At 40.4% G+C, this 288,358-nt stretch overlaps 7 protein-coding genes and 1 long non-coding RNA gene across 14 annotated transcripts in view; 4 read left to right on the top strand and 4 right to left on the bottom strand.

Annotated features, from left to right (window-relative positions):
- The window catches only part of gan (gigaxonin), a 16,230-nt gene extending 4,173 nt beyond the window's left edge, over positions 1-12,057 (bottom strand). Inside the window, exons 1-10 of one of the 2 annotated variants that reach the window (XM_037767770.1) lie at positions 11,685-12,057; positions 11,210-11,396; positions 10,191-10,305; positions 8,831-9,181; positions 7,599-7,667; positions 7,270-7,421; positions 5,892-6,013; positions 5,587-5,699; positions 4,733-4,882; positions 456-592 (exon numbers count right to left, since the gene is read on the bottom strand). In XM_037767770.1, the coding sequence (XP_037623698.1) occupies positions 456-592; positions 4,733-4,882; positions 5,587-5,699; positions 5,892-6,013; positions 7,270-7,421; positions 7,599-7,667; positions 8,831-9,181; positions 10,191-10,305; positions 11,210-11,394 (1,394 nt within the window). In that variant the 5' untranslated portion in view covers positions 11,395-11,396; positions 11,685-12,057. Of the gene's footprint in view, positions 1-455; positions 593-4,732; positions 4,883-5,586; positions 5,700-5,891; positions 6,014-7,269; positions 7,422-7,598; positions 7,668-8,830; positions 9,182-10,190; positions 10,306-11,209; positions 11,400-11,684 lie in introns of both variants that reach the window. The other variant, XM_037767769.1, reaches the window with a different exon arrangement.
- acd (ACD shelterin complex subunit and telomerase recruitment factor) lies at positions 11,436-17,446 on the top strand. 5 transcript variants are annotated; one of them, XM_037767765.1, is made up of 3 exons: positions 11,436-11,454; positions 13,358-13,475; positions 14,750-17,446. In XM_037767765.1, exon 3 carries the CDS (start codon positions 14,846-14,848, stop codon positions 16,685-16,687), a length of 1,842 nt encoding a protein of 613 aa, XP_037623693.1. In that variant the 5' UTR covers positions 11,436-11,454; positions 13,358-13,475; positions 14,750-14,845; the 3' UTR covers positions 16,688-17,446. The 5 variants fall into 5 exon arrangements, with proteins under 5 accessions (XP_037623693.1, XP_037623692.1, XP_037623694.1 ...); XM_037767764.1 differs by lacking the exon at positions 11,436-11,454 and having other exon boundaries at positions 13,182-13,475; XM_037767766.1 differs by lacking the exons at positions 11,436-11,454; positions 13,358-13,475 and adding an exon at positions 14,398-14,519.
- A 5,864-nt stretch (positions 17,447-23,310) lies between these two features.
- foxl1 (forkhead box L1) lies at positions 23,311-25,668 on the top strand. Its single transcript, XM_037766063.1, has one exon. It carries the CDS (start codon positions 23,959-23,961, stop codon positions 25,087-25,089), a length of 1,131 nt encoding a protein of 376 aa, XP_037621991.1. The 5' UTR covers positions 23,311-23,958; the 3' UTR covers positions 25,090-25,668.
- A 21,655-nt stretch (positions 25,669-47,323) lies between these two features.
- On the bottom strand, positions 47,324-76,875 carry kiaa0513 (KIAA0513 ortholog). Of its 2 annotated transcripts, XM_037768333.1 has the most exons (13): positions 76,753-76,875; positions 66,952-67,557; positions 63,258-63,357; positions 62,872-62,945; positions 60,575-60,645; positions 58,123-58,330; positions 57,982-58,022; positions 57,780-57,852; positions 56,539-56,616; positions 54,615-54,644; positions 49,371-49,451; positions 48,850-48,944; positions 47,324-48,525 (listed from the first exon to the last, which is right to left on the bottom strand). In XM_037768333.1, exons 2-13 carry the CDS (start codon positions 67,356-67,358, stop codon positions 48,476-48,478), a joined length of 1,308 nt encoding a protein of 435 aa, XP_037624261.1. In that variant the 5' UTR covers positions 67,359-67,557; positions 76,753-76,875; the 3' UTR covers positions 47,324-48,475. The 2 variants fall into 2 exon arrangements, with proteins under 2 accessions (XP_037624261.1, XP_037624262.1); XM_037768334.1 differs by lacking the exon at positions 54,615-54,644.
- Positions 76,876-89,573: 12,698 nt separating this feature from the next.
- On the top strand, positions 89,574-99,358 carry tbxas1 (thromboxane A synthase 1 (platelet)). The gene is made up of 15 exons (XM_037767542.1): positions 89,574-89,623; positions 89,993-90,216; positions 91,236-91,393; positions 91,836-91,929; positions 93,825-93,877; positions 94,018-94,114; positions 94,244-94,360; positions 95,358-95,446; positions 95,525-95,673; positions 96,043-96,173; positions 96,279-96,635; positions 96,824-96,912; positions 97,344-97,481; positions 97,694-97,856; positions 98,465-99,358. Exons 3-15 carry the CDS (start codon positions 91,293-91,295, stop codon positions 98,576-98,578), a joined length of 1,692 nt encoding a protein of 563 aa, XP_037623470.1. The 5' UTR covers positions 89,574-89,623; positions 89,993-90,216; positions 91,236-91,292; the 3' UTR covers positions 98,579-99,358.
- Positions 99,359-99,587: 229 nt separating this feature from the next.
- ces3 (carboxylesterase 3) lies at positions 99,588-111,804 on the bottom strand. The gene is made up of 13 exons (XM_037767544.1): positions 111,738-111,804; positions 109,877-110,078; positions 109,594-109,732; positions 107,069-107,202; positions 106,792-106,945; positions 106,540-106,644; positions 105,837-105,938; positions 104,007-104,147; positions 103,718-103,798; positions 103,098-103,239; positions 102,243-102,392; positions 101,930-102,002; positions 99,588-100,996 (listed from the first exon to the last, which is right to left on the bottom strand). Exons 1-13 carry the CDS (start codon positions 111,802-111,804, stop codon positions 100,798-100,800), a joined length of 1,689 nt encoding a protein of 562 aa, XP_037623472.1. The 3' UTR covers positions 99,588-100,797.
- Positions 111,805-118,131: 6,327 nt separating this feature from the next.
- On the top strand, positions 118,132-241,947 carry zfpm1 (zinc finger protein, FOG family member 1). Its single transcript, XM_037767050.1, has 9 exons — positions 118,132-118,776; positions 170,532-170,678; positions 181,801-181,938; positions 211,418-211,551; positions 232,894-232,996; positions 234,338-234,589; positions 235,513-235,746; positions 235,923-236,165; positions 236,289-241,947. Exons 1-9 carry the CDS (start codon positions 118,737-118,739, stop codon positions 238,919-238,921), a joined length of 3,924 nt encoding a protein of 1,307 aa, XP_037622978.1. The 5' UTR covers positions 118,132-118,736; the 3' UTR covers positions 238,922-241,947.
- Positions 225,329-228,067, bottom strand: LOC119486732. Its single transcript, XR_005206581.1, has 3 exons — positions 227,606-228,067; positions 225,646-225,859; positions 225,329-225,561 (listed from the first exon to the last, which is right to left on the bottom strand). It is a non-coding gene; the product is annotated as an uncharacterized LOC119486732 (long non-coding RNA).
- Positions 241,948-288,358: the final 46,411 nt, after the last annotated feature.

The raw sequence follows: 288,358 nt of genomic DNA, 5'->3' as shown, positions 1-288,358 counted from the left end.
ATCACAGGTTCAGCTATGACTAACGAGTGTGCACGGTGTGACTCAACATCCTCGGTTATAGTGACTTCATCATTTTGAGCAACATTTTGATACGGGTGCCATGATTTCAGTACGACTGCGGTGTCGATACAGAGAAGTTAGACTGAAAACAGTTCCATGAGAGAGACAATGGAGTCGTGTTTCATTTCCTGTTGTGCAATACAAACAAGTACAAAGTATCACAGGCTGAAGTTTGTGTTATACAGCAACTGCGTGTAATGTGACAACAATATCTTCGATGATGACAGAGAAGAGAAGATAAGAAAATAACATGAGAAGGAGAAAACAAATATTGGCTTTAAACTGACTTGGATGTCAGCAGATCAAATCATAGATCCTCTTTCTTTTGTCCCGCTCAGACCACAACAGGTAATGCAATGAGAGAATATACAGTATATAGTAGTAGTTGTATTTACCTTCTCTCTTTCAGAGGACAGAGGCCTGTCCACTGCAGGGTTTTGGGGTCATAGCATTCAACAGAGTCAAACAACTTCCCGTAGGAGCCCCCACCTATGGCGTAGATCTTCTTATTCATGGAGGCATAGCAGCCGACCTGAAGGAGAAGACAGACACGGCCGTACAAGTAATAGCATGTGGGGAGAGGTTCACTGTGGAAAATTAATCATGTGGTCTGTGGGGTTGTAATGGCCCTGAGCCCATTCTCATAGGCCATTTCAGTTACATTGTTAAGTGTGTGTGTGTGTGTGTGTGTTCCACTGTCCACACAAAGATAACTGTTTGGTGTGAGAGACAACAAAATAGGCAACAACCAAATAAGGAGGCAGGAAAAGGCAGTTTTCTATGTTGGTGATCTAAAACATGCAACAACACAGCAGCAACAAAAGTATTTTACTGGCATTCTTTGCCTTTGTTTTGATAGTTCCAGGAAATGAGGGGAGAGAGAAGAGCGATGACATGCAACAAAGGCGCCCTCATTAACACTAGACCATGGGAAAAAGTTGAATCATACACTTCTTCTAGGGACTTTTACTTTGGAAAATATCTAAATTAATCCAGTAAAAATGTTTGATTTTCAGCATGAATGTAGTCAGAGATGTCCTGAAGTCAAATATATCAGTCATTGTCAGGTATTATTTATTACAAATTAGTGGTATTTTATTTTTAATTTATAAGGGACATGTCATGTTTTATACTTCTGGTGAATATAATCCAATCAATCTTATTTCTATCCCTTTGTTAACACCTTATTTTGAAAACCGGACGTAGTAACACATGTATACTTCCGCTAACTCTGTCAAGCTTAGTCCGTCGCTACGATACGGTGACGTTTCCTGTCCATGACAGAATTAGTATGCAGCTTTAAGCCATGATGTGTAGCTCTCATGGATCACAGATTGAAAGAGTATTTTACCGTTGCGCACCAAGTGCCAAATATTGCGCAAGCACGCAACTTTTTCCATAAATGTTCTGTCATTTTTCAGTTTCTGTAAGAAACATCACGTCATTTATGTTTGAATAACAAAAAGCCATCACTTTAACAGATAGATGAAGCCAGCAATGATAATGTATTCTATGTCTGAAAAGGGCTGTACTTGTAAGATTGCCGTTGTGACTTCTACGTAAAAGTGACCGGGGTGCTTATTCAGACATGAAACAGACATATTAAACTGCTGTTAGATTAACGTAAAGGGGTGTTTGTCTGAAATGGGTGTTATGACCATAGACATATATACATTGACGCTGCATTGCCTCATGGATCGTACGTCAACGTGGGCGCCATATTGGACAGGACTAGACTGGCCCGTAAACACATACAATTGAACGAAGGAGCTGCCGTTTTTATGGATAAAAAGCACTATAACTTCTACATTTCTCAACTGATTTCAACGAGTCGTTATTATATTAAAGGGTTTATGATCTACGAGGAGTAATGTTAAGTTAACGTTAAAACATTTTTTTAAGATTTTGGTTGAAAAACTGTTAAATTCGTTAACGGCACTTCTTCTGGTTCATGGATCAGCGGTCTGTCCTTCGATATGGTCGGATTCAATCAATTATTAGGTCATTATTAAAAACTAGTTCTATCATATCATATTTTCCTTTAAGCATTTTTCACATTATCAACAGTTCAAGTTAACGTTACATCTTTACAAAACGTTTGCTTCTGTAACATCAGATAAGAGCTAGCTAACGTTCATTATTGTTAGCTAATCGATATCAGTTAATGTTAGCTTATTGATGTTCATATCTAACATGATATCCTGTTTAAAACATGAAATGTACGATACGTATTAAAAACGATATGTGTCTAATATTGCAAACAATAAAACTGATGGCATGTCTTGATTAACAATTACGCTATTAGATTATTTTGTTTTTTATTACTGCTGTATTATCACCATTATTTAATAAATTCAGATCATAACTAATATTATTATACTAATATTTATTGTTGCCATTATTTATGTATGTACTACTATTTGCCTTATTAGTAAGTACATAATAGTAATTGTAGTAGCAGTGTTAGCGGTAGCCTGTAGACTTAAAGCATGATCGCTAAAACGGAGGAAGACATTTCATTATATTATATTATATTATATTATATTATACTATACAGGGACCTGTCTACAAGTATTAACCTTAAACAAGGAAAATAAGCCAAAGCCATACAAACGTGAGTTTTAACAATTCCTTCTGATAAATGAATTATTTTCTATCACGTCAGTAATTCAGTTCATGTCAGCCTACGGTACACACTCGTCTCCTGAGCATCTAGCAGCGATTATAGCTCAACTATCCTGATTCTAAGTAACTGGAGAGAAATCTTTATGTTTCTACTCCTCGTAGATCATAAACCCTTTAATATAACGACGACTCATTGAAATCGGTTGAGAAATGTAGACGTTATAGTGCTTTTTATCCAGAAAAACGGCAGCTCTCTCGTCCACTTGTATAGGGTTACACAGGCTAGTCTTGCCAGGTCCAATATGGCGCCCACGTTGACGTATCGCCGCAACGGGCTGAAGCGTCCAATGCGGATCTATGTATATATGTCTATGGTTATGACTCTCCAACAGATCTAATTTTAATCACATCGATATGTACAATGAATGCATTCCTTCATGCAGGCTGCCACCTTCCCCTTAATTACAATATAACTCTACACAACGAGAGTTTGCTGTATGGGCTCATTAAATAAGTCGAGTCGGCATTGTTCCACCAGCAGTTGTAAGCGACGTAATTAAATCATGTGTGTCCAGTGTAACTCGGTGAGACCAAACAAGTCAAGTGTTGGAGTAAAGCAGCCACGGCAGCTGCATGTGAGAAAGAGCTAGTACACCAAACAGAGGTCATGTTGGTCATGTGGACGCAGTTTGTCTTCAGTCAACATGACATTATGCAGGCCAAAATGAAGCTAAATGTATATACTCTCACTAACAGCAGAGTAGCGCGGCCTCATTGGGGAGTTCTCAGCACAGTGTGTGTGTGGCCAGTGTGCAGGAGAGAGCGAAAAAGACTGTCATGCACACAGGGAGTGAAGTAATCGGTGAATGTTCGTTTTGAGCTACAGTTTGTCAGAAAAAAAATGTTACAGCTCCTCAAGAACCAAGCAGAGTTCAGAGGTTTGTTTACCAGCAACTGAATATAATAACACAGACGTTAGTCCTGAACTGAGCTACCGCTTCACCCTGGAGCTGTAAAAGAGTCTCCCCTGCTCCCCGACCACAGTCTAGAGGCTGAAGCAGATCCTTTAAAGCTGCAGTAGGTAACACGTTTTTGGCACCATTGGGCAAAGTGTTCAGAGAGAAAACTAGACTTCTCCACCTCCTCATGGCTCTGTTTGTCAGGCTTTAAAAAAATCTAGCCCCTGACGGGAGACTTTGGCCAATCACAGGTCATTTCAGAGAGAGAGAGTGTTCCTATTGGCTGTGCTCTGGCTGGTGGGCGGTGCTTGGTATTTCCTCAACTGATCTCAACATGGCTGCCGGGTCACAAACTTTCTCATTTTACAGCTAAACAGTACACTACAAGATGTTTCTGAGAATATTTGAGGAGAGAAATAGGCATCACAGTAACAGAATATTGATTCATATTTGATCAGCGCTGCCTAGTTTGACCGTTTGGTCGGAGTTCGCGAGTGATTGACAGCCGGCTCTCATAGATGGTAGCTGGACGGCAGACTCCAGATCAGCTCTGACTGTCTGTTTTCCTCCGGTCTGTGAAATCCTCCCGATGCCGTTAGGAGCACCGGAGGACACAGAGGCACATGATTTTTTTCAGATTACCTGTCTCATGTACTACTGTCAGAATATAGTGACCGTTTTATTAAAATAACTTTTTTTTTTTTTTAATCATATTTGCTCCAATCTCGCCTACTGCTGCTTTAACTACTGAATATGTTAAATAAATACTTCTCAGTCACAATCCATGATTTTCTGTCTAGTTTCAGTACAACGAGTTAATAACATCTCCCCTGTGAGGGCTGAGATCTTGTGCTCAATCGTATTAGCATATTGTTTATTAATCATTACTTAGGTTCAACGTGACTGAATTTAGCTGATATTGCCCAGCCCTACTACAGATCTGATATTATAGAATTTACAACATTACATTCAACAATAAAGTGAGGATATAAAGGTTACTACTGTGTTGTGACATTATTGTGTCCCGGTCGTCAACTGTGTTACATGTTCTACTATTCTGTTGGTGTAATATTTGTATGCTTTATTACCTTGCGGATCATGGTCATACTGGTCTGCATTTTCCAGGTATTGAAGTGAGGATCGAACACTTCAACAGTGATCAGCTCTATTTCTTTGGTCTCTCCTCCGAGAACATAGATCAGACCGTCCAGCTCCACCACACCAAAGTTCTGACGAGTCTAGTGACAAGATAATCAAATCACAGCAATGTCACGCACATTCAGTTACATATAAGCCCCTTTTTTTGGGCTCAAATGCTCCATCCACCTGTGTCTTGAACATTTGAAATCACACTTAAAGCTTTGACACCAAGCTTTGCTTTTACTATGTCTCCAACAGCATTTTTTGATTTGCATTTTAGTGGTTTACATTATATGACTTGAATCTGATATTCTATCAAAACATTAACAATATATTGAAGTTCGATTTTCACATAAATAATGAGTATTGCTAAGAGTGTTCAACAATATATAGTCAACATATAATATGAATGACACCACTTTTCTCTACAGAGTTTAAGCAGATGACTGTGAATGTGTTGTCGGTGTCAAATCTGCTTGTACTACCAAATAGGTATTGTAGCTCTGCTGGCACCTAGTGGTCATGAAGTCAAATTGTAGAAAAGTCAGAGAGCAGCTGCAGAAATGCACTTCATATGGTGGATTGATCATTTATCCTGCTTTAAAACCGTAAACAGCAGCGAATTCCAGTAGCAAAAATTATAATTTTCAAATCTTTCAGTGTCTATTTCATAGACAAATTGAGAAAAATCTCCTGCAAAGATCACTCTCAGTTGTTTATATACTTAATAATAATAATGGGGGGATCATTTTAACTCCTGAAACCTCAGGACAAGCTTAGTTAAAGAAAGGGGCTAGTTTACCTGTAGCATTGGGGGTATGGGGCTCCAGGTGTTGGAGTCAGGGTCATATTTCTCTCCACTGTCTAGGAGTGTGTTGTGTTCATCTGTTCCGCCCATCACAAACAGAAAACCCTCTAACAGACAGGAAACACAATGTCATTACGCATTTGCTGGATCTGCCGTTTGCACTAAATACAAATTCTCATAAGCCCTAATCTTGATGAAAGAATCATTAATTCAAGTAATTCATGACATCAGTTACAGATGTATTTTCTGCATCACTGTAGTTATGGTGTATGTATTTTCCTGGCCTAGCCAATACTGACCGGCAGCGACCACCCCGTGGCCGAAGCGGGCGACACTCATTGGCTGCAGCTCGACCCAGGCCTGTCTGTTGGTGTCGTAGAGCGGACACATGCAGCGCGTAGCAGCAGTTGGCTTCCTGGTTCTGTAAAGGACAAAAACCATCAGACCAGACAGGATGTGAGAAGACCACGTGATATGAGTGAACTCTAGGGCTGGGACGATTCACCCATCTCCTGATTCTATACTATCATGATATCTGGGTGCCAATTCGATATGTATTATTTTTAAGTATTGTGATTTGATATTGCGATTTATTGTGATTTTTTTTTTTTAAATGTAACTCTAGACCATGGGAAAAAGTTGAATCATACACTTCTGGAGACTTTTACTTTGGAAAATATCTAAATTAATACATTAAAATGTTTAATTTTCAGCATGTATGTAGTCAGAGATGTCCTGAAGTCAAATATATCAGGATCACTGTCAGCAATTATTTTTAAAAACATAAAAGATTTCCCTCACAAATTAGTTGCATTTCCTTTTTAATTTATAAGGGACATGTAATGATTTATACTTCTGGTGAATATAATCCAATCAATCTTATTTCCATATATGTATTTTGTATATACAGTTCCCTTTGTTAACACCTTATTTTCAAAACCGGACGTAGTCACAAGTGTATACTTCCTCTAACTTCTCCAAGGTGGTCTCTAGCTCCCCTGTCAGCTCTGTTCTCTTTATACATCCATGGTCAGCTCCATTGGAGCCGTTTGAATGCATTTAACATAAATGTCAATATATGGGTGCTCTACAGTTGTAGCTTCGGCCCATTTGACCACGGAGATGAGAGCGACGGCCGGCTCGACCGCACGTTACCGCAATACGCTAACGTTTCCTGTCCGTGACAGAGTTAGCATGCAGCTTTAGCCGTGATGTCTAGCTCTGCTTTTCATTGCAATGTGTGAAACTCAAAGTGTTTCCATACTTTACTGGATGTGTAGTGTTTACCACGTTGGATTTAATATGTGATGGTGCAGGTCGTATACACGCAGACCCTCCAACGTTTTCTACTTTCTACGTCACGTTACTCAGACTGCAACAATAAAAGCGGTAACATCCTTCTACCTCTGCATACACTCAAATTAAGCAAATATATCGACTTTGCCATTAAAAAATTGATTTCAAAATCGTAAAAAAAAAATCTCGATACATAGGTGAATAGATTTTTACCCACCCCTAGTGAACTCATTACTAATTTAACCTCTTCCCCGAAAACGTCTGTAGAGTGAAGTGGAAAAGCTTCTTCGTAGTTCATAACTGCTAAATCTCTCGACTGAACGTCAAAGATTATTATAAGAAGAAAAGGGACAAAAATAAAGACGGTGGACAGTGACTCACTTGCGATCCTCTCCTCCGGCGATAACAATACACTCTGAGTAACCTCGGGGTTTGAAGGCGGCGAGCAGAGCCTCACCCTGCAGCGGACTATCCGCCAGCGCCTCCTGACAGTACTCTCTGATCACCTCCCTCATCAGCGGCTCTCCCATGGCCTGAGGAGATACCATGCAGCACACAATGACGTTAGCTATTGAGTAAGCCCAGAGGAGTGTCAAAAACAGCATACGCAATGTGAAACATTGTGAAACACATCATCACATGTTGTTACACTATTGATAATACTATAAAGCATACATGCAAATCTGGACAGCACTTTACAGTTTCCCTACCTGCTCTCTCAGGTAGCTCACATCCAGGCCCTGCATCCATACTGTAGACATCACTTCCTTCATGTGTACCTGCAAATACAAATGAAAGATGGGAAAGACTAATTTTTTGGTTTATGGAACAAACAAATTCACTTTTTTGGCCAATGGGGTATAAGAACAAGCTGTAAACACAGCATTGACATATCACCACCTTATAACAAGTTCACACAGTGAATAAGTTGGGAAGACGTTGCCTAGCTGGGACTTCTATTGCAATGTTACAGATATTGAAAGCTAGAACTCACATATATTTAAAAGCTTACTAACCATAAAAAGATCACAAAACCAACTTGGTTTTGTTTGTTCACAAAGCTCTAACGACCAATTAGTTGACTAAGTAACTAAAGGAGGGCAAACCAATGTCCTGGTCTACCCTTGATTAAAATGAACTCATGTATGTATTCAACTCAACAATGTAATGTACAGTACGTATGTACTGTATGTGTATATTAAAGCGGTCAAAGATAATAACACGTTAACACAAATTAGTTTTAACGCCACTAATTTCTCAAACGCATTAACGCAACTTGCGATTTTTTGGTTGTAGTGGGCTTTTATAGTTAGAGTGAAGATACTGGCATCATATGAAACTAGAAAATCTAATGAATCCATTGGTACCAACCATGTCATACTAGCTTGTCGTGAAGGAGGCTAAATAACGCTACAAACTTAGGCTAAATTTTGTCGAGGGAAAACTGGCATGGCCATTTTCAAAGGGGTCCTTTGACCTCTGACCTCAAGATATGTGAATGAAAATGGGTTCTATGGGTACCAATAGCTGTTGGGCTTGAGTTTGCCATGTTATGATTTGAGCATATTTTTTATGCTAATCTGTGAGGGTTTCTGGACAATAGTTGTCATTGTTTTGTGTTGTTAATTGATTTCCAGTAATATATATACACACATTTGTTTGTATAAAGCAGCATATCCCATATATGTTGATAAGAGTATTAAATACTTGACAAATCTCCCTTTAAGTTACATTTTGAACAGATACAACAATGTGTGATTAATTTACGATTAACTATGGACAACCATGCAAATAATCACGATTAAATATTTTTAATCGGTTGACAGCCCTAGTATATATATTATGTTCTAATCAGTTGGTCAGTTGACCAAAAGAGTTACCTGTCTACATTTTTTATAACTTCTCTTATATCCACACTGAACCTTAAGTAAGTATTACCCACCTTGCGATCCTCTGAGTCATGTGCAAACCATCGCACCACAGCCTCCAGCACGTGCTTTTCGTTGCCCACGTTCAGCTTCTCCATGGCCAGCACCTCACAGAGCCGGTTATGGGGCAACTCCCTGAACTCCTCAGTGCGCGCCACATCGCCAAAATGTGTCTGCAGGAACTCAGTGGCGGCATAGTGGACGTGGGAAAGGCAGTAATGCAGAGAGAAGAGCCGGATGCCGATGCAGTTCTCCGCGGTGATGCAACTCTCTAAGAACTGGCAGCACAGGAACTTGAGGTCAGTCATGAGGAGCAGGTCAGATGCCTGCACCATGTCCTGGATGGTGTCTTCATTTAAAGTGATCTGTGTAAAGGACAGGCCAAATGGATATCCACATCAATATATCAGGATAGGTAATAAACAATTACTTGTGTCAGCATGTCACTTAGGGGTGTAAGAAAACATCAATAGACATGAGTATTGCGATATTATCTTGTGCAATACTGTATCGATTCTCCAAAACACTGTATTGATTTATTTTATTAAACTCAAAGGTTGTAGCAGGCTCAGTTTTAGTGAAGCTATAGTGAAGATACTGGTATCATATGAAACTAGAAAACCTAAGGAATCCATTGGTACCAACCATGCTATATAAGCTTGTCGAGAAAGAGGCTCAGTAACGCTCCAAAATACACGTGCAAAAACTGGGATGGCGATTTTCAAAAAGGGTCCCTTGACCTCTAACCTCCAGATATGTGAATGAAAATGGGTTCTATGGGTACCTACGAGTCTCCCCTTTACAGACATGCCCACTTTATGATAATCACATGCAGTGTGGGGTGCAGTTTTTTGCATGCAGTATAGATCTGTTGTTTTTGCCTTTTCTAAAATGGGGTATTTCTGGTGTATTTTTTATAATATGACAGTTTTCCTAAAATTAAAAAAAAAAAAAAAAAAAAAAAATCGCAGTATATTGCCGGCTGTGGCTCAGAGCAGGTTGTTCACCAATTGGAAGGTCGGTGGTTCGATCCCCGACTCCTCCGGTCACATGTTGAAGTGTCCTTGAGCAATAACTAAACCCCAACCCCTTGCTCCTGAAGGCTGAGCCATCAGTGTGTGAATAAATATTTAGATTAGATCCTGATGGCACCTTGTATGGCATCTTCTGCCATCAGTGTATGAATGTGTGTGTGAATGCTGACATGTAGTGTAAAGCGCTTTGAGTGAAGACTAGAAAAGCGCTATATAAAATGCAAGTCCATTTACCATATCGCAACATATTGCATCGTTACCCCAGTATCATGATACGTATCGTATCGCCCATACACAGCCCTAATGTCACTATGCTCTTTTTTAAAGCCTCCACACTCACTTCACCGCTGAAGATGTAGTCCAGGATCTGTTTCATGGTGGGCATGGAGACCCCCTGCAGCTCGATTCTGTATGTAGACCCATCTTCCTTCGGAGGATTGTAGTTCAGCTTGGTCCTATAACGGGGAAATCATTAACACAATTGAATGAGACAAAATAGCAACTAGAGACCTGATGCACTTTATCATTGTGATCAACAGACTGCTGGCCATAATGGACAACGCCAGCCATCCTCTGCACGCCGTCATCACCAAACAGAGGAGCTCGTTTAGCGGCAGGCTGCTGCTCCCCAAGTGCTCCACAGACAGACTCAGGAAATCCTTTGTCCCTCAAGCCATCAAACTGTACAACACCTCTCTAGGGAGGGGTGTGGGGGGGGGGCAAAGGAGGACGGTCTGCAGGACAGATAATAATGCACAGAATGCACTTTCATAGACTAAGCTACTGGAGTTACCATGCACTATACTCATTTTTAACAGTCTCTTCTGCACTATATTCACTTTTTAATAGTCGTGTATCACAGCTGTTACCCTGCACTATATTCAGTTTTAACAGTTTTCTTCATCTCCTTGTTTTTTTATATCTGGTATATGTTTTTGTACTTTGCACTACTAACTTTTTTACTGCCTTTTTACTAACATGTTTTGCACTATGGAACTGTGATGCTGGAAACTTGAATTTCCCTCGGGATCAATAAAGTTACCATCTATCTATCTATCTATCTATCTATCTATCTATCTATCTATCTATCTGTTTTAATCTCTTATTTGCACAAAAAGTCCTTCTAGGGACAGGTGTTGCAAATTAGCATCCGCTATAAGCACTATGATACTGGCATCAGATAGCTGGTTTTAAGTTGTCTATGTACATTGTATTGGTCCCTATCAATAAACCATGAGGTCATGTCAGGTTGCCATTGTGACAGAGAGGTGACACGCCCTTGATGCTAGAACACTGTAAACAACAGACAACAGCTGTATGATCACATCTCTGCTGAAAGAGCAGGGCAGATGTTCTGACCTGACATAAGGGCTGGCAGCAGCCAGGATGTTTTTCTGGACAGGCATCTCTTCTCCATCCACCACCAGCAGTGCATCGTGGAAGCTATGCTCCTGCCAGAAGGTGCGAAGGACCCGGAGGAGTTTCTGGGAGTGTTGAGGGTCCGAAACCTTCGAACCGGTTTCACTCGACACAGAGTCGGGCATGTCTGCTGCACAAAGGACAACACTTGTTTCCATTAAAACAAGGCTTTTAACAACATGTTGGTAGGCTGCTCATCTAATGAACGTTAGCTCAGTTACTGCACAACACAGTCTGCATTAGTATCGTACATTGACAGGTTTCTTATTAAGTTTGGAGAAGCAGCAGCTGTAAATGCGTAGAGAAGGCTAGGAGGCTAGTAGCAAAACAACCGAGATGTCCATAAACAACAGTTCATTTATGTCATGTTATTCCTTTTGTCAGTTCAAGTTTAGGATTTGGAGAACTGTCTTACCTTAAGACTGCGAACTGCTCTTCTTTTCTTGTTCTATGGGCACAGCCTGTACCTATAACTACATCTAGGACAACATGAATCACTCTGGGCTAGACTGTTGTGGCTGGTAGTGATGTGTCGATCGCGAACGAGCCGGTTCATTCAGCCGGCTCTTTTAAGTGAACGATAATGGTACATGTCCACAGGCTCCGTGCTTTCCACGCTCCCCATTCATTGTCTATGTAAGCTGCGCGCAATGCATTCTGGTAGCGTGGCGTCGCGATTAAAGAAACGGAGCGTCACAACGCCCACTCCTCATTTACATAAAGTTGAGGGCTTTTCTACTTTATGTAAATCACGGGCGTCCGACGCGTCTCACCGCCTCTTGAAACTCCCAAGAATCTTTTAAAATAAACATTCACGATCTTAAATAAAGACAGATTCAGCAACTACATGGCTATTTCTCGCCTCAAATGTTTCAGAAACACATTTCGGTGAACTATTTTCGTGAAATAAGAGAAGAAAGTTTCCAAACGAGCCTCCATACTGTTTTCGGTTTGAAAGCTGAGAGCAGCAGCCCACGGAGGGAAAGCCTTCGTCCAATCAGGTGCCGAGTGTGTTGTGTCTAGTGACAGCCCACCAAGCGTCCAATGTTGGGAACCGTTGCGTCCCCTTGCGGTAAAAACCCCCCTGTCGACATGTACCATAAGGACCGTTTTAAAAAAAAAATGTATTAATTAATTCAAGGCAGAATGATAGGACAATCTTCTTCGCGCCACGGGCACTCCATGCGCTGACTGTGACTGAATGTTGTGTTAATGACGTCCGTGCGACCAATCAGGTGATGACAGACAAAGATCATACCACCAAGCAGGGAGGGGCGCGGGTGCACGACGCGCTGACGCTCTACAGGTACAGAGCAGGAGGGAGAGGAGGAGAGAAAGAGAGAGAGGAGTGTTGTGCGCGAATAGCAGACAAGATGAGTGACAGTCGGAAACGAAGCAGCATGTCAAATTATGGTATTCTGGAAATTATAGGGTTTATTATAATTATATTGAATAATTTAAGTGATATATGTGTACACATACTAATCACAGGTCAAAACAGTGCTTAATTTGGCTGAATTATAAAAGGCAGAAGTGGTAAAATGAAGAGCCGTTTGGGAGCCGAAAGAGCCGGCTCTTCTTGGTTAGCTGAGCCAAATGATCTGGCTCACTAAAAAGAGAATGAATTCCCATCACTACTCCGGGCGAGAATGTTGTAGCTGGACGAGAATGTACTGTGCTGCATTCACGGTGAAAAGGAAATATGGTAAATACGAAACTCATATGGGCTACCAACCTATTCTAAAAGATAAACAGATATATTCACATATGAACCATTTTGTGACCAAAGACAACCAATTAGTTGAATAGCTTTAAACAAGTAAGAGCAAGTAAGTAAGAACACGTCTTTTATTATCACAGCCGTGATAGTTGTAGAATCCATATGGCCCCTGAATGCAGCATCAGCTAGGCGGAAACGGCGTGCAGATAAACAGCGTCCAAATACTCTTCAGGCAACCTGTGTGCACAACAGATCTGCGGATAAATTACTTGTGCAAACTGATATCAGTTAGGTGATATGAATGTCTTTGTATAACATGTTTTTGTAAACTAAGATAAATTCAAATCTATCGCTGGTTCGCTGTCTAGATTTTGAAATGGGTATACAAAGTGAGAAGAAAGAACAAAGCGGAACGGGGCCATAAAACCAAACTGACAGCACAAGGCCATCAAGTATCGGAGTAGACCACCAAACAGTACTTCCGGTGTGAGTAAAGCCCTCTAAACCAACTAACGTTAGTGTAGTGTTGGTATACTTTTTTATAGTAATATAAATTAGCTAAACAGAATGAGTATGTATTATAAAGTATCCACCGTATATATTCATGGTCGTATTGGTCTATGCCAGGGGTCTGTAAGCAACCTGCGGCTCCGGAGCCACATGTGGCTCTTTAGCTCCTCTCCAGTGGCTCCCTGTGGATTTATGTTTACATTTTCATTTATATTTATAAAGACGGTACGACGGAGTATTACGGCCACACTGAGGAAAAAAAATAAATCTGAGATTTCGAGAATAAAGTCAGAATATTACTAGAATAAAATCAGAATAATATAAAGTAGTAATTTTACATCTTATTTTCTTTTTTTTGTAAACTTCTGACTTTATTCTCTTAATATTATGACTTTATTATCGTAACATTACGATTTTTTTTCTCATAAAGTTCTGACTTTATTCTCGTAATATTACGACTTTTTTTATCGTAAATTTCTGACTTTATTCTCGTAAACTTCTGACTTTTGTCTCGTAATATTACGACTTTTTTTCTCGTTAAGTTATGACTTTTGTCTCGTAATATTATGACTTTTTTTCTCGTTAAGTTATGACTTTATTCTCGTAATATTACGACTTTTTTTCTTGTTAAGTTATGACTTTATTCTCGTAATATTACGACTTTTTTTCTCGTTAAGTTATGACTTTATTCTCGTAATATTACGACTTTTTTTCTTGTTAAGTTATGACTTTATTCTCGTAATATTACGACTTTTTTTCTCGTAATATTTTGACTTTTTTCTGTAAATCTCAGAAAGATTGTTATTATTTGCCTAAAATGGCTCTTTTGACAGTAAAGGTTGCAGACCCCTGCTCTATGCGAGAGTATAGGCCCACATAAACTAACATTTGAGCTTTTATTTTGAAGGAACAGTCTTCAAGCTATCCGCTGCTCTCTCTCAGTAACTTGACAACAACTCTCGCCGCCATAACTTTGGACAAACGTAAATATTATTGTGCTTTGCGCAGGATTACACAAAGGTACTAGCGCTGACTATATATGGATAAGCTATTATTACGATGCGATGCTAGCAGAGAGAGACTCAGCAACATCTCGCTGTGAAACTGCCCGCAGTGGAGATGACGGTATAATGTGCCAGCAAAGTTTTTCGCGCCTATGTTCTAACTTCTCCCCACCATTTAATCACAATGTTAAACCAACACATTAGTGTTGTGAAATGTCTCATAGGTGGTGTGTGTTTTGTTTCTAGCTCCCACGGTGATGCTGTGATGGAGGAACCAATGAGCATCGTCCGTGTTTGCCTGTCGGAACAATAACTGAGGACTCCCAGTGTGAAACTACCAACATGCCTCGACCTGTTCGGGGCGCTCTGTCACCATGGATACAGAGTCTCATCCTGAGCTATGGCAGTGAGGATGAGAGCAGCAGAGGCTGGCTGAGGGCCCATGTCATCGGGGTGGGTCAGATGTCTCAGTCCCAGGTTCAGGTTCAGGTTCAGGCTCAGACCCAGGCTCAGGGCTCCGAGGGCCCCACAGGGCTGCTCTACCTGTCTGATGGGGTGCTCCAGATCCCTGCCATCCTCACCTCATCAGCCTGGGAGCATCTCCAGGAGCAGGAGGACCGCGAGTGTTTCACCAGCCTGGTCAACACCACGGTGTGCATCCAGGACTACCGGCTGCAGTTCCACATGGCCCAAGAACAGACTAAATGCAGATTCATCATATCGGTTGGAGAGCTTGCCACGATTGCAGTCGGTCCAGTTAAAGACAGCACCCCTTGCAGCACCACATTGCCCTCCGTCAGGCTGAAGATCTGCAAGACGTGGCGGGCCCTGCTGGGTCAGGAGGAGACGCAGGACTCTCAGAAGAGCCAGTGTGGGTTTGATCTGTCAGAGCTGCTGGGGGAGTGGCGACATGACTGTCTGCAGGCCGTGCTGGAGGATGTTCGGAAGAAGCTGATGATGGTAGCGAGCAACCGCCCCGTGAGCCCGCAGCCCTCCACCTCCACTTGCAACCCATCATCTTTGACCCACCCAGACACATTCACAGCCACAAGCTGGGGTGTTGACAGGGTCAGATATAAGGGAACGAAACGTTTCAGTGTCCCCATAAAGTGTCTCCTCATCCCAGAGGAAGATGCTCAGCGGCTGCAAACACCACGGAATGTTGGATGCGGACCAACAAGTGGATTTTCTGCTACCTCTGAGGACGGAAAGAGAGATTTGCCTCAAGTCTGCAAACCTTCAGAGACCACGTGGCCTTCTGATGATGATGCAGAGTGGCGAATAGGCGAGCCGGCAGTCGTAGAGAGAGATCGAGACGCTGACGATAGTTCACCTCGTCCTGTGGAGGACTGCGTGCTACACGAGGGCTTGATTGCAGCGATGATCGACAGCGACATCAGGCCTTTATCTAACCCGTGGGATATGTTTCCTCCACCATCATCCTCCGATGCATCCCCAGAAGCAACACCAACCCATTCACTGCACAATCCCACTGCTACTGAATTCAAGTCTGATCATTCAGTGATCTTGACCAGCACGCAACTTCCTGTCGACAGCTCGAAGGAATCCCACCAGACGTCAGAGCACAGCAAAGGAGAGCACAGTTTCCTCCCACCATACCAGGAACTGCCACACTCAACTGGTTCTTCAACTTCTGTGAGTCCACCAGAGCCCTTCACCAGACCGTCAAACCTGTCTGCGACAGACGAACACCACGCCGACACAGCGCAGCAAAATCTTCCAGCTTTAGAGCAGATTTTGGAAAAACACACGGAGGAGACTATTGAGAGAAAATGTAGAAAGGCAAAGAGAAAGAGAAGTGAGCCCACACCAGAAGTACTAGTGGAGGATGAGGAGGAAGAAGCTCAGATCAGTGGGAGCCCTCCATCTTGGCTCTTTGACACTCAGACAAGCTCCAAGGCCGAAGAGGGCTACAGTCCCCAGCAGGGTCAAACTGTCTCAGGAAAGAGACCCACCGTTCACAGCGATGGCAGGCTGTTCTCTTACTCTTACCAAGTGTCTGGACAGAATCTGCAGGATCTCAGTCGGTTCAAAGTGGCAGAGTCCTTGCTGCACTGGGCGGTGAAATATCTTGTTGTTCCAAAGCAGACAGATAATCCACACAACACATCAGTAACCTCCAATCAAACGTCATCTGACGGCACCAACATCACTTCACTTTAGGTTAAAGACAGTTTATCTGATCTGATCTTGTTTCAGTTGTTGTTTTCAGATTGTTGGTTATTACAATGTCCTTTGACATAGTGTTGACTCATGCTAGTGTTCCAGAGCAACTCTCTGTAGTTGAGTCTATTTTGTACGGTATGTCTGAAGCACTGAGTAAAAAAATAAATATTTTGTAAAAGAAAAATACTGGTACATGTTTACTGTGAAACATTTTAAGCTTGTCCAGCGTGAATACAAAAAGCAGAAATTCCTTTGCTGTCTTAACTAAACTAGAATATAAAAAAACAAAACATAACTCAATTTTTTTCTGGGGCTTTCAGACGCATCTTTCATTGTTTCTTAGCAGATATTTACTGAGCTGAAAACTAGAACTATTTGTTGAAAGTTTGATGAGCTGTTCACTGAACTTGAGAAAAAATATGAATGCTGCATTTATACATTTTGGCAACTTTGGGGTATAACATCAAAAGGCCACATCATGGCCTTATTAAGTTACTATGGGGAATTTAATAGCAAACAGTTGCCTATTTACACAATCAGCTAGTTACTAACTGTCTGCTGTTTGGTGTTTGGCAGATAGTGTACCGGGAGTTTATCATTTGATCCATTGTTAACAAAAACGATTGATTAGTGCAGCTTTAAAGTTATTAAAATGGTCAAGGGACTGAAGTGGATACTAACCATCATCTCATATCAGAGCAAACAACTGTGACTTATATTAAAAGGCACTTGTATAAAACCACAACACGTTTCCATCATGTACTGGAACTAATCAAAATTAAAAAAAAGAAGGCTTTCCTGAGAGTTATAACCAGAGGTGTGGACTCAATTCACATGACTTAAATTCGAGTCACAAATATGATGACTTTAGACTCGACTTGACAAAAAGACTTGCAACTCAACTTGGACTTTAACACCAAATTCTTAACTACCATTCTATGTTTGCATACTATATATGCTGTATATACTGGAATTTTAATTCCTGTTTAAGTTTTGACCAATTTGTTGCTGCACTAATAATGTTTGCACTTGAATTGTAATTCCTGTTAAATTTAAATATTTGTTTACCAATTTTCTGGTGTACAATTTATTATTTTAATAATAAAGAACAATTAAATGAATTTGTATATACTGTATATGTATTTATTTGGTACATTTTGTTTTACAAAGTTAGGAAAGCGATGTTTAAGTTCAGCCTGATGCTGCCTTACACATAAAGAATGATCCCAGTCACTTCCACACAGTGATGCATACAGCTTATTAATTAAACACTGGTATCGGATCGGTACTCAGTGTCGGCCGATACCCAAAGCCCAGGTATCGCTATCGGTATCGGGACTGAAAAAGTCGAATCGGTGCATCCCTAACACTTTTCATTCCCAGCAAGTTGACACTTAATTCCCCAGATCTTTTTTTAAATCATTAAGTTCAGTTGCATTTAATAAAATACTTTTATTTTACTAATGTTGACTTATTTATATATGAAGTTGATGATACAAGATTAGTTGATTTTACCAAAATTCCATATAATGTTTAACCCTTTCTCGAACACATATGTATATATGCTATAGTAATATAACATTGCAGAATTGCTTGTGAGAGTAAAGCACTTTTGTATTTGTCCAGAAGATGTCACCAAATAGCACACATATTTCAACTTTGACTACTAATGGGATGAAGTTCAATCATGGTTTAACTGCAAAAATGTGAACATTTGCTTGTGAATTGTAACCAAAACGGACACCAAACCAAAATCGAAACATTTTTACAACATTAATATATACAGAAGACTAATTCAGCCTTTTGCTAATACTCACACACAGTAACTATTTTAATAAGTAATAGTACGATGGATTAAGTTGGCATTTCTGCCCACAATTTATTCTCATCATTGCAAGTTGCCTATTGTGACGCCATCAGAAAATACCAGTGGACGGAGAAGTTGTCATTGGCTCAGTGGTTAAATGGTTTGAGTGCATAAACTTTACTCCCACACATTGACACTTTATAGACGAGGCTTAGTGATTCTTCCCCCTCTACTCAAAATATATATTGCTTATTGTTCCTTCCCCTGGATGTTTGAGCTTCACTGTGCAGAATGATGTATGTGCAGAGTTGACACATCCGTCTACTGAAGGGGGAAAGTTTGTGCTCACCTTAAACGTACGAGCATGATGTCGTGTCAGCATGACTATTGGAAGCAACCTACACAAGTGTGATGTGGAAACTTCCAGCATGCATACACTGCGAAAGGACTTTCCAGCTGCCCCCTTCTGAGAGCTGTCAATCACTCGCAAAGTCCAATCAAACGGTCAATCAATCAAATATAAATCAATATTCTGTTACTGTAATGCCTATTTCTCTCCTCAAATGTTCTCAGAATCATCTTGTAGTGTACTGTTTAGCTGTAAAATTAGAAAGTTTGTGACCCGGCAGCCATGTTGAGATCAGTTGAGGAAATACCAAGCACCGCCCACCAGCCGGAGCACAGCCAATAGGAACGCTATCTCTCTGAAATGACCTGTGATTGGTTTTGTAAAGCCTGAAAACAGAGCCACGAGGAGGTGCAGAAGTCTAGTTTTCTCTCAGAACACTTGAATTACAATATGCTGAAAGGTTATTATGGAATTTTTGCCCAATGATGCCAAAAATATACTAGCCTACTGCAGCGTTAAAAGGGCGGGAAACAGTAGAGCCTAATTTAAATGTTGGCCTTTGTTGAGATTGACTGGTTAGAACTGTACGGTCAACCTCTGTTGACCTTAAAAAATGGTCTTTTGTACAGATGGTAGTCCAGTTAATCTATTGCAAAAATATTTGGAACATTAGTCAGAGTCCCCCCTGAACTGAAAGCTTTGTTAATTAGGCTATGGTATGATAAGATAAGATAAGATAAGATAATATGAACCTTTATTAATCCCCGGAGGGAAATTCAAGTGTCAAAGCAGCAACATCAGCAAACAGAGTGAAACACAGGAGAGGTAAAGGTATACAAACATTATAAAAACAATAATAGAGATATAAAAGATACTGAGTGAATGGGTGAACATAGTGTATGCAGTCCGTCAATAAATAAATGTAATATGTGCATATGTGCAGTCTATAAAGTGGTATATAGGATGTATAGTGTAAGTAAGTGTAAAGTGCGCCAGTGGTTAGAGTCCAAGATGGTTGCAGATAGTGCATGTTTAAAGGTAGATAGTGCATGTTTAAACTTCTTAAAGTCCTCATAGTTCTCATATGGGGGTCAGCCTTGGTTGTGGAGCCTGATGGCTACCAGCATAAAGGACTGACCCAGGCGCTTTGTGTTGTGCCGAGGGGGGATGAGTGTGTGGCTGATATCATGTAATGCTAATCACGATGTACACAAGTAGGTTTTGTTAGTTGTATGGTGTCAAAGATCATATAGCATGGAGTTTGGTGAATTAATGCTCTTGAATGTTGGACACAGTTGCAATTATGTCAGCTCACCTGAGTTTATGTGTCTTAGAGGCTATAGCATTAACACTGGGATAGGTGGGTAACAAGTTCAACTGCTTACGTCACAGGCTCCTATGTCTAGTGCACGGCTGATACAGAAATGCTCTTGCATTGATATCAATGCTAAAATGTGCCTTCTGCAGTATACATGGAAAGAACTTTCCAGCTGCTGCCCTTTGAAAATGTCAAAGCCTGCTTGCTGTGCACGTCTAATACTTGCATGTTAGTTTAGTTTTTATTTGCGAATGAATCACCGTCTGCTGAGAGAGAAACAGAGAAAAAGACCAACTTCTGAGTTTATCCACTGAAAGCTCCAAACCCCTAATGTAAGCAGTAAGCCAGCTGTGCGCACTTGTAAAGTTGTTATAATCCTCCTTTGACCTATAAACAGGAAAATACATAATATAAAGCATCATGCTCACATCTACAAATAATACTGTCCATGTTGTCCTTGTAAGGCAATAAGTATCTGCCTGCAGCTTCTCAGCAGACAATTAAAGCACATTTAGTCCAATTTGATGCAACGTTATCCAATGAGCAGTCACCATCAGTTCCATATGGCGCTTAGGTTTGTGTATCAATCAGTATTTTCTATGTGTGATGTCATTTTTGTTTTTATAATGGCGTGCAAAAACAAGAATTGTGAAGGGAAGGGAATTATTTAGAATACATATCCTACAATATGTTGATTCTGTCGACCAGCCAGGCCCCCAAACCCCCTCTGATGACTGATAATTAGAACAGATGGACTTTGAATGAAAAGCATTTTCATATGACCTTTATGATGTCTTATGTTTGTCACTGTGGAGGTTCAGCTTTGGTCATTCACAGTTTGACTGTTGTTGTCCTATATTGATTTATGATGATAGTGAGTTGTTGAACTGGGTGGTGTTAAGGATAAGCTTTACACAGTGTTGTTGTATTTATTGCAGAGTGATCAATTGTTATCAATTATATTAGCTTTTTGTTTTCTCAAATTCCCCTACTTATAATTATTTAGAACAATGACCAAATAATACAATCTTGTCAATCTTTGCTCCACCTTTTTTCCCCAGAACCAGTTACCCTGAAGCCGCCAGAGAAACTAAAGTCTCACAGCAGCAAAATAAAGTACATGAACAGATCCATGAGAATAAATCAGTGTTACCCAACCTTTAAGGTTCCCTCTTCAACTGTAGTGTCTTGCAAAATGTATGGAATTTTACGATACATATATTTAACCTCTTTTACCCAACGGACCCGGTACCGGGTTGCTGTGGTGGTCTTTTTTTCTGAATAGTTTCTAAAAGACAAGGCCTTAACGCTACGAAAACAACACTCCAAGTGTATTTTGTCCAAAAAATGTTTGTTTGGAAATGATTTCAATATTTTAGTTACAAAATCAACGCACGAGAAATTGTATTTTTACTTTATAATATTTTTGAACTTTTTTATATTGAATGTACATACTTGACTTTGGATTTTTTTGTTATCTTATTTACATTGTTATTGATCTTATTTGTTATTATCTAAGTTTTACTTGATCATATTTCATTATTATAATAAAACTACTTCATTTGGATTCAAAATTATACAATGTAGTTGTTTTTTATTGATTTTCTACTGTGCACAATGGTAAAATGTGATGATGTACAGGGTAAATGTCATGGCCAAAGGCTCCATTGTGTGCACATAGCCTCCTGTAGTGGATATTAGTAGGATTTTAGAGCCAGATTCCCTTTGAGGAAGTAGAAAACCCATTTGGCACACTTTGGGTATCCAAGTGGTCAAACGGAGAGTCCTCCTGGTCCTATCCTTACTAAAACCTTTGTAGAATCTATGTGCTTTGTGTTATTTATATCTGCTTTGGCACAGTTGTAGTCAAGGAGTTGCTGAATGAATTCAGTGTCATCTCTGTGCATGGCATCTTTGCTATAATGGTGTTATCCACCCTCTAATCTAGATTTTTTTTTTTTTTTATGCATATAGACCTGGTAGTTGTGGAGCTATTCTTGATTTATTTTGGGTATGTCTGTCTAGGCGAACCACACCTCCCAACACCCTGGGGACTAAGAGGTTAAAGGTCGTTTTCTCAAAAGTTTTTTTCTTTTTCTCAGACTCTGAGCCAGAACTCTCACTTCATACATCCAGCTTTCCAGTTCCATTCCTACCTATATTCTGAAGGTTTTCATTCATAACCTGATTTATAGAACATTTTATTCATAAAAATAAAATGGATTTTTTTTATGGCTGTTGACAGTACTTTTTGATTTAAGAGTGATAAAAAGAGATATTCAAAATCCCCTCTGTACAAACCTTTGACTCTAATATGTCAACAAAATAAAACAAGAATTTTGAACCTATGGCTTTATCCAATGTTCAGATTTCTGTTCTGGAAATTTAGCAGATAATGCCTCATTTGCATATCTAAACATACATTTACAGAAAACTTGTAATGCAAAACAAGAATTGTCTCAGTATAAATACTCAACTGGGAAAGTGTCATGGCGATAACTATTAACCTATTCACTTGTAGTGTGAATGGGTTTGAATAGATTTGAGTCAATCTCAAAATCATCACATGGTCCCTTAGATTTATCCACTGGTATAGATAATTATCCTCAAAACTAGAATATACACATCATGAGAATCTACTGTTAAATAAAGCATGAAAACTAAACACATATGCTAGAAGCTTCTCAACTCTGTGACCATATATATATATATATATATATATATAGTACTTGGACCTAAACTAAAGATAAACTAAAGATTTATAATTCTACCAGACTAGCTTTACGAGAGAAAAAAACAAAACAAAACTGTCAGATGTGTCAGCCACATCTCTAAGGCTTTCATCAGCAGATAGAGAACTGGATCCACTGAGGTCATGTCCTTAGGATTGTTTTCTGGGAATGTGGAAAGTTTACAATCTACAAATGCTGATAAATAGTAGTTTTTTAGTTTAAGTTTCATTTTTATACCTTCAAATTCGATTGTTTTTAGGAAAATCTCTAAAGAGGGAGATACAGTTCATGGAAAATATAACTGAATCATTGAATAAAAATATGAATGAAAAAAATCGGAAATGTGAAATGTTGTTAACTTTTCAAACATTTCTTATGATAATAATAATAATTATACAAGGATATTGAGGACATGCATATAAAGCAGCTGTAGACCTGTAGTAGTCGTATCAGTAATAACATCTTGTCAGTCATCCATCATGGACTGTGTCCTCAGATCTTTGAGTATAAAGTGGTGTGGTGTGGGCCTGACACGAGTTAAAAGACATTGTTTAAGTTATTTTCCCTTTTATACACTTTGTTTTCATTTGAGCGAACCCCACAGCAACTCCCAGAGTGTTTGCTTGTTCTCTCTGTGTGAGCGACTCTCAGCGTCAGAGGTGGACGTGAGATTTCAAACAGCACATCAGTGCGTTTATGTATTGGGTGCCCGGAAATTTTTCCAAATAAACACAGCTTGATTCGACCTGGGTGGGCAGACTTATCAAGCGACTAATTCTATAAACAGATGAGGGAATAAGCCGGCACCTCATTGGCTGTTGAACATGAGGGAGTTTCAGAGCAATGAAATTTTAATTAATGTGGGTGGGCTGGGAACACCACCGACTGTTTATGATGGACAATTTATTTCCCAGTGCAAAGTCAACATAACACAGCAAAACGTACAACAATTATTAACATTTCCTGGGCCCCTCATGAGGCTGTGGAGTCAGTCAGAGGCGGAGAGGAGCTCCGGGAGCAGGCGAGACTTTCCCCGGGACGCACCGCAGCCTCCCCAGCGTCATGGCTCTCTACCACGGCCGTCTCGGAGTGCCCTCCTCGGCTCTGGGCCTCCCCGGACCGCCGCTCATCTACCTGTACGGAGGAGGAGACAGCGGAGGAGTCCTTCCTGCTGCCGCTCTGAGCTTCCTGCCGAGCCGCCACGAGCCTCCGCAGAAGCCGCCCTACAGCTACATCGCGCTCATCGCCATGGCCATCAAGAGCGCGCCGGAGCAGCGCGCGACGCTCAGCGGCATCTACCAGTTCATCATGGACCGGTTTCCTTTTTACCACGACAACAAGCAGGGCTGGCAGAACAGCATCAGACACAACCTGTCTCTCAACGAGTGCTTTATTAAAGTGGCCAGAGAGAAGGGCCGGCCGGGTAAAGGCAGCTACTGGACTCTGGACACCAAGTGTCTGGACATGTTTGAGAACGGGAACTATCGGCGGAGGAAGAGGAAGGCGAAGAGTCAGCAGGAGGCTCTGGACTCTAAAGGTGGAGGACACAAGCGCAGTAAGGGTCCTGGCACAACCAGGGACCCTCAGTCCTCTCTGAGACACCAGACTGGCTCGGGGACAGCAGAGACGGAGACGATGGAGACGCAACCGGACACCAAAGCGGTTCTTGTTGAGTTTAACCACGCTGGACAGTCGCAAACACCCGCCATACAGAGACTTAAAGTATCCCCCAACCAGGACGGTCTTGTCTCCACCGTGAGGAGTCAGCCGGAGACATGTCCAGCTCCGAGAGACGCTCCTCTGTGGATGGACAACCCAGGCGCGTCTCTGCGTCTGGAACCGGAGGAGAGGAGGTCTGCGTTCAGAGACAGAGGTCCTCTCTGCGCCGTCAGCTACGCAGGAAACACAAACTTGGCTACACTTGCGCACGACAGGCCGAAAGGAAACGTACCGAGCAGGGATAAGTCGAAAGGTTTCAGCATCGAGAGCATCTTGTCGAGAAGTGAAGACGAAAGACGCAGCAGCAGCAGCGTCCTCGGTTTGTCCGCGGAGACATGCGCAGAGCGCACGAGTCCCGCGCTCAGCTCGTCCGTGGTCCTCGGTGCCCGAGCGCATCACTTGTACCAGATGGGTTTCCCATTCTGCTCCTACCTGTCACTCTCCTACCCAGACAAAGTGCTGCATTTTAAATGAGTACAATTGAATGTATTTCACACGGATGAAAGTGTAAACTCTGTTAACTAGCTTTGCATGATGAGTTACTATGAGAACAGTTACTGTTTCAGGACCTCTGGCATCCTCATCATCTACAGTAATGTTCAGACAATGACAACGAGCAACACGAAGGCTTTTACATTCATTTTTACGCATGCGTAATTGTCAGTGTTTTTTTGTTTGTGGCTGCTCCCCAAAACTCTATGGCTGCGCAATTTAATGCTTGATACAACAAAAAGGGTAAAGTATATAAGGATTGTTGTCATTGTCATGTGACTATTTAGAGAAAGTTCATATATTTACAGTAATTCTCTTTTCATTCATTCATGATGATGAATGCGTAAATATGTTCAAGGCTGATATGTTATTCAGCAATTCAGTGAATGTCATGACTGGGCCTGTGTAGCTACAGTATCTTTGAACAATATGAGAATAAAGTTTAGTACTTAACAATATAATCAAATGCTATTTTACATCCCCTGCTCTATGAATTCCATGTGCAAAATAAAGTTTAGTTTGGTAAAATGACAGCATGATTTATTCAAAATTGTGAGAAATGCTGTTGGAAAATTGAAAAAAATCCCTTTTTGTGATTAAACGTTTATATATATATATATATATATATATATATATATGTATATATATAACAAAATGAAACAGATAACATACATAGTTCTGCAATAGACTGATGATGTTCATTGAGGATTCAACTGTAGAGGACTGAGCGTTGATCAGTTTTACTGTCCTGCATCCTAAATTTATTAAAAAATATATTATTCATACAAAGTGACTGGACATCTGGAGTAATCCCAGATGTTAACATTATTTTCTTGCCAGTAGTTGTATCAGCTTCAAATTGATTGTAAGAATCATCATCAAGGAAACAAAGACGAGGACATTAACTGACTCCAAACAACATATGGACCACTAGTTGTGACTCACGATAAACCTACTGTAAAGGAGAACTGCACCGCATTCTAGTCTAAACTGTCACTGACTGAACAGAGTCCATTCTTTGATGTGCAGCTCTGCAGTGTCAAACCACTTCTGAGGAGGTCACACGATGATTTATGAAAAAGAAAAAAGTCTACTTTTTCCACCCCCTTACTGTTTTCAGTGTTGTGGCTTCCTCCAGTAATTACTCAGACAACTTAGTCTGAAACAGGAAACTTGTTGTAATTTTTATTGTAATCATTTTGATTTTGTGACAACATTCAGTAATCACAGTTTCCCCCCAGATGGGTCTCTTTTTGTGTCGGAAAAGCATCTGAAAATTAGGGTCTTCACTGTATTTACATCCTCATATTAGTGTTACTAATGGTGATACTTACAGTATATTAATGAACATGATAACATTTTTGTGTGAAAATAAGATAAGATAAGCTTTTATTGATCCCCAGAGATTCAGGTGTTGCAGCTACAGCAGCATAAGGACATAAATAATTACATACCTAGAGAAGTTAAAAATAAAAAAAGAATAAATCAAAAATGAGGTATATACAACTAGTATAAGAACTATACAAGAACTATACAAGAGCAATTAACCTCTTCTACTCCTTGATGTCACTGAAGCCCACAGCCGAGGTTGTAGCTGGCTCAGTTTTAAAGCTAGAGTGAAGATACTGGTATCATATGAAACTAGAGAACCTAAAGAATCCATCGGTACCATCCATGTCATACTAGCAGGGAAGAACTGGCATGGCCAATTTGAAAGGGGTTCCTTGACCTCTGACCTTCAGATATGTGAATGAAAATGGGTTCTATGGGTACCCACGAGTATCCCCTTTACAGACATGCCCACTTTATGATAATCACATGCAGTTTTTTTCCTGCAGTATAGATATGTTATTGTCTCCTATTCTAAAATGAAGTATTTGAATATTTCTGTATACTGGGGTCCCTAAACAGTCTTGAATCACATAAATTGGGTATCACAGTAAAGCTGAGACTCTTGTGGATCAAATGAGCCCAACTGTTTTCATGTTTGATGATGTAAGTCCCCATAGGAGACATTTCATTGTAGTGAGACCCCTCACTGTATAACATGACCTGTGGTGACCTCTAGGATAATCACAGCCTCATGAAACTTTACAGCCACAAACTAGAGACCTAGAGCATTCAGAGGATGGATGGCTTTCCTAGCTAGATTGACAATAAGGGAGTTTCTGAGCAGTTTACACAACAGAAGTGCTCGCCATCCGATCGCCAAAAAACGCAATTCTTGCAGAAATCTCCAAATGTCAAAAGGTTTTGATCCCAAATCACAGCATGGCTTTCTCTATGGTGTTCCTCAAGGTCTTGATGTCTTAATATGGTATTTTGGAGGGATTATTGATAATTTTTTATCAATTCTCCAGTGGTAAAAAATGGTTCAATTTGGCACCAAGTCTGTGTAACAAATGGTATCAACCCAAAAAATGCAGCAACAACTTATGAAACATAAATGAGCATGGGGATGATCATCATATACTTATATCATCATGTCCCTAGCCCTTATACACTTTCAAAATTGATTTTAATTGATGATTTTTTAAAAAAGAATTGGGATTTATGAGAACAACTTGACACACAATGCTGCATCTCAAATTAATCTTCAGCTTCCCAGCTTTCAGATGATGTACACCACTTCTTGTGACATCTACTGTTTACCTGCTATCTCCCCCTAAAGACCCTCTGTACCCCCCTAAAAAGACAAAAATGGGTCTATGAAAAAGAGGGGAAGTGGAAAAGGTTAAAGACAAAGTTACAAGGTAAGTGACATGGTATGATTAATAACAGTAAGTCTATGTAAACAGTTTACACCAGAATAATATGTACTGTGATTAAGGAATGATACTTAGTGTTGTCTGTATTAATATAGCAAAATAGAAATATAATATTAGTATATGATGTTGTCGCACTACTGATTCCCTCCCAGACTTCAGTTGATCAAGCATAAGACTGAGAACCAATTCCCATCCACATAAAAATATAAAATAAAATGCCTCCTTAATGATAATTATAATAATGAACAAATGCCTCTACAATAAAAAAAACGATTAAGGAAACTGAAATATAGTTTTTATTTTTCCTTTTACACTCCTTTAAAGTTTCCCCAAATTAAATAGACCAATAGAAATGGGTATAAAGGGTTTTAGTGAAAATCAACGAATGAATAAAATAACTAAATAAAGCCTGCAGGCGTTAGGCTATCGTGAGGCAAGCCAGATTCTTGCACAAATAGCACCTAAACGTCCTAGTGCAGGTAACCTAATTGAAGGGTATTTATTTTGTGTTTCCCCAACTAGGGTGGTCAACACTCTCAGTCAGAAATAAACAACAGAACACAGAATCTCAAAAGGGCCTAAAACAGACCATAGTTTCTGGCTTGGCTGTTAACATATGTTGCATGTAGTGAAGGAGAGATCAGAATGACACTGGGTGTGCAATTTTCCACCTCTCTTAAGCCCTACAGAAAGGCGTCGTCACACCCTGATTGGCCAAGAGGGGAATGCACCAAGCTGCTCTCAACTATCATTTAAGAGCCAGTCCCGACACCCTGCGTAACAGGTGAACTGAATAACCCTCCAATCACTCAGCAATTCAACCAAAAAAAAAAACACCTGGGTAAAATACTACACATATTAACATAGTATAGTATGAGGATCAGGCATTTCTGTAAATAACCGGTTTGATTTCAATCAATTCATCAATAACATGTGATCAATCAAACTATATCATAGGCATCATAACTGAGGTCATCATTCTAATACAAAGCACAGGTTAACAGAATGAGTTCATTCTATTGAAAGTCGAAATTCTTTTTGAAAAATGTCCGACAAATGTACAAAAAAAAGTTTTTAAAAAATCTGAAAATTTTCGGGAAAATGTCGGACAAATATCGGACAAATGTTGAACAAATATCGGACAAATGTTGAACAAATATCGGACAAATATTGAATAAATATCGGACAAATGTTGAACAAATATCGGACAAATATTGAACAAATATCGGACAAATATTGAACAAATATCGGACAAATATTGAATAAATATCGGACAAATGTTGAACAAATATCGGACAAATGTTGAACAAATATCGGACAAATATTGAACAAATATCGGACAAATGTTGAACAAATATCGGACAAATATTGAATAAATATCGGACAAATGTCAGACAAATGTCTGGCAAATGTCCAAAAAATGGCAAAAAACTTTCTGAAAAATATCTGACAAATGTTCTAAAAATGTCCGAAAAAAAGTAAAAAAAAAAATGTCAGAAAAATGTCGGACAAAAAATCTATCTTAACTCAAGGTCCACCTATTCGTTTTGAATGAGTGTTTAACCACATGTTATGGTTTTCCTCAGCAGATGGAGTTTACTCAGTTGTCATGCATAGCATTTCATTGCTGAGCCAACTCCACTGAGGTAGACCATGAGATACAGATCTCCTTTTCATCAAACTGTTCCCAATGTCAAGATGAACTTCCTCACTCAAAACCAGTCAAGTTTGAAGAAGCCCTAGTCCCATGGTTGCCTGATTACATGCTCTGGACCATGAGTCCTAAAACACCCACAATTCAGTTTAAATGTCAAGTGAGAGAGTCACCATTAATAACTCTCCAACTACATGCTCTTCTGTTTTTTAGTCCTGTCCATATCTAGTATAAGGTCTGAGCCTCTCTGAGCTCCATCTTGTTGCAGAATGACACCTGCATGGAATCAGAGGGCTCTGCTGACAGCATCATTACAAACCCAGAGCAGCATGTCTAAATATAGGCCTGTATCTTAGACACACGTCGTCTGAAAAAGCTCAACTGTGCGAGGCCGGAGCTGTGCAAATCAGGAATGTTTGTTGAAATAAATAAACTTCCCCACATTTGAGGAGAGGAACTCACAATCACAAGCATTTCCTGTGTATAGGATTCTTTTGGTCAGATGTGTAAATAAAACACGATGAAAACCTCTGAAGGGAAAGAAAGGAGGAGAGAAAAGAAAAGGAGTGAGAGGTATCAGTTTAACTGAACGCTTGGCACTTTGTCTCTTTGGGATTTGGGCGCATTTCACATTAACAAATGAAGGACTGTAATTGTCTCCACTGGCTCTTCATCCTCCGAAGTCTTCTAAAAGCAAAGTGAATTAATACATGTTAGTTATCTGATGGTCTCTGGGAGTGTTTGAACAGTAAAAGATCCTCATGAGAAAGCAGCTCAGACAAAAGGGAAATCCGCTGAGTTTTATTTGTTATCTGAGAAAACAAACTGTGCTGATGGGTTGCGGTCAGAGATATTTAACATGCACCGAGCATTAGCACCAGTCTGAACTCTCTAGCAGGGATGTGTAGGTGATTTTGATGCTGATCCTCTGGGCACACAGCCCGCTGGATGTGGTGGGAGAAACTTCAGAGTATGCTGAGTTTATTAATCAGACCAACTCAGAAAAACATCTGTTTCTTCTAAAGGAAGTCTCTCATAAACTCATGATCATACTTATTTATACACACATGGTACCAACCATGCCAGCTTGCAGCGAAGGAGGCTGAATAAGTATTAGGCCTATCTAAAGTTAGGCAAAATATTGGTGAGGAAAAACTGGCATTTTCAAAGGGATCCCTTGACCTCTGACCTCAAGATCTGTGAATGAAAATGGGTTCTATGGGTCCCCACGAGTCTCCCCTTTACAGACATGCCCACTTTATGATAATCACATGCAGTTTATTGAATGCAGTGTAAATGTGTTATTGTCTCCTATTCTAAAATGTTGTATGAGTATTTCTGCATACTGGGGTCCCTAAACAGTCTTTGAATTACATAAATTGGGTATTACTGTAAAGCTGAGACTCTTGTGGATCCAATGAGCCCAACTGTATTCATGTGTGATGATGTTAGTCCCCATAGTAGACATTTCATTGACCTCACTGTATAAAATGACCTGTGGTGACCTCTAGGATAATCACAGCCTCATGAAACTTTACAGCCACAAACTAAAGACCTAGAGCATTCAGAGGATGGAAGGCTTTCCTAGCTAGATTGATAATAAGGGGTTTTCTGAGCAGTTTACACAACAAAAGTGCTCGCCATCGAGTCGCAAAAAAATGCAATTCTTGCAGAAATCTCCAAATGTCAAAGGTTTTTGATCCCAAATCACAGCATGACTTTTTCTATGGTGTTCCTCAAGGTCTTGGTGTCTTAATGTGGTATTTTGGAGGGATTATTGATCATTTTGATCAATTCTCCAGCAGTAAAAAATTGTTAAATTCAGCACCAAATCTGTGTAACAAATGGCATCAACCCACAAATTGCTGCAACAACTTATGAGACATAATAGAGCATGGGGATGATCATCATATACTTCTATCATAATGTTCCATGCTCTCATACACTTTTGCAATTTATTTAAATTGATTAATTAATTACTTTTTATTACATATTAATGACTAAAACAACTTGACACACAGCGCTGAGCAGCATCTTAAAATTAATCTTCAGGTTCCCAGCTTTCAGATGATGTACACCACTTCTATGTGACATCTACTGTTGACCTGCTATCTCCCTGTAAAAAAACCCTGTACCCCCTAAAAAGGACAAAAATGGGTCTATTGCGTGTCTCAGAGGGTTAAAGCCATTAAGTTACAACCTATACAACATTTAGAAAGGGTGTTTTATTTGAAAGTATTTTTTTTTGCCTCACTATTTCAAAGGTCAAGGTTTCATACTCATCCTTCTTTCCCTCTTCAGTCATTGTGGCCATCACTGCTCAAACCCAGCTCGTCTTCTATTCAATCTAAACAAGCCAGAAACAGAAAACACATCACTTCCTGTTTGACAGAGGATTCTTCCCAGGAAAAGACCCACCAGACAGTGTGTGTGTTTAGAATAGATGTAAAAGCTTTCATCAGGTTGAATCACTGTTTTGTTGTAGTGATCAGTCATAGAGAGCCGCAAAATGGACAAGTATTTATATGAAAATCCTAAGTCCACTCTGATGCAGAATGAAGACATGTTCAGCACCTTCCACACACTATAGTGTTAAAAAGAATGATTTTTTAATTTTTATTTTAGCACATTTCCACAATTTTTGATAAAAAGAAGTGTAAGGGAAATCATTTCATTACCAACTAAGCTCTATTTTGCTCATAAAACTCAGATTAGGATGGAAATTAAAATAGTTAGAATAAAACAATGATAAAGTACAATCACAAATTTAAACTGCATGCAGCGATGAACGGGCCCTCGCACTTTCCCGCGCGCCGGGGGTACTGGCAGAAAGCCGGTGGACGTGACCAGACACAGTGAAACCAGAACTCTGCTGAGTGCAATGATGCCTTCTACAAGAGGCTGCAACAAACCGTTCATGAGTTCTGGAGGGGGCGTGGCTAAAGTGTAGGGGGCGCTAGCGAGCCATTTTGCAACCCCCAAGCCCAAGACCCTTAAAATAATACATTTTACACCGCGTCTGTGTGTTAAGATTAACAACTTTTTAAGCACCTTAAGGCCCTCAAAAATGCGATTCATTTTACGAATAATAATAATTCCTACAGTTTCAACAGGGCCGTCGCTGCCCGACGTTGTCGGGAAGCTCAGGCCCTAATAATTGAGTCTAAGTCTAGTCTAGTCTAAATATCTGACAGAACTGTGGAGTGGAGTAAACTGTTTGTCTGTGTGAAACGAAAGGGAATGCCCTGTTTCTCCAGGACCTGCTGCTCTGCTGCCCAATCCCTGCCAGCCACATCTGGATTTAAAGCCCAAAGTGTTTACTGTTGCTCTCACTCCATTTTCCTTGTCTAATAGAGAGTCAGACTATTCACTCTTGTGAGTTTACTTTTCAGTCTTTGGGAGAGGGACCGGGTAAGATTGGAGTACCTCTTTACAATGTATGTAGGTTTCATTTCTTTTAGACAAACTCAGAATTTAGAAGTGAGTGCCGCTCTGTTTTGTTTATAGTTAGGTTTTCATTTTCCTTGTTTTGCTTTATTAAAGAGATGTAACTTTTTACACATATTTTTTTTATTGCAAATGTGTGAACAGGTTGTAACCTAAAAGATGAGGCCTTCAACGACTTTCTAGGTTTCCTCTATCAGCCTGTAGACTGCTTTTAATGGGGAGAACCCAGGCCCATTTTTCCAGGAAAATCCAACAATGTGGCATCATGCACGTTCGCGAGTGCCTTAGCCGTAGCCAACGTTCGGTTAGAAATGGAGTTCGCTAACGCCAACAAACGACCACCACAACTCAGAGTCCAACACAAACTCCACAGAAACACAAACAGGAATATGACCGACGTCGGGGGAAAACTAGTGTTGTGGGAGTGGCGTAGGTCATTTTGGAGAATAGCAGAGCCAGTGTGTAGAGTGTGTGTGTACGTGGGAAGTGAGTGGTGAAGCAAGAGAGAGAGAGAGAGAGAGTGGGTTCGAGTGTGTGAGACAACGAGCGAGCAGCGGAGCAGAAGAGAGTTAGTTTAGCTCTGAGAATAGCAGTGAATGTACAGAGGAAGTTGTAGTTTGTGCAGAAATAAACGCTGCAGCTCCTCCAGACCAACGGAGGCTTCCCGTGTCTTGTTTCCCTGCTGCTGAGTGGAGTGACGATGGGGGTTAACTCAGCACCGAGTAACGCTATCGAAATATATAGTGATATAGGTGTCACTGTGCCACTTTAAACAAGCAATTTCTGATTCTTACAGAGAGTCCCTTTAAGTTCTTTGAAATGTCCTTTGTCCATTCTATTTGTTTTTATATCATATCACTATTGAACAGTGGAACACCTATAGACAGAGCCCATGGCATACACTGAAAGAAACACCAGTGTAAGTGAACTCCTGTACAGTCTTGTGGGGCACATTGGGGGATAACTGCAGATTAGTTCAGAGCATTTTGAGCTGACTTTAAATATCTGCATCATGACTCATTTTTAGACAGAGCTGACAAGCCTCTATAGTCACAGAGAGAGAGAGAGAGAGAGAGAGAGAGAGAGAGAGAAAGAGAGAGAGAGAGAGAGAGAGAGAGAGAGAGAGAGAAAAAGAGAGAGAGAGAGAGAGAGAGAGAAATATAGCTGCAACTCTGGAAAGTGTCATCGCCTGCGATTCAAGTGCAATTAAGTCCCAGCTCAGTGCTAAATCACACGGTCTGAGGGCTAAGCCATATTGCTCCCTATTCATTCTTGTGAAGGGCTCATTGCATGGGTGGAATATGGAGTCAAAGAAGTACAAAATGCAAGTCTCCCTCAAAAAGGCACACCGTAGTGTTTGAACCAAATTAAAATGCCTTTATTTTACATGGTAATAATTGTTTAAAATGACCAACGCGTTGCGACCCACTAGGTCTTCATCAGGGTCCCTGTCAGCATTCAGCAGTAGGTTGCACACCTATATTGTGTTACACTAATCAGTAGAGTCGGAGGGGGGGGGGTTCTCCATCAATGTGCAAGCCTATTGGTAAAAAAATAAGGAAATGACACACAATTGATAGAAGAAGAAGAAGAAGAAGAAGAAGAAGAAGAAGACGAAAGGGATTTTATTAATCCCCTAGGGGAAATTAGGATAAAAAGGGGAGTGGGGGGAAAGAAAGGAAAAGAAGGGTAGGGAAGGGGAATTGGAAGGAAGTGAAGGAAAGAGGAGATGAGAGGTAAACATAAATGATTAAAACAAAGATAAATATGATATAAAGTAACTACTAAGTCAAGGTGGACCTAATACTTTCTTATGTAGGTCCACACATGATGAATTCCTCAATAACTATAGCCTGATCCACATTTTTCTGCCTACAAATACACATTGACTACAAAATGACCTTATCTTTCAATAGTTCAATGTATTAAAATACAATTTTCTATTATTCCTGAAGTGATATTTCATAAATATTTCTGTTCATGGCTACAAACATATTATATTATCTACAAATCACCTTATCCATATTTTCCCCCAATTTTTCGTCCGCCTGGTCTGTTTTTGTTATAATTTATGTAGAACCTCAACACTGTAAGACACAATCATGATATTTATTTATATCTTTTTTGTAAGTTTTTCCTTCTGATGAATGAATTATTTTCTATCATGTCAGTAATTCAGTTCATGTCAGCCTACGGTACACACTCGTCTGCTGAGAGTCTAGCAGCGATTATAGCTTAACTATCCAGATTCTAAGTAACTGGAGACAAATCTTTATTTTTCTACTCCACGTAGATCATAAACCGTTTTATATATATATTATATAATAACGACTCATTGAAATCGATAGAGAGAAAAATGGCAGCTCCCCCGTTCACTTGTATCGGGTTACACAGGCCAGTCTTGCCCGGTCCAATATGGCGCCCACGTTGACGTATCACTGCAACGGGCTGAAGCGTCCAATGCGCCGTCTATGTATTATGTCTATGGCACAGTCTCTGTTTCATTAACAGACTCGACCCACTGCATCAAGGGGCTAAATCTTACCATATGTAAGCTTTGGCTAAATACTCACAAGACTTTCATTGTTGGATTTATTCGTTTCATGAAGTCTCTGAAAAAAAACACTGTTGTTCCAAGCTGGACGACTAACCATCTGAAAGGGATATACGATTGCACCCGACCCCTCATTAGAAAGCTACAGTTGACGAAGCAGCTTCAAGCCTCGACACAGCGTTCCAGAGATATTCTACGACGAGTAATTAGAGTACTTTTCTGTCGTATAGGACATCACCTCGGGGGGTTTAAGGCTCGCTGGTTCAAAAGGGCTCCTAATCCACGTGTTTATTATATTTTTTCACTCTCTACATAAACCGGCTACACTTGTCCAAATACACACTCAGCACCGCGGGAGGGCGGGGCCATGATGGAGATTGATGGGCTGGGTTCAGAACACATTAGCTGCTAATCAAGTTAGGTTTCCTGGCACAGAGCTCTATACATCATTATGTGCCTCTAATGTCCTCCAGATCAGGACTGATGCTGTTTACAACCTGGATACAAACACATACATACAGAGAGACTATACAGTACATGTGTGTGTATATAGCAACACGAACACCTGTAAAATCTCATGAAACTAAATACAACAGACCTGCAATAAATCTTAACTGTAATATTTTCCGTTTGTGTTGACACTGTGTCAAGAGAAACAATGTTTTTTTTTCCGATGCTGTAGTTTGTGCATTGAATTGTAATTGCATTGCACTATGTTGTATATTTTCCCCGTTCTTTCCTCCAGTGACCTGAAGCTGCTTTAATTGGTCACCAATCTGTATGCAAATTATAGTTGTATTTCCAAGTAAAGGCCAAATGAAATAAACACAAACATGGTTCTTCAAGTACTTTGGCTATAATACCTTTATAATACTGACCCATCAAGTTCAAATTAACCAAAGCGGCCCATAGATATCTCGAAACTCTATGAGGGGAAGTATCATAATAAATAAATGGGATGAAAATGGTTGCAACTGAAACATGACTGATTATTAAACATGAGAAAGGGTGAAAGGAACAATGCGGAATATAAACACAGATGAGGAAATGAAAGCAATGGGAATAGAAATGACAGAATGTGAAAATAATAGTCAAATGATTTGATAAATTCAAATAGCTTGACAGTTAGTTTAGTCTAAGTATGTGAATCACTCACGCACAGATACATACATACAGCATATATATATAATATAATCTACAGGGCAAAAATCTTGTCTTTTAACCTCTTCTACCCAACGTACCCGGTACCTGGTTTGGCTGAGCTGTGTGTTAAAACACTGCCTTTTAAAAACTTCATAAATGCTGTGGTGGTGTTTTTTTCTGCATAATTTCTAAAAGACGAGGCCTTACGCTACTAAAACAACACTCCAAGTGTATTTTGTCCAAACAATGTTTGTTTGGCAATGATCGATATTTTAGTTACAAAATCAACGCACGAGAAATTGTATTTTTTACTTTATAATATTTTTGACCGTTTTTATATTGAATGTACATACTTGACTTTGGATTCTTTTCTGTTATCTTATTTAGATTGTTATTGATCTTATTTGTTATTATCTAAGTTTTACTTGATCATATTTCATTATTATAAAAATAAAAAGTATTTTATAGCCAGATTCCCTTTCAAGAGGTAGAAAACCCATTTGGCACACTTTGGGTATCCAAGAGGCCAAATGGAGAGTTCTCCTGCTCCTATCCTTACTAAAACCTTTATAGAATCTATGTACTTTGTGTTATTTATATCTGCTTTGGCACAGTTGTAGTAAAGGAGTTGCTGAATGAATTCAGTGGCATCTCTATGCATGGCATCATTGCTATAATGGTGTTATCCACCATCTAGTCTAGAAAACATTTCAGGCCAGGATAAAAATGTAAATTCTTCCTTTGGTTCATCGCAATTTACTCAGGCATAGTAACAGACACAATGTTACTGCCACTTCCTAACATGAGGGTTGGGACCCCACACAGGGTCACAAGATAAATCCAAATGTGGCTTACGGCTGGACAGAGCAGGACAGACCACACATGGAGTTGTATCTAAAAAATATGTTTATTTTACACAACTGAAAGAGAAAACTGAACTGAACTGACCTGAAAACAAACAGAGTGGAAGCCAAGGGAGAGAGGAAGACTGGCTTACTGCCACTAGTTTATAGTTGATCTATAGTAGTCTTGCAGCCAGACAGGTGAGCTGACTCCGCCCACCTGGCGCATGTCCAGAGAGGGTCGTCACCATAGACATATATACATAGACACCGCATTAAGTCCTGGATCGTACGTCAACGTGGGCGCCATATTGGACAGGGCAAGACTGGCCTCTAAACATATACAAGTGAACGGGGTGGTTAAAAAGCAAGTATAACGTCTACATTACTCAACTGATTTTAGTGAATCATTTTATATTCAAACGTTTATGATCTACGAGGGGTAACGTTAATTTAACGTTCCGTTTTTTTTTTTTCTTTTCTCAAAGATTTTGGTGAAAAACTGTTAAATACGTTAACGTCACTTCTTCCGGTTCATGGATCAGCGGTCTGTCCTTCGATATGGTGGGATTCAATCAATTATTAGGTCATTATTAAAAACTAGTACTATCATATCACATTTTCCTTTAATAATTTTTCACATTATCAACTGTTCAAGTTAACGTAACATCTTTACAAAACGTTTGTTTCTGTAACATCAGATAAGAGCTAGCTAACGTTCCTTATTGATAGCTATTCGATATATGTTAATGTTAGCTTATTGATGTTCATATCTAACATGATACTGTGTTTAAAACATGAAATGTTGAAATGTATCCCTTCTGATAAATTATTTTCTATCACGTAAGTAACTCAGTTCATGTCAGCCTACGGTACACACTCGTCTCCTGAACAGCGATTAAAGCTCAACTAGCGAGATTCTAAATAACTGGAGACAAATCTTTATGTTTCTAGTCCTTGTAGATCATAAACCCTTTAATATAATAACGACTCATAGAAATCGGTTGAGAAATGTAGACGATATAGTGCTTTTTATCCAGAAAAACGGTAGCTTGCCCGTTCACTTGTAAATGGTTACAAGCCAGTCTTGCCTGGTCCAATATGGCGCCCACGTTGACGTATCGCAGCAACCGGTTGAAGCGTCCAATGCGGCGTTTTTGTATATACTGTATGTCTATGGTCATCATCACATTTGGTTGAATCGTTCACAGCTCACAAGTCATATGCATCCTGTGATCAGGAGTCATAAACATGTAATTTTTTCTATTTTTATCATAACATAAATCCATACCTGTGACTGTAAATAGTGAAAATGTTTTTATTTTGATCCAATCATCATTGTGTTGTCAAATCCCTTCAAAATGAATCAGGTCACTTTTCAGTTCACATCACTTACAGATCTATGACACAATTACTCACATTTAGCACATGCACACGCTTATCTAGATTTATTTTATATATAATTTTTTTTTTGTGACTTACAGCCCTAAAAATTGGTCAGCTGTCCCTTCAAGATTCTGAATGAACTAAATAAAAACAAATCAGCTGCATTTCTATTTAGAGAATTATATTTACGGTATGTTCACCCTTCTTTGTCATTCATATTCGCTGGTTACACTCTGTAAAGCAGTGGTTCTTTTTCTCCGCCCTCAACCCAAACAATTTAATTATTTCTGCATATTCAATACATAAGCACACAGTAACAAGTATTTATTTTATGTTTAACATGAGTATGTTGCAGTAAAAGCGGCGTTCCCCTAAAGACCGAAATGCTAAAGACGAAAGGTTTCCAATCCTTCAGACGATGACGACGGCTTTACTAACTCTGCTCTCATCAAAACTTTTCAACATTTCTGCAACTTTGCTTTCACGAACTGTAAATAAATAGTCACAAGCCAAGTCTCATGAGGCTTGTGTGTATATATATGTGTGTATATATATGTGTGTGTGTGTATACGAACACTGGCAGGAGGACTTTTACACAGCAGCAGGATTACCACCCCCAGACTGGGACCACCCTGACTTTAACACTTAATCCAGGGGGAAGTGGAGCTGCATCACAGGCTCATTTAGGACTACCGCCCCCTCTGCACACAAACGCACGTACGCATGCACACACACACACATCTATGCAGAGTAAGAATTGTGTTGCAATGGGACACACATATGCAAACATACACACACTTAATTTGAGAATTTAAGCTAAAACAAACCCCTTCAGATTTATACTGCACAGCTGGTCTTGTCCAAATCCGACATGTTTGTTGAATGTGTTATTGTCAGAGTGACTGTGAATGCATCATAGTTATGTTTGTATGTACAGAGTGTTGTTAGAATGTTTCTACTGTCAAATACATTAGTAAACCTTATGTGTGTGTGCTCTCAGCTGCGTCAGCACAAGTATCACTGACTACAGTACGTGTATGTTTGTGTGTGTGTGTGTGCATTTGCACTTGCACAAAATGTCCTTTATCATTAAGAAGAAAGAGTTGATGTTAGACCACTTTGGAATAATATTAGATATTATTGGTGATTAATAGGGCTGTTAATCGATTAAAATATTTAATCATGATTAATCACACATTTTGTATCTGTTCAAAATGTACCTTAAAGGGAGATTTGTCAAGTATTTAATACTCTTATCAACATGGGAGTGGACAAATATGCTTGCTTTATGCAAATGTATGTATATATTTATTATTGTATATTAATTAACAACACAAAACAATGACAAATATTGTCCAGAAACCCTCACAGGTACTGCATTTAGCATAACAAAATATGCTCAAATCATAACATGGCAAACTGCAGCCCAACAGGCAACAACAGCTGTCAGTGTGTCAGTGTGCTGACTTGACTATGACTTGCCCCAAACTGCATGTGATTATCATAAAGTGGGCATGTCTGTAAAGGGGAGACTCGTGGGTACCCATAGAACCCATTTTCATTCACATATCTGGAGGTCAGAGGTCAAGGGACCCCTTTGAAAATGGACATTAAAACTGAGCCCGCTGCAACCTAAAACTTGCAAGTTGCGTTAAAGAAATTAGTGCCGTTACAATGAATTTGCGTTAACACTTTATTATTGCGTTAACTTTGACAGCCCTAGTTATTTATAATGTTTGGATTAGAGACGATTTATGATATAAAGAAATAGCAGTCAAATAGAAGATGCAACAAAGAAATAGGAATACAGAATACCAAAATATATCTCTCATACATACAGAACATCATGTCTAAAGGCTATGATGAAACACATGGGCCTAAGTAGAATAGTATAGTGGGCCTAAACCTTTTTAGGAACTTTCCTACATTTTGACTTCAGTTGAGTTGCAGTTCCTGCTCTAGAAGTCTCTGTTGACTGAAGACTTATTGGAGAGGAGTTAGCTGCACTGAACTTTACTGTTTTTGTGTAACACTTTTGTTTTACACTATCCGCATTTTCCACAATGCTACACAACTGCTATTTTACAAACCTGCAAAGGCCGTAGATCGAAAAGACTCTTGGTTAGTAAGAAGTGGACGTAGTCACCGTGACGTCACTCATTGGTTTGTGGACCGCCGTTTTGAAGCCTGGAGTTTGGCATTTTGGCCGTCGCCATCTTGGTTTTTTTTTGCAACCAGAAGTGACACAAGAGGATGGAGCTAAGTACAACCAAACACTGAATATGTCATTTAATGGTGACCAAAAAGATTATAATTAACTTTCATGAACTGAATTCACACTGTGAAAGGGTTAAAGTTATAAGTCGAAAACACGGACAACTCCCAGACCGGACAACACCGTGGTAGCGACCTGTCAATCCCAAGGTAGCCCCGCCCTAAAGCATCCCCTGCTTTATGGTCTATTTGAAGAAGATTGGAAACTAGTGATTGAGACCACAAACTTATGTTTACAATGTTTACTGAGGTAATAAATCAAGTGAAAAGTATGGTCATTTTCTCATAGACTTCTATACAATCAGACTTCTTGTTGCAACAAGAGGAGTCACCCCCTGCTGGCTATTAGAAAGAATGCAAGTTTAAGGCACTTTTGAATGGTCCCTTGCATGGGGAAGTTCCTGCGGTAGAAACGACCAAAAGTTTACTTCTGCTGCCTGCCAGCTATGATGCTGACATGATGACAATGTAAAACTCTGGATATAAATGCAGAAAACAAGAAAACTAAAACATTAAAGTCATGAAGAGTGACACAAGATCTGCAACATGTGCACCTTTTGGCCGTACAGTACATTTGCAGAGCGTCTACATGTGCAGGTATGCATTGAAGAAACTTGATGAAATACATCATTTTACGCATGTACATAACTGCATGTGCAGATTTCAATATGTGCACGTAGAACCGCATGTGGAGACAAAGCGACAATAGATGACCAGCATGTTGCATGACTGTGTCGTGTGTGTTGAGGTCTGGTATTAATTAGATGGAGGAGGGTGTTCATGGTGTGACACTGCTGACTGGCCTTTCACAGCTCATTACATGGTGTCCAATCAGAGCGCAGCCTGCGTGACTGCTGTTTATTTATACACAGAGCTGGAAATGGCAGCAGAGTGTGGGCAGCACATTGCACTGCTTACAGAGGCTCCCAATCAACATGCTCATAATGACACAGACATATACAAGCTCTCACATACACACACACACACAAAGAAAAATGCATTGGTGTGCAGTATTTCTTTTAAAGGCTTTTCTCTTTTTTTTCAGCTTGAATTGATATCATCTTTATTGCTGCAACAACATTATGTCCCAAAGATGAATACATTTTCATTGCTTAGTAATAACTATTAGAGTAGAATTGCCTTTTGTATTGCTGTTTTGAGTTTTATGGTCTTTCAGAGGCAAATAAAAACACTTTTTTAAATATATATAAGGGTGAAATGTGCAACGAAACACAAAATGTGTTGTTCTTCAGATACAAATATTGGTAATCTCGACACACTAGCTAACAAGTTAGATGGTAACTTCGGTAATTTTCAATCTGGACCCTTTTTTCACATGTTTTTTGTGTCTAAGGGCGCTTTCACAAACCAGTCCATTTGGCTCGTCTGAATCAGAGTGAAATTGATACTTTTGGTTTGTTTACTATTTAGTCTGGTTCGGTTTCACAGTTTCACACACAAATTAAAGCGGACCTAATAAAGAAAATAATATGCTGAGGGGCGTGTACGAAGGAGCGAATTGATCATTTTCCTCTCGAGAGCTGCTACTTATGCAGGGAATCGCCAACTTTGAAATATTGATCTACTGTGTGCATCCCTTCACCTCCAGTTTATTTTTGAATGACTTTATCCATCTGTAACCGCTTATCCTATTCAGGGTCGCGGGGGGGGGTGGGGAAATCTTGCAGATGCCGTTAGGAGCACCGGAGGACAGATTACCTGTCTCATGCACTACTGTCAGGATATAGTGACTGTTTTATAAAACTAACTTTTTTTTTTTATCAGATTTGCTCCATTTCTACCCACTGCAGCTTTAACAAACTGCCACTGACTGAATTATCTTAGACTACCTATCAACTTCAGAGCAGCTACAAGTTTTCGTTTTTTAACACCATTGATTCAGTAGCATTCTGAATAAAATATACTGCATGTTAGGGTGCAGGTTATCATCCTAGCACTGTTAGCCTGCCACCATGGCAAAAAAGTAATAACATATTACTTGCTCTGAAGTAATAGGTCGTCTCAGATGATTCAGTCAATGGCAGTCTGTTAAAATCCCCATCAACTTTTTTTCCTTTTCTGTTTTCCCACATAAAGTGACACAACAAAAAATACAACATTAGCTACAGTGAATTAACGTTTTTTTCATTTGGTTTTGAATGAATCCGCTGACTGTTCATCTACAACACACTTATTACACACGTATTTTTTTATTGTATTGCTCTGACTTTGAATAATGCTGGTTAGCTGCTATCACTCTCACAGTGTGTGCTACAACGTTAGCATTGAACCCCAAAACTAATCAGCAACTGGGGACACATGGATTTGGAGACCACAAAGTCATCACCACACGAGTTAATCAAAAGGGACATCCCATAAATGTACTACTTTAATAACAAATTTACTTGGTTGATAACTGACACAAAGTCAATACAGTTAAAATGGTCTCATCATCCAGGCTACAAAAGACAAACTACCGTCAACATTTAACAACAGATATGCTGGAGAGAGAGAGAGAGAGAGCGTTCACTGGCCATGCAGAACAAATATAAACGGCATCAATGTAACATTATTCAGAAGATATTCAGAAGATTAGAGATGTTGAGACTGAGGCCCTGTTCAGACCTGGCATTAACATGCGTCCTGAGTGATCCGAACACAAGTGGACGGCTTTAAGTACGTCTGTTCACACCTGGCATTAGAATGCGTCTCCATATGCGTCTCCAGTGACCACACAATCTCACTTCCCCGCTCTATGTGCAAATAAACACGTAGTAAACACACGGCTAATACAGCAGACGTTGTGATGTAACATTACATGAATTTCAGTAGTAATATCCTACATATTCGTGAATTTGGGTTCAATTTATTAACATTTTATTAACATCATAACAAAAGGTTATTGTACCGGCGGTCCCCGGGGACCTCCGTGCCGCCGGCATCGCTGCCTTTGCCAGACAACAGCGGAGTACAGAGCTTCAGAGAGCCAGGGAGGAGAGAGAGCGAGTAGGTATCAGCTCCGTGCAAAGCAGCGGAACAAAAACACCGACACATCTCCGACAGTATGATAATAATGCACTTCCTGTGCCTAGTCTGATAGTCTGTAGATATGTAGCCTATAGATAAGATATATTTTAATAAAATACAGTTGTGCCGACAGAATACAGTAGAGCACAGAAGCTGTTTCCATGCTGACAAGCGCTCGCGTCTGCCTGTTTATTCACCTGAGGAGAGCAGAGAGCGGGACGTCAGTAGAGTTGGCAGTTCTTAATGTGGTCCAGGACTCATTCACTACACACTGCTAAAAGAACGTGTCCATATGTGGCTCAGACCACCTCTGAATGTGGTCTGAGTGATCGGATCTCAATGCGTCTCGAGTGCGATCACACCTGTACTTAGAACTGTCCACTTGTGGTCGGATCACTGAGGAAGCATGTTAATACCAGGTCTGAACGGGGCCTTACAAGTAGTGCAAATGGCTCATGCTGAGCTAATAAGTACAATATACAGTTCAATACTTCAACCAAGCCAGAATCCTTCTGGCTTATACAAAATGATAAGAAGCAACATGGTCAAAGGTCACATCGGGAAGAATACAATGGTAGGAGATGAAGGGTGTTTAGCCATTCCGCACATAGTCTAAGAATACGTTTTTCACAGGTTTCGAAAGGTACTTAAAGCACATGCAAAGTAACACCTGAGAGAATTAAAAGTGTGAATAAAAACAGTGTAGAGCGAACAGAGGTTTGCGGGGCTTTCTATATGATTTGTATGATTATACTGCATGTAGCTAAGATCATGCACTCAGCAACGAAGGAATGATTTACATTTACATTGGAGATGATTTGCACAACACTATATGCAAACACAGAGGTTGGATGTGGATGATGGGGGCACTTTAGGGTCATAATGACAGTTAGACATTTATGTTCCTCATGGACACGTTGGCCGCAATTACATCTATTGTTCGTACATTTACAATTAAAGACGTACAATTCACAAACAGCAGCGTGTGATCAATTCTTACAACATACAGAGAAATATGTACAGTATTTACAAAATCACTTCATAGATTAAAACAGATTATCAATCTGAAATGGGATCCAGCCTGCCAGAAAGTGCATCATCCTGGCATTCCAACGTAGGTAACCAGATTTCATTATTAAAAAAAAACACACATTGATAATATTCTCAAGACTAAAGCTAAGAAGGACTGAATTTGAATTCAGGAATCTCTCATTGAGAAGTGCTTTGAATGAAGACACAACGCTACCCCGCAGTGGTAGAATGAAGTAATACAATTAGTAAATGCCACTTCACAGTTCAAATCACTCATTTTACATTTTGCTTGATGCTGTTTTGCACATGCTAGATAGATATACGGATAGATATGCAGCAGGATAGGACAGAATGTGTATGCTGGGCCACATCCAGGCGACATGTGTAGCTATGCAACTGGCGTTAGAGCTCAACCAAATGAAAATAAACTACTACTTAGGTCCATCACTGACAACACAGATAGCAATACAACGAACAGTATTTGCATGCATATTTATCTAGCAGGGAATGAGTAATAGAGCGATTGTTGCAGGCTCTGCATTAGTGTTTGGTTGGCCAATCAAGGATAAAGACATTAACTTTCATGGAAGGCACTTTGGATAGATAAGTAGTCTCTAATGTTTCCGAAGGTATGATCAGGTTTCTAATTAAAAAACATAAAATGAATACCACTGGATTGTAAATGTGTGCCAGAGTGATTGAAATAGGCATTACCATTTCTCGAAGTAATCAGAAGAAAGACTTTGCTGCATTATTTCTTGTTGAGTGAACGAGGAAATTGATACCTCTGGAAGTGGGGCAAAACGGTTAACAGCACCTACCAGCACCTCGGAAGCACACTAATTAACACAAATGTACTGGTAGGTGGATTTTGTTACCCTTTGGACGGAACCAGTCTAGCAGTTTCCCCGTTTCCAGGCTTCATGCTAAGCTAAGCTAACTGTCTCCTTAGTTAGCATAGAGACATGAGAATGGTATACATCTTCCTGTCCATCTCTGCAAAAACAAGTGTATTCTTCAAAATGTCAAACTATTTCTTAAAGAGAAGGCATAGAGGGATATTGTTTGTGCCATTTTAATGGCAGTTATATGTTAAATACTGTATGTCAGAGCTGTAGGTTTTGCTTGTATTGCCAAATAAAATACTACAGTGTTACAGAAAGCCCAGACAAGAATTCAGTAATTTACTTAAGTTACTTTGTGATTGACTGGATACCACCCGAATAGCACATTAAAGCTGCATTTGGTAACTTTGAGCTAGTGTGATAAAGTTATTTTTATATATCTGTCACTATATCCTGACAGTAGTGCATGAGACAGATAATCTGTCCTCCTGTGCTAATAGAGATGCACCGGTCCATTGGCTGCTGATCAAACCGTCCGGTTTTCAGCTGATCGGCCATGACCGGCATAATATATTCCCGATTTTTTGCCGGTCACATTTACACAGGTGCCGCCGCCGCATTATAGTTTCACGTTGGCACACAGCAGCACAGACAGTGACTTCACACATACACATACAACATATTGTCGATGTGGAAGTTCTTCAGTGTGAGTGAAGGGCTCGCAATTTGTCAAAACGGCACCACCAAAATAAGCCACGGAGGAGCAACCTTAAAAACATTTTTGAACGACCAACTTAATCAGACACTTCTTATATTGTAATTCATTCCCATGATGCTGCTCAGAGTGATCACTGTGATCGGCTCATCTGCCGACAGCAGGTTCTCCCCCAGCACAGTCCTGCTTATAGCAGAGCTATCAGCTAACGTTAATTGAGGTTACACTGACTTGCATTATGATGTGTTCAATTAATTCTATTCAGTAAAAATTGTGTCGGGCGAAGGTAAATTACAACATTATCATGATGTGTTCCAATGTCATTTTGTAAAATTTATTTTTTGGCGAGAAACTTGGATAAATCCAGATGTTTGAAGGAGATGCTTTCACAGCAATATAACATAGATAATGGAGAGATAATTATGACCTGTTTAACTTCCTAACACTAGCTCTAAGCAGCTTATAATATATAACTACTATTATCAATATTTTATTTAAATCAAAGCAAATATTTAAATAAAAATACAATAATTTATTTCTTTATTGTTTGAATTCTGTGCTTTTATGCAAATAACCACTGTAGATGACAAAAACAAAGTGAAATGCTAACATTTGGAAACATCGGGTTGGTTGAAATTATTTTTCGGGACGGTTCCAAGACGGTGGTAAAAAGTCAGACTTTTAAGCATCTCTAATTTGCAAGATTCCACTGTGTTTGGCTGTAAAATGAGAAAAAACCAAGCACCTCCGATCGCCCGGAGCAAACTTTCTCATTTTGCAGCTAAACAGTACACTACAAGATGTTTCTGAAAACATTTGAGGAGAGAAATAGGCATTACAGTAACAGAATATTGATTCATATTTGGTCAAAGCTGCCTAGTTTGACATTTTGATCGGAGTTCACATGTTTTGTTGGCAGCGATTGACACCTGCTCTAGAGACTCCTCGGCTCGGATTTCCTTCGGGCACGATGAAATCTAGCTAATGCCATTAGGAGCACAGGGGGACACCGGAGGAACATGATGCACTACCGTCAGGATATAGTGACAGTTTTATAAAAATATCTTTAATATCATATTTGCTCAAAGTTACCTACTGCAGCTTTAAAACACTATGGGTTATTATTGGCATGCCGTGTTCTTTTATAGCCAAGTCTGGTTTGAACTGTATAGACATTTATGTAAAATGTGTTTCACCAGATGCTTTTAGATGTGACTATAACCTGTAATAAACATGGTTACCAAGGAAACACAGAACGAAACAGCATCAAGGATATATAATCACGTCTATAACATATAAATCCGGAGTGTGTGACGCCATACTGAGGCTGTTTAGGTTTTATACTGGTTTCACTTTATGCTTCTAGTTTTTGTCAAGCACGTCACAGACAGAGGCGTTATAGATATTAAAGTATGAACCAGCTGATGATGTTGTATTATTGCTAATACAGAACAGGGCGCAGGGGAGCACTACCAAGTTGGATAAACAGGGTTTGCTACAACTATGGCACAGTTCAGTACAGTAGGTTATGTTGATTTTCAGCAGTGTACCACACAAATGCAACAACAGTCAAACAGAGAGTTGGGTCACTGTGGCATTGATTTGCAAAAAAAAACTGCTGATGCGTGTGCTGTCAGTCTGTTGTGTTGAGACTTTGAAATGCAGGCTGTTGTCCTCAAACTCACTCTGCAGCCATTTTCTCTATGTGGTCAGTCAGCAGCTTGTACTGTTCTGCAAAGGGGTAAAACACACATATATTTGTTTTGAAGCTGCAATAGGGTTATTTTAGTATAACCGGACTAAGACCCCATCTCCACCTGATATTCCTATGCAGTTTGTATCTGGTTCTCATTATGCAAATTAGGTAGGTGGAGCTTTCAGACTCATCGACAAACATGATGCACCTCAGGTCAAGAGGATGCAATGTGGGAGAGTCTGTGATGTTGCAAGGCAAGGGTCACATACTAACAGTTGAAACACACTAAATAAGTAAAATGGGCTGTGAACAGACACTGTTGCATTGTTTTAGGTTGAATTATTCCTTTAATGCTTTACCTTCATTCAGGTTTCCAATGACTGCCTGCTTCTTCAGGAAGTCATTGCAGAGCTTCTTACTGAGCCCAAACGCCAGCATGTTATGAGTGAATGTCCTGAAAACACACATAATACCAAACTCATCTCAGTACAAATGTAAATTATTGCAAACACACTTTATGTTCTGTAAGTTCCAAAGGAAACTAAGAAAGAAACTAAATTAATCTTTGTGCTATTCAGAGTATTTTGTATTTAATATGACTTTTAGGTTATATTCTGCTTCATGGTCTATCTATTAACTTATAATTTATCTACACAAGAACCGATGTGATGTATTAAAACTGATGTTATCTGCAGTCACTGGTCCACAGCTCTTGTAACACCTACCTTCTTCACAAAATTCTGTAATATTTTATAACAATTAAGAGAATGTCATATATTATTGCTATTATTGGGGCCAGTAACTTGTTTTACCACTGGCCTCCCTATGTGCTTTAATCTATTGTATTAGTTCCCAGACAACACAGTGGCATCTTCCTCACCCCAGCTGGCCAAAGGCGATGTTCTCATCGATTTTGGAGCTGTCGTCCCTCTCCTCCTGGGTCATATGACACCACTTCTCCCTGCAGCACAGAGACAGTCGGAGTCAGGCTTTAATACTAAAGTCTCCGTTTGACCTTCAGCTTCTCTACAGAAACAGGCCAGGGGTGGTTGTCAAAAAAATATCACCTGTCAATGTCATGCTGACTTTTTGCAGCGATACCACAAAAAGCACTTGTTACACATGAGTATTGAAACGTTTGGACAATAGGATCTACTTTTCAGTAGTCTGTGAGCTTTGTGAGGTTAAAACCCAGCTCTATTATCCATGACATCCATCCCTGGAACTGCTCATTTTGTAAAGGGATGCAAAAACAGAGATTCCATTACACGTAAAAGAAAAAGAAACACATTAACCAGCCACCAGCGAAATAATAAAACAACAAATGATTCATTCACAAAGAATCATCATTATCAACAAACAGATGGATTTGCACTGTGTATTACTGAAAAACAGATATTTAGTAATCTGGAAAATGTTTCCATGCCTGAATTCACCAACACCACTAGGGTCATCGAAATAAACTGGGTAAAGAGAGGATGTTTCTGTACTGTACACTAGGGATGGGAGAAAAAAAATCGATCCACCTATGTATCGCAATATTCTTTTACGATTTCTAAATAGATGTTTTAATGCCAAAATCGATATATTTGCTTCATTTGAGTCTATACGGAGGTAAAAGGAAGTTACCGCTTTTATTGTTGTAGTCTGAGTAACGTGACGTCATAACCGTTCCGTATCTGTCAAAAGCAAAACAAACCACAGTGAGCTGAAACAAGAAAGTATAAAACGTTGGAGGGTCGGCGTGGATACGACCTGCACCCTCACATGTTAAATCCAGCGTGGTAAACACTACACATCCAGTAAAGTATGGAAACACTTTGGGGTTCACACATTACCAGGAAAAGCAGAGCTAGACATCACGGCTAAAGCTGCATGCTAACTCTAGAACTCTGGCTAACACAGACAGGAAATATTATCTTATTGCGGTAACATACGGTCGAGCCGGCTGTCACTCTCATCTCCGTGGTCAAATGGGCCGACGCTAAAACTGTAGAGCACCCATATACTGACATTTATGTTAAATGCATTCAAACGGCCCCGATGGAGCTGACCATGGATGTATAAAGAGAACGGAGCTGACGGGAGAGCTAGAGATGACCTTGGAGAAGTTAGAGGAAGTATACACGTGTTACTACGTCCGGTTTTCAAAATAAGGTGTTAACAAAGGGAACTGTATATACAAAATATATATATGGAAATAAGATTGATTGGATTATATTCACCAGAAGTATAAAACATTACATGTCCCTTATAAATTAAAAAGAAAATACCACTAATTTGTGAGGGAAATGTCTCTACTCTTTGATTTTTGGTTTGCTGGAAAAAATGTAATAAATAGTTCCTGATAATGACTGATATATTTGACTTCATTTCCACATTGAACAGAGAATCACCACATGACTTCGGTGTTCCCCTTAGATCTACAGAGCGTTTATTTTTGTTTTAGCTCATTGCTCCTCTCTCATCACCCTCATTTCCAGCAGCAGCAGGCAACAAAAAATCTCTAGTAAACCCACTGTGCACTACCTGCCCAGAATCAAATGGCAGACAGACAAAGTTAGAGACCAGCAGATATTCCCCTCAGGAATTAGTGAAGACCAAAACAGAGTTAAAAATTGAGTGAATATTGGACTCATGTGGACACAAACATATCTCTATAATTGATGCTAGCATTGCTCTGTGTCTGCTGGTTGAGTTAATACCGGTAATAAGCAAATGTGTGCTAACATGTTCACCATAGCAAATTTAGAAGGTGATAATATATCAATGTTGTAATTTCAGTTTGTTCGGCGCTGCCCGCAGGTTATGGAGGATCACAAGAGTCACGGAAATAGTAATAAAGCATTTAATTGATTAATAACTAATTGTACAATAAAAATAGGAATTAATACATTTGTTTACAAATTAATTTATTAATCTATGAATAAATTGACTAAATAACAAAGTTATTCACTATTTGAAATTTAAATGGGCAATAAAAAGAAGAATTATAAAAATGATTTACGAATTGAATATGAATCCATCAATAAATAGTTCAAAATAAAAAGAGATTTACAAAAACACCATAAAACAGTCAATAAGTACGTCATTTAAAAATACATGAATGAAGTTGAATGCAGTTTAAGAAGAGAAACAAACAACTGAGCTTGAGCTGGTAAAATGAGGTAAACCAATGTAAATTAGCCATTTTTAAATTCCATTATTTATGAATTCTTTAATGCATTTTTAAATGACGTACTTATTGACTGTTTTATGGTGTTTTTGTAAATCCCTTTTTCATTTGAACTATTTATTGATGGATTGATATTTCATTTGTAAATTATTTTTATAATTCTTCTTTTTATTGCCCATTAAAATGTAAAATAATAAATTACTTTGTAATTTAGTTAGTTTATTTATAGATTAATCAATTAATTTGGAAACAAGTTTATCAATGCCTATATTTATTGTACAATTAGTTATTAATCAAATAAATGCTTTATTACTATTTCCGTGTCTCTTGTGGTCCTCCATACCAGGTGGCCAAAACAAATAAATGAATGCAGCTGTAGCATAAGTAAAAGAATGGGGTCACTATTGACTCGTTTGCTGTGTTAACTATAAAGAATATAACGGATACTGTAGATGTGGCTACAGTGGAAACATTTACTCTACTATGGATCATATCTTAACATAACATAACACTACTTATAGTGGATATTATGGCATGTGCAACATATCCCTGCAATCAATCCATGGTGGAAACATTGAAGCGTGCAAAGATAGTAAAAAAGAGACGGCAAAGGGAACATGCAGATGGAGGGAGAGAGAAAAATATCCCATGCAAGGAGATTAATGGTGTGATCATGCAGTGAGCTGTGAGGAGGCAGAGAACACCTTCAGACTGGCTCTGTCTCCTGCTCTAGATATAAATACCATGTCTTTACACATTCAGGATATTAACTGTGGGTGTGATGCTTTTACTCGTCAAAGACGTGCACAAAAATCCTTTCAACAGCGGCATGATACAATACCGAGGTGAATCACATCACCCATTAGACAACCACAACGACATGCCAACAGACGCCAAATGAAGAAACATAAAAAAAAAGCACAGAAATATCATAACAGAAACCAGCGAAGAACTCGTATAACAACAAAAATCTAAAAAACAACTATTATTCAGGAGATGGCTGGGCATTTACCACTAGAGACTATCCTATCACTGTTCACTAGAGCGCAAATTGCAAATTAGACCCAGGGCGACTCCCAGACCTTCAGCCTCACCATTCACCACAGGGCTAAACACCAAGCTGCTCTCACATCAAGCCCCTCGTAATCCCTGTGTTTCTGTCCTCCGTCACATCTCTCAATGTCTCACTCAGCTTGTCACAACCATTCTAGACTATGGCAAGGCATTTTAACATTTAATAGCTGAGCTTGACTATCCGGAATTAACATTAGAAATATTCACAACTGCATTTTGACTAGTTGTAGTTACATTGTGACTAGTCAGAATTCTTATACCAGATATGTATACGGTCATTGTGACTAGTCAAAACGACAGTTAGAGATATCTGTAGTTCGGTTCTGACTATCCTAAATAACAGTTACAGATATCTCAAACCTCATTATGACTAGTCAGAGTTGTTGTCATGACGTTGCTCATCAAGGCTTCCCATTGGATAAAGGCCCAACAAAGCATCTGAACAGTGTCAGCAGAAGCTTTTGCTAACTTGGATAGTTCGGTAAAGTGTGAAAGATATTCACAGATTCAAACTTTCCGGATCAATAACTCATAAGAGAAACATAGTTAGAACACCAACGAGGGCTCTTTCTAACCGTAGTGAGGTAGACAACGCGCTACATGCTTATTTTAATCACAACGAGCCTTTAGTTCTCCGAGCTGGACACATGACATCGGTCTCTATGTGCAGCCGGCTGTGAGACGCTGTTGATCAGATAGTTCGAAAATGACATGAAATAGAAAAAGAGTTCATCATCGAGGAATCTGTGGCCAACGAGAGCTTTGTTCACTAGAGAGTTGTGGTAGAAAATTACAGCGTATTGCAGATTTATTGTCTCCAGACACACTTTATTAACCCATACGGCCATAGCATGTTGAATAGCTTCGCCCCCCCCCCAAACCCCCACCCCCCCCTTCTGACGTAATTACAGATATCTGCAACGTCATTTCACCTAGTCACAACTCTAATTCTAGATATCTGTAATTACATTTTGACTATCCCTAACTCCAGTTAGAGATATCTACAACATCATTCAGACTAGTCACAATTTAATTTTAGATATCTAAAAAGGACAATGTAGATATCTTCAGTTGAGGGGAATTAAAGATATCTTGAACTGGAATGTGCATCCACATGCATGAGCACAAATAAACAATATAAACATTGCTCTATAGCACTTTTTAAATGTATTACCAGTTACAATTAAAACATTCTAAAAGCCTATAATTATTCTGGTGGCACCATTAAGGCTAAAAGGGCTACGAACTATGTAAGTAAAAGCTTTGCTGTGTCTCCTCTTCCTCTTCAGTATGCTAATTAGTTAGCGCGTAACTGTTTGTCTGTGATACTCATGCTTCATTTTAACAATGTAAATGCAACTATGAGTAACAACTTAGCTGCATTGTGACATAACAAAATCTAAAAATTGAATTCCTCTTCACTTTATACACACATCACAAACCATCACTGTCTTCTAAGCCTGCTGGCGAGTTAGACCTCAGAGTCAAAGACCTACTTGTTTTGGCTAGCTGTGTAAACTCTAAATATAGCTCATGTTCAGACTATGACCAAAAAGGGATGAGCTAAACACACAAAATATTCCAATGCATCACGTAATTTCTACAATGTCAGAAAATGCAGTTTTTCTTATCACCAAACAGAACCACACAATAACTCTTTTAGCTTGCTCTCTGTCCCCTCCTAATTTCAAAACAACCACTACGCCCGACTTCCATGTTGGTACCATGTGATGATGTTTCTAGAAGATTTGTGTTACATTACAAAGCCTCTGCCCTTCTGCCCCACTACGCCTGGATTAATATCGTCTTATTCTCTTAGTTTGAGTTGGGTTTTTTTGTTTGTTTTTAGGGCAGTGGACAAATAGAAGGACAGACCTCTCGTCTTTCTCTTCATCCTGCGTTCCCCTGCCCGGCAGCAAGGCACAAGGAGACAAAGGGTTAAAGTCAACATGCAGAAAGAGGGAGAAAAACAACAGCTAGTAGACAGGAGGAGAAGAGTGAGTACAGGTAGAGGTAGAGGTAGAGTAGAGTAGAGGTAGAGATAGAGTAGGGGTATAATAAAGATAAAATAGAGGTAGAGTAGAGGTAGAGGTAGAAGTACAGTAGAGGTAGAGGTACAGTAGATGTAGAGGTACAGTAGATGTAGAGGTAGAGGTACGGTAGAGGTAGAAGTACAGTAGAGGTAGAGGTACAGTAGAGGTAGAGGTAGAGGTACAGTAGAGGTAGAGGTAGAGGTACAGTAGAGGTAAAGGTAGAGTAGAGGTACAGTAGAGGTAGAGGTAGAGGTAGAGTAATGGTAGAGGTAGAGGTACAGTAGAGGTAGAGGTAAAGGTAAAGTAGAGGTAAAGTAGAGGTAGAGGTAGAGGTAGAGGTACAGTAGAGGTAGAGGTAGAGTAGATGTAGAGGTATAGGTACAGTAGAGGTAGAGGTAGAAGTACAGTAGAGGTAGAGGTAGAAGTACAGTAGAGGTAGAGGTACAGTAGAGGTACAGTAGAGGTAGAGGTACAGTAGAGGTAAAGTAGAGGTAGATGTAGAGTAGAGGTAGAGGTAAAGGTACAGTAGAGGTAGAGGTAGAGGTACAGTAGATGTAGAGGTAGAGGTACAGTAGAGGTACAGTAGATGTAGAGGTAGAGGTACAGTAGAGGTAGAGGTACAGTAGAGGTAGAGGTAGAGGTACAGTAGAGGTAGAGGTAGAAGTACAGTAGAGGTAGAGGTACAGTAGAGGTAGAGGTAGAAGTACAGTAGAGGTAGAGGTACAGTAGAGGTAGAGGTAGAGGTACAGTAGAGGTAAAGTAGAGGTAGATGTACAGTAGAGGTAGAGGTAGAGGTACAGTAGATGTAGAGGTAGAGGTACAGTAGAGGTAGAGGTAGAAGTACAGTAGAGGTAGAAGTACAGTAGAGGTACAGTAGAGGTAGAGGTAGAGTAATGGTAGAGGTACAGTTGAGGTAGAGGTAGAGGTAAAGGTAGAGTAGAGGTAAAGTAGAGGTAGAGGTAGTGTAGAGGTAGAGGTAGAGTAATGGTAGAGGTAGAGGTACAGTAGAGGTAGAGGTAGAGTAATGGTAGAGGTAGAGGTACGGTAGAGGTAGAGTAATGATAGAGGTAGAGTAATGGTAGAGGTAGAGGTAGAGTAGAGGTAGAGGTAGAGGTAAAGGTAGAGGTGGAGGTAGAGTAATGGTAGAGGTAGAGGTACAGTAGAGGTAGAGGTAGAGGTACAGTAGAGGTAGAGGTAGAGGTAAAGTAGAGTAGAGGTAAAGTAGAGGTAAAGGTAGAGGTAGAGTAGAGTAGAGGTAGCGATAGAGGTTAAGTAGAGGTAGTGTAGAGGTAGAGGTAAAGTAGAGGTAGAGTAGAGGTAGAGGTAGAGTAGAGGTAAAGTAGAGTTAAAGAAGAGGTAGAGTAGAGGTAGAGGTAGAGTAGAGGTAGAGTAGAGGTAGAGGTAGAGTAGAGGTAAAGTAGAGGTAGAGTAGAGGTAGAGTAGAGGTAGAGGTAGAGTAGAGGTAGAGTAGAGGTAGAGGTAGAGTAGAGGTAGAGGTAGAGGTGAGGAAAGGAGAGAAGGTGTGGGGCATAAGCACTGTGACATTTGTCTTTGCTGAAGCCAGCAGTACATCACTACAGGATCTCCAACCTTTATTTAAATTTAATTGGACAGATACAGTGACACTGGAAGACACACAGAACAACAACCCACTATTTTTAAAACAATTCTACATATCTTATCATATCCATACATTATAATATATTTATATCAATCTATACTTTATATTTATTTATTTATCTGTATAGATTCCCATCCAGACTCACCTTGTGGTTGGTGATCTTTTCTTCCTCTCACAATGGACGGCATCGAAAAATGCAGCGTTCCAAAATCGTAGTGTATGCCTGGCAGAGAGAACGGAAGACATATTATAGGTTTCCTGCCTGACCTACTTCACTATGCCACTTGAGATGAGGCTGCAAATGACAGCCAGTGGTTACAAAGAATGAAATCATATAATAATCAGTTTGGTTAAACCTGCAACATCTAATTTCTCCAGGAAAAAAACATGAAGGCAGAAGGTCACTAAGCCGTGATATGATTCATACTACAATGCTATGATGCCTGCTTAATGTGGCCAGTCATTTCTATAACATCTAATTAAATCACACTCTACTTCAGTGGTTCCTAACATGAGGATCAGGACCCCACACGATGTCCTAAGATACAGTAAATCTGAGGGGTTTCTGGACAATATTTGTGATTGTTTAGTGTTGTTAATTGATTTCCAAAAATAAATATAGAAATATATTTGCATAAAGCAGCATTTTTGTCCACTCCCATGTTGATAAAAGTATGCTTGACAAATCTCCCTTTAAGGTAGATTTTAAATAGATAGAAAATGTGTGATTAATTATGGATTAAATCAAGATTAAATGCATATTTTAATCAATTGACAGACCAAGGGGGGGTCAAAAGGTGTCAAAGTGTCCATAGAACCGTCTCAAACCACTCCTGCAACATAAAACACGTATCTGCTGTCGATCTATGTGCTCACAATGTTACAAATAATCTTTCATTTGCCAATTAAGCCCTAAATACACTCCTTCCAACTCTGGAGCTGTGAAGAGGTGGTAACAGCAACTACAGTAGTAGCATAGCATCTATAATCAATATTTTACATTAACAAAAGTGCACACAACTATGTGTGTGAAAGGGGTCACATGTAGTGGTACACCCACAAAGAATTATCAACTGACTGCAGTTCCCCTCAGTTCTACAGGGTCTTTTTTGGCTCATTGTTTTGGCTTTATGGCTACCATCATTTACTGTTCTGGTTCACTGACGCCACTCTCATAGCATCATCAAGAACCCATTGTGCGCTAGCTGTCCAGCACGAAACAGCAGGCAAAGTTACAGTGGCAACTCGCTGGTGAACATTTAGCTTCTCTCATCAGTGTCATAATAATATGCTGGACAACGTAATGAGCTTGTGATTAAGGACAGTACATGGTGAAGCTCAGAGCTCCTGTATCTGTTCTGTGTGTCCAGAGTTTCCTCAGCTTACCAGATGGGTTGCTGCTTCAGGTGGGTGTACAGGTACACCTTCTCTCCTTTCTTTTCCTCTGGAGCCTCAGACACTGCGGTGGAAGAGAACACATGACAGCTCAATTCCTTTCTAAATCATATTTTATAAAACCTAACAGAGAAGTGGAGCAGGAGAAAGCACTTTATTAACTGCGGTGCAAGAGATTTTTTAGGCACCATACCGGGTGATTTGGGCTTGGTTTCAACTGGGCTTTCCCCATCCCTAGAAGTGAGAATGCGGTGAAGAAAAAGAGAAAGGGATGAAAACTATATAGGACTGTGTTAATGAAAATAATTCACAGGAGGAGATGCATTTTACTCACTCAGTCTTGGGAGCCATTGAGCTTCTCAGCTTGCTCTCTAGGCCTCCAAAGAAGCCTTTGACGTCAGTCTTAGATGTGGTTTTGAGGAGGCGCTCGGCGGCATCCTTCTTCACAGACAGCCAGGAGTTCGCCTTGTTGATGTACGAGTCTAGAGCAGGGGAAGGACCACCACGATCCAGCAGCTCTGAAGGAGATGGTTGAGACTTCCCTGAACAGGAAAAGAGCAAAGATGTATCTGTATATGGCATCACTGAAACATTGTTTTATATGTTTAAAAGCCCCAACTCTATGTCCCTGTGGTGTCCTTGAGGCTGGCCCCAGACTAAAAGATTTTTCAAATCGTTCCTTTAGTGTGTGGAGAGCAACGAATTGTCCAAAACAGCAAACCACTCGCTAACAGATTCATTCATGAACGACAAGAGTCCCCACTAAAAAAAACGGAAATCTTACAAAATCTCTTGTGACCAAATGTGACTTTAGTGAAAAACAAACATGGTGGACGACGGGAAGGAAGAATTAGCGATGTTAGTTTTTACTTTGTACTGAAAATTCCCAAAGGGGAAGTCATGGAGACACGTTAAATAAACATTTGTGTTGTTGCCACAAATCATCAAGTTGGTCCTCCATTTCTGAGCTCCATCTTACGACTACTTTATGCTTCGTGTTTAGCATTAGCTCATGCATTAGCCGCGGTCGCCATGACGACGGTGGTTGTCCTTCCTTCTTCAGTCAGCTTGGTTCTCTATTGGCTATCGTTCTTTCCGACGTGACTGCATCATCGGCTGTCCTTTGGGTTCCTCACACACAACAGGATATCTCATCATAAATGCTGAACATGTTTAATATTTAAAAATAAAATGTAGATCGGTGCGGCCAGGATGGACTTCGGAGCCAATCGGGGGATGTAAAAAACACTCTTAACATACTTCACACCACAGGAACATCTGGAAAGATGATCTTTAGATCCATCAAAAAAAAGGGCTTTGCTGATGATTGTCGGGAGGGGAGAAACCGGACCCAAAATCAGCTTGATTCTCGAGTAGTGTGTGCCCTAGGTGTCACAGACTGGTCAGGCTGATAAAGAGTTTACAGAGTACAACTTGTACAGTTGACAGACATCCCCTTACAACATGTACCAACAGCTACATGTTGTTCAGCCTCTGAGGCAAGATTCATTTCACAGCTGTTCACATTGTGAGACACCAAGTGAGCTTTAGAAATAAATGTGCCTGTCTGAAATTTGATGGACCAATTAGCTTCATCTTACCCAGCTGCAACTCACTGAGCTGGAAATGAAAACAATAATTAGTCCATCAGCTTCAGATGCATCATTTAGTGTTCATAGACTTCTAGTCTCTCAAGACAAAGAACTGTAAACATGCACAGTTGCTCTTCCTTTGGATCGGGTATGTTTCTTTGCAGTTTATGGTTTGCAAGGAGACCTTTTGTAGCCATTCACCACTGTGCAAAGTTGCCTGTGGTGCAGGTTTACTTTATGGGTAAAAAATAATTATAGCAGACCTGACTGCAGCAGACAGATGTTGAAGCAGAGCACTGTGCCTCGGAGGTACACTAATGACTCAAAGCTTCCAGCTTGCACAAACGCAAACACTACCGTCATGCTAATCCACAAAGTCATTGCATATGTGTTTGTGGTGTTGCTGCAAGAGAAACCACAGGGTCAACATGTTTTGGTAACACTCTCTGAATCAGCACTGAGGAGTGATATTTACTTACAACTTAGGGACCTAAACATGGTTTATTTTGCAATAGAGAGCTCTGGTTGCCCTATAAAGCTGCAGTGGGTAGAAATGGCGCTAATAGTATAAAAAAAAGTTATTTTTATAAAACGGTCACTATATCCTGACAGTAGTGCATGAGACAGGTAATCTGAAAAAAAAAAATCATATTCCTCTGTGTCCTCTGGTGCTTCTAATGGCATCTACAAGATTTCACAGACCGGAGGAAAACAACCAGTCAGAGATGATCTGAGATCTGCTGTCCAGAGCCGGCTGTCAATCACTCGCAAACTCTGATCAAATGGTCAAACTAGGCAGCGCTGATCAAATGTGAATCAATATTCTGTCAAAAACATCTTGTAGTGTACTGTTTAGCTGTAAAATGAGGAAATACCAAGCAACGCCCACCAGTCGGAGCACAGCCAATCGGAACGCTCTCTCTCTGAAATGACCTGTGATTGGCCGAAGTCTTTGGCCAGATTTTTTAAAGCCTGAAAACAGAGCCGTGAGGAGGTGCAGAAGTCTAGTTTTCTCTCAGAACACTTGAATTACAATATGCTGAAAGGTTATTATGGAATTTTTGCCCAATGATGCCAAAAAATTGTTGCCTACTGAAGCTTTAAAACAGCAGCGACTCTGACAGTCACTCTAAGGTGACATAGATGCCAGATATAGAGCATGAATGTTGAGAGAGAGATTGAATTAGACCTTACCACTGTAGTAGTATGTGAAGCACATAGTCATGAGGTTTTTGGCTGGGCTGTAGTCATCCATCTGGTAACATCTGTAAACACACCATTACTTTAGAGATGATCTGGTCATGACTTCACTGCTAGAATTGACGAAAGTTACTGGAGCTTTTCTCACTAAAAGGATAAGTAGGTGATATATTTTTGTTATTGTCAACAAATCCCATGAGAAGACACAACCCACATTGAGTTGATCCTACTAACAAGTATTGACTGTGTATCAAAGTCTGATTTATCTTCTTCCTCTGTGCGATGCAGATCCATTGTTGTTAAAAACCCATCAATGAGCCACAGTTACACTGGGTGACCTGTTCCTTCATTATCATGAACACACAGTTTATTTTTGACTCAATCCTACATACACTGTCCTGCTGCCCCAAATACTCACTATAGTAGTGTTTCCCAAACACTTTTGACCATTTTACTGCCATCACCTTGATTAGGTAAACCAGCCATTTTGAAGAGATATGTGTTTGATAAATCGCATGTGTTATTGACAACACATACACATGTTAAATACTTTATAAATTAAACCAAATAAATGCATTTATGCAGTTAGCAGGCTCTCGTTTATTTCCTATCGTCAATAAAACAAAGAGAATGTACGCTAGCCTTTTCATATTGAATTCAATGTTATAAGTACGCTACAATTACCAAAACAATACGAACATTCAGGCTCCCTCATGTGGCAAAAAGGTGCACTGCAGATATAAATGTTAAATAAAAGATGGTAGAAATTCTGCAAATTTATTTTGCAACCCTAACAAAATCTCCTGTGACCACTGAAAAAAGTTCCCATAGGTAACATGCACTATTTCCTCCTGTTTAAGTGATGTTTGGTGTGGAGAGTGTGGTGGCAGTTTCTGTTAAAACAAGACACAAACCAACGTAACAACTTGTCTTTCAGTGAATTTAATAAAAAGGCATACATTAATAACTAAAACATCTGCAGATGGACTGCAGATGGACTCACGAGCACAGCCACCTGTTGTGGACTGTGGCAAGTGAGCCCCGAATACAAAGAGTAGTCAGTATTTATACATTTAAAGCATAACATGAAGATAAGTGCAAAGAAGAAAAGAAGAGAAGGATAGAAAGTGTATCAATGCGTCAGCACACAGCAGACAACAGAGCATCACAAGACATAACAAGTATTCCAGCAATCTGTTGTTTGCAGTTACAGAGAACTAAAATGTCAGGTCACTGTCCTATGGTGACGAAGTTGAACATGTGAGGCCCTGAGATTATCTAAAGGTACACTGTTAAACTGCAGATATGAAAATTGCCATTACATTCCTCCCTTTGAGCATTCTATGCTCACTTAATTAATTAACATATCTGATTACTACTAGCACCGTTGTAATACACAAAATCAAAGTGTGAAGATACTATGTGATTTTGATTTAAATATATGAGAAAGAAGGAAATAAACTATCTCAGACAATATGTACATACACCACAGCTGGAGAAAGGCATTCCTGACCTTTTTCCACCTCCAGGGTGGACGCCACCATTTTATGATGATATTATCTGAGATAATTTAATTCCTTCTTTCTCATATACTTAAATCAAAATCACATAGTATCTTCACACTTTGATTTTGTGTATTACAACGGTGCTAGTAGTAATCAGATATGTTAATTATTATAGTGAGCATAGAATGCTCAAAGGGAGGAATGTAATGGCAATTTTCATATCTGCAGTTTAACAGTGTACCTTTAGACAATCTCAGGGCCTCACATGTTCATCTTCGTCACCATAGGACAGTGACCTGACATTTTAGTTCTCTGTAACTGCAAACAACAGATTGCTGGAATACTTGTTATGTCTTGTGATGCTCTGTTGTCTGCTGTGTGCTGACGCATTGATACACTTTCTACCCTTCTCTTCTTTTCTTCTTTGCACTTATCTTCGTGTTATGCTTTAAATGTATAAATACTGACTACTCTTTGTATTCGGGGCTCACTTGCCACAGTCCACAACAGGTGGCTGTGCTCGTGAGTCCATCTGCAGTCCATCTGCAGATGTTTTAGTTATTAATGTATCCCTTTTTATTAAATTCACTGAAAGACAAGTTGTTACGTTGGTTTGTGTCTTGTTTTAACAGAAACTGCCACCACAAGAGCTTTTTGTCTTTTCATGGGGAAAGCTGACAATAACAACTTTATAGACTCCGGCCTTATCCTTTCGTCTAATCCTCAAAAGGGATTAGACGATTACAGCATGTCAATCTCAACAAAGTCAACCACATATAGACTCACTCAAACAATACAACTGCAAAGGACTGCACCAGTCTGTAGAAGGTGGCTTCACACACACATTTAGAGTGGCAGCGCTGTGAAGACAGTATGACAGAGAGTTAGAAGCTTGTTCAGGAAAGCTTGGTATAAAGACAAGACCTCAACAACCATCAGCTAAGTTACACAAAAAAAAACTTCATGGATTCTAAATTATTCAGGATCCCACTACCACTTATTTTTACGAGATATTTTGGTTTGCTATTCTGCATTCATGTAGGCAACGGTAGGGGGTCCAACAAGAACCTGTAATTCTTTGGCCAATGCATTTGGAAATTGCAGTTATTTTTTCCTTAAAGGTCACGTATGACGTCTGACTAGTTACCATTTCATCATTTCCCCATATTCACCTGTGCACTGACGTATTTGGCAAACCACTCTCTGCCTTTGCCATTCTCTCCACTGCACAGCTCTCCAAAGCGAGCTTTCTCTTCCTGGTCAAAGTCCTCCCTGTGAAAACATGGTCATTACCATATTAATTTACAGACCCTGTGAAAAGACAGTCGCTTCACAGCTGTTTTTTTGTTATTGTTAAAAATATTCATCAGATTTATTTTACTATTGTTGTTCCATTGGGACTCTGACACAGAAAAGGTTAGTATATGACACAGAACTACACATGGACATTAAAAAAATCATTCATCATTAAGCTGTTTATAAAGTTTGGATTGATAGAAAATTATCAAAAAAGATAGATCAATGTACAAGATTTTGTGTGAACAAAAATGAAAGAAAAACATGCAGGATTTGAAATACTAAATAAATTCTGCATTGTTAGCAATGCCAAGATGTGTAGTTGAGTTACAACTCAACAGTGGCACACCTTGTTTTTATACCACCAAACTACACTCCAAGCACCAAGCTGGTAATCTAGGGAACTCTTAAAGGAACAGTTCAACATTTTTGGAAGAGAGTTATGGTACATGTCAACAAGATCCGTCATTTCCACGCTTCCCATTCATAGTCTATGTAAGCAGACTAATTTGCATAAAGTTGGTAGGTCAGGTGTTTTCAAAGTCTGAGACTGTGGGTCAGTACCTCCAAGTCTGAGGCCATGGTTCTCTGCCGGAAAACAGTGGATTGCGCCTTTCCGGTTGGGAGTGAGTCACTGCCCCAAGCGAGGGAGTTCAAGTATCTCGGGGTCTTGTTCACAAGTGAGGGTAAAATGGAACGGCATCAGCAGTTATGCGGGCGCTGTACCGGACCATTGTGGTGAAAAGGGAGCTGAGCCGGAAGGCAAAGCTCTCGATTTACCGGTCCATCTACGTTCCAACCCTCACCTATGATCATGAGCTTTGGGTAGTGACCGAAAGGAATGAGATCACAGATACAAGCAGCCGAAATGAGTTTCCTACGTAGGGTGGCTGGGCTCAGCCTTAGAGATAGGGTGAGGGGCTCAGACATCCAGAGGGAACTCGGAGTAGAGCCGCTGCTCCTTTGCGTTGAAAGGGGCCAGATGAGGTGGTTCAGGCATCTTATCAGGATGCCACCTACCCCGCGGCCCACTGGTAAGAGGCCGCTGGGTAGATCCAGAACACGCTGGAGAGATTATATATCTGGTCTGACCTGGGAACGCCTCGGGGTCCCCAAGGAGGAGCTGGAAAATGCTGGGGAGAGGGATGTCTGGAATTCCCTGCTAAGCCTGCTGCCCCCGCGACCCGGCCCGGATAAGCGGAAGAAAATGGATGGATGGATGGATGAGACTGTGGGCTGCCCCTCAGACAAAGCTTGGAAAAAGTCATTAAATGTCTGTGAAATGAAATATAAAGGTCCCCTGATGTTTAGCACATTTCACCCTGTTCACATTTGATTTCTTCATTCAATCATATTCATGCGTGGTTGGACTGCTGTCCCCCATGGGCCTCTGCTGGTCATGGGATCTCTGACTGGATGAATGTTTCTAGTCAATCTAGGTGACAAAAATGCCACAGTGTTGATCTGAATATAAGTGAATAAGCAGCCTAAAGCAGGAGCGATTTGTCTGCACCACACAGTCAGGAAAAAGGAAAAGATGGTGACAAAACAAATCACTTCATCAACCAAAAAAAAAATAAAACAACACATAGGATAAAAAAAGAAAACTGGTGAAAGGTGGGGAGGGTGAGGACAGATATGTTTCTAGAAGGCCTGCTGTAAGTAATAGGAAAGTATAAAAAATAAACACTGTTGTGTGCTGAGGAGCTACCATCAAGGTTAGTGATGCCAGAAGGTTCAAATTATCTGACAGTCACATTGCTGACCCTGGACTTCCTACAGGCAGTTGCATCAGGTCCATCTTAGACGATACTTAGCACTCTCTGAGATGAGCTGATGCAGCTGAGGGGCACCTTCAGCCTTCAGCTCTTACCTTGCACCCATAATATGGTGGATGCCTGCCATCCAGCCAGCCACACAACATTTACTGCCCCAACAGCACTCAGGAAAGAGTGTCTGCAGTGTTTCTAAGAGCTACTCTGGACTGGACTGTCTCTATACTGTATGTTCCTGTGCTTCTTTGTACATCAACCATGCTTGGCACAATTCTGATCTACATTCATGCAAATGAGCTGCACATTTCAGTACTGTTTTGAAAGGTGCAGGTGGACCCAAACGCAGACACGGACAGCAGGTGCAGAGTAATGAAGGATTTATTGTAGAGACCAGGGGTGAATGCATGAACTGAGCTGAACCCAGGCAGACTGAGGGGAATGGAAGCATGGCTGGAGCGAGAGCTCGGGGTATGGTGTGGCAGGCAGGCAGGTGGGCAGGCAGGCTGAGGAAACGGAGGCGAGTGATCCACTGTGGTTGCAACAATGATCTGGTGATGAGTGACTGGAGAACTGGGGTTGATAAACTGCACTGTGATGAGCTTGATGGAAGGCAGGTGTGGGTAATCAGCAAGGTGTGTGTAATCAGCAGTAATGGAAGCCAGGAGGGACCCGAGAGAGGAGCGCGACGCCCACGCCACACAGTCACAGACAGCTTGGTAAAGACGGTGGAACCATGAAGAGGCTCAAAAGCCAAGCTGATCAGGGTACTTGTTTTTAACGGTAATGTTGTTCAAACCTCAGAAATCAATGTATGCTCTCAGGGATTCATCTTTCTTGGATACAAAAAAGAAACCAGCACTGACAGGGGAAGAAGATGGCCGAATGATGTCAGCGGCGATGGAATCATTGATGTACTGCTCCATGGTTTCTCTCTTGGGACGTGACAGGTTGTACAGCCGACTGAGAGGCAGAGTGAGAGAGGCAGAAAGTGCATGTTGCTTACTAAAATCTTCACAGAGATCATGGTAAATGGGGATGAGGGGGGAGAGATAAGGTGAAACCAAAGCTGCTCACGGTGGTTATCAGAGAGAATGAGAATCACAGGACTGGTCTAGTGAGTGACATGGGCCAGAAGTCTCCCATCCAGAGCATTAGCATCCAACGGGGAAGCAAGGGACATGACAGGGATGCCACCCTGAGAAGCAAGTTTAATGATCATGAAATTCACATCCACACCAAAGCCAGCAGGGGTAATGATTCTTCACCCCAACATAGGTTGGCTTAAAACTACAGGGGTAAGTTGGGTGGAGAAGTGATCCGAGTCATCAGTACCTCCGAGCTTACAGGCACTCCCCCGCTCTCATTCTTTGGAAACGTTTTGTGGGAGACAGCCGAGCCCGAACAATTTGCATTTGCTCCGGCTGAATGCCACGTCGCTCGCTGTGTATTAGAGAGAGAGAAAGTGGAAGGAGGACTTTGCATGCAAGGTTTCTGTAAGTTATTTTACTGATGCTTATTACTATTGTGAGCATTGTACATCCACATTCTGCAAGAACTTGCTATACCTTTGTTTACTTTTAAATTATTCTGATGGCAGAAGTTTTTGTTTGTAGAAAAATAATAAAATCTGGGTGAAAGTTGGTGCAGTCTATCTTTTTTTCTAGGAGTTACCAAAGTGAGATTTTTTTCAAAATGATCACATTGGGGCTTTTAATTTGTCAATCGTGTTGCTTTTGACTGATGTAATTATTCTTTTTTAGTGCACATACATATATAAAAAACAGTTCTTCCTTACTTTCCATGAAACACCTTTTCCACATAAGCCTTCATGAACTGCCTTCGCTCCACCGTCTCAGTGTCGGCGTCCTCTCCACTGTGAGTGGACGAAGACGACGACCTCCTCAGCTCCCACATGTGAGAGGGCGGGTCCATGTCGTTCTCGCTGTCTGCCGACTCTGTAGCATCGCTGTCGTTGTCTCCTTCCTCTTGGTGGTGGTGGTGGTGGCGGTGGTGGTGGTGGTGAGGGCTAGGCTTGGTTGGCGCCATGGGCTCTGGCAGTAAGGGCTGCTGGTGGACTCCCATGGGAGGCTCTGGGGAGAAAAGGTCTGTATGGCCTTGGTGTTGGCCTCCATCTACGCTAAGAGTTGTGGCCTCTGAGGGCAGGTCAAAGTCTATTAGGTTGTCCACTGCTACGCCCTCCATGTTGGAAATAAGTCCCTTCCTTTTAGCTCTGCAACAGTGGATTTAGAACGAGCTATTCTGTGCTCTGCGGGAACATGAGGGAGGTCATAGATGTGAGTGCAAGTTGGAGGTTTCAACTGTCGTTATTGGGTTTTGATTTTGCAGACCCTCCCACCCCCTGAGGGTGCCGACATCAGGTGAACTCACAAATCCAATGCATCTGTGAACAAAGGAAGGACAAAATCAGCATTGTGATCATCTTTTACATTCAGTTAAAGATGAACTAGGCAACCTAATAGGCCAAAATGGCAGTGAGAGGTCAGAATAAGAGTCTACAGTCATGCTAGCATGCTGAGGCTGTTCTTAGACACCACAGTGCTCCAAGCTAAATGTTAACATCGGAATCAGAATAAAATACTTTATTGATTCCCAGGGGGGAAATTGGGAATGCTACGATGCTCATATTGTACATGCTGGCTCCCTGGTATAGACTGGAACAGAGACATCTCTCTCCCCATAACCTGATAATCAGACTGAATAGACCTTTTTCACAGTGGACATTTTGACATGTTACAATAGAAAATGCACACATGTTACTTATAGCGTTAATAATGGCTGCATTCCATTCAGGTAAGCCAGTTCTAGGGTCGTGGTATTGCGCATGCTTGATCACTGGAAAGGCATACTGGGACACTTAAAGTGATAGTTTGGATTACTTGAAGTGGGGTTGTATAAGGTACTTATCTATAGTCAGAGTATTACCCAGTGGGCCGGTACTCACCGGTACGCACTTCGACATTTAACTCTTTGGCATACCTTGACTTTTTCTTGCGCACTGGCACTTCTCGCAAGCTGCCGGTACTCTTTTTTTTGCCCTCTCCATATCAGGTTCACCGGGAAATTCATAATGGTGCAATACCAGCGTTTTTGCGCCACGTCTCATAAACCATATGAACATAAAAACACGTGGAGAGCATCTGGACAAGCAGACGCACGGCACGGGGGAGGGGTGAGAATAATGGTGCTGTAATTTATCGATACAACGTTCATGTCCTTTTTGTAAAATAATTAGTGACTGTTCGTCATAACTTTCTTGTGAACAGATATAATTAATGAAACGTTATTTTAAAGTTTTCTGAATCTGCTCTTTTGATTTGTAGAATATGTTTTTACAGGACAAACATTTCCAGAAGAATTAAATGTTCAGACGAAGGTTGAGATATGTGTAAATAATAAAATCACTATTTAACTTTGGCCGTTATCTGGCCTATAGTAGCATAATAATAATGGTCCAAAATGATGTAAAATTGCATAGTTTTAAGTCAAAAAACCTTCAAATTTTCTTGTGTGAGGAGCCCCAAACCCCAAATCTCCTAGTATCATTTATTCACTGTAGAAATCAGAATGTGTGTCTTTATACTGCTGCATAATACAGGTATGTACGAGCATCCTGACTGGGACACTGCTCCTAAAACCTGAATGAATAGCTCACTCACCTCAGCTCTGCATGTATACCTGCCAGTATTTTAGGGCCTACTATAGAAGATGCATAGCCCAAGTATAATAATATAACAATAAAATCACAGCTGATTATGACTGATGCAGAATAAACCCTGCGCCAGTCCTATTGGAATCACTGATAAAATCAGAGATGTGGCCAGCGATTCAAAGGTCTGGAAAAAATATAAATGTCTACTGTGAAAAAGTGGTGTTATAGATGATGTTACTGTACAACAACCCTCAACCCAACAGCCAATAACAAAAGTTGAAGTAAAAAAAAACATAGATGTTATCTAAATTCTCTCAGCTTCGTTACTTGTGTCTGGATTTGAAAAGCATAAAGTATGTCAACAAAAATACACAAGGAACATGGGCATATAAAGGCAGTAAACCTGTCAACAATACACAACAACAATTTCAGCACACATTAACACATAAATAAATGTCTTTATTTAAATGGGCTAGGTGTAAAGGTTTCCTGTTGTTGCTGATCAGTGTAGACAATCAACCATAAAGTGTGTTAGCTGAGCAGAGCAGGTTTTGTGGCCTGACATTAAAATAACTTCCTTGTAGGATACTTTTGTGTTTCCTTGATTAGAGGTTGCTAGAAAAGACATCTTAAGCAGCTCCAGTCATTTATTACAATAAGTAATAGGACACATCAGTTTGAAGTGAACAGAACTTAATTTGATCAAATAAGGAGACTCTGCAGCATCTCTGTTATGGAGTACATGATGTTGTGATTTAGGCTCATAACATGGACAATATGAACATATACTGTATATCATTCCCAGTGCAGTTAAACCTGTAAGTTGTTTGCTTTTGCTTATGAAATCTCAAAGGACTATTGAAGCTAACTAGTTCCTTTTTATTCATAAGTCAGCATTGATATCCCGCAAATAACAGGAAGTTGAAATCATTGATTAAAAATAACAAAGACAGGAAACTCAAATCTTAAGCATCATATCTGATCTGTTCAAACACTTTCACAATGAGAAACTGTCTGCTGCACTTCTGTCTATCTATTGTGTCACTCAAACAGTCCAACACAGTCTGTTTTTAAAGAAATGATCCAGTCATAGCACAGTTTCATACTGCTGACTCCCACACAGGGCTTCCTAGGAACACTTTAGCTCGGCCCCCATCCTTCACACACACACATCCTGCGCTCTGTCCTTGAGCTAATCTGTTTGGTCGTCTGACTGCACGCACGCAGGCGCGCACGCACGCGCACGCGCGCACACACACACACACACACACACACACACACACACACACACACACACACACACACACACACACACACACACACACACACACACACACACACACACACACACACACACACACACACACACACACACACACACACACAAGTGTACTTCCATCTTTGTGAGAACACTCATTGACATAATGCATGCCCTAGCCCCTTACCCTAAACTTAGCAGTCACAACTAAATGCCTAACCCCAACCCTTACCCTAACTCTTACCTAAACCTGATTCTAACTTGAACCTTAAAACCAGGTCTGAACCCTCAGCAGGCCTTTGAAGGTCTGTCTGAAGGTGAGGACCGGCCAAAATGTCCTCACTTTCCAAAAATGTCCTCACTCTAAAGGTCTAAAACTCAAATTGGTCCTCACAATGATAGCTGTACAAACACGCACGCACGCACGCACGCACGCACGCACGCACGCACGCACGCACGCACGCACGCACGCACGCACGCACGCACGGGGGCCTACTGCATGTTTGGGCTGCCGCTTTGAAGAAGAGTAGGTTATATAATGCAGTATTTGGTGAGTAAGACCCAGGGTGACACATTGAGACACACACGCACAGCGTGAGGACAGAGATAAACACACACATATGCATATAAGCACACAAACATCTATATAACGTGATGAAACGAAGGAGCAGACATGATGTAAGCAAATTATCTCCTTCCCTTTTTTGAGTTTAACCTAAACAACTATCAGCCTGTATGTAGACCTGCTGTCTGTCTAAAAGTCTATCATTTCTGCTCAACTCATAACTATGTGTCATTCTGGAGGAAAGTACTTCAGCCACAACAGTCAGGCTTTAGACCTGCTCATAGTACAATAACTGCTGCAACTACTGTACTGGGGATTGTTTGTGATGACTAATTTCCCTGCCATTTAAACGAAAGTTTAACTTTAGTCCACTAGTCTAAAAATAAGAAAACACAGAGGATAGTCAAAATTGAGCACAATTTAATCTCTAAGGTTAAATATTGTCCGAAAAAATATTGTGTATATTATATGAGTCATTTGAAAACGTTAATCACATATTTCAATAACCAAATGATACTTAGACGTTGCTGAAATCAATATGTCCCCAGTAGGAGGCCATGATTCTCCAAATCCACGATTCGATTTGACTTTCGATTTTAAGGCCACGATTCGATTTTCGATTTAAACATGCCCCTGTTAGACTATGGAGTCTTCATTCGTAAAGATCAACAGATCATTGGTTTTATAGCATGAAAAATATGCTCAAATCATAACATGGCAAACTGCAGCCCAACAGGGAACAACAGCTGTCAGTATGTCAGTGTGCTGACTTGACTATGACTTGCCCCAAACTGCATGTGATTATCATAAAGTGGGCATGTCTGTAAAGGGGAGACTCGTGGGCACCCATAGAACCCATAGAACCCACATTTTCATTCACATATCTGGAGGTCAGAGGTCAAGGGACCCCTTTCAAAATGGCCATGCCAGTTTTCCCTCGTCAAAATTTTGCTTAACTTCGTAGTGTTATTTAGCCTCCTTCGCGACAAGCTAGTATGACACGGTTGGTACCAATGAATTCATTAGGTTTTATAAATTTAGTTTCGTATGATACCAGTACCCTCACTCCAGCTTTAAAACTGAGCCCGCAGTTTTCTTTCCTGAGAATTAAAAGTAAAATTAAAAGGCCTATTTAACAAAAAATGCTGTTGCAGTGTTCTTATTATTTTGTTATTTTCATTCTTTAAAAGTCACCAGAATGCAGGAAACACCTTACTACTGGCCTGAACTGAATGTTTTACTTTGTTCTCAGGTCTTTCTTGTAACAGACATCTTGATCTCAACAAATAAATCTCCTGAAAAAATAAAACCTCACTAAGTTTTTCAGGTTGAAGAGGCAAAGTGAGATCTCAACAGGAATACTGAGCATATGGACCACAGTTCAACAGTCTTAGTGGCGATAGTAGAAGTGTGAAATATTGCCTTTCTTCTTACCCACACAGCTTTTATCTGGAGGCCTGAGCCCAGCTGGGCAACCTCAGTAAATCATGATTCCCTGCGGAATGGATGAATGGCAGCGGTACAATCACCTGCTGACCAGTGACGTAATTTGGCGTGTCCTGTCCTCCTGTCCTCCTGGCCTGCCACGGCCACAGCAAATGCACAGGCACAAAAACACTGGGGGGGGACTCAGTAAATCAGCGTTTCTTCACTCAGACTGCAAAGGCTGCACTTTTTCTGCTTCCATGTGCAAGAAGGGGAGCCCCCGCTCAACACCCCTCCTCCAACACCCACGTACACAAACACACAGTGACAACCCACACAAACACAGAGCACAGAGGGAGGTGCTTCTATCATGATGGAGGACACTGAGAAGATACTGAAAAGCTTGAGCGATTCGGAGGAGAGGATGTCTTCTTATTGCCATCAGCTCTGCATCAACAACAGCATCACAAGACTCGTCCTGTTCTCTTTTCTCATCTTCAGTGTATGCTGCACTTAGCATGATTCACACATGGAAGCCAGTGCCGTTATGCAACCTACCCCAAGCCTCTCCCACCCCCAGGAAATATTATTCAGCACACTCGTCCGTAGTTGAGCAAGATATGAGCGTGGCGCCGTCACCCTCAACGCTCGTGGTGTTTCACAGTTCATCCATCTCGGTTACTCTGGCTTTATGAGCAACATGCGGCAAATGCAAAGCAATAAATCAGCTTTTCTTCCATGTCAGATACAGTATTATAGAATATCAATTCAGCATGGGGGTGAGGTGCTTTCAAAGTGCCCTTCTCAGGCTACTAGTCCACTACCCAAAGCGCTCTCTCAAGCATTCCTTAACAAAGGGACTTCCCTGACCCACAATCTTTTGGCTTCCTTGTGTAATTTGAGAGGGTAAATTGTTCAGTATCCTCATTATTGTGTCTACTGGGTTGTCTCAGTCACCACAACAAAAGCAATGAGTACATTCTTTGTCTTGCCACTTCGACATTTTGGATGGATATGCTCAAAGAGCTGGAAACAAGGCGGTTTCCTATTCCTCCTGGTTCCTTTACTTAAAGAGGAACTTCGGTATTTTTGAACCTGGACCCTATTTTCCCATGTTTTTATGACTAAACTGACCAATAGTAACTAGGGCTGTAACTAGGGACTATTCAAATAACTACATACATGCCAACCCTCCCAATTTCCTCCCGGTTTCACAATTCTCCCGTATTTCTCCCAATTTATGGCAAAGTTTCACACTTTTCTTTCTTCTTTGTTATCTCAACATGTTTCCGGCTCTGTACAGGATGTATAAGCCCTATTGTTTCCACCCGGACGACAATACAGCTACACCTAATATCTTGGAGGAGAACTGCATGCGACACCGCGGCACGGTTTGAGCTGCGCTCAGCACACACCACAGCGTTACAGCAAAGCCGTCGTGGCGTGAATGAATGAATGAAAACGGATGATATTAGCCAGCAAGTTCACGCCAGAGGGGCGAATTATTCAGTTTTCTTTCTGAGAATTAAAAGTTAAATTAAAAGTAGGCCTATTTAACAAAAAACGCTGTTGCACTGTACAATTTTTGTCATTTTCATTCTTTAAAAGTCACCAGAATGCAGGAAAACTTGAAAACCGTCACTCTCTCTGCAGCCAAATTCTCTGCCATCACTACGGTTGTTGTCGAATTATTCCTCGTTCAGCCTGACCTAAGCTTACATTTCATTTTTAATTAATGAATAAACCAGAATTACCCTATAGGTCCAGCGCCTGAGTAAATGTACAAAGTTATTTTCCACCACTGCCCTAAACCAACAACGAGTATCAGTCTCCGAACTGATAGTGGGATAGCAGTCCTCCAGGCAGCCAGGAGGGAAGTGTTGTTGGTGCAGGAATATTGGCCCCAGCCTCTTCTAGTGGACACAGACAAGATTGAACTATGTGTCACACCAGATTACAGGTGTTAACAGAGGCAGTAATAACTTTCACCAGTTCCTATCATCAACAAGTAGGAACTACTGCTCTCTGGCATTGCTTTATAACACTGATGGCAATAACAATTCCCATTTTTACAAAACAGCTTGAAAGCCAGAAATCCCACCTGCTAGCCAAATAATAATGGATTCACTGTCACTTATAATATAGTAAATTTGTTTTATGGAACAAAATATCTTCATAATTTAAAGCTCAGTTTGGGTACACAGCTGCACAACAGTGCCAGAGTGTGATAGCTGAACTGTTGGTGCTGCTGAGATGTGTGATAAGCAGAAGTGGCTGATGGCAGACAGGTTAGGTGTATAATGTCAACTGAGGTTAGCCAATGTAACACTCCCAACACAACAACACTTTTCAGAGGACAAGCTAGATTTCTGGCGATCGAAAAACACTTTACCCCATCATCATGTCAGTAAACATGAAAGCTATGTACCCATGGAGTATGGTACACCTTATTCATTACATTTAACATGAAATAATAAAAATATGTTTCATATCAAGAGTACAAAACTGAAACTACCAGGGTTTGGCTTCAACGCACTTCGGACTGAAGTAAACGCAACTAGAAGGGCACTCAGAGAGCACAGATGCCTAGGCCAAATGCCCTATCTCGCAATGTTAACGAAAGTGAAAAATAATTAGTGTATCCGCCCCGTGATTCGGATCAACTTCTAAATTTAATGGGTTCTTCCTTGGCCCATGCTACACCCTTCCACCAAGTTTCATGAAAATCAGGCCTGTAATTTTTTTGTAATCCTGCTGACAAACAGACAACCAACCAAACAAACAAACCAAACTAGGGATGCTAATTTAGAATTTTCTTTTTTCTGACCGATAGCTGACACTTTTTAACCGATCATTAACTATTAACCGAAAAGATTAGTGCCTTGCCGATGCATAAACAGGTTAAATCCATCATTTATCACCTGCTGCAGTGTATGCGCAAAACAGACAACCGAGTCCCCGGTTCACCCGACATTACTGTAACAGCCACGATGCTGCTTGTATTGTCGTAGACACATGCAGTCACTTTCCCTGTAAGAAATACTTCATCATCTTTTAAGTCCTGAGTTGAAGGCGGTGCAACAACATGCACAACAATGCAACTAAACAAACACCACAGAGCCAGGGTGAAATGAGTGATGGATGCTATAAAACCTTGGAGGAAGTTCTCCTCAGTGTGCACTTCCAGATAACACCAAACACACATCTATATCTTTCAACCCAAATAACTGGAGCCCCAGCAATTTTTTGTCAGGTTTCCTTAAGGCTGCAGTGGGTAGAAATGGAGCAAATATGATTAAATAAAGTTATTGTTATAAAACGGTCACTATATCCTGACAGTAGTGCACGAGACAGGTAATCTGAAAAGCCTGAAAACAGAGCCATGAGGAGGTGCAGAAGTCTAGTTTTCTCTCAGATCACTTGAATTACAATATGCTGAAAGGTTATTATGGGATTTTTGCCCGATGATGCCAAAAACATACTGCCTCCTGCTACTTCAACTAGCAAATGGCTATTAAAGATCTCAAGGCGAACGAAATGGAACCAGATAAGTCGTGTGAATGCAGATTTTTAAAGTGCAGTATGGGTATTTGTGATTAGTTAATCTAAATTCATGACTGTGTAGGCTAAGATGGCTTTAGGATACATGATATACAGTACATATCTAATTCAGATAAGTCTCCTGTGTGCAGTGTTGACAATTTATAGATATTATGTACTCATTTTGCAGTGATTTATATAGAGCTATGTATTATCTGCAATCTGTGTGTGTACCTGCTATTCAATTACAGAGAGTACGTCACACCAGACTCCATTTAAAAATCTGCTAATTTTAAAGTGCACTCTGCTTATCAGCCGATCAGTTGCAAATCAAGAGCAGGCCTAGATATTATCCAATGTAGTAGCCTATACTCAATAACAGTAGCCTACTATAAAGCAGCACTTCTGCTCTAAAATATTATTATTATTATTATTATTATTAGTTGACAGAAACGATTTTGTTAGAAGAACCTTGCTTAACTTAAAAAAGTCAAAATTTCCTACAAATACAATGTGCTTGGTGGATGATACATCCATTTCAGTGATCTTTCTCAATAAGCAAGGTCACCTTATATTACAACCTCACTGAATGAGGTTTGGTTTCCTCTGTCTGTCTCCAGAGACGACAACCGACCAATGAACAATCTCTCGTTAATAAGAAGAGTTAAAACATATGAGAGAAGCAGGTGCCTGCCTGGACTCCCACAGACCAGACCACCACAGCTTGTTATTGAACAGTGTGGCTGAGCGGTGAGTTGAGGCTGCTGGACTAGTGGGCGCACTGACAGCTCCGAGAGGAAGCAGGACTGAACAAACAGAGCGAGAGGCGGACGTTTCCTGTAACGTTAACCGCTGGCATTTCCAGGCAAACCAGGATAACCCTGTCAGTCAGTCAGTCACGGAGGTGTAGGTACGTGCAACGTGAAGCCAAACACGCGCGAATGCAACTCTAATTAAACGATAAAGGCCAAAACATCATGAGGAGAGGAGGAGAAAATGAACCTCACTACTAACGTTACCATGCAAACAAACACACAAGCTCTGCAGACACGGCGTCAACAAGCTGTAAAAGAATAAGTCTCGTAACTTAAATTGATATTTCATGAGATGACAACACAAGTATGAGCTTTGTACGTACATGAAATGTCTCGGTCTTGCAGGATAGCAGGATATAGTGGTGCTGCTGCTCCTCTCTGCTGGATGTGTGTCGTAGATTTGACTCACTGAGGACTTGAGGAAGAAGAGCGCATGCGCAAAAAAAGGCAAACACGACGAGGGGGGAACCCAATGACGTCGACAAGCAGCTCAGCCAATGAGGAGCGTTGGTGCGTTGAACCAGCATGAATATAATATTACAGGATATTTCCTATACAATAAAAGCATGGGGGACTAAATCTGGACCTCGAGTAAAAACAATTCTATCTTGAGAAAGGGTTGATTACTATTATTATTTTTTCTTTAATTAATGCCCTCCACTAACACAATTTAAGGCATTCCTTGACTATTTGTCATAAAATAATTTCATTTTTAAAGGCTGGAATATTTCATTCCATAAACAAAACGGCAGGTAAACTGATATTAGATTAGGCTTGTTGATGTTCTCCTCAAATTAAAAAAAAAAAAAAAAAAAAAGAATGATTAAAGGGACTGTTTGTAACTTCTTACAAGTATAAATCAGCTGGGTCAGTGTCCCATGTGCTCGCATATGGGCGCTTGTGTGTAGCTATGCTGTTCAGACAAGATTCCAACACAAACTACACAGAAGCACCAAAACGTTATATCTAGTGAAGCCAGTCTTGCAAAACAGTGTTGGCCGCGGTTGAAGGATGCGGGGGAGACCGTAGGTTTGGTCTCCAGGGCCGGAGTCTCTGCTGGGCTCTGCTCCTCTGTCTGCCTGCTTGCCTTCACAAGCACCTCACATGCATGCGCGCATACTACACACTGCAGAAGACTTTGTAGCTCTGAGAATATTTAGTAAATGTACAGTGGACGTTTGTGCAGAAATAAATGCTGCAGCTCCTCCAGACCAACAGAGGTTTTCCGTGTCTTGTGAAGTGACGGGGCTCCGCAGCAAGAAACGTTATCGTCTCCGACCGGGTGCCGGTGTCTTCCCTGCTCCCTACGTCCGCGGTCGGGAGGCTGAAGCAGGATCAGCAGTGATTCATGGAGAGACCTTCGTCTGGTCAGCTGACATTACTACCAAGACGGTGAAATATAGAGTGATATTGTGGTTTTAGCTGACGTGTGTCGCCTCACTGTTTTGAGCGATGCTCGTTCATGTCTATGTAGCACGAGCAAGCGCGAACAAGCGCGAGCCCGATGCTGACTTTCGTTGACTTAACGGCAATCTTCAGCGACCCCATCTGAATTCTGAGAGGAGCCACCTGAGGGGACAACAAGATACATGCATATATTGTTTATTGTATAAATGTACATGAACAATGCTTTGATTGCTCAATGAGATGATAAGAAGCTTGCTACCAGACGCATACTTTTATGTACACATTTTCTACTGTTATTTGAGCAAGATTCAGATTATTGTACTCAGATCCATTTATAGAGCAAAATACAACCACGTGAAAGACAATTAAAGGGCCTGGGCAAGGCAACTTATCTTTTAAGAGGAGATAGTTTTGACACACCATCCCTTGATAAGTCCTTCGAAACAGGTTAGAGGGGTTTGACTCCCAAAACAAAAGTCAAATGACATTGGCTGGATTACGAATAAGACGACATCCAAAAGACTATTTACGCACAGCAAGAAAACAGAAAAGGCTAACTCATTGCAGTGCGTAAAAACATGGGCCTGTACAGTGCCCTACAGATCACTTTCCATTGACATGTAGTACAAAAATGTATTTCACAAGTGTTAGGACATAGAAATGGTTATAATCAGTCAGATTTAGTTGCACTCACAGTCAACAGTAATGTCTCTACTGCCAAAGTTGAGTGAAGAATTTGTCCTTTACTCATATTTGCATAACACAGTTCCACATAATAATCTTGTATATTCCTGTTTTCTTTTTCTAAAAATCTATCTTTTGGTTGACACAGGAGGACAATCACATTCAGCAAATCAACTAGTCACAACTGTGCTGTATCCAATCATATTGCAATAATGTAGTGTTTCCAAAAAATTTAAAAGGAGAGGACGTTGGAGTTAACAGGTGGTTCACAGAAAAAATAGTTTCCCATGGCACTATATGAATTGTTTATATTATCCTAGAAGATTCGTCGTCTTCATTACTTCCTATGATTTGCATTGAACTGTGTATAATGCTGAGATATAGCCAGTTTGGCGAATGTAGGACTGCATGTGTCCTTACGCACATTACGCACGCAGCCGGTGTTGTGCCAAAAAGCAATCAGGGCCAATACAAGCCATTAAATACAGTTTTCACTTGCCAAAAACTGATTGCACCTCCTACCTTGTGACTGAAAGGTGTTTTCTGTCTCAGAATGGTTTGATTTCATTCATGCAGATTATACCTGACAGATTTTAGCCCACGCAGTCATTTTTTACCTGCTGATGTTCCTTCAAAGTTCCTGATTCAGCATTCCCAGTATTGTTCTTCTAAGGTTTATTCAACTTCTTCAACTATTTCTTCCGTATGTTTTTTGCAGTTTAACTACTTCTGCATACTTTCAGCTACAGAAACTGGTCAACTATCAAAATATTCAGCTCTTTAAGGACATTAGTGCTTTGACTTTTTTCTTGTTTCAACTATTTATACTTTTTAAAATTGTAAGCTTTTTCCACATTTTTTTTACAATGTAACTCAAAGGAGAAAATCTTCAAATCGTCTTAAACCTACTCTATTTTGAAATGCTACTGCTTCCGCATACTTTCAGCTACAAACTTCATTTAAACTTTAAACGGGTTACAAATCTTCGAACTATTAAGCTATGATTCAGCTTTTTGATAACTTTTACAGTTTTTGATTTATCACAGTTTATGTTTTTTTTAATTTTCAGACCATTTCAGATTTATAATTGGTGTGTAATGCGTTGATCGGCTAGAGTAGAGGAAAGCTTTAAAATCTTTTGAACATTTTCCCAACAAATTGCTCTCTAACCCACAACTTCCACTCCTCATACACAATTAATACATCAAAACGTAGGTATTTTTTGTCTTCTTTCAGATGATGTGCCCATTTAAGCAATAGGTCTAACAGTTTGGGATTTATCTCCTTCAAAGCACCAAGAGATCCCTTCCTCTCTCTCATCCGCTGCAATGTTAATTCACCTCTAAAAGTCTGGAACAAAAATCAACTGTGGAGATTTTTTAAACTGCCAGTATTCAGTCTTTTTTTAAACTTTATCCACACAAATGACACATCTACATCTTCATCAAAGTCATATTTAGCGGCCATTTTAGAAAATGGCCAAATTGGCAACGCCCCGATATCTATATCTTTTCATAACATATAAACCTACATCTGTGCCAAATTTAATTAATGATGCACGTTCAATCACATGCCAACAATATGGCCGTTCGCTGTCCTTCAAACCATGCAATGTCTTCTACAAGAGGTCAAGAGGTCAGACAATTTCCATTAGGCTCACTGCAGTGTCTGAATTACTGTCCATCAGTCACATTTTCTACAGAAATCTCTGGATCAAAATGAGCATTCACACTAATGACAGCGATGACGAGGTTCAGGATTGCTAGTTCAGCATCTGACTGTGATATGGCTCAGTGTCCTGATGACATTCATGTCCTTCAGACTAACAGCTAGATGTGAAAGCTTGACTTGGACTTTGACTGAATGAGTTCAGGCTGTCAGATTGGTGGATTAACATCCTCAGACCACTTTAAAACTGAGCACTCCTGACCTCTTGTGGTCCAATTCGGCGCCTTCTGAGAGAATTTCCACATGTTCAGCAGTCAATATATCGAGACAGAAGCACTTTCAAACACAAGAAACGATCACAGGAAAAGTATTTCACATTATTTTCGTAGATAGTACCACCTGCTGACCAGCAGTCATTCCCAAGCTGCTGCTCTGCTGAGCATTACTCAATCACAATATCATCTGATACTGTTTAATGACAGCAGCCGTGCTGTGTGATGGGCTACGCTGACATTTAAAATGAGTGATCACAGGAGGCAACAACAGCTTTTCTTACTGCCTGACAGCCCTCACTGGGCCGCTCTATCCCCAAGAGCTCTGTTTGGGGTGAGAAAAACGGCGGCCTCGTGAGGACGGAGCCCCAAACTGAGAGAAAAATATGCACTTGTGAATTTTTACGGGTTCATTTGGACAAAGACAACTCTATATACACTATCCAGGACACTCCGACAAAAGACAGTGTGGGGTAGTCCAGAAATTAAACATTAAAGTAAAGCCACCTCTACACACTACAAACAGCGAAATCCATCTGAGAATAACTAATAATAATTAATGTTAAATATGAATAATGTTGTGGGATTGATCCTTATTTCATGGGGTATTTTTGGATTTATACATAATTATTACATACATATATATGTAATAAAATAAAAAATAAACAGACTAAGCATTGGAATAGTGATTTGGATGTTGAATACCATGAACACCAAATGGATCCAGCGTGACTTCACAACAAATTCTGTTCTTTTACTGGTTAAAAACGGCTGACTGCCAAAAGGGAGTTATCAAACTAAACTGTCCTGAAATATTTAAACAGCTTTATAATAATTTTCTCACATATTTAACGATCTACTTTGAAGCATTTGTGACAAAACGGTTCAATTTCAGGACATCATCCTGATCCAAAGCAGTCTGGAGCTTTGTATGATACCCTGAAAAAAGACAGGAAGAAAAGACTTTGTTCATTCTTGTTTATTGATTATAGAAACCTTCAGTTTGTTCACACATCCCATCAGTAAAGTCTGTTAAATGACTCTTGTTCAATGATTTCACGTATAGATTAATTTTCATCCACACAATCAGTTTGTTTGAGCAGAATCTCAGCAATGTAACACAGAATAATGATTTCCTTATTGATTATGATCATGATAATTACAGTTTTATTAAACATCTTAGTATCTCGTTTGTATGTCGATCTGGACGACAACATTTAGTCTCCCAAACAAATAAATGTGATTCTAGATATCTTTACAAGAAAGTGGTGAGAACAGAAAATCTATGATAGGAAATAAATCACTAGACCTTCCTTTAAGACCCGTGCAGTGGATGAGAAACAACAACATACATATATACAATATTCATCAAACATTTAGAGCACAGAGAAGTTTACATTTTCATGCAGATAAATATCAGTTCAGGTGAACAAAGATCATCATGAGCAGTGAAACAGACACAGGAAGGAGCGCCACCTGAAGACACTCACACATTTACAGAACAACTCATGAGAAGATGTCAAAGCAAAGAGTGTAGAAGCAAAGAGACGAAACTCTACTGCTTTTTTGACAGCCGCTGCTGCCGCCATTTTGGACTGAAAACACTTCTTATATTCATATTTCATTATTAAACACAAGCCGTTTTGGTAGAATGTGACAATAGAATAGAAATTATTTAGTTTTACTTTTGTACGACACTTTGTAGGCGGACGTTTTACTGGCGTCCGGTAGTCGCTCTCAGTCCAAAATGGCGGGAGCTTAGCTTTGCTGCTGGGTGCTGACGTTGCAATGCAACAAACGATTGACTTTCACTTCTTGGTAATAAACGTTCTTTAGTCAAAGTAGCGCCCATAATGTTTGATTGACAGCTGACCTCTGTGCAGTGAAGAAATGAAAAGAAAAATCAGCTCTGCAGCAACAATGATGGACACCAGATAAGTTTAAAGGGACTCTATGTAAGAATCAGAAATTGCTTGTTAACAGCGACACCTGTGACCACTAAGTCAACGAAAGTCAGCGTCCTGTTGCTCGCGCTTGTGCTCGCTCTACATAGACATGAACGAGCATCACTCAAAACAGTGAGGCGACACACGTCAGCTAAAACCACAATATCACTCTATATTTGACCTGCTTGGCAGTAATGTTAGCTGACCAGACGGAGGTCTCTCCATGAATCAATGCTGATACTGTGTCTTCCTGCTTCAGCCTCCTGACCATGGTCTGAAGAAACAGGGGAGAAATTTTTTGGTCGGGGAGACGATAACGTTACTCTTCTGCAGTGTATAGTGTGTGCACATGCACGTGAGAGGTGGAGCGAGAGAGCGAGTGAGAACGAGTGCGGTGTGTGAGTGAAGGCGAGTAGGCAAGCAGAGGAGCAGAGTACAGCATCGACTCCGGCCCTGGAGACCAAAGCTACGGTCTCCCCTGTGTCTTCTGTCCGTGGTCGGGGGGGCTGAAGCAGGATTAGTTGAAACTGTTTTACAAGACGGGCTTCACTAGATATAACTTTGCGGTTTAGGTGCTTCTGTGTAGTTTGTGTTGGAACAACGTAGCCACACGCGAGCGCGCATAGGAAACACCGACCCGCAATGATTTATAAGAGTGTAAGTGTAAGAAGTTACAAACAGTCCCTTTAAGAGTTAAAACACAGAATTGAACCCGCTGTCCCTTAAACGACTTCTGTCTATTTGAGTTTACACAACTCAGCAGTAAATCCATAATCTAAAAGCCAAAGTCCAGCATAGAGTGAATGTGGTCTGGACTCTGTGGAGGAGAGTCATGGTTTCAGAGACGCTGTAGAAGGACAGAATACCTGCACTGTGATCCAGGTACACTCCTACTCTGGAGGACGGAGGACCTGAGACGGGGGTTTTGATACTGTTGTACAAAAATCTATAACTGAGTTGGTTACAAGCTAACGCCCAAGATTTGTCATTGATTCCAAACCCACATTCATTCGACCCCCCTGCTCTCCTGATACTCTTGTATGCGACTGCTACATAAACTCTTCCCCCTCTCCACTCTACCTCCCAGTAACAACGTCCAGTCAGACTCTCTCTAATCAGATTGGTACCCTTCCATTAAAGAAAGAAAAACCCACAATGGTCACTGAAATAACTTGAAACTGACAAAAGTAATAATAAATAAAAATGGACTGAAAATTAACTAATGAAAATCAGTCATTGCTTTTGAATTATGGTTCAACAGAATCATTTTAAAAAACAAACTAATGAAACTGGCCTGGACAAAAATGATGGTACCCTTAACTTAATATTTTGTTGCACAACCTTTTGAGGCAATCACTGCAAACAAGCGATTTCTGTAACTCTCAATGAGACTTTTGCACCTGTCGACAGGTATTTTGGCCCACTCCTCGTGAGCAAACTGCTCCAGCTGTCTCAGGTTTGAAGGGTGCCTTCTCCAGACTGCATGTTTCAGCTCCTTCCACAGATGTTCAATAGGATTTAGATCAGGGCTCATAGAAGGCCACTTCAGAATAGTCCAATGTTTTGTTCTTAGCCATTCTTGGGTGTTTTTAGCTGTGTTTTGGGTCATTATCCTGTTTGAGGACCCATGACCTGCAACTGAGACCAAGCTTTCTGACACTGGGCAGCACATTTCGCTCCAGAATGCCTTGATAGTCTTGAGATTTCATTGCACCCTGCACAGATTCAAGACACCCTGTGCCAGATGCAGCAAAGCAGCCCCAGAACATAACCGAGCCTCCTCCATGTTTCACATTAGGTACAGTGTTCTTTTCTTTGTATGCTTCATTTTTGCGTCTGTGAACATAGAGCTGATGTGACTTGCCAAAAAGCTCCAGTTTTGTCTCATCTGTCCAAAGGACATTCTCCCAGAAGCTTTCTGGCTTGTCAATATGCATTTTGGCAAATTCCAGTCTCACTTTTTTATGATTTGGTGTCCTCCTTGGTCGTCTTCCATTAAGTCCACTTTGGCTCAAACAGCGACGGATGGTGCGATCTGACACTGATGTACCTTGACCTTGGAGTTCACCTCTAATCTCTTTGGAAGTTGTTCTGGGCTCTTTGGTTACCATTCGTATTATCCGTCTCTTCAATTTGTCATCAATTTTCCTCTTGCGGCCACGTCCAGGGAGGTTGGCTACAGTCCCGTGGACCTTAAACTTCTGAATAATATGTGCAACTGTAGTCACAGGAACATCAAGCTGCTTGGAGATGGTCTTATAGCCTTTACCTTTAACATGAAGGTCTATAATGTTCTTTCTGATCTCCTGAGACAACTCTCTCCTTAGCTTTCTGTGGTCTATGTTCAGTGTGGTACACACCATGACACCAAACAGCACAGTGACTACTTTTCACCCTTTAAATAGGCAGACTGACTGATTACAAGTTTGAAGATACCTGTGATGCTATTTACGGGACACACCTTAGTTTAACATGTCCCTATGGTCAAATTATTTTCAATCTTTTCTAGGGGTACCATCATTTTTGTCCAGGCCAGTTTCATTAGTTTGTTTTTTAAAATGATTCTGTTGAACCAAAATTCAAAAACAATGTCTGATTTTCATTAGTTAATTTTCAGTACATTTTTATTTATTATTACTTTTGTCAGTTTCAAGTTATTTCAGTGACCATTTTGTGTTTTTCTTTCTTTAACGGAAGGGTACCAACAATTTTGCCTACGTGTGTATGTTGGTTACACCCATCTTCAAACTGTAGATCTGAAGGGGAGGGAACCAGGAAATAAATGGACCGAGTGTAGCTGTCCGTGTTTGAGAGCAGGAAGAGGAGGGAGGGGTTATCAAGTTTTGCTTAATTCCAGGACGAGGAGCAGCACGACTGACTACGTCCCAAATCACATACTTTTACTTTTTACTTTAGTACACTGCAGCTGCCCTTACAAAGTACGTACTGTTGCATGCAGTATGAATACAATATATCTGCTGTGCATAGGATTGTGGGTCAGAACAGCCAGAAAAGCATGCTGGCTTTCATACTGTAAAATGTGACCAGATGTAGTAGGACATCCTGGTATTTTTGGCACACTGCATTTGACATACTATGTATTGGGACATAAGAAATCTTTTTTTCTGGCATACTAAGTAGTATGGTAGTATGGGTTTTGGAACGCACAGTATGTTTCGTCATTTACAAACTGAGCCTCAGTTCAAACCTGCTCGACATTTGAAAACATTTCAGTTTTCAGCTGTAAAATATTTCTTGGCTCCTCAGGCTTTGGTGATGGCTCCACATTTCTCATAAACTCTTCCTCGCAAAATAGGCACTTAATATTCCAAAACGTTGCAGAAAACTGATTTTTGTGACTCTTGATGATTTCCAAGGTGCGTTCAAGCTTATGAGATCAGATGTCAGAAGATCACAGAAATTTTTTTTTTTACCTCCTCCTTTTTTAAGGGTACTTTTTAAAAGCTTTTAACCTGAGAAAAACATGAAAACCAAATAAAAGGAGCATGGTCACTTCAGGGTCAAACTTCACCCCCATGCCTTCATGGTAGAATGACAACCAATAAAGCAGTAAAACTGACAGAGATAACGCTGGATACATTTCTTGGTCGCCAGTTACCTCTAATCACAGTTAAAGTGATACTGAACTTTGGTAGAACTTTGGGTTGTATTGCTAACAGTAAAACTGACAGGGATGACATGAGAACTTTTTAGTTTGAGTAAGCACTTCAGGTTCATATGACAATGTTTTATTTTTGCTATGGCGTTCAAATCTGAGCGAAGGAGCTGATATTTGTCCGGTCTCTAACGTGTGACCAAGTTGACTTGGTTGAACTTATAAGGAAACTTAGATCAGTCTCCTGTTGAAATACAGGGTTAAAGAGACACACAAGCTTATCCACCACGGCAAGGTGCCAACTCCAGTAGGAATCTTTTTTTTTGTTTTATTTTTTTGATATGCAATAGCACTTTAAAAACATATATATACTGTTGTATAACAGCAAACGCTGGCCGGTTTATGGCATGATACAAGAACTGAAGAAGCGCTGTGCAGCACATTAATGCTTCTGATGTGTATATTTGTGTTCTTTGATTAATAACTGATTATTGTGGGAATGCTGATTCAGCATTCTCAGTATTGTTCTTTGAATCTTTATTCGACTATTTCTTACGTACGTTTTTTGGACTTTAACTACTCTTGCATACTTTCAGCTACAGAAACCGTTCAACTATCAAAATATTCAGCTTTTTAAAGATGCTATGACTTTTGTTGTTTCAACTATTTATACTTTTTAAAATATTAAGCTTTTTCCACATTTTTTTTACAATGTAACTCAATGGAGAAAATCTTCAAATCCTCTTAAACCTACTCCACTTTGAAATGCTACTGCTTCCGCATACTTTCAGCTACAGACTTCATTTAAACTTTAAACGGGTTACAAGTCTTTGAACTATTAAGCTATGATTCAGCTTCTTGATAACTTTTACAGTTTTTCATTTATCGCAGTTTACGTTTTATGAAATTTTCAGATCATTTCAGATTTTATAATGGGTGTGTATTGCGTGGGTTGTTAAGGGCTAGAGTGTGTGACATCATCTTTAGGGTGCGGGAAAGCTTTGAAATCTTTTGAAATTTCCGAACAAATGGCTCCGTAGCCCACAACTTTCAATTTTCAAAGATAATTTGTTCATCAAATTGTAGGAAATTTTGTGCCGGTCGCAGTCATGTAGCTATGGAATCAATCGGACTTACACATTTGTCTCTGGGGTCCCAAAAGTGAGAGTAAGTCCAACAAGCCGCTCCATAGAGAGCAATGTAAATCAGATGGGAAATGTCTGATAGAAAGTTGACAATGGCACTTTTCTAACCTGCTCCCACCATGATCCCATTTTTGACTCCACCCACAAAAAAAACGACATAAATGCGTTCGGCAGAGTCTTTTCTCTCTGATGATGACATTATTTTGCCGATTGGACTCACGGTTTTTGTCTGAGAGACACTTTTATGACATGTATGTCTCCGGTTAACTCCTATTATAAACTATCTCACTGAGGGTGCTTAGCAGTGGCCATCACCACGGCAACGTTTGATTGCTGCTAGACAGCTGATTCACATTAGCCAATCAGAGCAGGCTGACTAACACACACACACACACACACACACACACACACACATACACACACACAGAAGGTAACTGTATCTTAACAGGGAACTCAGGACAAGTTTTTTTTTTCAAAATAAAATCTCTATACAGTAACTCTATCTACTATATTTTGTCTAACGACTTACAGTTTTAAAAGTTCTAGCTGCTACTACTACTACAACTATTACTAATACTACTACTGTTGCTGCTGCTGCTGCTGCTGCTACTAATACTACTACTACTACTACTACTACTACTACTACTGCTACGGTTCCTACTGCTTCTACTACTACTACTACTACTACTACTGCTACTGTTCCTATTGCTTCTACTACTATTACTACTACAGCTGCTGCTCCTTCTGCTACTGCTACTACTACTACTACAGCTGCTGCTCCTTCTGCTACTACTACTACTACTACTACTACTACAGCTGCTGCTCCTTCTGCTACTACTACTACTACTACTACGGCTGCTGCTCCTTCTGCTTCTACTACTACTACTGCTACTACTACTACTACTACTACTACTACAGCTGCTGCTCCTTCTGCTCCTTCTACTGCTACTACTACTACTACTACTACTACTACAGCTGCTGCTCCTTCTGCTACTACTACTACTACTACTACTACAGCTGCTGCTCCTTCTGCTTCTACTACTACTACTGCTACTACTACTACTACTACTACTACAGCTACTGCTCCTTCTGCTACTACTACTACTACTACTACTACTACTACAGCTGCTGCTCCTTCTGCTACTACTACTACTACTGCTACTACTGCTACTAATACTACTACAGCTGCTGCTCCTTCTGCTACTACTACTACTACTACAGCTGCTGCACCTTCTGCTGCTACTATTACTACTACTGCTACTACGATTACTACTACTACTGCTACTACTGCTTTTGCTACTAATACTACTACTACTACTTCTACCGCTACTATTACCACTACTACTGTTACTGCTACCACTACTGCTACTATTACTACTGCTCCTGCTGCTGTTCTTACTGCCTCTACTACTACTACTACTACTATTACTATTACTATTACTACTGCTCCTGCTCCTTCTACTACTACTACTACTACTACTACTACTACAACTACTACTACTACTACTACTCCTACTGCTACTTTCCACCCAAATACCACTTTCTGTGTAACAACTTATAGATTTTAAAGGTTCATTCAGTCAAAATACTATTTCTGTCCAAGCACTTATAGTTTTAAGTTCCTCTCTCTCTCTCTGTCTCTCTCTGTCTCTGTCTCTCTTTGTGTTTAGAAATGCAGTTCATCTGTCTGATATACATACAAAGCATTTCTTCTTTCCGCCTATTCAGGAAAATTCAAATTTACCACTTTTGACAGTATTACAGTTTAGCTTCCAGCTTTTCTAGCATTATATTTCAGCTCTCAGCTTCTTTAGGTAATGCAGTTCAGCTTCCAACTCTGCCAGTTGTACATTTCATCTTCTAGAGCAGGGGTGCCCAATACGTCGATCGCGATCTACCGGTCGATCGCAAAGGTAGTGTGGGTAGATCGCATGGCATTAAAAAAAAAAATAATAATAATTAAAAAATAGACGTCAGCCTATCGGAACAGATTGAGAACTGTCTGTCAGAGTTTGACAGACGCTTTCAAGACTTTGTTTTACTGGAGCCAGTCGCTACATTCATGTGCTACCCTTTTCGGGAAGATGCTGAGGCTGATTCACTTGCATCAAAAATTGCAACACTGTTTCACCTGAACTCATCTGGAGTGGAGGATGAGATTTTGACACTACAAGCTGACATTCAGCTTAAGTCCAGGGCTCATGGACAGTTCTGGAACTTACTCACAGAGGAAAAGTACCTCAACATGAGGAAATGTGCTACCTCCTTGACTGCATTATTCGGCTCCACTTATTTATGCGAGTCAGCCTTTTCCCACATGAAGATTATTAAGTCCAAATACCGTTCCACTTTGACTGATGATCATTTGGAAGTGTGCTTGAGGCTGGCTATCAGCAGCTACTGTCCGGACTATGCATCCCTGGCTGATTCCATTCAATGCAAGTCATCAGAGTAAGGTAATGACAAAAAATGTACAGTTATATTGTACAATATGGGTTCATGCAGTTATGCAAGGTACACCAACATATATTGTATATATAAAGAATACTCAATATATTTATAAATAAATATATGTTTTGCATTTTTATAGTAGGTAGATCATTTTGACTTGGTCATTTTATAAGTAGCTCGCATGCTGAAAAAGTGTGGGCACTCCTGTTCTAGAGTCATTTCACATTTCTGCATTTTCAGCAATGTGTTGCAATAAATTTCAGCCGTCAGCATTCCCACGCATTTTCAGCAGGAAATGCATTTTCTAGTTATTATTATTTATTTTTTTCCTTTTCTTATTTTTTTTCCTGCCAATCTACTGCTCCACACTCCAGTCCAGTAAATTGCGGTAATGCACCTATAAACTGGTTTGCCAACCGCCAATAAACACCAAAGAAGAAGCAGAAGAAGCAGCAGCGTTGGTGTTGGCTGCTCCAGGCTCCCGTACAGCAGATGGCAGTCTGCCCCTCAGTGATCTGTTGTGTTGCGACCCATTCACAGCACGAAGAGGACTTCATGACATAATATTGACAGTGAGGACTGACTGAGGAGAGTGGAGGTGAGTTTCCAACACACGTTTTTCATTACATTTTCAGCATAACATTGTGAACTTCCACCAGATATAAGAATGAACAGCTGACATGGTGCATGAACATGTTACACGACGTGCAGCAGAGAGATGAACGATGACATACCATCATACAGTGTGACGTCTGGGTTTAAAACGATGTATTTTAACCGAAAGATGGTTGGTTGTTAAAGGTATGCTCTTTAGCTATAACAATGATATTATTATAGTGTTTTGCCATTGATCTGTGGCATGTTAACAGGCTCTAAACGCAGCATTTGTGCCAAACAGAGGTGAGGATAGGAGGGACAGACATGACCCCATAGGGAAGATGAGCTCTCTCAAGGCTTCACACAAAACTGCAAAAACCAATGATTAACAAGTTGTCCTCCAAACAACCAAAACAAATAATCTACAGGAGACTAACCAGCCTGAGAGCAGAGTCCAGTCCTCTGTTGGAGTTTAGTGGGCTATATATTTTAATATTTCTTGATGTGGAAATCAAACCATTCTGAGAGAGAAAAAAACTTCCAGTCACAAGTTAGGAGCTGCAATCAGTTTTTTTGGCAGGTGAAAACTGTATTTTATGGGTTGTAATGGTCCTTTAAAGGAATTTCAGTAGGTAAAAAGGACTGAGTGGGCTTTAATTTGTCAGATATATACTCATGAATGAAATAAAAAAACTCACTGAATCACTGAAAAAGCTTTCAGTCACAGCATTTTATGGTTTGTAGGTAGGTAATCCAGATAAAAGCAGCTGTAGACTTATATAAACTGGGCGATATAGCTTTAAGGGGCTGTGCGCGCTCCTACGATGGAATGGATTTATTATGGACGACGGTCTGTGTGTACTGTCATGATTCAAAGAAACTACAGAATATCTTGAGACAGAAAAGATTGTTTAACTCCTAGTTTGTAGCTAAAATACTTATACTGGTTACCAAAGTGTCATAAACACCTATTCAGCATCTTTCACACTGACATAATCCTTCCTATTTTCCCTTTTTCGAGGAGCACTGACAGATCTGATGCTGGCAGGACAGACCTGAGAGGAGTTTTTTTACATTATGGAGGCTGTAGTTGACTTCCTAAATGTATTCCACATCAACACCAGTGGATTGTCCTGGACACTCAGCCTCTTCCTCATCTTCCTGGGTCTTCTCTACTGGTGAGTAAATACTTGTAAATCTCTGTGTGTTTGTGATGCTGCAGCTGCTGTGGAAATGAAGTCAGTTCTATACAGTAATCTACCAATAACATAAAGCACACACTTTGTGGAAATGCAGATATTCAGTACACTTCATTCATCAGATCTGATGTTTGCTATTCTGCATGTTGGGTTTCCTATTTGCATATTATGGGGAAGCTCTTAAAGGAGCACCTGAAAATATATTCTAAACCAGCCAGGGAACCAACTAACAGGAGGATTGATCGTGCTCCAATGAAAACTAATCATCAGTCAACATCTGTAGAGTTCAACAGGGCAAAAGACTAATAAATCAATGGGCTGAATATTTGGGGATGTTGGAAATGTTGCTCTTATATATTCTCCACTGTATTTGCTTTTATTATTTTAATTCATCGACACAACTCTGTGCTCTGTCTGTTAGGTATTCAGTTCGCCCCTTTTCGGTCCTTTCTCGATGTGGCATCAAACACCCAAAGCCAATACCTTTCTTTGGAAACATATTCATGTTTCGCCAGGTAAGATATGGCTGCAGATTCCATCAAACTGAGTTTTACCGGTCATTCTCTAACCTTTAACCTCTGTCAAAATCTGTTTTTGACTACAAGACATTTTACCCAGTGATGTGAGAAAAAAAAATAACATTTGTTATGACCTTAATGATGTTTGGGGAACACAAGGAGTAACAAACAGTTTACCCAAACTTCGAAAAGGATGTGACTGACGGTAAGAAAATAACTACTGAAGCACTTTAAGTGTAACAAAGGGAGCCATTTATTAACATAAAAATGATTAACAAAAAAATATATAGCAAGCAAATAAGGTGTCAGGGTCTCCAAGGCCCAAACAACAAACAGATGAACCCACACTAACTAGAAAATAAAGACTCTATTACTCAACTGAAAACAAAAGACAATACTAATCTCCCTAACCCTAGCCACACAACAGGAGAAAGGGAGTGACAGAGAACTCCTAAGAGGAGGCTTCTTTAACAAAGTCACCACGACTATCAAAAACAAAGTAGCAAGGATTAGCAGAGCTGTGTCAGAATCTATCACAGAAAACAGAGTTTCATCAATTATTCAACCACAGGACACCAGCAGCGGAAGAGAGCTCGAGGGCCAAGAAGGACATGTACACTGAATCTGGGAGTAGATATACAGCGCCAATGATTAATTGAAATCCAAGGTATGAATGACCAGGCAGACCTGAAACACACAGAGAGAGCTCTCGTTCAACAAGAGGGATAATCAGTAGACGCAACTGCATTGTTTTACAGGAATGCACTGCGCTTGACTTAACTGATATGAGCACAGAAGGAGAAGCAGTCAGCAGGTTCCATTTCAAAGCATTTATTCCATTGTCTTTTCAAGAGTAACATGTAGTTGAGTGGTTTCATTTCCACAATTGAAAGAAATTATACATTCAAATTAATTTCTCTAGAATACAGAAATTAATAAACGACTCTGACTCACATCAATACATCCCTACTTAAATAGGTCATACTAATGTCAGAATGAACTAGAGAGATGTTGGATGTACAACTTCACAGCGACAACAGTAAACATGACTTGGAATATCAAATAAAAATGGCATAAACTACCCTCTCAACCCACTCAGGAACAAAGGAAACCTCCTCAATCAAAGCTCAAACAGTGAATGAACTCACTCAATGCACCTGTCTGTGTCAGCTGCCCAGTCAGCACACCTGTACCTGTTTCAAGGGAGCATGCTCCTGTGCTCCCCAAATCCAGCAGTCATGTGACCTCCACTTTCAACAACATATTACTGCACTTTGTCACATTTCCACATTGATGAACACTGAAAAGCACTGGTTCTCTGGTTCATTTAAGAAGGCCTGACCGATGCCTACTTGGTGTAATTTCCTCTTTTACCAGCACTGGTTCGACTAGCCAGTGACCTCTACTGGCTCCTCAGGGTATTGATCACCACTCTCTCAATAGGTGCACTGGTTGTTGTGAATAACACATCCATAATCACTTTGCCCTTTTAAATTACAGCCCAATTTTGAATAAACATGTTCAGTAGCAAAAGCCATCCTGAAATCTTTCCAATGCTGATTGTTTTGTATAATCTATCTGAAGGCTAAATGTGAAAGTGCTTGATCTTAGTCCCAGAGATAAATGAGAAATGAAATGGGAAGGGAGACCTTCCTCACCATCATCATCATCGTCAGTTTGTTGGTTTTGTTTCAGGCTTTTGTTAAAAAAAGTAAGCTAGAAAAACGGTTGCATATGCAGCTCCCACAGAGTCAAACAGCTGATACTGTACAAACTCTGATTTACATTAAGACAGCAGCCCATATACCAATCTGTCTCTAACATGGAGTTATTTCAGTCTTAAGAAGAGCGTCTCTGGGGCCTTTCTGATGTTGTTCTTATTTTCTTTTCAGGGTTTTTTCAACCCTCTCAATGATCTCATAAAGACACATGGCAGAGTTTGTGGGTAAGTAGAAGAATCACTTTCTACTGTACATCAGCATCTAATGAAATGATGCTTCTTCCACATGAACACTTGCTTGGTAAAAACCAGCAGCATTGAGAGTGTCGTTTGATTTGACTGAGACTCTACTTGGTATATTTTAGGTATTATTTGGGCCGGAAACCGGTGGTGGTGATAGCGGACCCTGACATGCTCAGACAAGTGATGGTCAGGGACTTCAGCAGCTTCACAAACAGAATGGTGAGGACGTGAAACCAAAGCATACATGCACATGTACACTTTGTGCTCCCTCGTGATCGTAACGTAATTTTCAAGGGTGTAATGATAACAGACGTCTGTGCCCGTATACTCTCCTGTCTCTCTGTGCAGACTATTCGCTTTGCCACCAAGCCCATGACTGACTGTCTGCTCATGCTGAGGAATGAACGCTGGAAGAGAGTGCGGAGCATCCTGACCCCGTCATTCAGTGCTGCCAAGATGAAAGAGGTGAGATGTGAATGTGCTCACTGAGCGGGCCCCGATTAGAATCAGACGATATTTATGACAAAGAGTGATATTTTGTGGTCTTGAAACTTGCCAATTAGAAAAGTAGATCATAAATGTCTGTAAGAACAGCTCACAGATCTCTGAGGGAGCATTTGTTTTGTCTAATAAGTTACTGTCTGTCACAGGGGGAGGGGACGAGGTGTGGAGTTGGAGGACACCCAGCTGTAACGAACTGTATTGTAAAATATTTAAATCCGTTTGTTTTTTAGGTCAAATTGTAACTTGTATAATGTATAAAATGAAATCTAACTTAAGCTCCAATTTGTTGTAACTATTGAGGAGTGTCATTTGGATCTCAGGGTGAAGCGTGGTGGCATGGTGCTGCTGATAAACATGTCTAATGGATTTATGGCGGCGCTGCCCTATACTGCTTTCAACTGTAGTAAATATCAGATCTGCATCATTTTGGAGACAGCTTCTCAGTCCATGTACAAGGAGCGGAGAAGATGTGAAGGACTCCTTTGTTGAAATAGGGGACGTTTCCAAGGCGTGTTGAGTTCATGGTCCATTTGTTAAGTCCAAATTCTCTTTTCTGTCAAAACACAATTTTAGATTTTTGGAGGGTCTCTCATGAAGTTCGTTCTCCTCTTCATTAATAACTGCAAATACTGAAGCTTGTTTACTTTAAATTTCATGTCTTCATGACAACTGTTCAGTCACACTCTATAAATACTTTTTAAATTCAGCCAGGAGTAACTTAGAATATCCGTCCCCACAGTGTTTACTGCATGTCTGCTTCCAAACGGAATCACATGTTATTTCCATTTTGAAGCCGTTACTGTACATTCATTCAGTGTGTGTATTGATTAGTATTTTCATCTACAAAGGCTTTTTGTGAGCTTTATATGTTTGTTATGTTACGTTTTCCTAATTGTTTCAGGTTTTTTCTCAGCAGCTGTGACGAGTTATCGCTGTCTCTTTTATATTTTCCCCGTAGATGGTTCCGCTCATCAACACATCCACCGATGCCCTGATGACCAACTTGGATGTCTCCGCTGAGTCAGGAGAGGCCTTTGACATCCACAAGTAATCACACACACAGTGAACGTAGGCTTTTAGTATTACGGTGTCACTTTCTGTCCTCATATTTGTGTGTTTTTGCAGGTGTTTTGGCTGCTTCACCATGGACGTTATTGCCAGCGTGGCATTTGCAACTCAGGTGGACACTCAGAACAACCCAGATGACCCGTTTGTCCGCCATGCGCAGGCGTTCTTCAAGTTTTCTTTCTTCAGGCCCATCGTGCTGTTTTCCAGTCAGTCCAATCTGTTTGTATTGTTATTTTTATATATATATATATATATATATATATATGAATTATCACATTTGATTCATTTATATAGGACATTTATATTTAGGAATGCAATGAAGGCAAAAGAATAAAATATGATTAAAGCATAGACCAGAAAGCGGAGGGTTTACTATCTTCGTCACGGAATTATCTGGGGTTCCCAAGTCAATTTGGACAATACATTTTAAGAAAATTAAGCATAGAATACAAAGATATTGATAGATTTATTTAAAACTTAAAAACATACATTTAATGATTGCGCTGTCATGTGCGAGTGTGTAAAGTTGGCATTTCAGGTAGAGTTACACCAACAAATCTGGTTTGTCCGTCCAGTTGCTTTTCCACTCATCTTCGTTCCTCTGGCTGGACTCATCCCCAACAAAAGACGAGATCAGATGAATCACTTCTTCATCAACAGCATTCAGAAGATCATCAAGCAGAGAGAGGAGCAGCCGCCTGAACAGGTGAATCTCATGGACGTTTAATAATCTTAAATACAGTGAAATCTTCCATTTTTACATCGTTTTTTTTAATTGAATTTCTTGTGGTGGTGGTGGTTTTGCGTGTAGAAGCGTCGAGACTTCCTTCAGCTGATGTTGGATGCACGAACCAGCAAGGAGTGCGTGTCTTTGGAACACTTTGACACAGCGAACCACGCCGGTGAGCCGGATCATCACAGGAACCAGCAGACACAACCGTCGTCCTCTGATCCGGACGACCGTCCTCTCCCACAGGAGCCCCCCTCCAGGCGTCAACAGAAAAAGATGATAACCGAGGATGAGATCGTGGGCCAGGCATTTGTTTTCATTCTGGCGGGCTACGAAACCAGCAGCAACACGTTGGCCTTCACCAGCTACCTCCTGGCCATCCACCCGGAATGCCAATGCAAAGTACAGGAAGAGGTGGATGATTTCTTCACCAGACATGTGAGTGTGTTGCGTCACGGTTTGACCTGATCTCATTGTCTTCAGCTAGTTACAACATAAGATTTTTAGTTGTGGATTTATCTCATAGCAAGACTAATCCAGTGCACTTTTTTTGTTTTCCTTTTTTTATGTTAAAAACCTTTATTGAATTATGCTGAAAAATATGCTTATTTTTCCTTTTGTTGCAGGAGTCACCAGATTACACAAATGTCCAGGAGCTGAAGTATTTAGACATGGTTATAAGTGAAGCATTGCGCCTCTACCCTCCTGCATTCAGGTAAATTAAGAGCATTAAATGAGGATAAAAGATTTTTATTAAATTTAGTACTGTCACAAGGAAAAAGTTCACTTATTTCTGTGCATACATACAGAATATTTGTTGTTATGTTTATACTAATCATACAGGAATTAACATGGAATAAAGAAGGAACAAATTAATTTAGGTGTATAAAATAATAATAATAATAATACATTTTATTTAGTGGCGCCTTTCTGGACACCCAAAGACACCTTACAAAAATCTGTTAAAACATTGACAGATAAAACAATATAAAAACAACAGGACATGACAGAGACATATTTGTACAAACACATAGGATGGGTGATGATGAGTTCTGGAGAGAGTAGGCCAGTTTAAACAGGTGGGTTTTGAGGAGGGATTTGAAAGATGTGATATTGTCAGCATCCATGGTATTTTGTCCAACAAAGGTTTGCGAGAGACATCGACCAGGACTGTGTGGTGAACGGCCAGTCCCTCCCTAAAGGAGCGACGCTGGAGATCCCAGCAGGCTTCCTCCACCAAGACCCAGAGCATTGGCCAGAGCCGGAGAGGTTCATCCCTGAGCGGTAGGAGGCTGTTCTTACAGTAAATAAGACAAAACTATAGTGCCTACGCCTTGTGCTTCAATATCACTTGAATCTAGTAGTACACAACTATAACGAAGGTAGTAAAATCCCTGCATTGCCCTAAATGAAACACACTATTTTAATACTGATTGACTCCTATTCTCTACTGCTTTTAATTCATCCAAAATATATAACTTGTGGTTGATCTCCAGATTCACACCAGAGGCCAAGGCCAGTCGACATCCATTCGTATACCTGCCGTTCGGGGCCGGTCCCCGTAACTGCGTGGGAATGAGGCTCGCCCAGCTGGAAATCAAAATGGCTCTAGTGCGTCTGTTCCGCAGGTTCAGCATCGTGGCGTGCTCGGAGACCAAGGTGGGTCGGACACTTTTCGAGTCTTAGAAACGATTCATACACACAGAAGACAGCATGTACACACTACGCATGTGCATTTGAAAATCAGCCGGTCCACCTTTTGTAGCTGATGATCTGTTAACACGCCGTCATCATGCACTCATTGGTTATATTATTAAAAAGAAATTAAAATATTAAAGCATCTGTGTAAATAAATCAATCAAGAAATAAGGGAACGGACATAGTGTAGTCACAGCTGATATGTTATGTTCACTTATTATAGTTGCTTTGAGGTTTTACCAACATATGACAATCCAAAAAGACAAAGCAGAGTGTGTAGCCGTTTCCTCCTCAGTGTTGGGGCGGGCAAAAGCTGCTTGGACGATCCATATTACTGTATTTTTTGCATATATAATTATCAATAATATGTAGGGCTTTTATTAGACATTTGAGATTGCTGTAATTTGCACAAATTAACCAATGACTTATGATATAATGGTCAAAATTCAATATGCATCTGTCAGCTATTAACATATGTGGTTATGAATGTAAGTAATCCTACATTTAGAACACATGTAAAATATATGGAGGATGTTGCTTTTACATATGCTTTTCTTTTCTTTGTGCAGGTTCCTCTCGAGTTAAAGTCGGCAAGCACTCTGGGACCTAAAAACGGCATATTTGTGAAAATTCAAAGAAGAGACCTGGGGGAAGGTCGAGTGAATTCTCCACCAGACGATTAGAAACTCACCGTTCATCATCATCATCATGAATGGTTGAGCAATCCTATGAACAGTTACAAATCATTCTGCAGGTCCATGTTGTGACACTGTTGCACTGCGTCAGTGTTAAGGTGTTCCTTTCGCTCGTCTTGCACTTCTATTCTTGGCGAGTGAACTAGAAAGTGGACTGAAGATGAGACGTGATTTAAGAGAGAGGACGTAATAAATGAATGAAAAGTGTGCCTCTTACCTCAATATGTAGCAATATTGCTTTATTAAATAGATGTTGAACAGGCTACAACATTGCTGCCTGTCAGGAAAAGGCTATTTAGGGAAAGTTGTTTTGTGAACAACGGTTTTAATTTCACTTTATCCAGGTTACATTTTGCATTGTGGAATTAGGATTCTTATATTGATTTGTAAGTGCATTTAAATATTTAAACTTCTTCACAAGTTAAATCAATAAACAGAAATTGTATCTTGTGTGCAGTAAAATATAACAATAATGATGTGACCCTATAGAACAGAATGTTACTGGATCAAATCTGTCACCTGAACCTGGACGTTTGCACATTCCTTAATCAAACGGGCATTTAACTGAGCTGCTCACTTTACTACTGATTCCTCACATGAATGGTGGTTAAGTAACTATATAATTAACCACCAAACAGTCACAGATAGCCAAGGTCTACATAGACAGAGGTCCAGATTTGGCTACTACTGATTATATTTGATGATACTGAAGGATTTGTTTCACGTCTATTAATCTCCTCAAATAAAAGCTGCTATTTGAAAGTGAAAGTGAAGTGGTTTGTGAAAGGAAATCCCCCCTTTTGTTTTTAATCCTGATGACCCGGGTCAGCATTTATCTAATGTCTCAGAATAGGTAGCTGGACTTAACTAGCCCAAATGTCTCAGTGTGTATTAAGTCCAACTTCAAGGAGTAGGAGTATATGATATACAGTATTATTCTTTAATCGGGCAATCTCATTGAGATTAAGTTGGTAGTGTTCTTCAAAAACATTTTTTGTTATATCTGTTGAAATTCTCATTACATCCCGACAGCAATCAATAAATCAAATGCTCTGACAGCTGCGTGTAACGTTCGTTATTGTTAGCTGATCGATATAAGTTAATATAAACTTATTGATCTTCATATCTAACATAATATTTACGTGTTTAAAACATGAAATGTACGATACGTATTAAAAACAATATGTGTCTAACATTGCAAACAATAAAAGTGATGGCATGTCTTGGTTAACAATTACACTATTAGATTATTTTTAAAATATTTTTTGTATTATCACCATTATTTAATAAATTCAGATCATAACATTATTATTATACTAATATTTATTGTTATCATTATTTATTTATGTACTACTATTTGCCTGTTGTTTTGATTGCTCTAATTAGTAAGTACATAATAGTAATTATAGTAGCAGTGTTAGTGGTAGCCTATAGATGGAAAGCATGATCGCTAAGATGGAGGAAGACATTTAATTTTATTATATTATATTATATTATATTGTATTATATTATACAGGGACCTCTTTACAAGTAACCTTAAACAGGGAAAATAAGCCAAAGCCATACTTGACAAATGTGAGTTTTAACAATTCCTTCTGATAAATGAATTATTTTCTATCACGTCAGTAACTCAGTTCATGTCAGCCTACGGTACACACTCGTCTCCTGAGCATTTAGCAGCGATTATAGCTCAACTATCCTGATTCTAAGTAACTGGAGACAAAACTCTATGTTTCTTCTCCTCGTAGATCATAAATCCTTTAATATAATAACAACTCATTGAAATCGGTTGAGAAATGTAGACGTTATAGTGCTTTTTATCCAGAATAACAGCTGCCCCCCGTTCACTTGTATAGGGTTACAGGCCAGTCTTGCCAGGTCCAATATGGCGCCAACGTTGATGTATTGCCGCAACGGGCTGAAGCGTCCAATGCGGCGTCTATGTATATATGTCTATGGGTTTAACAAGACACACATGTTTTTCTTTGCAATGAAGGGTTTCCTTTAATTTCAGCTATTTTACAAAATACATGTCAAAAAAGATACATGCATGGAATATGAAGACTTGCAAAAGAAGTAAGTAAATATATTCTAAAATAGAGATAAAGGGGTGAAGGCAGTAATTAATATTATACTAGTTAGTTTTGGTGAGGAAGCATAAAACCTCTCAAAATTGGGACCAATATAAACATGACAGCTTGCAGAGATCAGTTTCCAGGTTTGGCTGCTGCTGCAGCTGCTGCTGCTGCTAACTGTTGGAGCTTCTGAGGGAGGATGACATTCGCAAAATGGATCCTGTCCTCCTTCAGTTTCTGTTTCACCGTCTGCGTCAGGCCCAGCTCCATGTACTCCTGCTGCTGCCTGTCATACTGAGGCCAACTGACGACGCCAGCACCGCTGGGAGAGCTGAAGAGATATACAAACACGACAGCCACAGACATTAGGGCGGTCCACACATAGGTTTGCTACTGATTTAATTTCAGGTGAATCAACTTCCCAGTATGAACACTCAAATAGCCCTTATTTACATCATTAGGTCCTTAAAGTTGTAAAATGCACTAATAGATGAATCTAGAGTTATTTCCCTTCCTCTGTTCATGTGAATAAGACCCAGACCGCGACGACAGTGCAAGCTGTGACGACCGCGTGACGTTGTGAGCCCGTGACTAAGTCACGGACCGAGCGGACGCTACTGCGCATGTCCGATGGTTCAATGGATGTGGAAGATCGCCGTAAGATCCGGGTACTTTTCCAGACGGAAGTCGAGCCATTTTGGCTCCATGCGCCACTTAGCAACTTTCATAGGAATGAACGGGGCCCCGCCTCCAACGCTGTATCCAGTTCTCTTTATACATCCATGATTTCAACATGGCTGCCGAGTCACCAACTTTCTCATTTTACAGTTAAACAGTACACTACAAGATGTTTCTGAAAACATTTGAGGAAAGAAAAAGGCATTACAGTAACAGAATATTGATTCATATTTGATCCTCATTGCCTAGTTCGACCGCTTGGTCGGAGTTTGTGAGTGATTGACAGTTGCTCTCATAGATGGCAGCTGGACGGCAGACTCCAGATCAGCTCTGACTGCTTGTTTTTCTCCGGTCTGTGAAATCTTGCAGATGCCATTAGGAGCACCGGAGGACATCGAGGACACAGAGGAACATGATTTTTTTTCCAGATTACTTGTCTCATGCACTACTATCAGGATATAGTGACCGTTTTATAAAAATAACTTTGTTAAATCATATTTGCTCCATTTCTATCTACTGCTGCTTTAATATAAAAATGCTGATTAGTGCAGCTTTAATGATATTGTTGTTCTCAGTGCTTACTCACCCAGTACGGGTAAAACTGCCCCAGTATGCCATCATGGTCCTACAAAGACTTTCATCCTCCTTGGTAATGTTGCCTGAAGATGGGACAGGAGGAGTTGAATCACAAAATCAAACACTGATACCCATGAACCGTGATCTGAAGTCACTTCAGCGCTATTATGTTGTAGCCACCTGATCCCATTCATTCCTTCATTTATTCCACCAAGTCCCAGAAGTTGGGCATGAAGTGGCAATGTCTGATATTCATACAACTTCGTCACTGAGAAAAGACAGGAGCAGGAGCCCGTAATCTACAGATATATATTATTACCTACCTATGATTTTTATATGTCCATTCCAGAAACATCCACCAAACATGAAGCCGACATCGTCCGCATGATCTGCCTTCACGAAGCTGGGTCTGGTGTGTTTGTGTATCTCAGCACGATATACAAACTCATACATGTAAACTGGAACGCCCGCATCTAAATACACCAAGGAGATAAAAGACAAGAGGTATATGCTTGGGCTGTGAGATGAAGGTCAAAGATCAACTCCTTGTAGGTAATGATCGTTGTTCAGTACAGGGTGAAGTAGGAACTCTATGAGGTGTTCCTTATACAAAGTTAAAGTGGAAGTGAAGCGTTCAACCAAGTTAAGCAGGTTTACTAAATTAATTTCCACTGCAATTATATAACAAACATTATAAATGTCAGCATTTAAAAGAAAGAAGAAGCTTTGTATCATCTTTTGTGACAAGAGCGCCGCCATGTTGCCGTACTCTAGTCTGTGACATCATTGTAACTCAGCTGAGTCAACCAACCTGGTGACGTCACAGGTTAGAGTACTGCAACATTGCGGCACTCTCACCACAAAAGCTGCAGAAAAGATGAAACAAAGCTGCTTTTTTCTTTTAAATGCTGACATTTGTCATGTTTGCTATAATTGTTCATCAGAGTGGAAATCCATTTAGTAAAGCAGCTTAACTTGGCTGAACATTTCACTTCCACTTTAAGATAAAATTAATGGAGCATCAAGTAATCAGCATATTGCACCAACATTGGCAGAAAGTCCTCCGACACGGGCCTTTAATCAATTAGTCTTCTGTGTGTGACACAAACAAGTCACATTTGTTTCCATTTATTTACAGAGGTGTCAAGATGCTCTCTCTGTGCCGTGCACCTTCTCACCTGCGTGGTATCCGGCCACCTTGACGACAGGCAGCGTCATCAGCAGGTCTCCTATGATTTCAGTGAATGCGTCTCTGATCTCCTCCGGTGTTTTAGCGTCTTTCATGTATTCGTCAACGATGAGGCTGTTGGCAAAGGAGGCCTGGAACAGGGAGGAAGGTTGGACCGTCAGATTTAGAATATTGATTCATATTTGATCAGCGCTGCCTAGTTTGACCGTTTGGTCGGAATTTGCGAGTGATTGACAGCTGCTCAGAGACGGCAGCTGGACGGCAGACTCCAGATCAGCTCTGATTGGTTGTTTTCTGTGTCTGTGAAATCTTGCAGATGCCGTTAAGAGCACCGGAGGACACAGGAGGACACAGAGTCTCATGATTTTTTTTCAGATTACCTGCCTCATACACTACTGTCAGGATATAGTGACCGTTTTATAAAAATAACTTACTTTAATCATATTTGCTCCATTTCTACCCACTGCAGCTTTAAAATTAAACAGTCAAGTAAATTCAAAATTGTCATATAAATAAATATACATATAAAAACCAACTCTCTAGCTTCAGTTATAATCAATCAATCAATCATTATCATCAACAAGCAGCAACAGCTACCATGGAGCTCACCCCTGTAGGATTGAACATGTTCACCACTGCCAGCACAGCCTCTCTGTTCATGCCGTTCTCCCAGCCAGGAGGGGCGAAGCTCTGTGATCAGCATGAAACAGAATCGGTTCAAGAAGAAGTACAAATCCTTCAAGATAAAGACAACCACCATAATTCCTTTCAGAAAAGAGATGATCTGAAGATTGAGTGACACTGACATAAATAATAGGAGTACTGGAATTGTCACAGAGGCTGGGTAAAGTATGTTATGTCTGAATACTTGGAGTGAAAGCATTGAGAACTGTGTGACCTGAGGCAGAATCCATCCAAACTCATGGTTGGTTACTCCCATCATCACTGGAACCTTCAATACTTCTTTCCTCTTGAGAAGCTCCTCTGCTGTGTCAGTCAGAAACACGCCGTCCACCACGCCTCCCAGGTAAAGTTTCATCTAAACACAAGACAGAACTCACTGCTGTTGAGCATCGATACAACTTTGTGGATGATGAAGGTAAATCAAACTTTCAATGGGTGTTTACCAGCCAAGGCTGTTCACAGGCTGCCATCTGGTGACTATAGTTAGCCTTGACACTTGAAATTTTCATCTGAAATTAAAATCCCCTTCTGGCTGAGGTTTCTATTAGTTTGTTCACCAGCACCGTGTGATATTTACAGCTGGTTTTTATTTTTAGGTTGAATAATTTAAGATTTGTCATCTGGATTGCAGTAATCCGCAATTTTTAAAATGTATAATTTTGGTCTAGGTTAATCCAGTGCTCTTTCATCTGGAGACACACAGATAAACTTAGTAAAATTAGAAATCTTTCTAGCTAGATTTGGCCTCCTAATTTAACTTGAATTACACTGTAATGACAAAATTATCCAGGAAATGCAATAAAACACACAATCAAATTAACCCCCTGAGACCCATGGGATCCCGACTGACTTTACTGTCTTTCAGAGGCTCTAGCAGGTTCAGTTTTAGGGCTAGAGTGAAGACACAGATATCATATGAAACTAGAAAACCATGTCGGGAAAGAGGCTAAATAACGCTCCAAAGTTGGGCTAAAATTTAGCAAGGAAAAACTGGCAGGGCCATTTTCAAAGGGGTCCCTTGACCTCTGACCTCAAGATATGTGAATGAAAATGGGTTCTATGGGTACCCACGAGACTCCCCTTTACAGACATGCCCACTTTATGATAATCACATGCAGTTTTTTTTCATGCAATATAAATGTGTCATTATCGCCTATTCTAAATTGGTGTATTTGAATATTTCTGCATACTGGGGTCCCTAAACAGTCTTTGATAAATACATAAATTGGGTATCACTGTAAAGCTGTGACTCTTGTGAATCCAATGAGCCCAACTGTATTTCTGTGTGATGATGTTAGTACCCATAGGAGACATTTCATTGTGGTGAGACCATTTTTTTAAACTTGACCTCACTGTATAAAATGACCTGTGGTGACCTCTAGGATAATCACAGCCTCATGAAACTTTACAGCCACAAACTACAGACCTAGCGCATTCAGAGGATGGATGGCTTTCCTAGCTAGACTGACAATAAAGGGGTTTCTGAGCAGTTTACAGAACAGAAGTGCTCGTCATTTAATCGCCGAAAAATGCAATTCTTGCAGAAATCTCCAAATGTCAAAAGTTTTTGATCCCAAATCACAGCATGGCTTTTTCTATGGTGTTCCTCAAGGTCTTGGTGTCTTAATGTGGTATTTTGGAGGATTATTGATCATTTTTATCAATTCTCAAGGGTTAAAAAAAAGGTTAAATTTAGCATCAAGTCTGTGCAACAAATGTTATCAACCCAAAAATTGCTGCAACAACTTATGAGACTTAATAGAGCATGGGAATTCATTTTAAATAATTAATTGATTAATAATTCATGTTTATTTCCGATTTATGAACTTGACACACAGTGCTGAGCTGCATCTCAAATTGATCTTCAGGTTCCCAGCTTTCAGATGATGTACACCACTTCTATGTGACATCTACTGTTGACCTGCTACCTCCCCCTAAAGACCCCCTGTACCCCCATAAAAAAGACAAAAACGGGTCTATTGCGGGTCCCTGAGGTTAAACACATCTATAACACTTGCTTGCATGCCTTCACAAGACCATTTACCTTTTTAGTTGCATCAACTAGCTCATCTTTACTTTTTCCCCTCATACATTGGACCAGTTCCTCTGTGCTGCTGCGGTCACATCCAGTAAGGTTGGCAACAAACTAGGTATAAGGAAGAGATTAATAAAAATGACAAATACATTAAATAAATATATCCAGATACAACAATTCTCTATAAAAAGTGAAAACCCTAACCTATTTTACTCTGGTAGACGTGAAAGTTGCTATATTTTTGCCCATTGCACAAAAGATCCATACATCCAGCAGTATCTATGGGGGTGTGATAGTTGTGTTGCTGATATATATATATATCTATATATATATATAGATATATATATATATCTATATATATATATATCTACCTATAGGTTCACTTGTAGTATAGTTCACTTCATAGTATAGCATGCTTTACAAAATACAACTTAGATGTAAACTAGTTGTAATCAAAGTTACTATTCTTACTCTTAAAGTACACTTAAAAGTATACTTTTATAAACTAAAAAAGTGGGCCAATTTAGTCCCAAGAAGTATTGAAGTAGTACCCTTACAAGTATATTACTAGTACATTGATATTTGTATACTTACTGCATAAAGTATACTTGGGAAATATACTTGAACTTTACTTCAAGTTTACTTCATAATAATAACTTGAAGTATACTACTTTTTCATATGGGAATTTACTCAGTTTACTTATTACAGTACCTTGGCATGACGCAAAGGATGTGATGTAGTGAAGGTCCCAAGTATTGCCACTCCACTTTGAAAAATTGCCCTCTGAAATAGTCCTTTTGCTTGTGGAGACAGAGTCTGTACATAAGGAATGATACATGACATGATAAATAATAAATTCAAGATGCACTCATAAATTAGCACATATCTGGGTTACATAAATATGTTAAAAATGTATTGATGTAGAGGTTTCCATGTTTTCTTCCAGTGATTAGTTTTCTTTACCAGTGTGGATGCACTGATGCCTCCTGCAGATTCTCCAGCGATTGTGACAGTTTGTGGATCGCCGCCAAAGGCCTCAATATTTTCCTGCACCCATCTCAGGGCTGCTAGCTGGTCCAAGAAACCCCAGTTGCCCTGAGCATGCTCGTCTCCGGTGCTTTGGAACAGAAAAAAGTCAAGAAACTTGCTTTGGATGAGAATCATTTCACTGTGATACTGTGGATATTTATTTCTTCATTTGAAACCAGACAGAAATGTGATGAGCACCACAATCCCTTACCTCAGGAATCCCAGAATGCCGAGGCGATACTGAATAATAACCATCACTATGTTTTCATAAGCAGCTAATGGAGCGCCGTCATACTGAGAAGCTGCACCCATTGCCAGACCTCCTCCGTGGATCCACACCATCACCTGATGACACACAAGACAGGAGCCTGCTGTTCACAGCTGACCTCTCCACACAGACATTTACAATCGGTTGTTATGCGTTTGTAGTGCTGTTTATTTATTTATTTATTTATTTGGTTACTCAATATTTATTCTCTCTTAGTCTATCTTCCTCTTTTTTATCTTTAAAGAATAATGTACATTTTTAGATATTTGATTTTGGGTATGTAGGTGTATGCATATGTGTTGGTATGTACAGTATGTGTATGTATGTGTTCATGTACATATGTATATGTGTATACAGTATATGTGTATGTATGTATGTACAGTATGTGTATGTGCAATATGCAGTATGTGTGTATGTATATGTATATACAGTATATGTATTTGTATATCTGTTTGTGTTTGTGTATATATACTGTATGTATGTGTATAAGAATAATATATAATCATCATATTTTACATTGTATTTTATATGCATGGTCGGATGCTGTGTATTGTATATATATATATATTGCATATTGTATTGCATGTGCGTATTGTATATTATAAATAATAATATGCGCATATACAAAAAGATAACAACTAGTCAATGTGATTAAGATAAATATGTAAGTAATGAATTTGTATATTTTATTAAGATACATTTATAAGTAATGAATTGGTATTCTTGATTGATAATGAATTTATATTTTGATAAGCATAATTATATCAGTAATTAATTTATATTTTTGTACGACAGAGATAAAAAGTAATAATTATTATATTTAGACAAGTTTATGAAAATAAATTAGAGTATATGTTTAGCTCAATAAGGAAGCTGGTTAATTATCAATGAATGACTTATGGAGAACGGGTGGGATTAAATAAGTTTGTATACTTCTTCTCACTCATTTTCGAATATGTAAACCAAGGCCTCAAGTGTTTGACAATTTCTTTTGTTTATGCTTTTCATTGTATGTAAATATTACTTTTTACTGTCTGTCCACTTGTTTGTATGATCAATCTCTTTTTTTATTTTGTATTTTTTTTATTTTACATGTTCGAAATAAATTTTGAAATGAAATGAATGAATGCATCGCCTACATTGTGATGCATTAGAAACAAATTTCACCGGCCCATTATAAACCGAGATCAATAGTTTTGTTTACAAAACTGTACTGTTTAGAGTCACGTGGGGTATGTCTATAAAACACTGTGTGTTCTACAGTATGTGATTGCATAAGCATCATTGTAGCTACAGCAGGATGTGGGCACTAAAAGTAGTTGAAGTGTATGTTGAAGTGTAATGGCTGAAAGATTTTCAACTCTCTGAAGAGTAAGATTATAAAGCCACTGAACTGTTAAAGAATAAGAGATGAAAGCAGTTGAGACTTCTGGTTGACTAGAAAGCACTGAAAGTAGTTGAAGTGTCATTTGGTTATACCCTTACGAAAAAGAAGTATACTTCAAGTTTATTTTATGAAGTATACATAAGTAAAGTTCAAGTATATATTTCCCAAGTATACTTTATGTAAGTATAGTAGTATCCTATACTAATATCTAATATACCTATACTAGTATACTAATATCAATGTAAAGTAGTATACTTGTAAGTGTACTACTTTAATACTTTTTGGGACTAAATTAGCCCACTTTTTAGTTTATAAAAGTATAATGTTAAGTGTACTTTAATTGTAAGAATAATACATATTGAGTACACAACTAGTTTACACCTAAGTTTTATTTTGTACTGCAACTACACTATAAGTATACTGATAGTTTACTAGTTTTATACTTGTAGCCCACTCTTTAGTTTCTGAAAGTGCACTTTAAAGTATACTCTCAGTCAACTCGTTTAATAGTTTTTATACTGCAAGTATACTTGTGTATACTTGTAGCCCACTTTATAGTTTCTGAAAGTGCATTTGCTTACTAGTTTAATAGTTTTAAACTGCAAGCACTGAAAGTTGATAAACTGACAGTTGATAAGTGTTGAAGTAATATGAAGTGGTAAGCAGAATCATCAGACCAAGGATGTGTCTTAATTTGAATAATGAACAGAAGCAGCATCACATCTTTACACCAACAAAGCAAGCTAACAAGCTAACCAAGCTGAAATAACCAACCACTGTCTCGTAACTCTGTGTTAAAATCTAACAGCTCTGTTTGAACAAAGTTAATGAGCAGCCAACACATTTGACATTACACAATGGACAGTTCTATACTCTGCATAAAGACAGGAGGGTGGACAAAATAACATGAACGTCTCATTTAGAATTCAGTCCGCTCCAACAACATCATGAGTTACTTTCTCCCTTCACAAATGTGGCCTTTAATGCAGGGCTGATTTACTGGATTGCATTTACACTGTAAGGAGATTGTGTTATTTTGTCACTGCCTCTACAGTATATACACGCTGTCTGTTTAACCCACCGGGAGTTTGTTCCCCTTTGCTGCCTCAGCTGGAGTGTATACGTTCAGATACAGACAGTCCTCTGAGAGCTCTGGTGGGGTGTATTGCATTGACATGGTCCTAGAAAGATTCACAATTATGTCTGGATCCTGGATACACCTGAAATAGAAAGAGAGACACAGAGAGAGAGAGAGAGAGAGAGAGAGAGAGAGAAGTGTGTGTCTTCCAGAGAGAAAAAAAACAGTTCCTCAAATATTGTCATGGTCTTTGCCCTTTGGTGCTTCAGTAGTCACCCAGTCTTACATGGGAGGCTGGTGGGTGCCGTCTCTCTCCCCCTCCCAGGGCTCTGTATCCTGTGGAGCAGCCAAGCGGAGGGGCCCCACTGGGGGCCGGGCAAAGGGGATTCCCAGGTATTGCTTCACCCTCCTCTCTGTGCCTTTCACCGTAATGTATCCCCCTCTGATTCGGCCATCTTTCAGAGATACCACAGGGTCAACGCTCCCTGCTGAAGATACAGATACAGTATGTGTGGGTGTGTTAAAGGACCACAGCAGCAAGGTTACAATCAATGTTTATTTGACATTACTGCCGACCATTTCCCAATCCTACTACGAAAAAGTAGTATACTTCAAGTTTATTTTAAGAAGTATACTTAAGTAAAGTTAAAGTATATGTCCCCCGAAGTATACTTTATGTATACTAATATCAATGTATTAGTAGTATACTTGTAAGCGTGCTAATTCAATACTTCTTGGGACTAAATTGGCCCACTTAAGTGTACACTTTAAGTGTAAGAATAGTCAACTTTGAGTACACAACTAGTTTACATTACAATTGCATTTTGTGCAACTATACTATGAACTATACTACAAGTGAATAGGTATACTGTTAAATAGTTTAATAGTTATATACTTGTAGCCCACTTTTTAGTTTATGAAATGATTTTCTCACATGCCATGAAGTAAATTCATATCAAAACATTTATTTATAAATTCTTAACCACTTTATTAGGTTACTAAAAAGTAAGCACAACTACAGGCCAAGTATTCCTTCCTGTAGGCCTATAAGGCAAGAATACTTAATCATACTTTTCTGAAGTATATCTCGTTCAAAAGATTAAGTACAAGTATAAGCCAAGTATACTTAGACTTTACTGTATACTTGTCAGTATCCGCCAAGTATAATTAAGTATATCTCTGATAAGTACATAAAAAGTAAACTGAAAGCATACTCTCTTATTCTAAGTTTAAAATAAGTATACTAATAGCACACTTGAATAATTTGCAAAGGAAAAGCATTTTTCGATTTCTGAATGTGTTGAACATCAAAGTTGCCTTGCAGTCTTGAAACTTGCTTGAATAAGGTAATCCATCACCGTGAGCATGCCTGTTTTGATTAACCTCAAAGTTATGTTATTGTTGTTTAATAATGTGAATGAAAGTGTAGATTGATTTGAAAAGTCTGCACTGTGTTGCCACTGAACAATAACGAGACTTTGAGAAACAAAGAGTGGATTCAGACATGCTGACTGTGACTGATTGTCAAACTCAGTCAGGTTACAGGTAGAGCGTTGAAATGACCCATGGGTGGGTGCATTATTTCATTCTTTTTTTAATTTTCGTCTGATACTGCATGTACTGTATCTCCATTACTGCATGGTGTATCTGTACAGTTCCCCACATGCAGCACATACACAGTGTCCCTAACAACTTTTGTACTAAAACATCTGAATACTTCTTCCACCGCTGGTTTTAAAAAAGTGTACTTTTAGCATTGAAACATGCATATAAGTGATTGCAAAAAAAACAAAACTGCATTGTCAGTCCAGGGATTACTGGATGGGTTTGGAAATTCCTTAATCCAGGTATTGTTTCAGGGAAACCTTTAAAAAAAAACTCCCATACAATGGACAAGCTACAACAAGGCTGTTATTGGTATCTTAAGAAAAGTTGACAATGTGAACAGGGTTCCTTTTTAGTCTTAATGTCAATATGGTCATTCTTAGTCTACGTAATGCATTTGTGTAAGATTGTTCTTAACATTCCTTTGGGCTGCTAAGGTATTAGAACATTGTGTATAGTTGACCTATGCATTTGTCATCTATATGGCTGGTGCATCAGAATGTCCTGCCCTGATATGAGGATAAAATTAAGTGTGTTCTTACCTGGTGTCGTCTGTGCGATCACTGTCAGCGCAGGAAGGAGACAAACAATGAACAGTGCTGTTCTCATCCTGACCGGGCTTGAAGTAAATACAGAGAGAATTACAGTGTGCTTTCAGAGAAAAAGCCTTGTGCCCCCGTCCTGGACCTCTAGTACCACCCCGCCCCCACACACACACACACACACACACACCGGACACACACACACACACTATAAATTGTGCATATATACAAACATAAAGTGAGTACATACACTTTCAACCTCTAACTCGCTCACACACCTCACAAACAAGCTCATTGTGTCACCACAGCTCAGCATACTGTAAATAGTATAATCTCCATTGATTTAACCTCCAATGCACCACAAGGACAACTGGGGCTGATGAAATCCAGGTCCTTCTGTATATTATTCCAGGAAGAAGGACTAGCGTATTTAGAAGCTTTTTTTAGCCTATCTCCGTTCTAACCTTTGGGACCAACATCTGTAGAACATTGTGAGAGCGCCAGGCCATATTGATTGCGGTTTGTACACATGTATGCACACAGATACGAAGGAACCAGTCCAAGGAGCGATTTATATATAAGAGCCGACCAATGGGAAAGTCTGCGGACATAGGGAGATGTTCATTTAGCAGCAGCATACAGGGTACAGTGCTGAACCAGATTTCCACAGCCAGTAATGAAACGTAAAGCACAATGGTAACCAGTATCCAGCATCTTTAGGCACTGGTCAGGTGCATTCATATAGAGCAGATCACCGAAATCAAATAAAGGTAAAAAAAAAAGTTGTTGAAATCAAATGTTTCCTCGTCCGGAGGGAGAAACAGGATTTGTTTCTAAAAAAGAACCCCAATTTAATTTTCAGTTTGGAAACCAGGTTTTCAATATGTGATTTGAAAGATCTCTAAATTTCTAAATACTTATATGTTGTAATACAGTAGATTGTATGGTTATGTTTTTTTCAAAAATACTATTGGCAAACATATTGTTGGTTGTTATTAGAGATTTATAACATTTACTTGCTTTGCTATGCTGTGATCCTGCATAGCTAAGAGGCGGTCCTGAGTATTTTGACAGCTGGATGATGATGATGATGATGATGATGGTAAATGGGAAATTAACTTGCATTTATATAGCGCTTTTCTAGTCTTCCGACCACTCAAAGCGCTTTACACTACATGTCAGCATTCATCCATTCACACACACATTCATACACTGATGGCAGTGGCTGTCTTGCAAGGTGCCAACCTGCCCATCATAATCTATTTTCATATATTACTGAGTCATCTGCTGTTAACCTTTACAACCTTTTATTTTGACCTTCAGACCCTCAAGGTGACCCTCTGTATCTACACATATAGTATATTATTCATATGTTATACCAGCACATAGATTCAATGTGTACAGTTAATAATGTTTAATATTCAAGGACAAAGTCTGCACCTTACTGTACAGCTTTCAGCAATATCCAGTTTACTTGCACTAATGTACCGCATATACTACTATCATTGTACATACATAGAACATTAGTCCTCTCTTTAGTCTCTATTCTCAGTGTTTTACTCTACAGCAAGTCAAACTTTAAACCTTCCCCAAATTTTCAGTTTGAATTACTTCATTACAAAGACAAATAGCATTGCCAAAGATCATAAGGAGTGGTGAGGTACTTTTGGTTGGTCGCCCAATGTCAGCTGGGATCGGCTCCAGCCCCCCCCCCCTCGACCCTGAATAGGATAAGCGGTTACAGATAATGGAGGGATGGATTTCCAACTGACCACAAATAAAATCAGTCCAAACAAACAACCTGAAATTTGGATTAATGACCAAAATTTCAGGAAAGAAATCTCCAAAATACTTTTAATGCGGGATAGAAAATGAATGTACTGCATTCAGAAAGAAAGGCTGTTATCCAACAAGTGACACCCAGGCTGCCGTTGCAGTAAAGATGGTGCCTTCAGATGTGGTTGAGACATACAAAAGGATGCTAAATTGCCTCCAAACAAAAAGTGGATCAACAATTTACTAAGACACTATAGGTTTGGTTTTATATACATGCACAGGTGTGTAGGCTTCAAGTTGCCATTGTCATTAAAGCTTCGGGAGGCAGAATTTTTGTTTTGGCATCTTTGGGCAAAACTTCCATAATAACCTTTCAGCATATTGTAATTCAAGTGCTCTGAGAGAAAACTTGACTTCTGCACCTCCTCATGGCTCTGTTTTCAGGCTTCAGAAAATCCAGCCTGTGACGGGAGACTTTGACCAATCACAGTTCATTTCAGAGAGAGAGTGTTCCTATTGGCTGTGCTCCGGCTGGTAGGCGGTGCTTGGTATTGTCTCAACTGATCTCAACATGGCTGCCGGGTCCCAAACTTTCTCATTTTACAGCTAAACAGTACACTACAAGATGTTTCTGAAAACATTTGAGGAGAGAAATAGGCATTACAGTAACAGAATATTGATTCATATTTGATCAGCGCTGCCTAGTTTGACCGTTTGATCAGAGTTCACGAGTGATTGACAGCCGGCTCTCATAGACGGAAGCTGGACGGCAGACTCCAGATCAGCTCTGATTGGTTGTTTTCCTCTGGTCTGTGAAATCTTGCAGATGCCATTAGGAGAACCGGAGGACACAGAGGACATGATTTTTTCCAGATTACCTGTCTCATGCTCTACTGTCAGGTTATAGTGACCGTTTTATAAAAATAACTTTGTTTAATCATATTTGCTCCATTTCTACCCACTGCTGCTTTAAATAACCCAGAAGGATAAGCTTATCAAGAGGGAACTCCAAACAGTCTCAGAATTGTCATCTCAAACCTGCCAGTATGGCAAGTGTCCATGTGACTGCACTGTTTAGCTCTACACAGCATAAAGACTGATGTGCTCCAACACTGTAATCTCTGATTTGAAAGATGGCCACTAGATGGCACCAGTGAATTTAGCTGCTAAGAAGCCAACTCCAACTCGTCTCCATGTTCATGTTAAACGGGAGGAGCATATTTGGGAAAGCAAGTGGGTGACCCAGGGGTTGCTGGTTCAAATCCCTGGATGGAATGACACTTTATGGCATCAACCAGGTACTTCATGTATAGTTCACTGACTTGGTGGTTTGTTACTATGCAATTGAAGTGTGAGATTTTCAGTAGTGTGCTGTTATATCTGTTATTTCAAGTGATTAGTGTATACAAACCTTCAAACAAAGTTAGAACTTTCTCACCTTATGAATTTTGGAAATGAAATGACTTTTCAAAATGTAACTTAATTTCTGAATAGATGCTTAATATACCTTTCCCAATAAATGTATGATATCTGTAGACTAAAAAACAAAGATATTTAAATGCTGAGATGAAACAACCGTGGGAACACTTAATTATCCCTGCTGTTCATAGTCTAATGTTGATGTTAGTGACTGTATACACCCACTCCATTCACATGTGTGTCCTTAAGCCCACAATATATATCATAGTCTAATTCTGCTATTATATTTCGAAAAATACCTTTGTAAAGCATTCACTTCAATGTGAGTCATTCATGCAGGAAACTAAAGCAGCCTGTCGTCAGCCCAAGAGGAAATCCTGGCTGATCTCATGTCTGCATCACAATTAAACAAGAATCAAAGTGCTGTACAATGAAAGCACTCAACAATATCATGTATTACACACTTGATGGAATAAGAATTTTGAATAATATATGATATCAAGTTAATTGGGGTGACACACTGGTCTTACATGAAACTTGAGTGCCAAGAACTTAAGAATTCCTTAGCCTCCCATTAGGAGATGCTATCCTCCTTCATTTAAGGTAGAACATGGACAAGTTTATGAAAACATACATACAAAATACAAGGAAAGGAAACAGTAATATACTTTAAAAAGGCAATAATAACTTTAGTAGCTGTTCTGACACAATAACACATTTCCCTTATTTTTCGGTACTGGGTTCGGCTGAGCTGTGTGTTAAAACACTGCCTTTAAAAACTCCATAAAATGCTGTTGTGGTTTTTATTCTGAATAGTTTCTAAAAGACGAGGCCTTAACGCTACTAAAACAACACTCCAAGTGTATTTTGTCCAAACAATGTTTGTTTGGCAATGATTTCAATATTTTAGTTACAAAATCAACACACGAGAAATGTATTTTTACTTTATAATATTTTTGACCGTTTTTATATTGAATGTATATACTTGACTTTGGATTTTTTTTTGTTATCTTATTTACATTGTTATTGATCTTATTTGTTTTTATCTAAGTTTTACTTAGATCATATTTCATTATTATAATAAAACTACTCCATTTGGAGTTAAAATTATTATTAAATTAATGTTGTTGTTTTTTATTGATTTTATACTGTGCACAATGGTAGAATGTGATGATGCACAGGGTAAATGTCATGGCCAAAGGCTCCAGTGTGTGCACATAGCCTCCTGTAGTGGATATCAGTAGTATTTTAGAGCCAGATTCCCTTTCAAGAGGTAGAAAACCCATTTGGCACACTTTGGGTATCCAAGAGGCCAAATGGAGAGTCCTCCTGGTCCTATCCTTACTAAAACCTTTGTAGAAGAAAGGTCACAATGTTACACTGGGGATGAATTCTCTGAGGTCTTACCTATCCATAGAGACCAAGATAATGCATATAGACCTGCTAGTTGTGGAGCTATTCTTGATTTATTTTGGGTATGTCTGTCTAGGCGAACCACACCTTCCAGCACCCTAGGGCATAAGAGGTTAATATAAAAAAATGTGGATTCTTAGAATATATCTATATCACATGGGTATGAAACAAAAATACAGAAATTAATATTTAATTTGGCAATGAATATTTACTATTTCTCAGTGCCTGTTAACTTTATTGAAAGAATGTGTATTAATGATGTATCTATGTTTTGATGTATTTTATGTAGTTGCATTATCATGCAGTTGAAGTATGAGTAGGCTATAATATGTATTTTATTTGTATTCTATTTTATTATTTTCATATGCTCATTAACAGAGGGATTAATAGCCATTTTTATTAAGTAATTGGCCAACTGTCAATATTCATAGTGTGATAGAAAATAGTCCTATTTTTTTTTATTAAATATCTTTATTGTTGAACACAATAAGAAGAAAATTACTTGCTAGATTTGAAGAAAAATGGTCAAAAGATATATTACGAATATATATTCAAATCAAGCACAATTATGGCACTGAATCTTGTGTTCAAGCAAACTGATCAAGGAGTCAGACGTCTTTAGTTGGACAGTTAAGAACAGGAATCCTTCCTCTGACCCTCTGGTAGATTTAAAAACATCCAGGAGGACAACAGATTGTGCAAAGTATGCGAAGTTAGGAGAAGTTGAAAATGAGTCACCTTTTCTTTTTTCTTTTCCAAACTATGATGAGTTACAAACTTCGATTATAAATGAGATCTTTGTTCAAAATACCCAAAATGTTTTGGTGCTCGGATGATGACAAAATGGAACGGCTATTTAATTTTTATGCTTATAAGTCGGCTACTTTTGTTTCTCAAACTTGGCAAAAAACATCAGGAGGGTTTATTTGTCTAGTATTATTTGTAATTTATACTGCTACTCTGGTTTCTGCCTTTGTCTTTGCTTTATTTTCTAAATAATGGTGTCTTAAAAGACCGTTTGGGCTGGGCATATTATTTATGGATGACAAAATAATAATGAAATCAAATCAAATCAAATATTGTTTCATATGAAATACCTATGGGGTGAAAATTTATGTTTGTAAGCTAATAACCATGCTGTCAGTGCTTGCTTATGAAAATTAGCTAACTTATTTTATCAACATAGAAGTCACGTTTTAATAGAAATATTTTATTTTGATGACAAAATAATAATAAAATCAAATATTGTTTCATATGAAATACCTGTTGGGTGAAAAGTTTGTAAGCTAATAACCATGCTGTCAGTGCTTGCCTATGAAAATTTGCTAACTTATTTTTATCAACAGAGAAGTTACATTTTAATAGAAATATTTTATTTTGATGACAAAATAATAATAAAATAAAATAAAATATTGTTTCATATGAAATACCTATGGGGTGAAAAGTTATGTTTGTAAGCTAATAACCATGCTTTCAGTGCTTGCCTATGAAAATTTGCTAACTCAATCAACTGAGAAGTCACATTTTAATAGAAATATTTTATTTTGATGACAAAATAATAATAAAATCAAATAAAATCAAATATTGTTTGGGTGAAAAGTTATATTTGTAAGCTAATAACCATGCTTTCATTGCTTGCCTATGAAAATTAGTTAACTTATTTTATCAACAGAGAAGTCACATTTTAATAGAAATATTTTATTTTGATAGATAAAGACTGCTTTACATGGGGATAGGTTTGAACCAATGGGAGCTGAGTGCGGTGCCCTACGTCAGACGTCAGGGGGCGTTCCCGCGGCGCGTCGGCTCCTCAGTAGTAAAGCGGAGTTGACTGTAGAGACTCTGAAGCGCTCAGCTCCGTTGGAAGTGGCTCCTCCGCGCTTCAGTGACAATAACAGGCGGACAAGGGGGCGGACCGGGACCCGGCGAGGAGAGGAAACTTCACAGAAAACAATAAAGCAGCAGCCACTTCGCTGAACCTCCATACAACTTTTATTATTCATCATATTTCTGAAGACGTGCAACTGTGTTTGCCGACAGACAGACGCGCAGAGGGGTTGTTAGCGGCGGCGGCGGCTCGACCGGAGCGAAGGAATAATAACGCACAGCAGGAAAACACCGAGAGAGAAAGGTGAGGCAAAGGAAGAACCGGGAGGACACAGTGACAAGTAAAGCAGCCACAGGTAGCCGCAGCTGCCGTGGCACGACATATCAAAGTGCAGGCGGGTCATGCGGATTTGTCGGAGCGCCGCCGCGTCGCAGCAGTAAAGAGAGAAGAAGAAGAAGAAGAAGAAGAACAGAAGAACCGCACCGCTCCTCTGCCGCTCCTCTGCCGCTCCGCCTCTCCGTCCAAGCGGGCTCTCCGGAGTCAGAGGGAGAAGAGCCATCACCATGTCCCGGAGAAAGCAGAGCAAACCCCGGCAGATAAAGCGTGAGTTACCGCTTCATGTTTTCAAAGTTGTCTGTGTATAGTTGGGAGTGTTGCCCGTGCGCCATGCGCGCTCTGGGAAGAAGCACCGCATGTGTTCGTGCGGTTGAACTGTGCGTTCACTATAAAGTTAATAAGTAGTGTGAAACTCAGCTGTAACGCCTCGACAGTAGTTTTATAACACAGTTTTTATAGGTAAATGTCGCCTGTAAAACACAACGCACACATGAAGACTGTTGCGCATTTGATATTATCAGCACATTTAACCTTTCAGTGCAACATGAGTTCACAGCGTTTCCTCTGAATAGAACAGTGACATGCAGTCTACAGACCGTTTTAAAGTTATTTAAGCGCCACTTTGGTAGCTCCTCGCTATCTGGACAAGCATATAAAAAAAGTTTTCATTTATTACCCTGCAGAGAGAATGCTTTGTCCATTGGCAGCTAAAACTGTAGCCGTGGCTTCCTGTTTAATTCTGTTGTGGAAACGTCAGTGTTCTCTGAAAAAGCTGATGTGAACAGAGATAAAGCAGCGATCCGATGTGAGCCAAGATAAAGATTAAAATTGGATCTTTTTTATTTGTTTTCTGTCTGAGGCAGCGCCGAGGCCGCCGTTGCATTCCCCCCCCTGGCTTTTCACTTCTCTTTTCCCAGAGATGGGGCGTCAGATAGGCCTGCCTGGCTGATCTCTCCTGCTGATAGCTGCTTACAATTGGATCTTTTTTTTCCATCTATCCCTTTAACTCAATAATGCATCTTAGGGACCGCTTGAAAGGCCTTTTTCTTGGTCTGGGCGCTCGGCTGGTCTCCGTGCTTGACGAGTTCTTCCTGTTCATAAAAACGTGTGAAGGTTTATCGCTGGTGACTGATGTTCAAAGTTGATACAAAAGCATATTAATGATGTTGTGGTTAACCCCCCCTCCGAGGCATGTTGCACTCTGTGAGTTGACGAAGAGTCTCAGTCTCAATGTCATGTCATTATACTGGAGATTCAAGAAAGAAATGTGTGTGTATCTATTTTGGAAGCTACAGCTGGAATGGAAACATGACATCAGGCAGGACAGTTTGTTTTAGTAAGTTATCACATTGAGCAAATAATAATATCTTGTGATCAGTGATTGTGTCACTGTGTTCCCAGAAACCTGGTGTCTAAAAGCAACATGTTGGAGGCTGTATGGTACCACGTTACATAGGGGTGTAAGAAAATATCGGAAATATCGAATATCGCGATCTGTTTCGTGATTCTGTATCGATTCTCAAAAACACTGTATAGATTTGAATTTATAGTTTATGTGCGAAGATTAACTCAGTCAATACCTTATTTCATTTACAAAGAGATGTTTCCTCTCAGTGTATGTGCCGTCTCATAGTAGTTGAGATGTTCGGACTGTGATAAACGCAGATCCCACTGTTCTGATTGCATAAAAAAAGTCAACTTTTTTAACTCAGATTTTATGCATATGGTGGTGTGTTCTTTATACGATGACAGTTTTCCTAAAATTAGATTTAAATAAATCACAATATATCGCCTCGCTTACAGTATGGCAATAAATCGCAATATATTGAATTGTAGCCTCTGTATCGTTATACGTATCGTATCGCCAGATTCAATACACAGTGCGTTACAACGTTACATAAATACAGTTATGTATGATATTAACGATTTGACATTTCTGACCATATATAAGTATCTCAGCTCTGGTGGCAGTATGTGTATTTTAACTAGAGCTGTGTATTGGCAAGAACCTGGCGATATGATACGTATCATGATACAGGGGTTATGATTCAATATATTGCGATAATGTAAGCAGGATGATATATTGTGATTTTTTTAAAATCTAATTTTAGGGAAACTGTCATAGTAGAAAGAACACGCCACCATATGCATAAAATCTGAGTAAAAAAAGTTTACTTTTTTTATGCAATCAGAACAGTGGGATCTGCATTTGCATTTATAACAGTCTCTGTAACATCCATCATCATAGCTCTACTTTGAGAGGGCACATACACTGAGAGGGTGCATCTCTTTACAAATTAAACAAAGTATTGACTGAGTTCATCTTTGCATGTACTATTAATTAAAAATCGATACAGTGTGTTTGAGAATCAAATTTGTGAGAGAAATGTATTAATAAATAATACCTGACAATGACTGATATATTTGACTTCAGGATATCTCTGACTACATACATGCTGAAAATCAAACATTTTTACTGTATTCATTGAAGTAAAAGTCCCTAGAAGTGTATGATTTAACTTTTTCCCATGGTCTAGTGTTCAAAAAAAGTTGACAAAAATTGCAATAAATCGTATTATCAAATCGCAATACTTGTAGAATTGCAGTTCTTAAAAACTGCAATACATATCGATCAAGTATCGTGATAATATGTGAATCATCCCAGCCCTAATAGACACAATACATTTTACTACTACCATAAGCAGCAAACCATTTAGTTGTTACTGATACATATAATGCCCTTTTTGAACGTCATGATTATCGGACATTATTGAGTAATGTTAAGTATACCGCTAATAATATGTTAATGAATGCGGGCTAATTGTTTAATCAGTAGCATTAGCTAGCTAACCTGGACGAACGTAATGCTCTTGGTTGCTCGTTGCAGATGACGATGCGGTGTTCATCCTTAAGCAGATGTAGTTGAGGTTCTTGTTAGCTGCTCACTTTCTCCCATAGGTTGCCCCTAATAGCACCGAAACTCATTGACGGCATCTATTGTGATCAAGCATAGCCGCTGGGTTGCCATTAAGGATTCCTCTTGATGAGGTTCTCTGGTGTGCCGCTGCAAGTAGTCTATATAGTCTGTCACTTCCTGTTTTTCATATGTTTCCATAGAGAGGCCTATCAGCTGTGAACTCCCAGCAGGCACCTACAGTAAAGCCAGCAGCGAGGCTTGGAGATGTATCCCAGACCCTGAGGCTGATAAACTCAGGCTAGACTCGGCGTGTACGACACAGAGAGAGAGAGAGAGAGAGAGAGAGAGAGTGTGTGTGTGTGTGTGTGTGTACATGTGTGCGTCTCAGGGGTGTTATGGCCGTCTTTATCAGTGCTTCTGGTCCACTATGCTTCCCTGTGCACCAGGCCCCAGCTGCAGTTGAGGCCAGCCAGGCTCTCAGCCCCGTGACTCTCTTGTGATTTGGCAGACATTTTGATAGGAAAGAGTGAGGAGTGATAAGGACTTTGATCGGCTGGGGGTGTGTGGGGGTTCAGCAGAGGTGGGGGCTGCTGGTGCTACCACTACTACTATTTCTACTGGTGCAGTGTGTCCACCATGTTGTTTTGAGCATGCTGCTTGTTGTCACTGATATGAAAAATTCCAGTCAGGTCACAGTGTTGTTGGGTCGAGTTTCATCATCACACTAATATACCTCTAACTACTTCCTGTCTAACGATGATTAATACCGCTCATTGATGTAGTTTGATATAATTACACTGGTGAAGCTAAAGCCAAGTGATGTTTTTTTAGTTATTGTAATTAGTTGTTCTTTGCTGTGCATTTGGAGTAATTAAATCTGGTGTTAATCTACTGTAAATGCAACTCTTCCTGTAACAGTTTCACATATATAGAGGTGCTTAAATTTTAGGTGTGAGCCCATGAGATTAGAAACGGACTGTTATCTTCTTATTTAATGAAGACCGGACAGACTTTTTTTGATCAGTTTTTAACATTCCAAGGGAGGAATTGAAGAAAAGCAGTATGCACGTGAGCTGGTTAAAGCAGCAGTGGGTAGAAATGGAGCAAATATGATTAAAAACATGTATCTTTTATAAAACGGTCACTATATCCTGACAGTAGTGCATGAGACAGGTAATCTGAAAAAAAAATCATGTTCCTCTGTGTCCTCCGGTGCTCCTAATGGCATCAGGATATCACAGACCCGAGGAAAACAACCAATCAGAGATGACCTGGAGTCTGCCGTCCAGCCTCCGTCTGTGAGAGCCGGCTGTCAATCACTCGCGAATATTCTGTTACTGTAATGACTATTTCTCTCCTCAAATGTTCCCAGAAACATCTTGTAGTGCACTGTTTAGCTGTAAAATGAGAAGGTTTGTGACCCGGCAGCCATGTTGAGATCTGTGGAAATACCAAGCACCGCCCACCAGCCGGAGCACAGCCAATAGGAACGCTCTCTCTCTCTGAAATGACCTGTGATTGGCCAAAGTCTTCCATCATGGGCTAGATGTTTTAAAGCCTGAAAATAGAGCCATGAGGAGGTGCAGAAGTCTAGTTATCTCTCAGAACACTTGAGTTACAATATGCTGAAAGGTTATTATGGAATTTTTGCCCAATGGTGCCAAAAACTTGTTGCCTACTGAAGCTTTAATCTGAAGTCACCTGTTGCTTTCAGTAAGTGAGGCAGCGGATACACTGTGAATGAAAAGAACAATGTCTTTTTTTTTTACAATGTATTTTATATTTAGGCTATGTGGGTTGGGTTTGAATTAATGACAAGTGAGAACTAATTTAGGCAAAGTTCAGTAGCAAGTATCGTTTTCATAACCTGGGTATCTTATCGCCACTTTTATCAAAAATATATGCTGTGCTTTATACCCGCCCCACAAGTGATGTAGTTTGGTGTGCAGCTCTAGAGGAGCAAAGCTTCCCCCCACCCCTGCTTCTCTGACCTGAAATAACTTTTGTAAAAAACACCAGAAAAGCAACAATTGACGACAACAACAACAACGGAGACATTAAGACAACATAGCATGGATATCTTTTTCAATTTTTTCCCCCAGCAACAATGGATTAGGTCCAGGGCTTTCTGTGGGCCCATAGTTGAAGAGGAGAAGCGGGTGTTTGTGTAGCAGATAGATATTTGTCTGTGTCTCTTTGTGCGTCATCCTCCCCAACGGTTGGTGATCTTTCAGCCTGATAAGGCTTCTCTCCTTGATGGGGAGATAGCAGGCAGGCAGGCAGCCCACTGAGGCTGGATCCCTGGGCTTATATTTTGGCGGTTGAGATGGGAGACGCGATAAAACTTGGCGGCGATCGCTGCTGCTGATATCGCAGAACGCAAGAGAGAGAGAGAGAGAGACAGAGAGGTTGGGCAGATGGAAGGAGAGATGGAGGATGGAGGGCACATTGTAATTACATCTGGCTGTTGCATGCCATTTTCCCAGCGTTGTTGCGTTGTTGTCGGTGGTTTTGTTTGCGATTGGCTGGGGGTGGATCTCCAGATAATTAAAAGAAGAGACAAGCAGAGGGAGAGTGGGGAAAAAAGTGGGTTGATAAGAGGGAGGAGAAGAGGAGGAGTGGAGGTAGATAGTGGGAAGAAAGAGATAGAGAAAGACTGAAACAGTGTGTGGAATACATAGCTGGTAGATGAATGTGTTGTGGTGTGTTTTTAATGGCAGCCCAGCCAGCTCTGCTGCTCCCCCACCCGTCTGTGAAAGATGTTTGGGGCTGATAAGGAGGCCTGCTGATGGTAGATAGATAACACCCTGCAGATCCACACTGCTGATTGGGCCTTTCTCTGCGTGTGTGTGTGTGTGAGTGTGTGAGAGAGACATAGCTTGGTTCCTATGACATCAGTGCTAGAGCTCAGAGGTCAGCATGAATAATACACTGCCTCCCACGGCTTAAAGCAAACCGGGACGCCTGCAGAGGCCAGACAAGGAAATCACCACACTGACCTCCTCCTCCTCCTTTTCTTCTACTTCTCCTCCCTTTTTTTCCCCTCTCATTAAACAACAGTAAAACTTCTTTTTAGCTTATAGAAGAGGTGTTTTCAGATTGCTAAAATGACTTCAGATAGGTTCCAGTTGAGTGTGTTGCAGCTGAAAGGAATGTGTTACTGTGTTGTTTTTTATCAGTAGTCTGACAAGGCTCAGGTCACGTGATTCAGAGATTAATTCATTCTTTGTGAGCCAAAAGTGAAATAAAACACACAAGCACGTCTAAATTCCAAGCACCAACACACACACCCATAAGGCTCATGCATCTTGGTGGCTTTCCCTTGTGTGTTTTTTCTCCGTCTTTGTTCTGCTTTTAGCTTGATGTGAACTTTTGATAAGCCGCGGGGCCTGATCTCCGGTGCAGATAGAGATCGCCAAGTGCGATTAGAGTTGTTATCAGGCTGGAGCAGGCAGGAGCCGAGGCTCCACCGCAATAACAACAGGCCCAGGCAGGAGCAGCCGGGGTCCGGACCCTGGCAATCAGTTCCAGCCCTAATGGGATTAATGTTGTTGTATAATTAGATGATAGGTGTGAATGCATTTCTTTTCTCCCTCAATCTTTTCTCACTCATTCAAACTCCCCCTCCTCCTCCTTCTTTCCTCCCCTTGCCTCTCCTCTCTCTCTCCTCCCTAACAAGCATTGTCATTGATTAATTTAATTAAAATTAATACTACGTATTACTCATTCCAGATTCTGTGTAAGATAGCGCAGACATGTTGGGAAATTTTGGTGTTCATTGATGATTATCTCAGGGGGGATTTTTTTTTTTTCTTCTTTTAAATAGTCTTTTTCTGTTAAAGAGCGTAAAAGTTGAAGAGCGTGCAGTAGGCGGGAGGGAGAAAAAGAAAAGTAACAGCATCAGCAGGATGACTCGCATTGGGTTGATTCTACTGACAGATATTAAACTGACTAGATGGTGACTGATTGCGTCTTGGACGCCAACGATTCTCATGCTCTTGCTCGGTTTGAGAGTTGCATATGACGGCAATCAGTTACACCCACATACACATCTGCACTGGGGGTGGACAAAACCAAGTGAACACTTTAAAAACATAGAAATGATCAGGTTTTCTGTGTGTAGTCAAAGCAGTCCTGATTGGATCTTTGTAAGAATTAGTCCGTTCTTTGATGGTTGAAGAAGCTGAAAATCAACTTTCCATAATGGTTCAATAATGTTTTTTTTCATGTGACCTGAACATTAGTGAACTTGACCTCTTCTTTTAAACTTGATTAGCTCAGAAAAGCACCAATTTTCAGTTCTTTTTCTGTGTTTTTATACCTTGTGGAAGTGCCTGTTTTCTTTTTGCTCTTGTGTAAGGTTTTAGCTTCCTTGCATTAATGTGTGTGTTTGCATTGTGGCTATTCAAGGAGCGTTGACAGAGAAAGAGAGTGTGTGTGTTTGTGTGTGTGTACATGGTCAGATACACCAAAGGGGGAAGTTGGCAGGGTTATAGAGGAAACACCGTTTGTGTTCGGTGTGTGGATGAGTTATTACCCTTTCCTGCTATTTACCCAGGGGACAGCCTCGTGGTGAATTATGGTTCCCCAACTCAGCGCCGTTTTAAAAGGTGTCACCCTTGACCTCGGCGCTGACGACTCCGTAGATGAGGGAGGAGAGAAAACATTACCCCGGCCAACAGTAGCGTAATCTATGTCCAAACTGTTTGCTCTAGCAGTAATTACCACTCTGCCAGCTCTTCCCAGGGAGCTTTGTGAGGGCTTAACTCATGGCTGACGTGCTCCCTATTAGAGACAGTGGATGTTTAACTAGAGGAACCAAAGAATCCAAGCCTTCTCCTCCAGCTGCTGTCCGATCGATGCATGAAAACACAGGTTTGAGGACACATGATGGTGATCATGAGATCAGAGATGTTTAAGTGTGTGTGTGTGTGTGTGTGTGAGTATGTATATATACTGTATACTGTATATATATCTATATTAGGCCTGGGACGGTTCAACTATCTCCCGATTCAATACTATCACGATACTTGGGTGCAGATTTGATATGTATTGCGATTTTTAAGTATTACAATTCGATTTTGCGATTTATTGCGATTTTTGTTAACTTTTTAACACTAAACCATGGGAAAAAGTTGAATCATACACTTCTAGGTACTTTTACTTTGGAAATATCGAAATGAATCAATCAATCTTATTTCCATATATGTATTTTGTATATAAAGTTCCCTTTGTTAACACCTTATTTTGTAAACCGGACGTAGTCCCACGTGTATACTTCCTCTAACTTCTCCAAGGTGGTCTCTAGCTCTCCCGTCAGCTCCATCCTTTTTATTCATCCATAGTCAGCTCCATCGTGTCCGTTTGAATGCTTTTAACATAAATGTCAGTATATGGGTGCTCTACAGTTGTAGCATCGGCCCATTTGACCACGAGGATGAGAACGACGGCCGGCTCGACCGCACGTTACCGCGATACGATAACGTTTCCTGTCCGTGACAGAGTTAGCATGCAGCTTTAGCCGTGATGTCTAGCTCTGCTTTTCCTGCAATGTGTGAAACCCAAAGTGTTTCCATACTTTACTGGATGTGTAGTGTTTACCACTTTAGATTTAACATGGGAGGGTCGTTTCGGCTCACATCGGCCGGCTGGCTTGTTTTGTTTGAAGGATAAGATAAGATAAGATAAGATAAGATATTCCTTTATTAGTCCCACAGTGGGGAAATTTGCAATATGATACGGAACGGATATGACGTCACATTACTCAGACTACAACAATAAAAGCAGTAACTTCCTTTTACCTCCGCATAGACTCAAATGAAGCAAATACTGTATATCGATTCTGGCATTAAAAAAATCTATTTCAAAATCGTAAAAAATAAAATTGCGATACATAGGTGAATCGATCTTTTTCCCCACATATATATATATATATATATATATATATATATATATATAATCGCAGAATATAAACCTCACTTTATCAATGCAGACCGAATGGAGGACATTTAGGCTGAAGAAGCTGTGTGTGTAGTTGCTGGTTGTAGGAGGTGTTTTTGTGTGTGGGATAGCTGTGGGCCTGATCTCTGGTCAGAATGACTCTGGACACTCGAAGGACAGTGTATTCGTGTGGATATATATCGGTGTGTGTGTATGAGAGAGAGAGACAGCCAGTGTTATGACAAGGCCCCCCCCAGAGGCAGTGATAAGACAGACCATTTGCTCCTACTGTGCTGGGCGCTCTGTTCCAGGGTGTTAAGGCAACCTGGGCAAACAACACCGCCTGACCTGCTTTTACAGCCACACACACACATACACACACACACACCACACACACTTCCCAACTGCTCTTGTCCCGACCGACCGACAATAAATGCAACTGTAGCTTGAAGCTGCCAAGGTTGAATTCCCAGAGCACCAATATTAAATCAGACAAATTGTCAAGGGTCAAAGGTCAAAGTAGCCTGACAAGATGGAACAATAGTGAAGTGCTTAATACACACGCATTCTTTCACATTGACCTTTGACCCCTTGTGCACCTGCTCCCTGTGCAGTCAGCCATCAGCTGGGAAAAAATCCTCACCTTGTCATATGGTTGATCCTGGGTAAATACCTTGTATCTGTATATTTGTTAAGTTTTAGTATATTTTTGAGTAGTATTTTTAGTGTATTCAGTGCAGTGTATTGATTTAGGTGTAATGGGCAAAAAGGAGGTATCGTAAGAGTTGATCTCATGGCGTTGTGCATGAAGGAATGTGAGCTTTGTTCACATGCATAGATACCTGTGTAGATGGAATATATTGGGTACAATGAACAAAAATGCAAAACATAGCGTTAGACTCATCATGTCACACTTTTTATTTGTGAAATAATTACTCATATGATAATGCTTGGAAGACAAAAAAAGTTGCCCAAATGGACAACTCTTACTGTAATAAATAGGATGAGAAGTGCTATTTATTATTTTTTTATGATTTTTAAATCTATTTTTGAATGCCAGAATCAATATATTTTCTTCTTCAACTGTAAAGACTTCAGACAATTCAGCAACCAGGCTGGTTATTAGAATGAAAGAATAAAAAGGAAAGCAGAGAAGAATAGAGTGGGAGAAGAGGAGAGAAACAAATCCAAAGACAGGATAGAAAAGGTGAACAGTCACCGGGAGGAAGAAGATGAAGAGAAGGGGACAATGAGCGAAAGAGGAAGCAGAGGAGGGTTAGAAGGAGGAAAAATAGGAGGCGATAAGGGCGACTCAGTGTTCGAGACAATGCAAGTAGAAAGAGGAGATGCTGGAGGAGCCTCCTGGGAGCCACCTTAACAGAGGAGGTCTAGACCAGCGGCTCCTCTTGCTGTCTGTCTACACACACACACACACACACACACACACACACACACACACACACACACACACACACACACACACACGCACAAACATGCTTTCATAAAAACAGCACTGTTCCCTTAGATCAACAGTCAGGGCTCGAGCTTAAGGACGTCCCGAAAAAATATGATCTGGGAGGATGAAAATTAATTTTGGGACGAGAGTTGAAAGAAAAATATCCCAATATACGTTAGAATGAACGGCGATGAAAATGTCTGCATGTTTTGTGTAGCGCACCGTTATTATTAAACCTCCATGACAACATAAACACACACATACACACACAGCACATACCGCCGGCCTCCGACCTACCGACAGCCGCAGCAGCAACGGAAAATTATTCCCAAGTCAATGAGGTAAACTTTCTAGTATTAATGTTACCAGTTAGCTAACGTTAGACTGTTTGATGTTAACAGTAACGTTACAGTTAACGCTCGCTAACCAGTCAGCAGCCGACATCTGCATTCACAGTGAGTGAGCTGATGATAACGTTACGTTAACTAAGACGAGTCAAAGCTCCGCAACAGCGCAAATCATGTTACTAATGTTAATATATACACCGATCAGCCATAACATTAAGACCACTGACAGGTGAAGTGAATAACATTGATTATCTCGTTACAATGGCACCTGACAGTGGGTGGGATATATTAGACAGCAAGTGAACATTTTGAACTTTGTGTTGGAAGCAGAAAAAATGGGCAAGCGTAAGGATGTGAGCGACTTTGACAAAGGGCCAAATTGTGATGTCTAGACGACTGGGTCAGAGCATCTCCAGAACTACAGCTCTTGTGGGATGTTCCCGGTCTGCAGTGGTCAGGACCTACCAAAAGTGGTCCAAGAAAGGAAAACCGGTGAACCGGCGACAGGGTCAGACCCGAGGCTCATTGATGCACGTGGGGAGCGAAGTCAGTGTTGTCCGATTCAAAAGAAGAGCTACTGTAGCTCAAATTTCTGAAAAAGTTAATGCTGGTTCCGATAGAAAGGTGTCAGAACACACAGAGCATTGCAGTTTGTTGCGTATGGGGCTGCGTAGCCGCAGACCGGTCAGGGTGCCCATGCTGTCATATATATATATATATATATATATATATATATATATATATATATATATATATATATATATATATATATATATATATATATATATACCGATCAGTTATATATATATATATAACCACTTATTTACTTACATACTCATCTTCATCCCTTTTAAGGGTAATAAGGCTGCAGTGAGATCTCTCCATCACATGTTGTCCGTGGCAACATGCTGCTCCTCTCCCCATGACAGGAGCATCTTGTGCAGCAGCTCCTCCAACTTTAGGATGCAGCAGCAGCAGCAGCAGGGCCGGTTCTTGCTTGTTGGGGGCCCATCTGCAAAATCTTGTTTTTTGACCAAATGCTACTTTATATACATAGAAAATATTTTAATTTAAAAACATGCAAATTATAAAGGAAAAAACAATAAAATGATTTTTAAAAAATAATAATAATAAAAAAGTTTTGGATAAATTATAAATTTATGAACAAAAATGAACCACTTTTGATGTTTGATTTATGTTAAAGGTCACTTTGAATGATTAACTAATGGTAATGTAGAAAAACAAAGATTTTAAATTTGGGACGGTCCACATTCATTTTGGGACGGCTTAGGTTGTATTTCGGGACGGTTCCGGGAGGATGGTGAAAAGAGTTAGTTTAGAGCCCTGCACCACCTTTTTAAGGGATCAAGATTCTCAATGAGCCTTTTTGTGGCAGAGCATCAGTAATCTTCAGGTGGTTGACATCAGTGATGACCTGGGCAGCTGCTAAATTTCAAGCTTTCGAAACTCACTTTCTGGTCTACTAATTAGCTTAATGTGAAAATGCAACTATTTTTTTTTATCATATGTCAGTGTCAGAGCTATAGTTATTGTTGCAGTTCCCTCTGGCTGCCAACAGAGGATGATAAAAGCCATAAATGACTTGTTTTCCATTGCAATGTACTGTTTATGTATACTTGATTACATTTAGGAATGTAAGGCTGATCATCAGGGCCGTGTTGGTGAGTGATGAGTAGCTCACCACTCCTTTTCTCCCTCTCCCTGTCTCTCAGTATCTCTCTCTCTCTCTCACGGCTCCGTATGTACATTATGAGTCATGTGAGCCAGTAGTGTTGCAGTGATCCGGGCCTTTGGATTGCTTTGTGCTTGTGTAAACCGTGGTGCTCTGGCTCCCCGACTGATAAGTGAGCTGCCAATCAACTGGCTGTGTGTGTGTGTGTGTGTGTGTGTGTGTGTGTGTGTGTGTGTGTGTGTGTTATAGTGGGGCGGGAGGTGTGTGTGTGTCTGGCCTTACAGTATGCTCATACGACTGTGCAGTATGTGCCACAGGTGAAAAGACATCATATTTGGAGCATTTATTATAAATGAGTTACTGTAAAAAATATATTTTTGAAAGAGGAATTCACCAGAATTCACCGTAAATACACACACATTATTATACGAGAGCTCTTAGGGCTGAAGATTATCATTACTATCTTAATTATACCTCATAGTGTTCAGCACTGTGCTGCTGTGTAGACTATATTGTCTTTATTTTGACTGTGACATTCAAAGCTTGTGAAGGCCTGGCCATCGGAAACGGTGAGGGCATGTGCTTGTCAAACAGCATCAGATATAGGATAGGAAAAAAAAATGATATATATATTTTTTTTCCTGTTTTTCCTGTTTTAAAAAAAAAAAAAAAAAATGCTGTGTAGGTTTTCCTCTTAAGGTCTCTAAAAAAGAACGTCTCTGTCGATTTTCAATGCCTAGATGTATGGGCTGCAACTAATTACTATTTTCTGCAGTATCGATACACGAGGTTCCAGCTGCGCTTTCTGCTCTCTCTTCTCTGAAATGTTAGTGTATGTATATATATATATATATATATATATATATATATATATACATACATATATACATACATACACTGAGAGGGTGCTGAAGGGGATTCTTTCCCAACAATGACCCACTAGCTGTACATTATCCCGCTTATTACATGGCTACTTACTTAAGAAATCAATAATTTGACCCAAAAACGGTCCGCCAGAGTCCGACATCAGAGATGCACCCATAGAAACGGTCTGTTATACATAGCAATGGTCTGCTATAAAGAAATAACAGTCCACAGAACGCCGTGATTGACCAATCAGAATCGAGTATTAGTAGTAGTAAAGTGTAGTAAGTAAAGTATAAAGTATTGACTGAGTTAATCTTTGCATGCAAACTATTAATTAAAAATTTATACAGTGTTTTTGAGAATCTATACGGTATCACAAAACATAATATCACAATATATATATTTATATATATATATATATATATATATATATATATAAACATTACAATAATTAATTAAATGTTGTGACATGATATGGCCGAATTTTAAAATAGTCTATGTTACAGTTGCTACAACAAGATTACTGGTATCAGTAATGAAAAGTCCATATCAAACTGCTTAATTTTCCTCCTATGGTTTTGGGGGAAAAACACATTTGTGCAATATCTTGACACGTTGTTTCATCTTCTGTCTAGATGAGGACGCAGATAAAGCTTGAGTGAGCTACAGTGTATAACTAACTTTATGTAATCTTCCTGATTAATGAAGCCTTGTTGTAACATCATTTATTATGGGCGTGTGGATCTAATATAACTTAACAGCCTGGAGAGACAGGAAGTCCGACCGTAAACACTCCTCCAGTGTGTAGACGCAACAGCAGAGTGAAACACAATGTCACTGCGATATCAGGTTAAACAACAAAGCTGTAATGTTATATTTTCCAAAGTTTATTATGATTTTTGGACCTTACTATCACTCTGCCACCCTCGCCCCCTCACCTCCACCTTCAGCTATTCCATCATTTTTTTTATACCTTTTCTTTCGACCCTCCACTGTTTTTTAAAACTCTTCTCTCTCTATCTCTACCCTTCCACCTCCACTTCTCTATCACCCCTTCTTTCACTCTATCTATCTGCCCCCTCCTCCTCTCGCTCTCTGTCTCCAGCCAGACCCCTAGCCTTGGCGAACCAGGTCTTGGCGGTATGATAATGTGGAAAGTTGAACTGGCCCCATTACAGCGAGGCTGATGGTAGGGCCGATAAGGCTGTTGATAATGGGTGCAGATAGCGCTGACACAGCGGTCCAATAGCCTAGCCCTGCCCCCCCTCCCTCCTTCCCTCAACCCCCTCAACCCCCCCACCCCCCCATTATCATTCCTGCCCACCGATGGGCTCCCAGAACGCTATCTCCTCTCCATTTCCACTCCTGCGACAGATAAGAATGGAAATACTGACTTCATAGCTGACTGATTAAAGTGTCTGCCTTTCTTGATAATACACAGATAAATTATGTTTTTTTTCTTCCTCTTCTTCTTCTCTCTCTCTCTCTCTATCTAGAAAAGGGTGGGGTGCAGCAAAAAGAAGAAAAACCCTCTCCTCTTTTCATTTCTCTTTTCTTTTGTGGAGCTTTTTTTTTGGAGGAGGAGCAGGGAGATGAAGTACAGAGAGAAAAAGAGGGGGGGATTGAGAGATTCTGTAGTGGTCATATGATTGGGAGAAGAGTATCGAGACGTGGAGTGTATTATATTTGCTGGATCCTGTTGGCGGTATAGATGTTAAAACAGCACGGACACAAAGATCATTGCGGAATAGCCATCAGTACTGGCCTGAGTATAAAGAAAAGTTGTATTACTGGCTTTTCGAGTCATTATAAAGGCAACAAGAGAGTGTTGGTGGGAGGGTGGTTGGTCATAGAGATGGGGAGATAGAGAGAGAGTAGAGGCAGACAGACCTATTTGCAGCCCAGTGAACTCCCACTGCAGCTACAGCCGTTTCCAGGTTGACTTTTTTTTTATCACTGATCCCTTGAGTTTGATACCAGGAAAGATCCCTGATGGATATGCTCCCTGCATCCAAATCCTATAACCCATTTGCTTTTTACCCCCCCCCCCAACACACACACACACCACCAGCAACCTCCATTTCCCTCCCTCTCTTATCTTTAGCTCTCCAGCTCTCTGTCTGTCCAACTGAACTTCTGTCCTCCTCCTCCTCTCACCTCTTCCTCTGTCCTCTCCATGAGGAGAAATTACCCATCCGCACCATCACTCCTCCTCATCCTTGATATGGATGGTGATGGTGATGGTGATGGTGTCTGGTCTGTCAATAGCTGGGTTTCCATTCAAGTTGTTGGATGTGAGTTTTGACGTATTGCACTGGATGAGATTAAAGTAAATGGCAAATCAGGGTTCAACGTTTTTTTTACTTGCCCCTATACAAATTGTTTTATTTATTAGCAGTTGTCAAATAACAACAAGGACTAAAATGAATTATCATGTTTAATCTTTAATGAGTAAAGCTGGGCATACACTGTACGATTTTATAAATGTTGTTGTGTACTTCCTACTCCTCCTGTACGAGTTGATCGTTTGCGATGTAAAGCCAAAGCTCACGGTTTATGTGATCACACTGTACACAGTGTGTCAGTGTGCTGACTTGACTATGACTTGCCCCAAACTGCATGTGGGCATGTCTTTAAAGAGTACCCATAGAACCCATTTTCATTCACATATCTTGAAGTGAAAATCGCTATGCCAGTTTTTCCATGTCAAAATTTAGCGTAAGTGTGGAGCATTATTTAGCCTCATTCGCAACAACCTAGTATGACATGATTGGTACAGATGGATTCATCAGGTTTTCTATTCTCATATGATACAAGTATTTTCACTCTAGCTTACAAATTGAGCCGCTACAACCTAAAAATAGTAAGTTTTGTTAATGCGTTAAAGAAATTAGTGGCGTTAAAAGGAATTTGCGTTATCGCGTTAACTTCGATAGCCCTAATTATTACAGTACATATTATAACATTGACACCATCAATAGAAAACTATTACCGTAAAACTATCGGCATATCAGTCAGTAATAGATAGGTGTGAATGAACAATTTTTTTTTAGAAACTGTCCTTTATATATTAGAGGCCTCTCATAGGGAGACCAGCACAATCCAACAACATTTTAGATTCAAGGAATGATTGAATAATGAATACTAAAATCTCACATTCTGCTCATAATCCAATTTTGGTTGTAGTTAATTTCATTATTGTTGATGCTACCAAAAAGCACAACAGTTCTAAAAATGTTAATATGTAAGGGATAATGTACAGCGAGCCGGTTTTATGATGTGAAAGAATCCCCGACAGGGCGATGCTGCACCCAAAAACGCCCCAAAACAGTCCGACAGAGTCCGACATCAGGTCTGCTATACATAGCAACGGTATGCTATACATAGCAACGGTCTGCTATAAGGAAATTACCGACCGCAGACAACAACAACAGCTCAGTATATGCTGCTGGTACATGAGGGATGGAAGCAGCAGGGACAGAAACATGTCAACACAGATGAGCACCAACCAGACTGCATACTCGCCAACCCTCACGATTTTCCCGGGAGACTCCCTATTTCATTGCCCTCTCCCGATTTCCTCCCGGGGTCACAGTTCTCCCGTATTTGTCTCGATTTTACGACAAATTTCAACACTTTTTTTCCTTTTCGTTATCTTATCCTGTTTCTGGAACTGAACAGTGTGTATAATCCTATATTGTGTCCACGCAGACGACAAAAGAGCTACATCAACTGTTGTTTCCCGGCGAAAGAAAGCAGTCTATGCTCGCGACACAGCGCAGTTTGAGCTAATGTTTAAGCTGCGCTCGACACAGCGTGCAGCGCCCAAAGCCGTCGTGGCAGAGAAATGGAGAGAACTAAGAGAAAGAGATACTCAAGCAGGAGCAAAGATAAATAAAAAATTATGAATATTAGTTCATGCCAGAGATTCACACACCAAGTTCACACCAGAGAGGCAAATTATTAAGTTTTCTTCTCTGGGAGTTAAAGGTAAAATCAAAAGTTTAAAGGGACTGTATGCAACTTTTTTTACACTTATAAACCTTTTCTATTGTGTGAACAGGTTGTGATTTAACCTAAAGAAAGAAACCTTCTGTGACTTTCTGGGTTTCCTCTTTCAGCCTGTAGACTGCTTTTAATGTGAAGAACCCGGGCCCGTTTTTCTTGGAAAATCCAATGAATGTGACTTTGGTGTAGCTAACGTTCGGTTAGAAATGGAGTCCGCTAACGCCAACGAACGACCAGCCCCCCCCCCACCACAACTCAGAGTCCAACACAAAATCCACGGAAGCACAAAAAAAACAAAGTTATATCTAGGGAAGCCCGTCTTGCAAAACAGGAATGTGACCAATATTGGGCAAAAACTACTGTTGTGGGAGTATAGCAGAGCCAGTGCGAGGAGTGTGTGTGTGTGTGTGTGTGTGTGTGTGTGTGTGTGTGTGTGTGTGTGTGTGTGTGTGTGTGTGTGTGTGTGTGTGTGTGTGTGTGTGTGTGTGTGTGTGTGTGTGTGTGTGTGTGTGTGTGTGTGTGTGTGTGTGTGCGCGTGCACATGGGAAGGTGTCTGCCCTGTGCCCTCTGACCGCAGTCGGGAGGCTGAAGCAGGAAAAGTTAACACTATAGGATCAACATCGATTCATGTAGGGACATTCGTTTGGTGAGCTAACATTACTGCCCAGCATGTGAAATATATAGCGATATTGTGCTTTTAGCTGCTAATGTTGCTAACGTTAATCAACATGATGCCTGTCAATCATGTTCAGGCTCGTGTGTGTAGGTAGTGCAAGCACGAGCAACAGGATGCTGAGGTCCCCCACACCACCTCGCTTTGGTTTTGAAATCCTCCCTTTGTTTAAGGTCTCACCGTTGGCAAGTATGCCGGACTGTACGAGTATTTATATCAAAATAACCTTTTTCCAGTCCCAGATCAGTTTATTTGGATCCATTTATCGTTAGTACATTAGAAGTCTGGTCAGCCTGTCATATAGTCATCCAGCATCTGGGTCAGCCAGTCATCCCTCCAGTGAGTCAGTCAGATGTTGTGTTCTCCAGCAGGGAGCAGCGGGATGGAACAACATGCTGTTTGTCCGGGCCACACTTGCTGACCTTGATAGATTAGACCCAGAGAGGCTTTTCTGTCTGACACAGAGCAATGATAAGTCTGTGTGTGAAATAGTTTTTTCCTCTCCTCAGAAATATGGCTGCAGTGTGGGCTGGGACAAGATTGTGTGTGCGTATGTGTGTTTATGTCAGTCTACATCTACCAACCAATCTTCCTATCTGTGTCTGCTAATAAGCAACTCCACTCCCACCTCACTAGATCACATATCTAAATATATTTTCTTTTCCGGCACACAGTCTGCTTTGTTATATGTGACCAGTTCTATGGCTAACACACATGGCTCCTGCTGCTGCATTTTACACATTAACCATAATTAGGATGCAGAAAATCAGCATTAAGGTTGATTAAGGTTGATTTGATACCAAAACCCGACTTTACATATTAAGGGCAGTGCTCCTTTTTTGTCCTGTGAGTCCACAAAGAACGGGGAGTGGAAGGCTTAGAAAGAAAGAAAGAGAGAAAAAGAAAGAAAGACGAAACTGTGATAAAAAGCCCAGATAAGAGAATGACTGTGTTGTGTAGGAGTTGATATCAATGTTATCTATCTGTCTTTTTTCACTCTGCGAGCCCTTCTGTTGTTTTTTTAGCCCTTATCTTGCTGCACCAAAATGCCAGGAACAAAAAGGGGAGAAAGAAAGAAATTACCGTGTAGATTATTCATGGGGTTTGGCTGATAAAATGTTGATGCCAAAATTAAGACCAATACACAATGCACTTTTTTTTTTTTTTTTTTGCTCTGCATGTGTTTTTCGTAATGATATTTGTGCTTTTTTTTACGTGTCTGTAAAGGTTTTTGCATTGTGTGCAAGCTGTGCGTTGATAATTTCCTGCCGTTGCTTGCTATTAGCAGATTAGACCTCATTTAACTCTTTATGCCCTCCCTGACACCAATTCATTACATGCACACCCTCTGTCTCCATAAACACATACACATGCAGACACACATTCTGGTGGGCCCAGATAAGCTCAGTCCTCAATCTGTCGCAAATAGAGAGGCACAAACCGGCAGCGGACAGGTTTGAGTTTCCACAATGACAGGCCGAAACGCCGCCGTCAACAACGGTGGCAGGAATGGTGCGCCGTGATTGGATGCTTTGTGGCACGAAGCCGTCCGATGCTGTCCCAAGAGAAGACATGAAGACAGGCAGGTCAGCAGCTTGACCCCACTTTACATCTGAATCCCTAATTGCTCCTGTGCTTAATACAATAGCTCTGAATCCCCCGCTGACTGACTCTGTGTGTGTGTGTGTGTGTGTGTGTGTGTGTGTGTGTGTGTGTGTGTACGTGTGTGTGTACTCATTCAGTACTCATTCAGTACTCATCCTCTCATGGGTACAGTGTTTGTTATAATTTAGCATAGTAGTCCCTATTACTTCCAAAAAAGCTGTCATTAATTCAAAAGCTTACTATTATTATTATTAATATCATACTGGTGTAACAATTCAATATATTGTGATATATTGCGATACCGTAAGCAAGACTATAAACTGCGATTTTTTTAAAAATTTAATTTTAGGAAAACTCATAGTAAAAGAACCAAAAAAAAAGAACCAAAAAAATGTAGCATAATTTTGGAGCGTTATTTAGCCTCCTTTGCAACAAGCCAGTATGACATGGTTTGTACCGAATGGATTCATTAGGTTATCTACCTTTTAATACTGAGTCCGCTACAACCTCCGAAAGATCGAACAGCGGCCGGGCCTGATGGCGGTTCGTTGGATTTTTAAGAGGTTAATTAAAAATCAATTCATTGTTTTGGAGAATGGATACAGTATCGCACAACATAATATCGCGATACTCATGTTTAACGCTATTTTCTAACACCCCTAGTATATTTTTTAACTTTTAATACAGCTAGATTAGCTAACAGTTAACAGCTTATCTTATCACCTGACTCTGGGTAAGATGGCAAATGTGTATTTCCCCAAATGTTGGACTGTTAACGATTCAAACAGTTTGCCTATTGCTTCCATGTTGGCCTGCCTGGCAAAGCTTTAACTCCGGAAGTTATTGCTCATTTGCATGACTTGATATTTTATAGTAATTTCATACAATAATGGCTCATCCTCTTTTTTATCATGATGGAGTACACCTGTAGAAATAGGCCGGAAAAATCCATAACTGAAATGAGAGAATACTGCAGGAAGAGTAATGAAATGAAGTACGGAATGATAAACCATTAATTTAATGTCTTTGGAAAGACACTTTATTAGGTTATATTTCCTATTTGCTAAGGTTAGATTTTATTAGGTTATTCTATCTGAGATTAGGATCTCTTATAGAAAGAGGGATTTTATTAAGCAGTAAACTGTCTATCTGGGAGAGAGAGAGAGAGAGAGAGAGAGAGAGACTGTTGGACAGTGACTAAGACACACCGAGAGAGAGACAGAGACAGAGACAGATATGAGAGAGAGAGAGTGGTCCTTGTGTTTCACACTTGACCCTGTTTTTAACCGTAGGTCACCTGGCACGCTACCTTCTGCCCCCCCCAACCCGCCTGCAAGCTCAAGTTACCCCTGTAAGTGTGTGTGTGTGTGTGTGTACACACATACATACACACAGTTTTATACACTTTTTTTAGAAATCAACATTTAATCAGTTTAAATGAATATCAAAATGGTTAATTATGTGATGTATGGCACATATAATTAATTAGTTTGATCTTGTGTGCTATTCAACCTCAAATAACATTAACAAGTTTTCTAAATTTGCAAACCTCCATTGCCTCAAATGATTGCGGAGGCAGGATAAGGACATATTGGACATCGTCTGTAATTTCCTCCGGCTCATCGTGGTTTCCTTGCCCTTACCTCTTTGTGCCTCTTTGCCCCCTTCCCCTTCCCCCCCCCACCTCCCCTTCTATCACCCGCGAGTCTTCTTGTCTGTGTATTAGTATTAGCAGCAGCAGTAGTGTCCCCTGAAGTAAAACAATCTGCTGTAATCTATCAGCGTGTTATCGGCCCTATCTGAGAGCTGAGAAAGCCAGGGCCGGGGCTGTGGCGCCGCTCTCCGGAGCTGATAAAGTTTCAGAGTTCAGCGATGATGAATGTTAAGAAACTACACCCTCGTTACCGACGATGTGGACTTGGCAAAGCGGAGCGATAGGGAGGGGTCTGTGGAGGTGGAAAATGGAGAAAAAAGGGTAGAAGAGGAGGGTGGTGGTGTTGATGGGGAGGGGAGTGAGAGAGGAAAAAGAGGTCTTCTTGGCATCAGTCGTGGGTTGAGGGGTCAGGCCCCGGTGGGTGTTTTTCTTTTTCAAACACACACACCAAGTCTTTTCTTTTCTTGGGTTTCGCTGCTCCCGGAACAGGGCTCACTTTCTTCTTTTTCCCCACCTTTAATAGTCAGGTTTCTCTGTCCATTATGATGTTTTAAAGCAAACCCCCCCCCCTCTTATGCTTAAGGGTTACCTACCTGCCGGCCTAACTCTGTCGCGTTGGTATCAAAGTTCTCATCGGCCGCCAACTCTGCAGTCCATCCGTCCCAGTGAACACATCGACAGCTTCTATCTTGCAGATTACGATGCAGGTGATAAGAGAGGCGGTTCACAAAAGCAATGGTACAAATGCCTGATAAAGCATTAGGTAGTTAGTCGACTGATGATTAGCGGGCCATATCTTTTGCATTCATGCTATTTTTAAATGCATTGGACGTGTTTATTTGAAAGTGGTGTGCATTTGAAGAAACCGAGTGCTGTTGGCTTGTGAGATTCAAACTGGATGGTTGCCAGTTTGAATCCTCTGAGCAGTTAACATGTGGGTGGAAAAGGGGCAACTTTTGAGGAGCCCTTGATAGGGATGTTAATAATTAACCGTTTAACCGCTAACCAACGTTAAGAATTCTAACTGATTAACGCTATCGGTTAAACGTCAAAAGAAATATTAAAAATAGAGGAGTGGCTTGTCACTTAAAGGAGAAAGGCTGGTCCACCTTAAGAGAGTCTGAGTCGGTGTTAAAGATACAGGAAGTTGGCTCCGGTCTTGATGAGTTGTAGCATTTATTCACCGACAAATAAACTGAACACACACAACTACAGTTACGTTCACAGCTATAACACCACTGACAACCCCACACTCACCGCCGCCACACACACAAGGTCTGTCAGGCTCTCGCTAGAGGTACGCTGACCACCTGGCAGCTAAACTAAAGGGTGTCGCTATATAGTGGTATTGACGATGCTACAACTCCTCAAGACCAGAGCCAACTTCCTGTATCTGTAACACCGGCTCAGACTCGCTTATTTAATTTTGAATATTTCTTTTATCCATTTAACCATTAATCGGCAAAAATTCTTAACATCGTTTAACGGTTAAACGGTTAATTATTAACATCCCGCATTAACAAGTGTATGTGGGATTGAGTCAAAATAAACTACAGTGTTTGTGTTGATGGTAATGAAGGAACACGTCACCTAGTGCAACAGTGTGACTCATTGATGTGTGAAATAGTTTTTGGACAACAATAGAGCTCTATGGCACAGAAGAAGAAGATCTATCAGGCTGTGATACACTCAAAATACTTGTTACTAGATACATTCATTGTTGGTTTGGGTCTTTAATTGGAGTTGTTGAAAAATATAGAACATCACCAGACTTATAAATAGAGCTTTGAGCACTTAAAAAAAGTGTTTTTCTGAGAAATGTCTTTTTTGTTTGTACATCGTTGTCTCCTAATGTATCCAGACTTTGAGTGTCACACACACAGACACACACACACACACAAAGGGAAAGCGATGTGGTTTTCAGTTCTTAAGCGTACAAAAGGAGACTAAAAATGTGCAAAAGGGAGAATAGGAGGAACCATTGTGATTGTGACAAAGTTCATGAGCGTATAATAGCAGTTAATGCGTGGCGGGGCGCGGGCAGCTTTGTTCGCCAAAGTGCCGAGCTCTTAATAGAATCTGATAGATAGACGCCTGTCTCCTCAGGCCTGTTAGGGGGGCGTTGGGGTGGGTTCCACTCATCAAGCCAATAGTCTCCCCCCCCTCTCTCTCACTCTCCTCCTTGTCTTACTGTCATTCTATGAAGGAATAATTTGTCAATAATTGGCCGTGTCATTCTCGTCAAGACGGTTTGATAAAGCGCCGACTCTTCGGGGGCCGGGCCGGAGAATATCTCAAAAAATGGGGGAAGCGGGGAAAAGGCAGCATGTGGCAGCAGATCTGAGGCAGTGATAGGGCCATTAAGCGCTTTAGAAGTATTTTAGCTGAATTCACACAAAGCAAAAATAGATAAATAAATAATGAAAGAGGAAAAAGTGGAACGGCAACTGTCAGGGAAGTGATACAGACTTTAAGAAATCATTTGGGAGGGTGAAAGATAAAAGATTATCCCTCTTTTCTGCCAACTTATTGCCTCCTCAGCCATCGCTGAGGCTAATTCGCTTACTCAAGCAATCATGCGGACATACCGTGTCCCTGTGTGTGTATGTGCCACAGCCCCGTTGCCTTCAAAGTGCTGCTGGGAAGTGCTTATACCAGCAGCAGTATGTATAAACTTGTGTGTGTGTGGTGTATGTTGCTTGTGTGAATCCGATCCTGCCTCCATCCACATCACTCAGCAGTGTATGGCATCCATTATCTGCTCCACTGTAAGGGGCAGGAATTTTCCAGAGATAGCCCAGAATGCTTATTATCTTTAACATATCTCTGGATGGCTGACACTCATCTGATTGGCTAAATCCGCCTTCCCAGGCACATTCCTCTGACCCCCCTCCCCAACAACCCCAATGACTGCAATGTTGACCCGTCCTTATTCTGGAGCTTAGGCCCATTCGGGAAATAATATCGCAATAGTAACTGTGCTAATCCGGTCATCACCAGAGAAACCAAATGTTTCAAAGATATTTGATACAGTACATGGGGGGGAAAAGGATACCTACCTTTCCGGGTTTTGAAATATCTGGATAACAATGGCGATGAATGAAATTGCATTTTTTTGTAGTTATTTAAAAAATACATTTAGAAAAAATTAAAGGCAACATCTCTTTCTACAAACAGTGACCTAGCTACTCTGTCTACTCTTATAAAGCAGGCTGTAAAAAGGTTAATATGGGGACTATTTTATTCGTTAGAATGTAGGTCCAATCAAAAGAGAATTGACACCTTACTCCAAAGTGTTGCACTTATATAAGGAGGGCTGCATGGTGGTGCAGTGGTTAGCACTGTCATCTCAAAGCAAGAGGGTCACAGGTTCAAATCCGGCTTGGGTGTCCTTCTGTGTGGAGTTTGCATGTTCTCCCCATGTCAGCGTGGGTTTTCTCCGGGTTCTCCGGTTTCCTCCCACAGTCCAAAGACATGCAGGTTAGGTTCATTGTTGACTCTAAATGTCCCGTAGGTGTGAATGTGAGCGTGAATGGTTGTCTGTCTCTATGTGATAGTCTGGAGACCTATCCAGGGTGTACCCCGCCAAAAATGTTGATTAGATCGGCTCTAGCCCCCTCTGCGACCCTGAAAAGGATAACAAGATAATAGAACCTGTTTGTCAAATGGCTGATCAGAAAAATACTGGACCTCTGATTCAAAAGGATTAGAGAAAAAGATGAATTTAACCATGGTAATGTCATCGCATCCCTTTCCCCAAGCTGGAGAATCAGTACTTTTACTGAAGTATACTCGACTAAAAATGGTTATGAAATGGATTGATTTCATCACTGGAGTAATGTGTAGTTAATGCGGGGCGGCTGTGGCTCAGAGGGTAGAGCCGGTCGTCCACCAATCGGAAGGTCGGCGGTTCGATCCCGTGTCAAAGGCTCACATGTCAAAGTGTCCTTGAGCAAGAAACTTAACCCCAAACAAATCCTGAAGGCTGAGCCATCGGTGTGTGAGATCCTGATGGGCAGGTTGGCTCCTCAGTGTGTGAATGGGGGAATGCTGACATGTAGTGTAACATGCTTTGAGTGGTCGGAAGGCTAGAAAAGCGCTATATAAATGCAAGTCCATTTCATTTTTAATATTTCTTTTAACCGTTTAACCGACAGCATTAATCGGTCAAAATTCTTAATGTTGGTTAATAGTTAAACGGTTAATTATTAACATCCCTAGTTAATATACTATAATGTAGGCAGGTTTTGTTGTAGTATGCAGACATTACCCGCATCTATATGTACAGATAACCCTGGTGGTGTTTATATGTGGTCCTGTGACATCCTGTAGTGCTGTAATCCACCAGTGGAGGTAAAGGGGAGATTTCCCTTTTTTAGTATAGGGAAGCCCCCCTCCCTATCAGCTGAGGGATCTGACTGATAACAGTCGGCAGGGTTCTGCTTAGCTTTTTGGGTTGCCTGGCCTCAGTAAACCCACACTGACCTTTCAGTCAACTGGTTCCGCTTTGCATACCTACTCGCCGTTTCCCTGTCATGCAAATGGAAGGAGATCCAGAGCAGGCTTCCTCGGAGTGGGGAAGACTTCGCTTGGAGCTCAGTGGACTCTGACTGCTGAGAAGAGCTAGACATTAAGAACTCTGCTGGAAGAGGTGATAATTAACTGGGTTGTGGAACTTGACATTGAAGTTTGAGAAATGTGGGGTTTTGGACTATCAGCCGATTATATATGTATTGCGATTTGATATTACGATTTATTGTGATTTTTGTTAACTTATTTAACACTAGACCATGGGAAAAAAGTTGAATCATACACTTCTAGGGACTTTTACTTTGGAAAACATCTAAATTAATCAATTAAAGTAAGAATGTTTGATTTTCAGCATGTATGTAGTCAGAGATGTCCTGAAGTCAAATATATCAGTTATTGTCGGGAATTATGTATAATTTTTTTCCAGCAAACCAAAAATAAAAGTATAAAGACATTTCCCCGACAAATTAGTGGCCCATTTGACTACGAAGATGAGAGTGACGGCCGGCTGGATCGCAGAGTTAGCATGCAGCTTTAGCCATGATGTGTCTGGCTCTGCTTTTGTGAAACCCAAAGTGTTTCCATACTTTACTGGATGTGTAGTGTTTACCACGCTGGATTTAACATGTGAGGGGGCAGGTCATATCCACGCAGACCCTCCAACGCTTTATACTTTGTCTTTTCTGCTCGCAACAGCCGCTCGCTGTTTGTTTTGGTTGAAGGATACGGAACGGATATGACGTCACGTTACTCAGACTACAACAATAAAAGCGGTAACTTCCTTTTACCTCCGCATAAAACCCAATGAAGCAAATATATCGATTCTGGCATTAAAAAAATCTATTTCAAAATTGTAAAAAAAAAAAATTGCGATACATTGTTGAATTTTTTTTTTTTTCCTACCTCTATCTTCCAGGCAGATCTTGGTATCAGTTAATGTCGATACTTATATAAGACGTTGCTTTTTAGACAGCCATATTCACACCTGAGTGTTTCTTACACAATGACTGCTTTTCCAGTAAGGGGAAGTTTGTCACGGACATCAATCAAGAACTACACTCAGTTTCTCATTTCAAGTTTCTCTGATGGAGAGGTTCGTCCTCCTGCCCACCACTCTAAAACCACAGTGTGGCGTTTTAAAGAGAGGAGGAGGTAACCCTGGAATCCAGCATTCATTATTCATCAACAGATAGCACTTCCCCAGCAGGGCCCCTCAGAATGTAAGGGCCACCACGGTGGGCAAAAGCTGAGTGGGTATGGGAGAGGGTAATGTTAATATTACCTATCCTCAGAGAGCGGCTCTCGGAGAAGGGAGACATCTATCGCTCTCATCCCGCTGCTTTTATTTCACTTTCAGCTCATCTTAAATTTCCATTATTCACCACAAAAAGCCAAGCCAAGCCTTTTCACAATGACTGTTTGACACTGACGGGCCCCTCCTCCTCAGCACAGACACACACACATGCACACACACACATGCACACCCACACACACACCTCAGAGGACCATGTGGAGGACTATTATTAATCATGCTCCTATCAGCTCCTCACATCTTCGGTGCTATTTGCTGTTTAATCACTAAAATAATACGAAGGGGAGGGCGGTGGTGCCAGGGTGGGGGTGTTGGGTTGCTATGGTGACCAAATGGAAAAGGTCAGGCGTAGTTTATCTTATCAGTGATAGGGAATGGTTACTAATTACAGATAGGTACTACCAGCGCTCGGTCCACCGGGCCCTGCCTTAAAACACTATCAGCAATCCACACCGGCCTGATATTAAAATTATCTCTTAAGTCATCCACACGCACACACACACATACACACATACACACCCCAGTTAAGCTAGGCTGTAGGACTCTAAAGCCCCAGAAGACACCAGACCAGACTGGGCAAGGCCAGGCCAGGTTAAGAAAGACAAGACATGATGACTATCATAGGAGTCACCTCCTGACCAGATACTGAGTCCACCATGAGCTAATCTAGTAGACTAGAGTCATCCTTCTACTGGATGATGCAAGTTTAAACTCCTTAGCTGGCAGAAGAGTCTTTGAGCAAGACACTGAACCCAAAACAGTTTCAGAGTAGCTGTTGTGTAGCTGATCTTGACTTCTGACTAGAGCTGTGTGTTGGCAAGAATCTGGCGATACGATACGTATCACGATACAGGAGTTACGATTCAATATATTGCGATATATTGCAATTTTTCAATCTAATTTTATGAAAACTGTCATAGTATAAAGAACACCCCACCATAAGCAAAAAATCTGACTAAAAAACGTTTACTTTTTATATTCAATCAGAACAGTGGGATGTGTATTTGCATTTATAACAGTCCCAGTAACATCCAGCATCATAGCACTACTTTGAGAGGGCTCATACACTGAGAGGGTGCATCTCTTTGCAAATGAAATAGAGTATTGACTGAGTTAATCTTTGCATGTAAACTATGAATTAAAAATCAATACATTGTTTTTGAGAATCCAAAACATAATATCGCGATATTCGATTTCTTTGACATTTTCTTACACCCCTACTTCTGACCCCTTTTTGGCAGGGCAAGACAACCTCATGGTGCATTCAAGGATGCTCCGACACTGCTCAAAAACATAACATTTAGCAGCAGAAATGTAAACAGTAAGAAAACATGGATGTTCTGAGAAAATAACATAATTGTTCTGCAAGAATAAGGCTGCTGTCTCATTTCATTTAATTTATTTGGATCCCCATTAGCTGTAAAATGGTAAATGGTAAATGGACTTGGACTTATATAGCGCTTTTCTAGGCTTCCGACCACTCAAAGCGCTTTACACTACATGTCAGCATTCACCCATTCACACACACATTCATACACTGATGGCAGAGGCTGCTAAGGTGCCAACTTTGCCCATCAGGATCTAATCTAAATACTCATTCACACACCGATGGCTATGCCTTCGGGAGCAATTGTTTTGTAGTCGAAGCAGCGGCTATTCTTCTTGGGCTCCACTGGTGTTTACTGACTCTTAACTTATGTTCTTAAATGCAGGAGTTTTCAGAAAGGCCCCTACTTGTAACTGCGACTCCCGGACGGGTAAACTGGGGACTCAGTTGTCTGTTGTGCTCATACACTGCAGCTGGCGCACTGCTACATGAGACACACTAATCTTGTTGGTGGAGACTTACTGGGAAAGTGGCTTCATGTGTGCACGACGACGCACTAATCTCGCCGGTTAACGGTTAATAACTGGTTAACGAGGGTTGGTTATCGGTTAAGAAAATTTTCCAAAATTAGCATCCCTAGTTGCAGCCCAAGGTGCAATACATACTGTATGAAGGAAGTTAGAAAAATTGAAAAATGTAAACTCTTCAGATTTTGAAAAAACTTGCTGTCATATTGAACTCGAACATCAAGCTGAATTGAACGTTTGTAGTTTGGCCAATAAAGACATTTCAGTTTGTCCAGAAAGAATTTTGTTCTCTCTTTATTGCCAGTTATTTGAAAATTGGATGTCAGCTTTGATAGATTCTTCAAACATGAGTGACAGTTGCAGCCCTGGCGTGTCCAGGTGTATTTGCATGTGTGCTTTCATGAGTACAAGTGAGGAAGAGTATTTCTCTCCGTGCCTGCCTGCCTGTGTTGTGTGTGTGTGTGTGTGGGTGTATGTGTGTGATCTTGTCTCTGCACCCTTCCATTTATCATCTTTGACATTTGGCTGTACTCCCCCTCTATCTGACCATCATCTGAGGAAAGCACATTTTTCCCATCAGAAATCCCGTTGTGACTTTTTGCGTTGGGAGGTGGGGGGGGGGGCGCTAGGGGGGTCGCTGATACTTCCTTTGGCGAGGCAGAAAGATACATAGATGTAAGCGAGTGCGTCTTTTCTTGACTGTGCCCCTTCTGTGTGTGTGTGTGTGTGTGTGTGTGTGTGTGTTGTTCTCTATCAGTGTGTAAAAGTAATTGTGTATGTCTGGGCTTGCATACTTGTGTGTGTGTGTTCGATCAGTAGAGTAGTTATGGATATGTCTTTTGCACAAACACACACACGCGCACACACACTCTTAACATGGATGTTATCTGGGCAGTGAGGGCTCCAGTGATGCCCTGCCTCTTGAAAATACCCCCTTTCTTTGCTGCTGCCAACCATGCAGCGGGTTATATTTAACCAGCTATCTCCTTTACATCCCCTCTCCATGCTCCACAGGGCTATCGCACCAACACTGCTGCCACCATCTCACTTTATTTTTATTTTTATTTTAAGCCTTGTGACAGGAGGCGGAGATAAGAGATGCAAAGCCAAGTTGTGAGTGGCGTACCTCCCCTCTTCTCTATTTCTGCTCTCTCTTCAACAAAAAGACTGTCCCCACCCCCCCATCTTTCCATCTCTCTTACCCCTTGTTTTTTTTTCCCTTTGCTTTGCTTGTCTGTCTCTTTATCTTCATCACTTCTCTGCCCTTTTATCTCCCTCCTCCCCTCCTCTCTCTCGTGGTATTTCTCTTTACTTCTCAGAGAGGGTTTCCTGGTAAAAGCTTCCTCTTCTTGGCAGTGGGAGAGGCAGATGTACAGTAGGCAGCCGGAGATCACACAGATGTACAACGCTGGGATTCTGTCATGTGGAACGATGGCATATTGAATTTTTTTGTGGCTTGATCGGTGCTTAGTTATACATCCACTATATATGACTCTTGACTTCAAGTACAATGTGTGCATTCAAAACCAGTTCAAACCCATTAAAATGTAGACAAAGTGTTCTTCCAGTGTAATAGTCAGAAAATACCATTGCTGGTAACTGTGTACCAGAGCTAGACCAATAAACCGGCTAGGCCGATATAGCGGCCGATTTTAGCTTCTTGCAGCTATATCACTATCTCTGTATGGTGGCCAATAAATTGCAGTACGGGAATGCCAAACTAAGTTTGAGGTAATTTAGAAACAGTCACCATAATATAGTTAATCCACCAGAGCAGGTCTGGATCCGATACCAGCGTTTAATTAATAAGCTGTATGCCTCACTGTGTGGAAGTGACTGGGATCATTCTTTTATGTGTAAGGCAACATCAGGCTGGACTTAAACATTACGTTCCTAACTTTGTAAAACAAATAAATACATATATATATATAGTAAATTGTTAACTATTATTATAATAATAAATCGTACACAAGCAACTTGATAAAAAATCTTCAAAATTAACAGGAATTACAATTCAAGTGTAAACCTTTTTAATGCAGCAACAAACTGGTCAAAAATTAAACAGGAATTAAAATTCAGCTATATAATGTATAAACATAGAATTGTATTTAATAGATCGGCCCCATTGTCACCGATACCTGATCCAGCTATTTGAGTCAGTATCGGCCCGATATCCGATCTGGTATCGGTTTCGGTGCATCCCTAGGTACAGATCCCTGCAAAAATCACACCATAATCATTTCAATATGTTTTTCAGTGAAAATGACAATAATTATGTATTCTAATATCACAAATCACAATATCAGTCAAAATGATCCCAATAAGATATCTTTTTCAAAGTGGTGCAGCCCTAACGCCCGCACAACCACATCAGCCATCAGCTGAAATGATTTAGTAATTGTGCTGTTTCGTACATCATATCTCTTTCTCTATACAGAGTTATATGGGTTCTTGAAAGCAGGTACAGCTTTGGGAAGATGACACAAGGTCATGCAAGTGACAAACAATAGTATTGATCAGTGTCACTGTAAATATATCAATTAAAATTGCACACACACTCGCACACAAACCGTCCCCCAGGGCAGTTCTAGTTGCATTCTCAGTCATGTTTTTGTCTCTGTTTGCCGAGCTGTTTTACCTCCCTCCCTCCCTCCCTTCCTCACTTCCTCCCTCCCTCTCTCCCTTCCTCCCTCAGTGTGTTTAGTCTCTGGGACCAGCAGAAACATCTGCGTGTGTGTGTGTCGGTTCCTCCTGTGTAGCTGCACAGTTAACATAAGGTTTCAGGGTTGACACTCGGATAAAGAGCAAAAGCGAAGGCCGCGGTACTTGAGAGGGCGATCAGGAGGAGGAGGAGGAGGAGGATGAATTATCTAAACAAGGAAGGAGGAAGATGAGTAGATGAAACTAGGTAGAGGAGGAAGAGAAGAAGAAGTTAGTGAAGAGAGAAGGTGGGAGAGCAGGAAAAGGTGAATCAAACTAAGAAACCTTGAAAGAGATGTGAGAAAGATGAAACATGTAAAGATCATTATTTTATGAAACCTTTTTAACAGATAATAAACAGATCAGACCTCATCAGATGAAGATCTTTGTATTCGCCAGTGTTGACAAAATGTTTCTCTTCAATGTCCACCACATGGCAGTGACGTGAACACAGAGCTGGTTCATGTCAAAGATGTGGTGTTCGGGGGGTGCTCGGTAAGGGAGGGCGAGCGAAGGAGTCGTCTCTCTTTCCTCCTGCATACCATTATAATCTCTCATCTGCCTTTCGTCTTTATTCAGAGTTGAGATCAAGGAGAAGGGATTGCAATCAGGCTCATTATATCATGCACACACAGGCAAACACTAATCACACAAAAAGTCAGTTGCACACATTCTCACACATACTGTACACACTATGAGAAATGTCTCTCATGCTAATCGGGCCATACGTTAAAGTCCCTGATCCACCTGATCTGTAGCTTTCAGTTCTCCTTTCTCATAGGCCCGTTCTCTGTTCATCTGATGCAACATATCAGCAGATGACACGCAACCTTGTTATCAACCACATACAGATGCAGCTCAGATAGTATATGAAGTTGGCCTAATTACAGTGTGTAGTATCATGTATCTAAGATTTACTGTGAAAGAGTTGGAAGTGATGTGCTTGTCTAAAATGGTTCATATTTATAATCGGGAAACTTTTGTTGAGCATCAATATAAGTAGGGCTGGGATGATACACCTATCTCCAGATTCAATACTATAACGATACTTGGGTGCCGATTTAATAAGTATTGCGATTCAATATTGCGATTTATTGCAACTTTTGTTAACTTGTTTTAACACTAGACCATGGGAAAAAGTTGAATCATACACTTCGAGGGACTTTTACTTTGGAAAATATCTAAATTAATCCAGTAAGAATGTTTGAAATCCAGCATTTATGTAGTCAGAGATGTCCTGCAGTCAAATATATCAGTCATTGTTAGGAATTATTTATTAAATTTTTTTCCAGCAATCCAAAATCTAAGAATAAAGACATTTCCCTCACAAATTAGTGCTATATTCTTTTTTAATTTATAAGGGACATGCAATGTTTTATACTTCTGGTGAATGTAATCCAATCAATCTTATTTCCATATATGTATTTTGTATATACAGTTCCCTTTGTTAAAACATTATTTTGAAAACCAGACGCAGTCCCACGTGTCGACTTCCTCTAACTTATCCAATCTCTAGCTCTCCTGTCAGCTCCGTTCTCTTTATACATCCATGGTCAGCTCCATCGGGGCCGTTTGAATGCATTTAACATAAATGTCAGTATATGGGTGCTCTACAGTTGTAGCGTCGGCCCATTTGACCACGGAGATGAGAGCGACTGCCGGCTCGACCGCACGTTACCGCGATACGGTAATGTTTCCTGTCCGTGACAGAGTTAGCATGCAGCTTTAGCCGTGATGTCTAGCTCTGCTTTTCCTGCAATGTGTGAAACCCAAAGTGTTTCCATACTTTACTGGATGTGTAGTGTTTACCACGCTGGATTTAACATGAGAGGGTGCAGGTCGTATCCACCAAGACCCTACGCCGTTTTCTGCTTTCTTTTTTCGGCTCGCTGCAGTTTGTTTTGGTTGACGGATACGGAATGGATATGACGTGACATTACTCAGACTACAACAATAAAAGCGTTAACTTCCTTTTACCTCTGCATAAACTCAAATGACACAAATATATTGATTCTGGCATTAAAAAATAGATTTAAAAAAATCTATTTTATCAAATCTATTGATCAGAATCAATATTAGCAGAAGACATTGCTATTAGTTAAAGGGCTATTCCAACCATTGTAAGTTTGGCCGATTGGTTTCCATATCCAGTACCTGATGAAGGTACAGAAATGTCTCTGTTCTAGCTTTGTTCTGGGGTAGAAAAATAATGGATGTAGCGTCTGACATTGCACATTTCGAAAACAGTGCACTACTCGTCTTCATCTTGATTGCACGTAAAACAGCTAAAATTTGAGTAGAGGTAAGGTAGAGCACAGGAGGAACCAGCAGGTAGTGTGGAACAAGCAGCTTTGTGGATTGCCTGTAGGTCGATTGATTAATGCATTAGTAAAGAGGAGTTCGGATTAGGTCTTTATACTATTGATAGAAGTCTCTATATACAGCGTATATCAGAAACCTATAAATGTGTTAGCTTTTAATGGTACATTCCATATGATTCACCACCAAAATAAAGGTATTTGACTTTGAGTTTGAGAGTTTAATCAACTTGGAACTAGCAGCCATTAAAAGAACTCAAAGTTAATCAAGCTAATAGCAGCTTTTTCAACCCAGGGAAGCAGGAAACCCTTTAAATTAAAATTTTAAATATGTAAAATTAGAGTGAAATTAGATTCACTGCATGTCGTTTTTCTGTCATCATTGTTGTATTTTTCCATATTGTACAGTTGTGTAAGAATCAGAGCACGCGAGTCATACTAGTGCCAAAGAGCGTCTGCAGTATAGACCTTGTGAATGAATCCCATCAATAAATTTCACAGCCAAAACCATGTCGGATATGGGAATGACCTTATTTCACCAAACTCTGTGTGAGTCTGTGTGTGTGTGTGTGTGTGTGTGTGTGTGTGTGTGTGTGTGTGTGTGTTTGTCTGTACATAGAAGTGTGTGAAAATTCTCACCGTTTCACTCGAGGCCAAGTCTCTTTATGTCAACGGAGAGGAGCAGAGATATGGAAAGAAAGAAACACTGTCTCGGATATGATTTGAGGATGGAGCGATGATGGTTAGACTTCACATACTGTATGACCTTGTGTGTCTGTGTCTGTGTCTGTGTCTGTGTGTGTGTGTGTGTGTGTGTGTCTACAGAAACCATTTTTTCTTGACCTTTGTTTGACCTCATGAAACCTTTTGGTTATTTTAACTCTCGGTAATTTCAGCAAGATGTGATTACATTATGCTGATAATTGTGTGTGCGTGTGTGTGTGTGTATGTGTGTGTGTGTGTGTGTGTTGGTTCCCACTGGTCATGTTATCACCAGAGTTCACCACAGTGTCTAGAAGAGTTGTGGAATGGTTCAGCAGTGGGAACCCTTCCCTGTATTTGTATGTATCAACCTTGTATCTCCGCTCCACTCGTGGCCTTGCCTTGGCTGTTGGGTTTTGGGAGCGGGGTGGGGGTGGGGGTGGGGGTGGAGGGTGGTTAGAGATAGGAAGGGATTCAATAAGTAGTTGAATCAACCCCTCCTCCCCCTGCGGATCTTAGGACGGTGGGAAAGTTCAAATCTGCTGCTATTTTCTATCTTTTATCAGCCGGGCTTATCGGCTGGCTTTCTCGTCTGCATGCCTGGCTTCAATAGTCCAGGGTCTCAGTTCGGGCTGCATGGTAACTGCTCTCTATCTCCCTCCCTCCCTCCCTCCAAACTCCTCCCTTCTTTCTTTTTTTTTTTTTTGAAACACCACCTGTTCTTACTCCCTTTTCTCCTTTTACGCTTTATCATTACAAGTCTATTAAAAAAAGACAAAGTGAATATTTGGTGTAGCTCTCTTCACAACAACACAGACACAGGTCGGTTCTTTGAAACGGGCGTTTATTGCTTGGACACGTCTTTTCTCTGATGCTTCACTCCTTAGTCCCGCCGTGAGAACTATGAATCAACATAGCACAGACATATAAGTAAAATACACTTAACATAGCATGAAAACAAAGGTAAATACAAATTGGCACGAACATGAATTAAAGTGCATTTACAGGTAGAACAAAATACCTCGTTGGCCGCTTGTCATGAAAAGAGGTTCTTGAGTCCATGAAAGTCTTTTTGACTGTCTGCTTTTAGCTTCAGACATCGATAATCATAACTTTAAACACTTTACAGAGCTCCGCGAAAGGAATCTGCTCCTTCACTCACGTTGGATTGTTTACAGTGCCTCAACAAATTCCGTCGTAGGAGCACTTAGTTACTTACTATTAGTTCTGGGGCGGAATGTAAAACACAATGGACTAATGCTCTCGGCTATTACACTTCTAACTGTTACATATTTTGAACTGTATGAAACAAATAATTTGACTCACATCATATTTAAATTTGTAACTTTACATTCAATTAATTGTCTATTTGTTTATTTATTTATTGCATGAACTTATGGGATCAATTACTAATTATGTATCATGAACACATTTAAGCAACAGCACTTACATTTGGTATGAGCCGAGGTTGTCGGTCATATAATCAGTTAAGAGAAGCAGGTACAGATTCGTCCTGCCAGACAGATTTATCCTGTAGATCAAACAAACACATTGGACTATGTACAGGGTGACTGCAAGTCCTGGAAAGGTCATACCATGTCTGACATGATTTCATCTATATTCATGGCCTTCCTTTCTTTGGGTCAGGATCCATTGTGGAGGGTCACTTGATATGCCGATGGAGTCATATATATTGATGTGTTTATCGTATTTAAAACAATTGGACTTCTTTAAAGGTACTATATGTAACAATTTACATGTATTAATCGTTCTGTATTGCCACTGTGTGAACGGATTGTAATGTAAGTTAAAAACTGAGACCTTCCCCGATTTTCTCGTTTGCCTAGAACAGCCTGTGGACTAAAGGACTCTGGACGGTTTTGCTTCATAATGTTAGCTGATGAAGTAATTTGTAAATGGCAAGCTAGTTAGTATCATGGTGATTGGACATTACAGATAGTAACAGTGATATATGATTCTAATGTAATGTCATGTCACTGTTTTGGCCCAGGATGATCGCTCACGGCTACGGAGTGCGGGCACGGGCAGCTGAGCAACTGCGCAACTGCTGACTGCAATTCACTTAACGGCCACCGGCGTCATTAATAACAAGGACTTTCTAAAAGTTACATATAATACCTTTAAGCATACGTTTTATATGATTCATTTGGAGCATCCTCTATTCCCTAGAAAAATAAAAGACAAAAATAAACCACAGTCAATTTGACAAGCCAACAGATTCTGTAAATGCTGGGGGTCATGAGAGTTTTAGGACCTAAAATGTGCCGAAGGATGGAGGATCCGGCCTCCATTCAGTTAAATATAGCAGTTCCCTGTTGGAGGAGAATGTGCTTGAAATATCAACTGTGAGTTCATTTCAAGTTCAATGTCATTTGATGAATGAAAGGTATTGTGCTTTTCTGGTGAGAATTGGTCACGCTGAACATCTTCTCATGGATCAAAGGTTGAATTTCATATTTTGGTGTTGTGTTCATAAACAAAACAATGGCCTTTAAAAAGACTCCATGCATTAACGTGCTGTAATAGTCCACAAAGTGAGTGGTTTTAGGGTCATAGTTCAAATTGAAAATGCATTTTCATTTATTGAAAGGTCAACACTAATAGTCCTATAGTCACTAATGTGTTAAATTGGCATGTCTTTGATAGTTATTTACACACACATCATCTAACTCCAGTTCAAAAAATGTCAACAACACAGTTTTTTATCTGTTTCTTGTCAAGTGTTGCTATAGCTGACTGAAGAACCGTGGTGCTTCTTAACAGAGAGTGATCCAAGTGGGTCTAGCCAATAGTCACCAACTGAATTTATGTTCCACAGGTGGCAAGATGTAATTACACTGCATTAGACACACTTAATGTATTCATGGGATATACAGCTACTGAACTAAAACAAGTTGCATACTGAATTAGATGTCCTGTTCTGCCTAACTCCTAGGTGATAGTAGGTATGGATGATGCCTGTAACTCAGTATGATGCTACCCAACTGAGTCTGACAAGCTCACTGAACATTAGGGGTGGGAAATAAATATTTGCTCCATGTATATGGAGATAGAAGGAAGTTACCGCTTTTATTGTTGGAGTCTGAGTAACGTGACGTCATATCCATTCCGTATCCGTCAACCAAAACAAACCGCAGCGAGCCGAAACAAGAAAGTAGAAAACGTCGGAGGGTCTGCGTGGATACAACCTGCACCCTCTCATGTTAAATCCAACGTGGTAAACACTACACATCCAGTAAAGTATGGAAACACTTTGGGTTTCACACATTGACAGGAAAAGCAGAGCTAGACATCAAGACTAAAGCTGCATGCTAACTCTGTCACGGACAGGAAACATTATCGTATCGCGGTAACGTGCGGTCGAGCCGGCAGTCGCTCTCATCTCCGTGGTCAAATAGGCTGACGCTACAACTGTAGAGCACCCATATACTGACATTTATGTTGAATGCATTCAAACGGCCCAGATGGAGCTGACCATGGATGTATAAAGAAAACGGAGCTGACGGGAGAGCGACGTGTGACGACGTCCGGTTTTCAAAATAATGTGTTAACAAAGGGAACTGTATATACAAAATACATATGTGGAAATAAGATTGATTGGATTATATTCACCAGAAGTATAAAACATTACATGTCCCTTATTAATTAAAAAAAGAATATACCACTAATTTGTGAGAGACATGTCTTTATTCTTTGATTTTTGGGTTGCTGGATAAAAAATGTAATAAATAATTCCTGACAATGACTGATATATTTGACTTCATGACATCTCTGACTACATACATGCTGAACATTCTTACTGTATTAATATAGAGATTTTCCAAAGTAAAAGTCCCTAGAAGTGTATAATTCAACTTTTTCCCATGGTCTAGTGTTAAAACAAGTTAACAACAATCGCAATATTGAATCGCAATACTTGTAGAATCGCAATACCGAATATCGAATCGGCACCCAAGTATAGTGATAGTATTGAATCGGGAGGTAGGTCTCATCGCTGCTGAACATGCAGGTTCATGTGAAACATAAGGAGCTGGTGCATTGGTGGCAATAACATTACATGGGAAACAGAAAAGTGAAGTTTGATCGGATTGAATTTTGCATCAGTGACATGAACGCTTGTAGTTTTTCTTTCGCGTCTGGAACACACACACACACACACACACACACTGTAATTCCCTTACATGCTTATCGTAATGCACACGTTTCACTTTTCAGTAGAATTTCAGAGGAACATGCTCATTTTCGCTGTATTTAAACTGTAGACTGCTGTTCCTCTGTGATGTATGTGGGAGTGAGGCGTCCTTGAGGAACATGAAACAGTCTGTCAGGGTGAGTGCGTCTGAAGTGCTGCCAGAGAAGAAACGGTTGTGAAACAGAATACCAGAGGAAAGACTTGATCTAACACATCAGGAGGTGTCTCCACACTACACTATTAGGCAGGAAATGTATGCAGGGTCTGAAATTAACTTTTTTCACTTCCTGCCTCTGTGGCAGGCAAGTTTTTTTTTTTTTGTTTGTCACTCACAAATGTTATCTGCCACTTTTGAAATCTCTGCGTTAAATGAAGGAATAACATTTTAGATCTGATATTATTTATTGTTTGATATATTTTACACAAAAAATAAAATGCATGGTAAATTACAGTGTTCAAATTACACTGTAGCTTTAGCCCTATTTTTTGGGGTGGGAAGTTACTGTACACAGTACTGTACTGTACTTTGTTATTGTCATCTAAAGTGCTTATTTGCATAATAACACAATTAAAATAATTAGGAAATAAGTGATTGTATTTCTATTTAAATATTTGCTTTGATTAAAAAAAATCTTTGCATTATTAGCTTTAATGATGTATTATAACCTGCTTAGAGCTAGTGTAGTCTTTACATTGCTGTGAAAACATCTCCTTCAAACAACTTAACACACATTTTATGAGATCACATTTGAACACACCATGATAACATTGTCATTTACCTTTGCCCAATAGTCATTTTTACTGAACAGAGCTTGAACGCACCATAATAATAACTCAGTGGAACCTCTGTTAACGTTAGTAGCTCCGTTATTTAACCAAGCAGGACCGTGCTGCCCTCCGGCTTCTAACAGTTAACGTTACTAACTGTCCTCCTGTTGATTTCAACACAGATTTATTGTTCACAGTGTCGCATTATCAGGGACAAAATAGGGTGGGTCCCCTCAGGTTTAGTAGTAGTAGCGCCATGCTTTTGAGCGCTTTCTTCTCTCCGCCGTGGCTCCGGTCCCAAACAAACTGAAACATGATACAGCGTGCGTATCCCGTTGCGTCATTGTGCATGTGTAACTGTCGGAAAGCATCAAAAAGAGGAATCGATAGTCGCGGAGGCAGGAGATGCCAAGGAATCGGACAACAAGGAACCAACGGGAACCGGTTCTCTATTCCCATCCATAGCGTTTTCCCTGTCTGTCAAAGTGGTGGACGACCTGACAATTTTCAACAATTTACCCGCATTTGGCGGGTGGCGGGTGCTAATTTCAGACCCTGAATGTATGAGACATTCAGTGATATAGTGGTACTTGAAACACCCCCTTATTATCAGTCAGATTGTACACCAAATACGTCTTATTCAGTCGTACCAAAATGTCCATTGATTGGTGTACAGTATTTATCATGTCGCTTCATCCAAGTGCAGCAGAACATTCCTCCATTACACAGGAACTGTGGGCAAAGTGCAGCCGAAATCACAGTGAGCTGTATAAAAACAATGACGAGAGGCAGAACAGATGTGGTGTTCAGAGATGGAGAGAGGTGACTTTGTATTAGTCAGACGAGCCTGATACCATCTCTCTGTCAAAGGTGATGAAATCTGCTGAAATGCAGCATCTCCAAAATGTTATCGCAGTATGTGAGTCATGTGGTTCCGTTCTGACACACTGTTGATGAAACATTGTCTGTTTTTTCTGTTCCTCGCACGATCATTTTTCTATTAATTGATGCCTTTGTTTATGTGCGCACACAGTTGAAGAAACCCTAGAACGATTTTAAATAGACCCGTACTAAATCCTTTACGGTGATCAGCGGAACAGTTTCAAGGAGCATTAAACTACTTTCCTTTGGATTCACCCCAAATGTTCTTTCTCACCCTCTGAAATGGCAAATATAATGTGGAGTAGAATGATACAGGATTTCTTCTGATAGCGTTGTTAGAGAGTTTAAAAAATCGGATATTATATTACTGAATGCAACATAACCATTTTTTTACATGGATATCTTAAATGTAATTCTTAAATAATTTAATATACAGAGTGGGTCATTTTACATTTTAAAGTAAATGTATCAGTGATCTCTGGTTTAATGACAACCCTCTTTCTAATACACAGGTGTCAGTACAGTCTGAGATGTAATTCTTGCACTGTACTGACTCCTTTTGCCTCACTGATCATCTCTCTAAAGTCCTTTGTCCATCTACCCTTTAAATCTACAACAATACTGTATAAGTCAGATTGGTACTCTGTATCAGTAAGAAACATCAGTACAGAAATGTCAAAGATGTTAAAAGGTTATTTAGAAACAGTGTTTGCATTACATTGTGTGTCCTGCAGAGAGATCTGACAAGTGTATTTTTCAATAATAAAATGCTGAAAAAAAGAATAAGAACATTGCTAAATTTATTATTATCAGAGTTTAAAAACGATCATATCAGCCTCACAAATCCAGTATTAGTGGAGCTCTAAAAAAAAAAAATACATTTATTTTGTTATTGTATATTAGTGTAATTCGTCCATCACAAAAAAAACAACAAAATCAAATATTCAAGTTACAAATGAAACAAACACCAGAAAGGTAGCACATGTTTCAAAATATATAAGATAAATACTTATACTATATTGATCGGCCACTGAAAATAGTCCCCAATAAATGCACTATTTCCTGCTGTATGAGTACAGAGAGTTGAGAGGTGAGAACAAGGGGGCTGTAATTTATCAATACAATGTTCACGTCCTTTTTGTAAAATAATTAGCGAACTGTTAGTCACATGTTTTTATTTATTTTTGAACAAATATAATTAATTAAACATTATTTAAAAGTTTTACTGAATCTGCTCTTTTAGGGCAAATATTTCCAGAAGAATTGAATGCTCAGACGAAGGCTGTGCCATGCGTAATTAATAAAAATAGTCATTTAATTAGTAATAATAATGGTCCACAATGATGTAAAATTGCATAGTTTTAAGTCAAAAACCTTCAAATTTTCTTGGGGGAGGTGCCCCAAACCCAATGTCTCCTAGTATCTTTTATTCCCTGTAGATATTCATAATGTGTCTCTGCATACTGCTGTATAATATGTAGGAGCATCCTGAGTGGGTAGCTGCTCCTAAAACCTGAATGATACCCGACTATAGGCTACAGATAACACAGGAAAGCACTTTAACTATTAACACTTAACACACTTATAAACCCTATAATGTTCCAGTTAGAATATTATTGGAGTATTTTAGAACATCTGTATATAATAATAGCAATACAACCACAGCTGGTTGATGGCACAGTATAACATGCTTAAAGAAATAATGAATAAATAAGAATAAACACATGCCAACATGTGAATAAGAGGAGTACCGGCACTTATGTTTTTCCACTTCAAGCACTGAGCTGGACTAACACACTGTTGTTGTTGTTGTTGTTGTTTGTTTTGTTGCTGACAATAATAATAATAATAATAATAATAATAATAATAATAACAATAATCATAATATCGACTGATAATACGAACATTTCAGCATTAATTTCAACAAATCAGAGTTCATATTAGTTCTTAATACGAACCACTTTTTCTCACCTCAGAATCCTTGGACAAAGGTGTGTGTGTGTGCGTGTGTGTGTCTAGTCTACTGTATGTGTGAGTGTGTACAGTACTCGTCGGGCTGCAGCTGTAACACGGCGGGACTGCTATCAGGTCTGAAGCAACACGGTGTTCCAACATGGAAAGCAGCAGCGGGGAGATTTATTTCCGTGGACTCGGGCTGGTGAATAGTCCTCCTGAGAGGCGCCGGACTATCAGATAGGCCTGCTGTGAAGAGGCTGCTGATCCTCTCCTCCAGGGCTAGTTTTTCTCTCCGGGGGGCATGAAGGATACCCCGCCACTGGACCATCCATCACGGCCAAGCGCTGATGCAATGCACTGTGGGTATCCGTGGTGCTATAGGGGCGGTATTGCTGCTATCTCTCCACCTGCCCTCCTCCTGCCCAAGAAGCAAATATCTCCTCCTCAGAGGAGGGAAACTAATAGTTACCCCTGCATGGTGTCAAGTCTCTCTCATTCTGTTTCCATCACTCTCCATCCCTCCATCTGCTGGTCGGCTTTGTCACTGTCTATCTCTTCTTTTCTGTCTATGTGTGTCTCTCTCTCCCGAGGTTCAGCCAGTGTCCCACCCCGCCATCTCCCCAGGACCTTTATCAGGGAGACGGCTCTGCTCATTAAGGAGTTAATTTTCTCACTCCTATCTCTGATTAGTATAGTCAACCTAAAGCACTGTGAATTCTTCAAATTTTCTTCCTTGTTATCAAAAAAGGGAGAGGGAGAAAAAAGATGGGAATAGGGGGGGATATTTAATCGGTTAAGTAGTCTTCCTGGGGAACTAGATTTCTCTCTTCCTCTCTTTTTTTCTCTTCCCAGCAATGTAAAGAAATCTCTCTGAAAGCCGGCCCAGCTCAGTAATTCAGTTTTTAAAGCATGTGGATGGAGGGAAAGAAGGAGGTGGTGGAGGAGGAGGAGGGGTTGGGGGGCGGCGGTGGTGGCGGGAGAGGGAGGGAAGAGAGAAGGAGAGAAAAAAAAAACGACTTGATGAAATTCCGCTATCAGCTCCGAACCAATATGCAAAATATCTCGCTGGAAATCAAATAGCTATTATGTTTTCATTTCCACGTCGCCGTATTTGCTTAATGAAGAGGAGACAGATCAGACCGGCAGAGAGAGTCTGCAGGAGCCGATAACCGCCAACGGCTCCCAGCTATCCGCGCAGAGTGACGCTCCCAGTCACTACGCTTTTTCACAGGAAAGAAAAAAAAGAAAAAGGGGACGGAGGGGAAGGAGGGAGAGAGAGAGAGAGAGAGAGAGAGAGGGAGGGAAGGTGATGAGGTATAAGGCATAGAGAGAGAGAGCATGAGTGATATTGAAAGGGGACGGAGAAGAAGAAAGAGAGGTGGTGTTGGCAGCATTGGTGGTGGTGGTGATGGTGGTGGTGGTGGTGGGGAGGGGGGATAAGGGGATGAGGAACGGAGAGATAATGACAGAAAGAGAGGAGGAAGCGAGAATATAAAGAGAAACTGCAGGTTGGAATGGAGAGAGATGAGGGATGAGAGAAGAGATGGAGACTGAGAGAATTTTCTTTTCCACGGAGAGGCGTATAGCTGAAAGAATCGGGTCCTAAAAGTCAAACAATGCCTTGAATTCTTTTCAACTCGAGGCCTTTAAAGGTCTCGAATACAATCAATTTAAGAATTTAAGGACTTTTAGAGGTATTAAATATGTTGCAGTTTCTTAGTTAGTCATTTTCATAATGTCTAGCTTGATCAAAAACACGCATATGTGTGTTCCTGCATTTTCAGTCTTTTGATGTTCGGTGTCCTGCTGCGTTCAAGTGCAGCAGCTCACCCGTTTATCACTGCGGTATAATCAGTCATTATCATTAGCCTTACAATATGTATTTGGCTGATGGCTGTGATGGACATTTTCTACCTTTTCGCTTTTTCCCCCTCTGGGCGTTCCTCTTTGATCTCTGCGTATTTATTTCTCCCTTCAGTCTGTCCTTCACACTGTGGGTGGGTGCTTTGTATTCCTTATGGGCATGACAGGAAACCTGCTGTGGCACGGAATTTAAATGTTCATCTGTGACGCAAAAATGATCTGGGCACCCTTTTTTGTTTTTTTGCACATTTGCTGTCGTCACATAAAAGCACTTTAACACAAAATTAGTAGTTGTTGAAAGCGAGCGCATGATTTGAATTGATGATGCCAAATGTGTTGATATTCATGTAATAATATCATTCAGTTCTTCACGTGTTCTTAACATATGTGCAGTGTTTGTCGGTGTGTTGCTATGAGAGGTGTACGAGTGTAGCAGAGGGCTCTTTCTCAGACATTGGTCTTGCTCAGTGTGGTCCTACTTTTATTCTCTATCTATCAACCAAGTATAATGTGATCACCCTGTCTCATTAGAATACATTCAAATGAAGTGCTTTCTATTGATCAGTTGATCACTCCTACAATACATAGATAAATAATCAACCTGTATCAAATCCATCATGATAGAGTGGATGATATATGCTTTCTTAACAAAATGCCAGCAGAATCTGTTGAACACAAGCTGCATTTCACATTTCTTATCTAACTGCAGGTTTAGGATGTCGGTAAGTTGAGGACTATGAACTACAGTTTGACTGCAGGACACAGGACTTTCTCCCAGGAGACCGCTGACCGTGTCACCTGTGAAAACAAAAGTAAACATTGAGTTTTTTAAGCTTTTTATGTAACGTTGTTACGTTTGTTGCGTAAGAAAGTCTACCAACAGCTGTTATTATTTATTTACAGTAGTTACATTATTACGGCGGTTGTTACGTTATGTTGTTACAAGGGCTACACGATTATGGCCAAAATCACGATTACTTTGATCAGTATTGTGATCACGATTATTCATAGATTTTAGGGACAAAATATTTTCATTGCAATTTCAATTTCCGTGTAACACTGACTACCGGGGCAAGCCTAGCCTAACTTAGTAGTTTTATTCCATAATCATAACCAAATCAATCTTTTCCTAAACCTAACTAACTAGCTTTCTTACCTAAACCTAAAGGAAGTTTTTTCCTGTGAAGATGGAAGTTTATTTTGAAAAGACTGTATGCATGTTACGAGCAGAAATTGACACGTGTTTCTGGACATTCGTAGGAAAACAAACGGAAAAGGAGGAATAACTTTTTCGGAAGATATCCAAACCGTTGTATGAGAATATGTTGCAATAGTAATGAAAACAAACTAACTGTAATGCTTTCTGGCTTTCAGTGTACACACAGTTCCTCTACATGAGGAAGCTGCTTTGGGGATTGGTCGTAAACCTTTATTTTGAAAATCTATATTTTTACATTGCTGTGATAAAGTGCTTCAACTCTTAGATGATTAATCGATTATCAGATCAACAGAAAATGTATAAACAACAATACTGATAGTATTTTGAAGCACTTTACCAAACATTTGCTGGTTTCAGCTTTTCAAATGTGAGAAGCTACAGCTTTTCCCTGTTTTCTAAAAGGAATATCTTTGAGTTTGTAACTGTTGATCGTAAAAACAAGTCATTTGAAGACATCACCTTTGGCTCTGGGAACCGATGGGGACTTTGCAGTATTTTCTGATTTCATAGACAAAAGCTTTAGTGATAAATCAAGAAAATGAACATAATGAAATGGTTAGTTACAGCCTGTGCTTCTGTGATTATTTAGAAAATATACCAATGTTCATTTGTCATTTGATTTGGTAAGAACATTCGTATTCAAGTTAGTTTCAGAACATATAAGATATGTTGCAGAGGACTGATAGTTAGGCCTTACTCTCTCACTGACGACCATTACTGTACTTGTCAACCTTGAGACCTTCAAAAAAGGGAGGATTTCAAAACCAAAGTGGGGTTCTGAAATTAGAGTGGCAGAGACTTTGTTTCCTGCATTCTGGAGACTTTAAAAGAGTGAAAATAACAAAACAATAAGTACACTGCAACATCATTTATATGTTAAATGTTTGATTTTACCTTTAACTCACAAGAAAGAAAACTCAATTATTCTCCCCTCAAGTGTGAACTTGGCGTGTGAATCTCTGGCATAAACTAATATTCATCAGTTTTCATTTATTTTGCCCCTACTTGAGTATTTCTTTCTCTTAATTCTCTCCATTTCTCTCTCCTTCTCTCACTCACTGAAGGTCCTTTCAGACACAATGCGACAATGCCACCACTGCGCTCTGAAACACGTTATTTCTAACAGCTTGCGTCGCGCCACTACAGCTTTTCGCTGCATCGAGCAAAGCCCAGCTTTGGGCGCTGCACGCTGCGACGAGTGCAGCTTAAACATGAGCTTAAACATGAGCTCAAACTGCGCTGTCTCGCGAGCATAGACTGCTTTCCTCCGCTGGGAAACGATAGTTGGTGTAGCTCTATTGTCGTCCGGGCGGAAACAGTAGGGATTATACACACTTTTCAGTTCCAGAAATAGGATAAGATAATGAAAAGGAAAATTTGTCGTAAATCTGGAGAAATGCAGGAGAATTGTGACTCCGGGAGGAAGCCTGGAGAGGGCGATGAAAAACGTGAGTCTCCCGGGAAAATCGGGAGGGTTGACGAGTATGACCAATTACCCATTGAACCCCCCACTGCACTCTGGGAACTTTATCATCATCACATTAGATGTGAAGATGTGTGGGGTGGTCAACAAGTCCTGGGGATTTCAGATCTGTTGATTTTGCTTTGCTTGAGTTCGTCATCCCAGGAGTAATCAATGGGCAGTCGTTAGCAGCTCAAATCCTAAAGGCTCAGGAGAAAAAGCTGATTATTATTGAAGCTGAATATAACAGATCGATATCACGAGCTGTGTGGAAGGTTCCTCTTGTGCGAGGGTTGATGGTAGGGAGGCGGTGGCCATGGAGCTGTGATAAGAGCCCATGCAGCGTTGAGGAAAATGTTTAAAGTGCAAAGTTGATTAAAAGTATTTCCTCAGTGGAGGGTAATTCTCTTCACTCTGATCAATAAGTGGCTCCTCTCCAGTGCGTGACTCTGTGTCAGGTACCTCAGTTTCTCTCTGGAGAGCTCACACATCCTCCTCTTCTTCCCCATTCTCTCCTCCTTTCTTTCTCTAAATATCCTCCTTTAATGTTTCTCTTCACACGTCTCTGATTTCCTCATACCAGTATGCCTCTCCCTCCCTCCCTCCCTCTCTCCCTCTCCTTCTCTTGCTTTCAGGTCTGATGTGTTTTTTGTGCGGCGGGTTATTAGTGTGAGAGCGCCGAGGCTTGCGTCTGTTTAATCAGGCTTGTTGAGCATGCAGGTTTGATGTGTGTTGTCTCTGTGTTTAATCAGCGAGCTGCTTGCTGCAGGTTTGATGTGGACGGAGAGTTAATAAAGCAGTATCTTTGGTGCCTTCATCAGCTGCAGCACTTTGTTCTGCCTCTCCTCGCGCCTTCCAAGACAGACAGCTGCAGTCTCTGTGCTGGAGCTCAAGTACTCCTGTACTACCACATCTGTCTTGTTCTCATCTTGATGATGGACTGGATTTTTTCCTCAGTCAACACGGACACGCCATTTTATTTCAAGACCAATTCTCTATCGTTTCGTCCGTAATTTTAAAATTTGCCTGAAACACCTCAATAGTGACTTTTGTTTCTTTAAAATGTTAGAAGAGGATTTTTGTGAACTACACAGTCACAGTCAGGTCCATGGATTGAACACCTTACATCCAGGCCTTGAGTTTGGTCTCACCTAGGTCTGGGTATTGAACCTCATTAGGGCTGCAAACGATTACTGTGATTAATGTGTGGTCTGTTAAACGTACTAAAATAGTGAAATATGTCCATCACAAGATGCTAACGCCCAAGATCATCAGTTTTTTTGTTTTGTCCGATCAACAGTTCAAGACTTAAGACAATTTATCAATTATTAAAATAGTTATTGATTATTAGATCGACTAATGCATTAATAGACTATATGTTTCTGCTCCAGTTGATTAACATAAATTCAATTAATTGTTTCAAGACATGCTTCAGATAAAAATATTAAACATTAGCTCAAAATTTGCATTTGTATGTTAATACTTTTTGAGTACTGAACCAAATGTGCCTGTACCATTTAGAATCAAAAGGTTCTTAAAGTTGGTGTGATCACATGTATGGCCTATTATTTGATCAGTTTGATTAAAACACAGGTATTGACAAGTTTTGTCCTGTTGGGCTGGATGAAAAAAGGTTTTTCTTGTCAAAAACTCCGGTTTTGTACTGTATTGGCATCAGTATTGCAAAATCTCAAATGACACACAACCATCGTTTTATAGAAATTTAATCTATTTGGGATTTTTATTTGTTGTTCAGACAAAATAATCAATCGGAAGATGCTTAACTTAAGAGACTTAAGATGTGCATTTGTCATTATTTTCCCAAATTTTATGTTATAAAGGATTAATAAAAAAAGTTATTGCTGTATTAATCAACGTTGCAGCTACATACATATATACAGTATATACACATATATATGTATATATGTGTATATACTGTATATATGTACGTGTGTATATATATACTTATATATATAAATATATAAATAAATGTATTTATATATATTAATATATATATATATATAATTATTTGTATATATATTAACATATATATATTAATATATTTACTACACACATACGTATATACAGTATATACATATACGTATATACATATACGTATGTATATATACATATGTATATATATTTATATATATATATTTATTTATATATATATATATATATATATATATATATATATATATATATATATATATATATATATCTTGGCATATCTTGGTTTTAAATACATTTTTTGTCCAGTTGATTGTTAGCACTGCTCTGCTCTTCACTCCAGCGTCTTTATTCAGTCAGATCTCCTTTTAACCCTCTAGAAAAATTTAATCCATACGACATACTAGTCGTATACTAGAAAGGAGCCATTTGTTCTGATTAAACTGAAGCAGTCCAAACAAAAAATCACAATCCCTTGGTTCACACTGTTTGCATGTTCTCTCTTCATAAAGGACAAAAACATGAGTCCTCCTCTCTCTCTAGGAACTGATGTGAAGCGTTTCCTGAATTTCATCTTTCCACATTTCACAAGTTTTTATTTGCCCTTAAGTTTGGAAATATGAATAAATGTAAGCTTTAGGCTTTTTTGTTCATGAACAAGATCCTCCGTCTTTAGTTCACAGCCTAGAAAGCTCAGTGGTGCTGTTGGATAAGTCTCAACTTAATTGATGTCCCTCCTACAGAGATACACATGTGGGCTATGTCTTTTTTTATTATTCCTCCATCTCTTGAATGACTTCAGTCCAATTTTCCTGTGGATATCATGCTGTAACAATTAATAAGGCTTTAACTTTTAAACTGGCAAATGAAGTAGAATGTGCCGCACTTATCACACAGGCCCCGCTATCCTTTCTGCCAACTATCCGAGACAGGAAGAGAAGGGGAAAGAGAGAATATTTCTCCTTGGATAAAAGAAGGGAGAAAGTGGCGCTGAAACTTTTCCACACCATTTGATGTCTGAAAGCAGTGATGCAGCGATTGATTCATTAAACCAGAGCCGTAATGAGGAAAGAAATCATAATTCAAACTTACATTTTAAACAGGAAATATAATTGGAATTTTATACAGAGAAGTCCCTTTGTACAATTATGATTAAAGGAAAATTAATTGTATGAAAATGTCCTTATAGATACTGAAAATTAGATCTAGCAACGCTCGGGCGACATAGACCTAATTCTAAAAATATTGTGTACAGGATCGATCTTTTTTTTTTTCTTTCTCCTCTACTTTTTTTTTGTATGAAGGTCCAAATCTAGCTGTGTTAATTTTATCTGAAATTAGAGTGAACCATGCAGGCGTGGAAGTTGAAATTAGCCTAAAGATGTTTCATTTACAAAGACAGAAACACTTTGTCAGCCGGCGATTGTTTCCAAGCATTATCTCTGCCTGCTTTTAATTGCTTTGGAAGTGAAATTAACAGAATTAGAAAAATTGCCTCTCCCTTTTTCTACAAGCTTCTTTATTCATGGGTATTGTTGTGTGCTTTGTATAGATTATAGACTCCTTTTGTTCCAGTATTGTAAATATATACGCCCCCAGTCACGGCTTTAGCTCCGAAACAATCCCTCCGTTCGTTCGACACAACCTAATGAAAATTAATTTACAACCTGTCTGGATTGGGGGGAGAAAGGCGGGAAAAAAAAAAAAATCCTGGTTTGCACTCCGTATTCATTTCACTCTGATTTAGTTGTACCAAAAAAATGCGCCCACCTTTCCTCGACTTTCAAATACATCGTCATGTATGAGAGTTGTTTTCTCCCTTGGCAGTGATTAACCATTTCTGCTTCACTTTACCTAATCCTCTTAAATGAAATGGTTACCCTGAATTAATAATTCTATCGTGGTATCCTCTCGGGAATGGAGAATGAAGCATGTCATCCTATGCACATGAACATAATAGAAACGGCCTTTTATAATCAGCTAGCCTTGACACGCTAATAACTGTAACTCAGTCAATACATTTGACAGTCAAGGTTTCGAGCTCTTTAATGTTCCATTAAAGCAGCCTGGTGTGTTCACCTTATAGAAGGAGTGTTATTAATGAAGCAATTTCAAAAAAGTCACATTAAATCCATATTAACCGACTCCATTTTTTTTTGGATGTAATCTTCAAACAGGCTAAAATAGATCAAAAGTACTGTATAATTACTATGGTCAGCAGGGATTATGAAACTGTAATTGATACAGATCAGCCCTGCACTAATCACTCTTTTAGCTACAATTTTAGGTATACTGTAATTTGGCTTTAAGGTCCCCCTTGGCTTCGTGCTATTAATCTTCTGGATTAGACCGTTCAGCTTGTCCAATTCTTGAAACCGTTTTTTGAATGAGTCCAGTTAAAAAAAAAAAAGAATTGGATCAGTGTGTTTAGGGTATTTTTCCTCCCTTCAGCAGTACATACAACCATAAGTAGCTTGTTTAACAATCTCACTTCCTTTTATTTTTCACCTTTCCTGCACCAGTCTGTTTAGACTCCAGGCCCATGGGAAGACTATTAAAACTCAAATCCTTCTCCGTCTGCAGACATGAAGTGTAATAATATTCTGTGTTCGTGTCCACACACACAGATCTGTACTTTATGGAGCTCCATTTTTTTTTATATTATTCATGTGCATTTTGTGTTGAGACCACCATGTCCACCAGACCACCTAACCTGCATGTCTTTGGACTGTAGGAGTAAACCGGAGAACCCGAAGAAAACCCACGCTAACACGGGGAGAACATGCAAACTCCACACAGATGGGCCCCAATCCAGGTTTGATCCTGAGACTCTTGCTGTGAGGTGACAGTGCTAACCACTGCATCACCGTGCAGCCCCCCCAACCTAATGCAATTGGTATATTTAAATAAAAAAGTGCAATTTGGATCTAATCTGCTATTCTCTACTTCAATAAAGATTAATATAACTGCTTAAAAATGTGTCTTTGTCCATAATTTTTTTGAAATTCCGTCAGAATCTTGTTCTTCAGATGTTACAGGCATCTCTAAGACCCAACAGGGAGCAGAAAACAGTGGATTTGACTGATGCAAGTACAGATTTGGTTGTTAATTTCCCCTCCTCTTCCTCTCGCAGGTTCCCTCGGGGATCTCGGCGGCGACGAGGAAAACACACCCGACAACCTCAGCCTATCGGGAGAGGAGGGAGGAGCCTCGGACCCGGATGATTCAGGGGAAGGGGACAGCTCCAGCCCCCCGCCATACACATCGCTGTACAATGAAGGTAAGAAGAGGAACAGAACTTAATAGCAAGAGTCAATCAAAAAGAAGCTGTACCTGTACGGCTCTCTACATTTTACTGTGAACTTATACTGGATATTCTACAGACTTTTACTGTGAAAAGTTTTCTCTGGAACTACTTTCTATCAAGGAAATTGTACAGATGATAACAGTTGACAGTGTGGGAGGGGGGTCAATTGGCTGACATTTTGACCAAATAACTTGCAGGCATCTACTGTATGCTCACACTCACTGTATCATCATGAAAACATCAAAATGTTTCACCACCCTTGTTTTTTTGTTTTTATGCATCCGCTCCGAAGGCATTATGTTTTCAGGTTGTCTATCCATACATCCTTCCGTCCCTCGTAGCAATAACCGATTACTAACCGTTAACCGACAAGATTAGTGCGTCGTCGTGCCACTTTCCCAGTAAGTCTCCACCGCATAATTTAGTTTATCTGCAAGGTGGTCAGCTGTGTGTCTGTCTGCCGTAACAATAGTGAGTGTCCAACAGACCGGTGTCGCTGTGAATGTAGCTGTAGCAGTGTGTATACAGTTTATTTGTCAGTGAATAAATGCTACAACTCCTCAAGACCGGAGCCAACTTCCTGTATATTGCAATGCTGGCTCAGACTCTCTTAAGGTGGGCTGTTAAGGTGGACCAGATTTTCTCCTTAAAGTGACAAGCCGCTCCTCTGAGTTTTGCTCAGCTTCTTAATAATGTTTTCGTATTTATTTTAACAGTTTAACGGTTAAACGGTTAATTATTAACATCACTAGTCCCTCGTGAATGCGATATCTGAGGAACGCCGGGAGGGAATTTCTTCAAATTTGGCACGAACATTCACTTGGACTCAAGGATGAACTGATTAGAATTTGGTGGTTAAAGGTCACTATGACCTCAGAAAACATGTTTTTGGCCATAACTCAAGAATTTATATGCTAATTATGACCATTTCACACCAATGTCTAAAAGGATAGAATGATGAAGTCATGACATTTTGGACAAAGATGGATGTAAACTGCAACTCGACTGGTTGGCCGAGGCATACAACCACAAGGCGGTAATTCTAGTTATTACTATACTATACTATCAAGATAGCCATGAACTGACAACATGCACCTCTTCTAGTCAAATAATCCAGATGTCTAGTTTACTGGCAGTTATTAGTTATTATCTTTCTTTCATCATCTGGCCTGTTATCTGTCAGGAGACAGTTAACGTCACCCGGGGACACCTACAAAAGACTGAAGAACCATTATGAGGTTGCAGCTTTCCACATGTATCACTCTTTTATCTCTATTGTGTCTATAAAACGAAAAAAAAAAAAAAATTCTCTGGGTTCAATCTTGGCTTCAGTAAACCTGCCCCCTCATGCACCTCTTATCCCGAGCCTCCCCCTTGTACCGTGTGATAGCAGAGTTTTCAGTCATATTCTTTTGACTTATTCAAGATTTCACTAGCTGTGTTTTTTTAATCTCAAAAATTCCTGCTCTTGTGAAATTTTGGGGCTGGAAGTGATAAGCGTCTGTTGGTTGGCTTGGTTTGATAAACCCATGGAAATTCTGTCAGGTGCTAATCGAGACGAGATTAGAGATTAGCTATAGGTGTGTGTGTGTGTGTGTGTGTGTGTGTGTGTGTGTGTTTGAGGTGAGGAGTGGGTTATGTGTGTATTAGATAGAAGAAGATGAGAGAACTCGGGCAGACTGCACATGTGAGCAAGTTTGTCTGTCGATAGCAAACTGACTTGGCGTCTTTGTTTCTTTATTTGTGTGTGTGTGTGTGTGTGTGTGTGTGTGTGTGTATTAGCCATTTGCCACCCCCCTTTCTCCTAACACACACACACACACACACATAACCCTCCCCATCACACTGTTGATTTACTCCTCTCTCACTCTCATTCTCTCTCTCTTCTCTGGGGTTCCTCGGTTGCCCAGCGCTGCCATTATCAGTTCTCTGTAAATCAGCCATGTTTGACGAACCTGCTCTTTCAACCTGGGATCAATACCAGGTCTTTATCTGGCCAGAGCTGGCTAATAAAGGCAAGGCCTCTTATCCACCATCTGGAAGAGAGAGAGAGAGAGAGAGAGAAACACACACACACACACACACGCACACACACACACACACACTCACTCACTCACACTAGCGATAACCACCCTGATAACTTTAGCAAAAAAAAAAACCACATTCTACCAGTAACAGGACCAAGCACTCTGTTCTCTCCATAACACCCACTCCTCAACCTGTCAGAGAGAGACAGTATATTAGTGCTGATACAGTGAATCAACACGCACATGCACATGCACATACGCACAACTTTTATTGAGGGAGCATCTGCTCAGTTCTTCTCTCTCTGTTGTGGTGTTCTCTCCTCCTGTCTTCTCAGAATTGCTCTACAGTTGCAGCAACCCGCTGAAACAAGTGTAAGTCTTTTTTTTCAAAACAATCTGCAATCAGACATATACATCACAGGAAACCTGATAAAATCCACTTCTGGTCCGATTAGTCAGTACGTTACCTCCTTTTGACCTCTAATTGTCGTTTGAACCAATCAGAATGCTTTTTGTAAACCGGCAGTCTTTTTTTTTTTTCGTTTTTCATCAGAATCTGATCAGTGGTGATAGAGGAAGTGTGTGTGTGACGCGTAAACGGACGAACGTCAGGGATCATGATCTCTTCCGGTATCATCGTGATGGGCAGTTATGGACTGTATACGTGCAGTAGTGCTGCAAAGATTAGTGATTAGTTGATCCCTCGATTAATTAGTCGACAGAAAATGTTGACAATAGAACAACTGTTTAAAGGTCCCATATTATGCTCATTTTCAGGTTCACACTTGTATACTGTATATCTACTAGAACATGTTTACTTGCTTTAATGTTCAAAAAATGCTTTATTTTCCTCATACGGTCACTGAATATGCCTGTCTTTACCCTCTATCTGAAACGCTCCGTTTTAGCGCATTTCAATGGAATTAGGTTGCTCGGCAACAGCTTGGGTCCATGTTTACTTCCTGTCAGATGATGTCATTCACAATACACTGCAACCGGAAATAAACTGGGACACATTTAGAATGTTTACGTTTAAAACTATATACATATACAGTATATATAGTATATATTTGTGACATCACAAAGTGTACATTTCTCCATGGATTGAGCATTTCAATACTTTCACAGTAAAAAGTATGGCTGTCAAAGTTAACGAGATAATGACGCAAATTTGTTTTAGCGCCACTAATTTCTTTAACGCATTAACACAATTTGTAATTTTTAGGTCGTAGCTGCTCAGTTAAAGCTAGAGTGAAGATACTGGTATCATGAAACTAGAAGAAACCTAATGAATCCATTGGTACCAACTATTTCATACTACGTTGTCGTGAAGGACACTAAATATGGGTTCTATGGGTACCCGAGAGTCTCCCCTTTACAGACATGCCCACTTTATGATAATCACATGCAGTTTGGGGCAAGTCATAGTCAAATCAGCACACTGACACACTGACACGTACACTGACATGTTATGATTTGAGCATATTTTTTATGCTAAATGCAGTACCTGTGAGGGTTTCTGGACAATATTTGTCCTTGTTTTGTGTTGTTAAATGATTTCCAATAATAAATATATACATATATTTATATAGAGCAGCATATTTGCCCACTCCCATGTTGATAAGAGTATTAAATACCTGACAAATCTCCCTTTAAGATAAAAAAATGTGCAATTAATTTGCGATTAATCATAATTAACTATGGACAATCATGCGTTTAATCGCGATTAAATATTTTAATCAATTGACAGCCCTACTTAAAAAAACATCTCACTTTTTACAATATGGGACCTTTAAATTATTTATCAAGGAAAAATGTGAAATATTTGCTCACTTCAGCTTCTCCAATCTGAGAATGTGCTACTTTCTCCATTTCATGTCATTGTAATTTGAACACATTTATGTCTGTTAGTTGGACAAAATGAGCATTTGGAGGATGTCATCTTTGGCTCTGGGGAATTGTGCATTTTTCAGTATTTTTTGGGCCGTTTTTATACCTTTTATAACAGACAGTAGAGACATGACAGTAAATGAGGGAGAGAGAGATACAACAAAGGTCCCTGGACTGATAAGAACCAGGGATGTTGCAGTTCATGGTCGGTGCCTTAACGCCTTACGGCCGGAATACATGGCGCACGGACGCGGCACCACACATCTGCCACGGCATGCCCGCAGCAGAGCATGTCCATTATAATCAACTGAAGTGGCTCATCTCTATTTTTACATGACTGATCTTTTTTTTTCCTCCAACATGTTAAAACTACATAGAACTGTGTAAAAAAAATGAGCACATCTGTTTAAAAATGATTAAAATGAATACCCCGGTGTTCCAGAGGCAATGTGACGCAGCATATCAACCTTGTGGGTGTTTTTACATTTCACAATAAAATAAATCAAACAAATGAATCAATGTGAATCCATGATCCTGTAGTTAAGATGATCCAGTGAATAAATTCAGTACCAGTTAATATAGCCTACCTCTCCGAGCCCTGCATGACCAACTGCATTTTAATTGGCAAAACTCAATATGCACACACTGAAGCTGGCACGCAACCACACGCTACAAAGACTGAGTCCGTCTACGTGATGCGACGCATCCCTGCCTCATGTAGTTAGCTACTTGGGCACTCTAGAGATGGCGTTTTTCACAGACATAACAATTAACCATGTTTACCTTGGTCTCTAGGCGTTTTTCATTATTTTCTGACTTTTTTATAGAGGATAACATAAATTGATCCATAAAAAAATAATCAACAGATTTCCGTAGTATGATGTGGTGAGGCTAGAAATTCTGGGTTTCTACCATAGACTGTATAAAATATGGACATAGTCTCTATGATGTCACCCATAGGTGTCTGAAGAGCGGTTGTGAAGCTCAAAGTGGGCGGCTCTGGCCGTCGCCCTCTTGGCAGTGATAACACAGCCTAACTCCCGGCTAATCCAAAAATGGGCAAAGAGGTGGATCTTCTGGGGTGGAGCTGAGGCTGATGCAACAGAGCGACCTGAGACGGCACGCACCTGTCACTCAAAGCAGCCACGCCCTCAATTATGCCTAACTTTAAGCCTTCATATACTTTAAACGGGTGTGTTATATATATATATATATATATATATATATATATAAACAAAAAAAAACGTCCAGTTGTCAGAGGCCACAATTTTTTTTTTTTTTACCAGGCTGTAAACATGTTTATTTAATAAATATAAGTTATATAAGTTTGGCATTTTAACATGGGCTTCTACGGGGATTGACTCGCTTTTGAAGCCAGCCTCAAATGCAGTTTTTGGCACTTCCGCTTTGGCTTCATTTCTCAGCACCGGAATTTGCCGCTTGGGCCCTACCAAACAAGTTGGGGAGGTAACATAATTGTAATAATTCAGTTATTTATTTATTTATTTATTGGTGCATTGATAAATGATGCCGTATATGTGCCAAAAGTTTTGCTGTTGAAGCTTTAACATATCCTACACTAACACATTTGACAACTTTTAAACAACATTTGTGGAACACTCCTAATTGCATTGAACATACATTTGCCATATCATGTCATCTATCAGAAATGAAAAAGAAAATATTAATTTTGATATTGTGATATTACTTCCAACCAACCATATTGGCCTACCTCGGCTCCATTACCAGCACTGCTAATGTGGTGTAATAGGTGGTTATGCTAACAACCTGTTTCAGGTTCTTCAGTCAACCGTCTCATGGGCGTCTGACAGAACAGATGTGCTTAATTTTTTATTAATATGCATAAATAACTTGTGCTTTACTCATGCTTTATGTGACCCAAAGTGTATTTTACGCTTCTGTTTATTTCTCTTCTGACTTACTGTACATGCGTCACTACTAAGGATGTTAATAATTAACAGTTTAACCGTTAACAGACATTAACAATTTTAACCGATTAATGCTATCGGTTAAACGGTTAAAATATATGCTAAAGATTAAATAAAAAGCTGAGCAAAACTCAGAGGAGCGGCTTGTCACTTGAAGGAGAATAGCTGGTCCACCTTAACAGTCCACCTTAAGAGAGTCTGAGCCGGTGTTGTTGCTAACGCTGGGGCTAACCACCTTCACTTTAATCAGCGGGAGCTTGGCTTAGGTCTTGAGGAGTTGTAGCATTTATTCACTGACAATAAACTGTACACGCACTGCCACAGCTACGTTCACACCTATAACGCCACAGACAACGCCACACACACACGGCCTGTCGGACACTCGCTAATGTTACGCCGGGTTAACAAGAGTACACCGTCGTCACACACACACACATGCTCTGTCTCTCTCCCGGACACTCGCTAAAGTTACGCCGTGCTCACTGAGTTTGCCAGGCAGACAAACAGCTGACAACCTCGCAGCTAAACTAAATGGTGTGGTTACTGGTTGCTGCTACAGTAACCCGGTTGGGTGAACTGGGTTATCTGTTTTCCACATACACTGCAGCTGGTGATAAATGATGGATTTAACCTGTTTGTGCATCGGCTTTTCGTTGCAGCTGGGCGGCTTGTTAGCACTAAAAATAGCACCGCTGCAAGCAACAAACTAATGTTGTCGGTTAACGGTTAATAATTGGTTAACGAGGGTCGGTTATTGGTTAAAAAAAAATATTCAAAATTAGCATCCCTAGTCACTACATTGATTGTGTATTGGGCTGTGAGGTTTGCCAGCAGTACTGTGGCTTAAAGGATGCAGTGTAGACACTGACAGCCGACTGCAGTTGCTACTGACATGCTGCTTTCTCCTGCCGCTGTGAAAAAGGTGGAGGACTTGAGGGTCCATACCTTTGGTTTTGTCCAATTCCTTTTTAGCTTCATCTTTGCCACCAAATTGACTGAGTTGGAGATATGTTGAACCTCAAATGTGAGGGAACAGATATGTAAAGAAAAGATGAAAAGACAAAAGGGCAGCATCAACACCAGAAAGAAGCGAGACAGTAATGTATAGAGGGTTGTAGAAGTTGTAGAAGAAGGCGAGATTGTTGGGTGACTTTGCCCTGCGGGTGTGACAGGGGAAGTTCAGCTTATCAGATTGATGGAGACTGTCTCGCTATGGAGGGGGTGAGGGGGAGGTGGGACACAGAGAGGGAGAGAGAGGGAGGAGGGGGTTTGGCAGAAAAGTGTCTGTCGACTCCTCCTGATACCTGCCTCCATGTCTGAGATGATATGGGAGATAATATTGATAATATTAAACGCAATAACTGTGTCTCCAGCTCCCCTCCCTCGCTTCAGCCCCTGCAGGATAAAATCAATGTGTCATTCAATGTGATTTATAGCTGAAAATAATGGCACTGTTTAGGCAGAGGGGGTGTGCATGTGTGTCTGCTTGCTTTAGTGTGTACAGTATGTCGCCGTGTGTATGAGTGTTTGCATGTGGATGAGGTTGAAAGGTGGCCGTGACGTGAAGATGGATGGTGCGTGTGTATGTGTGCATCTGCTTCTCTTTGTGTGTGCGTGTGTGTGTTGATTTATTTGACGATGCAGATCCAATCTCTCAACTGTTACATTAATAACGACGGAGTGTGAGGGCGTCACGTGGTCGTGGGGCGTTTATGGCTGGTATCGATCGGGCGCTATCGCTGTTTATCGGAGTGGGAATGCAAGGGTAAACACGGCCTTTGTGCAGACAGCTGAGGTGTTATCGGGGTGGAGGCTGAAGACGGGGTGGGATTTGGGGAAGGGGAGAAAGAGAGAGAGCACAAAACAGGAAGAGAGAGGACAGCCGGGAAGGAGGGAGTGAAGAGAAGGGCAAAAGTTAGGAGGAGGACAGTGATTTAGACAAAGGACAGAGGAAAGTGGATTAACTGCTTTTTAAAGAAATCCGGTTAAAATGATGTCTGACTTTCACCAAACCTGGGTTTTCACAGCAGATATGTTATTGTCATGTTTTTCTCCAGCAGTTTATGAGGTGTTTTCTTTACATATCATCACTTTTAATATTGTTTAGTAGGGGTGGGAAAAAAAATCGATTCACCTATGTATCGGGGTTTATTTTTTTTAATGATTTTGAAATTGATTTTTTAATGCCAGAATCGATATATTTGCTTCATTTGAGTCTATGTGAAGGTAGAAGGAAGTTACTGCTTTTATTGTCTGAGTAATGTGACATCATATCCGTTCTGTATCCGCCAACCAAAACAAACCACAGCGAGCCGAAACGAGAAAGTAGAAAACGTTGGAGGGTCCGTGTGGATATGATGAAAAGCTCCAATACTAAATCCATTATGGCAATTAAGATCTCTCCATGATTGCTTAGCCTGGTTAGAGACGCATACTGTAACAGCAGCCCAGTGGCCAGGAAAAAAATGTTGGCATTGGACGCTTCTGCAAGCCAGGGATGCGTTGAATGGTAACATTTTTGCATTCAGTCAGAGCAGGTGACATATTTCAGCCTGTTAATCCCTAGGGTGCTGGAAGGTGTGGTTCGCCTAGACAGACACACCCCAAATAAATAATATTGAGAATAGCTTCACAACTACCAGGTCTATATGCATGATCTTTGTCTCTGTGGATAGGTAAGACCTCAGATAAATCATCCCCAGTGTCAGTAACATTGTGTCTGTTACTATGCCTGCGTGAATTGTGATAAACCAAAGGAAAAATTTACATTTCTATCCTGGCCTAAAATGTTTTCTAGATTAGAGGGTGGATAACACCATTATAGCAATTATGCCATGCACAGAGATGCCACTGAATTCATTCAGCAACTCCTTGACTACAACTGTGCCAAAGCAGATATAAATAACGCAAAAATAGATTCTATAAAGGTTTTAGTAAGGATAGGAGCAGACGGACTCTCCATTTGGCCACTTGGATACCCAAAGTGTGCCAAATGGGTTTTCTACCTCTTGGAAGGGAATCTGGCTCTAAAATACTACTGATGTCCACTACAGGAGGCTATGTGCACACAATGGAGCCTTTGGCCGTGCCATTTACCCTGTGCATCATCACATTCTACCATTGTGCACAGTATAATATCAATAAAAAACAACTAATTTTGACTCCAAATGGAGTAGTTTTATTATAATAAAGAAATATGATCTAAGTAAAACTTAGATAATAACAAATAAGATCAATAACAATGTAAATAAGATAACAAATCCAAAGTCAAGTATGTACATTCAATATAAAAACAGTTACAAATATTATAAAGTAAAAATACAATTTAGTGTGTGTCGATTTTGTAACTAAAATATTGAAATTGTTGCAAAACAAACATTGTTTGGACAAAATACACTTGGAGTGTTGTTTTAGTAGCGTTAAGGCCTCCTCTTTTAGAAACTACTCAGAAAAAAGACCACAACAGCATTTTATGAAGTTTTTAAAGGCAGTGTTTTAACACACAGCTCAGCTGAACACGGTACCGGGTCCGTCGGGTAAAAGAGGTTAAAGATCTGGGTCACTTTATTTTGCTGAGAAAATGATTAGAGAGATTAATAGTGAAATGTTTGTGATCCGTTTCCATGCATTCAGCTTTTGAGTCACCCTAACCTTTGGCTTGATGATGATGATGCAAGACCAGAGAACAAGAAGAGAGAGATCTCCAGCTCAGATAGCCTGAGGAGCTGTGATGTAACTATTAATCTAATCTAACTAATCATGAGTCCTGCTAATAGGGAGGGACCGAGCAGTGTGATGAACCAGCTGATAACAGCTGCACAGGCAAAGTTCAGGGTTCACATATGTGCATGCTGGATAAACACATCACACACACACACACACACACACACACACAGTTCCAGCCACGTGCAGAAGCACAGACGGATCTCTTTGATCAGTGAGCAGGAGGCTCTGTAATCAGCTTGATCAATAGGAGGGATATCAATGGTGATTAGAGGAACAGAGGCAGCCTCAGTCTCTTCTGAAGGTGACAGGCCGAGGGGAGGAGATGGAAAAGATAGAGGAGAGAAGAGAGAGACGAAGGAAAAGACGAGACCCACCTACAGGGAAGAGAAAGAGAGGGAAGGATGGTGGGCATTGATGGAGAGAGAATGAAAAATTGGGTGGAAGACGGATGGAAAGAGACGAAACTAAAGGTAGAGAGTGAAGACATTGACTTTGATGAGTCTTTGATTCTCCAGAGTTGCGATGGGAACCAAAGGGTCCATCTCTGCGTGGCGAGGTGTTGTGTTACACAGCTCATTTCACTGCCACCTTTGATCAACAGACAGGAACAGCCACTGCCCAGACGCACACACACACACACACACACACACACACACACACACACACAGGTTTCAATCAATGTGTGTTTTCAAAGGCTGATACTGGAGTTTGGGATAGAAGGAGTCGATAGCATGTTTGAGTATGTGTAAAGCCTCCCCTCCAGTGTGTTTTGGCTTTTCTATGATATTTCATATTCATTTGAGTCATTTCCTGACTAAGTTGATCAACCACACTGTTTGTGTGATGTGATAATATGACGTCTGACTATAGTAGAAGCTGCAGGTCAAAGGTCATCCTCCAAGCTGCAGGTTCACTCATGATCGTTTGAGTCTGAGCAGCAAACTGATAAATCTGTTTATCTGTCTGTCAGTTTGTCTTTCTAGTTAGTTAACTAGTTAGCTGTAGTTAACTAGCCCAACTCGTTGCATTAGTTAACTGAGGGGTTTCCTTTTATTTTTTAGTTTCCTCCACCTTAATTTAGTGTGTTTATTTTCATCATGCCATTTGTGTGTACGGTGAACAGGTGACATCAACATAGTGAATTATACAAAATTCTATTGGCAGAATTAACACAACACACTGACTGTCTCTCTCTCACTCGCTCTCTTCTTTACCGTCTCCTCCTGCTGGAGATAAATTAACGGAAAGCAGCCGATACCGGAGGTTTGCAGTCCTCTAACGGGTCCAAACGACGGGGAGCACAACTTTCAGCCCGAAAGAAAACCAGAGGAAAGTCCCGTTAGAGAAATAAATGAGAGAGAGTTGTTGTGTTGCCATTGTAATGAATTACATCTGACTATTAACCACACCCCCATTCTCTGTTTAAGAAAGAACGTTCACCAAAAAACAGGAAGTAAAACTGTCTGGAGGTGTGCTTTAAATGTGACTGTGTTGTGTATCCAGGGCCCCGAACGCAGGACTCCGGAGGAGGCCCCGATGATGAAGACGAGGACGGGGAGGAGCCAGGTCCGACACACAGTGGCGGGGAGGAGGAAGAGGAAGGGGAGGAAGAAGAGGAGGTGTTACAATGGAAGGGTCCAGGTCAGTACGCCAGTAAACCTGTCATTTAGTATTTACTACAAGTATAGTATATATATATAACTACAAATGTACTGACGCAACAAAAGTGTAGCGCGATTTTCGGTCTGAATTAATTTCAATATTTGCTTTTACTCAGGGATTGTGAAAACGTTTAATTCTTTGTACCTGCACAGAAAGCCCTGATGATGAAGGTGTTCACATTCTGTTTCACAATACGTAATGGTGTGCTATATCTGTTAAACTCCAGCACATGACACATTGTGCATGCTCACTAAAGCTTTGCTCTGCGCACCAATGTCAGTGTTCTGTCACTCATTGGTTTGTGAACTGCCGTTTTGAAGCTTAGAGTTCGGCATTTTGACGGCCATCTTGGTTTTTTTTTGCAACCATCCTATTTGACTCTAAATGGGACCATAATTTACTTAATGAACATCATGCTGTATTGAAGAAGACTTGAAACTAGCGATTGAGACCATAAACTCATGTTTACAATGTTTACTGAGGTAATAAATCAAGTGAGAAGTAGGCTCATTTTCTCATAGACTTCTATACAACCAGACTTCTTTTTGCAACCAGAGGAGTCGCCCCCTGCTGGCTATTAGAAAGAGTTTGTCACTTCCACATTGGCTTCACTTTTCAGACCCCCAGGATGCCCGCTTGTTTAAGTTTAATAAACAACCAGCTACTGGACACGTGTTACTCAATTGGGTTGAAGTTAGTTTAAAGGATGTATTGACCAGCTGGACACGTTTTTTTTATTATGTTGTTTTGTTTGTTTGATTCCAGTTTTCATTAATGTACAACAGACTGAGCTATGTTTAGGAAGCAGCATCCACATCGCTTCCACTAAACAATTTCCTTGCGTTGCCAGTCTTACGTCTACACCTCCTGTACCATGCTGTTCCCACTGTGACAGGTGATAGAAAAAAATGTGTTTGGCTGTGCAGTTGCTAACTTCGGTTCTTTACTGTAGTGTTGTTAGACTGCACCTCACTTGTGTGGTTTCCGTTTTTCAGTCAACTCTTTCACTTAAGGCTTATTCACTTCCCTATTTTATTTGAAGTAGCTAAATATGTTGATGGATTGTTTGTTTAAATATCACAACACAAATGTCCGTTGTAAAATGAACGTGGAATCTGTGAAAAACTGCCTTTTTGGAGTTGAAAAGCTCCACAATTGCCCGCGCAGTGGCAAGGGGGAAAGAGCAACCTCTGACTGGGCAGAGAGATACCTGCTGACACAACATGACCCTTTTTAACATTACTCTAATATCTGGAGGGAGATCAGTCCACTGTTTTGCTGCTGTAACTGAAAAAGCAGTTTGAGTAAATTTTATTTTATATTTCCCGTCTCCCCTCGTTGATGATCCTGTTTGTTTTACTTCACCGTGATAAATAGTGTAAGGGGTGGTGGAGCTAAATCAGTCAGTATCTTGTAAAGTAAACACACATTGGTCATAAACAAAAAAAGTCATATTTTTTGATAATATTGCAATAGTGGTACGAGTTTTTATTTTTTTCATCCAGTGCTTTAAGAGCTGGTTTAAAGGCTAAAGCCTCGTCTAGCATACTGCAAAATACATCGCTTTAACTGTTTCATACTGCATACTATTGAGGAACGCAGTATGCACTGTATACTGTATACTGCGTTCATCAGTAGTATGTAGTAGGTGGTTTTGCATACAGCCTATATCAAGTTTAAGAAACTAAAACACTCCAGTCTCTACCACCCCGACCTCCACATCCTTACATTCATGTAACTAAAGAGCACTGAATACTGGCATTAAATGTATAGTGTGCTGCAGAATAGCCCAAAATGGCCGTATTCCTGCGGATGCTGGGATACTCCAGCCAACACACTATCATAATATGTTCTCAAGTGGATCTAACCAGCGCTACATGGATGTGTTAGTGTGTCTGTGTGCTCATGTGTGTGCCCCGGAGATGCTCTTCTGTGTTGCCTCTTTCACTGTCCGTTGTGTTGTCCTACTGTTCCCCTGTAGGAGATGTGGATGTGACAGGCCGGGGGAAAATTTATTCAAGTCGTAACAAAAACACACACACACACACACACACACACATATACACACACACACAGCTAAGAGGAGATAACAAGTAAATCGCCATAATTTTATTATTTATTTCCTCTCTTATCGAGGTTTGTTTGGTTATTTATTTCTCTCTGTCTGTTGTCTTCAATGAGTTAAACAATGCAAGAAGATTACCGCACTATCTCACATTATTTCCTTTTCAAGCTGCGCACGTTTTATGTACGTCTGTGCATGTGTGTATGTTTATGTGTGTGTGTTTGTGTGTGTGTACGTGTATTTTAATTCCTATGGTGGGGAAGAGAGGATGTGTTCATTATCGTCCTGTCCCAGCCTTGTCCCTTTAACAGTAATTGGAGCGATATTAATTGCTGCGCAGTGGCTGGTTGATGGTAGCACCATGATGCTGCACTGATAGGGCCGTTCCTTTTTGTTTTTTTCCCTCTTCCTCTCCTCCTCACAAACTAACTGCTGGGTGAGCGAGGCGGAGGGATGGAGGAGAAGGGAGGGAGGAGGGGGGAGAGAGAGTAAGGGAGAGAGATAGCCCCTCTATCAGCTCCGGAGCAGGCGCTGTCTTTATCAGGAGCACGATTGGCAAAAAGGAAACTTTGACCGGTCTGAATTTTTCTCTTATCGTCAAGCCCCCCCCTCTTCCACCTCCCCTTCCTCCCTTCCTCCCCCCCTCCCTCCATCCATCCACCTTCTCCTCCTCTGGTCTCTCCATCACCACTAACAACCTCACTAACAGCCCTCCCTCCTCTCCACCCTCCACCCCCTAACAGCATACATCTCTCCCTCTTTTTCTCTTTTTATTGTTTCCTCTTCTTCTTTGTCCTGCGTGTCACAGTGGGACTGGAGTCACTGGCTAATGTGTTCTTGTTCATACAAAATGTTCACCGTGTATCAGGCATTTCCCATAAACAGATGAGAGGAGGAGTGTGTATTAGCTGGTATGGAAATAAACAGGGTTTTATCTCCTCTGGGAGTGTTGGCATTCCACTCGTTTCTGTCTGTTGTTACCTTTTAGACACTTCTGCTCCTGGGACCACACGTTTCTAGCTTTTAATCTCATGGGGTTTGGTTGCTTTAAGGCCAGCGCCAGGGGTCCAGTAGTGTCACTATAACCATAACGCATAACACCTTGTTTGTGTTACATACTGTTTGTAGTATTCTATTTCTTCTCAATTCATATTTTCCCTTGTTGGGTGTGTTTTTTGTTTTTCTCCTTTTCTTTATTTTTTGTGAACATTTGGAAGTGTAATGTGTGTTTTTTTAATTTTTTTTATCAAATCTACAACCTACATGCTTGCCTCACTGAAACTTTGTTTTCAGTGTTACGGTGAAGAGCAAAACTTAGCAACATCAGTCTTAAGCTGATATGTCAGTCACCACTTATATGTAGATTTTTTTAATGCCAGAATCAATATTCCTGCTTCATTTGAGTCCATGCAGAGGTAGAAGGAAGTTACAGCTTTTCCGTTCCGTATCCGCCAACCAAAACAAACCTCAGCGAGCCGAAACGAGTCGAAACGAAAAAGTACAAAACGTTGGAGGGTCAGCATACAACCTGCACCCTCACACGTTAAATCCAGCGCGGTAAACACTACACATCCAGTAAAGTATGGAAACACTTTCGGTTTCACACATTAAAGTAAAAGCAGAGCTAGACATCACGGCTAAAGCTGCATGCTAACTCTGTCACGGACAGGAAACGTTATCGTATCGCGGTAACGTGCGGTCGAGCCGGCCGTCGCTCTCATCTCCGTGGTCAAATGGGCCGACGCTACAACTGTAGAGCTCCCATATACTGACATTTATGTTAAATGCATTCAAACGGCCCCGATGGAGCTGACCATGGATGTATAAAGAGAACAGAGCTGACGGGAGAGCTAGAGACCACCTTGGAGAAGTTAGAGGAAGTATACACGAGGGACTACGTCCGGTTTTCAAAATAAGGTGTAGACAAAGGGAACTGTATATACAAAGTACATCTTTGGAAATAAGATTGACTGGATTATATTCACCAGAAGTATAAAACATAACACGTCCCTTATAAATTAATTTGTGAGGGTAATGTCTTTATTCTTTGATTTTTGGATTGATGGAAAAAATTGAATAAATAATTCCTGACAATGACTGATATATTTGACTTCAGGACATCTCTGACTAAATACATGCTGAAAATCAAACATTCTTAATGTATTAATTTAGATATTTTCCAAAATAAAAGTCTCTAGAAGTGTATGATTTAACTTTTTCCCATGGTCTAGTGTTAAAAAAGTTAACAAAAATAGCAATAAATTGCAATACTTAAAAATCATAATACATATCGAATCGGCACCCCAGTGTCGTGATAGTATCAAATCGGGAGACAGAACTTTGTTGGTCCCAATCTGAGTTTTTTCTTTTTACTTTTCTCTGTTTTAAATCATTGAAAATCTATCAGTGTGAGCTGTCAGCCAGACAACATGAGCAATAAGTCACCCTGGGTTTGGAAACTGATTGTCATTTAGACTAATACATAACTGATAAATAGCAGCGTAATCAATTATAAAAATAAAATGTATTTGCATCCCTAAATAACAGTAGGTCATTAAGTTTTGATAGATGATAATTGTAGAAATTAGAGCAGCAATTGATATTTTCATCCCCGATGAATCTGCAGAATATTTTTCTTAAATTAATTGATTTATCGTTTTGTCTACCAATTGTTGGAAAATAATGCAAAATGCTCATTATAATTTCTCAGAACCCAGTGACATTGAAAAGCATCCGATCCTTACGTGATTGACTAATCAATAAATTAATAGTTTCAGGTGTAGTGGAAATAAATTGTTCTTGGGCACTCAATGAGAAAAGTCTTTTATTATATTTATATAATGGTGTAAAACTTGTTTCTCTTTACTTTTCTGTGACAACACAATACAATGCAATGGTCAGCAAATGGATTTATGATGGTGGACAGTGGTTTCCTTCCTTTTACCCTTTTTGTTACATATGTTACCGAGTGTCACTCTGACTCTATGAGCTTCTCTTAGCCTGTTCATTTAAGCATGTTCCAATCATTCATTACATTAATTTTTCACATTTCAGTCTCACTTCTGTTTCTCTTTCTCATTCCTCCCTCTTCATGTATTCTTTCCGATCCCTTCCTTCACTGAGTCCTGATATATCTTTTCGTCTTTACCTCTATCCGTTAGGGGTGTAAGAAAATATCGAAAAAATCAAATATCTCAGTGTTGTGTTCTGTGATACTGTATCAGTTCTCCAAAACACTGTATCGTTTTTTAATTAATAGTTTACATGCAATGATTAACTCAGTCAATACTTTATTTCATTGGCAGAGAGATGCGCCCTCTCAGTGTATGTGTCCTCTTAAAGTAGAGCTATGATGCTGGATGTTACAGGGACTGTTATAAATGCAGATCCTCCTGTTCTGACTGTTCTGTATAAAAAACGTTTTTTTACTCCAATTTTATACAGATGGTGGTGTGTTCTTATGATAGTTATCTAAAAAGTAGATTAAAAAAATCGCAATATATCGCCTTGCTTACAGTATCTCAATATATCACAATATATTGAATGGTAACCCCTGTATCATGATACGTATCGTATCACCACATTCTTGCCGATACATAGCCCTACTATCCATCACTCTGTACCCCTCTTTTGTCCACTTTGTGTGTTTATACCTGTTTTCTATCACAGTGTGGAAATATTATATATGGACAAATATTTTACTTATAAATTCAATGCAGTCTTGTGTATATAGAAAGTCTAAATTAATTGAATATGAATCTTCTAATTATATTTCAAAACTTTAGTTTGAAATAGTATAATTCCTAGATATGAACAATTTTAATTTCCCTTTCCGTGCACAGTTTGTGTTTATAACCTTCTGATAATAATCTCTTAATTTATTCAAATAATTTATTCAAATAATTCTTTGTTGCAGTCATTATTGTTCAGACAGACTGATTAACGTAGAACAGAGAAAACAACAACAGAACATTTTAATTCATCCTCTCTGCCAGTTTTTTCTTCCTGCTTAAAGATAATACAATTCATTACTGGACACGACGTTTTTTCAATCCACATATTTAACACCGTCTCCTCAGTGTGTAATGAGTTGTTTATATGTCTATCTCCATAAATTCCTTAGTCATAGAGGATAGCCAGTGCAATTCTTTTTGCTTTTCTCTTTCTTTTCTACCATTTTTTTCCCCAACAGTGGCTATCAAAACACTGGCTTTGTGGCTTCCATTGATACGAATAAAAAAATAAACATTAAAATTAAAGAGATGATAAACTTGGAATGGATTAGAGGCTTCAGCAATTTTCAGTTTCTTTTCTCCAGTGTGTAGTTTGTCTTAAAACAATCAAGATGATGTGTGTTTGTGTGTGTGTGTGTGTGTGTGTGTTCTCAGTCAGTTTGATGAGGGTGTGGTGGTGGCATGGTGTCTCGGAGAAGTCTAGGTGGGAGCTGGTCCCTATCAGGGATGGCATGATATGCTAAAGCCACCGTCTTAATCTGCAGTGTGTCCATACTGCATGATATGCAAAATAAATTATGAAGAGAATAAAAAAAAAAAGAACCTATCTTTTGAATGACCTTGCAGGCTGGAGGGTTCGATATTTTCCCCCTCACTGCTTAAAATTCTTGATATGCAAATGGATGTCACAGTAATCCCTTGTCATTCGCTGGCTGGCTGGCTGGCTGGCGGTCCCCACACATTCTCTCCTTCCAGTACTGCGTATAAATCCATTGTCAGTGGCCATCACTAAACTGTGAAAGTGTTTTATATCCAAGGCGATGGACAAAAGAACTGAAACATCCGCCAATTTATGAATATGAATTAGCTAATATAGATATCTCTTCATGAAGAAAAACCTTCAAATCTACAAGAAAGGTTCAGTGGTGTTTAGATCTGCTGACTGCAATGATAGAAGAGTGTGATGGCATCAGGACAGGACATGTGCCCTAAGGCCTCGGGTGCTCATGTTCCTGCAAAAAGAGTTGTATACAGTGACTAGTTTCCTCCCCCTGGTCATAGATCCACCATCATGTGGAGTTCAGTGTAACAGTCATTGAGATGTGAAAGTCCTGTTCTCCTAATTAGTCAATTAATCGATCAATTAGTCAGTGGACAGAAAATGAACCTGCAACTGATGATCAATTAATCGTTGAAATCATTTTTCAAAAATAACCTTGAATTTTCCTACTCTCAGATTCTCTCTCAGTTATGAAGATTTGCTGCTTTTTCTTTGTCTTATGTGATAATACATTTATCATTTTTAGATTTTGGTTGGATAAAATAAGATATTCAAAGAATTGGACTCAGTCAACTTGAACTTTAGGAAATAGTAGCATGCACATTTTTCATAATTGTTTTTAAAATTATATGGACCAAACAAGTAATCAATTAATTAAGAAAAACAATTTGCAGATTAATACTGAAAATGATCAGTAGTTGCAGTGCTGCTCTTAACACCAGGTTATGAATCTGTACACTTGCTGTTAATTACTAAAAGCTACTTGCATAAATGTAAGCTTTTCATTTCTGTTAAGTGTTGTATCCCTGAGCTCTGAATTTGATTTCGCTTCGCAGCAGGGAATAATATTTTTTTCTGTTGTCCATTATTCATCTGATTACTTTCTTGATTAATTATTTGGTCTATTAAAAGTCAGAAAAATTATTTAAACTATGATTTTTTTTATCGTAATTTATTGCGATGTATTGAATCGCAAGGCGATATATTGTGATTCTTTATCTAATTTTGGGAGATCTGTTATAGTATAAAGAACGCACCATTATATGCATAAAATCTGAGTTAAAAAAGTTAACTTTTTTTATGCAATCAGAACAGTGGGATCTCTACAATTGCATTTATGACAGTCCCTGTAACATCATAGCAGTACTTTGAGAGGACACATCTCTTTGCAAATGAAACAAAGTATTTACTGAGTTCATCTTTGTATGTAAACTATTAATTAAAAATCGATACAGTGTTTTTGATAATCGATACAATTTCACAAAACATATCACGATTTTTTAAAATATTTTCTTACACCCCTATGTTATATATTTATAATGTTTTAACATTATATTTTTTTTTAGCCTCTTACATTGCTTCCCAGCAGTAGTCAAATAACTGTAAAAAGTGCATTGGTAGCAGTGAATGGCCTTCTAGCGTTTGACATAGATAGCAAAGAAGGTCCTCTCCGGCCTGTCCAATATCACCCTCTGACAACTAGTGTACTCCAGGGTTCCCGGGAAGCCGGCCGAGCGAGGCGAGTGTTTTCCTGCTTGCCTAGCACTCCTCGCTCCTTATCCTCCCCAACAGAGTTATTTAAATTACCTCCAATAAAGCATTGTAATGGCAGGCATAATAATGGTTATTATTATTTACTAGGCTTAGTGTGTGTGCGTGTGTGTGGTGGGTGGATGTCGGGTTATCATACAGTAGTTAATTATAATGGAGCATGAAGGCACACTATCACCGCTGAGAGTCTAATTTATTTGGGTTGAGGAATGAGAGATGTTGGCCGTATCACATTTGCATACTGTGCATGGCAACTTTTTTCCCCATTGAAATGATCACAAACAGCACAAGGTGCACCCTCATCACTTTGTCCACATGTGATAAGACCTTTGTTTCTCGGTTTGATCCATCTAGTCATGCATGGCTGAATGGAGCAACTGAAGGATAAGATGTTTGTGTAAAAGCTTCCAGTTTCCTGCACTGTTTGCTCATCTCTTTGTGGAGCTATTCACACAAATCCAGGACCTCCAGTATCTCTAAAATGTTACCATTCCAGAAATACAGGACAACAGCCTTTTTTATTTTAATTATTGCTTGTGATCAGTTTATTTAATCGTTTTTTTTAATAGGCATCAACTGTGGATTTTCCGTCGTTCAAACATACACTTGACACGGTCTCATCATTATTTCAAAACCAAACTAAAGCAGCTCAGTGGCGTAAATATCGACGGTGCAACCGGTGAGGCGCACCGTGGCCCAGAAGCTGTCAGGGGCCCCAAAATCACCTTCCTACACCGTGTCCACGCTGAACCCGTTATATGCTGTTCTATTACGTAATGTTAACAAACCACGTAGGCCCTAACCCTGTACCTATCAGCTGTGTGCTCGAGATCAGACTGGAGACCTAACCACTTATCTTCCTTCGTTTGTTCTTCTTTAAACAGAAAACACACGTTTTAATATTGTGATGTTTACTGGAAATGACGTACAATACAGCCGCCAGCAGTAGGAAACGTTCAGCTCTCTGGTGATCTCCCTCCAGCCAGCTGCCACCTTATTAAGGTGTTTTGTAGTGAAATGAGGAGGTGTCGTATAGATAACTCCTCATTTCAACTTCACCACTCAGCCGCTCCTGGTCCATTGAGGCGATTTCAAGGCGAGCGACAGGAATAAATAGAAACAGCTGGGCGTCTGATAAAAGTTGAGCTCTATATGGCATACCACGTCACGCTGCGTCGCTCACGGCCAGGACATTTCAATAAAAAAAGGCGTGGTTCTTAAACAGTGTTGTTAATGACTTTGCGGAGCACAAGAATCAGAGATTTAAATCTATTGTACTGTAACTGTTACGTCTCATCTGTGGAAAATGTGCACCTACTGTAATCTGTGTCTGTGAGAACATTTGGCGGCTGAGTCCAGGGCAGGATGTTAAGTTAGCGTTGATAAATTTGGCGCTCCGGCTGCTATCTGTGGTGCTGATCTAAGGCTGGTTTGCAGGATGGTAGTTGCATGGTGAGCCTCTCCATGGTGGCATAGCAATTGTCTGGAGTAGTTGTGTGTGTGTGTGTGTGTGTGTGTGTGTGTGTGTGTGTGTGTGTGTGTGTGTGTTTGTGTATGTGCGTGCGTAAGCTTGTTTTTTGCGGCGTGGGCCAAAGAAAAAAAATTTGCACTGGGGCCAATCATAATTATGTTACACTACTGGCTTATATATAAGCAAATTAAGTAGGTTGCATTGTAACCTTTAATTAAAGAATATATTCACATTTTCATAAAGTTTCCCTGACGTATATGAAGTGTTAAAGCTTAAATATCTGTGTTTGTTGCATTTCTGCGTGTATTATCTGGTAAACTAGGAGTATCGACGGTTAACTCTAGCGTTGAGACGAGATGTCATCTGGTCAAGATTAAAGGGGGTGAACGTGGGATAGAGGGATGAAGGGGTTAAAGAGGGCTTAAGGAGGAGAGAAAGAGAACGGCGTGAGGGAAGAGGAGCAATAATAAAGGGGCAGGTGAGACGGAGGTGAGAGAGGGAGGAAGAGTAAGAGAAGTGGTTTGGAATAAAGAAGTGCAATATTGAGTTTAGAGTGCAGAGATAACTAATGAAGGGTAAAAGAGGGGTGAAGGTTTAAGGATCAATGAGAGAGAGAGAGACGAGGGGTGAGAGATTTTAAGAGGTGCAATTCAGATAGTGAAATTAGAGGTGAGGGAATGGGAAGTGGGTAAGGTTAAGAGATAGAAGGATGAGGGAGATATAATATGGAGAAATGACAGTCGGGCTAAAGCATAACAGGTTTGGTGTAGAACAGTCTTTGTGCTGTATTACAAGTTGGGTTACTTGGGTTTATATTAGGGGTGGAAAAAGAAAAATCGATTCACCTATGTATTGCAATGTTTTTTTTTACGATTTTGAAAAAGATATTTTAATGCCAGAATCGATATACTTGTTTCATTTGTGTCTATGTGGAGGTAGAAGGAAGTTAGTGCTTTTATTGTTGTAGTCTGAGTAACGTGACGTCATATCCGTTCCGTATCCTTCAACCAAAATAAACAACAGTCGGCCGCCGCAAGCCGGAACCAGAAAGTAGAAAGCGTTGGAGGGTCTGCGTGGATACGACCTGCACCCTCACATGTTAAATCCAGCGTGGTAAACACTACACATCCAGTAAAGTATGGAAACACTTTGAGTTTCACACATTGCAGGAAAAGCAGAGCTAGACATCATGGCTAAAGCTGCATGCTAACTCTGTCACAGACAGGAAACGTTATCGTATCGCAGTAACGTGCGTTCGAGCCGGCCGTCGCTCTCATCTCTGTGGTCAAATGGGCCGACGCTACAACTGTAGAGCACCCATATACTGACATTTATGTTAAATGCATTCAAACGGCCCCGATGGAGCTGACCATGGATGTATAAAGAGAACAGAGCTGACGGGAGAGCTAGAGACCACCTTGGAGAAGTTAGAGGAAGTAGACACGTGTGACTACATCCGATTTTCAAAATAAGGTGTTAACAAAGGGAACTGTATATACAAAATACATATATGGAAATAAGATTGATTGGATTATATTCACCAGAAGTATAAAACATTACATGTCCCTTATAAATTAAAAAAAAAATATCACTAATTTGTGAGGGAAATGTCTTTATTCTTTGATTTTTGGGTTGCTGGAAATTGTTTTTTATACATAATTGCTGACAATGACTGATATATTTTACTTCAGGACATCTCTGACTACATACATGCTGAAAATCAAACATTCTTAATGTATTAATTTAGATATTTTCCAAAGTAAAAGTCCCTAGAAGTGTATGATTCAACTTTTTTCCATGGTCTAGAAGTAAGTAGTAAGTAGTAGTAAAAAGTCTGCAATATCGAATCGCAATACTTGGAGAATCGCAATAATTAAAAATTGCAATACATATTGAATCGTCACCCAAGTATCATGATAGTATTGTATTGGGAGACAGGAGTATTGTCCCAGCCCTATTTATATACTAATTTGCAACAGTCAATACATTTCTGACAGTTTTGGAATGATCGCCAAGGCTGCAGAATGAAGTGCCAAGTTGCAATAAACAGGAGGAGGATGAGCTGAAGGATGAAGGAGTGAACATGGTTTGATATGGTGTCAGGTTGGATTAGGATGTGGCAGGTTAAGGTTAACGACATGAGAAGTATGTTTGGAAATTACATTTGAAAATTTGGTGACACTGATTATCAGTAGCTAATAACAAATGCTCAATATTGGCCACATCTAACCCCTCATTTTCAGCTGTACAATTACACCATATTGTTACTCATCAACTGTGAGCTCCTGTAGAGCAGGGCTGACCCACATCCACCCATCGCTCACACACTTAGACATGCTGTACTCTCACGCTCTTCTCTGTAGCCTTCCTCCATATCTCCAGCCAGCAGACTGCCGTGTCTCTCAGGAGGAGGGTGTCCCTGCAAGCACCCTGTCAATTCCACCTGTCAATCAAAATGCTTTGGGATGATGATTGGTTGTCATGTGTCCAGAGGGCTTGTCTTGTCAGTGAGGCTGAGATACCTCAGAGTACAGTCTGCAGTTTGAAATGAACTCAGTGGAAGCTTGTTTTTGCCCCATGAACACACAGTCGAAGAAAACTTTAGTATGTGGGTCAGCAGCAGGAATGCATGTTAGACTTAATGGATCTGTATCTATGGAGGATAAAGAATGACTACTTCTGTAAGCACCCAATCACATCAATCACAGTTATCCCAGTAAATCACAGTGGTTGCCATCATGTAAGTCCCGTGTAGATTTGGCTATATGCACAATTAAAAGAGTCACACCTGAAAGAAAACATCAGTGTGGATGAGGGTCAGTCCAATCATTTTTTAAAATCGAATCTAGTACTGAGTTACACCTGGAATGTTGAATAAATGTGGTTAACTGTAGTGAAACTGCATTTAACATAAAAAATATGCTCAGATCCTAACATGGCAAACTGCAGAGGTCAAGGGACCCTTTTGAAAATGGTTATGCCAGTTTTTCTTCGCCAAAATTTAGCATAAGTTTGAAGCGTAATAAAACCTCCTTCACAACAAGCTAGTATGACAGGGTTGGTACCGATGGTACTGAGCCGCTATAACCTAAAAATCGCAAGTTGCATTAAAGAAATTAGTGACGTTAAAACAAACTTGTGTTAATGCGTTATTGTCACGTTAGCTGTGACAGCTCTATTAATTTCATTATGGATTAATCTGCTGATTATTTTCTCCACTAATCGATTGATTGATGATTTGTAAAATTGTGGCAAATGGTGTTCTGTATGCAAAAATCGTAATTTGTAATAAAACGAAAGCTGTAATAAAATAAACACAGTAAAGTACAAAGTACAATATTTCCCTCGGAGAAGAAGATAGTTGCATGAAAAGAAAAGACTCAAGTAAAGTACAAGTCTTCAAATTTTTACTTAATTACAGTACTACTACAGTAAATGTACTTTACAGTAAATGTACTTAGTTACATTCCACCAATGCATGTGTGCAGTGAATAGTTGTTTCTTGTGTACTTGGGAGGAGAAGCTCATGAGGAGCACTGGAAGTCAGCATCGCCCTCTGCCTCCATCGCCCACTCTTGATCTCCACCACATATTCTGACTGACACACACACTCTCCCCTCCTCTACCATCTCCTCTCTCCAGCCTGTCTGTGATGTGTCACTCCCCTCCTCCGTCCCTGATGATTGATAGGCGCGAGGCCCTAATCTAAAGGAACATTTCTCCGTGCTGTCCGGCTGCTATCAGCCCAGCAGCTCCCATACGCCCAACGTGTGAGCCCATGGCAGGCCTGGCGCTGGTGGCGGGACTGGACATTGGCACGCTGATTACCAACCAGATCAGATTCCTGGCTTCTCCTACAACCACCGCACCACACCCTGCGTACTTTTCTCTCTCTCACAAAAGTACACTTGAACATGTGTGTATTTAACTTGTCAGTGTGCTCCATGACTTCGTCCATCCATCCCCCCCAACCCTTTACATTCTAAAAATGCACTGCTGCAATGCTGTAGTAAAAAGCTGGAGACACACCAACCCGACATCAAAGAACTAGTGGCGCCGAAGGCCACCCGTTGAGTCGCTTCACGTCACCTTTGTCTTGGCCAAAAAGTTTCACTCAAACACACCGCAACGATGTCACCCGACATTTCGCACGTACGTTGTGCGCCTGCGTGAGAGGAAATAACTCTCAACACCAGCAGGCGACGGTAGTCTGTATTCGTCATTCAAAAAGGGAAACAGGAAGACCGAGGACGGCGGATATACAAGCCGTTTTTATGATACGTCTACCGACCATTTTCACAACACTCTCCACTCACCACTTAGCTTCATTCCAGATGTTCATGTCGTTGTGAAAATATCCGTGTGTTGGAATGATCAGATGAGATGAAGACGAACAAAGAACCTTCTGTGTTTGCCCTTTTGACTTTACACATTTTCTTGCTTTCCTCACTTCTGTTTCTCTTCTTGTGCACTGAAGCTGAACCGCCAATCAGAGTTGACGAGTTGAACCAACGGTGAAAACACTCGGCCAACAGATGCCCACCAACGGCCCCAAACTGCTTGTTGGGTCTGGATACAATTGTAACTTTGAGTAAAATTACAAACTGCAGCTCGCAGCATTCATCCAGAGGAAGCTAGACTCACAAACACAAAGAGTTGAACGGGGAATAAGCTGGCGGTTATGTCCGATAACTCTGCAGCGGTGTGTGTTCTGTTGGCGCTGGCCCACACTACCAGGCTGGGGGTCCTGATGTGGGTGTTTCATGAATATTCTGCCTACTCTCCTCGTTATCTGGGGAGCCTCTGGGCAGGACGCTCAGTGTCGGTATATTATACTGATATAGGAGAGAAATAAAGTAGCTACAAGGGAACATATTACTATCATATTAAAACTATAAATAACTATAAACCGATACATGCGGATTAAACTGTGAGGTATAAATATAATGCTGATGACTGGCAAGTATCAGAGGATTATTTTTTCCCAGGAACGGCTGGAGGGAATTTCTTCAAATTTGGCACAAACGTCCACTTGGACTCGAGGATGTACTGATTAGAATTTTTGTGGTCAAAGGTCACTGTGACCTCACAAAACACGTTTTGGGCCATAACTCAAGAATTCATATGCTAATTATGACAATTTCACACAAATGTCCAACAGGATAAAATGATGAAGTATTGCCATTTTGAACAGACATGGATGTAAACTGTAACTTGACTGGTTGGCGGAGGCATACGGCCACGAGGTGGTGATTCTAGTTTGATGTTAGTGATGATAGAAATTTCATGCAAGAACAAATATGTTAAGATCTAAGATAAGAAAAGTACAAAACCAATCAGATGTGTGTTAAGTCCATATAGTAATATTATAGGAAAATGATACACAGCCAGAAATGATAAAGTAATTGAAGTCATGTTTAGTGTTCCGGTACTTGTTGACAGTGTTTTCCAACGGCATAGTGCTTTCATTTTGTGTGTGTTCTTGTTGAATACCACACATCCCCTGCTGCCTTAATGACATATATTAGGATGTAATGTAAAAAATAACACTGGGTTCTGCCCTAGTGGCTCGGTCCGAGACAGTGTTTGTTTCCCATTCACAGACCCGGGGCTGTGTATGAACGCAAAGGCAGAACCGTGAGGATATATTCTCTGAATTTGATAAAAAGTGTACTGAATTAGAAAAACAGACTCCAAAGACCGGGCCACAAATAGATCCATTAGTAAGGACAGAGACATAACTAGCACATGAACACACTCGTGTCTCCTACTTTCTGCTCATTTTCCCCATCCTCATATCTCTTTCTTATCATGTTCTGTCTCTTTCTCTCTGTGTCCTCTACAGTATCTCTCCCTCACCAGTTTCCTTCCTTTATTAGACAACAATCTCTTGTTTTCCCCAAGTCTTACAGTAGTTTCTATGTCTATGGCAGCACGAGAAAAAAAGTATTTTGCTACATGTGCTCATATCATTTTGGCTATAAAATCAACTCTGCATGCTCCATAATTTAATAATAATAATAATCCACATGGGTTTTTCTTTTTCCACTTTGTCCATCCTGGAACTTTGATTCTAAATGAACCTTTCAGCATTACAAACTGACTATAGGTAGGAACTATATTGGTTTACAGCAGGTTTGTAGGAAAAAAAAACAGGACTTCATTTTATTGCAATGTTTTGAAAATTATTCAGAAAATAAAAACCCCTTGTACATTAAAGAAAAATGTGGAAAAAGAAGCAGGAATAGGGCTGTCTGAGGAGGTTTGGGGGGGAATTTGCAAACAGAAACATTTCCTACACTGGATCATTGGTATGGAATATTTTTTTTAATATTTAAAATGGAAAAGTTGACGTACTCTGAGGATCCAAAAAGGCAAAATTTTACCAGATGGAATAAATGGATTGAATTTATAACCCCAATAAGAGCAGAGTGTGTATGACTACACTGATGTTTTTTCTTTTTTTCTTCCTTTCCTCTTCTTGCTGAGAATACTGAGAGAGAAATGTGGTTCTAATGTATATTCTTACATCTTTAATAGAGTGTGAGATAGGCATACATATAGCATATGTAAGAAAGCTTAATGTAACTGCTGACAGTCTAATGGAGAAGTATGCATGGGCATGTAGGCTGTATACATGTGGCAAATTAATATTGATGTGTAGATGTGTTAAATCTTATGTGGAAGGGTATACACGGCCAAACACTTTAGAAAGTAAGGACTGAGTTATGACCCACAAATACTGTGGCATCCGCATGCCTCTTTCCGTGCATATGCATATACTGTACATGCATATAAAAACAGGAAAAGGGTGTTAGCTACAAATATCTGTAAAGTTTTGTATACACTGTGATAGGTCCTTTTCCAAATAAAAATAAAATTAAGAAACAAGACAAGTATTCAGAACAGCAGCCTTTGGTCTACTTTATGGAATTCAGCATCGGGGAATACAAACCCCGGTGTGTGTAAGACGGAATAGACATGAAAGAAGCTGAATCATACAATCAGTTTCCTCGTCAGAGCCTTCTTCTTATTCCCTTCACTTGTTACCATTAAACAGATTAGTAGTACAGGAAGATGCTTTAGTGAACCGTATTTGTGTACTCTTTCTAGATATGGACACAGAGTTAGAAGAAATAGAATCTCAGTGTTTTACAGCCCTTTTCATGTTCCTTCTGTTTGTTCGCTTCACTCCCTGCTCTCTTCTTGCTCTTGTCTGTTTAATTGATGAACCTCTAAATGACCCTGAGTGTGTCGAGCAAGCCTATCACTCTTTAACTTTTCCATGTCTCCTTCCCCGGCCCGCGCTGCCGATACCGGCCTGATTGAAATGTCCTTTTTTTTTCGCGGGAGCCAGAAGGAGTTGTTAAAGCAGACATGAATTAATGATTGAATTAATTATCGGAGTCACATACCGTACAATTAATTTTGTGGCTTTGCCTCAGTCTTTTTTCATCTCCCCGTCTGTGCGTAGAGAATGTCAAGAAACATTTTCTAATTAATTTATGTGTGATTATCAGGGATAGTTTCTGGAAGGTCTCCACTTTCAATTTGTGACAGGCTACAGCAGAGGAGAGAGGGAAGGCTGGGAGAGATGGAGGTGGGAGTGTGAATAAGGGAGCAGCTGTGCTCTCACACACACACACATACACTCATTGAGGTGCGCACACTCATGCACTTAGATTTTCTTTTTCTCCCAGACGTACAGTTTCACATCAGAATGATTCATTCTCCTCGAGTTATGACTCTCCAGTCACTGTTGTTTTGCTTTGAAACTGAATGTGTTTGTTTAGATCCAGACTTTTTCAAGTCAACCTTAATTATTAGGGGTTGGAAAAAAAACAATTCATCGCGATTTTTTTTTTTTTTTTTTTACAATTTTGAAATATATTTTTTAATGCCAGAATCTATATATTTACTTAATTTTAGTCTATGCAGAGGTAGAAGGAAGTTACCGCTTTTATTGTTGTAGTCTGAGTAACTTGACGTCATATTCGTTCCGTATCGGTCAACCAAAACAAACCAGCCGGCCACCGCAAAACGAAACGAGAAAGTAGAACATTTTTAGGATGTTAATAAAGGGAACTGTATATACAAAATACATCTATGGAAATAAGATTGATTGGATTATATTCACCAGAAGTATAAAACATTACATGTCCCTTTTATAAATTAAAAATAAAATACCACTAATTTGGGAGGGGAACATGATAAGGGCCTTAACCCTCTTAGACTCACAATAGACCCTTTTTTGTCTTTTTTAGGGGGGTACAGGGGGTCTTTAGGGGGAGATAGCAGGTCAACAGATGTCACAGAGAAGTGGTGTACATCATCTGAAAGCTGGGAACCTGAAGATTAATTTGAAATGCTGCTCAGCACTGTGTGTCAAGTTCTTCTAGTCTAGAAATAAATATTAATTAATGAGTAAAAATACATTGTGAGAGTGTATAAAGGTTAGAACATTATGATAGAAGTGTATGATGGCCATCCCCATGCTCTATTATGTCTCATAAGTTGTTGCAGCAATTTTTGGGTTGATACCATTTGTTACACAGATTTTGTATTTTCACTCTATAGCTCTAAAACTGAACCTGTTACAGCCTCTCAAAGACAGTAAGGTCGGTCGGGATTGCCTGTGATCCCACGGGTCTCGGGGTAACGGCGGGTTGTGCTTCATTACCTAGTCTTTAGACCCTGTCTTGAAGAAGGTTTTACCTAAAATGTACACATTGCACACATAGTGGCACTAATGGGCTGCTGAGGGCCGCTGTGGTTCACCACACTACCAGACGTCCAGCACCCATTTAACATGCAATGGGTGTATCCTCTTGAGACAATGCTCAACAGATGTCATGACCCTGTGCATATTGTATTAGACCAGAAGATATTGTGTGTGTCAACATTTTGACATGAGTGTGGCACATTTAGAACCGCAGACAGACCAGTTCTAACACTGACTGATGGAAGTGGTTTACATCATTTTAAAACAGTGTGTTGGGTGCACAGTTTCCCTCCATCTGTCTTGTGACTGGTTGGATAACGCCGGACTCACTTTCTCACACACACATTCATACAGAGGCACATTTTTTTTTTATCAGCAATAAATAAAACTCCCCAGCGGCGGTCAGGTGATTGAACTCCAAAATGAAGATTTTGCATGTGAATGTCAGCATTCTTTGCATTTGTTGTCTTCAGTGAGGGGGGACGGGAGCTCATCTCATCAACAGTAGCCCTGTCACTTGTTCAGTTTTCACCCCCTTCGTCCTCTGAACAGGAAAAAATGCTTTTAGTTTTCTCGCCCTCATTTTATCTTTCTTCGCATATTTGTGAATTTGCATGTTTGCTTCTTGCTCTTTTCTGCTGGTGTATGTATTTTGTAGATAAAAGTTCAGCAGTGCAGTTAAGAGAAATTAGTTGGGTAAACAGTGGTAAATGTCAATGATAAAGTTCTGTTGAAGCTCATCTGATTAGCAGGGCTACGCAGGTGTCTTATCTTGCCTGTGCAACAGAGGGTAAAATGGAAATGATTGCGTGGTCCTGAGCAGTAGATGCCTATCCCAGAAATGTCTATCTGCCACTGAGCCGAGCCTGCTGGACTCCAGGGACCCAGGGGTGCTGCATGGAAGATCATGGAGAGAGACGAGAAAGAGAAAAGGAGGCGCAATCAGGTCTCGGTTGTTGTTAGATTGAGGCCTTTTATCAGCCAGCATTATAAATGATGTGAGTTGTCATTAATGTGAAAAGCTGGGTAGGACTCATGAATGCAAATTTTAGACTTTTCAAGGGCTTTACGAAAATAACGAAACTAGGGCCGACCCGAATGCTTCGTTTTATTCCTTTTTTTTTTCATTTTATTTACAAAAGCATTTAATGATAATGTATAAATCCCAAAATAGCCCATGAAATAAGGAATTATCCCACAGCATTATTCTTATTCAACATTAATTATTAGTTATTCTCAGATGGATATCGCTGTTTGTTGTGTGTAGAGGTGCGTGTGTGTGTACAGTAGTGTGCCAGCGGCACTGAAACGGGGGAGATGCAGACAGAAGAACATGTCAGCCTGCCGCGCCGCGCTGTTACGCGAAGCCTCGAATAAATTAGAATATTTCTCAACGAAGCTTCGAAGCCCAAAAAATGGTATTCAGGACATCCCTAAAGGAAACATAATTGATCCATTTCTTATTGAACATTGATAATCAAAGTTGTGAAACTATAAATTAGCCAGTACAGCACCAAATTAATTGTTTAGTGTTATGAGGTCTTAAAGCTGCAGTGGGTAGAAATGGAGCAAATATGATTAAAAAAAACTTATTTTTACAAAACGTCTTGACAGTAGTGGATGAGATAGGTAATCTGGAAAAAAATCATGGGCCAATTAGAGCTGATCTGGAGTCTGCCGTCCAGCTGCTGTCTATGAGAGCCGGCTGTCAATCACTCGTGAACTCTGACCAAACGGTCAAACTAGGCAGCGCTGATCACATATAAATCAATATTCTGTTACTGTAATGCCTCTTTCTCACCTCAAATGTTTTCAGAAACATCTTGTAGTGTACTGTTTAGCTGTAAAATGAGAAAGTTTGTGACCCGGCAGCCATGTTGAGATCTGTTGAGGAAATACCAAGCACCGCCCACCAGCCGGAGCACAGCCAATAGGAACGCCCCCATTTTCATTTTTGGAGTCAGTCTGTAAACTTTGTGTGTTTCATTCTTAGAACTAAAGTCTAACATTGTGTCGGCCAACTGAGCTTGGTGTCACATTTTGTATGCAAAAACCATGCATATATCATGTACCTGGTCATCCAATAGGAGCAAGCAGCCTTAAACAGCCTGCCTGGTTTGGATATCACTTAGGAATAAAGGGGAAAAAACAGAAAGGTGTAACCCAACACTGATGTTCTCCTCTATCCGGCCTAATTGATTTTTAAAAAGACTATTGTTGATATCAAATGAGCACATCGCGGCGGAGCTATTGATTTTTTGACACCACACAACAGGAAATCTTTATCTGCGTGCTACTCCGACCCCACACTAATAGGTGGGGTTTAACCTCTGCTGAATGACAAATCCCAACGCCTCCAGTTGCCACTCTCTCTCTAGTCCTCACAGGGAACACAGGAGAAATACTGGAGTTCTTTTAACATTAGAAAATATGGGGTTCTGTGTTTACACATGATGTCAAATTAAATTGTATCTGCCAAATATACATCTTATATATTGGAAGGAGTTTAAAACTACAGCTTTTGCTCACAATTGCTTCCGTAATTTAAGAGCTACTATATACTATATATACACATATACTCAATATTACAGGGCCAGACAGGTATCAAAGGTACCATTTTTGATCATTTGTGTTATGACGTTTCCTTAAATTGTTCTGAAATTAATAATCTGTGCCCTTAAAGGCCATGCATGAACACCTATTTTTGCTATGAGTGATGGGAGACAACACACTAACTTCTACCAAAGTAAAAGCACTTTTGGTCGTTTTACATGAGAGATTTCTATATTTCTTTTTTTCCCCCTCTGTGCTCATGTCACTGGTTTGGAATGAGCGGCGCTCAATTGGAAAACGGTGATGTCACTTAGTTTTGGTGGGTTGGTTCGTCACAATGAGCAGCCCCTTTCACATTACAGTACACATAGTAATTTGATTCAATGTCAGTATTAAAAATATTGATTAAAACAGCTTTAAGTGGATTTTTTTTAATTTTATTTTCCAGTCATTATTTTTGCTTTTATGATATATGTATTCTAAACCATACCCTGTATCAGGTATCCGCAAACCTTTGTAAAGTCTGCAAAGACGTTTTGAAAATAATCTATTTCCATCATTTACTAGGATTCTTTTTCACAAAGCAATGGCGGGTTTCAGTGTTCATACAAAATACCCATCATTTTGCCTCACTTAAAGCTTCAGTAGGCAGTATATTTTTGGTATCATTGGGCAAAGATTCCAATAATAACGTTTCAGCTTATTGTAATTCAAGTGTTCTGAGAGAAAACTAGACTTCTGCTCCTCCTCATGGCTCTGTTTTCAGGCTTTAAAAAAATCTAGTCTGTGACGGGAGACTTTGGCCAATCAAAAAAACAAAACATTTTTGCTAAATTCAAGATTCAATTCTATGTTCTCCTATTTCTCTTCTTCACAGCACTTCCAGTAGATTATACTTTATCTTTTGTAATGTACAGGATAGAACTAGATTTAGCCATTCCCATATGGTTAGTAAGTATAACAACATGAGATGATACTGTAAGTCGGTTTAAGAACATAAAATGAAAGTGGACCCAAGCTACTTCCATGTGGTACTCCCCATACTGTAACATATTTTTCTTTTTAAAAAAAGCACCCATTGTGAAAAGTAATACCAGGCTTCTCCTAGAAATATTACTTTTAATACAATCAATCACGAATGTTGACAAACCATTGTTTCCAAAATAAGAAGGACACTTCTGAAGTGTCTTGATAAGCACTGCCACCTTCAGAACAAGCCCAGAGTTGGAGCCAGAACGAATCTGGGTAAGGGTACTGTTTTAGATTCTTCCCAAAGTTGTGGACAGTTTCCACCATTTAAGCATAATATGATATATCAGTTAAGATAACAGCTCACCTGCAGGTTTAATTAATTTTCCTTCTAAATGACTACACCTGGAGCTGATCATCTGAAAACGCAACAATTAATCTACCTGATTAAGTATAGATGAACACTTTAGGCCTTCATATTATGTCCAGTAGGGCTACATGTTAAGTAGACATCTAAAAGGGGACATATCATGCTCATTCTCAGGTCCATACTTGTATTTTGGGTTTCTACTAGAACATCTTTAAATGTATTAATGTTAAAAAAATACTTTATTTTTCTCCTCCTGTCTGTCTGAATATACGTGTATTCACTCTCTGTCTGAAACGCTCCGTTTTAGCGCCTGTCTCTTTAAGACCTGCTCCTGAAAAAGTCCAGTCTGCTCTGATTGGCTTGCGAGAATAATATGGTGCACCTTTACAAAGGTAGTTCTCAAGCCGTGGCCGGTATATTCTAATGAGCCAGCATGTGACATAGGAAGGGGAGCCAGATCTGAATAGCTTGTTGAATCACATGTTTTCTGATCTAGACATCCCACAAAAAATTGACTGATTTGTCTTATTCATAGTTGGAGGGTTGATAGGAACTCCAGATACCCAAATGTATGTGCACAAGCACTGAAAAAGTGAGTATTTCATGTAAATGTCCCCTTTAATAAATTGTTTTTGTTGGTAAAAATAAATCCTTTATTTAAGCATTAAGCCTTGATGATGGCTTCACTATTGAGGTCAGAGGTCGATGGACCCCTTTGAAAATGGCCGTGCCGGTTTTTCTTTGCCAAAATTTAGCCTAACTTCGGAGCGTAACTGAGCCTCCTTCCCGACAAGCTAGCATGACTTGTTTTTTTGGATTCCTTCGGCTTTCTAGTTTCATATAATATCTGTACCTTCACTATAGTTCTGAAACTGAATACTGCTGATACAGCCTCTGAAAGACAGTAAAACCGGTCGAGATTGGAACTTACTGTTCCTCTTAAAGGGGACATATCATGAAAAACTCCTTTTTTCAGTGCTTGTGCACATACATTGGGTATCTGGAGTGCCTACCAACCCCTAAACTGTGAAATAAGACAACCCAGTCAGTTTTTTGTGGGCTGTCTAGATCAGAAAACATGTGATTCAACAAACAATTCAGATCTGCCTCCCCTTCCTATGTCACATGCAGGCTCATTAGAATATACCTCCCACGGCTTGACTACCTTTGTAAAGGTGCACCATTTCTTTTTCAGACTGGGCTTTTTCAGGAGGGGGTCTTAAAGAGACAGGCGCTAAAAAACGAGTAGAAAAATAAAGTGTTTTTTTAAACAATAAAGCATGTACACATGTTCTAGTAGAAACCCAAAAATACAAGTATGAACCTGAAACTGAGCATGATATGTCCCCGTTAAATTTTCTCCCACTTTAACATCAGTGATGTCTGCAATAGATAGTTCCATTTTTTTATCAGTTTTTTTTTTTCTTATATACTATACATATATCACTCATTAATAAAGTAAGTCTCCAATAATGGATTTAATCTGTAAAACATAATAATTTTGCTTTTTTTTTTTTTCACGGGCAGAACTCACTAATTAAACAACAGAACAGTCGGTAATGGCAGTGAAATTGTACTGATCCAAATGTCCTGGAACAATATAATCAACACTGCTCTGGTCTCAGCTAACGGCTGTCTGACACCTTTAGCTCTGTAACCCCCCCCCCCTCCCCTCCTCAAACACACACACACACACACACATCAGTTAATTGCGTTAGTCATTTCATTAATGGCGGACTGATTGTTTTATTGTGTTGGCTCGTCAAAGAGGCCTGGACGCCCCAGTGGCTGCTGAAGCGTCCGTATTGATAAGCCTTTGTGTGTATGTGGGTGTAGCTGGTGACGGGGTGTACACACAGTGTGTGCTTGGCTGCTCAGTGTCAACGAGCCATCTTGTGGACCTGTGTGTGTTTGAGAGAGAGAAATTGTCAGGTGTACTGTGTGTATCAGAGCTAAATGAACGAGGCAGTGTGGATGCTCTGGAGCTGGTTGATACTGACATCCAACCTTGTGTTTTTGGGAATGGGTCATCTAGCACTGACGGAAAGAGGGGTGTGTGTGTGCACAGTACAGTACAGTGTATAACAGCGATGGGGATAGTATCATACAGAGCAGTGAGGGTAGTAGCAGCCAATGCAGCCATATTGATAAGGAGCGCTGGGTTATTATGCAGGTCTGTGGTGGGCAGAAGGTAATTAACAGGGATTAGGATTGTTGGAGGCATCATGTTACCCCAGTGAACACAGTTTATAACCTGCTGGGATTAGCAAGCAGCGCTCATTAGTGGAGGTGCAAAGATAGCACTTTCTCTCTCCACCAATATGAAAAGGTATAGTGCTTTATTAAACAACTACTTGATTTACAGTCATTGATGCTGCCTCTAATTAACCAGTTAAACTCCATCATTTGCATTTGCAATTACATATATGGTAGACCGGGGTAAGACAATGATCCCCCCTACCCCCATGTGTGTTATGTAATATTTATGTCATTTATGTTGCAGTTAAAGTAAGAGCAATGTCAAAATTTGAAAATAAAGTTAATGTTATGCAGAAATACCAAGTTTGGGTAGTTTAAAATGACTCGTGAGGGTTTCGTGAGAATCACTCCCTGGGGCATCTTCCCCGATCGTCATGATTTAATTACCCTTTAAATGTGTTTACTTAAAGCTGCAGTGGGGAGAAATGGAGCAAATATGATTTTAAAAAAAAGTTATGTTTATAAAACGGTCACTATATCCTGACAGTAGTGCATGAGACAGGTAAAAAAATCGTGTTCCTCTGGTGTCCTCCAGTGCTCCTAACGGCATCTGCAAGATTTCACAGACCGGAGGAAAACAACCAATCAGAGCTGATCTGGAGTCTGCCGTCCAGCTGCCATCTATGAGAGCCGGCTGTCAATCACTCACAAACTCCGATCAAACGGTCAAACTAGGCAGCGCTGATCAAATCAAGCCCTCGGTCTGGGTCTCATTCACATGAACGGAGGAAGGGAAATAACTCTGGCTTCGGCTATTAGTCTGTTTTACAACTTTTAGGACCTAATGATTTAAATAAGGGCTATTAGAGTGTTTTACTGGGGAGTTCATTTACCTCCAAAAAAAATTATCTGCTAATCTACAGACGTCTCTTTCCCAATCTAAGTCTATGGGAAAAAGTCTTTTTTGGGCCCAATGGCATCACGTGCCGGACACGGAAGTTGTAATTCTACCGTTTGGCCGCTACGAAAATTTGCTTCGAAGTCCGGCGTTCTTCCTGGAGGCTTGGGTTGAACCCACAAACTGATATTGAAATCAAGTTAAAACAAATTACATTTAATTTCTTCAAATTAAGTCGACTTTAACCCATATAGCCTAATCCTAAACTATATGCTGTAGAAATGACGTAGTTCCGTTCATTTGGGGTGCCTGTACTGACTCACATATAGCTAACAGGTGGCTTCAGATTTGCTGTTATGGTAACGTTACAGTTGGCAGACAGGCACATTTTTACAAAGTCAGCAGACAGCCTCGCCTTTATCCACCATTTTTCTTTCTATGGCGTTGAATCCAAAATTCTTCCGCACAGTATTTCTCAGATGGTTTTGTGTCATGTTTATCTGTTATTTTCCTCCATTTGCATTAGCAAAGGGAACAACAGTTGCCTAGTTAACTGATAGATCAACAGGACAAGCAATAGACAAACACCTTATAAACATTTGATTTTACCAACACCAAAGAAATGCACTTCGACTTGTTAAATAATGTGTGTTTTAAATTGAATCAAGAGTTCAGCTTCTCTTGCAGCAGTGGGTTTTAATGTTAGGCCCATCTATGTACAGTGCACCTCAGATGACTCCATGAACACATTTGGATATTTAAGTTGGCATCAAGCCTGTCATAACAGCAAATGACATGTTTGATTTACCTATAGGCATGCTTACATGAATGAATATGATGCAACAGGCCATGAAAGGAATAGGATGACATATGTTTAGCCTTAATATCTGACAAACTAATGTTTGTGTTGGGCTTGTTTATAAGTTAATATCTGTGTTGGCTCACTGAGGTCAAATCCTTGTACCGTTTCACAATGAGGGTCAATTGAGCTGGTCAGCCTGATAAGAGTACCATGTGGTGAAGATTGGCCAATGGCACAGAGGCAGACTGGACATTGATGGAGTGCTGAGATAAAGAGGGTCAGAGGCCCCATGGGACAGGAGATAGGATACTGGCTGGACAGACGCTGGACTTCAGACTCTGTAGCCAGCAGGTTAGACTGTCTGAGGAGTCATGTTTGGGTTAGTGCTTGACCTGGGACAGAAATCTGACACTGACCCGACTTTAAACCTGGAACAACCCGAACCTGGAACATTTGTGTCCAAACCCCAACAGAATTTGACAACCATCATGTGTCGGGAGGCCGGACCCCAACAACTCAGATATATCCTCTTTAATTTGGTGTATTCTAACAAACTGTCTTCAAAAATATTTGTGAAATCGAGCTCCACTCAAAACCTGAGTCATTCGATAAAAAATTCAGCCCAACCTGACCCAACCACAGCAGGTCAGGTCAGCTCTTGTTGCGTCTGGCATCAGTGTCACGCTCTCATGTGCACCGGGGCAAGAGAATGAAAAAGTAGGGCTGGTTACAGTGTGACATGGCTGGTAAACAAAGTGTGCCGGTACCTGTTTAAAAAAAGTGATACAAGTGATAGCACTTAAAGCTGTAGTGGGTTGAAATAGAGCTAATATGATTTAAAAAAAATATATATATTTTTATAAAACGTTCACTATTTCCTGACAGTAGTGCATGAGACAGGTAATCTGAAAAAAATGATGTGTTCTGTTGAGGAAATACCAAGCACCGCCCACCAGCCGGAGCACAGCCAATAGGAACGCTCTCTCTCTCTGAAATGACCTGTGATTGGTCAAAGTCTCCCGTCACGGCCTAGAATGTTTTAAAGCCTGAAAACAGAAAAAAGTCTGGTTATATCTCTCAGAACACTTGAATTACAATATGCTGAAAGGTTATGGTTTTTTTTGTTCAATGATGCCAAAAATATTCTTCCTACTGCAGCTTTAATGAAGCACATAAAGTCATTTTTTTCTGAGAGCACAGACTTGGTTGCATCAGTGTTGATTGTAATAAAACAGATACTATCAGGTCGTCTAGTTCTGTAAAATTTGATCACTCTGTGGCCTGTGTGTAATTCATTATATTGTTGCAGAGCGTCATGGCAACCTTGAGCTGTGAGTTAAGGGAAACATACCACTTCCTGTGTGACTTTGCCACAACAGCGAAACAATATTTTCAACCGCTATTTGCCTTTAAGGACTCCTTTTATTAAATTAATGTCGACTTCTCACTGCCTTGCGTCCCTCCTACTTTCTTCCCTCAAACCACACTCCTTCCTGCTCCCTCCTCCCCTCCATAACCCCAACACCTCCCCCGCCTCCCTTCCACTACCACCACCACCACCACCTCCTCCAACCCCCCCACCGGCTGTGGGAAAGCCATTTTATCAGCGTCTGTCCGTTGTTCTCTGGTGGGGATAGATACAGAGAAGATAGATGAGTGTTTTGACATGGAGAGTGTTAGACAAACACTCTTATCAGGCCCGCCACTTTAGACCGACCCCCCGAAACAGTCGCCTGAACCATGGGCGAGATGAGAAGGGGAGGGGAGGGGGGGACGGGAGGAGAGGAGAGAAGGGGAGGCTGATTTTGAATGCGTTTTGATCAGACAGAGAGGTGGACGGTCATAACGAGAAAGACTCCCACTGTTGCTCGAACTTGTTCATTTATCCTCAGATGTGCAAAAAGTTCTCTCGACTACAGCCTGCTGCTCCTACTGCACTCAGAGCTGTCTTAAGTTTTTAAATAGATGGATCAGTCCTCCATGCCTCCCAGCTAACTGGCTCTATCTGGGCTGCAGCAGGCTCAAACCACAGCCTCACTGCCACCCTTCTACAGTTATCAATTTGAGGAAGTACACAAGAAGTTTCCCCTGTTTGAACCGGCCAGGACAGAAAGTGCTCAGCTTGTATCAAAAACTCCCCCTGCTGTTGAGCTGTTGACAGTAACTGCTGCAAGGGTTCAGGTCAAGTTCAAGCCACATGCTGCTTTTGCTATTGTTTTATTTTGTTCTGCCTTTTCAGCCAATGTGATCTCTGCTAAATGCTACGGGTCATGTTTCAACCATTAGTGGTTTTGAAGGCCATACCATACCATAGTTTCTACCAATACTTAGTATCTATTAATCAGTATGTTGATGCCATAAGCAATTCCCAAAATGCCAAAACATCTAAACTCTTCTTAAAAGCTTTACTGGTAAAATGTTATTGGTAAAAGTGAGTTCAGACTGTATATGAAATATAAATTTAAAATGATGTGATGTGTGAAATGCTTACAAATGTTGATATATTTTTTTAAATAGTCATATTTGTCATTGATGGCACTGCCTGGATAATACTAGTTTTTAATGGTAAGGTCAATATCACTTTGGTACATTGACATTAGGGCCGAGTATTGAAAAAAATCTGGTGATACGATATGTATCACGATACAGGGGTTACGATTCAATATATTGTGATATATTGCGATACTGTAAGCAAGACCATATATTGCGATTTATTTAAAATCTAATTTTAGAAAAACTGTCAGTATAAAGAACACACCACCATATGCATAAAATCTGAGTGAAAAAAAATTAACTTTTTCATGCAATCAGAACATTGGGATCTGCATTTACATTTATCACAGTCCCTGTAACATCCAACAGCATCATAGCTCTACTTTGAGAGGGAACATCTCTGCAACATAAATAAAGTATTGACTGAGTTAATCTTTGCATGTAAACTATCAATTAAAAATCAATACAGTGTTTTTAAGAATCGATACAGTATCACAAAACATAATATCCCGATATTCGATAGTTCCGATATTTTCTTACACCCCTAATTACCACGTGTCCAACGTACAGTCGGCTTATATCAGCTGTTATATCAGATGTTAACCGCTCCTCTCTTCTTTCCTTCCTCTAGATGACCTGGAGTTAAGTGAAGAAGGCGGTGACAGCAGGGTGGTGGCTAGCAGGGACCTCCATCCAGACACGACGTGGGGCCCCTACGCAGGAATCCTCCAATCAGAGGGCAGCACAGATGATCAGGAGACAGAGGTAAGAGCTCTGATGCGATCACTGTCCAGTAACCACCGTTACTGAGAGTGAGATATTGTAACTGTTTATTAATTATTTTATTATAGAGGAGCTCTTAAATTGAAATGACATCATTCTAAAGTAACATCATCGTAAGCATGATGAAATACCCATTGTAAAAAAAAAAAATGAGGTTTGAATTCTGATCCTAAATTTAAAGCACATTTTTGTCCAATCAAATTCAGTTACACTAATTAGGCTACAAGTTGTTGTTGAATTTCTGAATTTTGAGATGTTTCTCTGTTTTTGGTGGCCTTGTCAAGTGTTACATGTAAACCACTGAAGATTACGGATATTCTAAAGCATAGTGAATTTATGTTATTCTCCATTATGAATTGATGACAGCACACAGTGCACAATGACTAGGCTGACCATTCATGATGTTTGTCTATATTTTCTAAATTCCATGAGTAATATTTGACATACAGTAACTATCAAGCAATTGAAAGTTCGTATTAAGCAGTATTTTAAAACAGATTAAGGCTGTCAGTTAGTGTTTACACTACACACTAGAATAATGTTGAAACCATGTGTTGATTAATTGATTAGTTTATTGATCAGAAGATAAATTGATCAGAATTGTAATGCTAAAAAACAGCATTTGTTGCAGCTTCACCATCATTGTATATTGAATATCTTTATGTTTGGGCTGTTGGTTGACAAAACAAGCAAACGGGAGACGTAATCTTTGGGAATTCATTTGCATTTTCACATTTTTCTTACATTTTATAGACTAAATAAAATTTGACTGCTCAAAAAATAGTTTGATTTGATAATGAAAATTATTGTTAATTGTAGCCCTATTTTTGACTCTTCTAAATTGTTAAAAAAACGAATACTAGATTTTCTTTTGGCGGTTAATTTGACTGACATTCTCATTTAAATCATCATTATTTGACAGTGAAAATACGTATAATTTATTATTTATAAATCTTTACATGCAGCCCTAAAGTAAGACACACCAATCTTATAATACACATATTGTATATTGTAACATTGGGGTGAGTGTATGTTGTTGTTTAACTGCAGCGGGCTGAGGTGAGACCTCCAACTAACTGAAGAGATTTCAATTGAAAAGGTCAAAGGTCAGAGGTCGGATGGTCGGGTAGCAAAGAGAGACAATGAATAAACACCTTATCACGTATGTGTGTGTGACAGCAGTTGGAAATGAAAACAGCTGTGTGTGTGTGTGTGTGTGTGTGTGTGTGTGTGTTTGTTGTTTGGGAACAGTGTGTGGGACCGGATGGAGCCCTATCAGAGGCTGGGTTTGTGCATCATGTGCAAGTCCATCTAATCATATGATACTGATGCTGGGAGAGGCTTCCTGGCATGGTGCACGAATTCAGACAAACACACACATTCAATTCAATTCAATTGAACACACACACACACACACACATGCCGGGCCAATCATGCCCACCATCATTCCTACCTATTTTTATTTTGCAATTGCTCTACCTTGCTGTACCTGGTTTACTTGTCTTATCTGAAGTTGTTTTAAGTTTTTTGGCGCCAAATGTTGCTCAATAAATTTTAGTTCAGCTGAGCCCAATTTAACCAGTCCGCACGGGTTTAAACCAGTTCACAAAAAGGTCCACCCAGTTCAAATAAAGCCAGATGGAGTTTATACCACACACTCAAGCCTTTCGCCATCAGTACCATCTCCTCTCCTCTCCTCCTGTCCTCTTCCTTCCTGTCCTCTCCCACCCGTCTTCTCTTCTTTTCTCCTCTCTTCTCCCCTCCCGTCCTCTCATCTCCCCTCTCCTCCTGTCCACTCCTCTCCTCTCTTCTCCCCTCCCGTCCTCTCCTCCCATCCTCTCCTCTTTGCTCCTCTTTGCTCCTCTCCTCTCCTCTCCTCTCCCCTCCCGTCCTCTCCTCTCCTCCCAGCCCTCCCCAGACGTCCGCCTGTCTTTTATCTCCACATGGCGCCATCCTCCTGGACAACAAACCCCAGTGATTGATTCCTGCTTGATAGGCTCTCATTTCTAAGATTTCGTTTATTATCAGTGAGGTTCTGAGTGTACAGATAGATGTCTGTGCATGTGTGTGTGTGCACGAACACACACACACACACACACACACACACACTCACACACACACACACACACACACACTCACTCACCCATCACCTTTTGTTCTTCCCCTCCCTTCCGCTGCCCATACCGTCCTATTCCTCCTCTAAACTGTAAAGTCAGTCTCTGCTCTTTTGAGGGCTTTGCATTCATATGGAAAGCATCTCGTTCTGACTCTTAATGCCCATTTTCTCTCTTCTTCCTCATTTTCTGCCCCCCTCCTCTCCTATCTGTGGACTGAAGAAGTGAGGAGACGGACCTTCAGTATCTGCTGGAGATAGTGGCCGTAATCTCACATTCCTCCTGTGTTTCTCCCCCTGTCACTCCACATCCTCCCCCTCCTCCATCCATCCCTCCATCCCTCCCTCGTGGGTCAGCAGGGGTCAGGGCTATCCTCCTCAGTGTGTTGGAGAGGAGAAATCTGCTCCTGCTGCGCCGCTAAAGCCCGAACCATCACACTGCATTCCTCGATTAGTTATTTGAAGAGATTTATTCCAAAAACAGTGGATGTAAAGGACAAACTCAGTTTACATACCTTTTTATTTAGATACAAGATAAGTATTTAACTTCTTAAGCCCCAGGGTGCTGGAAGGTGTGGTTCGTCTAGACAGACATACCCAAATTAAATCAAGAATAGCTCAACAACTACCAGGTCTATATGCATGATCTTGGTCTCTATGGATAGGTAAGACCTCAGAGAATTCATCCCCAGTGCAGTAACATTGTGACTGTTACTATGCCTGAGTAAATTGTAATGAACCAACAGAGGTGAAAGGAAGTTATCGCTTTTATTGTTGTAGTCTGAGTAACGTGACGTCATATCTGTTCCTTATCCGTCAACCAAAACAAACCTCAGCTAGCCGAAACGAGAAAGTAGAAAAGGGTTGGAGGGTCTGCGTGGATACGACCTGCATCCTCACATGTTAAATCCAAAGTGGTAAACACTACACATCCAGTAAAGTATGGAAACACTTTGGGTTTCACAACATTGACAGGAAAAGCAGAGCTAGACATCACGGCTAAAGCGGCGCACTAACTCTGTCATGGACAGGAAACGTTATTGTATCGCGGTAACTCATCTCATCTCCGTGGTGAAATGGGCCGACGCTACAACTGTAGAGCACCCATATACTGACATTTATGTTAAATGCAATCAAACGGCCCCGATGGAGCTGATCATGGATGTATAAAGAGAACGGAGCTGACAGAAGATGCTAGAGACCACCTTGGAGAAGTTAGAGGAAGTAGACACGTGTGACTACGTCCGGTTTTCAAAATAAGGTGTTAACAAAGGGAACTGTATATAAAAAATACATATATAGAAATAAGATTGATTGGATTATATTCACCAGAAGTATAAAACATTACATGTCCCTTATAAATTAAAAAGAAAATATCACTAATTTGTGAAGGAAATGTCTTTATTCTTTGATTTTTGCATTGCTGGAAAAAATATAATAAATAATGACTGATATATTTGACTTCACGACATCTCTAACTACATACATACTGAAAATCAAAAAATGTTACCGGATTAATTTAGATATTTTCCAAAGTAAAAGTCCCTAGAAGTGTATGATTCAACTTTTACCCATGGTCTAGTGTTAAAAAAGTGAACAAAAATCTCAATAAATCGTAATACCGAATCGCAATACTTGTAGAATCGCAATACTTAAAAATCGCAATACATATTGAATCGGTACCCAAGTATCATTATAATATTGAATCAGGAGATAGGTGTATCGTTCCAGCCCTAGAAAGCATAGCCCAACGTCATTTTTTCTGTTTTCAATTCATTAGCCATGGAGAAAAAACTGTACGTCCACACACACCCGTCTGACAGAGCCGGTTGGAATCCCCTTGAAGGAGCATTTTTAAACTTGCAAACTCATCGTGGTGCAGACAGTGCATTTTCATTTCCAAGATATCGTATGTAAAGTATGTAGGGGTAACAGTTTGTGATGTACATTTGTATCTTATCTAAGTAGAAAGATGTGTCTTTAGGCTGGACATGGGACGTGCCTTGTTGAATTCCCTCTATCGTTCATCTCCCTGCTTTGGACATGCCTTCACCATCTGCTCACCTCCATATATGTGCTTTTTTCCCCCGCCAGATCTTTCTCAGTTGTCTATCTTTCCTCACTTCTATCTTACTTATACCACCTGTCTTCCTCAGTCCTCATCCTCACTGGGCTCTGTGAAGCCCCCAGGCCTTGCCCCCCATCTCTGGGTGAGATTGGCATGACCTCCTCTGCAGTTTCTGCTGCCCCTTCCAGCATCGCCCTCTCTCTCTCAATTTCTCTCTCAACAAAATTTGCTTCTTTTTTTGCCCGGACAGATAAGCTATCAGTTTGATACGAGGCCTAACCGGCAACACAACTACATTGCGACACATTTTGGATGTGCGTGCACACTCAAGTAACACATAAACAAGGATAAGATATTAAATGCAATTACTATTTTTGGTAACACTTAATTTTACAGGTCCAAAAATGTCATGGTAAGTAGGTGATAGTTAGCAAGTAACATATTTGACATTTCTTTGAAATTACCCCAATATTTACCTAAAATATATACAAAATTACAGGTAATAAATTGCTGGTAATTTCTTTAATACATTTCCAGGAAAATAATATAAAGTTAATTGATAGGCATGATGCAAACGCTTTATTCCCAGGTCCGCTTTTTACTGGTAAGTAGATGACCTCATTTATATCTAATATTAACGTCAGGGCAGCAGGGGGTGGATCATAACCGCTTCCCTTATATGTAACTTCTGCATAACAGGCGTGTAACTGAATTGTTACATCTTAACTTCCAACTAATTTCTTCCTAACTTCTGCAGAGCAGTCCATTAAATTGAAGGTAGTTTAAACATTTTGGGGTATTTATTAAGAAATTTCAAAGAAGTTACTTCCTAATTATTATCTGTTTACCAGCGGACATGGAAGTAAAGCGTTTGTAATCGTGCCTATCAATCAACTTTGTATTCTTTTCCTGGAAATATATTACACAAATGACCAGCTATTTATTATTGCTTATTGGGAAATAGCAGAGTATAATGATTAAATATTGTTGTAGTCATTTTTGTTAAATTTTGAGGTAAATATTGAGGTTATTTGACAGTAATTTCAAAGAAATTTCAAATACATTACTTGCTAATTATCAGCTACTTGCCATGGAATTTGCGTACCTGTAAAATGAAGTGTTACCCTATATTTTTTTATCTGAAACAATATAAAATGAAATGTCGTTGATGTTGTCTTGGCATGTATGTGTGCTATCGTATGGGTGGGGGTGAGTTTGTCAGTTCTGAGAAATAAGGGTGGAGCAGAGAGAGAGGCAAAGAGAGGCAAATGAGATCCAGTCCTCGCTCTCCCTCCAACAGATCTCCTTCATTAGATTGGTGGCGTGTTAACTGGTCTGTGTCATATGGAAATCCTGCCATTTGCATCTCTTGAGAAAGAGGCGTAAAACCATTTATCTATTTAAATATATTCTGGCTGATATGGCTGTTGGACTTTAGAACAGGGTATAATAATGTTTACTGATCAACTGATCAGCTGGCTGCTGATTCCTCACTGTTTTTGGTTGAGTGAACAACCACGTCCTCCTCGGCGAGCCTCCCCTGGCAACCCAGGAGTGAGCACACCACTTCTGCTATTCTGATTGGATCGCACATAACAAATCTGATATTATATCTCCTCTCCTTCTGATTGGATCCTGCTTTAATTAACTGATAGTGCAAGTGCATGTGATTGGACCAAAGTTGTAGGATTGTTGTGAAATTTCAGCTCAGATGAAGTGAAAGAGTGATGAGGCTGAAGTGTACGTATACAGCTAGAGTTTGTTGCATCTGTTGCATCTTCCCAAAGGACAGATGTCCGAAGTGAAGTCCCCACAGTGTACCACAGGAGAAACTCCTCTTACAACATTGTCCCTATTGTTCTCCCTCCTTCAGCTGCTCACCCCACCCCAATCCTGTCTTTCGTGGAAAGGCAGCCTGAAGGCACGATCCTAGAAGGAGCAGAGTAGGGGAGTTCAAAGCGTTATCACGCGCCGAACGTCTTTTCATCATGTTTTAGAAACAAGCGTTCGCACTAATCCCCCAATAATCTCTCCAGGAGAACTGGGGCGATAAGGCGCGCCACCCACGGCTTTTCAAACACTTTTTGGGTAGTCTCTTCTCACTCCCTATCTCTCCTCCCCTCTACCTCCTCTACTCTCCACTGTCTCCTTCCCTCACTCCCCTGGAAGGACGAGTGAAGGTGATCACCGTCTCCTCCTTATTCTCTCTGGAGCTGTTTTCTTTTTCTTCATTTTTTTTTTTTGCGTCGACTCTGAGCCGGTTTGTTTACATCCTGATTTTGATCTTTTTTATCTGGACTCATCAACAGTGTTTCTCTGCCTCTGTTTCTCTCTCTCCTCCGCCCATCAAATTAGAATGTTAATTAAAATGGTGCTCCTTCAGAAGATGACAAATCGATGATTACGCCGAGTGTTGAGACACCTTCCGCGATGCCCCCCAGAAGAACGCAAAACGCAAGGAACGTTCTTAAAAAGAAACTAGAGAGCAAGAGCAAGAGTTTCTATCTTTAAAGACTCGGGAAAATAATAAAGAAATGTCCCCGTGTTTTTAAGTATTTATACATCAAAGTACCTCTCCTATCTTCCTGTAAAATGTTGAACGATTTTTGATAAGTAAACCTGCACCCTGAGGCTTATACAAAAATAAAGTCATAGTTAATTTGGGGTAACCTCACCTCTCCCATCATATCAAACCACGGTCGGCGGTTTGTTTTTTGAAGATCATTTGTCAAAAGCTTTGTTTACTTTGCTAAAAGTGTATGTTTGCAATTTAAGTAATTTCGTCCTCGTCTTCCACCTTCTGATTTAATAGTGCCAGTGAGAGATACGTGGGTAGAGTCAACCATGGCAAAGCCAAGGGGTAGCAAGTGGTGGCCATGGCCATGCCAAGCCCTCAGGAAGAGCGCCGGTTGTTGATGCCAATTTTCGTAGTGGCCATATGGCAGTACTACAACTTACGTGTCCGTCACGTGATGCCATTGGGCCCAAAAATACTTCCCCCCCCCCCCCCTTACATTGGGAAAAAGACGTCTGTAAATCAGCAAATAATTTTTGTTTGAGGTAAATCAACTTCCCAGTATGATTAGCCCTTATTTAAATCATTAGGTCCTAAAAGTTGTAAAATGCACTAATAGCTGAATCCAGAGTTATTTCCCTTCCTCTGTTCATGTGAATGAGACCCAGACCGAGGCTGGAGCGAGGGCTGGGAGGAGGAGTTAAAGGAAACACTACTGCGCCCGCTCTATGGGCCCGATGGATGAGGAAGATCGGCAAAAGATCCGGGTATTTTTCCACTCGGAGGTCGAGCCATTTTGGCATCATGCGCCACTGAACAACTTTCATAGGAATGAACGGGATCCTCCAACGCTGTATCCAGTTCTCCATGGGCCGTGCCACACACTGCACCCCCTTTTTGGGACACTTGTTTTCTTGCACTTTTGACATTTTAATCTGAAGTTTTTGCTTGTGCATAACACCATCCCAATAAAATCATAGTCATCTGAGCCGTCAGAAGGCAGGGTGAAAAGCTGGTCGTCAAAGACTGGCAAGACTTGATAACCGTTCAGTTTGGGGATAATGGCGCACACTTTGGGACTATCTTTCCTCAAAGAGTTTCATTTGTTCATACTTGTAAGTTGGCTCATTGTCACACCATCTTGGCTTACTGGGATATTTGAATAGAACAGAGCCACATTGGTCGTGTTATTGGTAACAGCTGTGCTTTTACTACTATGACAAGTTAAAATGCCTGCTGGTTAGGGTTGTACTCATAAGCTCAGTAGTCCTTCAGCAGTCACTGTTGACTGATTGAATGAATGCAAGAGTGACTGACCCCAAATAGTGACGTTAGAAAGAAACAAACTGAACAAGACACCAACTTCTCTGCCACCACAAAATGAATACTAGGAGCTGAACAGTCCTCTACAACTGATAGTGCTTCAAATCAGTGGTTGTCCAGGGAGTCCTTGTTCACCAGTTAATTCTATCAAATCAACCGCCTGAACCATTTTATTCAGTCCCTCTTGAAATCATCCCTCTTGCATATTCTGTATCACGTCACATTACAGAAGCTAAGGATGCTGTAACTGCCATCTCACTGGGACTTCAAACATGGACTCAGTCTCTTCTAGCAGCATGTTTGGGCAAAATCCACATCACCCCTTGCCTCCAAATGTTGACCCTGTGCACCATGGCCTTGAAGAGAACTAGCTTCTATCTGTGATGATTGAATCAGTGTGCTCCACATAGGCTACCTGTCGTATGACTTGCCCCCATCATGACAGTAGCTGTCCGTCTTTCAGTCTGTCAACCTGGCCCTGACGGAAGAGCCTATCACCCTGAGAAAGGGGAGAGAGGAGGGATGATTGGAGAGAGGGGAGAGAAAACCGCCAAATAAGATAAAATACTGATAGACAGAAATGCAGCCAGCCAGGCCAGGAAGGAAGAGGAACAAAAGAGAGCCAAAGAGAAAGGCGGGAAAGGTTCATCGACTAAAACAAAACATGAGGGACAAAAGGAAATATGAGAGAAAGAGAACTGGAAGAGAGGTGAGGCAAACGTGGAAGAGGAGGGTTAAACGAGACAGAGGGAGGAGGTGTTCATCACTCAGTGGCAATGACTGGCTGGTATCTGCATCTCCCTGTCATCTGCACCGGCTTCTGCAGGGTGGAGGAGGAAGGAAAGAGGAGGAGGAGGAGGTGTAAGAGAGGAGAAGAGGAGAGGGAAAACCTCTATCCTCCCTATCTCTGAGCCTCATCTCCGGCAGTTCAGGAGCCTGCTTTCCAAGAGTGCCTCATTTTCAAATCTCTTATCTCGGCCCCCGTTTTAAGTATCGCAGTTTTATATTTTTACATGTCATTTGCATGCAGCTCATCAAACCTGGCTCCCTCGATTTTTTTTTTTTCTCCGCCTTTTTCTGCTTCTCCGAGGTGTGCGTCGATATGAGCACAAGGGAATAAGCTTTCACTCCGCTGCTGAGCAATAGCTGTGTACTGTATTGACGATGTTTGTACCTCGTGAGGGGAATATACAGTGTAAAAAAAAAGTATCTTGTGTCTCTGTTGAATGTTCGAGAAATGCTTTGCGTGAGTGCAACGGAGGTAAAGTGTGTGTATGTGTGTGTTTGTATGAGAGAGGCGGATGAGAGTAGGTTTTCTGATTTTTATCTGCCTTCCTTTTCTTCTTTGTATTTTTGGAGGATTCACACAGTGACCTCTTTGTTTGGGACAGTGAGTACACCCCTCCAACCCCCTGGATCGGGAAAGAAACCATTTCCTGTAGCCGAGAGATAGAACGAGAGACAGAGAGAGAAAAGAGGGAGAGATAGGATGGGGAAGGAGGGGCGGGCAGACAGAAGGGTAGGAATGAGAGTTGGGGAGAGGAAGAGAATTGGAGATTAAGAAAGAAAGAAAGAGGTGTATAAAAGGAAGGAGGCGATGCAGGAGAGCCGGTGAAAGAGGAGAAGGGAGGAAGAGGGTGAATTGGATGATTGAATGAATGATTTTGTGAGAGGAGTGAATGAATGAACGATGGTTGAAAAGGTCAGCAGAGGAGCAGGGTGGCTTATTAAATTCCCAGCTAGAGGAGCACAACACGGTTGAAACTCTTAATGCAGGAGAGGATTTTTAGAGGAGAAATACACCATTTTGGAATGTGTCGTGAACTGTAAAATCTCCAGGCTTTGGTTCTGTTGTTCACTGGCTGTACAAATATGACATTACTTTTAGGAGATAACGCCTCTTAGAAGGGTTTGACAAGTACTTGACATGGATGTATCAAACCCTATTGGCTGCTACTGGTATTCCCTGACAGGTGTAGCTACAGTATGTTGCACCAGTGATGAGGAGGGGTTTTCTATTATTGATTCATCTTAATGAGTTTTGGATTAACCGTTTATTTGTTAATTGATACGTTGTTTTTATGATACTTAATTGATTAATCATTGTATGCTTATTATTTCTGATAATGGTGAAAATGCCCACCACAATTTCTCAAAGGCCAAGGTGCTTCACATTGCTTGTTTTGGCCGAACATCATTCCAAAACTCAAACTGACCTGTTGACTCTCACTGACCTAATAGCGGTGATATTCAAGCATTTCAACCAGTTTTTTTTTTTTTGGGGGGGGGGGGTTCTTCCCTTTCATTTTAAAAGCTTCCCGTAGACAGTATAGTATTGTTAAATCCCACTAGGAGGTAGAGTGGTTTGATCCCTGGCCCCTGCAGTCTACATGTGAAAGTGTCCTTGGGCAAGATACTGAACCCCAAATTACTTTGTGTGCGTGTGAATGTTTATCGCTCCTGTGAAACAGGTGGCACCTTGGTAGCATCTGCCACAATTCATACACTGGTGGCTTGTTTTATAAAGCACTTTACTAAGATTAGAAAAGTGATATATAAAGTAGGGATGCACCAATCCAACATTTTTAGCCCCGATACCGATATTGATACCAAATACCGATCCGATACTAGTGTTTAATTAATCAGCTGTATGCCTCACTGTGTGGAAGTGACTTGGATCATTCTTTATGTGTAAGGCAACATCAGGCTGGACTTAAATATTGCTTTTTCTAACTTTATAAAGCGACATTTTTTTAATAAATACATACATAGATATAAATTAATTTAATTGCTCTTTATTATTAAAATAATAAATCGTACACCAGTAAATTGGTAAAAAATCTTCAAAATTAACAGGAATTATAATTCAAGTGTAAACCTTTTCAGTGCAACAACAAATTGTTCAAAACTTAAACAGGGATTAAAATTCCAGTTTATAATGTATACAGTATATAAACATAAAATTGAATTGAGTAGATCGGCCCCATTGTCACCGACACCTGATCCAGCTATTTGAATCGGTATCGGTATCGGTGCATCCCTACTATAAATACAGACCAGGCCTGTTTTTTTTTTATAGAAGGCCAAACTGTTGTACCAGTCCGACCCTCCTCCTGCAGTGTAAGCATGCGGTAACATGGACTATTGACTTGTATGTTTTACATTTAATGACCATGAGACTCTCCTGTTCAGACCGTTACAGAGTAGTGTAAACCCTATTAGACGATGTGAAACAGTATACACTATTGAGACAGAGATGTGCTAGATGTACCGGTAATGATTTGCATATACAAACATACTTATTCCCCAGTGGTAGTAGTAAAACTGTGGCCGTTGACAGCTGTACAGAGAAATCTTAATCTGCTCATCTGCAGGGAAGGGTGGTGGTGGTGGTGGTGCTGCTGGGGGAGGGTGGGCATGGGGGGGGGCTCAGTATATTTTTTTCTCTATTTCCTCCCCTTTAATTGAAGCGCATATTTAGAACGAGTCAATGTGAGATGGGGTTAAACATTGGGGTTAGTTCAGGGAAAGTTCTGTGCTTCCCGTCCCCATCGCCGCCATCATCATCATCATCATCATCATCATCATCCTCTCCACTGTTTGGCTCCCCAGAGAGAGAGAGAGAGAGAGAGGGCGAGGGCGAGCGAGGAGCCATTCTGATACTGAACGAGGGAATGGAGGAAGAAAATGAAGAAATGAAATCAGCCTGGCATCATTTGCATTCAAGTTTTATCGGTGTTGAGGAGGGCGTTTTTGGGCCTGATAAGGAGAGGGCGTCGCAGGCTGTGCTGGAGGTGGAGGGGGGTTGGTGGAGAGAGGTGTGTGTGTGCGTGTGTGTATGAATGGTGTATGAATGTTTTAAATGTGAACTGACTTCAGCAAAAGAAGGTGGCTCTGGAGTTCAGTTCTGTTTGCACTAACACATACACACACATATGTGAATGTTACAGCAGCTATAGTGAGGACAGGGCATTGGGGATGGGAATGGTGTATGTGTGGTGAAGGTGGGGGTGTGGGAGCGGGGGGTTAATATCAGACCAAATAATTAGATTCGCTATCGTCTCGGCGGCAGCAGTGCGGGGATCAGGCAGATTAAAGCCGGGCTCGAGGCTGGTTAATATTCATGAGGGGACCAGGGTCCGGGCGAGGGGCTTAGACTGCAGCTCAAAGACTCTCCTCCGGCTGATGGGGCTTAAGGCAGCGCTCTCAACCAAGATGGAGCTCTGCCGGGGAGGCCTGACATCCCACTGATAGATGGAGGGCTGGGCGGATAGTTAGGGTGAGACAAGAGGAAAAGAGGGTGACAAGGTCTTGTCGTACCTTGTCACGCTGGATCTACAGGTATATTTATTTGATCATGTTGTTTTTATGAGATGCCGGGAACATGACAATTCTGGTCAATCCCTCTGGTCCTCCCTCTTTCTTTTTTTTCCCTTTTCATCCTCTCCAAACTGTCACTGCTCACTTCATACAGTCCTGACACTTATAGTCTCCCAGCGGCGGTCATCTTCTCCTTAGACTCTTTGTAGAGGAAACACACATACTACATGAATACATTTCCATGTCTGGGTATCGTGTGAACATTTTCAACACCGTTGCAATTAGTGTTGTTACGATATTGGAATTTCTAACTTGGAAACAACACCTTGAAAAATATCGACATTTGATACCATTTTCGATACCACGGGGAAAAATTGACAAAACATTGAGGGCATACAATTTTAGATTTGCAATTTTTTTAAATCAAATTTTAGGAAAACTCATCGTATAAAGAACACACCGACATATGCATAAAATCTGAGTAAGAAAAAAATGTAGACTTTTTATACAATCAGAACAGTGGGATCTGCATTTATCACTGTCCGGTAACATCCAACATCATAGCACTACTTTGAGAGGGCACATACACTGAGATCATCTCTTTGCAAATGCAATAAAGTATTGACTGAGTTAATCTTTGCATGCAAACTATGTTAGTTAAAAATGGATACAGTATCACAAAACATAATATCTCAATATTTCCGATATTTTCTTACACCCCTAATCGATATCTATCAATACTTTGATATTTTTGACAACACTAGTTGCAATACGATACCTGACTTTCTATACCAAAAGAACTTTTCCGATGCCTTAGTTTGGGGAATACAATTTTTTTTTCCATTCACCAAAATACTGCTCAGTGCATCAGTGATAAATATGGAACTTCACCTTAATGAAATATACTGCATTCTAAAGTTAGAAATATCTAATCACATAATATGTAAGCATAAAAATCTGCCCAGACATTCAGTGTCAACTTTCATATAACTTTACTCTGTTCTTTGGACACATTTTGTTCAGTGCCAAACACGTATCAAGGTTCTATAAAGGGATGCACTGATCAGACTTTTTCAGTCCCGATACCGATAGCGATACCTGGGCTTTGGGTATCGGCTGATACCGAGTACCGATCCGGTACCAGTGTTTAATTAATAAGCTGTATGCCTCACTGTGTGGAAGTGACTGGGATCATTCTTTATGTGTAAGGCAACAACAGACTGGATTTAATCATTGCTTTCCTAACTTTGTAAAGCAAAATGTAACGAATAAATACATAGATATAAATGTAGTGAATTGTTATTTATTATTAAAATTATAAATTGTACACCAGAAAACTAGTAAAAAAAACTTTTACATGCAGCAACAAATTGGTCAAAACTTAAATAGGAATTAAAATTCCAGTATATAATATACAGTATATAGTATATAAACATAGAATTGAATTGAGTAGATCAGCCCCATTGTCACTGATATCCGATCCAGCTTTTCGAGTCAATATCGGCCCGATATCCGATCCGGTATCTTTGCATCCCTGGTTCAATACCCAGCCTTACTGTTAGATACAGGCTACATTTGTGCTGCACTGCTCTCTCTGGGATGACATTTTGTGGTCACAGCCCAGTCAGTGAGGCCACAGCAGGTGTTTTCCAGCTGCTCTCAAAGGAAAAATTATCTGTTTTAAGTGCTTGAGTTTGGTGAGTTCATTCTCATGTTGGTAGTATTTCCATTACTTACTTTTACACTGTTTAGCTGCTCCGAAAGCTATTCGGCGCAGCCTAGGGCGACTCTTTGTAGCTCCAGACACGTTCCTCGGGTGACTGTTGGCTATTTGAGTCAATGAGATCGGCGCCACACCAAGAGAAGTGAAAAGGGTTTTGATACCATCCGGTGGCCTCTCCGTTCTCCTTAACTCACCCCCACATCTTTGGCATCTGCATTCTCTACTGGCCTGGTTAATAACACACACACACACACAAACACACACACACACACACACACTCAAAGTGTGATCTGGCCCTATGCCTCTCTGATTCTCATTATCTTATTTGAGGCTGTGTTGTGTGTGTATTCGTGGCTGTAAAGTGTGTAAAGTAGCATGTTCTCCTTGTTGCAGGTTGACGCTGTAGATAATCTAATTGGTGGTAATGTTGCAATTTAATTCCGTGAGTTAAAGCTTCAGTAGGTAGTATATATTTTGCATCATTGGACAAAAATCCCATAATGACCTTTCATCATATTGTAATTCAAGTGTTCTGATAGAAAACTAGACTTCTGCACCTCCTCATGGCTCTGTTTTCAGGCCTTATAAAATCTAGCCAGTGACGGGAGACTTTGACCAATCACAGGTCATTTCAGAGAGAGAGAGCGTTCCTATTGGCTGTGCTCCGGCTGGTGGGCGGTGCTTGGTATTTCTTCAACAGATCTCAACATGGCTGCCGGGTCACAAACTTTTCCATTTTACAGCTAAACAGTACACTACAAGATGATTCTGAAAACATTTGAGGAGAGAAATAGGCATTACTGTTACAAAATATTGATTCATATTTGATCAGCGCTGCCTAGTTTGACTGTTTGATTGAGTTTGTGAGTGATTGGCAGCCGATCAGAGACGGCAGACTCCAGATCAGCTCTGATTGGATGATTTCCTCCGTTCTGTGAGATCTTGTCATTAGGAGCACCGGAGGACACAAGGGAACATGATTTTTTTCAGATTACCTGTCTCATGCACTAATGTCAGGATATAGTGACTGTTTTATAAAAATAACTTTTTTTTAATTAAAATTGCTCCACTTGTACCCACTGCAGCTTTAAACCTTCAATTTCTGCTTTCTTAAAGTAAAAACCAGCAGCATCTGCGGCAGCAACAATTGATCAGTATCTCCTTTAAATCCAGCTGTGGTCATATTGAGGACATTTCCATGTGATTTCACCCAGCATGTATATTTACAGTAGGTGCATATATTAGCATTCTACTGTACATAGCTCCTGCAGTGTACAATCCCAATGAGTCCACACCACAGGCAGGCCCCCCAAAATAAGAATACTTTTTCCTTCAGTCCTTCAGGTTTCCTGTCTTCACATCAGATCCTGAACTACACTTGGCTGGAATGTCTCTTTCTGCTGCTTGTTTATGCGAGGGCCGATATAATTAGGAAGGGTTCTGTAGTAAAATTAGATCTTAAAATAGTTGAATGAATGTTAGAGTTTTTAGCATTTCACCTAAAAATGAGTTATTTTCAGGATAGAAGTACCTCTGTTAAACATTCCACTTCTCACTGGAATGATTTATCTGGTCAGACATCAGATATGAAAAAAACATCTATGATGTAACATAACTATGGATCACCCAAAGACACCGTGTATTATGTTTCTTTTGTCCTCGAAGACAGTAAAACTCTGACTTTACCCTAATTAAAACATGTTGATGTAGCTGTGGTCAGAGAGGAGTGGACAACATTGGCTTTTAATAAAAGCGTTATTAATTCTCGAATAAGGAAATATGACACTCACAGTGAGTAATTACTTAATATTTTTGGAAGAACAAGTTTGTGTGTTTCTCATTTTCTCTTGCTTTGTATATGCATGTGTGTGTTTTCCACTTGTGCGCTACTGAGCTCTCCCCATTGCCCTATCATGGCGAATTCCAAAGCCGTGGCCGTGATGAATTAGTCTGAAACAAATTAGCAGTACTTACAGCTCAGACGGCTCCAGCATTGGGTTACAAATTAAAACAAAAGAAGCAGTATCTCCACATCAGCGCTAGTTCCCCATGAAATCCAATATGCTCTGCCTCAATCTACAGACTGAGAGGCTTCCCTCATTCTGTCCTTCCCGTCTCTCTTCTCACTGTCTTCCCAAGCTGTTCCACAGACAACGTCCATCTTCTGCAGGTATTTCAAGATTTAACTCTGGCTGTATAGTATGATCTGTCTGATCTCACTATACACTAATGAAGTAAAGGTTTTCACCTTCGGTAAACAGACACCTTATAGAGTGGCAGAATCAGATTAGTTGTTTTGTAATGTTTTTTTTCTTCATCCCTTATCTTTGGGGTCCCAAATCCCATATTGGGAACCACTGTTTCAGCCCATTTAATACAAATCACATATCCCTTACATCACTGGTAACCTCTTTTTTTCAAACCATGCTGTTGTGTTTTGATAGTATGTATTTTTCTGCCATTCTAGGCAGCCATTTGTTTCCATACCATTCAATTAATTATAAAAAAACGGCTGTCCAGAACAGATCATATTAGAGATGCACCGATCTGACTTTTTCAGTCCCGATAGCGATATCTGGGCTTTTGGTATCGGCCGATACAGAGTACCGATCCGACACCAGTGTTTAATTAATAACCTGTATGCCTCACTGTGTGGAAGTGACTGGGATCATTCTTTAATGTGTGAGGCAACATCAAGCTGGAGTTAAACATTGCTTTCCTAACTTTGTAAAACAAAATGTAATAAATAAATACATAGATATAAATTTAGTTAATTGTTACTTATTATTAAAATTTTAAATTGTGGACCAGATAATTAGTAAAAAAAATCTTCAAAATTAACAGAAATTTCAATTAAAGTGTAAAACCTTTTTAATGCAGCAATAAATTGGTGAAAACTTAAACAGGAATCAAAATTCCTTTATATAATGTATATAGTATATAAACATAGAATTTAATTTAATAGATCGGCCCCATTGTCACAGATATCCAATCCAGCTATTTTGGTGGGTACCAGCCCGATATCCAATCTGGTATCGGTGCATCTCTAACTCATATACAACCAAAAATCTAAAACGGCACAATAGGTTCTAGTGAACTACTGCCATGCACATACTTACACCTCTGCACTTGTAATGCAGATACAGTTTCATATTTTCAAAATTGATTGGATTGTATGTACTCTGAGTGCTTTGTAGTTCTGTAATGAAGAGCATTTAGGTAAGAACTGACTGGGAGGGGAACGGGGTTTTTGGCAGTTCATTACAGATGGTAAGAATAGAGGTCAGATACATGATATACTCATCAATCTGGGTAATCCTTTTTTGGCCAAATGCATGAAATATGCCAGTTTGTTTGAAACACACTTCCTGTTCTGGGCTTTCCACCGTATCGTACTCTCCACTGCTGAATTCTCCTCCCAGAAAGCCAGTGATAGATCCCTTTTTCACTCACTTGGAGCCATGGTTCATTTTCACACTGATCAAATACTGCAGTATTGACAACACAAAGGAGTAATAATCACTGTTGACTGTTGCTACAATACAAGCAAGCAAGCAATAACCGGTGAATTAGGATTTGATGACAAAAAAGGCTCCCATAGGCCTCTCATGTAGCAGACATTTTGACTTGTCACTGTAGGGAAAGCACAGGTGTTACTGATAACACTAACGATGGCTCTGTTCTATTCAAGTGCTCCAAGCGAGAGTGACGGAGAGTAAGCATGCACGATACCAGGACCCTGAAATCAAAGCAGCTGAATGGAATTCAGCCATCGTTCATTTCATTATTTACACCTGTGCTTTTCCTCCTGTGGCAAGTCAAAATGTCTTCTGTGAAAAAAAGGCCTATTGGTCATGTCATTTCTAGAGTATTTAATTCTGAGATTGTTGTAGCCATTGTTTTAGATATCAGCTTAGTTGAAGTGTGGAAACCAGAACTAAAAAAAAATGCACTATTTTAAAAACTAAAGAATATATAATAACACTTTTGGGAAAGAAAGACATTTAAAGTGAAACACATGACAAAGTCAAATAATGCCTGGTCACAGCAGCGTTGGTATTAAAGCGAACTTTTGAGTGCAGCAGAAAGAACATTTAACAAACAGGATGCAGCATCATCATGTCAACTTTGACCCCTTATAGCCTGGAACTGCTCAGTCAGTCAGTCAGTCTGCTGTGGGGCCTCTCAGGTCTGAGTGCTGAGTGAATGCTGCCTCCTGGTGGAGATTAAGCAGTACTGCATCACAGACTGACTGAACAATACTGTGCTGCCCTCACACATCGGGTGTGATAGAAAAGTGATTCAGCCATTGCATGGACATTAAGGGTGTAAGAAAAATATCGATTATGTTTTGTGATACTGTATTGATTCTCAAAAACACTGTATTGATTTTTAATGAATAGTTAACATGCAAAGATCAACTCAGTCAATACTTTATTTCCGTTTGAAAGTAGTCAGTGTAGTGCTAGTTTTCCTTAAATTTGATTAAAAAATTAAATATATCACCTTGCTTACAGTATCACAACATATCGCAGTATATTGAATCGTAAACCCCTGTATCATGATACGTTTCACATCGCCAGATTGTTGGACATCATACATTTTTAGTCTTTTGATCCTTTTTAAAATGTTGAATTAGTTGAGTTAAGATAGGAAAAGGAAAAACAACAGAATGGCTGAGCCAAGCTCTTCCTTATTCACTTCCTTGGTTGTTAGAAGTTAGAACAGAAGCACAAACATACAGTGCATTTACCACTTTGATAGCCATTGCTGTTAAAAGCTGGTAAAAAAAGCCTTTTTTCTCACTACGTTTTATCTGCACGGCAGCTTACACCGATCAGCCATAACATTATGACCACTGACAGGTGAAGTGAATAACATTGATTATCTCGTTACAATGGCACATGGCAGTGGGTGGAAGATATTAGGCAGCAAGTGAACATTTTGAACTTTGTGTTGGAAGCAGAAAAAATGGTCAAGCGTAAGGATGTGAGCGACTTTGACAAGGGCCAGATTGTGATGTCTAGACGACTGGGTCAGAGCATCTCCAGAACTGCAGCTCTTGTGGGATGTTCCCGGTCTGCAGTGGTCAGGACCTACCAAAAGTGGTCCAAGGAAGGAAAACCGGTGAACCGGCGTCAGGGTCAGACCCGAGGCTCATTGATGCACGTGGGGAGCGAAGGCTGGCCCGTGTTGTCCGATCCAATAGAAGAGCTACTGGAGCTCAAACTGCTGATAAAGTTAATGCTGGTTCCGATAGAAAGGTGTCAGAACACACAGAGCATCGCAGTTTGATGCGTATGGGGCTGCATAGTCGCAGACCGGTCAGGGTGCCCATGCTGTCATAATGTTATGGCTGATCGGTGTATGTTCCTCTGTATTCATGATGCTTCCAGAATTCCCTGCAACCCAAACCTCACACCAGTTCACTGAGAAACTGTGCTAATGAAGAGATTGTTGGACAGGTTGATGTCTGATGGTGTTTGTTGAGTATGATGAGACATTTAAAGTTGACGTTTTTACGTGATACTGGAAAGTGCGTGCGTGCGTGCGTGCGTGCGTGCGTGCGTGCGTGCGTGCGTGCGTGCGTGCGTGCGTGCGTGCGTGCGTGCGTGTGTTTTATGGAGACATGGGATAAGCCTGTGGCCTGGGAGTGACTGTCAGAGGGAATGCTCCTGGAGCCTCATATGAACAAAGACATGACTGTACTCAGGACACACAGGTGTGTGTATATCTGTGTGTTTTACGTGTTCTCCCTCCCTCCCTGCCTCCCTGCCTCTCTCTCTCTCTCTCTCTCTCTCTCTCTCTCTCTCTCTCTCTCTCTCTCTCTCTCTCTCTCTCTCTCTCTCTCTCTCTCTCTCTCTCTCTGTCTCTCTGTCTCTCGCTCTCTCTCATACCTCCACACATGCAGACACTGGATGTTGACTCTCCACTCTTTGTCCAGTGTATTCACTGTGGATCTAATTATGGCAGCCATCTGAATAGCAGCCCGTCGACCTCATCAGATCTTCTTTCTCTTCCTTTTCTTCTCCCACTCTCTCCCGGGGTCTCTCTTCCTCTTTTATTCCTTTTCTCCTCTTTTCTTCTCTCTTCTCCTTTATTTTCCATGTGGCTTTGTTCAGCCCGTGCTCCCCTCATTTCCTCATTTCCTTCTTGGGTTGTAATCATCCTCTGCTCACTGGCATTCTTTTTATAAGCGGGTGTTTACCACTGGCCACACGCTGGACAGTACCATGACTGTGTATTCCCAATTGACGGCAATTATTGCTTGGATTTTTGTGATTATCTCATGGTCTGCATACTATACAGCAGCCCAGTTAAAGAAGAGAATGGACACTTGAAAGAGACAATAGCATGTATTTTAAGAGTATCTCTCTTATTTCATTTAATTAGTTTCCTTTTGAAACAATGTTAAAGGGAGACATGAGAGAAACACGTAAACCAATTGACACTGTATCATTTTCCAGCTGTGGGATGGTAGCACTACACTGTATGTACTGCTGGTACTATGAAAAGTTCCATGAATATGAACATGTATGAATCAGTGGAAACTGTGGTCATTTCCAAAGAATGCAAGGCAGAATATCATTTGTTAATAGCTCATTTGTTAAAATTTTAGGCATGGGAGGGTTTTAAAGGGTTAATCTATTTAATAACAAGAAAATAGTGAAACATACATCACAGTTTCCCAGAGTTGAAGATGGCATCTTTAAATAGTTTTTGTCTAACCAACAGTCCAATGATATTTACAATGACACAAAAGAGAAGCTGGAACCAACACATTTTGATATTTTTGCTTAGAAAAATGACTTATTTTATTTTAATGTAGTAATTAATTAATCAACAAATGATTTCAGCATTGGTCGTCACAAACCAAGACCTACATTGCTGGTATATTTGACATTATCATGTAAAATCATGTCCTAAAAAAGTCATTTACAATGAGAATTGTTCTTACATTGAGCAGTAGACCTTTAATCTGACTGTGCAGTGTATTATACATATTTGTATTTGTATTTGTAGTCTTTGACCTTTGAAATACATACATAAATGGCTGACTTCCAGTTGCAACATGGCTTGTGTTTGGGGGCCATATGGAGCCCGCTGGCCACGCCCGAGCCCAATCACTGCAGAACAGAATAGATTCACCCTCTGCTTCATTATAGACTGTATAATTCAGCAGTGACCATGATGAGTCTGACCAATGAAAAGCTTCTGTTCATTGCTCATCTCCTTTCTGTGTGTGTGTTTTTTTTGTGCAGAACTCAAGGTTGGCTCTGGTGTGTGAAGATCCAAACTGTTGGATGACTCTGCTCCCTCTGACCTCAGATGTCTCAGCTGCCAACTGTACCGTCTACAGCCGAGGTGAAAACCGAGAACAGCTCAAACATCATTTCCACCTGAATATGGCTCTGTGTGATGTCCAGTATATTCTTGTGAAGCCGTCATAATGTGTGCTGACTGCCTTGAATGTCTGAATCGAGGCGTGACCATTCCTACAACCCGGCCTGTCACTGGTAGCCTCTGAGTGGTTCCACCACACTGGCTCTGGAGCCCATGCCTCGCTCCAAGTCATTGTTTGGGTTCGGGAAAGTGTTCCTCCTTTCCGTTAACATTTTACTCCCCTATTTAGCATTTATAAGCGGTATATATACATTAAATAAATGATTTATAGCACACTGGGTCTGCACCGTGGTGCAATGGTTAGCACTGTCGCCTCACAGCAAGAGGGTCGCAGGTTCAAATCTGGCTTAGGGTCCTTCTGTGTGGAGTTTGCATGTTCTCCGTGTTAACTCCGGGTTCTCTGTTTTCCTCCCACAGTCCAAAGACATGCAGGTTAGGTTCATTGTTGACTCTAAATGTCCCGTAGGTGTGAATGTGAGCGTGAATGGTTGTCTGTCTCTATGTGTCAGCCCTGTGATAGTCTGGAGACCTGTCCAGGGTTTACCCCGCCTTCACCCAATGAACGCTCCAGCCCCCCGCAACACTGAATAGGATAAGCGGTTACACATAAAGGATGGATGGACGGATTTATAGCACACTACAATGTATTTGTATGCAGATATAAGTCTTTATTAATTTATTTTACAACTATAAATCCTCCTGTGGGCACCCAGAAGTGGAGGCAGATGTATAAACTGAATATAAAAATATATTAAAACACAGTTGTAGTGATATAAAATATGTCTTCATTTGAGAAGTTATAATTGTTGACAAATACTTTACATTAATGTTCACCTAAAATTGTCCTTATATCTGCTTACAACTACAGTGTAGTGTGTTATAAACCATTCATTAAATGTTTATATACAGGTTAAAGTAAAATGTTACCATCTTTCCTGCTGAGACTAACCTCATTACTAATTAACTCTAGTAACCATCTATTGAATAGCCCTTTTTCAGGGCAGACATTCTAACACAGGGCTAATTAACCACTAATGATGGCTTCCAGGGCTTTGCTATCGGGGACTTACTGTGACACTTAAATGAAATGTAGCCAGTATCAGTGATATTAGTTCCAACTTTGTGTTTGCGGCTACAACAAGTCAAAACGTCTCCACTCTTTAGGCAACCACCACCACAACATAGAATCAATTCAGTGTATTAACTGGCATGAAAACAAAAAGTTAATTGTTACCATATCTTACCAAACTAGGGATGTGCCTTGTCAGTTTCCAATTGTGACCTGAGTTTGTGTGTTTTCAGGTGCGGAGTTGTTCTGTAAGGTGATCAGAGAGCTTGCAGCTGGTGAAAGGCTCCTGGCTTCCCTGTCCCATCGGGGCTCCTCCTCCTCCTCCCCGCTGACCCAGCTCTCTCCTCCGCTCAGCCTCGTCACCGTGAAACAATCTGTGGTGAAGGAGGAGGAGTCGATGTACCCGCCGGCGCTGCGCTCAGAAATCCAGCTCCTCCCACAGCAAGCTGGCATGGCCGCCATCTTGGCTACTGCCGTTGTCAATAGTGAGTGTTGTCTTGAAGGCATGAAATATATATATTTGTTTCATTTGTTGGCAGTATAGCATTTACTTACTTTTAATTTTAATGTTTATGCAATAGAGTATATATTATAGTGTATACATATAAGTTGGTTCTAATTTGGCTGACTAAGTTATCGATTTGAATGGTGGGATTTTAATAATCTTTATGGTCCAAAGCGGTGTGAAAGGTACTAGAAAAACCAGCAATGTAGTAGAAATGCAAAGGAGATATTTCCTTAAGAATATATATTTAAAATCTACATATTAGATATATGGCCTAGTATTACATCCAGTACAGTATCCCCTCTTATCTTTTATGCTATACAATTTCTGTCTTGTCAGCCTTTACATCTTTTATCCTGACATCGTTACTCTGATCACTGCAACATTAGTTGGTGCCTGCAGGCCATTGTTTAGCATTATACTGTTGCAATGATCTCTTTGTCCACAAGATGGCACTGCACTGCAACTCAATAAAGTTTCCCATTGGCCATGTGCTGTGCTGATGTCTGTAGCTGATGCCCAAACACACACACACACACACACACAGACCCAAACACACGCACATTTGCTGTGACCATTGGTAATTATCCTAGATGATTACACATCTACAGATCTGGTAACACTGCAGCAATTTATTTTGATGTTATTAAAAATAACCCAGATGATAAGACGTAAGATAATTATTGTATTGACCTTAGCTTCCTGTTGCCTTGGATACTCATAGCAATGGAATTTGTATGACCCAAATTTAGCACTTGAGGTACTTGAAGTTGAACACCCACACCTCGCCGAACTGGTCTCTATTTGATCAGTAGTGCTTTTTCATTAAGTTGCTCAAACCGTTACGTTTTTGTGTTTCTGTTCCATCATCTAACTCTAAATGTATGTTCTTCTGTCTATCAGAGGACATTTTCCCATGCAAGGACTGTGGAATCTGGTACCGCAGTGAGAGGAACCTGCAGGCCCACCTTATGTACTACTGCGCCAGCCGTCAGAAGCAGCCGGCCGCGGCCTCGTCTCCGCCGCAAGACAAACCCAAGGATTCCTACCCCAATGAACGCATCTGCCCTTTTCCACAGTGCAACAAGAGCTGCCCCAGTGCCAGCTCACTGGAGATCCACATGCGCACACACAGTGGTGAGAGCCACACTTGCTGTATATGTATGCCAAACAGACAAAGGGTCAGAACATTGAGGTCTAACTTGTAGATACTTGACCAGTATGCATTCATCAATCTCTTCATTAGATCGTCTGCTAGATGAGCTCGCTGTTTATTCCCTTTTAACTTATTGTCCTTTCCTGTCCTTCCACAGGTGAGCGTCCATTTGTCTGTCTCATCTGTCTGTCGGCCTTCACCACTAAAGCAAACTGTGAGCGCCACCTTAAGGTCCACACGGACACACTGAACGGGGTGTGTCACGGCTGTGGCTTCGTCTCCATCACGAGGGACATCCTCTACAGCCATCTGGTCACCAGCCACATGGTTTGCCAGCCTGGATCTCGCAGTGAGGTGTACTCTCCAGGGCCAGGCCTTCCCAAGCTGCCCCTGTCCACTGGTAAGTCACACAATCATTGTGACAGCTGATTTTCAAGTTTGTGTATAGACTGAATTGAACCAGACTCATTGTTCAAATGTAAGCTACTGTTATAGTTCACTAATCTTGACTTCTCTTCTTCAGGTCTCAGTCCAGGAGACTCTGGTGTGGTGCTGAAGTGTCAAGTGTGTGGCTTCAACTCTGAATCCCCTGCCCAGCTTCAGCAGCACGTACGAACCCACCTAGAGGTTCGGGTCCCGGCCGAAAGGAGCCCCACCCCTCGCCAAAGTACCCCATCATCAGTTGACCACTCCCAGCACCAGCCGTCTCCCCAGGAGAGGGAGCCTTTAGCCTGTGTCCCTACGCCGGACTCGTCCAGCCCTGGTGCAAATGGTGGCTCGGCCACGCCTCGAGGCTACAGTCCTCCTGATGCCCCAACCGCTGACCTAAAGATCAAAGAGGAGCCTCATTCAGAATCAGAGACAGAAGAGCAGCAAATGGAGATTAAGGAGGATGGAGAGGAAGAGGAGCTTGGTGAAGAGGAGGGACAAGAAGCAAGAATGGACACGAAGGAGAGGCAAATCGCCACATCCTCTTTCCCGACATCAACCTCTCCGAAGAGTCCAGTCAAGACTGTGAAGGCAGAACCGACTAGTCCCACCCCTGGTTCTAGCCCTGCACATGTGGGAGGCACTGGGTCAGTTCTTCCTGGAGGAGCAATGTTCTTGCCTCAGTACATGTTTAATCCCGAGGCAGCCATCTTGCCTCAGGCCTCGGAGATACTGGCTAAAATGTCCGAGATGGTCCACAGCCGTCTGAAACAGGGCCAGCCAGTTCCTCAGAACAACCCAGCGGCCTTCTTCCCCTCTGGACCGAATGCATCTACAGCCGCAGCCACTCCACCTCACAAAGGAGCCACCTGCTTCGAGTGTGATATCACCTTCAACAACATCAACAACTTCTATGCACATAAGAGGCTGTACTGCTCCAGCAGGCACCACGGAGAGGGAGCGACCTCGGCTTCGGACCCGGGATCGACGAGGGATGCAGCCCCGGCCACGATGCCTTCTAGTGGGGCACACGGCTCGTCCACATCTCCTCAGGGCGGAGCAGCGAGTAGAGCAGCCTCTGCTTCTCCTACTGACTCTGACCCTCCTGCAGCGAGTGGAGCAACAGAACCCAAGAGGGTGTTGGAAGTGAAGACAGAAACCCCTGTGGGGAGAGAGGGTATATCATCATCTTCTGAAGGGGAAGGCGGAGGGGGGAGTGTAGGAGGAGGAGGTGGCGGAAGAGCAAGTGAAGGCAGCCAGAGTCCTGCTAGTGTTTCGGCAGAGGACCAAGAAGAAGATCCCAATACAACCTTCTGCCAGGCCTGCAACATCCGCTTCAGTCGTCATGAAAACTACACGGTCCATAAACGCTTCTACTGCGCATCACGCCATGATCCAACCAACCACCGATCTGTACACATGGCCAAGGCAACCACAGCAGCAGCCTTCCTTCCTCAGCCCATTCGCAAACGCAAGAGGAAGAAGATGTACGAGATTCACATGGCCAGAACTGAAGCCTTAGCCAACGCTGCCGCTGCTGCTGCTGCCGCCGCGGCCGCCTCTGCTGCTGCCTCCGCACCATCTCCCTCTATTCTGGGCTTGGTCGTGAAGCAAGAAGTTTCCCCCGGCGGGGCGGGCAGCTCCAGCCCCGAAGGAGATGGCCCGATTGACCTCAGCAAGAGGCCCCGTCTGAGAGAGGCTCCTCGGCACGGCAGTAGCAGTATCCTCCCTGCCCTGCCTCTTACCGACTACCACAAGTGCACCGCCTGCAGTATCAGCTTCAACAGCATTGAGAACTACCTGGCTCATAAAACCTACTATTGCCCCGCCACCACCCTCCAGCCCCACACCTTGGAGCAACTTCATAGGCTCAAGAGTTCGGCCTCTACCTCTCCCAAAAGCAGGCCTCAGCAGGAGCGTCCGGATCTTCTGCACCCTATGGAGGCTAAAGCTCTGCCTGGTGAGTGGGTCGCCCAGGCTCAAGGCACATCATCCAGTCCTCACCCCTCAGCCTTACCGGCCTCTGACGCCACATCTCCTCCCCATGCGACCACCACACTCGCAGCCATCCCAGGAGCAGGAGCCAAAGGCGTAGGCGCCGGTTCCTCTCAGGCGATCTGCCCGTACTGCCCCAACAGGCTCATCACCTGTGATCTGATGGAGCACTTCAAGACTACCCACGGCCTGGTTGTTACCATTCAGCCACCCCAGCCAGCCGGCGCAGTCAGCCGCAGCCCCAGCCTTAGTCCCAGGGATGGAGCTGCTCCAACCACCTCCACCACCCCAACCAGCCAGCCCAGACTGCTCTCACGAGTTCACAGAGACAGCATCAACGGGCAGGCAAGGAGCGGTACAACTTCTCCCGTCTCCCCGCTGGTGAACGGCAGCCCTTCAGCCGGCGGCGGATCGCCTTCGGCCGGTTCACCTCTGCCCATGTCTCCCCCAAGGGCTCCTTCTCTGACTTTGTCACCTGTGCCTGAGGTCCCGAGGGAGACGGTTGGGTCATCCCACCTTCTAGACAAGGCCGTCCCCGCCATGGCCTCCCATCCCACCCCCACACCCCAGCCTACCCCCATCACCGGCCCCAAAACCACAGTGATCTCCCCCGTCCTGAACGGTAACTCCCGCTTCTGTCGACTCTGCAACATCAAGTTCAGCAGCCTCTCCACGTTCATAGCTCATAAGAAATACTACTGCTCTTCCCACAGTGCCGAACATGTCAAGTGAGCTGAGTAATTTCTCTTCTTCCTCTTCCCCCTTCCTTTATCTTTCTGAGTGGAGGTTTTCCTTCACTAAGGTTCCAGAGAAGCTCAGTTTGTCCCTCCTCCTCCTCCAGTCCTCCCACATGGATGCCAAAACGGCGCTCAGCTGGCATGACCATGAATGACAATGAATGACTGTTACTCACCTGGCGGGGCCTGATGCCCAACTGCTCCAGAGCAGAATTTGCAGGTGGTGTTACTAACATACCATGAACTGATATTTCTCCTCCGATGGGTCAAAGTTTGTAGTACACTAAGAGCTGAGACAGATGCTACCTGCACACACTGGTGTGCCCTCGTCCCCTAGATCACTCTCTGTCTTTGTACCCCCAGTCACCAATTCAAAATCGACCACTCCCAGGCCTCACAGTATGTTGCATTAAGGGACGTTAAAAATATTTATGTCAACAGCCTGTTTTCTGTCTCTCTGTTTGACTGTCAGTAATTGGATTCTGACTGTTGGAGGCATTTTTCTGACTGATGATGATACAGTAATGACGATGCTGATTATGATGAATCTCCAGTCTTTTCCTGAGCTCTTAATGTTCCAGACCTAAACAGAGGAATCGTTTTTCTCTCGTGTGGAAAAGACTTGATCATTGTTAATGTTTTTATTATCTGTGCATAGTGTATGATGTCTGAAAAAAAAATAATTCTATAATGCTTTTGGTTTCAACACTGGCTCTTTTTTGCTTACCTAGAGAAGCTAAAGCGATTTAGCTGAAAAACAAATATGTGGTATCACAATGTTACTAATTACTGAAGGATAATATTTCAAAAATGGACAGTTTTTATTTCGTTTCTTTCATACACACACAAATTTTTATTTTCTCTTTAAAATGCAAGGGAGAAAAAAAAAAGTGAAATATTTATCTTTTAGTCTTCACTGATTTCATGTCAACAGAAAACTACCTACCTGGTGTCTGAGAGTACTTGTATTTTTTATTTGTATATTTTTCATACTGTTGGAAGGAACTGTTTGGATCTGGGTATGTTGAAGTGCATTTTCTAAGTGTAGATATGTAATATCTTCTCACAGTAATCACTGGGATCACACTGAACTTTGTTATCACGTTAGCATTTGGTGTTCTGTTTATGTAGTCCAGCGCTGTTTTATTTTTACCCCTTCTTGTACGATTAGATCAGAACAGCTTCCTCACTTACAGCTTTTCACAAGAGAAAGTTGAACGGAGCGCTACTGATACTGTTGTGTTTATATTTTGGTGAGAATGATGTAGCCTCCCAGATTTTTAGGGTATACAAAAATCCAAATTTTGAATCAAAAGTCTATCTTTAGTTACCAGCCTCCATATACCATGCAAAGTAGGACCATTACAGACACTCAGCTTTAAATTATTTGTTGCACAATTCCATTTCACACATATACTATAGGGATACACAAAACACACAAAAAAAATGCTTCGTTCTATAATGCACATCTTAAAATATGTTATTTTTTTCTTTTAAATTATTGTGTTTCAGTCCGGCAATGAAGGCATAGCAGGGAATAGTCACGTCTTGGCACAGCGCCTCACACAGTAGAGTAACCACTTACTGTGGTCCATGGTGTGTGTGTGTGTGTGTGTGTGAGAGAGAGAGAGAGAGAGAGACTGCTTTTCCTCTCACTTTATTGCTCAGCCACTCATGCACACATACTCACACACAATTTACGCCTTGTTCCCATGCTGCAGTTGCAGTTGCAATACAGTGTTAGTTGGAACTGTGAAATATTCAGATATTGATGCAAACTTACAAATGTAAGGGTCATCTTAAGTTTTTTTAAGGCCCAGACTTCATTTTTAATTGAAGCAACCAATAGCCAATATTGCATTCAGACTCTGAATTTGTGACAAATTTGGTTGTTTTTTCTCCCCCAAAATTCTAAAGAATAAACATTTCCCTCAGGATTTTTACTCTTGTCAATGTAAAAGAGCCTCTAAAACAGCATTTGGACCTTTATGATACACTAAAACTACAGAGCTAGGAAATAGTACTAGGTGATAGCAGCTTCATTGGAAGTTCTGGGGCCAATCCTCCCATACTGACAGGACCAGGGGAGCACATAAACCAGCTATTAGACATTTTTGCTAGAATGTCCGTCAAACTGTAAATGTACTAACACAGGACAGATCTGGACCTGTGTTGGCTACTACTGACCTGCTTATTCAGTAGTACACATCCGCCTAATCAAAAGTCTTCACTCTCTTGTCAGTGGTTGGGAGAAATATTGTCACACCTGTTAACATTTTGTTTTTTGTGGTCACTCACTAAGGGACAACAGAACAAGCTGTAAACACAAAATTGAAATATTCTCACCATATAAAGTTGTTCTGGCGAATGTGGCAATGTTAGTTCCTCATTATTTGATTAATGTTCTCCCCCATCTGTCCGTTCCCAAAACCGGTAACCACATGTCAAAGTGTAGGATGTTTTTAACATAATTCAAAATTGCTGGTTGGTTTCCTGCTCTCTTGTGGTTTGGAGCAGCACTGTACCGGACACATCTTACTACTAAGTGTTTACAATTGTGCTGGTCTATCTCTCTCAGTTCAAAAAAGGAGAGAGAAAAAGCAGAAGAAAGTCACAGAGTCAGCAGCTCGTCACAAATTGAGTAACCGAGTGCTGGAAAAATCATTCTTTGAACTTAACCCCTTTTAATTGCACTGTGTTGTATAAAAAATGTGCTGAATGTTTAAGTTTTAGGGACTTTTTTTGTAATGTATTTATGTTATATACAGAACTTTTCCCCGTCCAAAGTGCGTCATCTTGAAGGACTTTTCTGAAAGATTTTAGCCCTCGCCTAAAACCTTTTTTTTTGTAGTTGTAAACATGTTTTGTTAATGATTCCTCTGATGTCCATAATGGAGAAAATCACAATGAATGTCAAAACTTTTTATTTCCATATTTTTCATTTCATTTCAGTTCCATTACACTCTTGTCCAAACTATGCATGGGAAATAAAAAAAAGTTCTGAGAGACACTGATGGAGAATGTGACTGCACTACTTTCTAGTGGCTTCAATCTGTTTTTGTGAGAATGCCTACGCACAACTCTCGTCACGTACCTGAGTGGGAGTCCTTGACTTTTGGCGGTGCTTCATTCACCGTTGCTTATAGTCACTCATAAATCCCTTCCTTTTATAAGAAAGTTTCCAGTGCGCTGTTTGTTGCTCACTCTTGAATAAAGGCTGAGTGAATCATCAACTTTCTTTTCAAAAGATGTGCATGAGCAATAGTACCTGTAAGAAAAATAAATGTGCCCAATCAGAGCTCCAAGGCTGCTCCACTCAATGGCAAAGTGAGCCGATAAAATCACTGTTACCTTTAGCTTGCACCAAGACCAAATTAATTATTGCTTATTTCCAAGTGACCTTCTTACCCTGTATTTATTCTTTAATTATGGAATGTGGATTGACGTCTCCCTGTTGTATTCAGGTACTGAGTAATACCCTGTGTTCTGGCGCAGTTTCAGCTCACATTGTTACAAGCATCAAGAAAACACTTGACAGGAGATGCCATAATGATGACCATAAACAAACCAGACCATTTCTGAGGATGCTGGCAGCTCCTCATTCCATTTTACTCAACTGAATATTACCTGGAATGCTTTACAGCACTAAAGGATGCTGCTTAATGGCACAGATAATGCAATAGCCTTTTTTTATTTCAGCAAACTTCAAATGTATGAACTTAAAAAAACTGTAGAAGTACTAAAAGTGAAGTAATAAACTGCTATAATATAGCAATGAACTAATAACCCACCCATAAACTGCTGCAAATTAATCCTTTTCCAAAAAAGTGATTTGTTGAATTGAAAAGGCACATAATGTGCTGTGATTGGTCAGACTAATACAGACATTGTTTATTTCTTAATTTATTTGATACCGTGCTCTTGTAAAACAATGCAAATGCAAAATATTTACACAAATGTATACCTTCTGTTTTTGAAGCACACAATTTTACAAGACACTTTTATCAGCCAATCCTTTTTAATATAATTTATTTGGATTATTTAACTTTCTAACTTAAATTATTTGCTATTGCCTATTTGTGGAAGTCATGTTCTCAGATGTATTGTAATGAACTAATATCATGTTCTACATATCTGTTTGAACTTTTGTATTCAATAAATTGGGAAAAAAAGTTGATTGAATATAAAAAATAAATTAAAAAACTACTTTACTTACTTACTTTTCACTGTTGTAAACAGACGCACACTGGCTTTGTAGTCGCAGTGTAGGACAGCATTCATGCACACATGTTCGCCAGCTGGCAATATAAAACTATAAATGACAGGGCATAGGATACTAATAATGTGGCGACAAAGACGTTTCCAGCGGAAACACTGTGGCTCACATTCATTTTGAAAGGGCAATGACCGATGGTGCAAGTCAGTCAGTCAGTGACAGACTTTCGCATTTATAGGGCTGGCACCCGCTTTGCTGCGGTCCAGCCAAAAACAGAGAGAAGCGTTTATCTGCAGTCTTACAGGCCACACGACACACCCCCTGAGATAACTTCTGGGATTAACGTACTTATTTTAACCCAAACCATGATCTTTTCCTAAAATCAGAGTTGTTTTTGTGCCTAAACCTAACCAAGTAGTTTTGGTGCCTTAACCGAAGCTGTGACCGTTTTGAGGGTGTATCATTTAGTAGGCGTGTCCTGTAGTACCGTGCACCGAGACCTACCTGAAAACAGTCGGCTCTTTTCTTCCTCTTTAGCAGTTTTGGCAGTGTCTTCCCCGGTTCACTACGCTTATTACAGCGCCACCACATCAACATAATGCTGCAATTGTCGTTACAAATGACAGAAATCCACCAAATGAAATGGAAAGTTCTGTCAAGAGCTGAAGACAGGACAAAATTTGACAGCCGCCTTGTAATTCTTTATGCAGGAAAAACCCTGCAGAGTTCTCAGTGGTGATGAAGAGGTCACAAACAGGAGATGCCTTTCCTGGAACGAAGAGCAGCTCGGTCTTGTCGAGGTTTAGCTTCAGGTGGTGTGCAGACATCCACTGAGAGATGTCAGCCAGACGAGCAGAGATTTGTTCTGTCACCTGGGTTTCAGACAGGGGAAAAGACAGGATCAGTTGAGTGTGATTAAAGAGGAAGGGACCCAGAACAGAACCCTGAGGGACCCCAGTGGTGAGGCTACAAGGTTTAGATACAGATTCTCTCCAAAGTCACCCTGTAAATGCAGCCGTTGAGGTAGGATGTGAAAAGGGAGAGTGCAGAAACTGAAACTCTCAGTTCTTGGAGGGTGAAGAGGAGGATCTGGCGGTTCACCATGTCAAACGCTGCTGAAAGGTCCAGCAGGATTACCACAGTGGTGATTAATAAATACACTCTCGACCGGTCACATCACTGTTGTCATCGCTCTGAAATAGCTGAGCCAATCACAGTGACAACAATCGCTTAACAACGATATGACGGCGTGGTTCTCAGCCTCCCTCTAACTCCAGATTTAAAGTCACTTGCATTGTTTGAAATGTGTGAGCGAAACTACATGTCTGGGGCAGCATTGGAAACAAAAAATGCAGCAGTCTAATGCCATCACATGGTCATCACATGACCTAAGTATGGAACTTTAGTTCAAGTTTCAAGTTCGAGTTTCAAGTTTATTTGTCATATGCATTTAAAAGTACAGTGTACAGTGAAATGCAATGAATCTCTCTCAGCCCTTAAAATCTATAAATAGTATAGTTGATAAATACTACAATAAATCAGACAATACTTGAGAATAAAATTATAAAACAACCTAAAACATCCATAAAACAATCCACAGCTCTGCATTCATTTAGTGCTACTGTTCAGTAGTCTGACCGCCTGCCTGAGGGTAAAAACTGTCTTTGAAGCGAGAGGTCCGAGCTCTAATGTTCTGTAGGCGCTTCCCTAAAGGGAGATAAGAGAAAAGTGTATATGCTGGATGACTTGTGTCCTGCATGATACAAAGTGCTTTCTTCCTGCAGCGAGTGGTGTGAATGTCCTGTAACTGTGGTAACGGTGATCCAATAATTTTAGATGCTGTATTCACAGCGACGTGATAACAGGTGTTTGTATATGAGGGGGATGTTACCCAGAATGAATCCAGTTAGGAGGTGTATATGACAGGAAATGGAGCAGCATAATTTATGATAGGTGATTATGTCTGTTCAGTCAGTTATGAAATCAGAGTCTACCACTGTATCTAAGTAGAGAAGTAAGGACCAAACTCTCTTATTATCCTTAACTCTTTTTAATCAAATGAAAGAGTAAAGTTTGATGAACCTTGTATAAAATAACGTCTAGATTCACATCAAATTCACACCGATGTCAAGTGTCACAGAGAGAGTACTTTCCTCGTCCTCAGTTGTCCGGATAATTGCTTTGTATATTGCTGAATGATTGATTCAACACTGCGCTGAGCAGTGAGCGCTGCCTCCAGAGTTTCAGTGAGGCGAATGATCCAAGCCTCTCGATTAAACACCTACAGTCTCTTGAGTGGAGCAGCCTTTAACAGCCCTCTGGCTTTTAGCCCTGAGGTGGTTCATAGCATAAAAAGATGTAGTCCCCCAAATTAGCCTGGACAAAGACAGGTAGCAGACTGAAGTATTTTTTTTTTTTGCTGTGGCTTTAACGCTGTGGCTTTATGGCTTTAAGGGTGATATTATTGATCAACGGTTCTGTCTTTTGTTCCATCTGTCACTTTGGTCCAGAGTGAAAATCTTGACAACTATTGAATGGATTGCAATGAAAACTGGTGCAGACAAGGCCCCAGGGGATAAATACAGAGGACGGAACCTGCCAAAATAAAAAATGAATAATAACATGACTCAATCAATAAATAAATGAATAAATATGCCATTAAATGTACCAAGAATAATACCAAAATAAATGTAGGCATTAATTGATAAAATGTGACATAAATTGATATTTCTATTTTAATTTGCTTCTTTATTTGTTTACCTTTGTATTAATTCACCTCTATCTACTCTATTTAATTTCCCCTTTTATTAATTCATTAATTATTAACTTTTAAATGTATTTATTTTTGCGTTTATTTTTTATTTATTCCAAAGTTATTTTTAATGGATTTATTACTTATTAAATCGTACATATTTATTTATGTATTTATCTATTTCTCAATGATATTCCCATTATTTATTTCCCCAAGGTGATTTATTTCCGTATTCTTTTCTTTATGCATTTCTGCTTCATTATGCAAATGAGGGGGTCATTCAACATGTGTCATATGGTCAGAGTGCATTGATCGATTGGCTATACCCTTCCAGGAATTGCTAAACGCCAACGTTAGCCTCGCTATGATGCTAACCGGCACTACAAACAAGACAGGCAACTGTCTTTTTTCACAGCTGCACACGGACCACAGAGAGATATGCCGAGGCTTTTCAGGTTGGGTAGAATCTAATGTTAACGTTATCTCTGTAGATCAAGTTTGTTAGCTTGCTTCCATGGCTGCAGAAGGCTGTGTTTGTGCCAATTTGTTTCATAAGTGGCAACGGATGTTGCAATGGGCAGAGGACGGGATCACACAGGTCCAAAACAAAAACAGACGTCCCGGACCAGAATGGAAATTTCAAAGGAGAACATGCTGGCTGTAGCATTGTTGTCGGAGAAGCCAATATTTCAATTCAGCATGTTTCCTTAATCTCTGATGACATATCATGGTCATTTTATGATTTATTACAGTAAATACATCACACATTGGTCCTTTAAATACAGAGGGTTAACAGAACATGCATCCAGCTGCCTGTACCTGTCGCCTGTTCCTAACTTGCTCGCCGGTCGTGCCCTCTTGGTTTTCTTTGACCTTTTGGGCTGACAGCCTGTTGCTAACCTTTTTAGCCTGTTCCTGACCATTGCCTTAAGTACATTTCCTTCCATCCTACCTGCTGGCCGTGTGTGTGTGTGTGTGTGTGTGTGAGAGAATTTGTCTGCATTTCCTCCCTCGGTTGCCTGAATTCACCATTCGTGACAAGAGGTTAAAGCCTTTACCTCAAGTACATTTTGCATTCACATAATAATCCATTCCACATGAGTTGGCTGACTGAACTGAATGTTTATTCCTGAACTACATTGAAAAGAAAAGGTCATTTCGTGTCATCCTTCCAGAGCCATTTTATGTGGCTGCTGTCAGGGAGGTAAAGAAAAGTGGCCAGTATCGGCCAAATGCCAATCTATCCCTGGATCAAAGTTCACTTAAGGCAAGCAAGATGTTTTTAGCAGCTGAGTGTATGCAGCAGTACTCACACAACCTGCTGAGGAGACGGAGTGTATTCTGCTCTTCCTCGTTTTAATGGTAGTCTGTTAGTATAGCTGCGGTGAGTGTAGTTGTCTGTTTTTAAATCTGCATGACGACAGGCTGGTGGTCTTCAAAGAGGTGATCTTCAAGGGCGTTTCCAGGGTTTTCACGCACACTGTGGCCTTTTCAATCTCTATTTCATCTCGCCATTTCATCTCTCCGATGGTTGAACAGTTATCTGCTCCGAGTCTCTGAACACGGTGTTCTCTGCACTACCGTATGTCTCTCGCGGAGGAATAAAAAGGTATTAGGAGAAGGAACATGAGGTCAGGAGAGGCCACAGTCAGATTACCGCTTTAAAAGCTGCATCTACAGTTCAAAAGGTACAACAAGGAAGGCTCGCTCACTCATATACACACACAACATACACACAACACATGACAGTACGCTGGCCGATGACTGATGGGAAACAGCCAATCAATTCCAGCTGGTCTCAAGAGCAGTGAGGTGTGACTAGTGGAGGTATCACGTCTGCTAATGTGAGAGATGACAGTTTTCTCTGTGTGTGTGTGTGTGCACGTTTGTGTGGCAGCTACTCCCTGAGAGCTCTTCTTCTGATGGCCAGCTTGTCCTCAGATGCCACAACAGTTTTTTTAGGAACATTGTCATCTTCAGTCTGTTGTTAACTTTTATTTAGTTCAGACAAACCAAACCTGAGGCTGACAAGTACTTTGCATGGTATCATAAGTGATGTAGGCTAAGGGACCTGGACAGACTCCAGCTATTGCAGAGCAATAAATTCTCCTGGGGAAACACTTAATCCACAAAGGATTTTATCTGTCAGACAGAGCTTTGTCCGTGTGCTGAGAGGATTCTCTCTCTGGAAGGCACCACTCACACTTGCAGACTTTTCTCAGTAGTGATTTCTTAGTTAGCTTCAAGCCATGGCTGACTGTAACAATGACACACCAATTTTTACAGGGGTCTCATTTGAGTATTGTGATGTATATGTACGCCACTAATTTCTTCAATGCGTTAACACAATCGATCTGTTGCGGGCTCAGTTTTAAAGTGGAAATGAAACGTTCGACCGAGTTAAGCTGGTTTACTAAATGGATTTCCACTCTAATGAACTAATATATAACAAATATGACAAATGTCAGCATCAAAAAAATCAATTTTTCTCTCCAGTCTCTGAATCTCTCCATCCTCTCTTCTCTCTGATCACCTGTCTCTCCTCCTCTGCTGTCTCATTCAGACCGTTCAAAGACAGGGTCACTAAGAAAATAAACGCTGAAAGCACTACTTTATTCTGAAGCCCACATTATAGTGTTTGTTTACATAACTTACCGGTAGCTTCTGCTAGCAGGACAGGAGATGGGGAGACAGCCAGCTGCAGTTGGACTCCGTGCCTGTCTGATCTCTGTTTCAGTGTCAGTTTTGGTTTTAATGTTGTAAAACTCATCTGTACATTCAGGAGCAATACAACAGTTTCCCCTCTTTTGTTTTCTTCTGTCCAGTGTCTGTCTTTCACGGTCTCTACCGTTGTGCCTGTGTAACTCATGGATGTATTAAGAGAACTGGATACAGCGTTGGAGGTGGGGCTCCGTTCATTCCTATGAAAGTTGTTCAGTGGTGCATGATGCCAAAACAGCTCGACTTCCGCCTGGAAAAGTACCCGGATCTTCCGGCGATCATTCACATCCATTGGGCCCATGGAGCAGGCGCAGTAGCGTCCGCTCGGTCACATGGCTCGGTCACGGGGTCAAAACGTCACGCTGTCGTCACGGCTTGCTAACTCCGCCTCCCAGCCCTCGCTCCAGCCTCGGTCTGGGTCTCATTCACATGAACGGAGGAAGGGAAATAAATCTGGATTCAGCTGTTAGTGCATTTTACAACTTTTAGGACCTAATGATTTAAATAATGACTCTTAGAGTGTTCGTACTGGGAAGTTGATTCACCTTAAAAAAATTATCTGCTGAGTTACAGACGTCTCTTTCCCAATGTAAGTCTGTGGGAAAAAGTATTTTTGGGCCCAATGGCATCACGTGACGGACACAGAAGTTGTTTGGCCACTACGAAAATTGGCATCAACGGCCGGCGCTCTTCCTGGAGGCTTGGTGTGTGTAACTCAGCCGAGCCAAACCAACCTCATGAGGCTAGGGTACTGCAACATGGTGGCGCTCTTGCCACAAAAGATGAAACGGATCTTCTTTTTCTCTTAAAGGCTTTCATTTGTCATGTTTTTTATATAATTGTTCATCAGAGTGGAAATCCATTTAGTAAACCAGCTTAACTTGGTTGAAGGTTTCATTCAAGTAAAGATCTTCACTTTGGAGCCTGAATCAAGTTTTCTTATATTTGCTATATCTTTCTAGGTATTTTCTATATCTTTACACACCAAACCCTAAGCATATAGACCATAAAATATCAGCCTGGTCTCCTAAAAAATTAATTTCCAGACAACTAAACAGCATAGTTACGAGGGAAACATATTTTCTTCCGGATTACATTTGTTTTCGATGTATCACAAATACGTTTCTAATCAGTGTCCGCGGAAGTCCATGTAGGAAGGAGGTCAGAGTGGATGGATGGGTCAAACAAACACATGACTTTCACCCAGGAGACCACTGTTCTATCAGTGTTGACTTATTTTAACATTACGTTAAACGTTTAAGTTACATAACAAACATACTTATTTTAAGCCAAACCATGATCTTTTACTAAACATAACCAAGTAGTATTGTTGCATTTTTGTTTTGTTTCAATTCACAATGTTAACCACGTGTTTTAAAACTCGGATCGTAATCCACGAGAAAATACATTTCTCACAAAATGTAATTGAGAATGCAGTTTAGTTGTATGGGAACGTCATTTTTAGGAGACAGGGTTGAAAGTATAGATCCACGCTTTCTTCTCAAAAACTCAAAACTGCTACGGCGGGTTCACCGCCTGAAGACTTAAATGCTCTGACTCACTTCAAATTTCTTTCTGGCTTTTGCTGGTAGTCATGGAATTAAGGCAGCATACAGTAATAATCCCTTTTGGTCTAAAGCTATCAGAGCTCTGATGGAAATGAGGAAATTTAGGAAATGACTGAATGCCTTCCCACTATTCCTCCATACAGAATTTAATGAAGGTTTTTTTTTTATCTTCGTATCTCTCTTTCTCTGCTCTTTTCTCTCCTCTCCTGCGGTACACTCAACAAGGCTGATTAGGGATGCAGTGTGTGTGGACAGGTTTAGGATATGCCCTGCCTGCTGTTCAGGAAGAAAACGGCAGATAGTAGATAGTTGTCCTGATTGTTTCCTGATTAATTCATCTTCAGTGGAAGTGCGCAGAATGGAATAAAAAAAATGAAGGAGGACCTCTATCATTGTCGGATATGGCCTATGAATGAGAAATACATTTTAATAATTCTCTATCAGACAAATGCTATGCAGACAGAGACACTTCCATACTTGATTAGAGAGCCGGATCCATAGTGACGGCGTCCCTTTTATTTGAGCTTCAGGCCTGAGATAAAAGTTTTGCTTTGCATAAAAGTAAGTCCTGAAAATGTAGAGCACATAATAAACATTATAATAAATATAACCTGAAGGGGGTTGTGTTGCTCCAAGGCATGTCCTCCTTGTCACAGCATGTCTTGGTACTCCTACTCTGCAGTGACCTTGCTGTGTGTGGGTGTGTCTTTCTGGAGCTGCTCCCTCATTGATCACCTTCAAACAATCACTAGTGCAATCTAGCCATGTCAGGATTCCCTTTTAAGCCTCAGGCGGTATTCTACACCGCATACTATACTAGTAGTACAACCTCATACTATACTAGTAGTACGTACTGATTTCACCAAAATGTAGCATGTAGTATGCAAACAAAAGCAAAATCTACAGGATGCCAAAAATACCTGGATGTCGTACTGATCCGGAAAAAATCTCTGGTATGCATCGGGCCAGTCTACCTCGCCTACTGTATCCCACAATGCAAAGCACTGGACCGCTACAGGCTATGGTTACAACAACAACAGCAGCCAAAAACGGCTTGATTTTGACATTTTTCTTAGCTATTTCATCACTAAATTCACTTCTGAACATTTTTGAGGCAAGACATCAACTGTGTAGATTTAGAATACTGTCAATTTTACGATATGAGATGGCAAATCGAACATTTGCTCTGACGTTTTCGGAGTTTAGAAGCTCCAAAAACGGCCATGACGACCCCGGCTAGCTAGCGCCTGCCGGGGTCACTACCTCGCCAGCCGGGCATTCACGCTCACAGAACCCGCTATGAGCTGAAAGTAAATGTTGTGGATCAATGTTTTATATTTCCAGTCTCCCCTCGTTGATGATCCTGTTTGTCTTATTTCGCCATGAGCTGTTGGAATAAATTGTGGGTGGTGGAGCTAAACCTGCAGTATCTTATAAAGTAAACAAACATTGTTCACAAACCAAAAAAAATCTAAGTTGTATTTTTCGATAATATAGCAGTAATGTTCGTAGTTTGTTTTTTTGTCCAGTGCAGTATGCAGTATGTACTATATTCTGCATACTGCGTTCGTCAGTAGTATGTAGTTTTGAATACAGCCTCAGTCTATCTCAAGCCTTTCCCAGATTGTCTTGTGTTTTTGCCAAGCTCTCAAGCCACTTATTCAAGCCTTGACTTTGTGACCTAATATGGACTTATTGCCCCGTTTTCCAGAAGACAAGGATTTTTGTCCAGCCCTTGCCTGTACCTCTGCCTCGCTGCCAGACTTTTGGCATTTTCGACCTCTGCCTGCCCACAGTTTAGCTTCAGCTTTGTCCATAGACTTTTTGGTCATTAAAACTCACTAAAGAGACTTGGGTGTTGGTCTGCTTCTGAGTCCTCTCCACGCTGCCTGGCAGAACAATCTGGCCCCCATGGACTCAGCAGACGTGCATAACCTGCAAAGTGTGATGTTTCACCAGGGAGCTATGCTGGGAGCCCACCAACAAGGCCTATAACAGATGAATCAAGACCTGTCGTCCTCTCTGATTCATGCCCTGGCCACTCGATTGCAGCAATTAAGATTGGAGGCTCCTTCAGCCCCTGCTGGACCTACTCAGCCTCCTGCCAGGGAACCCAGACTGCCCAGACCTCAGCCATATGATGGGGAGCCAGGAACCTGTCCTTCTGTTTTGTCGTGCTTGAAAGCTTAACAGCTTCAACTGTGTTACTTTTAGTCTGGATTATGTGTTTAACTTCTTGGTATTTGTCTAATATCATAGTTTGCTCTTGGTTTGTATAACATGATGCTCTGCTGACAGTAGACTTGTCCATGTTTGTGATTGGTCATATGCTCCAAACACCGCCCCGTTCATGTGAACGCGCTCATAACCAGATAGAGAAACCCTGGGTTGATTTACCGAGTTGATAACCAGCGTCGTAGGACGCTTAGTGGGATCGCAGTTGTTAGGGTTAGTCAAGCCAGATAACAAGAAGACACCCTGGGTATGTTGAACTCGCTTCGTAGTACAGACCTCTGGTAGCTCGTAATATTTTTTCTCTGGTGGACTCTACAATACTACAGTACAATTGCAGGCGTCAATGTTGCTCAAAGTGACAATAATCAAGTTCATGTCCTCATCTACATCCAGGACAACTGACCTGGTTTTCTCCGGCTCATTTCATTTATTATTAAGTGCTATAATAATAATTATTATTATTTTATTTATGAATATTAGTTGTCTTTGACAAACAGTGTCATCCTGACGCTCAAATCAGAGAGCAACATGTTTTGGCGTTAAGTTTGGAGGACTTGCTGGTTTTATAGTACAAAACTAGAAGAATCTACTGCTTTCCACTCAAAACCTAAAACGAATTAATCAAAGTGGCAGAGAAAAACAGGGAAAAAGTAACTTCACACAACGATTGGAAAGTATGGAAGTACAGAATGTTTTATTCTGTATAGAATAAAAAATGAATAAAATAATGAACAAAGAAAAATTTAAATGAAGAGGAGAGCTTTGCTTTTCAGTTTTGTCAGTATCTGAGTCTGACAGGGGGGGATGCGTCACCATGGTTTCAAAGTGGAAATGAAACGTTCAACCAAGTTAAGCTGGTTTACTAAATGGATTTCCACTCTAATGAACAATTATATAACAAACATGACAAATGTCAGCATTTAAGAGTAAAAAGGAAGATCCCGTTTCATTTTTCGTGACAAGAGCATTGCCATGTTGCAGTAGTCTGTGACATCATGAGGTTGGTTGGCTCAGCTGAGTTACACAGATACAACGGTAGAAACCGTGAAAGATGGAGACTGAGGAGAGACTTGACAGAAGAAAACAAAAGAGGAGACACTATTCCTTTCAGATGAAAATCTGTGCTTGGTGTGAAATGACATTTAGGCTAAAAAAGTACCCAACAAAGAGAGAACAAGTGGCAAGATCACTTGGTCCACGTTTCCCTTATGTTCCGAGTGCACAGCACCTGTCGATGACAAAATAGAATCTGATTGACCGCAGGTTGTTCAACACAAGTTTGAAATAATGAAATGAGAGGGGAAGCCAGAGTGTGCAGTTGAAAGGAGTCAAATCATTATGAAGAAGAGTGGAGACTTTCTCACCTCACAACTGCTGATGCTCAGCACTTAAAGTGCACACCCACACACTTTCCACTCCATTCCAATACATCAACTGAGTCCACTCAGTCATTGGTGGCCAGGAGTGGAAATAAAAAAGGGTCTCAACAATCAAAAGTTGTATCCCATCTTCTACTATATTGCTATATACTACAAATCTGCTGCCAGAACCTTCTGCAAGTGATGCTATAAATACCAGTTATTTATTTTAGTGCCCCTGTTACAATTCTAAACAAAGTGGATACAAGGCTGGACGGTGTTTTAGAGACCATTTTTTTATATATTTTAATTTCTTTGTAGATTTCTTGACATGTCTCTGTGTGGTTTACGTTAAGAGAAAATAAAATGATTAACATTGAATCAAGTATCTTAAATTGTTGTGCGATAATTGAGGCAAATCAAATGTTTAAATTTACTTACAAGACACACACAACATGGCTGGGGGTCAGAACCATAGAAACAGAATATAGGAAAAGAACGGACATTCCCATTCAGAGCGGTGGCCATTTTTATGTGTACCGTTGCCATAGCAAGTCGACAAGTTGCGGCTCAGTTTTGCCAGCACGGTTGCCAGCAAAAAATGTTGACATTGGACATTTCTGCAAACAGGGATGCGCTGAATGGTGACGTTTATGCATTCGGTCAGAGCAAGTGATGTAGTTTAAATCGCGAAAAGCAACACACCAGGTGGGCCTTAGGGGGAGGTGGATGGGTCCAACAAACACAAGGCAAGCCAGGACACTGAATCTGAACATCATGCAATAATCAATAGCTAATAAAGATTCATTTAAATTCATTAAACTTATCAAAGCTGCTCATCATTTCAAGACAAAGTCCATCCTCCTTTCTTTCTTTAAAAATAGTTCTGACAAGGAAAAAGGCTTTGCCAGTATATCTGCCACCTAATCCGTATATTAAAAAAACAACATATCTAAGTAAAAGTGTAAATAAAAAAACTAAACCACTACATCTCAAAGTCTAAATGTCACAAAAGAAAGTATAAATAAATCTCAGAATTTAAACTTGGATTAATGCTGCGTTACAGTATGAGCTCGTTTTACTTCAGTTAGTTGCTAACAGGCCCTCGGATCGCCTCAGATACGCTCGGATCACGTCGCCACACGAAAAGTGTTGACGTAGGTGGCTAGGCAGCTAGAAGGCCCTGGCGTGTCATACGCCTAACATGGCAAACTCGAAATCTGATTGGTTAAAGAATATGACAACAACATTGTCCCCATTTGCTTCAGCAGAGGGATTTACACGAAATTCTGAAGGCCTCAGATTCGATTTTTCACCCAGAAACAGCACAGGGGAAGAATCTAAATGGATAAAAGCTCCAATTCCTATGAGCTGCACTGGAAGCAGCACAGCTGAGGGAGAGCGTAGCAATGATATGAAGTTAATAGACTGATGGGAACGAACTTTGTAAAATACATATAACATTAATGAAAATATATATTGTATTATGAAAAAATATAATTTTCTGATTCAGATAATCTCTTAACCTTTAAAGGATAGGAACCTAGAAACCTTGGGCAGAACCAGGCTCTGGGTGGGCGGACATCTGCCTTTACCGGCTGGGTGGAGAGAGAGAGAGAGAGAGAGAGAGAGAGAGAGAGAGAAAGAGAGAGAGAGATGAACAGCAACCACAATAATTGCACAGCAGCTATAGTTATACTGACTAATAACTAATAGGACTAATAACTAATTACAATAATCAATAGCAGTGGATGTAATACAGTGATAATCTGTAACCTCACCGCTAGATGCTGCCAGATCCTACACACTGCACCTTAAATAGTTAACCCCATATTACATCTTATTGTTTAAATGCTAATTTTCAGCAAACTATTACTATTAGAAATGATTTACTTCTTTACAGGTTCTGTGCAGCCATGTTGACCCTGACTGGTAAGTTATACTGTATATGTCACATTCAAAACTTTTTACTGCAGATAACGTCTAATACAAGACAAAATTACAATATCAGATTTTAAAAGAGTTAAAATGTATTTTAGCATGTGAAGGATTACACAAACATCCAGCAGCCACAGCCCAAGCCCCGGATGCTTCTGCCTGGAACAACTGAGGAAGCTGATGCTCCCATGAACACAGTGACACATGTGCTAAAAGTTCTTCATCAAACTTCATTCTTATGGCATGCTTTGTAAATCGGTCTACAGTACAGCAAAGTACCAAGCTATCTTTTGATAACGTTTGTCATCAACACATAATATTTTTAGTTACTGTAACCAAATGCAGCTGCAACTAAACAGAAACAACTGTAATATTCCTCTAATGTTAGCTGTGCCGGTGTACCTGTAGTCATCAACAGTTACTTGCGAATACAGGGATTTTACTTATACAATAACCATATGTGGCAGAGATCATAGACTGTATATAAGAAGAGGACAAAATCACCATGACATCACTCTTTGGTTTGTCAAATGCCATTATGAAGCCTCAAATTTGGCATTTTGGGCATCGTCATCTTGTTTTTTGTGAACATCATGCTGTATTGAAGAAGACTTGAAACTCTATCCAATCTGAGTCCTTTTTGCAACCAGAGGAGTCGCTCATTGTTGATGGATTCATTAGAAACAATGCAAGTTTAAGGCCCTTCCACATTTGCTTCACTTTACAGGACCAGAGGTTGTCGCCTGGCAGAGATATGTGTGCTGATTATATAGATAACAACCACATTAAAAAAATATCTCACACAGCATACATATTTTTATGAAAAAGAAAAAACATTCTAACAATCACAGAAATGGGCCCAATGGCCTTCCGTAGATAAGAGAGAATGCAAAAGTAATCCAGACGCATAAGTGGATTTCAGTGAAATCATCTTGGACACATAAAATTACAAAAAAGCAGATTCGATTTGGGACACAGACAAGATGATGACAATAATGTATTGTTAATGAAATGTTAATGGTTTGATTACAATATGATGACATGAAATAAAGGAATGCATGGGCTTCAGCTTCAGAGGTTCATTGTAACCAAGTCCAGTTGTGGTGTGAAATAAAGCATGTTGAGCTAAAAGCACAACTCCAAATGAATGCTAATGTTGCTCCGTGTCTGCTGGGTGTGTAAATAGCATTACTTCTTTATAAGGTGATAACATGTCAATGCTGTTTTTTCAGATTGTTCAGCTGTCCCCAACTGTTAAAAAAAATCTTTAAATTTGACATTAAGAAATCTGTAAAGAGATTGTTTTATGTCTGCTAATTAAAAATGGCCATATGAAAATCTCTCACACAGCATACAATCATTACTTAACAATCATGACCAATTACAGATATTGGCCTTTTGCCTTTTGTAGAGATTAAAAATATTAAAAATTATAAATGATTTCAATGGAGCCATTCTCAGTGAGGTAATCTGGCTTTACTTCGTAGATATTATGTTGTAATAATCAATTTGTCCACAAGCTATTTTGAGTACATTGTTTTGCTGTGTTTTAAATTAACAAATCAATTGACACATTAATTAACATACAATTGCAAAAAGCAGAATAGAGACTTAAACATCTCTCACACAAGATAATGGCGATTACCTTTCAACATAACTATCCATAATAATGTGTAATGAAGGAACTCAGTGTAATCAGGTTGCGTTAAGTGAAGCATGTACAGTTCACACAGTTAATTTGCCCATCACAGAGTTCACACTCAGCCAATTAACTCTTTTTATTCAACTTTACAAATATAGGCGACCACCCTTCACCTCCCACCCCACCTTCATGTAGTTGCCATGGAGCACATTAACAAGTTACTGTTAAAGCCCGACACATTGATTTCCCTGTTCTGTTTTCTGAGGTATTTTTTCATACTCTTCGAGACAACATTATGTATAATCAGCAGTGTTGCAGCTCCCTAGTGCTTCCAACCCCCGCAGAGACAGAGAGACGTGCTCCTCAGTGTCACTGTGGCCATGCCAGCAGAAGCTCACTGATGCTTCCAAATGTCAAACCCATCAACGCCCACATTGCATGTCTCATATCCACAAACGAGAGATAATAAACAATTAAGTGACATCTCAAAGGAAGTAAATGAGAACAATAGTTTAGTTGTTCAGCTACCTCCTCTTCTGAAATGAATCACCTAGTATGTGTACAAATGAAGATTTCTATTTCATGCAAACCCCAGCAGCATATGAGCTCCAATCTTTTTTACTCCATTCTTAAGGGCACAATTTATTCTGCAAACACAAGATACTCACTACATAAGTGTAAAATAATATATTTATTAGGGCTGTCAATCGATTAAAATATTTAATTGCGATTAATCGCATGATTGTTCATGATTAATAGCAAATGAATCATAAATTTTTTAATCTGTTCAAAATGTACAAGTATTTAATACTCTTATCAACATGGGAGTGGAAAAATATGCTTGCTTTATGCAAATGTATGTATATATTTATTATTGGAAATCAATTCACAACACAAAAAAATGACAAATATTGTCCAGAAACCCTCACAGGTACTGCATTTAGCATAAAAAATATGCTCAAATCACAAGGCAAACTGCAGCCCAACAGGCAACAACAGCTGTCAGTGTGTCAGTGTGCTGACTTGACTATGACTTGCCCCAAACTGCATGTGATTATCATAAAGTGGGCATGTCTGTAAAGGGGAGACTCGTAGGTACCCATAGAACCCATTTACATTCACATATCTTGAGGTCAGAGGTCAAGGGACCCCTTTGAAAATGTCCATGCCAGTTTTTCCTCGCCAAAATTTAGCGTAAGTTTGGAGCATTATTTAGCCTTGTTCGCGACAAGCTAGACGTGGTTGGTACCAATAGATTCATTAGGTTTTATAGTTTTATATGATGCCAGTATCATCACTCTAGCTTTAAAACTGAGCCTGGTACAACCTCCAGAAAATTGATTGCGTTAATGCGTTAAAGAAATTAGTGGCATTAAAAAGAATATGCATTAACACGGTATTATAGCGTTCAATTTGACAGCCCTAATATTTATTCTGAGCTTGTTTTTGCTTTGCTACCCTCTTCATCTCATCAGAAGCAGGTTGGCCCAGTGTCTTCTGCCCTCAATTAACCTCCTCTACCACGCTGAACTTCAGTGCGCCAGTCATTTCAAAGTCACATTGTATGGACAAACATTGTGCAACCTCAAGAAATATCAGAGCTATAGAGCTACTGGCCACTGGCAGGTAAAACACTTAAACAAAAAAATCCACTATACTATAAAAAATAATTGGCAAAGGCCCGGTCACACCACAAAGTGGTACAGCAAGATTCACCTGCATTCTTCACAAATATGTGGTTGTAGAAGCCTCGTAACTGCAGCTGGCGAGCTATCAGCTAACACTGGTGCCATGCCATTGTTCCGACTGCCCATTATTCCAAGATCCCAAAAAATGTCCCGTTGGACTGAAAACCGGTTCGACAGCCTCTTATCCTGAAAACAAACCCATATCGTTCCAAAGGCCCATTTCTACATAGAATACAAACTGTCTATGAAACGAACAGAAGTACATGACTACTATTACTATGCAAAATGACATCATCGGAACGTCCCTGTCCGGTTAGTCTGGTAAAATATGTTATAACAAATATTTCATCTAAATTCCATTCCTTCATTTAGCATTGATGTTTAAATTTCACATGGTGTAATCTATTACAGAAGTTGCAGCGAAACCAAATTTTAGCAGAGCACACAGGAATACAGCCACAGTACCTATTTTGATTCTGTGGCACAGCCTTTAAATGCCTCATTAGTTAGCTGTCAAGTTATATTTATTTGCAACTTCAGCTTGGCTTCAGCTTTTGGGTAAATGTGAGACAGTTCAAACTTAAACATGAGATGAGTTGTGGGAAAGTTGGTATGAAAATAACATTGCAAAACTTTAATACCAATACACCTGCAGGTTATACATTTTCATTTGTCATTTTGTACACCGGCTGCAGGATACAGATTTTGATTCCAGCAATTCATAAATTGAGGTTTAACTTTGTGCAAACGGTGGAATTGCTAAAGTTTTACTTGTTTTGATTCATATCAACTTAGAGAAATCATGATCTTTCCTTCAGAGATGTGGCATTAATCAATAAGAATATTTTTCCTTCAGTGACCAGCCTGTTTGCTTAGCTATTAGCTACTATCCATTATCCGGCTGCTCTTTACGTGTTCCAGAGTCAGCTAGAAACAAGGTAAACGCCTGTAAGCAGTAATGATGTCTTGGTTTAACAAGGTCTGGACAAACAAGCATCCAGACATTGTTTTGTAGCCCATTTTTAATGGCTGGTTGTCTGTGCACGCTCTTGTGAATAGACTCTAACGCATGCATGCACACACTCACCGCCACCTTTCCGGTGGCTGTGAGAAGAATAATAAGGATTCTTGGTGGTTGCATTCCACATAGGTTAAAGAGAATCAGTCTTCTCAGGAAGCCTCATGCAGGTATGTTCAGTCAAATAGATACTGCTCCATTTACTCACTGTGTGGGTGTGGTTTGATCAGTGCCTAACCCAACAACTGTCATGACCTTTGGATTCAAATATATCACAAAGCTTGGCTGTCAAGCCAGTTGTCCACCAATTGGAAGGTCGGCAATCCCCAGCTCCTCCAGTCCACATGTTGAAGTGTCCTTGGGAAATATCCCAAGTTGCTCCTGAAGGCTGATTCATCGGTGTGTGAATGAGTATTTCGATTAGACCCTGATGGGCAAAATTGGCACCTTGCATGGCAGCCTCAGTGTGTGAATGGGTGAATATTTACATGTAGTGTAAATCGCTTTCAGTGGTTAGAAGACTAGAGAAGCGCTATATAAATGCAAGTCCATTTATCGTTTACCAAGTAAACTTGAACTTACTTTTCCTGTCTGTCTCTGAGTCGTGCATCTGTGCTCAAACTGGTTTCTCTGCTGAACCATTACAATTTTACCACTTGAAAGAAGAGCACAAACATGTAAATGAGTCACCAGTGAGAAAGTAAGATAAAAACCCATCAGAAGATACATTTGGCATCAAACCAGTTTCAAAATGCAGCAGTAGTTTAAAAGTAGTGTTGGTGTAGATTATAATGCAGATCTCTTAGACTATGACATTAGACTACTGTAAGCACAAAAGGCTGCTATAAACAGACCACTATGTATCTAATGAAAGTAATGATATATCGCTTTTTTCTCCATCCAGATGGGTGTGTAGCCAACTGAGACCCTTTGTAGCTGTATGGAGGACAATTATGAGATATAAGGCTATATCACAGCACCAGGATCCATGCACTGATGTCCCAAGATGACAATGCCCTCACAAACACACACACACACACACAACCTAGTAAATATGAATAATGGGAGATACTGTAAATATGCATCCCTCAGTAGACTTAAAGCTTCAGTAGGCAGTATATTTTTGGCATCATTGGGCAAAAAATCCATAATAATCTTTCAGCATATTGTAATTCAAGTGTTCTGAGAGAAAACTAGACATCTGCTCCTCCTCATGGCTCTGTTTTCAGGCTTTAAAAAATCTAGCCAGTGACTTTGACCAATCACAGGTAATTTCAGAGAGAGAGAACGTTCCTAATGGCTGTGCTCTGGCTGGTGGGCGGTGCTTGGTATTTCCTCAACAGATCTCAATATGGCTGCCGGGTCACAAACGTTCTCATTTTACAGCTAAACAGTACACTACAAGATGATTCTGAAAACATTTGAGGAGAGAAATAGGCATTACAGTAACAGAATATTGATTCATATTTGATCAGCGCTGCCTAGTTTGACCGTTTGATCGGAGTTGGTGAGTGAGTGACAGCTGCTCAGAGATGGCAAGGCTCCAGCTCGGCTCTGATTGGTTGTTTTCCTCCGGTCTGTGAAATCTTGCAAATGCCATTAGGAGCAGCGGAGAACACAGAGGAACATGATTATTTTCAAATTACCTGTCTTATGCACTACTGTCAGGATATAGTGACCGTTTTATAAAATACATTTTTTAAATCATATTTGCTCCATTTCTACACACTGCAGCTTTAAGATTTCCCTTCTTCCCATCTGCGGAAGTTCATTTATGGCGGAGGTTGTGGTGGACAGATAGGTCAAACCAGGAGACAGCTGTTCATGTCCTGTGTGAAACCAAAAGTCAACATTGACTTATTTCCGTCACCTAAATAATGTAACAAACATATATTTTTAAGATTATATTTTAGGGCTTTTATTGCCTTTATTAGAGCAGCTGGAGAATGACAGGAAAGGACAGCGGGTTGGAATCAAACCCAGCCGCTGCCAAGCACTCAGCCTACATGGGTGGGCACACTCTACCGGGTGAGTAAGAGGTCTCCCCAAACATATTTTAAGCCAAACCATGATGGCTTTACTAAATCATAACCAAGTAGTTTTGTTGCATAAACATAAATAATTTTTAGTTTCTATTTACAATGTCAAGCATGTGTTTAAAACTGCGACCGTAATCTGTGGGAAAATAAGTTTCCCTTGAAACGTAATTGAGAATGCAGTTCTAGTTGTATGGGAACATCATTTTGTAGGAGACAGGGTTGCCTGGATCCATTACTCACTTGCAGACAAATAGTCCAGATCCTGGTCTGAGGGCATAGGATGACCCATATTCCTTTTTCAATGCTTCGAATGTTAGTAGGCGTTTCCATCATTATGTCAACCTCTTGTAGTATAAAAACACAAGAAAATGAACTTGTCCCTTCCAACTCTTTGGATGGATTGCTTAATTTTCTCAGTTGAGTACACAACACATTATTACTGCCATAAAGACAATATGCACATTGTCATGGGGGATTCATCAGAGGGTTATATGAGATTCAGTGATCACTGTTGCTGCTTTGCTGTGGTTCATTAAACTGAGCTGTCAGGGAGAAAAATGCACCATGATACAAATTTCTGCTTCTGTAAAGGGAGCTGCGAGATACCAACACAGGCTTCTGTCATCTCCAAGCCCCCGTCTGCTCTCTCTCTCTTTCACACACGCCGATGTGTCTCTTTATCTGCATCACACACACATGGCCACACATATCCATCTCAGTCCGCTGAGCTATTTCGGTCCTGCATTTTTGTTTGTGGGTGAGGAAGGCTGGGCGGGGGGGGGGGGGCACTCTCCTGCCAATTAAGTGTGAAAGGCTCTCATTAAGGAGACATTAAATGGGGGTGTGTGCGTGTCTCCTCTTGAACGCAGTTCTCCATGTCTTAATCCCTGTCTGTCAGGCCGAATGCAATGTTAATTCTAACAAGCACAAAAATATATTAAGCTGCTGTAAAAATCTATTTCCTGTAAAATGTTTTAAAGGAACCAGAAAGAGATTTGACTCCTCACTTTTCAAAATTGCAAACCTGACGCGCCAGATGGATGGATGTTAAAATATAAAGAAAACACTATGATTGGTAGTAAGGTGGTCATTAAAAATATTGTGGCATGGAGTTGTGTGCGGGCATTACCTTTTTCTTTGCTGACGCTGTTCTGATAGCCTTGCACCTACATGATGTGCACGTAATTAATCTTCTTCAAGGATGCTACACATAACCATCAGAGAAGCCGTCATTGGAAACTTTTGAAAAGGGAAGGCACTTTCAAAAAAGGGACAACCAGCGGAGGCAGTTGTTAAATCAAACTCTTATGTAGAAGCCAGTCGGGAGAAGAGTGAAAACATCTTTTCAATCGAGAAAAGCCTTCAGTGCCATTCTTTTCTCTCTTCTTTCAATGAGGAAATACTCTCCAGTTCTGTTATAACTGTTGCTATTACAGCATCTACGCTAACCTCTTTCATTGTTGTTTAGAACAAAACGTTGCCTGTTGTTAAGGTTAGGCATTGACCTTGAATAGTTAAGGTTAGGCATTGACCTTGAATAGTTAAGGTTAGGCATTGATCTTGAATAGTTAAAGTTAGGCATTGACCTCGAATAGTTAAGGTTAGGCATCGACCTTGAATAGTTAAGGTTAGGCATCGACCTTGAATGGTTAAGGTTAGGCATGGACGTTGAATAGTTAAGGTTAGGCATTGACTTTGAATAGTTAAGGTTAGGCATTGACCTCGAATAGTTAAGGTTACACATCGACCTTGAATGGTTAAGGTTAGTCATTGACCTTGAATAGTTAAGGTTAGGCATCGACCTTGAATGGTTAAGGTTAGGCATTGACGTTGAATAGTTAAGGTTAGGCATTGACTTTGAATAGTTAAGGTTAGGCATCGACCTTGAATGGTTAAGGTTAGTCATTGACCTCGAAGAGTTAAAGTTAGGCATCGACCTTGAATAGTTAAGGTTAGGCATTGACCACAAATAGTTAAGGTTGGGCATCGACCATGAATGGTTACGGTTAGGCATTGACCTCGAATAGTTAAGGTTAGGCATTGACCACAAATAGTTAACGTTGGGCATCGACCATGAATGGTTACGGTTAGGCATTGACCTCGAAGGGTTAAGGTTAGGCATTGACCTTGAATGGTTAAGGTTGGGCATTGACCTTGAATAGTTAAGGTTAGGCATTGACCTTGAATAGTTAAGGTTAGGCATTGACCTTGAATGGTTAAGGTTAGGCATTGACCTTGAATAGTTAAGGTTAGGCATTGACCTTGAATAGTTAAGGTTAGGCATTGACCTTGAATAGTTAAGGTTAGCCATTGACCTCGAATAGTTAAGGTGAGGCATTGACCTTGAATAGTTAGTGTTAGGCATTGACCTTGAATAGTTAGTGTTAGGCATTGACCTTGAATAGTTAGTGTTAGGCATTGACCTTGAATAGTTAGTGTTAGGCATTGACCTTGAATAGTTAAGGTTAGGCATTGACCTTGAATAGTTAGTGTTAGGCATTGACCTTGAATAGTTAAGGTTAGCCATTGACCTCGAATAGTTAAGGTGAGGCATTGACCTTGAATAGTTAGTGTTAGGCATTGACCTTGAATAGTTAGTGTTAGGCATTGACCTTGAATAGTTAGTGTTAGGCATTGACCTTGAATAGTTAAGGTTAGAATAGGTCATCAAGAAGAGAGTCTCATAAGAGTTTTCGCACGTTTTCACAATTTGTGGGTTACCTTCTTGACACGACCCAAAATGCTCCTAGTGGCAGCAAATTTCACTTCTCCAGGCATCTGGTCACATCAAAATGCTCCCTGGGTGTTGCCTGAATGGTGCAACAGCTGCCTGCTCTACTCTAAGAAAGTCTCACTGAGGCAGCAAAATGATTCAGTCTTAATTTTATAGAGAATGACAAGCCACGTCTTTCGATCCAGTGTGTCTAATAGAGATGTCAGACACTATCGGGAAGAAGAAACAAGATATAAATGAAGAGGGAGAGACTAAATGAGGACATGAATAAAGATCTAAATGAATCACACAGTGTTTACTCACATATCACAAGCTATTCTTCCAGACATCAAAGCACAAGTGGTCACATGATCAGACAGGTTTGAAACAAGGAGACAGTTTTGTCAGTCTTATTTGGAAGAGAAGACAGAGATGAATGTTAAAAGATTCCCCAAACTGTAGATTTTAAACATCTATCACAGTTCACACAGACCACCTTCCTGCTGTACTTGCTGTAGTAGTAGGCTTTATGACAGAAGTCACATGCTGGCTAAATATGTGCAAATCCATCTTCTCTTCAAATTGCACATTTTCAATTTGCATATATAAAAACCTGAGAGGAAATGCAATACATTTTTAAAAAGAGAAACATGTTTTTACACTTGGCTGAGGTAGTAAAGTTGGTGTATGAAATTGTGTGCTTTGTTGGAAACATTAGCAAATAAATCATGACATCCATGACGAATGAGACAGGAGAAAACATCAGAGGCCTAAGGCCTGTACTACGGAGCAGGATTTGGGATTAGCGAGGTAACTTCAGGGTTAACCCTTCAGAGTTTTCAGTCCTACGATGGTGGTTCACTTCTTACCGGGGTAGATCGCCATGGTAACATGGTTACACCTAACCCGCTCCGGAGCAGGTTAGGTGTTCAGCACAAGTTAAATGCCCATGCTCTATTATGTCTCAAGAGTTGTTGCAGCAATTTTCTGGTTGATACCATTCATTACACAGATTTGGTGCTAAATTTAACCATTTTATATCTATCGAGAATAGATACAAATTATCCATAATCCCTCCAAAATACCACATTAAGACACCAAGACCTTGAGGAACACCATAGAAAAAGCCATGCTGTGATTTGGGGATCAAAAACTTTTGACATTTGGAGATTTCTGCAAGAATTGCATTTTTCGGCGACAGTTCTGTTGTGTAAACTGCTCAGAAACCCCCTTATTATCAATCTGCCTAGTAAAGCCATCCATCCTCTGAATGCTCTAGGTCTCTAGTTTGTGGCTGTAAAGTTTCATGAGGCTGTGATTATCCTAGAGGTCACCACAGGTCATTTTACACAGTGAGGTCAAGTTTCCAAAAATGGTCTCCACATTTATATTGCTTGCATAAAGCGGCATGTTTTTCTGTCCAAAACTGCATGTGGTTATTGATTATCGCTAACATTTAGTCCAACTTTGGAGAGCTATTAAGCCTATTTCCCGACAAGGTGGTGTGACATGATTCCGTCTGTTTTCTAGTTTCATATGATATCTGTAGCTTCACTCTCCCCCTAAAACTGAACCTGCTGGAGCCTCTGAAAGACAGTAGAATCAGTTGGGCTCGCCCGGGGGTCTCATATTGATGAGAATATTGATCAAATCTATGAAAATAAAACCTACTTTGTAATGAACTGGAGTTGTTATTTACAGAGAGCTGGTTGGGGTTAGGTAATGTGTTGTGTGGTTTCCGGAGGGCCTTCTGTCTCTGTCTCTGTTGGTGAGCACAGTGGGATCCGCAAGTACACATCTGTCCTTTCTAATAATTAAGGAGGAAACTCAGCCTAACCTGACTGTGCCCTCTGGACCATTCCCAAACTTCAACATCAAAGTCTGACAATGCAGCTGCCTGAATGTTACACTGCACAATCAGGACTAACAAGAATGCACACTGAGTTAGACAGCAGCCATAGCAGCAGTCAGGCACCCACACACCACACTTCAAAGAATATTTCATATAGTTTCAAGCAGTCTTCCGGCTCCAGTTTTTTTCAAAAATGTACAGAACTAAGTTCTTTTTCCTTGTTAATGAACTCAGTTAACTTACGACAAAATAAAAAGTACTGGGGATGAACTGTCTATGAAATACTGTACCATAAGGCTACATAAAGAGATGAAAAAAGTGTCACTCTTGTTGAAAAGAAAAAATCTAAAATAAATTCTTTGGCTAGTCGACTACTAGACTGACCAGACGCAAAAAAGATTGTAGTGGCTCTATAATGAAGCAATTCTCTACCAATATACTGCATCTCATCTGAGTCAGTGATTTGCCATGAAACAACACAGGCCAATCTGTATTATTTAAATGGTTAACATTGCTGAATCCCAGTGTATGAACGAACAACTAATTGTAACGTGAAAGTGAAACTTAACGCACGGGACACGGACAACGGTCTCCTGGATGAAAGCCTTGTTTGATCGGCCCATCCACCTCCCTTCCCGCCTGCCCTTACTGTGTCTTTTCGCTCTTTAAACTACGTCACCACACTCCCGGCGCACTTTCTTGGAGCGTTTACTGTTGATGCGGATGGGTTTACATTGTAGTTATATACAAATGTGATTAAAAACAGTTTTTTTTTAATAAAACGATCACTATATCCTGACAATAGTGCATGAGAAAGATAATCTGAAAAAAAAATCATGTGTTTCTGTGTCCTCCGGTGCTCCTAAAGATTTCACAGACCGAAGGAAAACAAGCAGTAAGAGCTGATCTGGAGTCTGCCGTCCAGCTGCCGTCTGTGAGAGCCGGCTGTCAATCACTCACAAACTCTGATCAAACGGTCAAACTAGGCAGCGCTGATCGAATATGAATCCATATTCTGTTACTGTAATGACTATTTCTCACCTTAAATGTTTTCAGAAACATCTTGTAGTGTACTGTTTAGCTGTAAAATGAGAAAGTTTGTGACCCGGCAGCCATGTTGAGATCTGTTGAGTAAATACCAAGCACCGCCCACCAGCCGGAGCACAGCCAATAGGAACGCTCTCTCTCTGAAATGACCTGTGATTGGTGAAAGTCTCCCGTCACAGGCTAGATTTTCTAAAGCCTGAAAACAGAGCCATGAGGAGGTGCAGAAGTCTAGTTATCTCTCAGAACACTTGAATTACAATATACTGAAAGGTTATTATGGAATTTCTGCCCAATAATGCCAAAAATATACTGACTACTGCCACTTTAAGTAACTACATAACGAAACTACTAACAGAAAATAATTGAATGAATGATTAAACAAAAGGAAAAATGACTAGAATGAATAAAGGATGAATGATGGAACATAGTGAATACAATGATGAACATTTATGAATAGAAACAAATCAAATGTGACCAGATCAATTCAGTGATTGATATCTATCAATTAAATTCATTGTTTGACGTTTATCAATTCAATTTAGTTTCAGTTTAGAAACACCAGGGAAGATTGTGAAGCAGTTTCATATTCATTCTACATTTAGGGGGTAATCTAATTTAGATCTCAAGCTTATTGATAGAATTATTCTTTTAATCTAATATCCACTAGCACTTTCTTAAACTAACTTTATTTATAATTTGACTCTAAATTTGTTTAGCAGCCTTATCATCAGATTGAGATTTATATATATCACCTGACGTTTCTGGCAAGCGGCCCTCTGCCAGGTCCTCGGGTTCTTTCTCCCATCTGAACTTAAAGTTTAGATTCTGGATATGATTGATCTCAACATGTGGCACAGATCTGTCTCCCGACCTGGTGAGAGACGAGGGGAAGGGTTTACTGAGGTTCTGTGAGGTTCTGTGGGCTTTGATGAGATAAAAGTTACCAACATAACAGTTAGAATTCAACTTAGACGACATGAAACGAAGGGAAATGTAAACAGAGTTGATGGACTTATTTTCTATATGTTGATCGAAGCATATAAAAGGAGTCAATTTATGTATGGTTCACAAACAATGTTAAAAGGTGTAATAAACTTTAAGTAGATTAAAAACATATAAACCTTTTCAAAATATAAGGATTACTGATACATGGGCATTAGTGTGCATCTGAATTTCTGTTTAAGATCTCTGGTGATGTATAGCATGCATCTATAGGAGTAATACGTAGAGAGACCAAGTGATTAATAAATGGAAAAGCCTATTTAAGGTTTTGCTCTGCAGCTTATGATTATTTATTTATTAGCATGAGTATTTGAGTTATCTACACTGAAAAAGACTGAACTAGATAGAGTGAACTAAAGTTAAACTATGTGAATTTCAAAAGAATGCAGGGAGAAAGGAGAAGGGATTTAGACAGGGTTGGGAAGGCCAATCTAGTAGTTTGAATTTTCTTCTTGTCATAAACATGTACACATCAAAAAACGTCCTGTTATTAGAACACATGTTAGATCAAGGGTCTGCAACCTGCTGCTCCGGAGCCACATGCGGCTCTTTAGCTCCTCCAGTGGCTCCCTGTGGACTGTTTATTGTTTACATTTTCATTTTTATTTATCATTGTTATAGGTCTATGGTACAACAGTACGACGGGGTATTAGGGCCACATTGAGGAAAAACAAATGAATCTGAGATTTCGAGAATTAAGTCATAATATAACGAGAAAAAAGTCAAAAGTTCATGAGAAAAAAAAAGTTGTAATATTATGAGAATAAAGTCACAAGTTTATGAGAAAAAAAGTTGTATGATAATAAAGTCAATATTATAAAGAAGTTATTTTAAAGAGTTATTTTTTTTTTTTCTCTTAAAGTTATGACTTTATTCTGGTAATATTACGACTTTTTTCTCGTAAAATAATGACTTTATTCTGGAAATCTCAGATTTTGTTTCCCTCAATATGGCCCTAATACTCCGTCGCACATTTGCATTTTGGCCCTCACTGCATTAGACTTATATACTTAGATTATAAACTGTGTTACCTTCATCACAATGCTCAAATGATTTGCGGCTCCAGACAGCATTTTTTTTTTTATTTTGACTAAAATGGCTCTTTTGATAGTAAAGGTTGCCGACCCCTGTATTAGATCATCATCACATATCAATTAAAGCACATGTTAATTTTCAATAAATGTCAGTTTCATTTAGTCTTATTCACAGTTTGGATGTGTCTGTTTATGTGACTGTGTGTGATTTTGCAGGGCAGGTTGTAAACCAAAGGAGGATGTACACTTACACTGTATCTTTGTCTGTTTCTCTAGTTTCTGCTTGAGAGCTCCAACTTGAACAGCAAACTCCATTTCTTTTCAGATGGTTGGTTAAGCATAGCATATTTATTAATGTACATTTTAATGGCATAATTAGTTTTGTTCTGATTCTCATTATCGGTTCATAATGTCTTACTGATTGATCTTCACCGCCTCTCTGAGTCTTTGGGAGAAACCCAATGTCAGGGACTTTAACCTGCAATTCAATAAACAGCTCAAATGGTCAGGGGCCTGTAATACGAAGCAGGATTTGGGGTTAGCGAGGTAACTTCAGGGTTAAACCTTCAGGGTTTTCAGCCCTACGACAGTGGATCACTCCTTACCAGGGTAGATTGCCATAGTAACTGATGCTGAACACCTAACCTGCTCCTCAGCAGCATCCTATGATTTATTTCAGCCAATAACTCTTTTTTATATTTTGATCTCCCTCTTGCCTCTCAAAAACAGAGGAGGAGGAAAAAAACCACCTCAAGCAAGCGTGAAAACTTTTTTTTCGCAATTGAGGAAGTTTTATCAAATTTTGCTGTTTCTATGTAGCTTTTTTAATGCAATACTTCAAAATGAGAATAAATATGAGTGAATGGAAATGCGGTTTTGTTGCACAGATAAAAATGATTGCAGAGTCTGACATTCCTGCAGCATCTGGACAGGAGGTCTGCTTATCCTTCATATTCAGACATATTCACTCCACTACTTTCTGCCTGGCATGTGTCAATATTGCTTTTTTTATAAACTGCAACACCACATTTGTTGCCTTATCAACATTTAGCTGATCCAATGTGACACACCTCTCTGCCTGCTTGTTGAAAATTTTACCAAAATTACTTTCTAGATAACAAAAATCTTAATCTTCACTCCGGAAGAGATAAAGCAGAGTGGTTTCTCAATATAAAAGTGGCCAGTGCTTCTGCTACAACTGAGTTCAGTCAGACACGTTAACCCTCTGAGACCCACAATAGACCCGTTTTAGTCATTTTTAGGGGGGTACAGGGGGTCTTTAGGGGGAGATAGCAGGTCAACAGTAGATGTCACATAGAAGTGGTGTACATCATCTGAAAGCTGAGAACCAGAAGATTAATTTGAGATGCAGCTCAGCACTGTGTGTCAAGTTGTTCTAGCCATAAATCAGAAATAAACATGAATTTGTTAATTCATTAATTATTTAAAATAAATTGTAAAAGTGTATAAGGGTTTAGAACATTATGATAGAAGTATATGATGGTCATCCCCATGCTCTATTATGTCTCATAAGTTGTTGCAGCAGTTTTTGGATTGATACCACTTGTTACACAGATTTGGTGCTAAATTTAACCATTTTTTACCACTGGAGAATTTCTAAAAAATAATCAATAATCCTCCAAAATACCATATTAAGACACCAAGACCTTGAGGAACACCAAAGAAAAAGCCATGCTGTGATTTGGGATCAGAAACTTTTGACATTTGGAGATTTCTGCAAGAATTGCATTTTTCGGCAATTGGATGTCGAGCACTTCTGTTGTGTAAACTGCTCAGAAACCCCCTTATTGTCAATCTACCTAGGAAAGCCATCCATCCTCTGAATGCTCTAGGTCTCTAGTTTGTGGCTGTAAAGTTTCATGAGGCTGTGATTATCCTAGAGGTCACCACAGGTCATTTTATACAGTGAGGTCAAGTTTCAAAAAATGGTCTCACTACAATGAAATGTCTCCTATGGGTACTAACATCATCACACATGAATACAGTTGGGCTCATTGGATCCACAAGAGTTTCAGCTGTACAGTGATACCCAGTTTATGTAATTCAAGACTGTTTAGGGACCCCAGTATGCAGAAATAGTCAAATACACCATTTTAGAATAAAATAACACATTTATACTGCATTAAAAAAACTGCATGTGATTCTCATAAAGTGGGCATTTCTGTAAAGGGGAGACTTGTGGGCAGCCATAGAACCCATTTTCAGTCACATAAATTAAATTGAGGTCAGAGGTCAAGGGACCCCTTTGAAAATGACCATGTTAGCTTTTCCAAGCTAGCATGACATGGTTGGTACCGGTGGATTCCTTAGGTTTTTTAGTTTCATATGATATGTGTGTCTTCACTCTAGCTCTAAAACTGAACCTGTTACAGCCTCTGAAAGACAGTAAAGTCGGTCGAAATCGCCCGCGATCCTGCGGGTCTCAGAACGTTAACGAATTAATCATTTATAGCAAACTGTTCTTCATATCAAACCACCAACCTATGATTAATGGCGTTACCCCCCCACCCACACAATGGCACCATGCATAATTCTTACATGTGAGATAGCATGTGTGTCAAACAATTGAACAAAGCAACTAATCAACAAATTGAGAATCTGATTTGATTGGTAAGAAAACAAGCATTTTAGAGGACTGCTGACCATTGAAGGAGAGTTTTTAATTGGACTCCCCAGCTATTTAGAGCTACTGGAACTTCCACACACCGACACACCCACATGTGACAGGGCACGTCATTAAAAATAACAGAGTGAAGCTTTGCCGGACATAACAGTGAGTATCAAAGTCTTCCCCTTCATCCCACTGCCTTCCTCACAGGTTTGCCTCCTACTCCCTTCAGGCACTCTAGCTAATTGAAATGCCTCAGCTGTGTCAAAAAACAACAACATATGCCTGCATACAGAGAGGCTAACACACACTATGTTAACATACATTTATGTGAAGGCTTCTGATTTTGTCTTGCATTTCATTTATATTCTGTTTTTTATTTAAATATATGATCATCTGAATGTTTCTTCCGCCTCTCTTTTACATAACTAATAATGATGATAATCAGATATTTCTTTGCTCATAAATACACTCAGACAAGCTGGAATTTGACTCTCTTTTTCTCTATTTATTTGTATCTATCTGTATTTTCCCCCCTTACACAGCCAAAGGGAAAACATCTCTCTCTCTCCGGGAGATTGGGATTGAACTCCAGTTTGAGTGTGTGTTATGTTCACTCTGGTGGAATAAAGTCTGTAGAGAGGCAGATCTCAGCCCCATGACAGCTCTTGTCTATTCCTAGAAAAAAAAAAAATGATATAACTGTGTCATTTGCTGCATTTTTTTCCATCTCCAAGATTCAGTGAACAATGCAAAGCCATCTGAAAGGTATCCCATCATGCATCTATCATCCTCCATCATTTTTGCTGCAGCTGCTGTCGGTACTGAACGAGGTGAATATACTTTAACACACACCTCGCTGAGCTTGTAATTACTAAAAGGACAATAAGAGCTACATGTTTTGAAAAAACATCAGTATCTATATCTAGCTTTCAGGTGACACATCAAAACCCAAATCATTATTGGGTTATATAGGCTGACTCACACACACACACACACACAGACATACACACTTTACACACACTTTAAATTGTTCGTATTAATTACACAGAAATATAGATGATACATATGTGATATAAGAGGATTCACAGAAAGCAAAACAATAATAGTGAAGAAAGAAAAAAAAAAACACACACACACAGCAACAGAGCTTGTGTGTCTCTCCCTGTGAGCTATTCCAACAGGAGACTGATCTTAGTTTCCTTATAGGTTTAACCAAGTCGGTTTGGTCACAGGTTAGAGACCGGATAAATATCAGCTCCCTTGCTCAGATTTGAAGGCACTTAAAAATAAAACATTGCCGTATGAACCTGAAGCGCATGCGACCTGTGACTAGAGGTTACCGGCAATCCTGAAATTTATCCAGCGATATATCTCTGTCAAATTTACTGCTAATGCAAAGATATATAGAGTGATGGAAAGCTGAAGATCTTGCCATTTTAAAGGTGTATTGGTTGTCATTCTACCGTGAAGGTAAAGGGGTAAAGTTTGACCCTGAAGTGACCTTCATGCTCCTTTTATTTGGTTTTCACATTTTTCTCAGTTTGAAAGCTTTTAAAAAGCAACCTTAAAAAATAAAGAGGTAAAAAAAAAAAATCATGCCTGTGATCTTCTGACATCTGATCTGATCAGCTTGAACACACCTTGGAAATCAAGAGTCATAAAATAAGTTTTATGCAACATTTTTGAATATGTAACACCTATTTGGAAAAATGGCTGACACTCCCTCAGGGGACAAATTTGCGCCCCCCCCCCCCCGATATCTATATCTTTTCATAACATATAAACATATTTCTGTGCCAAATGTGTTGCTTTTATCGCAAAATGCACAAAAAAAAGCTGCCCCACTAATGTCCTCGGTTTGAATCTGGCTGGGGAACTTTTCTACGTGTCACTCTCTCCCCTGTTGTTTCTCTACCGTCTTGCACATACAATACATGTAAATCTAAATGTAGCAAAAAGTCCCACTTTCATGAAAATAACATAAACACCTCACAACATAATGCAATCAAAATGTGAAATTAGATATTAGATATACTAACGAGATGAAAAATGTGAGTTTTTGCTACATTTACATTTACTTATTTACAATACATGAACATAACTCACATTATATTGTATTTACAAATACATTAAAGTGAGCCAAAAATACAGAAATGTGTTTTACCAGCTTACAATCCTCCCTCATTAGCTACTCACTGCTGAGAGTGCTATTCTGTTTCTGTCGAGTATTTTAATCACACAGCCCTCTGTTTCACATAACCGTGAATTGACTCCAGGATCCACGGGTCGAGGAGTCGTTGACCCTCTGTTATGAGCACTATTTAAATTGTGAGTGCCCGGCATACTCATTTCAGATCTACACTAGATCAAAAAGTGGGTAGCAGAGAGTCTCCCACTAACCGCTCATTACCTTATTATCACTGTTGGAAACCACTTTGGCATTTAAAAGATAAAAAAATGGATTGTTGTAATTTTTAAATAAAAGGGACTAAGGACCCTATTTTAATTGTACAAGTGCAACGACATAGTGGTAGGTCTTGGCTGTGTGGGTGCCTCCATGCACAAATGCTATTGTTCTGTCATGAGTGAGTGAGTAAGTGTAAAAGTGTGGACAAAGAACAAGGAATTACAAATAAATCTCACAATGCTTATAGCTTAAAGCTGCAGTGTTGCATTGTTCCGTGTCTATGGAGCAGTTTGGCGATTTGTAGACAACATCATCGCTGCAGTCTGTCTCTCTGCTGTTTAGAATCTTAAAAACAGACATTTTTTATTATTGTAGAAGTAGCATATGAGGAACATACGCTGTTTCTAATGTCTGGAAGAAGAAAAGACAGCAATCAATCCACGTAAGCGCTGTCCATGAACTGTAAGGCTCGTCCATTAGTTGTTCAAGTGAGAGAGAGGTTGTTCTGACCTGATCTTGATCAAATCCCTCATCAGTCTTGATGTATGAAGTATGAAGGGAACAGCAGGAGAGAAGACGATTGTCAATGTAGGTGAGTGGGAGGAGAAAGAGGCTGATAAACTGTGATGGTGTAGCTGAGAAGGACACACTTGCATTCAGTGAGACAGAGAGACATGGACAGTTGGACTGACAATTACTTTCCATCAGACCCTAGGGTTTGTTTGGTGGCGGACAAAGCTTTTTGAAGGTGTATTATATGGACTCTCTCTGTCCCTGTTTTCACCCCTTTGTAGCTCAGTTCATGAACTTAATAATAGTCTTGTTTTGTCTCTGATGAGATGCTGCCTGAAGTTGTTTTCATTTAAGTACAGCCAATGACAAAGCAAAGAGAGATGGTGGAGAGAGGTGAAAGGAGTTAGCGGAGGAGCAGCCACTTATGACTTATGTCGACCAACAAGGTCAGTCTGAGTTCTAAGAACTTCACTGTTTGTGTTATTGCTAATTGAATCCTTGCTGAGTGTCACTGGTATACTGTTTCTGAGCTGCATAGGACAGACATTTTTTCAGTTGACAATAACTGATTTAAAGTGTTGCCTGCTGCGCTTGCAGAGCAAACTTGGCAGAAAAAGCATTGGAATTGAACTGGCAGACACAAGTCGGTCCCTAAACGCTTCGCTCCACTAGAGACTGAAGACAATCTCCCTGGCTGTGTTTGCTAAAACTGGGTGGGAACAATTATAAGAAAAATGTCAAGAAAAAAACCTGCACAGCAGAACTAATACAAAGTCTTTAGGCGGACCGTTCATATTGAGGCGGTGACATGTCATAGCTGAAACACATGCACGAAATGTTGTTGCTACAGCTGCTCTGCTAACGTGCTAACAGACACACACGGTTCACTCACTGTTGCGGCCTTGAATAGATTAAGAGAACTGCATAAAGCGTAGGAGGCTGGGGCTCCGTTTCCTATGAGAGTTGCCAAAATGGCTCGACTTCTGTCTGGAAAAGTACCCGGCTCTTCCGGCGATCTTCCGCATCCATTGGGCCCATGGAACATGCGCAGTAGCGTCCGCTCGGTCACATGACTCGATCACGGGGTCACAATGTCACGCCGTCGTCACGGCTTGAGCTGTCGTCACAGTCTGGGTCTCATTCACATGAACGGAGGAAGGGAAATAACTCTGGATTCAGCAATTAGTTCGTTTTATAACTTTTAGGACCTAATGATTTAAATAAGGACTATTGGAGTCTACATACTGGGGAGTTGATTCACCTCAAAAAAAATTATCCGCTGAGTTATAGACGTCTCTTTCTCAATGTAAATCTATGGGAAAAAGTCTTGTAGGGCTTCTTATTTCAAACCAACTGTAAAAAATCTGGGAGTGACATTTGACAGCTGTTTGAAATTTGATAAACAGATTGACTCTGTTGTTAAAACAAGCTTTTTACAGCTTCGTCTTCTGGCTAAAGTAAAGCCCTTCCTCAATCGCACGATCTTGAGAAGGCAATTCACGCCTTTATTAGCTCAAGACTTGATTATTGTAATGCACTGTATGTTGGTCTCAACCAGTCTTCCCTTGCGCGCCTCCAACTTGTGCAAAATGCTGCTGCTTACTTTTAAACTAATACTTCCAGACGTGAACACATTACCCTCGTACTTTACTCGCTCCGTTGGCTTCCAGTTTGCTTTAGAATCGATTTTAAGCTCTTGATGTTTGTTTTTAAAGCCATTAATGGCCTCGCCCTACCTTATTTGTTCGAGACTTTAACTCTCCGCGAGCATAACAGGGCTTTACAGTTATTGGGTCAACTTTTTTTAGAACTCCCGAGGTCGAGGTATAATCTGTGGGGTGATCGTGCTTTTGCTGTCGCTGCTCCTAAACTATGGAACAAGTTACCTCCTGATATACGCACTATCACTGACCTAGTACTTTTTAAATTGAAGCTCAAGACTTTTTTATTTAGATTGGCTTTTAATACCTAGTATACCTAGTATCGCTGTGACATTTTCCTTATGCTTTTTATGTACCTTTTCCGATTTTATGATATGTTGTATTTTTATTCCTGTTATTTCTTGATGATAATATAAAGCACTTTGGGTACCTTTTGGTTATTGTAAAAGGCTATACAAATAAGTGTTGATTGATTGATTGATTGATTGATTGATTGATTGATTGATTGATTGATTGATTGATTGATTGACTGATTGATTGATTGATTGATTGATTGATTGATTGATTGATTGGGCCCAATGGCATCACTTGACGGACATGGAAGTTGTAGTACCGCCGTTTAGCCACTACGAAAGTTGGGATCAATGACCGGCGCTCTTCCTGGGGGCTTGAATGCTCCTCTATGCTAGTCACTAACTTTGGCTGTCATTTGGTGCAGGGGAGGTATAGTGTACAGTGGGTTCATCAGATCTTATTTGCGAAACAAAACAATGAGTTTAGAGAAGCTAAAGCACTGGGTAGAGCTGAGGGGAGCTGCAGATGTGGGTGATAATACTTTGTGGGCTTGCCACTATGATCAACACCTTTCACAGTATACAGTAATTTGAGCCAGTGTTAATATAACAATTTGTATTAGTGCAGATTTAACAAAAATGCTGCCATATTTTCCAGTGAGGATTTCAGCGAAGGTCCTGTGCCAGATTCAAGCCCAGAATGTTGCATTTACATGTTACATGCCGTCACCATCTGAACCACCCAGTGTTGTTTCTTACATCAACAGTCATTGTGTTTTTTTTGAAAGCCCCCTTTTGTGCTATAGGTCGATCGTGAATTAAAAGTTCCACAGTAATGGCCCTGGGGAAGAATTGTGCAGCTTATTTGCCAAAGAGCACTGCAATCACAAATATTGATTATCTAAAGACCTGCATATGTAAGCTTTTCTAACAACTGATAGAGCCCAGGGACTAAACAACCTAAAAACACAAAAACACATCCTCATCCTTACATAATGAATGCATTTTTCCAAGTCTTGTATATCTTCTATATTCTATCTTTGTCTTTTCCTCTCTGCTGTACCCTCCCAACACACACACCAATACTACAACACACACACTCATCAGTTAGTATGCTGCCACTTTGTCACGCCCCTTGGTATCACTTTAGGTTTAGGCAACAATACTACTTCAAAACTGCATGGTTGGACTTTAAACTACTATGTTTGTAAAGTGAAAATGAAACTGAACGTTGTGAACATGGGACACAAATGAACAGCTGATTGTAACGTGAAAGTGAAACTTAACGCACGGGACATGAACAGCGGTCTCCTATGGCAAGCCGTTTTAACATTTAATAGCTAGACAGGATATTCATTAGAGATATCTGCAACGTCATTTTGCCTATAGTCAAAACTCTAATTCAAGATATCCCTGATTCTATTTTGACTAGGCAAAACCCTGATTCAAGATATCCGTAATTACATTTTGACTAGTACGATTCAAACTACTTTTGCCATTCATGTGTATGGGGTTTCTCATTACAAATATCCGTAATTCAGTTGCAGATATCGGTAATTCACATTGCGGATATCTGCAACTGAATTATGACTAGTCGTAATTCCAGTTTCAGATATCTACAATTTAATTCTGACTAGTCAGAATTCCAGTTCAAGATATCTTTATTTACCCTCAACTGAAGATATCTACATTATCCTTTTTAGATATCTAAAATTAAACTTTGATTAGTCAGATTGACGTTGTAGATATCTCTAACTGGAGTTAGGGATAGTCAGAATGTATTAACAGATATCTAGAATTAGAGTTGTGACTAGGTGAAATTATGTTGCAGATATCTGTAATTACGTCAGAAGGGGGGGGATGGGACGGGAGGTGAAATTATTCAAACATACTATGGCGCTGCACTGCAGCCGTGTGGGTTTATAAAGTGTGTCTGGAGACAATAAATCTACAATACGCTGTAAATTTCTACAACAACTCTCTAGTGAACAAAGCTCTCGTTGGCCACAGATTCCTTGATGATGAGCTCTTTCTATTTAATGTAATTTTCTTAACTATCTGATCCACAGCGTCTCACAGCCGGTTGCACATAGAGACCGATTTTATGTGTCCAGCTCGGAGGACTAAAGGCTCATTGTGATTAAAATGAGCTTGTAGCGCGTTGTCTACCTTACTACGGTTAGAAAGAGCCCTCGTTGGTGTTTTAACTATGTTTCTCTTATGAGTTATTGATCCGGGAAGTTTGAATCTGTGAATATCTTTCACACTTTACCGAACTATCCAAGTTAGCAGAAGCTTCTGCTGACACTGTTCAGATACTTTGTTGGGCCGATATCCAATGGGAAGCCTTGATGAGCAACGTCATGACAACAACTCTGACTGGTCATAATGAGGTTTGAGATATCTGTAACTGTTATTTAGGATAGTCAGAACTGAACTACAGATATCTCTAACTGTTGTTTTGACTAGTCACAATAACCTTATAGATGTGTCTGTCCTGTGTGTCTTTTGGCTCTTTAAACTACATCACCACAGCACTTTTACTGTTGTCACAGATGGGTTTACATAGTAGTTAACGGAAAGCCCGGTGCGTCTCATACCAGTGCTAAAGGGTGTCCTGTGCGTGTTGCATCACACGCCGCCGACGGTGATAAAGCATTGATATTTGACGCACTGGGAATGAGAACGGGCTGATTATTCCCTCTGATATCACTCACCTCACAACCTTTTCTCCACATCCTGAAGGCTATCATTCACCAATTTACATCCACACTCACACACATTCTGCTTGAACGGTGGCATTCACTGTATCTCTTTCATGCATAATTTCGCTTCAGGATGATCATGACGACTCTCATATTATACCCTCCGGAGCTGCAATCACACTCATCCACATTTTGACATACTTGATTTATCGTTAAATCGGATGACATAAAGAGCTCAAAGGCAGAATATAATGCACAGCCCAGATAACCTTAAGTAAAATAATAAATAGGTAATGTGATTACAAGGCAATTGGACACCAATCTATGAGCTGGATTGCTTCTTTAAGTGGAAGTTAATGTGTGCATCTGTGTGCCAGCTGGGCTTGCTATTTGGCTGCTGCCCACCTGGCAGAGGAATCCTGGTACACTCATGCCCCGGGAGCTACTGTGTGAACTTCTGAACCCAGCAAGAGAATATTTGAACCTACACCCAAAAATGAATGACTTACTGATTAAAATAAGTACCATTAAAGTCCTGCTAATGATCCCATAACTATGGCATTATAGCCGAAAGTGCAAAGGTTAACCAAATTGCACACATTAAGGCTTTTCTATGTGATCTTCTTTTTTAATTAATGTAATAACTAATGTAATATTTTTTCATTTACATTCACTGAGCCTCCCTTGAAACAGTTTGGAGCCTCCTGGGGAGGCCCACCTCACGATTTGAAAACCTCTGCCATAATGCGTAATGCAACACCTTAAAGATCCAGAAATGGAGCAAATATGATTATAAAAGGTTACTTTTTATAAAACGGTTACTATATCCTGACAGTAGGGCATGAGACAGGTAATCTGAAAAACATGTTATGTTCCTCTGTGCCCTCCGGTGTCCTCCGGTGCTCCTAATGGCATCTGCAAGATTTCACAGACTGGAGGAAAACAACCAGTCAGAGCTGATCTGGAGTCTGCCGTCCAGCTGCCGTCTACGAGAGCCGGCTGTCAATCACTTGTGAACTCCGACCAAACAGTCAAACTAGGCAGCCCTGATCAAATATGAATCAATATTCTGTTACTGTAATGCCTATTTCTCTCCTCAAAAGTTTTCAGAAACATCTTGTAGTGTACCGTTTAGCTGTAAAATGAGAAGGTTTGTGACCCGGCAGCCATGTTGAGATCTGCTGAGGAAATACCAAGCACCGCCCAGCAGCCGGAGCACAGCCAATAGGAGCGCTCTCTTTCTGAAATGACCTGTGATTGGTCAAAGTCTCCCGTCACGGGTTAGATTTTTTAAAGCCTGAAAACAGAGCCAAGAGGAGGTGCAGAAGTCTAGTTTTCTCTCAGAACACTTAAATTACAATATGCTGAAAGGTTATGATAGAAATTTTGCCCAATGATGCCAAAAATATACTGCCTACCCTTCTGCCACTTTAATTAAAAAAAAGAAACAAGTAGCCAACTAGTGTAAAATAACACGATGCCGTGGGTGGGTTTTCCTCCTGTCCAACCCAGCTTTTATAGGTAGGTTTTTTTTCACTGTTAGAATTATTAAAAAGCGAAAGCAGCATGCGTACATTCAGTATAGCTTCAGACACTAATGTAGTATATAGTTAATAATGTGATTACATATTCTGCAAATGTTAGCTCTACAGTTTACGTAGAAACATAAGCTACCCAGGAAGTATTGAGAGTCTATGGAGCAGAGCGGTATAGTTGTCGGACCCTGGTCAGAGCAGTGTTCGAGGGGCGGGACTTAGCAAAGGGTGAATTGTATTTGCCCTCAGGCTAGCCAGCTGTATTTGCATTATTTACTTCCCCTTGTGTAAGCCTCTGAATATTGCCAATAATGTCATCCATTGCCCAGCCGTGCTTTTATTTGCATGGATTTAGTAGCACAATATGCATCCTTCCCTCTTCTCCTCCAGTTTGCCACCTTGTGTGCTGTGGGCAGATTGATAGGTAGCTTCTGCCTCTTTTGTGTTCCCTCCACTTGGTGCATCATCCATCTTTCCATCAACCTCCACCTCTGCTTTCCTCTGGCAGCGGGTATCCAGCATCAGCAGGGTGCAGACGAGGCTGCCTTTCTGCAAATACAATGATACCCATGTATAATTTATGGAGGGAAGGTGCATAGCAGCAGTCAAATGCAACACTGATCTGTTCAAAGCCCGGAAGGGGGGCGACACCACTCCATTCGCTGTCACACTGTCACTATGACAGCAAGGTGTTCACTTCACTTAGAAACTGTTTTTCCATCTTGTCTCTTGGAAACAGGCAGTCTGCACGTTTGCTGTGAAAGACTTCAATACACTAAGATATTTTAAAAGTGAAATAAGAACTTCTACTAGAACATGTTTACAAGTTGTTATGTAAATACAACCCTTTATTTCCCTCATACTGTCTGCCTGAATATGTCTGTATTCACCCTCTGTCTGAAAGCTCTGGTTCAGCGTCTGTCTCTTTAGGACCGCCTCCTTAAAAAGCCCAGTCTGCTCTGATTGGTCAGCGTTTCCTATCTGCCTGTCAATCAATTGTCATGTACACAGCGTCACCGCAGCCTTGGATTCACTGTGTGAGCTAGACGGAGTTTAGCAGCAGTTCAACCGTGAATAGAGAGCCTAAGTGCCGCCCCTTTTGTTTTGAATGTCTGTCGTCACATTTTATGACCCCTAAAAAAAGTAGAAGAGCAAACAGTTTTTTGACTGCAGTGAAAATTATGTTTTTGAAAGGCTAAATGCCAACAGATATGGATTGAAGCAGAATATTTAATTAGATACATACATGTTGTGAATTTTGGAAAAGATTACATCTATCTTTTTTCAATACATTTTGAGTTTTGGTTTAAGGACTGACAATTACAGAGACAGGGCCTGACTGGCAGCACTTGCTATGTGTGTGTGTGTGTGTGTGTTTTAATAATTAATATACAGAACAAGCTTATAGATTATGCATTTCTAAGGGCATGGAGAGAAAAGCTGAACAGAGACACTGACCATGTGGTCACTGCAGATGAATGATTTTTTTTTTTCCCCGCAGTGACTGTGGCTGGTAAATGGACTGTACTTACTGTATTTAGTGCTTTTCTACTCTTCTGACCACTCAAAGTGCTTTACACTACATGTCAGCATTCACCCATTCACACACACATTCATACACTGATGCACATACACAAGGTGCAAACTTTGCTCATCAGGATCTAATCTAAATACTCATTCACACACCGATGGCTCAGCCTTCAGGAGCAGTTTGGGGTATCAATTTGGTAAGTATCTTGCTCAAGGACACTTCTTTCTTCTCTGGGTGATTCATAATCATACAGCGCAGCGCCAATATCTCAATATTATTTTAAACTTTTCTGAATCTTCTCTTGTGATTTACAGGATAATAATTTTACAGGGCAAACATTTACAGAAGAATTAAATGTACAGACGAAGGCTGTGATATGTGTAAATAAAATAATTGTTTAAAGCTGCAGTCGATCACTTTGAGCAAATGTGATCAAAAGTTACTTTTTTATAAAACTTTCACTATATCCAGTATTGCATGAGACAGAATATCTGTTATCATGCTCCTAATGGCATTTGCGCGTTTCTACCGCGTTTGAATCTAAACAACCAATCACAATCGAGCTGGAGCGAGCCAGTCTCAGGGCGGTTGGTGAAATACGATTTGAGACCCGACTGTAATGTTGAGAAATGTCGATCCAAAACCAAGCACAGCCCATCGGAGCACACTGTCTCATTTTACAGCTAAACAGTACACTACAAGATGATTCTGAGAACATTTGAGGAGAGAAATAGGCATTACAGTAACAGAATATTGATTCATATTTGATCAGCGCTGCCTAGTTTGACCGTTTGATCGGAGTTCGCGAGTGATTGACAGCTGCTGGAAACTCCTCGACTCTGATTGTTTTTTTTCCTTTGATCTGTGAAATATTGCGAATGCCATTATGAGCACAGGAGGAACATGATTTTCTTTTCAGATTATCTGTCTAATGCACTACTGTCAGGATATAGTGACCTTTTTATAGAAATAACTTTTTATCATATTTGCTCCAAGTTACCAACTTTAGCTTTAACTATAGCAAGTTTTCTCTTTAACATTTCAGGCATTTTCTATACTAGTAATAACAGTGGTCCAAAATGATGTAAAATTGCATATTTTTAAGTCAAAAACCTTTAAATTGTTGTTGGGTTAGGACCCCCAAATCCAATATCTCCTAGTAGCCTATCTTTTATTCACTGCCGTAATTCAGAATGAAATAATGATACTGATACTGGCTAATACAGACACCTACATGTGAATAAGAGGAGCACTTTTTTCCACTTCAAACACTGGTCTTTAGTACACTGTTTGCTTAGTTTAAATACATCTTATGTACTTTTAATGTTGCCTGTAACTTAATAATCAAGGTAGTGCTTTTGTGAAAGCTAGAAGTTGAAGTTTAACCTTTTCCTGGTTTATCACCCCTCATTTCTTCCTCATTTTCCTCTGCCACCTCATTTTCGTCTCTGTTTATCTCATTTATTCCCACCTGACTCAGAGAAGGAGTGTTTGTGGAAGCAGGCTGTCCCTCTGAGGAGGAAGATACTTGGCTGTCAACAGGATTTAGTTCGTGTGAATTATTAAAGACAGAGGAGCAGGAAGACGGATGTCTAATGTCCGGAGTACCTACAGTACATCAGCCTAAAGCCAGCGCACATCAATTTGTCAACAGACGTACTGACTGATAACATAATATGCTTTTATTTGTGAGGAGAATTCAAGAGGAAGGAAAGAGCAATTATAGAGACAACAATTAAGCCAAAGAAAATATGGAAATGATGGATGATAAAACAACTAAAGCACAATAATAACAGCCTGGGTTAAAGCCCCAACCTGTCATTTCTGGACCATACATTTTAGGTCTGTTGACAAGCATAATTGAAGAGTTTGAGATGAAAAATCATAAATCAGTATAAAAGGCAGTTTTACTGGCATGTCAGGGGCAGACTGGCAATCGGGAATTTTGTCTCCAAACTTCTACTTTAAACAAAACAGTAATAGTAATAACGCTATACTGAAGAGTTTCTTTGTAGTTGGTTGCACCAACACCTAGAATGGCACTCGGAGAGCACAGACCTCCGCCAAGCTGCCTGAGTACGATTGCCCCCCCTCTCCATACAGCTTGCGCCATCATCCACGTGTATTTTTGTTTATGTTGAGATCAGCTGTATGCAGCAGAACAGCGTAAAACACTTCATTCAAACTGGACAGATACAAAGTAAAACTCACCTCAACCGTCGTCGTTACTAAGTGTGCTTTGGTCAAACTCAACTGTAATTTCACAGAGTTTAATTTGAAAAAAAAACGCAGAATCTCAGGTGTCCACCCCTCCCTCCACCCCCCGCGCTCTCTCTGTCCCTCTCTCTGCAGGCAGAAGGAAAGAGGCAGGGTGACGCGTCATGAACACGTCATCAGTTACACTGCACATATCTTAAAGCCTGTGGTGTTAATGCACAGGCCGAGCGGAGTTATTAAAAAAAAATCTCGAAACCGGATCATGATCCGGATCGCCACCAAAATCGAATGGATTGTTCATGGTGCCACACCGTACCCCTCCAAAACATTTCATTCAAATCCATCACAGACTTTTGTAGTAATCCTCCAAACGGACAAACCAACAAACCTCCTTAGTTTGTTGGTTACCGGCCTTGGAAGGAGTAGGCCTTCGGCCTTGCCGGAGGTAATAAATCCGAATTGTTCCCCTGCCATGCCCCAAAAAATATATAATAGAAGGGTTTCATGGCTCCAAGCTACAGACCAGACCAGCAGGGCTTTATGGACCAGCATGGCTTTATGGCTCCAAGCTACAGACCAGACCAGCACGGCTTTATGGACCAGCACGGCTTTATGGACCAGCATGGCTTTATGGCTCCAAGCTACAGACCAGACCAGCACGGCTTTATGGACCAGCATGGCTTTATGGCTCCAAGCTATAGACCAGACCAGCATGGCATCATCTCGGAGGCTGCGCTCCCTTTTGATGGAAAGAAACTCGCTGTCACAGGAGAGAAAATGATGAAAAGCTGTTGTGTAGCGGGATTTTGCCAGCCTGTGTTTGGGAGCCGATAGATGACGCACACGATGACTCCCAGCCACTTACGCCACAGCCACAGATGGAAGCGGCGTGCTGAAAATGAGGACTCTTATGAAAAGCTGGTGAAAATGGAGACGGAGAGCGCAGCTAAACAAATCCTCCTGACTGAGGAGCAGCTGAAGCTAACCGAGCTTCAGCAGCAAGAGACACTGCTGAGAATACAGCTGCTAGAGAAGAAGCTTGCTTCAGAATCAGATGATGTAGAGGCTAATTTCTGTTAAACTATTGTGAAATGATTTGTTAGGCCACATTGTGAATGCAGGCCTAATGTTTTGCTGCCAGCATTGCCTTATTAAACAATGAAAATGATAAACCTTGTTTGAACCCTTAATTCCTCTTGTCCTTGCTTGCTTGCTGTGTGACCGCAGAGAAAATCATATTTTGAATGTTTTGGTACAAATAATATAATTACACTGTTAAAGTGAAATTGGACTTTGGAATTGGTGTCTGTATTTATTACACTTACCCAGTTTTCAGATCAGATCACAATTTAATCCGATCCAACCGCTATAATCCTGTGAGATCATTTTGAAAAACCGGCCCCTGAGCGTTGTGTAGCAGCCAGCCAAAAAACTGCAGTCTGCTCCTTTACTGCTCAGCAGAGAATTGCTGACACCTGTGAGAGAGAGTGGGTGTGGCTCAGCAGAGGAGAGGGGGATGATTGCTGACACCTGTGAGAGAGAAGAAGTCAGACACATTGCAGGGAAGAGTGGCAGGGCTTAGAAGCGAGTTTGATCCAAATCTAAACTACAAGCTAGGCAAGCTTAAATCCATTTCGATTTTTGTCTTTTTTTAAGTCATACAGTAGCAAGCTTTTAGTGGAGTGAAGAATCCCTGAGCTGCATCAGACTCTATGATGACACCAAGAGCAGGTTTGATTGATTCTTTCTTACCTTTTTGCTCCTGTGATATTTGATTGGACCTGGTTGTAACCTGGAGAATCATATTATCAGATCCTCTTACATTATTGGTGACACTCTCTTGGCCTCTAATGCTGGATACTGCCCTCTTTAAAAACTCTCAACTGCCAACCAAGAAATACTCTGCTTTCTTCTCATTACCCCGCTAATAAGTCAATTAACCCCTCATCCCCACTTCAAGAATACAGAGCTGTCTCATATTTACCCCTTGTTAGAAGTTGAGGGCACTTTCACAAGCCATAGTCCCTTTGGCTGGTCCCAGTCAGCGTGAAATAGATCATTTTGGTTTGTTTACTATTTAGTCAGGTTCGGTTTCACAGTGCACAAACCAAATTAAAAAATACATTTGCTGAGGGGCGTGTATGAAGGAGCAAATTTGTTTTTTTATCTCGAGAGCTGCCACTTCTATGCAGGGAATCGCAGACTTTGATGCTGTCCACTGTGCAAGAATCCCTCCTCCTCCTCCAGTTTGACTTAATAGACGTCACTGTTTTTGCTGACTTTATTTATTATATGCTGTATGTTCTCTTCGGCCCAGATGCCAAGCAAACATCGGACTTCTGCAGAGGTCCAGATCAGCCACTCACGTCAACCTGTCCCCAATAAACCCCAATAAACTTTCCAGTCTCATCTGATCGAGCCTGAGCTCCCAATCCACACACAGGGGGTGCATCTCGAGTCTCTTATTTGTCATTTCCTCGTTCCTCAATCCTCGCTTGAACCGGAAGTTGTTCTGGTGCTCCATCTTGAAGACCGTCCCAAAGCTCTTATTCCTGCACGGAGGAGCGAGGAGGGGTTTCTTAGGAGCCATGAGCGAGGATACACGAGTGCAGCCTTCACGGAAGTCGTGCAGCTTAAAAGCCGACATACTCCGCCGCCTCCGCTTCCAGTTACATCTGCCAGACATTTAAACGAGATGGCGGGAAAAATGCACGTGCAAGTGCCCAGTATTTAATGTTATTTTATCCTTATTTTAAGAAATAATGTGACGTTAATGCAACATGTGTTTACATTTATTTCATCCACAACCGTTTAGTTATGTCACGACAGCATCTCCTAATGTGTGTATTGTACGGCATCCGTTGTTGGAAAATAAGTGTTCCGCCAGAAAAAAAGTAACGCAATCAGCAGTCACGTGGCGGACACGCTGCTCATTTCAAGAAACAAACTATCACTGATATAGGGCAAATTATATATTACCATTTGCCTATCATTAATTGTTCTTGATATTATGTGAGAGAAATAATGTTTGACAGGACATCCCTTTTCTGACATGTATGAAATATGTCTCATTTAACAGGCACATACGAAGACACTAAAGAATGAATCAAGCACA

The sequence above is a fragment of the Sebastes umbrosus genome, chromosome 4 (genome assembly GCF_015220745.1).
Source record: "Sebastes umbrosus isolate fSebUmb1 chromosome 4, fSebUmb1.pri, whole genome shotgun sequence".
Lineage (NCBI taxonomy): Eukaryota > Metazoa > Chordata > Actinopteri > Perciformes > Sebastidae > Sebastes > Sebastes umbrosus.
The sequence above is the reverse complement of the archived record's forward strand: the minus strand, read 5'-3'. Positions and strand labels throughout refer to the sequence as shown.

Coding starts and splice junctions, on each gene's coding strand:
- acd (XM_037767765.1), top strand. CDS start 14,846: ATGCCTCGACCTGTTCGGGGCGCTCTGTCACCATGGATACAGAGTCTC.
- foxl1 (XM_037766063.1), top strand. CDS start 23,959: ATGGCTCTCTACCACGGCCGTCTCGGAGTGCCCTCCTCGGCTCTGGGC.
- kiaa0513 (XM_037768333.1), bottom strand. CDS start 67,358: ATGGAGGGCGTAGCAGTGGACAACCTAATAGACTTTGACCTGCCCTCA. Junction 60,646..62,871: donor TTTGCAGTTGTATTGTTTGA/GTGAGTCTATAT, acceptor GTGTGTTTACAG/ATGTTACCAGATGGATGACT. Junction 48,526..48,849: donor CATTGGAAACCTGAATGAAG/GTAAAGCATTAA, acceptor ACCCCTTTGCAG/AACAGTACAAGCTGCTGACT.
- tbxas1 (XM_037767542.1), top strand. CDS start 91,293: ATGGAGGCTGTAGTTGACTTCCTAAATGTATTCCACATCAACACCAGT. Junction 96,174..96,278: donor AGGAGCAGCCGCCTGAACAG/GTGAATCTCATG, acceptor TTTTGCGTGTAG/AAGCGTCGAGACTTCCTTCA. Junction 97,482..97,693: donor GAGAGGTTCATCCCTGAGCG/GTAGGAGGCTGT, acceptor GTTGATCTCCAG/ATTCACACCAGAGGCCAAGG.
- ces3 (XM_037767544.1), bottom strand. CDS start 111,804: ATGAGAACAGCACTGTTCATTGTTTGTCTCCTTCCTGCGCTGACAGTG. Junction 105,939..106,539: donor ATCCTTTGCGTCATGCCAAG/GTACTGTAATAA, acceptor CCTTATACCTAG/TTTGTTGCCAACCTTACTGG. Junction 103,799..104,006: donor TTGGATGGATTCTGCCTCAG/GTCACACAGTTC, acceptor TGCTGATCACAG/AGCTTCGCCCCTCCTGGCTG.
- zfpm1 (XM_037767050.1), top strand. CDS start 118,737: ATGTCCCGGAGAAAGCAGAGCAAACCCCGGCAGATAAAGC. Junction 170,679..181,800: donor CACATCGCTGTACAATGAAG/GTAAGAAGAGGA, acceptor TTGTGTATCCAG/GGCCCCGAACGCAGGACTCC. Junction 211,552..232,893: donor CAGATGATCAGGAGACAGAG/GTAAGAGCTCTG, acceptor TTTTTTGTGCAG/AACTCAAGGTTGGCTCTGGT.